Genomic DNA, 288,358 nt, shown 5'->3' with positions numbered 1-288,358 from the left:
AATCAGCCGAAGTATCACTTGTGACCACAGGAGGGAGCTCTGCCACAGAATTCACAACACGGCTTCTCCCGGCGCTGCATCTTTTTCCTGTATTGAGCGGTCACATGGTACCGCTCATTACAGAAATGAATATGTGGCTCCACCTCCCATAGAGGTGGAGCCGCATATTCATGACTGAAAATGAGCGGTAACTGTGACTGCTCAATACAGCAAGAAGATGCAGCGCCGGGAGAAGCCGGGACTGCAGGGACCGCGTCAGAGCAGGTAAGTATACGGGGAGCGCTGCGCGATATTTACCTGCTCCTCACTCCGGTGCGGCTCCGTCTCTAGCGTCCTCTGGCAGTGACGCTCAGGTCGGAGGGCGCGCTGACGTAGTCAGTGCGCGCCCTCTGCTGAGCGTCAGTGCTGGAGATGGAGCCGCACGAGGAGCAGGTAAATATTGAAAGCGCCAGCGTCCTGATCGAAGAGAGGTGAGTATGTGATTTTTTTTTTTATTGCAGCAGCATTCTATATGGCACAGCTTTATATGGAGCATCTATGGGGCCATAATAAACGTTGCAGAGCATTCTATATGGGGCACAGCTTTATGTTGAGCATTTATGGGGCCATAATGAACGGTGCAGAGTATTCTATATGGCACAGCTTTATGTTGAGCATTTATGGGGCCATAATGAACGGTGCAGAGTATTCTATATGGCACAGCTTCATAAGGAGCATCTTTGGGGCCATAATCAATGGTGCAGAGCATTATATATGGGGCACAGCTTTATAAGGAGCATCTATGGGGCCATAATCAACGGTGCAGAGCTTTCTATATGGCACAGTTTTATAAGGAGCATCTATGGGGCCATAATGAACGGTGCAGAGCATTCTATATGGCACAGCTTTATATGGAGCATCTATGGGGCCATAATGAACGGTGCAGAGCATTATATATGGCACAGCTTTATAAGGAGCATCTATGGGGCCATAATGAACGGTGCAGAGCATTCCATATGGCACAGCTTTATATGGAGCATCTATGGGGCCATAATGAACGGTGCAGAGCTTTCTATATGGCACAGCTTTATAAGGAGCATCTATGGGGCCATAATGAACGGTGCAGAGCATAATATATGGGGCACAGCTTTATATGGAGCATCTATGGGGCCATAATGAACGGTGCAGAGCATTATATGTGGGGCAGCTTTATATGGAGCATCTATAGGGCCATAATGAACGGTGCAGAGCATTATATGTGGCATAGCTTTATAAGGAGCATCTATGGGGCCATAATGAACGGTGCAGAGCATTACATGTGGCACAGCTTTATATGGAGCATCTATGGGGCAATAATGAACGGTATGGAGCATCTATTTTTATTTTTGAAATTCACCAGTAGCTGCTGCATTTCCTACCCTAGGCTTATACTCGAGTCAATAAGTTTTCCCATTTTTTTGTGCCAAAATTAGGGGGGTCGGCTTATACTCAGGTCGGCTTATACTCGAGTATATACGGTACAAGTTTATGTAAGTTTCATCTTTATTATTCTTCTGTAATCTGGAATTTAAGGAAATATGAACTAGGATGATTGTGCTCTAGGTTAATAATAAAAAATTGGAATACCCTCAACTTTATAGTAAACAGAGCAACTAAACATAAAATGAACAAAAGAGGCCACATTTTGGGTTTTAACTTTTACTCTTTTGTTTTTTCATCAGTGTATTTCAAGATAACTGTTTTTTTCCGCATAATTGTAAAATGGCTTATTCTTTGCAGAACGAGTTGTAATTTATCTGTAAAAATGACTTGTTAACATTCTATAGGTCAGGATGAAGGAGATACAAAATTTATATAGTTTTCTTTTCTTTAAGTTTTACCACTTTAAAAGAACCTAAAAACAGATTGACACAATTTTGGGTTACATTCGTATTTTTGATAACTTTTTGTTCAGTTTTTTTTCGTGTAAGCAAGCTGATGAAAAACAGCAATTTTGTATTTTACATATTTTACAACATATATCATATGGGATCAATAATATAGTACTTTTAAGGTTTGTAATTCTTTTCTAAGTATTCAACACCAAATATTAGAGTTGGTGTTAATTGATTTTCAGGAATCAGTCCAGCAGCCGTGTCGGTAATCTCTGGCCGATAGATGGGAACCATGGGAGCTTCCACCTTCCGGCATCTGTGGCTCTTATTTTGGTTAGCTGGCCTGATGCAACGCCAACCCGATTATGCAAAAGAAGAGCCATGGATGTCAGGAGGGAGGCGGTGGTTCTCAGGGATGATATCCAGTGACCAGAGATTACTGATATGACTAAATAGATAGAGTCCTACAAATCGATTGACATCAACTTTACCAAATATGTCTATTTTTAAGATTTAGGATTTTTGATTACTTAATGGGAAAAATTGGTGATTGATAATTTTATGTTTATTTATTTATATAATTGTTTTCCTTTTTTTAAGAACTTTTAGCCTACAATCACTTGGCCACCGACACAATACACTACAATACTTCTGTATTGCACATGTTGTAATTTTACTGACTTTCTGTTAAGCTTTTTCCAGGGCTTAATGGTAGATGTCAATATTACAACCACTTAGCATCCCATGATATTGTATAGGGAAGAGGAAGGAGAGGTGATAGAAGGGATCCACCTCCTCAGTCTAACGCTCAGGTGCCGCAGTCACTATTGTCAGTAAACAATTGTTAAATGTTAAATAATATATATTAATAATGTTTCTTTAAACCAGTTATACTTTATAATATTATATATTGTAGTTTTATTAGAGGAAAGATAAACATATTGAAGCCCCTCAACCCTAATCTGTAATAGGGCCACTTTAGGCTCCTAAATATAGACTGATTTGTGCACATGACTCAGATGTTGGCATAAATTCCTATGAAAAAAAGAGCTTCCACATACAGTCATGGCCGAAAGTGTTGGCACCCTTAAAATTGTTCCAGAAAAGTAAGTATTTCTCCCATAAAATTATTGTAATTATACATGTTTTGTTATACGCATGTTTATTTCCTTTGTGTGAAAAAAGGTAAATTGGACATCACTTTACAAAAAAACCTTTACAAAATTGATGCTCATTCAAACTCACCTGTGGCAAGTAACAGATGTGGGCAATATGAAATCACACCTGACACCAGAAAAAACTGGAGAAGTTGACTCAATCTTTGCATTATTATTATTATTTATTTATATAGCACCATTAATTCCATGGTGCTGTACATGAGAAAGGGGTTGCATACAGAGTTATAGATATCGTCTACAGTAAACAAATTTACAATGACAGCCTGGTACAGAGGGGAGAGGACCCTGTCCTTGCGGACTTACATTCTACGGGATAATGGGGAAGAGACAGAAGGTCGGGGGTGCAGCAGCTCTGGTGGTGGTGAGGCGGCAGCTCGGGCGGTGGTGAGGCGGAAGAATGGATATTGCAGGCTGTAGGCTTTCCTGAAGAGATGGGTTTTCAGGTTCTGTCTGAAGGATCCAAGGGTGGTGGATAATCGGACATGTTGAGGCATGGAATTCCAAAAGGATGGGGGATATTCGGGAGACTTGCATTGTGTGTCTATGTGTGCCACATTAAGCATTGAGAACAGAAAGAGGAGAAGAGAACTGTCTGAGGACTTGACAATCAAAGTCATTGAACAGCATCCACAATCTCAAGAATACAAATACATCTCCAGAGATCATGCTGTTCCTTTATCAAAGGTATGCAACATAATCTAGAAGTTTACAACTCATGCAATGTACCTAATCACCTTTGACATGGATGGCACAGAAAATTTATGTAAGGTAGCAATGCAAGATAGTCCGGATGGTGGATAAGCAGGCCCTATAAGGTCCTGCAGGTTCAGGATGCATCATTGTCAGGGCAAACTATCTCCTGACATAGGATGCCACTGCTGACACAGAGACATAAAAAGACATAACTAGACTGCAGTGTGCCAAAATGTACCTGTGTAAGCCAAAATCATTCAGGGAAAACGTTTTATTGACAGATGAGACCAAGATAGAGGTTTTTTGTAAAGCACATGATTCTACTGTTTTCTGAAAATGGAAATGAGGCCTACAAAGAAAAGAACACAGTACCTACAGTCAAATATGCGAGAGGTTCAAAGATATTTTTGGGATTGTTTTGCTGCCTCTGGCACTGGGTGCCTTGACTGTGTGAAAGGCATCATGAAATCTGAAGGTTACCAAAGGATTTTGACTTGCAATGCTGTACTAAGTGTCAGAAATCTTGGTTTGTGTCTTAGGTCATGGGTTGCGCTGGAGAGTTCTCAAGTGACCAGCAATTAGACCATATCTAAATCCCACTGAACACCTGTGGAGAATTTTTAAAATTGCTGTTGTGACAAGACACCCTTCAAATATGAGAGACTTGGAGCAGTTTCCAAAAGAAGAATGGTCCAAGAGGTTTAAGAAGCTTGTTCATGGTTTTTGGAAGCAATTGATTGCAGTTATTTATTCCAAAGGTGTGCAACCAAATATTAAGCTAAAAATGCCCTTATTTTGTCCAGACCATTTTTAGGATTTTGTGTGAAATTATGTCCAATTTGTCTTTTTTTCTTATTTTTTTTTTGTGTTGTTCCAATACACACAAAGGAAATAAACATGGATATAACAAAATATGAGTAATTGCAATAATTTTCTGGGAGAAAAACGCGATTTTATCAAACAATTACAAGAGTTCCAACTCTTTTACCCATGATTGTGTGCACAAACAATTATTATAGTGGCATCTAAAAGTTTGGGCACCCCTGGTCAAAATTACGGTTAGTGTGAACAGTTAAGCAAGTTGAAGATGAATTAAGCAAGTTGAAAATTGTCTCATTTTCCTGTTTTGTAATTTTAAAAATGTAACAAATGAGTATTTTTTTTTGCCTGAAATACAAAGGAAATGTGTCATCTTTAACTTTAATCCTTTTAGAGATCATTTCGTCTTCAACTTGCTTAACTATTCACAATAAGGCCGGCGTCACACACAGCGTAAAACAATACGGTCCGTATATTACGGCCGTAATACACTGAAAAGTCCCGAAAAAAGTGGTCCGTAGCTCCTCCGTAGGCAGGGTGTGTCAGCGTTTTTTGCGCATGGCATCCTCCGTATGTAATCCGTATGGCATCCGTACTGCGTGGTTTTCTCGCAGGCTAGCAAAACCAACATACCGCTATAGAAGTGATCCATGTGTCCCAAAAAGAAAAGAAAATATATATATACTGTCTATATATATATATATATATATATATATATATATATGTCAGTAGACACATATGTTAGAGAGAAAAGCCGGTAATTCAGTGCGGTGTACAGTAAAATCACACTGACAGCTTACAGTAGAATAGGTAGAATAAATGTGTACACATAGAATAGGTATATATATATATATGTCAGTGAGACACATATATGTATATATATTAATATTTATTCCAGCGCTAGACAGCTTGAAAGCCGGTAATTCAATTACCGGCTTTTTCCTTCTCCTTCCTAAAACCCGACATGATTTGAGACATGGTTTACATACAGTAAACAATGTATTCTCTCCATTTTTTTTGCAGATTCCACACTACTAATGTCAGTAGTGTGTATCTGCAAAATTTGGCCGTTCTAGCTCTTAAAATAAAGGGTTAAATGGCGGAAAAAATTGGCGTGGGCTCCCGCGCAATTTTCTCCGCCAGAGTAGTAAAGCCAGTGACTGAGGGCAGATATTAATAGCCTGGAGAGGGTCCACGGTTATTGGCCCCCCCCTGGCTAAAAATATCTGCCCCCAGCCACCCCAGAAAAGGCACATCTGGAAGATGCGCCTATTCTGGCACTTGGCCACTCTCTTCCCATTCCCGTGTAGCGGTGGGATATGGGGTAATGAAGGGTTAATGCCACCTTGCTATTGTAAGGTGACATTAAGCCTAATTAATAATGGAGAGGCGTCAATTATGACACCTATCCATTATTAATCCAATTGTAGTGAAGGGTTAAATAAAACACAAACACATTATTTAAAATTATTTTAATGAAATAAAAACAATGGGTGTTGCAGTATTTTATTCAACGCCCAATCCAGTCACTGAAGACCCTCGTTCTGTGAGTAAAAAAACATAATAAACCAACAATATACTTACCCTCCGCAGATCTGTAAGGTCCAACGATGTAAATCCTTCTGAAGGGGTTAAAACATTTTGCAGCAAGGAGCTGTGCTAATGCAGGCTGCTCCTCGCTGCAAAACCCCAGGGAATAAGGCTAAAAATAGATCAATGATCTATATTTAGCTTTATTTGCGGTGAGGCGCCCTCTGCTGGCTGTTCATAGATCGTGGGAAATTACCTAGAAAGCTCCCTGGCTCTGGGGGAGAAAATTGCGCGGGAGCCCACGCCAATTTTTTCCGCCATTTAACCCTTTATTTTAAGAGCTAGAACGGCCAAATTTTGCAGATACACACTACTGACATTAGTAGTGTGGAATCTGCAAAAAAAATGGAGAGAAGACATGGTTTACTGTATGTAAACCATGTCTCAAATCATGTCGGGTTTTAGGAAGGACAAAGAAAAAGCCGGTATTGGAATTACCGGCTTTCAAGCTGTATAGCGCTGGAATAAATATTAATATATATACATATATGTGTCTCACTGACATATATATATATATATATACCTATTCTATGTGTACACATTTATTCTACCTATTGGACTGTAAGCTGTCAGTGTGATTTTACTGTACACCGCACTGAATTGCCGGCTTTTCTCTCTAACAGCGCTGCGTATTTCTCGCAAGTCACACTGCTTGTCCGTGTGTAATCCGTATTTTTCACGCTTCCATAGACTTTCATTGGCGTATTTCTTGCGCAGTACGGTGACAAACGCAGCATGCTGCGATTTTGTACGGCTGTAGAAAGCCGTATAATACTGATCAGTAAAATACGGCAAATAGGAGCAGGGGCATAGAGAATAATTGTGCCGTATTTTTTGCGAGTTTTACGGACGTAGATTCTGCGCTCTTACGTCCGTAAAACTCGCAAGTGTGACGCCGGCCTAACATTGATTTTGACCAGGGGTGACCAAACTTTTACATGTCACATTCAGCAATAAAGTGCAGTGTGGTGTCTCACATGGGGGCCTTGCAGCTCAGAGATTCTTCGCTCCAATCCCACCAAGGACATCTGCAAGGAGTTTGTATGTTCTCGCCATGTTTGTGTGGGTTTCCTCTGGGTTCTCCGGTTTCCTCCCACTCTCCAAAGAAGTTAGATTGTGATCCTCAATGGGGACAGCGATGATGATGTCTATAAAGGGCTGTGCAATTAATAATACAATGTCAGCGAGTAAAATAAATAATAAATGATTTCCACACATGCAAAGAACATTTGGGGACAGAGGTTTTTTTAAAAAAATCTAGTTTAAGCGTCAATGTCATTTTCAAGTCTGCCAAATATTCCTTAGAAGCAGGACATGAACTGCCACTAGTAATGATAAATGTGACAGTCTGAGCCTGTTGCCAAGGAGCATCTGACTATTTATAAGACATATGAAAAATCTTCACTTAAACTTTATGAAATTTTATGAAAGCAAATGTGAATTTAGATGAAAAAGTCATTAGATTGATTCATGAAACATTGTAAATTGTTTCCATTTACTGGATTGGCAGAAACAGAAAAAAGCAAAGAATATCACATTCTCAAAGACCAGACAGCATAGTCTAACGGGCGGCACAGCAACACGGCGGCTCTGTGGTTGGCACTGTTGCTTTGTAGCGCTGGGGTCCTGAGTTTAAGTCTCATCAAGAACAACATTTTTATGGAGTTTTTATGTTCTCGCCGAGTTTGTGTGAGTTTCCTATCGGTTCTCAAGCTTCATCTCACACTTCAAAGACATACTGATAGCAAATTTAGATTGTCAGCCCCAATAGGGACGGAGATTACGATACCTGTAAAAAGCTTTGGAATTAATTGTGTTATATAACCCCGAAACACAGTGTCAGCAAATTAAGATCTGGTTTGGCACTTATCCTAAAGGCCCCTTCACATTAAGCGACGCTGCAGCGATACCGACAACGATCCGGATCGCTGCAGCGTCGCTGTTTGGTCGCTGGAGAGCTGTCACACAGACAGCTCTCCAGCGACCAACGATGCCGGTAACCAGGGTAAACATCGGGTAACTAAGCGCAGGGCCGCGCTTAGTAACCCGATGTTTACCCTGGATACCATGCTAAAAGTTAAAAAAAACAAACACTAGATACTTACCTACCGCTGTCTGTCCTCCAGCGCTGCGCTCTGCTTCTCTGCTCTCCTCCTGTACTGTCTGTGAGCCGGAAAGCAGAGCGGTGATGTCACCGCTCTGCTTTCCGGCTCACAGACAGTACAGGAGGAGTGCAGAGCACAGCGCTGGAGGACAGACAGCGGTAGGTAAGTATGTACTGTTTGTTTTTTTTAACTTTTAGCATGGTATCCAGGGTAAACATCGGGTTACTAAGCACGGCCCTGCGCTTAGTTACCCGATGTTTACCCTGGTTACCAGTGAAGACATCGCTGGATCGGTGTCACACACGCCGATCCAGCGATGTCTCCAGGGAGTCCAGCGACGAAATAAAGTTCTGGACTTTATTCAGCGACCAACGATCTCCCAGCAGGGGCCTGATCGTTGGTCGCTGTCACACAGAACGATTTCATTAACGATATCGTTGCTACGTCACAAATAGCAACGATATCGTTAACAATATCGTTATGTGTGAAGGTACCTTAAGTCATGCGACAAGGCTTGTTAAAGGGTCGACATTGACTGTTAGGATTGCTACTTCCAATAGGTGGCACTAGAGTTCTAGTCCTCTTCCTCTCTGAAGAGACAATTTGCATATTTCCCAGAGGAGCATTGCGGCTTTAAGTCTCCTCACCTCGACATGCTTAACATGTCACTCTCCGCAAGGAGAAACGATACTTCTTGGATCCCGGTCAGATGCCTCTCAATCAACCAAACCAGATCTCCACTTTGCACTGACGAGGGGCAGTACCTCGAAACACAGTGTCTGCAAATTGAGATTCTGGTTTGGCTATTATCCTAAGTCATGTGACAAGGCTCGTTAAAGGGTCGACATTGACTGTTAGGATTGCTACTTCCAATAGGTGGCACTAGAATTCTAGGCCTGTTCCTCTCTGAAGAGACAATTTGCATATTTCCCAGAGGAGCATTGCGGCTTTAAGTCTCCTCACCTCGACATGCTTATCATGTCACTCTCCGCAAGGAGAAACGTTACTTCTTGGATCCCGGTCAGACGCCTCTCAATCAGCCAAACCAGATCTCCACTTTGCACTGTCGAGGGGCAGTACCCCGAAACACAGTGTCTGCAAATGAAGATCTGATTTGGCTCTTATCCTAAGTCTTGTGACAAGGCTCGTTAAAGGGTCGACATTGACTGTTAAGATTGCTACTTCCAATAGGTGGCACTAGAGTTCTAGTCATCTTCCTCTCTGAAGAGACAATTTGTGCTATATAAAAAAGTTAAATATATGATGATGTAGGGAGGAGAGCCAAGCTTGCAGTCTCTCTTGCGTGTCTGGGCCGGAACTGTTGGAACTGTCATTAGTGTTTCAGGGAGAAGAGATTTCGGACTGGTTCAGTTCAGGACACCTGACTGATGGGGACGGGTCCGACATAAATAGCTATCTGAGCTGGAAGACGGGTGGGGAACGAGCCTGTGAGTAGTGAGACGGTTGACTCCCTCTCGATGGACCCACAGCAGATAGCTGTCCCTGTATCTCCGGCTAGCTATACTGCCGACACATACTACCCCAGCCCAGAGAGACATCCGCACCAGGTAGTGACCAGGATCAAGTGCATACCTTGGACTCGCTAACCACCGCAGAGGCACTGCTTAGTCCCATTCTTGCGGTGCCTGCTGAGGACTGGCCTGTGCCTGTGGCTGTGACCGCTGGACTGTGTGCTTCAGCTGCGGCCTTGTCTACTGAACTTTCCATTTCTTCCACTGTGCCGCCGACCATCATCTCTACCCCACCGTGTGCATGGATCAGGAGATCATGTGCCGAAGAACTTGGTGGATTCGTCGTCTCCAGGAGACAGTGCATCGCACTTCTGCGGGACCGGATCGGAGACACCTTGCGCTGCCTGCGGCGCTACCGAGGGATCTTCCAGCCACCTTCCTCCAGCGCACAGAGACTGATAAGTTAACCTGTTACTTTCTTCTGCATTTGACTTTCTCCCACCCTCAAGTTCACATTCGTTAGCCCCTGCTTGTACCATTGCTGTCTATATATAAAGAACCCATTAACCCTTGCTCTGCCTCCTGTGTTTCACTGCATCCTACTCACCTGCTAGCATACTACAATGGCATGAGTGCATTCTCCAAACCTGTGTGATATCAGGGACACTTCAATTTCATGTGGCATTTACTATCAACCCTTCTGCAGGTCAATATGTTATTCTACGACAGTCTGGTTTCCTTTACAGATGTCATAATAAATTAGGCGATGAAGGACAGACAGCATTACATACATAGGGGATAAGTAGGGTGAGAATTATTTAAAGCAGTTGCTGCTTGTTAGCATCATGTATCTGAGCTCTTTACTCCAAGCTAGTAGAGATGGGAGAATCAATTTGAAGGTCTCTGATCCATCTGCCAGGTCAGTAATCTGTGATATCCCACAGCCACCTGAGGAAGCCCATGTGAAACGAGCATTGGGGCTCTTAGTTTGGAGTCACACAGGAATCTACATGGGTAAGAATCAATCCTGGAATATCTACTATGTTTACATGTCTGTTAGAGGTTCATTTTAGTTTATTAACACACATTGATGCAATATTTAGCATTTAGATACAAACATTTATTTTCCCACTCGGGAACACGATTCCCCCGATATGTATACGATTATGTGTTGACCCCAGACTTGTTTACCCAAGTCCTTCATTATTTATCTTGTTGTTTCCATGTTACTATACTTTTACTGATTTGTGTAAGAAATACTGATGTTATAATAAAAAGATTTTTTGTACAGTATATAAGCAGACTTTTTTTTTTACTCCAATTCTCTCCGTATTAATAGCCGGACAGGATGACTAGAAGTCTCCTTACTTCGTGACATTCCCGGCTCCTCTTTTGAATATGTGTGCATCACGCCTCTACGATGACGTTGCACCAGCCTGGCTAATCAGAAGGAAAGGCAGGAGTGCCGGAGTTTAAGGAGATTTGCAGGCCTCCCATTTAGCGTCACATACAACTGACCTGGCCGATAAATCAGAGACCTGCGAATTGATTTTCCCATCTCTGCTGGCTTGGGAAAAAGAGCTCAGATACCAGACACATAATGTCCTTCAAATCAATTCTGCCATCTCTACAAGTTATGCAACCCAGAACCATGACAGTGGACATGAAGACCAGCGATACCTAACTTTTATCTGCAACAGATGGGTGCCTTAACAAGTGGTTGCCTGTTTTTTGTATTTCCTGTAGGCCACATGTTCTTTGCTATTCCAAATTTATATGCTTGATTCTGCTGGAATGTGAAGATATGGGACTTGACCAGAAGAACAGTCGTGTATTTCTGTGAATGATACAGTGTGTACATAGTCTTCCATTATCAATATATAGCATGTTGGACACACACCACTACTGTTCTCACTGCTGTTAGCAACATATCCCCATATTCCAGCTGATAGGATTCATATGGGATTTATCATCCTATGAAAAGTCATCCTGATAGTTCAGTTGTCTCCCTGTTCAGCATCACAACTGACTTGCCGACTTGGAAGATTTTGCTACATCCGCCGGCATGCAATCCTTATTGTGATTTTCCAGTTTCACGGACAGATTCAAAGACATAAACCACAAGTAGTTAGAAACATCTGATTAAAAGTCTGCAGATTAGCAGCAGGTGAGCTGTAAACCTCATATCTCACTGAGCATTGTTTCTTCAAATAATCATCTACATGTCTGATAGGAAATATCATTACTAACTGAACATTGTGTCTGCAGTGAAAGGATCTTTTATTTTAATACCTAATGCCTCCTTTATTCATGCTGGAATAAGATACACATGTAAGGCTAGTTTCACATTAGCGTTTGCATGAGCTGCGGAGGGCTGCGGACTTCCTCTGTGAATCCCTGCCCTCGGCCGCACCTCCACCGCTAGCTCCGCCTACTTCTGCATGCGGCCTGCGTACCTATCTTTAACATTAGGTACGCAGGTCGTGCGGCTGTATGCGGATGCTTCCGCATGCGTCGTTTTGACGATGCGGAGAAAAAAAATTGCTACAAGCTGCGTTCTACGCTGGTCGCCGCATCGTCAAAACGACGCATGCGGAAGCATCCGCATACAGCCGCACGACCTGCGTACCTAATGGTAAAGATAGGTATGCAGGCCGCATGCCGGCCGCATGCAGAAGTAGGCGGATCTAGCGGCGGAGGTGCGGCCGAGGGCGGGGCTTCACGGAGGAAGTCCGCAGCCCTCCGCAGCTCATGCAAATGCTAATGTGAGACCGGCCTTAGCCATATTTACGTATTTTTTTAACTAAAGTAATGGGCAGCACGGTGGCTCATAGTTAGCACTATAGCTTTGTGGCGCTGAGGACTAGGGTTTGACTAAGCTACAGTTAAATGTTTGATTCGGTTTTGAACTTTACACCAAACTTGACCACAGACCTAAACCTAATAGAAGCCAATGGGGATCTGAACGTTGGTGCTTAAAATTGGCTGTAAAAGGAAGCTAAAGTTATAGTAAAGGCTAGGTGGCTGAAAAAAGGAACCTAAATGAGGGTAAGAGTAGGTCAATAACCCTGCAATCAATGTGGATAGGGAAATGACTTAAAATAACATAGACTAAACAAAAAGAAAAAAAATTATCATCTTGAACCAGTAAACAATCCCCTCCAAGTGAAGCAGGGGATTGAGGAGGAGGTGCAGGTGTAGGTGGAACAGGCAGAGGAGGAGGGAGCCAACACTGTTTTTGAGGGTTTTTTTGTTGTTAATTTGTTTAGGTACTCTTAAAACAGGCAGTGTAATAATCTGCTGGCCACTTTCTCTTTGTATACAGGCCATGTAATAACCTTCATTTTTTGGGGCTTGAACACAATGAAGAGAACATCAAATAGGAGAAGTGGCCATGATGATGGTGTTGAGGATGGTGGTGCTGAATGGAGAATGAAAAACCTTCCTTGGGTGCAAGTAGTCAACAGGACGTACTGTGCAATTTCGTAGACCCAAGTCACGTTTTATGAATGGTGAGGTCTCCTCACCCGCCTTTTCATCTGGTCAAAGTAACACCTGGCCGACCAATTTCAGCACAGCCAGGGGAAATTGACAGCAGGTTGTCCTCAAACACATCTCTTTTGGGGGGAAATCCTACACTGTACACCAGCTGTAGATGGGAATCAAAAAACAGACAGATAAATGGGGAGTGCCCTGAACCTCAAGGCTGGCCTTTCGGTATGTGATAACGGGCAAAATCTCATTACAGCTCTGGGTCTAGCCAGTTTGATACACATCTCGGTGCCTGGTGCATGTGCTGAATTTGGTGGTGCAGAGCTTCCTTGAAAATTACACAGATATGTCAGAGCTAGAGTTGAGCGACCTTGACCTTTTTAGAGTCGAGCCGGGTTTTGCGAAACCCGACTATGTCCAAAGTCGGGTCGAGTGAAATCGGCCGATTATGACGTAAAGTCGGGATCGACCGAAACACGAAACCCAATGCAAGTCAATGGGGCAGCATAGTCGGCAGTGAGTGGGGGCCAGGAAAACACCTAGAGTGGCCATTTTAATGTCAAAACCATCCATTCTTCTTAATGAAGCTTGTCAAGCGTAATTTACCTTATAATAATTGGAAGGCATTTGAAATTGGGGGTCATTTGGCTAAAGTTGTGGGGGGTAGGGCTGGTTCAAGTAATTAGTGGGCCCAGGAAATCTGGACCACGTCACGGCAGTGGAGCAGGGAGAGGTAAGTATTTCAACTTTGCAAGTGCTGTGAACCTGAGCAAGCAGGGGGGGCCCACTCGTTGGCATTGGCACTGGCACAGGGCCCCTCAAAGTACAGCGGTGTGTTTGCACGGCGGGGGCGCCTCCCACCGGCAGCAACACTTTTGCGTACTATGAGAGGCCCTGTGCCAGTGACGTCGCCAACTAGTATTCCTCCCCCCACCTGATGAAGGAACCTGCACTTTCATCTGCACCTTCCTCTTTGTCCCCGTGTAAGGTGGTATGGTATGCGGGAAGAGCAACCTGACTTTCAGCAGGGTCACAATGTTGTTGTGTAGCGTGCACGGGGAATGTTGCGTTATGGGTCAATGTACCAGCAGACTCATCTATCACTGGCTGGGCAATGGGCACGATGAAGTGGAAACACAGATATAGGCCCAAAGAAGAAAGTGGGCTAAATGCAGTTCAAAATTGGTAACACAGGAATAACCAGGGGGCATTGCAGTGGAGGACAACTGGAATGAGAGGCTGACACAGAGAGTAGGGCCAAATCAGTAAGTAGTCGAAATGCAGTTCAAAATTGGCAACCGTAGTAAACAGGCGGCACAGCTTTGTTCAGTGGAGGAGAACAGCAAGGAGTGGCAGACACCGATAGTAGGCCCCAAACCAACTAGTACGCCAAATGCAGTTGTTCCATTTAACCACAATTTAATGAGAGCCTGAAGATAGAAGCTCAGGAAAGGCAACCTGGGGAACACCTTGGAGTGTAACACACCATCTCTCTCCACCCCATACCCATTTTGTATGGCCTAATGCAGTGTACTTTTCTACAACTACTAAACGAGAGTCGGAAGACCGAAGCAATGGCAAGGAAACCTGGGGAACACCTTAGAGTGTAACACACCCTCTCTCTACACCCCATACCCAATTTGAAGGCCTAATGCAGTGTAGTTTCCAAGAACTACTAAACGAGAGCCGGAAGATCGAAGCTCAGGAAAGGCAACCTGGGGAACACCTTGGAGTGTAACACACCCTCTCGCTACACCCCATACCCAATTTGAAGGCCTAATGCAGCGTAGTTTCCAACAACTACTAAACGAGAGCCGGAAGATCGAAGCTCAGGAAAGGCAACCTGGGGAACACCTTGGAGTGTAACAAACCCTCTCTCTACACCCCATACCCAATTTGTAGGCCTAATGCAGCGTAGTTTCCGACAACTACTAAACGAGAGCATGAAGATCGAAGCTCAGGAAAGGCAACCTGGGGAACACCTTGGAGTGTAACACACCCTCTCTCTACACCCCATACCCAATTTGTAGGCCTAATGCAGCGTAGTTTCCGACAACTACTAAACGAGAGCCGGAATATCGAAGCTCAGGAAAGGCAACCTGGGGAACACCTTGGAGTGTAACACACCCTCTCTCTACGCCCCATACCCAATTTGTAGGCCTAATGCAGCGTAGTTTCCGACAACTACTAAACGAGAGCCGGAATATCGAAGCTCAGGAAAGGCAACCTGGGGAACACCTTGGAGTGTAACACACCCTCTCTCTACACCCCATACCCAATTTGAAGGCCTAATGCAGTGTAGTTTCCAAGAACTACTAAACGAGAGCCGGAAGATCGAAGCTCAGGAAAGGCAACCTGGGGAACACCTTGGAGTGTAACACACCCTCTCGCTACACCCCATACCCAATTTGAAGGCCTAATGCAGCGTAGTTTCCAACAACTACTAAACGAGAGCCGGAAGATCGAAGCTCAGGAAAGGCAACCTGGGGAACACCTTGGAGTGGAACACACCATCTCTCTACACCCCATACCCAATTTGAAGGCCTAATGCAGAGTAGTTTCCAAGAACTACTAAACGAGAGCCGGAAGATCGAAGCTCAGGAAAGGCAACCTGGGGAACACCTTGGAGTGTAACACAACGTCTCTCTACACGACGGAAGGGCTGATTCTTAGGAAGGAAGGCTGTTGGAAATAAGCATTGCGCGTCCGAGGGTGATTATATTCTTATTAGGTATATACTCACCCTCGGACGCGCCCTGCTTCTTTATTTGGAATGAATGTTTATTTGCAATGTGGTGTTGACTTTCTCTATTATTTTGGTAATTAATGATTTTATTATTTTCATTATTTTGCATCTTCTCGGCAATAATATAAAGAAGACGCGACAGGACAACACTCGGTGGATGCCATATGTGTGTTTTCAATTTAAAAAAACTTTCAGTTAACTACTTGCAGGAGAAAGTAATTGTAGCTGGTGGCCATTTTTAGTACTGTACCAGATTAGAGTTGTGTGTTTGTTTTTAATGTTAAAATGTCTGCATTTGATATCTCACCAGTATTTTCTTTTTTATAAGCAAAATACTTATTTTTATATTTTCTGATGTTGGTTCCAGGGGTACACGGCCAGCAGTGCCCTGGTCAGTGTAGTAGTAGTTGAAAGAATGGACCGCAGACAGGCATCGAAGGCCTAAAATAATAACACATGGCTGTAGGCAATTTTAAATTGGTTCCAGGGGTACACGGACAGCAGTGGTGTGGTCAGTGGAGGCCTAGTGGAAGGAGTGACCGCAGACAGGCATCGAAGGCCTAAAATAATAACACATGGCTGTAGGCAATTTTAAATTGGTTCCAGGGGTACACGGGCAGCAGTGACCTGGTCAGTGTAGTAGTAGTTGAAAGAATGGACCGCAGACAGGCATCGAAGGCCTAAAATAAAAAAATTGGGCTGGCTGTAGGCAATTTTAAATTGGTTCCAGGGGTACACGGGCAGCAGTGGTGTGGTCAGTGGAGGCCTAGTGGAAGGAGTGACCGCAGACAGGCATCGAAGGCCTAAAATAATAACACATGGCTGTAGGCAATTTTAAATTGGTTCCAGGGGTACACGGGCAGCAGTGACCTGGTCAGTGTAGTAGTAGTTGAAAAAATGGACCGCAGACAGGCATCGAATGCCTAAAATAATAACACATGGCTGTAGGCAATTTTAAATTGGTTACAGGGGTACACGGACAGCAGTGACCTGGTCAGTGTAGTAGTAGTTGAAAGAATGGACCGCAGACAGGCATCGAAGGCCTAAAATAAAAAAATTGGGCTGGCTGTAGGCAATTTTAAATTGGTTCCAGGGGTACACGGACAGCAGTGGTGTGGTCAGTGGAGGCCTAGTGGAAGGAGTGACCGCAGACAGGCATCGAAGGCCTAAAATAATAACACATGGCTGTAGGCAATTTTAAATTGGTTCCAGGGGTACACGGACAGCAGTGGTGTGGTCAGTGGAGGCCTAGTGGAAGGAGTGACCGCAGACAGGCATCGAAGGCCTAAAATAATAACACATGGCTGTAGGCAATTTTAAATTGGTTCCAGGGGTACACGGACAGCAGTGACCTGGTCAGTGTAGTAGTAGTTGAAAGAATGGACCGCAGACAGGCATCGAAGGCCTAAAATAAAAAAATTGGGCTGGCTGTAGGCAATTTTAAATTGGTTCCAGGGGTACACGGGCAGCAGTGGTGTGGTCAGTGGAGGCCTAGTGGAAGGAGTGACCGCAGACAGGCATCGAAGGCCTAAAATAATAACACATGGCTGTAGGCAATTTTAAATTGGTTCCAGGGGTACACGGACAGCAGTGGTGTGGTCAGTGGAGGCCTAGTGGAAGGAGTGACCGCAGACAGGCATCGAAGGCCTAAAATAATAACACATGGCTGTAGGCAATTTTAAATTGGTTCCAGGGGTACACGGACAGCAGTGACCTGGTCAGTGTAGTAGTAGTTGAAAGAATGGACCGCAGACAGGCATCGAAGGCCTAAAATAAAAAAATTGGGCTGGCTGTAGGCAATTTTAAATTGGTTCCAGGGGTACACGGACAGCAGTGGTGTGGTCAGTGGAGGCCTAGTGGAAGGAGTGACCGCAGACAGGCATCGAAGGCCTAAAATAATAACACATGGCTGTAGGCAATTTTAAATTGGTTCCAGGGGTACACGGACAGCAGTGGTGTGGTCAGTGGAGGCCTAGTGGAAGGAGTGACCGCAGACAGGCATCGAAGGCCTAAAATAATAACACATGGCTGTAGGCAATTTTAAATTGGTTCCAGGGGTACACGGACAGCAGTGACCTGGTCAGTGTAGTAGTAGTTGAAAGAATGGACCGCAGACAGGCATCGAAGGCCTAAAATAAAAAAATTGGGCTGGCTGTAGGCAATTTTAAATTGGTTCCAGGGGTACACGGGCAGCAGTGGTGTGGTCAGTGGAGGCCTAGTGGAAGGAGTGACCGCAGACAGGCATCGAAGGCCTAAAATAATAACACATGGCTGTAGGCAATTTTAAATTGGTTCCAGGGGTACACGGACAGCAGTGACCTGGTCAGTGTAGTAGTAGTTGAAAGAATGGACCGCAGACAGGCATCGAAGGCCTAAAATAAAAAAATTGGGCTGGCTGTAGGCAATTTTAAATTGGTTCCAGGGGTACACGGGCAGCAGTGACCTGGTCAGTGTAGTAGTAGTTGAAAGAATGGACCGCAGACAGGCTTAGAAGGCCTAACATAACAAACTTGGGCTGGCTGTAGGCACTTTTAAATTGGTTCCAGGGGTACACGGGCAGCAGTGGTCTGGTCAGTGGAAGTCTAGTGGAAGGAGTGACCGCAGACAGGCTTCCAAGGCCTAACATAACAAACTTGGGCTGGCTGTAGGCACTTTTAAATTGGTTCCAGGGGTACACGGGCAGCAGTGGTCTGGTCAGTGGAAGTCTAGTGGAAGGAGTGACCGCAGACAGGCTTCCAAGGCCTAACATAACAAACTTGGGCTGGCTGTAGGCACTTTTAAATTGGTTCCAGGGGTACACGGGCAGCAGTGGTCTGGTCAGTGGAAGTCTAGTGGAAGGAGTGACCGCAGACAGGCTTCCAAGGCCTAACATAACAAACTTGGGCTGGCTGTAGGCACTTTTAAATTGGTTCCAGGGGTACACGGGCAGCAGTGGTCTGGTCAGTGGAAGTCTAGTGGAAGGAGTGACCGCAGACAGGCTTCCAAGGCCTAACATAACAAACTTGGGCTGGCTGTAGGCACTTTTAAATTGGTTCCAGGGGTACACGGGCAGCAGTGGTCTGGTCAGTGGAAGTCTAGTGGAAGGAGTGACCGCAGACAGGCTTCGAAGGCCTAACATAACAAAATTGGGCTGGCTGTAGGCACTTTAAATTGGTTCCAGGGGTACATGGGCAGCAGTGTATGGTCAGTGGAAGTCTAGTGGAAGGAGTGACGGCAGACAGTCTTCGAAGGCCTAACATAACAAAATTGGGCTGACTGTAGGCACTTTTAAATTGGTTCCAGGGTAACACGGCCAGCAGTGGCCTGGTCAGTGTAGTAGTTGTAGAAAGAAGGGACCGCAGACAGGCTTCGAAGGCCTAACATAACAAAAATGTCAAAACAATGGTATTGTCAGTGCCAGGCATTGAAGGATGTCAGCGGCTAGACTACACATTGGTGAAGCTGTGAGAGATAATTTTGCTAGTGGTAGAGCACTGTTTGAGCTGCGGGGGGGAACTGTCTTGTGGCCGGCGGTACAGGCACAGGGCCCCTCATATTACAACGGTGTGTCTGACGTTGGGTGCGCACCACCACCGCCAGAGACACTTTATTGTACTATGAGGGACCCAGTGGCAGTGCCGTCGACCAAAAGCGGCCACACCCACCTCTTCAGACAAACAGCACTCTCAAGGGTCCAAGCGCAAAGTGGCGATAGCACGGCCCCGTGTGGGGAGTTTGGCCATTTCGTGAGGTGGAAACATGTCATATGCTGGACAATCATGTGAAGAAAATTACGAGATTGGAAAAGTCATTCAGAATAGTCCACAGGCAAGACCTTTTCATAGGAAAGCTAGGTGTCAGCCGGGCAGGGTGGGGCAAAAGATTTTGAAATCCAGTTGTGGTTCATTTTAATGAAGGTTAGATCATCTACATTTTGGGTAGCCAGACGAGTCCTTTTTTCTGTTAGTATTGAACCTGCAGCACTGAATACTCTTTCTGATAGGACACTAGCTGCCGGGCAAGCAAGCTCCTGCAATGCATATTCTGCCAATTCTGGCCAGGTGTCTAATTTGGATGCCCAGTAATCAAATGGGAATGACGGTTGAGGGAGAACGTCGATAAGGGATGAAAAATAGTTTGTAACCATACTGGACAAATGTTGTCTCCTGTCACTTTGAATTGATGCTGCAGTACCTGTCCTGTCTGCGGTCATAGAAAAATCACTCCACAACCTGGTCAGAAAACCCCTCTGTCCAACGCCACTTCTGATTTCTGCCCCTCTAACACCTCTGGTCTGCTGGCCCCTGGAGCTCGTGTGAGAACGATCACGGGCGCTGTGTGCAGGGAATGCCAGAAGCAAACGGTCAACAAGAGTTGATTGTTTTGTTGCTAATATTAGTTCCAAGTTCTCATGTGGCATAATATTTTGCAATTTGCCTTTATAGCGAGGATCAAGGAGGCAGGCCAACCAGTAATCGTCATCGTTCATCATTTTTGTAATGCGTGTGTCCCTTTTGAGGATACGCAAGGCATAATCCGCCATGTGGGCCAAAGTTCCCGTTGTCAAATCTGCGGTTGTGCTTGGTTGAGGGGCAGTTGCAGGCAAATCTACGTCACTTGTGTCCCTCAAAAAACCAGAACCCGGCCTTGCCACGCCACCAATTTCCCGTGCCCCCGGGAAAGCTTCCTCATTAAAAATATACTCATCCCCATCATCCTCCTCATCCTCCACCTCCTCTTCGCCCGGTACCTCGTCATGTACACTGCCCTGACCAGACAATCGCTGACTGTCATCAAGGCTTTCCTCTTCCTCTGGTGCAGACGCCTGATCCTTTATGTGCGTCAAACTTTGCATCAGCAGACGCATTAGGGGGATGCTCATGCTTATTATGGCGTTGTCTGCACTAACCAGCCGTGTGCATTCCTCAAAACACTGAAGGACTTGACACATGTCTTGAATCTTCGACCACTGCACACCTGACAACTCCATGTCTGCCATCCTACTGCCTGCCCGTGTATGTGTATCCTCCCACAAAAACATAACAGCCCGCCTCTGTTCGCACAGTCTCTGAAGCATGTGCAGTGTTGAGTTCCACCTTGTTGCAACGTCTATGATTAGGCGATGCTGGGGAAGGTTCAAAGAACGCTGATAGGTCTGCATACGGCTGGAGTGTACAGGCGAACGGCGGATATGTGCGCAAAGTCCACGCACTTTGAGGAGCAGGTCGGATAACCCCGGATAACTTTTCAGGAAGCACTGCACCACCAGGTTTAAGGTGTGAGCCAGGCAAGGAATGTGTTTCAGTTGGGAAAGGGAGATGGCAGCCATGAAATTCCTTCCGTTATCACTCACTACCTTGCCTGCCTCAAGATCTACAGTGCCCAGCCACGACTGCGTTTCTTGCTGCAAGAACTCGGACAGAACTTCCGCGGTGTGTCTATTGTCGCCCAAACACTTCATAGCCAATACAGCCTGCTGACGTATGCCAGTAGCTGCCCCATAATGGGAGACCTGGTGTGCAACAGTGGCAGGTGCGGATGGAGTGTTTGTGCGACTGCGGTCTGTGGACGAGCTCTTGCTTCTGCAGGAGGACGAGGAGGAGGAGGAGGAGGGGGTGCGAACGGCTACAGACAACTGTTTACTAGACCGTGGGCTAGGCAGAACTGTCCCAAACTTGCTGTCCCCTGTGGACCCTGAATCCACCACATTTACCCAGTGTGCCGTGATGGACACGTAACGTCCCTGGCCATGCCTACTGGTCCATGCATCTGTTGTCAGGTGCACCTTTGTGCTCACAGATTGCCTGAGTGCATGGACGATGCGCTCTTTAACATGCTGGTGGAGGGCTGGGATGGCTTTTCTGGAAAAAAAGTGTCGACTGGGTAGCTCGTAGCGTGGTACAGCGTAGTCCATCAGGTCTTTGAAAGCTTCGCTTTCAACTAACCGGTAGGGCATCATCTCTAACGAGATTAGTCTAGCTATGTGGGCGTTCAAACCCTGTGTACGCGGATGCGAGGCTAAGTATTTCCTTTTTCTAACCATAGTCTCATGTAGGGTGAGCTGGACTGGAGAGCTGGAGATCGTGGAACTAGCGGGGGTGCCGGTGGACATGGCAGACTGAGAGACGGTGGGAGATGGTATTGTTGCCGCCGGTGCCCTAGATGCAGTGTTTCCTACTACGAAACTGGTGATTCCCTGACCCTGACTGCTTTGGCCTGGCAAAGATACCTGCACAGATACAGCAGGTGGTGCGCTAAATGGTGGTCCTACACTGCCGGAAGGGATGTTGCGTTGATGACTAGCTTCATTGGCCGAGGGTGCAACAACCTTAAGGGACGTTTGGTAGTTAGTCCAAGCTTTCAAATGCATGGTGGTTAAATGTCTATGCATGCAACTAGTATTGAGACTTTTCAGATTCTGACCTCTGCTTAAGGAAGTAGAACATTTTTGACAGATGACTTTGCGCTGATCAATTGGATGTTGTTTAAAAAAATGCCAGACTGCACTCTTTCTAGCATCGGATACCTTTTCAGGCATTGCAGACTGAGCTTTAACCGGATGGCCACGCTGTCCTCCACCAGGTTTTGGCTTTGCCACGCGTTTTGGGCAAGATACGGGCCCGGCAGATGGAACCTGTGGCGATGTTGATGCCTGCTGCGGCCCCTCCTCCTCCTCTGCTTCAGAACTGCTGCCGCCTGCACCCTGTTCCCCCAATGGCTGCCAATCGGGGTCAAGAACTGGGTCATCTAATAACTCTTCTTGTACCTCCTGCGCAACTTCGTCTGTGTCACCGTGTCGTTCGGTGGTATAGCGTTCGTGATGGGGCAACATAGTCTCATCAGGGTCTGATTCTTGATCAGCACCCTGCGAGGGCAATGTTGTGGTCTGAGTCAAAGGACCAGCATAGTAGTCTGGCTGTGGCTGTGCGTCAGTGCACTCCATGTCAGATTCAATTTGTAATGGGCATGGACTGTTAACTGCTTCACTTTCTAAGCCAGGGACGGTATGTGTAAAGAGCTCCATGGAGTAACCCGTTGTGTCGCCTGCTGCATTCTTCTCTGTTGTTGTTTTTGCTGAAGAGGACAAGGAAGTGACTTGTCCCTGACCGTGAACATCCACTAACGACGCGCTGCTTTTACTTTTACCAGTTTCACGAGATGAGGCAAAAGAGCTAGAGGCTGAGTCAGCAAGATAAGCCAAAACTTGCTCTTGCTGCTCCGGCTTTAAAAGCGGTTTTCCTAATCCCAGAAAAGGGAGCGTTCGAGGCCTTGTGTAGCCGGACGACGAACCTGGCTCCACAGCTCCAGACTTAGGTGCAATATTTTTTCCCCCACGACCACCTGATGCTCCACCACTACCACTACCCTCATTACCAGCTGACAATGAACGCCCCCGGCCACGACCTCTTCCACTAGACTTCCTCATTGTTTTAAAAACGTAACCAAACTAACGTTATTTGTTGCAGTCACACAACTTACACGGTGAGCTATAACTTCAGTATGATTTAGCTACCCCTTTACAGGTTGGTGAGACCACAGCGAAAATCAGGCCCAATGTTACACACTCTTTTTTTGGTGGCTGCAAATTAGAGAGATGCCCCACACGCAGGACTGTCACTGAAGCACAAATGTTAATATTAATGTCACACTATTATTTTTTTTTTATTTTTATTTTTTTCAGGAACACTTTAGAAACCCCCCAAAAAAAAAAAAATAGATTTTTGCAGGGAGAATTTAGAAAACAAATGTAACAAACTATATGCTTTCTATGGGCCACTGAGTGAGAGATGACGCACACAGGAATCAGGAGTGGCACACAAGCCCAGAGGCCAATATTTTTCTACCAATGATTGATGGAGTTATTTTCTCTGGTAGATTTTGGAACCCAAATCAAGGAAAAAAAATGTAGGCTTTCTATGGACCACAATTGGAGAGAGAGAGAGAGAGAGATGGCACACCCAGGAGTCAAGACTGGCACACAAGCAGAAAGGCCAATATTAATCTCCCACTGTTTTTTTTTTGTTTTTTTTTTTTGTTTTTTTTTTCAGGGAGACTTTAGAAAAAAAAATAATAAAAAAAATATGATTTTATCAGGAAGAATTTAGAAACCAAATAAAATAAAATGATTTTTTCAGGGAGAATTTATAAAACAAATAAAAACAAAAATAGGCGTTCTATGGCCCACTGACTGAGAGATGACGCACACAGGAGTCAGGAGTGGCACACAAACCCAGAGGCCAATATTTTTCTACCAATGATTGATGTAGTTATTTTCTCTGGTAGATTTTAGAACCCAAATCAAGGAAAAAAAATATAGGCTTTCTATGGACCACAATTGGAGAGAGAGAGAGAGAGAGAGAGAGAGAGAGAGAGAGAGATGGCACACCCAGGAGTCAAGACTGGCACAAAAGCAGAAAGGCCAATATTAATCTCCCACTGTTTTTTTTGGTTGTTTTTTTTTTTTTTTTTTTCAGGGAGACTTTAGAAAAAAAAATAATAAAAAAAATATGATTTTATCAGGAAGAATTTAGAAACCAAATAAAATAAAATGATTTTTTCAGGGAGAATTTATAAAACAAATAAAACCAAAAATAGGCGTTCTATGGCCCACTGACTGAGAGATGACGCACCCAGGAGTCAAGACTGGCACACAAGCAGAAAGGCCAATATTAATCTCCCACTGTTTTTTTTGGTTGTTTTTTTTTTTTTTTTTTCAGGGAGACTTTAGAAAAAAAAATAATAAAAAAAATATGATTTTATCAGGAAGAATTTAGAAACCAAATAAAATAAAATGATTTTTTCAGGGAGAATTTATAAAACAAATAAAACCAAAAATAGGCGTTCTATGGCCCACTGACTGAGAGATGACGCACCCAGGAGTCAAGACTGGCACACAAGCAGAAAGGCCAATATTAATCTCCCACTGTTTTTTTTTTTTTTTTTCAGGGAGACTTTAGAAAAAAAAATAATAAAAAAAATATGATTTTATCAGGAAGAATTTAGAAACCAAATAAAATAAAATGATTTTTTCAGGGAGAATTTAGAAAACAAATAAAACCAAAAATAGGCGTTCTATGGCCCACTGACTGAGAGATGACGCACACAGGAGTCAGGAGTGGCACACAAACCCAGAGGCCAATATTTTTCTACCAATGATTGATGTAGTTATTTTCTCTGGTAGATTTTAGAACCCAAATCAAGGAAAAAAAATATAGGCTTTCTATGGACCACAATTGGAGAGAGAGAGAGAGAGAGAGAGAGAGAGAGAGAGATGGCACACCCAGGAGTCAAGACTGGCACACAAGCAGAAAGGCCAATATTAATCTCCCACTGTTTTTTTGGTTGTTTTTTTTTTTTTTTTTTCAGGGAGACTTTAGAAATAAAAATAATAAAAAAAATATGATTTTATCAGGAAGAATTTAGAAACCAAATAAAATAAAATGATTTTTTCAGGGAGAATTTAGAAAACAAATAAAACCAAAAATATGCGTTCTATGGCCCACTGACTGAGAGAGAGAGAGAGATGGAACGCTTAGTACTGGCACACAAGCCCAAAGGGCAATATTAATCTCCCTTTTTTTTTCCAGGGAGAATTTCTGAAACCCAAAAAAAAAATAAAATAGGCTTTCTATGGCCCACTATTTGTGAGAGAGATGGGACGCTCAGGACTGGCACAGATGGCACGCTCAGGACTGGCACAGAAGCCCAGAGGCCAATATTAATCTCCCTTTTTTTCTGGGAGAATTTATAAAACCAAAAAAATATTTAAATAGGCTTTCTATGGCCCACTATTTGTGAGAGAGATGGCACGCTCAGGACTGGCACAGATGGCACGCTCACAACTGGCACACAAGCCCAGAGGCCAATATTAATCTCCCTTTTTTCAGGGAGAATTTCTAAAACCCAAAAAAAAAATAAAATAGGCTTTCTATGGCCCACTATTTGTGAGAGAGATGGGACGCTCAGGACTGGCACAGATGGCACGCTCAGGACTGGCACAGAAGCCCAGAGGCCAATATTAATCTCCCTTTTTTTCTGGGAGAATTTATAAAACCAAAAAAATATTTAAATAGGCTTTCTATGGCCCACTATTTGTGAGAGAGATGGCACGCTCAGGACTGGCACAGATGGCACGCTCACAACTGGCACACAAGCCCAGAGGCCAATATTAATCTCCCTTTTTTCAGGGAAAATTGATAAAACAAAAAAAAAAATTAAATAGGCTTTCTATGGCCCACTATTTGTGAGAGAGATGGCACGCTCAGGGCTGGCTGGCACAGATGGCACGCTCAGGACTGGCACACAAGCCCAGAGGCCAATATTAATCTCCCTTTTTTTCTGGGAGAATTTATAAAACCAAAAAAATATTTAAATAGGCTTTCTATGGCCCACTATTTGTGAGAGAGATGGCACGCTCAGGACTGGCACAGATGGCACGCTCACAACTGGCACACAAGCCCAGAGGCCAATATTAATCTCCCTTTTTTCAGGGAAAATTGATAAAACAAAAAAAAAAATTAAATAGGCTTTCTATGGCCCACTATTTGTGAGAGAGATGGCACGCTCAGGGCTGGCTGGCACAGATGGCACGCTCAGGACTGGCACACAAGCCCAGAGGCCAATATTAATCTCCCTTTTTTTCTGGGAGAATTTATAAAACCAAAAAAATATTTAAATAGGCTTTCTATGGCCCACTATTTGTGAGAGAGATGGCACGCTCAGGACTGGCACAGATGGCACGCTCACAACTGGCACACAAGCCCAGAGGCCAATATTAATCTCCCTTTTTTCAGGGAAAATTTATAAAACAAACAAAAAAATTAAATAGGCTTTCTATGGCCCACTATTTGTGAGAGAGATGGCACGCTCAGGGCTGGCACAGATGGCACGCTCAGGACTGGCACACAAGCCCAGAGGCCAATATTAATCTCCCTTTTTTTCAGGGAGAATTTATAAAACCAAAAAAAAAAATAAATAGGCTTTCTATGGCCCACTATTTGTGAGAGAGATGGCACACTCAGGACTGGCACACAAGCCCAAAGGCCAATATTAATCTCCCACTGTATTTTTATCAGGGAGAATTTATACACCCCACAAAAAAAAATACAGAAAAATGAAAAGGCTTTCTATGGCCCACTATGTGAGAGAGATGGCACACACAGGGATGGCACTCTAGCAGAAATGCCAAATTGCCAATCTTAATCTCCCACCAAAAAAAAAAAAAAAAAAAAAACAGGGAATGTCCTACAATTACTATCTCCCTGCCTGCAGTAATCTCAGCCAGGTATGGCAGGCAGCTACTATCTCCCTGCCTGCAGTAATCTCAGCCAGGTATGGCAGGCAGCAATAAGGAGTGGACTGATGCACAAATGAAATAAAAAGTGTGGACAAACAAAAAAGATAGCTGTGCAGAAAGGAAGGAACAAGAGGATTTGTGCTTTGAAAAAAGCAGTTGGTTTGCACAGCGGCGTACACACAGCAATGCAGCTATCAGGGAGCCTTCTAGGGCAGCCCAATGAGCTACAGCGCTGAGGGGAAAAAAAAAAAAAAAAAAACTTCCACTGTCCCTGCACACCGAGGGTGGTGTTGGACAGTGCAAATCGCTGCAGCACAAGCGGTTTTGTGGTTAATGGACCCTGCCTAACGCTATCCCTGCTTCTGACAAAGCGGCAGCAACCTCTCCCTAAGCTCAGATCAGCAGCAGTAAGATGGCGGTCGGCGGGAACGCCTCTTTATAGCCCCTGTGACGTCGCAGACAGCAAGCCAATCACTGCAATGCCCTTCTCTAAGATGGTGGGGACCAGGACCTATGTCATCACGCTGCCCACACTCTGCGTTTACCTTCATTGGCTGAGAAATGGCGCTTTTCGCGTCATTGAAACGCGACTTTGGCGCGAAAGTCGCGTACCGCATGGCCGACCCCGCACAGGGGTCGGATCGGGTTTCATGAAACCCCGACTTAGCCAAAAGTCGGCGACTTTTGAAAATGTTCGACCCGTTTCGCTCAACCCTAGTCAGAGCTGCTGCCCTCTGTGCATGCTTAAGACATTATCACCCTGCTGCTGCTTGCCTGTCTGTGTTGTAGCTTCACTTCTGCCTTTCTGCTCTCCGCTACCCACAAGGTAGATCTCCACCTTGCACATGCTGGAGAGACTGTATGGGCAGCAGTCGGCGATACTGGAGTTTCAGCTGCAGCATGCGTGACTAGTTTGCTCTGTGGAACAACTCTATTTCTCGACCAATGAGTAGGCATCCATGTGGGACGTGTGTCCTGTGTTGCGCTGCTTTGATTACTACACATACATGGACAATGCTGATGATGACATCATCAGCATTACTATCTCACTTCAATGGCGCCTAAAAAAAGGTTTCAGGCGGTGATAGATAAGGTGGTGGAACAGGAGGAATGGGAGGAGGAATAGGGACCATTCACACCATTATCAGGCCAGGTGTCCACACATGTCTTGTAGGATGGGTTCCTGTATCAACAGTGGCTAGATACACAAATGTCCAGCCAGGGCACTGTTTTGGAAGATAAGGAGTTGGAGCATAAGGAGTATGAATATTAGGAGGAGGATGAGTAACAATCGTGTTGACAGCAATGGTGGCATTCAAACCAGCTAATGGGCATCACTGTATCATGGCTGGGGGCATACAGAGGATACAGACAATACAGAGGACCCAGACGATACATCTCCCATCAAGAACATCTTGTCATTGCCTCTGGGCAGCCTGGCACACATGAGGCAATACGTGCTGCTGTGGCTGCGCAACAACCGCCAAGTTGGCTGAATTGTTACAAGTTCTGATTAATGTATTGGCACCCTACTGTATCCTAAATACAAGCTCAATGTGCCATTCATACTTCTGTCACTAGTGCGTGACTGGAAAATGTGGGAATAAAAGTGTACACTGATAGATACACTACTGATGGTGTCCTAAATTGACAGCAGGGGCTTAGTGGAAGCACAAGACAGAGGAGCCACCAACACAGCTAGAGCACCGGCACCACCTTGGAAGGGAGGGTTTGCAGGGCAGAAATGTGTAAAACCTTACTCAGCACATCACAACATGCAGCAGCACCATCTGATATGGTCCATATTAGCATGAGGCAGCGTTTAGGATAAGCGTGTGTAGCAACTCACTCAGGATTAATAGGTTAGACACTAAAAAACTGCAACTGAGCAGACTAGATATCCTGACACCACAGTTCCAAGTGGTGCCTGCGGGTACAGAGATTGCCCTAAGCAAAGAACTATTAGATGGCAACTTGAACCTAAACTCCCTAAACGGCCATCGAGTTGCTTCACGATCCTCCTAGAGAACCATACAGCAGAGCAGAGTACTACAAGAGGACAAGTGTGCTGAACAAAGGAAAGATGTTAGAGTGAGTAAAGTAAATAACGAAATACCAAACAAAGAATAAAGAAATCACTCTTAACAAATATACAATCTATTTACTAAGGCTATTTGCACATGTTCAGGATTTCTTGCAGAAATTTCCTGAGAAAAAAATGAAATTTTCTGCAAGAAATCTGCATGTGTTTTTGCGCGTTTTTACCGCGTTTTTGTTGCGTTTTTGGTGTGGTTTTTTTGTGGATTGTTCCGGACATTTTCCAATGCATTATATAGGGGAAAATCCGCAAAAAATCCACAAAATTAATGAACATGCTGCGTTTTTTACCGCGATGCGTTTTTTTCGCGAAAAAAAAACGCATCATGTGCAAAAAATTGCGGAATTCATTCTAAATGATGGGATGCATCATGTATGCTGTTTTTTTGCGGTTTTATAGTGTTTTTATCGCGAAAAAATGCAAAAAAAAAACGCAAAAAATCAGCAACGTGTGCACACAGCCAAAAGCTAAACAGAAGAGAAGTGCAAAGTATAGCAAAGAATCAATAAGGTGAAAATTCTTAACTCAAAGCTCACACACTTGTTCCAAACATCCATGCAATGTCAGAACATCTAAATGAAATTATCACCTGCAGAAAATGCCTGCTAGGGGACAGAATATAGAGCTGCACCCAAAAGATGATAGGTGGACAAATAAAAACACCTGTGTTAAGCTAGAGACAGACTGCAGCCAGAACATGCACTATAGACAGCTGTCTGATCGTTCGGCTAGCTACTATGCCTGGCTCTCCCATATACAGGATCGCTAACTCTGCCGAGCATTCCTGTGTTCTCTGTAAGATCTGCTATTATACATCTCTGGCAGCAGTTTATCACTTAGAGAACAAAAGTATCTAAAGTCCGAAATTAGACGTGCTGGATTCTTATCTCCTCTGACAATCATCAGTCTCAGCTACTCATACACATTGGACTGTCAGCGGAACCTGTTGACATGAGCGGATTTGGCCAAATTTATTCTATGTATGGGGGTCTTAACTATTATCTGAAGGATATTGGGCACTGTCACAATATGTGCACATGACTTCTTTTCGACATTGTGGTAGATCAGTTCACTTGGCTTCTTAAACAAGTAGACCCAGAAACCGTTTGTATTTAAAGCGTACAGAGGAAACTGGGAAAGGAGAGTCAGCTCTCCAACAATGTAGCAGCAAGGATCCTGCTGTGAATCTCACATGGAAGAACCCGGGGTCAGGCTGGATATCTGGGAAACAAGAAGAAAACCCACCGAAGCAGCGGGTGCATGTGAATAAAATCCAAGATTTATTAAAAAACCATTAAAAAAATGCAGTTCATAGTGGTTCCAGTGGCATCACAACCTACGCGTTTCAGCTCCTAGGAGCCTTACTCATGGTTGAGTAAGGTTTCCTTACTCATGGTGGATTAAGTCTCCTAGAAACGTATGGCCACTGGAGGAACTACATTTTTTAATGCTTTTTCAATAAACCTTGGATTTTATTCACGCGCACCTGCTGCTTTGCTGGATTTTCCTCTTGTTTCTATTTAAAGTCCACCTGGTTTATTGCAATCTTCATAAACCACGTCACCAGAAAATGTAAATACAGCCTTTGTCCTGTAGAAGGTAAAGCAAAAAGTAAAAAGTCCATACAATAGTGCTTGTCAGCCCACCTGGCTTAGATTCCAGCTTCAATGTCCTTTAGCAAAGCACATTCAATCCAGGAGACCTGCAGTCTCCATATGTCCAGCTTTACTTAACACAAAAGCACATCTCCAGACCCACCCGCACACAAATACTCTAGAAAGCAGGGTATTTACCCTCTGGACTCCATCCACTCTGCAGCTGTTCCTAGCAATAAACATGGCTGATTAACCCCTCTCATCCCTTAGTGTGCTGATGATTTTCCTAGGTTTATTTTACTGAAGCGAACAACCTCTGTGCTACATATCTCCCCTCTAGTACTTTGCCAGTGACTTTGTCACAGAACCCCCACTCTGCCCAAAGGCGGGGGTTCTGTCACCTTCAATTACCAAACAGGCAAGTCTAGACAGGGTACCTCAGTTGTGCAGCTTCCCAGGCCTGTGTTACACATGAAAGTTGAAGTCTAGTAGCTCTGAGTTTCAACTCTTGGAATGCCATCTCTACTTCAAGGGATCATTTGGCCATTGATGTCTTCATACTTTTAACAAGGTTGATCAGGGGTGCAGCTGTCATGGCAAAATTCTGGATACTCTGCTGATAGTATCCCTCCTTTCCTAGAAATGCCCGGACCTGTTTCTTGGAGACTGGTTTTGTCCAATTTTGGATTGCCTTCACCTTATTCACTTGCTGCTTTACTTTGCCTCTTCCGATGATGTAGCTCAAGTATTTTCCCTTCTTGTTCTCCGTAGTACACTTCTTTGGTAATTCTGGAACACGCCGTCCTCATGGGACTCATTACCTTGGATCATCTCAATGACCACTGTGGCCACCGGATAGTCTTTAGCATCCCTGTGAATTGATGTCTCAGCCTCAGCACCTGCATCAACACTACAGGCCCCTGATCTGTTATGCTTTGCACACAGGCCTTCAAAGCACTCTCTCCCTCCAATACAAAGTGTCACAGCTGTGCAATGGTGACAGTGTGCCGAGCTGGGCGGTGTCTATCATTTTATAATCCCTGATAATGTCAGACGGCCAGCCAATCAGAGAAATGCCACAACCAAGATGGCTATGGCATTACAGTGAATCACAAGCAATCCCTGCATGTTTAGTGGCTGTGTAACAGGAGCAAAGATATGGGGCAGAGATTTGAGTTTTACATCAAGCACCTCCCGGTACTCGCCGAGTAACGAGCACCATGATACTCGACTCGAGTGATAACTGAGTATCACAGAGCACGTTCGCTCATCCCTCTCATTTGTTGTTTGCCTCACAAAAAAAAGAAAACCAAACATTCACAGTTGTAGGCATGTTCTTAACATGAACTGATGCAAACTGATGCAAATCCTCAAAAAAACTGTGAAATTCTAGGTTGCGAGGTAGCAAAATATGACAAATTACAAGAAGAATTAATACTTTAGCAAGGCATTGTATCTATACTATTCTCATTTTTTTCACCATAACATCATTGTTTGCTCGGTGTCTCATGAGGCTTAGGACATGATGACAAGCTGCGTTGTTCATGTCACCTGAGGTCTCATGTTCACAAGGAGCCCTAGTGCAAACAGCAATGTCAATGCAAAAGGACTGAGAACAATATATGGTATTGAAAAGGCACAACAATCATTACTGTATTTTATACAGTACATGCTATTGGTTTGCAAATATGATCCAATAATCCAATAATGTAACTAAGTCACCTTTTTGTCAAATGTAATAATACATTCACCACTACGTGTTGTGCATTAAGTAAAAAAAAAAACTCACAAGCATAGGCTTAAATTAAAAATTTGTCCTCACTATGCTGAAAAAGAATTCTCAATATGGGCAAAGTCACATACTGTATGTGTGATGCTCCGTGAATTACTAACCAAGTCTGTGGTGATGTTCCTGTGCTATATATATATATATATATATATATATATATATATATATACAGTTAGGGCCAGAAATATTTGGACAGTGACACAAGTTTTGTTATTTTAGCTGTTTACAAAAACATGTTCAGAAATACAATTATATATATAATATGGGCTGAAAGTGCACACTCCCAGCTGCAATATGATAGTTTCCACATCCAAATCGGAGAAAGGGTTTAGGAATCATAGCTCTGTAATGCATAGCGTCCTCTTTTTCAAGGGACCAAAAGTAATTGGACAATGGACTCTAAGGGCTGCAATTAACTCTGAAGGCGTCTCCCTCGTTAACCTGTAATCAATGAAGTAGTTAAAAGGTCAGGGGTGGATTCCAGGTGTGTGGTTTTGCATTTGGAAGCTGTTGCTCTGAGCAGACAACATGCGGTCAAAGGAACTCTCAATTGAGGTGAAGCAGAACATCCTGAGGCTGAAAAAAAGAAAAAATCCATCAGAGAGATAGCAGACATGCTTGGAGTAGCAAAATCAACAGTTGGGTACATTCTGAGAAAAAAGGAATTGACTGGTGAGCTTGGGAACTCAAAAAGGCCTGGGCGTCCACGGATGACAACAGTGGTGGATGATCGCCGCATACTTAATTTGGTGAAGAAAAACCCGTTCACAACATCAACTGAAGTCCAGAACACTTTCAGTGAAGTAGGTGTATCTGTCTGTAAGTCAACAGTAAAGAGAAGACTCCATGACAGTAAATACAAAGGGTTCACATCTAGATGCAAACCATTCATCAATACCAAAAATAGACAGGCCAGAGTTAAATTTGCAGAAAAACACCTCAATAAGCCAGCTCAGTTCTGGAAAAGTATTCTATGGACAGATGAGACAAAGATCAACCAGTACCAGAATGATGGGAAGAAAAAAGTTTGGAGAAGAAAGGGAACGGCACATGATCCAAGGCACACCACATCCTCTGTAAAACATGGTGGAGGCAACGTGATGGCATGGGCATGCATGGCTTTCAATGGCACTGGGTCACTTGTGTTTATTGATGACATAAGAGCAGACAAGAGTAGCCGGATGAATTCTGAAGTGTACCGGGATATACTTTCAGCCCAGATTCAGCCAAATGCTGCAAAGTTGATTGGACGGCGCTTCATAGTACAGATGGACAATGACCCCAAGCATACAGCCAAAGCTACCCAGGAGTTCATGAGTGCCAAAAAGTGGAACATTCTGCAATGGCCAAGTCAATCTCCAGATCTAAACCCAATTGAGCATGCATTTCACTTGCTCAAATCCAGACTTAAGACGCAAAGACCCACAAACAAGCAAGACCTGAAGGCTGCGGCTGTAAAGGCCCGGCAAAGCATTAAGAAGGAGGAAACCCAGCGTTTGGTGATGTCCATGGGTTCCAGACTTAAGGCAGTGATTGCCTCCAAAGGATTTGAAACAAAATATTGAAAATAAAAATATTTTGTTTGGGTTATGTTTATTTGTCCAATTACTTTTGACCTCCTAAAATGTGGAGTGTTTGTAAAGAAATGTGTACAATTCCTACATTTTCTATCAGATATTTTTGTTCAACCCTTCAAATTAAACGTTACAATCTGCACTTGAATTCTGTTGTAGAGGTTTCATTTCAAATCCAATGTGGTGGCATGCAGAGCCCAACTCGCGAAAATTGTGTCACTGTCCAAATATTTCTGGCCCTAACTGTATATACTTAACAAAAAAGTGTGAAACAACTGAAATTATGTCTTATATTCTAGGTTCTTTAACCTAGACCTAGGTTCTTTAAAGTAGCCACCTTTTGCTTTGATGACTGCTTTGCACACTCTTGGCATTCTCTTGATGAGCTTCAAGAGGTAGTCACCGGGAATGGTGTTCACTTCACAGGTGTGCCCTGTCCGGTTTAATACGTGGGATTTCTTGCCTTATAAATGGGGTTGGGACCATCAGTTGTGTTGTGCAGAAGTCTGGTGGATACACAGCTGATAGTCCTACTGAATAGACTGTCAGAATTTGTATTATGGCAAGAAAAAAGCAGCTAAGTAAAGAAAAATGAGTGGATATTTTTGTTCAACCCTTCAAATTAAACGTTACAATCTGCACTTGAATTCTGTTGTAGAGGTTTCATTTCAAATCCAATGTGGTGGCATGCAGAGCCCAACTCGCGAAAATTGTGTCACTGTCCAAATATTTCTGGCCCTAACTGTATATATATATATATATATATATGTATATATATATATATATATATATATATATACATATATATATATATATATATATATATAGTGTTATAAAAATAAAAAAACACATTTTAAAAATGTAGTTGACAGCAAAAATGTTTACACATCCAATTGAAAAAAATATGCCATACATTTTGCAGAACGAAAAAAAAAATAATTCACACAGGTCATGAATGTTTAATATTCACATTCATATATTAAAAATAGGAAATAAAAAAGGCCATGGCATAAATGTACATCGAAAAGAGAAAAAAGATATTTGCAAGTAAACAGCATGACAAGAGGACACCACACATCCGTCAGATTCGGATTGGCTGTTGTACATTGATATTACTTGAGGCTGGCCAGCACGGCACCTTCAGAAGGCATGAAGTCCACAAAGGCATCTCTCACCTGTATACTATGGTTGGATGGCCTTTCAAAGGTCCAACTGACCGGTTGTTGAGCCAGAGATACTTGTGTGAAACATTTTCAAAACCACAAACAAAGTTGTGAAGAACACAAGAAGCATTGATGACCAGGTCTACTGTACCCTCATCCAACTGTATGACACTGGAGAAGACCGTTCACTTACCAAAATTCCAAAGGTGAATTTCATGAAGCGTTGTACAAAGCTAAGTGTTTAGTTGAACACTCTTTTCCCAGCATTGAGTCATATATGTCAAGATGGGTGCAGCAGGTTAGGCCACAGTCAAAACGCCTTATCTGATACCATGACACAAGAGACTGGTACTAGGAAGAAGATTAGAGGAGGAAGAATCATCAGGTCTATTGGTACTGTGGAACCAAGTGTTGATGTAAGTAGTACCCAGAAATTCCCAGCACTGCCATAGCTACCAACTTTGGCAGCTACAAAATTGTATCGCAGTTAGCTGGGGTACCACAGGGGTCAGTAATGGGCCCTCTTCTTTTTAACATATTTATTAATGATCTTGTAGGGGGCATTCAGAGTGGAATTTCAATATTTGCAGATGACACTAAACTCTGCAGAGTAATCAATACAGAGGAGGACAAATTTATTTTACAGGATGATGTATGTAAACTAGAAGCTTGGGCTGATAAATGGCAAATGAGCTTTAATGGGGATAAACATAAGGTCATGCAGTTGGGTAGAAGTAATAAGATGTATAACTATGTGCTTAATTCTAAAACTCTGGGCAAAACCGTCAATGAAAAAGCCCTGGGAGTATGGGTGGATTACAAACTCACATTTAGTGGCCAGTGTCAGGCAGCTGCTACAAAGGCAAATAAAATAATGGGATGCATTAAAAGAGTCATAGATTCTCATGAGGAGAACATAATTTTACCTCTATACGAGTCACTAGTTCGACCACACTTAGAATACTGTGTAAAGTTCTGGTCTTCGGTGTATAAGAAAGACATAGCTGAACTGGAGTGGGTGCAGAGAAGAGCGACCAAGGTTATTAGAGGACTGGGGGGTCTGCAATACTTGGGGCTATTTAGTTTGGAAAAACGAAGGCTAAGGGGTGATCATATTTTAATGTAGAAATATATGAGGGGACAGTACAAAGACCTTTCTGATAAACTTTTTAATCATAGACCTGAGACAAAGACAAGAGGGCATCCTCTACATCTGTAGGAAAGAAGGTTTAAGCATAATAACAGATGCAGATTCTTTACTGTAAGAGCAGTGAGACTATGGAACTCTCTGCCGTATGATGTTGTAATGAGTGATTCATTACTTATATTTAAGATGGGACTGGATGCCTTTCTTGAAAAGTATAATGTTACAGGGTATATACACTAGATTCCTTGATAGGGCGTTGATCCAGGGAACTAGTCTGATTGCCGTATGTGGAGTCGGGAAGGAATTTTTTTTCCCCAATGTGGAGCTACTCTTTGCCACATGGGGTTTTTTGCCTTCCTCTGGATCAACATGTTAGGGCATGTTAGGCTAGGCTATGGGTTGAACTAGATGGAGTTATAGTCTTCCTTCAACCTTAATAACTATGTAACTATGTTACTATGTATGTTGCAATCAGGACCACTGAAAAATACTTTTTGTAGCTAAAGAAATGTGATTCTGATTGCAGGGGCTGTTTCACGTGCTTACACCATCAACGGCACCAATATAGTTGGGGGTGTTGGTCACAGATTGAAAGCCTGCAATCAAATCTCAATGTTGGACAGGGCATCACAATCGGTTGCAAATACTGCTAGATCACGTGACATGTAATCTTGACAATTGAGGATTTTCCAACTTGAAGTTGCATTTGCAGGAAACTTAAATTCTTCCAGTAGCCAGAAATCTGAAAATGGATAATACCAATATTCAGGAAAGTGTAACCTAAATTGCACAGCCTTTGTTGACCATTCATCAAAATCAAGACTCAAGTATAAATCAAATAGTCAAATAGTCAAGGAGACACAAAAGTATTTTATATGGCCAATTGTCATTACAAAACCACAGCACATACCTCAAAGTTATAAGAAGATGCTCACAAGGATTGAGACTGTCAAAGCAGATCAGCAACATTAATAAATAGCTAATGAAAGGCTTTATTCATCATATGTACAGAATCCAGAAATATATTTAAATAGTTGTGTTAAAAAAATCTATATATAATCGTCTAAGGTCCATTTCCATCTGTTTGTGACGGAAATCCCGCATCGCTGATTGGTCGCGCCTGGCCGGCCGCGACCAGTTAGCGACAAGCTTTACTATTGATGCTGCCAATGCAGCCTCAATAGTAAAAATATGTAATGTTAAAAATAATTTAAAAAAAATAAAAAATCGTGCTATTCTCACCTTCTGGCGGCCCCCGAAGCCTTCCCCATCCTCACGATGCTCTCGGCAGCTCTGTTCCCAGTAATGCTTTGCGAAATGACCCCAGATGACGTAGGATCACGCGAGACCGCTACATCACCACGGGTTATTGCCACAAAGCATCACTAGGAAAGGAGCTAGCGAGAGCATCGCTAACTCCTGGGCTGGATCTGGGGGCCACCGGAAGGTGAGTATATAACTGTTTTTTATTTTAATTATTTTTTTAACAGGGATATGCTGCCCACACTGCTATATAATACGTGGGCTGTGCTATATACTATGTGGGCTGTGCTATATACTATGTGGGCTGTGTTATATACTCTGTGGCTGGGCTATATACTACGTGGCTGTGCTATATACTACGTGGCTGTGCTATATACTACGTGGATTGTGCTATATACTACGTGGACTGTGCTATATACTATGTGGGTGTGCTATATACTACGTGGACTGTACTATATATAAAATCGACTGTACTATATACTACGTGAATTGTGCTATATACTATGTGGACTGTACTATATACTACGTGGTCTGTTATATATGCTATGTGGGCTGTGTTAGATACTACATGGCTGTGCTATATGCTACGTGGCTATGCTATATGCTACGTGGGCTGTGTTATATGCTACGTGGCTGTGCTATATACTACATGGGCTGTTATATGCTACGTGGTTGTGCTATATGCTACGTGGCTGTGCTATATGCTACATGGCTGTGCTATATGCTATGTGGCTGTGCTATATACTACATGGGCTGTTATATGCTATGTGGACTGTGTTATATAATACGTGGCTGTGCTATATGCTACGTGGCTGTGCTATATGCTACGTGGCTGTGTTATATACTACGTGGCTGTGTTATATACTACGTGGCTGTGCTATATACAGTTAGGTCCATATATATTTGGACAGCATTTGGACAGAGACAACATTTTTCTAATTTTGGTTATAGACATTACCACAATGAATTTAAAAAAAACAATTCAGATGCAGTCGAGGTTCAGACTTTCAGCTTTCATTTGAGGGCATCCACATTAAAATTGGATGAAGGGTTTAGGAGTTTCAGCATGAAAAATAAATAAATAACTTAATTTACTTAATAGGTGCAGAAATTGTGTAGAAAATCTTCAACAGCAAAATCTCATGAAAAGCTTATTGTGGGGACATAGAATTAACATCATCCACTATCAAAGTAAAAAAGGAACAAATCACAGAGACCTAAATGCCTAAAATTTTGTTCTTTTTCAAGTAATAGTGATAAATTGGACATTTTTCATAAAAAAACAGCAAAAAAAAGCTATTCAAGCAAAAAACAGACAGTAGAAATGTGCTCAAAATATCATAGAATGGGTTGGGGTTAGGATAGAGCTGAAATAGTGAGGTAGGATAGACCAATTTCCATTAGGCTGATGTCACAGGACCATTTTACTCTCATTCAAGAAAATTGGTCCGATCATGCTAATCACACTCTCATCAGACTCTGATCAGAGTTTGATCAGAGTGGGAAACGTTTTTCTCAGGTGTGGAGAAATTAAAAAAAAAAAAGTTTCTCCATCCTCTCCATTCAGTCAGTCCATGAAAAGTGGACTTCACTCGGATGTCATCCCAGTGCTGTCCAGTTTTTTTCATGGACCCATAGACTTGAATTGCTGACTCTGATCCAACAATGGGAGGCTAATTATGCATTTTTTTTTCCTTTGGAAGACACGGTCATAGGAAAAAATTGGACGTGTGCATGGCCTCATTGAATTGATGCATAACAAATGCTGTTTAAAATAGCAGTGTAGGGTAACACAATAATTACAATTTGCCAAAAAGCAACTAAAACCTAACTAAAGGTTACGGTAAAACATAACTTTTAATTCAACTATTAAACAATAATTATAAAATTTGCTTAGCTAGTGGAAGTCCACTATTAGGATATTATGTAAACTATCTTTCCCACTAGATTTGTCTCCAATATCCTATTTATTATGAATTACAAACCCTGATGAAGCCAGTTTGATTAGCAAAACATGTCGGGGAGGTCTAGGAGCAGCTTTTAGGAGCTAGCTAGTGGAGTAGTGGTGGCGGCTGCACCAACTCTATGGAATTCATAATAGATAGGATATTGGAGACAATTCCAGTGGATGAGACAGTTTGTACAATAATATCCTAATAGTGGAAACCAGCTAGCTGAGAAAATTTTATAATTATTCTTTAATAGTTGAATTTAAAGTTATGTTTTACCTTAACCTTTAGTTAGGGTTTAGCTGCCTTTTGGCAAATTGTAATTTGGGCCTCTTTGAATAACATTGGTCCCAGTGGGATCTGGTGTTATGACATTGGTCCAAGTGTGATCCGGGTGTTTTGACACCCCCTGTTGTGAATTCTGTGGCAGAGCTCCCTCCTGTGGTCACAAGTGGTACTTCAGCTGATTCTCTCTGGGAGCTTCCGTTTGTGGAGGAAAGTGGTACTGCGGCTTCTGAGTTTCCTCCCTCAGGTGATCTGGTGAGGTCGTTAGGTGCTTCTCTACTTAACTCCACCTAATGCTTTGATCCATGCTTCCTGTCAATGTTCCAGTGTTGGACTTGTTTTTCCCTGGATCATTCCTGTGGCCTGCTGCTCTGCATAGCTAAGTTCTTCTTTGCTATTTGTTTGCTATTTTTTCTGTCCAGCTTGTCTAATTGTTTTGCTGGAAGCTCTGGGACGCAAAGGGTGTACCTCCGTGCCGTTAGTTCGGTACGGAGGGTCTTTTTGCCCCCTTTGCGTGGTTTTCTTTAGGGTTTTGTGTAGACCGCAAAGTTATCTTTCCTATCCTCGCTCTGTTAAGAAAGTCGGGCCTCACTTTGCTGAATCTATTTCATCCCTACGTTTGTCTTTTCATCTTAACTCACAGTCATTATATGTGGGGGGCTGCCTTTTCCTTTGGGGTGTTTCTCTGAGGCAAGGTAGGCTTATTTTCTATCTTCAGGCTAGTTAGTTTCTCAGGCTGTGCCGAGTTGCATAGGCAGAGTTAGGCGCAATCCACGGCTGCCTCTAGTGTTGTTTGGAGAGGATTAGGGATTGCGGTCTGCAGAGTTCCCACGTCTCAGAGCTCGTTCTATTATTTTGGGTTATTGTCAGATCACTGTATGTGCTCTGACCGCTATGTCCATTGTGATACTGAATTGCCTATCACAACAGTACAGGAAGCCAAAAGTGCTAATGATTCTCAATAGAGGGAAAAAAGAAGTTCTGAGACCATTTTTTTTTCTTTGCACTGTGTTTTGCCTTTTTTTTCCCCTAGACATTTGGGTGGTTCAGGACACAGGTGTAGCAATGGACATTAAAGGTCTGTCTTCATGTGTGGATCAGCTCACGGCAAGAGTTCAAAATATTCAAGATTTTGTGGTTCAGAATTCTTTGTTAGAACCGAGAATTCCTATTCCAGATTTGTTTTTTGGAGATAGAACTAAATTTCTGAGTTTCAAAAATAATTGTAAACTATTTCTGGCTTTGAAACCTCGCTCCTCTGGTGACCCAGTTCAACAGGTTAGGATCGTCAATTCTTTTTTGCGTGGCGACCCTCAGGACTGGGCATTTTCTCTTGCGTCAGGAGATCCTGCATTAAGTAATATCGATGCGTTTTTCCTGGCGCTTGGATTGCTGTACGATGAGCCTAATTCAGTGGATCAGGCAGAAAAAAATTTGCTGGCTCTTTGTCAGGCTCAGGATGAGATAGAGGTATATTGCCAGAAATTTAGAAAGTGGTCCGTGCTCACTCAATGGAATGAATCTGCGCTGGCAGCTATATTCAGAAAGGGTCTCTCTGAAGCCCTTAAGGATGTCATGGTGGGATTTCCTATGCCTGCTGGTTTGAATGAGTCTATGTCTTTGGCCATTCAGATTGGTCGACGCTTGCGTGAGCGTAAATCTGTGCACCATTTGGCGGTATTACCTGAGATTAAACCTGAGCCTATGCAGTGCGATAGGACTATGACCAGAGTTGAACGGCAGGAACACAGACGTCTGAATGGGCTGTGTTTCTACTGTGGTGATTCCGCTCATGCTATCTCTGATTATCCTAAGCGCACTAAGCGGTTCGCTAGGTCTGCCACCATTGGTGCAGTACAGTCAAAATTTCTTCTGTCCGTTACCTTGATCTGCTCTTTGTCATCGTATTCTGTCATGGCGTTTGTGGATTCAGGCGCTGCCCTGAACTTGATGGACTTGGAGTATGCTAAGCGTTGTGGGTTTTTCTTGGAGCCATTGCAGTGTCCTATTCCATTGAGAGGAATTGATGCTACGCCTTTGGCCAAGAATAAGCCTCAATACTGGACCCAGCTGACCATGTGCATGGCTCCTGCACATCAGGAGGTTATTCGCTTTCTGGTGTTGCATAATCTGCATGATGTGGTCGTGTTGGGGTTGCCATGGCTACAAGCCCATAATCCAGTATTGGATTGGAATTCCATGTTGGTGTCCAGCTGGGGTTGTCAGGGGGTACATGGTGATGTTCAATTTCTGTCAATTTCGTCATCCACCCCTTCTGAGGTTCCAGAGTTCTTGTCTGATTACCGGGATGTATTTGATGAGCCCAAGTCCGATGCCCTACCTCCGCATAGGGATTGTGATTGTGCTATCAATTTGATTCCTGGTAGTAAATTCCCAAAAGGTCGACTGTTTAATTTATCCGTGGCTGAGCACACCGCTATGCGCAGTTATGTGAAGGAATCCCTGGAGAAGGGGCATATTCGCCCGTCATCGTCGCCATTAGGAGCAGGGTTCTTTTTTGTAGCCAAGAAGGATGGTTCGCTGAGACCTTGTATAGATTACCGCCTTCTTAATAAGATCACTGTTAAATTTCAGTACCCCTTGCCATTGCTATCTGATTTGTTTGCTCGGATTAAGGGGGCTAGTTGGTTCACCAAGATAGATCTTTGTGGTGCATATAATCTGGTGCGAATCAGGCGAGGCGATGAAAGGAAAACTGCATTTAATACGCCCGAGGGTCATTTTGAGTATCTAGTGATGCCATTCGGACTTGCCAATGCTCCTTCAGTGTTTCAGTCCTTTATGCATGACATCTTCCGAGAATACCTGGATAAATTCCTGATTGTGTACTTGGATGACATTTTGATCTTCTCGGATGATTGGGAGTCTCATGTGAAGCAGGTCAGAACGGTTTTTCAGGTCCTGCGTGCTAATTCTTTGTTTGTGAAGGGATCAAAGTGTCTCTTTGGTGTGCAGAAGGTTTCATTTTTGGGGTTCATCTTTTCCCCTTCTACTATCGAGATGGATCCTGTTAAGGTCCAAGCCATCCATGATTGGACTCAGCCGACATCTCTGAAAAGTCTGCAAAAGTTCCTGGGCTTTGCTAATTTTTATCGTCGCTTCATCTGCAATTTTTCTAGTATTGCCAAACCATTGACCGATTTGACCAAGAAGGGTGCTGATTTGGTCAATTGGTCTTCTGCTGCTGTAGAAGCTTTTCATGAGTTGAAGCGTCGTTTTTCTTCTGCCCCTGTGTTGTGTCAACCAGATGTTTCTCTTCCGTTCCAGGTCGAGGTTGATGCTTCTGAGATTGGAGCAGGGGCTGTTTTGTCGCAGAGAGGTTCTGATTGCTCAGTGATGAAACCATGCGCTTTTTTTTCCAGGAAGTTTTCGCCTGCTGAGCGAAATTATGATGTGGGCAACCGAGAGTTGCTGGCCATGAAGTGGGCATTCGAGGAGTGGCGTCATTGGCTTGAAGGAGCTAAGCATCGCGTGGTGGTATTGACTGATCATAAGAACTTGACTTATCTCGAGTCTGCTAAGCGTTTGAATCCTAGACAGGCTCGTTGTTCGCTGTTTTTTGCCCGTTTTGACTTTGTGATTTCGTATCTTCCGGGCTCTAAAAATGTGCAGGCAGATGCTCTGTCTAGGAGTTTTGTGCCCGACTCTCCGGGTTTATCTGAGCCGGCGGGTATCCTCAAGGAAGGAGTAGTTGTGTCTGCCATCTCCCCTGATTTGCGGCGGGTGCTGCAAAAATTTCAGGCTAATAAACCTGATCGTTGTCCAGCGGAGAAACTGTTTGTCCCTGATAGGTGGACGAATAAAGTTATCTCTGAGGTTCATTGTTCGGTGTTGGCTGGTCATCCTGGAATCTTTGGTACCAGAGAGTTAGTGGCTAGATCCTTTTGGTGGCCATCTCTGTCGCGGGATGTGCGTACTTTTGTGCAGTCCTGTGGGATTTGTGCTCGGGCTAAGCCCTGCTGTTCTCGTGCCAGTGGGTTGCTTTTGCTATTGCCGGTCCCGAAGAGGCCTTGGACACATATCTCTATGGATTTTATTTCAGATCTTCCCGTTTCTCAAAAGATGTCAGTCATTTGGGTGGTCTGTGATCGCTTTTCTAAGATGGTCCATCTGGTACCCTTGTCTAAATTGCCTTCCTCCTCTGATTTGGTGCCATTGTTCTTCCAGCATGTGGTTCGTTTGCATGGCATTCCAGAGAATATCGTTTCTAACAGAGGTTGCCAGTTTGTTTCGAGGTTTTGGCGAGCCTTTTGTGGTAGGATGGGCATTGACTTGTCTTTTTCCTCGGCTTTCCATCCTCAGACTAATGGCCAGACCGAACGAACCAATCAGACCTTGGAAACCTATCTGAGATGCTTTGTTTCTGCCGATCAGGATGACTGGGTGTCCTTTTTGCCTTTGGCTGAGTTCGCCCTTAATAACCGGGCCAGCTCGGCTACCTTGGTTTCGCCATTTTTCTGCAACTCTGGGTTCCATCCTCGTTTCTCTTCAGGACAGGTTGAGTCTTCGGACTGTCCTGGTGTGGATACTGTGGTGGACAGGTTGCAGCAGATTTGGACTCATGTAGTGGACAATTTGACCTTGTCCCAGGAGAAGGCTCAACGTTTCGCTAATCGCAGACGCCGTGTGGGTCCCCGACTTCGTGTTGGGGATCTGGTTTGGTTATCTTCTCGTCATATTCCTATGAAGATTTCCTCTCCTAAGTTTAAACCTCGTTTCATTGGTCCGTATAGGATTTCTGAGGTTCTTAATCCTGTGTCTTTTCGTCTGACCCTCCCAGATTCTTTTTCCATACATAACGTATTCCATAGGTCATTGTTGCGGAGATACGTGGCACCTATGGTTCCATCTGTTGACCCTCCTGCCCCGGTTTTGGTGGAGGGGGAATTGGAGTATATTGTGGAGAAGATTTTGGATTCTCGTGTTTCAAGACGGAAACTCCAGTATCTGGTTAAATGGAAGGGTTATGCTCAGGAAGATAATTCCTGGGTTTTTGCCTCTGATGTCCATGCTCCCGATCTTGTTCATGCCTTTCATGTGGCTCATCCTGGTCGGTCTGGGGGCTCTGGTGAGGGTTCGGTGACCCCTCCTCAAGGGGGGGTACTGTTGTGAATTCTGTGGCAGAGCTCCCTCCTGTGGTCACAAGTGGTACTTCGGCTGATTCTCTCTGGGAGCTTCCGTTTGTGGAGGAAAGTGGTACTGCGGCTTCTGAGTTTCCTCCCTCAGGTGATCTGGTGAGGTCGTTAGGTGCTTCTCTACTTAACTCCACCTAATGCTTTGATCCATGCTTCCTGTCAATGTTCCAGTGTTGGACTTGTTTTTCCCTGGATCATTCCTGTGGCCTGCTGCTCTGCATAGCTAAGTTCTTCTTTGCTATTTGTTTGCTATTTTTTCTGTCCAGCTTGTCTAATTGTTTTGCTGGAAGCTCTGGGACGCAAAGGGTGTACCTCCGTGCCGTTAGTTTGGTACGGAGGGTCTTTTTGCCCCCTTTGCGTGGTTTTCTTTAGGGTTTTGTGCAGACCGCAAAGTTATCTTTCCTATCCTCGCTCTGTTAAGAAAGTCGGGCCTCACTTTGCTGAATCTATTTCATCCCTACGTTTGTCTTTTCATCTTAACTCACAGTCATTATATGTGGGGGGCTGCCTTTTCCTTTGGGGTATTTCTCTGAGGCAAGGTAGGCTTATTTTCTATCTTCAGGCTAGTTAGTTTCTCAGGCTGTGCCGAGTTGCATAGGCAGAGTTAGGCGCAATCTACGGCTGCCTCTAGTGTTGTTTGGAGAGGATTAGGGATTGCGGTCTGCAGAGTTCCCACGTCTCAGAGCTCGTTCTATTATTTTGGGTTATTGTCAGATCACTGTATGTGCTCTGACTTCTATGTCCATTGTGATACTGAATTGCCTATCACAACACCCCCGGACCGAAACTACTGTCGTCTGTACAAGCCCTGCCCCTACAAATAATTTTTAAAGCTGTGAAAAAAAAAACCCACATGTAAAGAGGTGTTCACAAAATGCTCCCAAAATCACCAGTGGAAAAAAATGCAGACAAAGTGCTTTAGGAAAAGATCAAAATTGTGAACAAAAGATGCTTTAAAAGAAAAATTGTCAGAGACAAGGACCAAATCCTGTAGCAACATTTTTCACCTTCGGAAAAAGATGCAGTGTGAACATAGACAGAGTAAGAGTAAGGGTCCGCAGGTTATCTGAAAACATTCATATTTTGTCTTTGATTTTGTTGAGAATTTCTCTCTATACATTGCATGAAAAAAATCAGCACCACCCCAAATACGTACCGTGTGCATTTACCCTTAGGCCATGTTCACAGAATGCAATCGTGCTCTTTGTTTTTTTTTTTGCCGTGATTTTCTGAATTTGCGATAAAGCCTAATAGTTTTTTGCGGTGATTTTTAAAATCAGGGCAAAAAATTGTTGATTTTAACAAAATTTAAGAAAAATGCAGCAAACAGAGCAGCACGAAGCATCATGTCAACATACCCTTCCATGTTAGCAGTTATATTTTCAAGAAAAAATACATCAAGAATGCATTTAATAGCTGCATGTAAAACATTTTTTTCATGTTTTCAATCAACCGATCAAGTTTTATTTATTATGCAAAATGCATTTTTATATATGTGATTTAAAATATTTTTATACTTTTTTGTTGAAAATGAAAACTGTAATTTGTACTAGTATCCTAACGGCTGTATATTATTCTATACTTATTGGTATAATTAAAAGATGCTTTTACTTCTTTCTTGTACAAATATACATTTCAGACATTTCAGCTTTGCTTTTATTTTGCTCAGTGCTCTAAATACATCGGCGACTCTTTAGGATGCCTGCAGTCTCACGTCATCTCTTATTTTGCTGTTCCTCTTCAAATTGACTCGTGAAGCACATCTTATTTATGAAAGACACTAGCACTTGATTCATATGCATAGAAATTATTTATCCAAAACATTTCACATTTGTGCGGTACAAAAACTCATCAATAAGTCAACAGTGTAATGGAAAAACTGTCATGGCAGAAAGGAGTCTTTAGGAGAAATGAATAAAATAAATATTACAAGACAGATTATTTTTATAATACAAATTAAGTTAGTCTTCTTTTCAGAGCTGCAAGCACATTGGTGGAACAAAAAAAAATTGCACATTTTTGTGGGTGCCATAATTAGTAAATCTGTCAAACTGTAGCTTACCATACCCTTTCCTCTAAAATCTACCCTATTATTACCACTTAATCAAAAATATGCCCAACGACATTTCCCACACTGCTTTTTTTTTTAAAACAGCATGTCCTATTTTAACCTGATTTGCAATTAGAGTACACCCATAACAGTTTACAGAGAGTGCTTAAAATAGTATTATCAGTATTACATCAATAATTAATCAGTTTTTGTAATGTAGTTCCATTCATTGCTATTATTTTTAGTGTGGTAAACATGGACATATTTTTGCCCAATAGTAAAAATAATAGTAATCAGTGAAAATACAGATTACAAAATTGATCAAATACTTATGCGTTAGTCATACATCTCAGAAATGCCCATATTGCGGATTTGTATTACAGACATATAATAATACGATCATCTGGAAGAGGCCTTAAAGGGAACCTGTCACCTGAATTTGGCAGGCTCTGTTTACGGTCCGATGGGCGGTGTTTTCTGTTCTTTCATGCACCCCTTCCTTTCCCGCTGGCCCCAATATTGTCTTGAATTTGATTAGGTTTCCTCCGTAGTACATGCATGCGCAATGCAATCTTGCCTTGCGCACGCGCAGTATGCTTTGCCCAACAGTGGGCAAAGCCAAAAAGCATTAGTGCGCATGCGCTGGCGCAGTATGTCCCGGAACACAGCAAAATACTTCCGGGACATAGTGCGCCGGCTCATGCGCACTAATGCTTTTCGGCTTTGCCCGCAGTTGGGCAAAGCATTCTGCATGTGCGCAAGGCAAGATTGCATTGCGCACGCGTGTACTACCGAGGAAGCCTAATTAAATTCAAGACAATATTGCGGCCAGCAGGAAAGGAAGGGGTGCATGAAAGAACAGAAAACACCACCCATCGGACCGTACACAGAGGCCGCCAAATTCAGGTGACAAAGTCCCTTTAAATTTGGTATTCTGATATTGTAATCTGATTCCTTTTTGCAAATAGAGTATTCACTGTATGGGACTTGTTTTAAAAAGGATGGCACGCGGAATTCAACAGTTCTTCACTGATTAATTTTTTTGCAGCTGCAAAAATGTGCACAGTAGTCTGAATGAACCCTATATACCAGGGGTCCCCAACTCCAGGCCTCGAGGGCCGCCAACAGTGCAGGTTTTCAGGATTTCTTTAGTATTGCATCGGTGGTAATGTGATCATCTGCACAGGTGATGATTCCAACCCCTGTGCAATACTAAGGAAATCCTGAAAACCTGCACTGTTGGCGGCCCTCGAGGCCTGGAGTTGGGGACCACTGCTATATACAGTAGATGTATATTGTTTTGAACAAACTACAAGCAGAGACCCTGAAAACTATGAGAATTCATACAAAACTTTGGACATACAATACCTGTTCATGCAGGGGCTTTTCTTGGTCAAACTGAAAAGTACAGATTTTAGATTCTGACTGAAGGCAGCAAAACCATGATGGAACACACATGAAAACAAGGAGTGAAGAAACACAGGTGAAACAAACTAGAATGAGCGTTCAACCTTAGATTCCTCAAAAATACAGCCCTTTTACTCTGATGACAGATTTATACATCCTTCGTATTCTCTCAAGCAGTTTCATCAGGTAGTCTCTTAGAATGAATTCCAATGAGCTGGTACGTCTTATCAAGAGTTCATTTGTGGAATCACTGGTCTTTAGAAAGTGTTTAGGACCATTAGGTGAGTTTTGCATAGGAAGTGTTGGAATACAGTTTTATACAATGCTGTGCTCTATTCTACAAGTTCTCTAAGCCAGAATATGGGAAGAACAGCTCAACTAAATTAATAGAAATGTCAGTCCATTATTACTTTAACATGTAAATGTCAGTCAATCTGGAAAATTGCTAGAAACTTGATAGGCATAGTCAAGTGTAACCATGAAAACTATAAATCAATATAATGAAACTGCCTCTCAGGGAAGCAAGGCCAATCATTATCTCTGCTGCTGAGGATAAGTTCATCAGAGTCACCAGCCTCAGAAACTATAACTTTGCAGCACTTTGAAAAAAGCCATTTTAAATGATGCACAGACATCAATTAGCAAACATTTTTTCAAAATCGATGTTTCAGAGGACACTACTAGAAGCAAGACTTTATGGTTAAATTTGTGAGAAAAATACACTGTCTTCTATGCCTTTTAAACTACTAATTAACAAGATTTGTTTTATGAGCGCTCAGAAAATCAATACAGCACAGCCTTGTATTCAGGACTTCGGCACATCTAAGCACTTTAAATAGGACATAGGAAAAGTTCCCTATGAACTATGAGCCAATAGGAACTTAAAGGACATGAATAGAAATGTGAAACTTTTGATCCCATCAGTGTAATTTGATCAGCATTACACAGAAGTTACAAGACAAGATAGATACGACAGTCACAAAATGGAATCTGTTCTCTCATAAATTGCCGCAATGAAGCCACTACTGAGGAGAGCAAACAAGAACAAGACTTGTTTGAGCCAAGCAACACTAGGCCTGGGGATTAGATCCGTGGATATCTGTACTATGGTGTGATGAGTCTCGATTCAAGATTTTTGGTACCAAACACCATGACTTTGAGATGCAGGAAATATCATTAGATGGTTTCTATTTGTGTGTTCTCCACTGTGAAGCATGGTGAAGGATGTGTGGGGATACTTTGCTGGTGATATTTTTTTATGATATTTCCAAATTCAAGGCACACTTAACAAGCATGTCTATCACATCATTCTGTAACGGCATGCCATCCCATCAGGTTTTCACTTAGTGGTGGAATCATTTGCGTTGCAACACCACAATGACCCAAAACAAACCTCCTGTCTTTGTTAAGACTATGTGACCAAGAATGAGCTGAATTAGATGATATGGCCTCCACAATCACCCGACTTCAACTCAATTAAGATGGTTTGGAATGAGTTAGGCCACATAGTGAAAGCAAAGCAGCCTATAAGTGCTGAATTCCTCTGGAAATTCCATCAAAACTGTTGAAAAGCCATTGTAGGTGACTATTTGATGAAGCTGCTTGCGAAAATACGAAGGGGGTGAAAAGCTATCATAAGAGTAAAAGGGGGGTATTTTAAGGAATATAATATTTCACACATATAGTTGTGCTGAGAAGTTTACATAACCAGCAGAATTTTTTCTTTCTTGGCCTGTGATTAACAAATGGAAAATCAGGGACTCTGTAAAAACAAAACCACGGTCAGGTAGATCAACAACAATGTCGTTCACAACTGCCAGGAAAATTGTTCGGGATGCAAAGAAAAACCCACAAATAACATCAGCTGAAATACAGGACTCTCTGAAAACTAGTGGTATGGCTGATTCAAGATGCACAATAAGAAGGAACTTGAAGAAAAATGGGCTGCATGGTCCAGTCGCCAGAAGAAAGACATTACTGTGCAAATGCCGCAAAGTATCTTGCCTACAATATGCAAATCAGCACAGACAAGCCTCAAAACTTCTGGAAAAAGTAATTTGTAGTAATGAGATCAAAATTGAACTTTCTGGCCACAACCATAAATGATACATTTGGAAAGAGGTCAACAAGGCCTATAATGAAAGGAACACCATTCCTACTGTAAAGCACAGAGTTGGATTGCTGATGTTTTCGGGATGTGTGAACTACAAAGGCACAGGAAACTTGGTCAAAGTTGAAGGAAAGATGAATGCAGCACGTTATCAACAAATACTGGAGGCAAATTTGCATTCATCAGCCTGGAAGCTGCGCATGGGATGTACTTGGATGTTTCAACATGACAACGATCCAAAACACAAGGCCAGGTCGACCTGTCATTGGCCACAGCAGAACAAAGTTAAGGTTCTGGAGTGGCCATCTCAGTCTCCTGACCTCAATATCAATGAGCCACTCAGGGGAGGTCTCAAGCACACAGTTCATGCTAGACAGCCCAGGAATTTACAGGAACTGGAGGCTTTTTGCCAAGAGTGGGCAGCTTTACCATCTGAGAAAATAAAGAACCTAATCCACAACTACCACAAAAGACTTCAAACTGTCATTGATGTTAGAGGGGGAAATGCACAGTATTAAGAAATGGGGTATGTGAACTTTTGATGAGGGTTATTTGAATGTTTTGTTTGTCATTATGATTTAAAAAGAGAAAACACAGTAGTTTAACAGTAAATGGCTTCACCCAACCACTAACCATGAGTGGAGAAAACGTTTCGGTGTTATCATTCATATTCTCTGAAAAAAAAAATAAGAAAGCAAAAATTCTGCCGGGGTATGTAAACTTTTGAGCGCAACTATATACTGGTTTTGTTTTACCCATATTTCACCCATATTTCTTTACTCCTTGTTTATAATATGTGTCCCTTCGTAAATTTGCTGCTATCAGTCTGAATCTACAATGTGTACAATCCAATAAGGCCAAGGAAAACAATTGCTTGAACAGGTGTACACACGTTTGACCACTGCTGCTTATTGGAAAATTGTACATATACAATTGATAATTTATACATTTGAGAATTTAATCCGGTGTCTTAAAATGAAGTATGAAAAATAGAAAGCTGTTATCAAAAAAGAGGTTAAAAAGTTAAAGAACGAGTCCTGGCAAAACCTAGCAGTTCATTGTGAAATTTGGCAAGTTCAGATTATCATTGTAAGTTCCATATGTGACATTGATTTTTAAAACTGATTATGTTTACAGGGTCGGCTTCTGGGATCCTGGAGGCTATAAATTTATAAAATGATTTGTCACACAGGACAGCTCTTGCTTACAGCCTCAGATTTTCCAATAGACGATGACAGGCAATGAACAATAGCTCTGCTGTTATGATTATGCACATCAAGCCTATAGGCTTCTGTCCAAAATAAGATTTTATTCTCCTTCTCTCATCAATGTGCACCTAAGCACTATCTTAGTGTTGCCAATTTTTATAGTTTGTACTATCTACGGTATATATATATATATATATATATATATATATATATATATATATATATAATCAGACCTAATGGTCTCACACTTGGTTGAATATTCAATAATAAGTAATTTTATTGTTTAAACCATGAATATTTTGCCACAGAGTTCAAAGTGTACAGTTGCTCAATAAAAGGAACTGATGCACTGGCAATCCCAGCCCACAGATGTATTATGCTGTCTTCCATAAATTTACATATTTACATAATAAGTGGCATAAACTAATAATCTTCCATGTAAAGCTTACTGTACCAACAGCTAATCAACAGCAATTTCCAGGTCAGGACCTACTACATCAGCTGATTGCTTGGTTATTTTCAAATTGAAAACATGGTCATCTTAATGGGATTTTATGGAGTATTACATTTGGTATAAACAGGAAACATAAGAAAATATTGATAATGGAGGCCCAGCCTGTGCTAAATGATACTACTGTCTGTGCCACTACACAAAGGGAATCTGTCAGTAGGATCAAAACTCGTCTATATGGGCATGTAGGTCATAGAAAGCTTAATAAAATGATAACTTGATATCTGTGATCCAATTACTTATCTCAGAGAAATTCTCAGTTTTCTTAATATGTCAATTACCTGCTAAGATCTATGGGCTAGACATAGATCTCCCAAGTTTCTGTCTTTAAAGTTTAAATTAAATAAAAGAGGACATTACCTATATGAGAAATGTAGATTAGGAGAGCAGACTGTCAGTCATTACATGTTTCACACTGGTAAAGCCCCATTTCTCAGATTCTCAGAAAGATCTATGCCCAACCCATAGATCTTAACAGCTCATTTATTTATAAGACCAACATGGATTTCTCTGGAATAAGACATCGGATATCAGATATAAAGGTATCATTTTATTCAACTTTATATGACCTACAATTCCATATAGACAGCTTAGGAGAGTTGATCCTACTGACAGATTCCCTTTAAACAGTATACACAGTATGCCTGCATCCCTGGTGATTTATGACAATGAAGTTGTCATGAAGCTGCAGTGCAATACAGCGCAACCTTCACCAGGGGAGTTTAATAGGGACGCGAGACTGCACACACTGAGCAGCTGAACAGATGCCACCTAGTGGCAAGAGAGTAGTCAGAAAAAGCCGAGTCAAAGCACAAGATAACACATCAGTACAAAAAGGATTAAAACAGAAAGGATAGTCAAGATGTAGCAAGAGATCAGTAAACCAGAGCGAGCAAAATACGGTACAATAGGGACAAATCAAAACAGAGTCAATAGCCAAGCCAGGAGATCAGAATCAGAGAATCAATCAGAACAGACAAACGCAGGGAAAGGGCAGACAGAGGGGGATAACAGACACAGGACAAGTCAGGGTTCACAGCAGGACAAACCAAGGGTTTCCAGAGTCAGGTTCACAAGCCGAAGACAGAACTATAACTGACACTGCCAGCAAGATTTATGGGAAAATAACAAACCCGAACCCAGAATGAGGCAAAGTTAACCCTTGATATGATCCATCCAAAAAAGGGCAAACACTAATAAACCCTGGAACGGATCATGACAGAAGTGGTTAATGTTGCAGGTCTTAGTATTACGAAGAAGTGGAAGTGATAACGGCAAATTATTTGGTGCCATAGGGTAGTGAAGTGAATAACTGATAGTTTTCCTGGTGGTATATGGTGGTAATGAGTAGTGATGGGCAAACCTGTGGCTGTTTCTTTCTGTCGAGTTTGGCCGAACATTAAAAAAAGTTCAGATCAGGTACCAGGATGGTAACCGAACTTTAACCCGGACTCCATTCAAACGAATGGGGTGCCTGAACATCCGGTGTTCCTCATGCTGTCATCTGTATGACAGTGCGAGAAACACCGGCTCTGATCGGCGGTAACGTTACATGTTATCCTAGGTCACAGCGCTGTGGTTCCCATGCTGTCACACGGATTACAGTGTGTGATAAAGCATCTGTGACCGTTGGTGAAAAGGTTACCGCCAGTCACAGGCATTGGCTGAGGAGAGTACTACTCTCATCATCCTCTCCATTTAGGTAATAAATAAATGAATATTTAAAAAAAAACGGCCTGGGGTCCACTTTAATTTTTACAACCAGCTGAGGGAAAGCCCACAGCTGGGGGCTGATGTTAATATTGTGAGAAGGGGCCATTAGCCATAAAGGTTCCCAAGCTATTAATATCAGCTCACAGTTGTTTGCTTAGCCTTTACTGGTTATTATAGGCGAGACCCCCCAAAAATGAGGTGGGCTCCCCCATATATTTACTAACCAGCAAAGGCTAAACAAGACAGCTGTCGGCTGATATTAATAGCCTAGAAAGGGGCCTTGAATATTGTCATCCTCCCAGATTAAAAATATCAGTGCTCAGCCACCCCAGAAATGGCACATCGATATGTGTACGGCGCATGTCGGAAAAGCGTTATACAATTTTTTGTACATTCTTGAATTTTTTTGTGACTATATTGAGCCCTATATAAACTATTTTCAATATAATAATTCGACACCTTTTTGGACATATTCTTGCACAAAGCCAATGGATACAACATAGACATTTTGAAATTGGAGGAGCTGAGTCCAAAGTTTAATTTATTTCCAAGGACCAGATTTACAAGATTTTCTAGAAATAATGCTCTGCTAGATATTATATAACATAAACAAACCCTCTAAAGCAATAATGATACAGACCAATACACATTTTTGGAAGCCATGCAAGTGGGATTTCCTTTAACTCAACAAACCGAAAATAAATATTTGTTTCCGAATTGATTTTCAGGAACTCTTCAGACTACAACACTGTAAAAAAATGTGGCATTACGAAATCACTTGCTTTAAAATTATGTTTGGAAATTGTATTGTTTGTATGCCATGCTTTTATCTAGTTTTCCTTCAGGGTCTAAATTTAATTTAAGAAAATGTATTGTCTCAGTCAAATCACTGTTCAAATCCCTCCTGCAGCCAGGAAACATTTCACATTCACGTTAACGGGCAGACATCTCCACATCTCATACCAATGCTTTAATTAAATTTACAAATCTGCCCGTTATACAAACAAAATAATTCAATTGTATCAAAAAAAGGAGGAATGGGATTATTGGATAGAAAGCAACCATGAAATGATGGAATCAGCTTACTTACCTTTGTGCCATTGAAAGAATAAAAGATTATGTAATGATTTTCTACATAGTCATATCTCTTATGTTATTTTAAGAGTTATCAATCTTTGATGGCTCCATAGATTTTTTTGGGCCAAAAACTGAAGCCGATTGTAGATTTCCTGCTAACTGAGGCAAAAATTTAAATTGTGCCGCCCCCCCCCCCCCCCCCACGGTGCGCTATAAACCCTCAGTGAATAAATGCAATTCCATCATTGTTTTTTTAGGTTTCGTTTTTACGATATTCATTGTAACGTAAAATGACATATGGACATAATTCTTCAGGTAAGTGTGATTATGGCAACACTAAACTTTCATTGTTTTTTTTTAAAAAACCTTTTTGGTTTGAGTTTTCATTTTTTAAGACCCACAGTATTATATTTTTAATGGAGCTGCGTAATGCTTGTTGTTTTTTGTTGCATGGAAATTTGACGTTTTTGTTTACAACAATTTGGGGTGCATATGATTTTTTTTATCACTTTTTATTGCAATTTATTAGACAAGTGAGGTGACACAAAAAATGCAATTCTAACATTTAGATTTTTTTTTCCCACTTTACAGTATGAGTTGATTAATTTTTTTGATAATTTTGATAAGCCAGACTGTTACTGATGCGATGAAAATCGAGTATGTTTATTTATTATATATTTATTATATATTTATTTTTAACAGGAGAAGTGGGTGGATTACAATTTTTATTTTTTTTAATATTTTTTAGTCCCCGTAGGGATCTTATACCTGCAATTATCTGATCACTTAGACTATATATTGCAATAATATAGTATAGGTCTGTATACCTATGAAGCTCAGCCTGTCGCATAGGAAGTCAAAAGGGCAGCAACAATTACAAAAATGTAATACTTCCAACATGAATAAAGATGTAGTTAGCTTGTCAGTACTCACACTACTTTATAAACATAGCCATGTTGCATATTAACTAAAAAGTAATAGATTGATTCATATTTACAGTTATTTATTATTATTATGCTTTTTCTTATATCACACTATCATATTCTGAATTGCTTTACATACTTAATCATCACAGTCCCCAATGAGGCTCACAATGTAAATTCCCTATCAGTATGTCTTTAGTGTGCGGGATGAAACTGGAGTGTCTGGAGGAAACCCACGCAAACACAGGGAGAACATGCAAACTCCTTGCCTTGCAGGTGTTGTCCTTGATGGGATTTGAACCCAGGACCCCAGCACTGCAAGGCTGCAGTGTAACCACTGACAACTGAGCCACCATGCTTCCCCGGAACAAAACCACCATCAGTACATGAATACAGCATCAAAGCATGATCAGTACATGAATACATGATCAGAGCCATTGTCATTACATGAATGCACTACCAGAACCATCAGCAGTACATGAATACAGAATCAGGACTACCATTAGTTATTGGATGCAGCACTATAACCATCATCAGTACATGAATACATCACCAAAATCATTATCAGTACATGTATTTATAAAGGATCATTATCGGAACATGAATACATCACCAAATCTATCATCACTACATAAATTCAGCACCAAAGTCATCACCAGTACATGAATACATTACCAGAACCAACATCAGTACATGAACACATGATGCAAATGGTGGCAATAAAATGGTGACAATAACCATTTGTGCAAAGATGTGATGTCTAATAGAGATATATTGTTCTAGAAAAAATACACTACTTTGCAGTGTCATGGGTCTGTAGTGCCTGCTTCATGTACCACTGAGAAGAGAGGGACCACTGACATTGCAATTAATAAATTCTCATTTTTTAAAAAGGAGTTTTCTTATCTTTCAGTTTCAGGAGCTGCCAGATTTCTGGTTGCACTAATAAAGTTAGGGGTAGGGTGCTGCTGAAAATTAACAGTTTGGACCAGTAGTTGGTGGAGAAGCTAGTCTGAACTGTGTGCTATTCAAAGTTGCAAGCAGAGCTGGTTTTGCTCTACAGTATCTGAGAAGTGCAGGGGGACTGAAGCTGGCTGGATCAGGTTCAGAGTTTCAGAGCAGTGCTAGCATGCTGAAAAGGCAAAAAGCTTGTAATAGCTGTGCACCTATCATAGGAAACCAGCCATCTCTGATAGAATGCAGAGGTGACCGACAGCCCTTCATAAATAACATTGAAAATTCCTTTGTTTTTGTGTTTGGGGGATTAATGAGAAATAAATTGCAAACTTGTGAGGTTTTACATGCAAACAAAGGAGAAAAAATTTTTTTTCAGCTCACCCTTAGTAATTTCCCATTGTATTCCATGGGACGAATCACAGGATCACGTCTCTGCCGGATGTAGGAGCAAGGTGCACATAGTTGGAAGGATCCAGCTTCGATAAAAAAAAGTTTTGCTTCTTTATTAGAGTCATTAAATAAAGGCAATAGTTGTGATGTCTGTTAGGGGTCGAGTTCCCGCCTCTGCACATTGGGAATCTCGGGCCATCTCCGCTGCGGTCTCCCATTCTTCTCCAGCTGCAGTAGAGCCTGCTCAGCGGAGACATCAGTCCCAGCGTCTCGCTCAGTCTGACTCTGTACAAAAGAGTTACTGCTGCTTTTCCTGCTTCTGCCATTGAAGTCAGTGCTGGGCAGCGGCGAGTAGACGCTTCTGGGACTAAGACCTGCTTTTCTCATTCTGAGCATGCCCAGAGTAAGATCTCTCAGTGGAAATCGAGGGTCACATGATCAGATACTGCAGCTAAAGCCATTGATCCTTCAGGAAGGCCCTGTAGGTGCTCACGCTCTGTGGCAGCCACTCATTGGTCCTTCTAGGAAGGTCCTGTACGTGCTGCAACTACTTAAGGCTCGCATGGCCGCACAGCCATGCGCTAGTATCGTTCTATGTTATGTGCTTTGCGCCAGTGTGGTGATGTGAGTTTGTGTTCAGGGACCCAGCTGAAATAAGCCCCTAGAATGCTGGCACCTCCGGCGAGGAGTTTTTGTGTGCATGCATGACTACTGACTGCTCTCAGTTGGGTAGTTAGCCTGTCCCACTGTGAAAGTCAAACAGGGCGCAGTGCTTTGAGTTCATGGCTACTCTGTGAAGTAACAGAGTTAGCTCATACCGCCATATAGTTTCGCCGTTTACTAGCAGCAGGTTCTCCTGCACGGTGGACCCCGGGCTGCGTATGCATCTATTATAATAAAACCTCTATATTTACTCGGTGCGTTACGCTAGCCCTAACAATGTCTTTGTAGTATAATGAAGTATGGAAGGTGCAAGGGAATAAACTGGACCAGGTTATTCCCTTGCTCCTTCCATACTTCATTATACTACTAAGACATCACAACTATTGCCTTTATTTTAATGACTAATAAAGAAGCAAAACTTTTTTTTTTTTACCGAAGCTGGATCCTTCCTGCTATGTTACCTTGGTTTTACATGCACTTTGCAGTTGTAATCATTGATGAAGAGGAGACAAGTCCTCTAAGGACATCTGCTCCAGAAGGTGGTCATAGTTTAAAGTGAACTAGTTCATAATCAGTAGTCTTTAGGTGGTCCAATATCAAATCTCTAATCTCCATTTAGGAATGACTGTCAGCTATGCTCCACAGGTCCTGACATCATTGGAGGTAAATTAATACATGACATCCATCTTCCCACTGTTAGTTTGCAACAATTTCACTACTTTGGGCCCTCACACAGCTGTTCCATAGAGAAAAAGATTTCTGGATGAAAAGTAGATTTATGAAAATAATCCACATCTTGGTCATGCATGTAGCTACATGTGCAAAGCAGTGGTAGTCTCAGATAGTTCTTACCTATATGTGATACTGGCTGAGTCTTGTATAAGGAAGACGCTATTTCTTGGTGCGTTTCCTATCAGAAGACATAATGGGGCCTTGCCAATGCCGGAACACTTGTCTCGGCAGGGTGCAGCCGCTCACTTTGCTTATGAGACAATACTTCCTTTCTGTCTTGTGTCAGGCAAACAAATCACGGGATAGATTTTCTGATTGAACAGCAGAATGAACATTTTTGCTGGTGTACATAATTTGCTGGTTTATAAAACATACACAGCTTTCCTAATATGACAGCGACCTTTTATCTAAGCCGAATATTCATGGCTACAGGATGAAAATATGCTATTTATGATGTCAATAACACCTACAAAATAGCCTGCAAAAAACATACTCTAACTCTATGGATAAGCCATAAGTTTTAAATGCCATTGGTCTACATGACACTCAAAAATTTACAGACTGATTTTGACCTACTCATTCAAATGTAACTGGATCACCAAGATGCTACAGGAAATTGTTGACAGTCATTACCATATTGCCACTGCATGTGAATCTAGGAATCTAGGAAAATAACTAGGGAACCAGAAGAACGCCATAGGATGTTATCCAAAGAAACATAGTGATCAAATGGTGGTACTGCTCACCTGATAGGGCTGTGTGAGAAACATCTCTGATATGGCATTAGATAGGGCTCCAGCTGCTGCAGCCCTTCTCATTGGTAGATTGAAACAGGGGCATACATAGAAATCATAGGGCCCCATAGCAGAAGTTCTCATTGCCCCCCCAACAAGAAAAAAATAACATTCGGCAGGGTCACAGAAGAGCATATCTCACAACTATGCAGCCTTTACAAAGCAATTTTCCTCCTACTGAAGTCCTAGATTCCCCTGTCATTGCACCCATAAAGTATGATGCCAACAAAACCCCACAGACACAGGGAATTCCTCCACAGTACCCTCCATGTGCACAGAATGATGACCCTACTGTACCTCACTTGAACTTCCCTGGCAAAGTATGGTGACCCCAACACAGAATAATTCCCCTACTGTGACCTCCACACAGCGCTCCATGCAGTATATTGGGCTTACATACAGTATAATGGCCCCACATCTCACCACACTGCATAATGGCCCCCACTAACTCTCCCAATAGTATAACGGCCCCCACACAGTATGATGGACCCAAATCAAACCTTCACACTGTATAATTGCTTGCATACAGTATAATGGCCTCCACATAGCCCTCCATAAAGTATAAAGACTGCCACATAGACCTCCAAATATTATAATGGCCCACACTTAGCTCTCCAAATATTATAATGCCCCCAAATAGCCCTCTAAATACAATAATGACTGCCCATAGCCCTCAATAGTCCACACGGTATAATGCACTCCCCATAGTCCATACAGTATAATTCACTCCTTCACTCCTCACAGTCCTCCATAGTCCATACAGTATAATGCACTCCCCATAGTCCATACAGTATAATTCACTCCTCACAGTCCTCCATAGTCCATAAAGTATAATGCACTCCCTATAGTCCATACAGTATAAAGTGATCCCCATAGTCCTCCATAGTCCATACAGTATAATGCACTCCCCATAGTCCATACAGTATAAAGCGGTCCCCATAGTCCTCCATAGTCCATACAGTATAAAGCGCTTCGCATAGTCCATACAGTATAAAGCGCTTCTCATAGTCCTCCATAGTGCATACAGTATAATGCACTCCCCATAGTCCTTACAGTATAAAGCGGTCCCCATAGTCCATACAGTATAATGCACTCCCCATAGTCCATACAGTATAAAGCGCTTCTCATAGTCCTCCATAGTGCATACAGTATAATGCACTCCCCATAGTCTTTACAGTATAAAGCGGTCCCCATAGTCCATACAGTATAATGCACTCCCCATAGTCCATACAGTATAAAGCGCTTCTCATTGTCCTCCATAGTTCATACAGTATAATGCACTCCCATAGTCCATACAGTATAAGGCTGCCCCAAAGTCTTGCTTAGTCTATACAATATACTGCATTCCCTATATTCCTCTATACAGTATTATGGCCACCATAATGTACTTACTGATTATAATAAAAACAGGACACAAAATAAATTCACCTTTCCTCCTCATTCCCCTGCTGCTCAAGTCTCTGCAGCAAACATTTTGAAGCGCCTGCAGATCTCAACGAAGTAGGTGTTATATGGTGACGTTATTGCGCCAGCTGTGCTGAGATGTCAGATGACGTGGAAGAATAATGGAAGAGGAATCATCAGCTGACACTCCCTCTTTAATCATTGCTTACACTGTTTTGGCATCCAGGATGCTGATAGAATTTAACTTGCAATGAAAGGTGGGGGGGTCTAATGCCGAGGCTGGCAAGGGGCACCCCGGCACTTGGGGCCCCATAGCAGCCCTGTTCCTGCCACCATTAGTGGTACACCATTGGATCTAATGTTGTAATGTAGGAAAGAGTAAGCAGGAATTCTGCTCTGCTGGGGTGCAACCAATAAATAATAATTATAAATATTTCAACTTCTTCAGGAGAACCACAAAGATTGTAAACACCATCAATAACCATCTTAAACACTCTGACATTTCAAAAAGGAGCACCAAAAAAAACCTGCCCACATGTGCATGTGGGTGATTTATCCATTGTCACTGCAAATAAAGTTCAGTAAACAGAAAATAGAAAAGAAGAAAAAAAGGGAGAAGAAAAAAGAAGAAGAAAAAAATGATAGAAGAAATAGGAAAATTTTCTTTTCTTTTTTCTTTTCCCTGAACTTTAGTTGTAGTGACAATGAATGAATAACCCACACCCCATGTTGGCGTTTTTCTTTTTCACTTCTTTTTGAAGTTTCAAGGTATTTAAGACAGTTATTTGCTGCTGTATACACTATGGTTTTCCTGAAGAAGAAGTTGTAATTTGGGATGAGCAAGCACTAAAATACTCGAATGCTCATTACTCGAACCGAGTAATTCCTAATGCTTGGATGCTTATTTTGACTATAATGGGAGTCAATGAGAAATAAGATAATTTTTCTGGCAGACCCTCCAAAAAGGTCTGGGGGCAGTGAAAATGTTGAAATGAATGGAAAAGTACTAATTGGAAGGAGAGCAGCATGGGGAAGACGCCTATAAGCATCTCTGGCTCCAAGATCTCTGCTGAGAACAGTGGTATCACACTTTAACTTCACTTTAAGGGCTGACAATAAAACATTCAAAATCAAAGAGAAATTTGAGTTTACAGGAACAAAAAATTTAAGAAACATTCTGTTAGGGCTAGCGGAACGCACCAAATAATAAGACAGATAGTGTATGGTGCGTTCGCAGCCCGGGGTCCACCGTGCAAAGATGGAACCTGCTGCTAAGTAATGACGGACTATATGGCGGTACTCATAAGTATACACACGTGGGTTAAACCTCACCCAGCGTGAAGGAAGTGATCCTGTTGCGTCACAGGATCGGGGTACCGCACATAGAAGGCGAGCAAGTAGTCAGCGAACTCAACCCCAACTAGGATTGAAGTCCGATTAGACCCTTGCTGGCACAACACCGCAACTGGGTGTGTAAGGAAGCTGAATAACAATATTAGGGCACAAGAGTGCATGCGGTGCCGCACTGACGAACGCCACTAACCACCCAGGCTTGGGTAAGGAAAGCACAGAGAAAGTGCACGGCGCCGTACTGGCGGTCGCAGCAACTGGACGCTGTAACGTGTGATTAGTGCTGTAGGATACGTCGGGCGCTAGATAGCAACCATACACCTTCCGCGAACAGACATTCAATAGGGAAGGGGTATCCAAGGACGACTTGCACTCACAACAAACACACGTAAGCAAATGTACACTAGCGCATGGCCGTGCGGTCATGCGCAGTTTATATAGTTGCAGCACAGGAAGTGGCCACTGAAACTTTGCCCTTCCAAGACCTGCCAAAAGGACCAATGGAATGTGCTGCAGAGCCTGAGCACATGACCCTCGATCTCCAACGGGAGATCTTGCCCTGGGCATGCTCAGTGTGTGCAGACAATGACTTAGTCCCAGAGAAGTCCGCTCGCTGCTGACCAGCACTGGCTTTAATGGCAGAAGCTGAAGAAGCAGCAGTAACTCTCTGTACAGAGTGAGACTGAGCAAGACGCTGGGACCGACGTCCCTGCTGAGCAGACTCCACTGCGGCTGGATAAGAATGGGAGACCGCAGCGGAGATGGCTTGAGATTCCCCCTGTGCAGTAGCGGGAACTCGAGACCTAACATTACCCCCCCCCTAGGGCCCCTCCCTCCTTGGGCCTCGCTACGCTCGAAGGCAGCAATGAGCTGTGGGGCCCGAATGTTTTAAGCAGGCTCCCATGACCTGTCCTCTGGGCCATAACCCTTCCAATCCACCAGATAGAACTTTTTGCCGCGTACCACCTTGCACCCCAAAATAGCGTTCACCTCGTAATCGTCCGTAGACGAACCCGATGTCCCGGCAGATGACTCGGAAAACCGGGACATGTATACGGGTTTCAAGAGGGACACATGAAAGGTGTCGGTGATACCCAAGCGTGGAGGAAGAGCCAAACGGTAAACCACTGGATTAACCCGTTCGAGAACCTTGAAGGGACCCAAGTAGCGAGGAGCAAACTTAGTGGACTCAACTCGCAGCCTGATGTTACGGGTAGAGAGCCACACCAAGTCGCCAGGAGCAAAGGTCGGAGCGGGGCGCCGATGAACATCGGCAGAGGACCTCATTCTCTCCTTGGAGGCCCGAATGGCATCCTGCGTGCGGTCCCAAATGTCCCGTGCCTCCACAGCCCAGTCTGCCACCCTGGAGTCAGCAGAAGACACAGGCATGGGCACAGGAACACGCGGATGCTGGCCGTAATTTAGGAGGAATGGAGTCTGACCGGTGGAGTCGGCTACGGCATTGTTAAGTGCAAACTCTGCCCACGGTAGCAAGGATGCCCAGTCATCCTGCCTGGCAGAAACAAAATGTCGTAAATATGTGACCAAGGTCTGGTTGGCCCTCTCTACCAACCCATTCGTCTCGGGATGATATGCCGAAGAGAGATTCAACTCAATACTGAGTAGACGACAAAGCTCTCTCCAGAATCGAGACGCAAACTGGGGACCCCGGTCACTAACAATTTTGTCTGGCATACCGTGTAGGCGAAAGATATGCTTGACGAACAAGACAGCCAACGCCCGTGCAGAAGGTAGCCGTGGAAGAGGCACCAAGTGCACCATTTTGGAAAAATGGTCGGTGATCACCCAGATAATGGTGCAGTTACGAGACTTGGGTAAGCCCACCACAAAGTCCATCCCGACCATCTCCCAGGGCCTGTCCGCCACCGGCAGAGGATAAAGCAAACCAGCTGGCCGTTGCCGAGGAGTCTTGTTCTTGGCGCAAGTGACACACGCCCAAACATACTCTGCGACATCACGAGCCATATGCGGCCACCAGTACGTCCTCGCCAGTAACTCAGATGTCCTTTTGCTACCAAAATGTCCACCCACCCTGGACGAGTGTGCCCAAGAGAGAACCTCCGGTCGCAAATTGGATGGAACAAAAGTCTTGCACAGACTCTAGCGAAACCGGGGCCACAGTTCTCAAGCTCTCGGTGGGGACAATAAGCCGAGGCTCCTCCTCCTCCGCAGATGACACAACGGAGCGAGAGAGAGCGTCGGCCCGAATGTTCTTCTCCCCAGAAAGAAAATGGAGGGTGAAATGAAACCGGGAGAAGAATAAGGACCATCTGGCCTGGCGAGAATTCAACCGCTGGGCTGTCTGCAGGTACACCAAATTTTTATGGTCTGTGAAGACTTGGAAGGGAAAACGTGCTCCCTCCAAGAGATGTCTCCACTCCGAGAAAGCCAACTTCATGGCTAGCAACTCCCTGTCCCCGACGGAATAATTCCTCTCTGCTGGTGAGAAGGTCTTGGAGAAAAAGAAGCAAGGATGATTCCGACCTTGAGCATCCTTTTGGAAGAGGACTGCTCCAGCACCAACAGAAGAGGCATCCACCTCCATGATAAATGGCTTATCAACATCGGGGCGATGTAGGATAGGAGCGCTAGCGAAGTGTGACTTTATAGAGTTAAAGGCCTTGGAGACCTCCTCAGACCACAATTTGGGATTCGCCCCCTTCTTGGTGAGAGCAACCAAGGGAGCTACCAAAGTTGAGAAGTGCGGAATGAACTGGCGATAATAATTAATGAACCCCATAAAGCGCTGCACCGCTTTAAGAGAATGGGGTTCCTGCCAGTCCATCACAGCCTGTAGTTTGGCAGGATCCATAGCCAATCCCTGGGCAGAGATGATGTAGCCTAGGAAAGGTAGGGACTCCTGCTCAAACATACACTTCTCCAACTTGGCATAGAGGGAGTTTGCCCGTAGGAGGTCGAAGACTTTGCAAACATCTCTCCGGTGGGAGTCAATATCTGGAGAGTAGATGAGAATATCATCCAGATAGACTACGACCGAGGTGGAAAGCATATCCCGGAAGATATCGTTCACAAAGTCTTGGAAAACGGCTGGGGCATTACAGAGCCCGAAGGGCATCACCAGATATTCATAGTGCCCATCCCTGGTGTTAAAAGCCGTCTTCCATTCGTCCCCCTCACGGATGCGAATCAGGTTGTAAGCACCCCGCAGATCTAGTTTAGTAAATACCCTTGCTCCCCGAAGCCTATCGAAGAGCTCAGATATCAAGGGCAAGGGATACTTATTTTTAACGGTGATGGCATTAAGACCCCTGTAGTCTATGCATGGACGCAATTCCTCATTCTTCTTATGCACGAAGAAGAACCCTGCCCCAACAGGAGACACTGACTTCCTAATGAATCCTCTTGCCAGATTTTCCTGGATGTACTGTGACATTGCCTCCGTCTCCGGGAGAGATAGCGGATAGACTCGACCCCGGGGAGGCTCAGCACCAGGCAAGAGATCAATAGGACAGTCATAGGGGCGATGGGGCGGAAGGATCTCCGCCGCCTTTTTGGAGAACACGTCTGCATAAGACCAATACTGCTTGGGGAGAGAGGAAAGATCTGCGGGTACCTCTGTAGTAGCAACCTGAACGCACTCCGTCTGACACCTACCCCCACAAGATTCACCCCATCCCAGAATTCTGCCAGAGGACCACTCGATATGAGGAGAGTGGTACCGTAGCCAAGGTATTCCCAACAGGACCTCATCAATTCCCTCTGGAATGACGAGCAGAGATATAAACTCCTGATGAGATGGCGACATGGACAGAGTAAAAGGGATGGTCTGGTGTGTTATCTGTGAGGGCAGTGTCGACCCATTCACCACTCGTACCGTTACTGGTTGAGCTAGCATAACCAGGGGTATTGCGTGACGTTGGGCGAAGGCAGAAGACATAAAATTGCCCTCCGCCCCAGAATCCACGCAGAGCTCTACCGAGTGGGAGAATGAGCCTATAGTAATTGTCCCCTTAAAGGACAATTTAGAGGCAAACGTCGCCGTGTCTAGTGTACCTCCACCTACTACCACTAGACGCTGACGTTTCCTCGACCGCTGAGAACATCTGGTGGCTAGATGTCCTGACTGCTGGCAAACATAACAGACCTTGAGTGCATAAGCGGTCCGAGACTTAGATCCCGCTTGTGACACTCCCCTGGCCTCATGTGACTCAGGAACCAGGACCGGAGATTCCAGAGGTTTGGCGAAGGTAGGAGCCAGCCGAAACCTCTGCCTACACTGGGCTCGCTCTAACCTCCGCTCGTTAAAACGGAGGTCAATTCGAGTGGAGACAGTTATTAACTCCTCCAGTGTGGCAGGAATCTCCCTAGTGGCCAGAGCGTCCTTAACGTGGTCAGCCAGGCCCCTCCAAAATATGGGGATAAGAGCTTTATCCGACCAATCCAGCTCAGAAGCTAAAGTGCGGAATTGGACGGCAAAATTACTGACCAAGGACTCACCCTGAGTTAATGCCAGCAGTTGGAGCGCAGTATCATGGGTGACTTGAGGTCCTAAAAAGACCTGTTTCAGAGTGCTCAGAAACAGCGGAGCACTCTGCACCACATGATCACCACGCTCCCACAGCGGCGTAGCCCATTCCAACGCCCTGTCCGACAAGAGAGACACTATAAATCCCACCTTAGCCCACTCTGTGGGAAAACGTGCAGCCAGGAGCTCGAGGTGAATAGAGCACTGACTCACAAATCCCCTACAAAACTTGCTATCACCAGAAAATTTTTCTGGCAGCGGGAGGCGATAAAATGTCGGAACAGGGGTGGCAATGGACAGGGTTGCTGCAGCCACGCTAGCAGCCTGTACAGCAACTGCGGTAACATCCACAGCTGAGGTTGCGCTCTCAAGAGCCGCCAACCTACCCTCCAGCTGCTGGATATACCGCAAGGATTGCTGTTTGTCCGTCATTACTAGCCAGACCCTGGCGCTAGTGTAATGTTAGGGCTAGTGGAACACACCAAATAATAAGACAGATAGTGTATGGTGCGTTCGCAGCCCGGGGTCCACCGTGCAAAGATGGAACCTGCTGCTAAGTAATGACGGACTATATGGCGGTACTCATAAGTATACACACGTGGGTTAAACCTCACCCAGCGTGAAGGAAGTGATCCTGTTGCGTCACAGGATCGCGGTACCGCACATAGAAGGCGAGCAAGTAGTCAGCGAACTCAACCCCAACTAGGATTGAAGTCCGATTAGACCCTTGCTGGCACAACACCGCAACTGGGTGTGTAAGGAAGCTGAATAACAATATTAGGGCACAAGAGTGCATGCGGTGCCGCACTGACGAACGCCACTAACCACCCAGGCTTGGGTAAGGAAAGCACAGAGGAAGTGCACGGCGCCGTACTGGCGGTCACAGCAACTGGACGCTGTAACGTGTGATTAGTGCTGTAGGATACGTCGGGCGCTAGATAGCAACCATACACCTTCCGCGAACAGACATTCAATAGGGAAGGGGTATCCAAGGACGACTTGCACTCAGAACAAACACACGTAAGCAAATGTACACTAGCGCATGGCCATGCGGTCATGCGCAGTTTATATAGTTGCAGCACAGGAAGTGGCCACTGAAACTTTGCCCTTCCAAGACCTGCCAAAAGGACCAATGGAATGTGCTGCAGAGCCTGAGCACATGACCCTCGATCTCCAACGGGAGATCTTGCCCTGGGCATGCTCAGTGTGTGCAGACAATGACTTAGTCCCAGAGAAGTCCGCTCGCTGCTGACCAGCACTGGCTTTAATGGCAGAAGCTGAAGAAGCAGCAGTAACTCTCTGTACAGAGTGAGACTGAGCAAGACGCTGGGACCGCCGTCCCTGCTGAGCAGACTCCACCGCGGCTGGATAAAAATGGGAGACCGCAGCGGAGATGGCTCGAGATTCCCCCTGTGCAGAAGCGGGAACTCGAGACCTAACACATTCTTTCCTGTATATTGTCTTGTATATAAGGCAAAATTTAAAAAGAATTTAAAAAATAATAATTTAAGTAAACCACAGTGAAAAGCCTGCCAAAAATTTTAAGTAGGGTCAAACATACACCCTTGAAGGAACCAACTGGAGTGCCTCATAAAAAATTAAGAAATTGTAGTTGTGGTACTTCCACACTCATAGGCTCTGAACACAGTGCAAACTCAGAAAAAAATTATATTGAGGGTCTTCCATGCACCCTTGAAGGCACCAACTGGAGTGCTTTATAAAAAAATAAGAATGCGTAAATGTGATACTTCTATACTCAAAGGCTCTGCATACAGTGAAAGGCCAGAAAAAAATTATAAGGAGGGTCATCCATACGTCCTTGAGAGCCTCATTCAAATATTGAAGATTAAAAACATTTTAAGTGCTGCTGTCATCTGGTGGTGTGGAAAAGTTGGGTCTAATCTAGGATTTGTTCATTTCTATCAGAGTGAGCCTGTCAGCATTTCCTGCTAGAGGCAGGGCAGCACAACACTTCCAGGTCATGTGAGGTGTCCAGCTTTGAGACCCAATAGCTGAAGGTCGCAAAGGAATTAAGGAGCACACTGGTTTTGTTGGCCAGGCATTCCTTGACCATTTTTAAAAACTTTTCTCTCCTTGTCAAAAATACCCGGTCATCATGGATGAAACGCTGGTAGGGTGTCAATGACATTGGCCAAGGCCTTTGACAAGGTACCCCTGACTCTGCTGGACCTCATGTGTGTCTCCCTCGCCTCTCCTGCTTGATTGGGTAAGGAAGCTGTTCCCCTGCCGCTATCTTCGTTTGATGGGATTTTTTTCAACATATTTTCCACAATGAACAACTCTTTTTTGGCCAAGATGAATAAAATCTGAGAGTCATCTGAAAGACAGCGATACATAAAGTAAGCCACATGTGCCAAGGTCCCTGCAGCTAAAACTTCCCTGTCTCCACCATGATGACTACTCTCCATCACCTCCTCCTACTCCATCTATTCCTTCTCATTCCCCTCCTCAGCCCATCCATGTAGGAGAGACGGGACAAAGCTTATGTGGGTAATAGCATCTGTTGCGCTAGCAACCAAATCATATGGATGTTCAGTTCCTCAGCCTCCACCTACTCATTGTTACCCAATCTGCGCTGAGCAGATGAGATGAAGCTGTGTCATATCTTCCTTCATCTCCACCTGGTCTGCATGCAAAGCTTCATGTTTAGTTATCAGCAGTGACTGTTTAAGTAGGCATAGAAGCAGGATCTTTGCGTTCATTATGGTGTCATCACTGTTCACCATCTTTGTGGAGTGCTCAAACTTTTTGAGAAAATCACAAATTTCAGACATCTATGCCCACTCTTCAGTTGTTATGTAGAGAGGCTGACCAGAATACTGTCGGGCGTCTTAGAGCTGGTATTCTATAACTGGCTTCTGCTGCTCACAAAGTCTTGCTAGCATATGCAGTGTGAAGTTCCAGCGCATGGTGACGTTCCACATCAGTCATTGAACTGGCACTTGGTGGCGGCACCAGTCCTTTTATAACCTCTGATGAGGTTATGCAGTCATCCAATCACAGTAATGCCACTACCAAGATGGCTACTACATTACACAGGCAATCCCCGCATGCTTATTGGTTGTGCAACAGGCGCCAAACGCGCAGGGCAGAGATTCAAGCATTCCATCCGAGCACCAGCCAATACTCGACGAGTGCCAATCAAATCCGTGCACCCAGATACTCAGTGATATCCGAGTATCACTGAGCACATTCGCTGATCACTAGTTCAAATACTTCGAAACGCGTTGAAAATTAACTGCACCATTAACATCTTTGCTTGAGTCCAACTCCTTTACTTGTTGCACACCAGCAGCACACAATACCTGCTATCTCTTTTCCTGCATGTATATGTAAGCAGATTTCTCTAGTGTATATAAGTTTCTTCTATGAGCATTTTTTCGGCACTATGAAGCAATTACCCCTATAACCTCAAAACTGGAAAATCTTCCCAGATTCAAGAATGTATAAACCATAATGCCATAGAGGCATTTGAAGGTAGCCAATCCCTGATTGGTCCAATCTGCTTTGCTGTAAGGTGGTGAATGAATACATAGCACAATCATTAACTAGATTATGTACATTGACCACCATATTATTAGAGACACATGTCCTTTGACAAATGAAACCTGTATGTGCACCTATTATTTTTTTTATTTATGGGATGTTAGATAAAAACAAATGGAAGCATTCTCACCTCATGTCCACTCTGTTAATCCAGCATATGCAGTTCTAGTGGTCAGCATTAGAGATGAGCGGTGTTCGAGTTGAACTGTTCGCCAATCTCAAATTCGAGCTGTTTTGGGTGGTGTTCGAGTCATTCGACGAACCCGAACAATTTGCTTAAAATTCGGCTGTTCGAGTTTCTGTTCGATAACTGATCGTTCAGCAAAAGCCTCGCTTGATTTGCACATTAAAACTTTTTATCATTGTTAATAGACTGTTTCAGTGTATAGTGGGCGGGAGGGGGGGGGGATAGATCTGTGCTGAAATAACTCCGATCTCCTTTTTTTTTTTTTCCCCGCATTTACAGTGGGGCGGTGCAGTCTCTCAGCCTATCAGCAGTGCGCACACACACAGCAATGTGCATGTGATGCACACAAGCAAGGGCATGTGTCATTGGCTGTGTATGTCACATGTCCTTGCCCTATAAGAACCAGCCATTTGCCCCGTCGCCACCATTTCCTCACTGCTGCCGCTTAGTGTTAGACGAGACCGCTGCTGCTGTGGCCACTATACAGACAAAGAGTGTTTTTTTAGAGCGAATTGTCAGAGAGATAGGTTTAGGGAGTCGAGAGGAGTCGGTACTAGTTGTAAGATCAGCCCTTTTCAGGGTAGGTTACAGCAGTTCAAAGCACTGTTTGCCAGGCAGGTCTGTGTCAGTGCTGTGTAAGTGTTTGTCACAACATTTGGTGTAATCTAGCTCAGCCAATCCTTTTGAGCTAGTAGCATTGTCTGATAGTCATCTGAGTAGCCCGCCTGTGAAACTAACTACAATGCCTGTGTATCTCTATTTTCACTGCATCTAATCCAGTTAATAGTTTAGGGCCTAGGAGCAGTGTCTGCATGTCAGCAGAGTAGCCCGCCTGTGAAACAAACTATACCGCCTGTGTATCTCTATTTTAACTGCATCTAATCCAGTTAATAGTTTTGGGCCTAGGAGCAGTGTCTGCACGTCAGCAGAGTAGCCCGCCTGTGAAACAAACTATACCGCCTGTGTATCTCTATTTTCACTGCATCTAATCCAGTTATTAGTTTTGGGCCTAGGAGCAGTGTCTGCACATCAGCAGAGTAGCCCGCCTGTGAAACAAACTATACCGCCTGTGTATCTCTATTTTCACTGCATCTAATCCAGTTATTAGTTTTGGGCCTAGGAGCAGTGTCTGCACATCAGCAGAGTAGCCCGCCTGTGAAACAAACTATACCACCTGTGTATCTCAATTTTCACTGCATCTAATCCAGTTATTAGTTTGGGTCTAGTACCACAGTTTAGCCACTCAGTTCTGCTCGGTTTTCATCCATCGGTTGTTGTGCCAACAACTACAGATACAGAGACCTTATGTCTGTCACAGTGCCCCAGTACCAGATGCCCAGTCGCCACTAATTCTCAAAGAAAGCTGTGCCTGCGCTACACCAGCATGTCGCACACAACATCACCGCTTCCTTGAGAAACTCTGTGTGTGACAGGGTGCATTTCACCACAGACACTTGGACGAGTAGACCTGGACAGGGGCGTTACATGTCGGTGACTGGGCACTGGGTAACTACGGCAACATCAGGAGAAGAGGCTGCTGTCCTAGTCTTGCCATCGCCACGAGTTGCTCGTCGATCCTCTGTATCTAGAAGTTCCTTCAGTGCTTCTGCCTCCTCAACCTCCTCTTGGTCCTCCACCTGCACCCAAAGCCTGTCTGGTAATGCCACCCACGTTGCAACTGCGCAGAAGGAATCCTGCACACCTCCTCACTATGCTGTCACCAGGGCTCAATGGCATCAGGCAGTGTTTACATTGAAATGTCTGGGAAATGTGAGTCACACAGCAGAGGAGTTGTGCGAGCTCTGGAGACCAAGTTCCATCAATGGTTGTCTCCAGTCAAACTGCAGCCAGGGAAGGCTGTGTGCAACAATGCTGCAAACCTGGGTGTGGCCCTTCGCCGGGGCAATGTCATACACGTGCCTTGTATGGCTCACGTTTTGAACCTGGTGGTCCAGCAATTTTTATCCCACTATCCCAGACTAGATGGGCTTCTGCAGAGGGCACGGTCGCTGTGTGCTCACTTCCGTCGTTCGCATCCAGCAGCTCGACGACTTGCATCTCTACAGAAGTCGTTGGGCCTGCCAGTTCACCGGCTGAAATGCGATGTGCCCACACGGTGGAATTCAACACTGCACATGGTGCTACGACTGTGGCAGCACCGATGAGCTCTGCTGCAATACGTTATGATATATAGCCTGGGCCAACGAGATCAAGAGGTGGGGCAAATCAGGCTGCAGGAGTGGTCTCAGATCAGGGACCTATGCCCACTTCTGCACAGTTTTGAAATAGCGACAAAGATGTTTAGTGCTGACGATGCCATTATCAGCATGACCATTCCGGTGATTTACATGCTGGAGCACACCTTACACAATGTTCAGAGTCAGGTGGTGGAACAAGAGGAGGAGGAGGAGGAACAGGAGGACTCGTATGCGGAAGGGATCATATCTCCAAGGTCAAGAAGGTTGGCAGCACCAAGGTGGCTGGCATTGGGGGCAGGGGGAGAGGGGTTACCGAGAGCGCATGGTAGCAGCCAAACTGTTGAGGAAGGTGCAGGAGGCGAGGAAGAAGTGGAGGACAAACTGGCGCTGGGCATGGAAGACTCATCAGATGAGGGAGACCTTGATCAAATTTTTATTGTGCGAGGTTGGGGGGAGAGGGCAGACGAAGGAAGCATGATTCTCACCTCGCCACCACCAAGACAACAAGGACTTGCTCCTCCTGGATGCGCAAGACACATGAGTGCCTTCTTGCTGCAATACCTGCAACATGACCCTCGGATTGTTAGAATCCGAAGTAATGCCGACTACTGGGTTGCCACACTCTTAGATCCCTGGTACAAAAGCAAATTTGGTGAAATAATTCCTGCCATAGAAAGGGATTCACACATGCAGGAGTATCAGCAGAGACTGTTACAGAATCTAACATCTGCTTTTCCACAAAACACCAGTGGTGCACGTAGTCAATCTCTGAGTTCTAACTTGCCAACCGTGGGACTATCGAGTCATCACTCAAACCATAACAGTAACATCGTATCTGGTGGTAACAGTAATTTTTTCCAATCGTTTCAAGATTTTTTTAGGCCACAGGAGACAAGAAGTCTGACGCACAGCCAATGCCTAGAGAGGATGGTACAAGAGTATCTCCAAGTTAACATCGATGCCATGACTGTGGAACTGGACCCTTGCTCATTTTGGGCTTCCAATCTTGAAAAATGGCCTGAGCTCGCCACTCATGCCTTGGAGATCTTGTCGTGCCCCGCAGCCAGCGTTCTCTCCGATCATGAGTTCAGCGCTGCTGGTGGTGTGCTGACAGATAAACGCACACGGCTGTCCAGTGACAATGTAGACAGACTAACGTTCATCAAGATGAACAAAGCCTGGATCCGCAAGGACATTTCTACACCTATGTCATCTTGGGGAGACTAAAAGCTTGATGATTTTTGAAAATCACCTCACCAACCGTTTTAAAAAACTCTGGCGAAATTGATGCCACTTAAGTGGTGTCTGTGGCCGAATTTTTGGAAAAAATGGAGACTCTTTTATTTAGTCCCGTTGCTGAGTTTTACATGATGTTGCCATCGTCAATTCCAGGTGGGTGGGGTCATCTGCAGAGTTGTTTCCTCATACTATGGCCTGGGATTCAGAGGTCTGATCTAAAGCTTCAGTGTCTGCTAGTCAGCAGAGTAGCCCAGCCACCCACCGCCTATTTACCCAAGTAGTATTTTTAACGGCATGTAGCCCAGGAAATCCTTTTGGGCATAGTAGAATTTGGTGCAACTCAGCAGCGTACCTCACCCATGAAGCAAGCTACACCGCCTGTTTACCTAACTACTATTTTGTAACGGCATGTAGCCCAGGAAATCCTTTTGGGCATAGTAGAATTTGGTGCAACTCAGCAGCGTACTTTACCCATGAAGCAAGCTACACCGCCTGTTTACCTAACTACTATTTTGTAACGGCATCTAGCCCAGAAAATCCATTTGGGCCTAGTAGAATTTAGTGATACTCAGCAGCGTACCCCACCCATGAAGCAAGCTACACCGCCTGTTTACCTAACTACTATTTTGTAACCTCATCTAGCCCAGGAAATCCTTTTGGGCCTAGTAGAATTTAGTGATACTCAGCAGCGTACCCCACCCATGAAGCAAGCTACACTGCCTGTTTACCTAACTACTATTTTGTAACGGCATCTAGCCCAGGAAATCCGTTTGGGCCTAGTAGAATTTAGTGATACTCAGCAGCGTACCCCACCCATGAAGCAAGCTACACCGCCTGTTTACCTAACTACTATTTTGTAACAGCATCTGGCCTAGGAAATCCTTTTGTCCCTAGTAGCAATTTCTGCTACTCAGCAGAGTACCCCACCCATGAAGCAAGCTACACCGCCTTCTTTCTTTCTCAATCTAACCCCTCGGCTCTGGGGTGTCCACTCTCCCTCCAGCTCTTTCCTTCTCACAGGTGGACTACCGCGTGTTTTCACACTGTGGTGAATCTTTTGGGCCCAGGCATAAGAAGTCGTCAAGGTAATGGATAATATGTTCCGCCTTACAAACGTCCATGATGACACATTCGAGGAAGCAACTAAATGCCTCAAATAGTGAGCAGGATATGGAGCACCCCATGGGCAAACAGCGATCTATGTAGTATGCTCCTTCACAGAAGCAGCCCAATGGGAGGACACTATTCGGAGGCACGAAGGCCCCCTAAATATCTGTTTTGGCCATTAGGGTGCCCCTTACCAACTTCTTGACCCACCTGATTGTCTCGTCAAAGGAGGTACGGTACATATTACTGTACTTGGTTCCGCGTCGATGTTGTCGTTTACTGACCTGCCCCTTGGATATGACAAATGGTGGATTAGTCTGAATGTATTGGGTTCATTTTTTGGCACAACTCCCAACGGGGGTACCACTACGTCTTCTAAGGAAAAGTGTTGTGAATGGACCCACCGCCACTCTACCTAAAGATATTTATTTATTTATTTTTTTTGTCAAGACGTCTGGGTGTTGGTAGAGTGAATTTAGATTTTTACTCCAGCCTTTCTTGATTTTAGAAGGGCATGACATGCCTATATCTGTGTCTCCTCCTCCTTTTACTCCTCCACCTCTTTTCTTTTCGCATGACTATATGTAGTTGTGACTTTTCCATGTTTGTTGTGTCTTCTGAGCAGTTTGTCAGCTTTTGGACACCTTTTATGGTGTTTTCTATGTGTTTTCATGTGTTTGTGTTTGCCTGCCATTGGGTTCAATGGGGTTCGACGGTGTTTGTCGAACGTTAGACGAACAGTTCGGCGAGCACTTCCCTGTTCGACGAACTGAACCGAACCCGAACACTAGGGAGGTGGCTCAACACTAGTCAGCATCAACTTCAGAAACAGTGATTGCTATATCTAGATGTCACAGGACAGTTAAAGTTGTTTTTTTGCTTCACAGGTCAGATGTTTCTTTGATGTTGCTCTGTTTCATTCTTATGACCAATGCAACCAATCACAGGCTTTTGTGGTCCAGTGTCATGGCGAAGTCATCGCTTTAAGAGTCAGTGCATATTACCTGAGTGACCTACATTAGATGGACAGTAGGCTGCTCGTTGGTGAGTATGCATCTGTTTGTTATTTTATAAAGGCCATGCATAAGAAATACTATTTTTGATGCTTCCTGGGATCAGTCTCAGACTGAATCCACATTAAAAAGGAAAAATCCAAAGATATTGGCTGCTGTGAATGAGGCATGGTCAACAGAGCTAGACAACTCAGGGCCAATTTTTCAAAAACTGCTAACTAAGTGGCATTTCCTTATATAGCAAAAGCTGATAGTATGCAGAGAATGAAGAATTAAAGGGATGTAAAACATCCATCAAAAGGAAATATTACGGACATAAACAACTTATTGGCAACACTTGTAAGAGGAGGATGTCAAGAATCGTTCTGACAAATAAGTGGTGCACAATGAGTCAAGTGAACTACAGCTGAATTCTAACAGCGCAGATTGACAACCATTTCATTGTTTCTAAGGAAACAGAAAGTCAAGGCTCTAATACTCAACAATAGGATCATCGAGCTATAAAAAACCATTGTCCAATCATATGAATTCAGATCTCTGGTAGACCATGCTAGTAGGTGAGTCATAATTTGTCTTAAGCTTCATAAATTGCTGAAATCTTCCTGTAACTGCAGTTCAGGCTGTTGGAGGTGAAGTAATGGTGGGGGGAATGTTTCCTTGGCACACCCTTATTCCTCGGATACCTGGCGATGGATGGTGTTTGTAAAGTAGTGCAGCTGTGAAGGCCAAAGAAAGTTCAGAGAGTTACTAAATAGATGTTTTGTGCAACCCCAGTTCATGGTCCAGATCAGTATTCATGTGTGAGCTAATTTCCTTACTCTCCGGTGTTCCAGACATGGCTTATGATTAGCTTGTCTGACAAACCATCACCTCTGAGCTGCAAGCTTCTCAGATGATGTCACGCTAGACAGGCAAATCAAACGCCATGACAGAAGCTTAGGATATTAGCTCAGCTCCTGTGTTTGGCCAAAGAGATGTGACCTGGACTATCAATCCAATCAGGGTTGAACAAACCGATAGTCTCTAATGTTAAAGCCTCCTTTCAGCCTTTGTTGACTGCAAAGAAGGGTTTATTTTTTATATGTTTGATTGTGCTATAAATACAGCACTCTATGCTTACCTTATAACTGCATCACTACATCATAGACTAATATCAGGAAACATACTGTATCACAAGAGTCTAGAAGGTCTGTTATAGACAAGTAATCATACTGAGAATCTCTCGAAATCTCACTGGCTTCATCTCCAAGTTTAATAATGCTCAAGTCAATTTAAAACTAATTACATGTTGGAAAAAAAAGCCTACTGAACAAAAACACAATATAGCTTAGCCATTAATGTGTAGATTAAAACCATACCATGTTATTAAAAAAACATCATGAGAACATACTTCATGCTTGGAGCATGAATCTATCAGAAATGCATGGCAATGTGAGGGCTTGTTTTTTTGCGGGACGAGTTGTACTTTTGAACGACACCATTAGTTTTACCATATCGTGTACTCAAAAAAAAATATTCCAAGGGCTGGTAAATTGCTATTTTTTTTATCATGTTCACCAAATGGTAAAACTGACCTGCCATTTTGATTCTCCAGGTCATTACGAGTTCATAAACACCAAACATGTCTAAGTTCTTTTTTATTTAAGTGGTGAAAAAAATCAAACGTTTGTTAAAAAAAATTGCACCATTTTCTGAGACCCGTAGTGTCTTCATTTTTCATGATCTCGGCTGAGGGTGAGAGCTTCTTTTTGTGTGCCGAGATTATGTTTTTAATGATACCATTTTGGTGCAGATACGATCTTTTGATAGCCCATTATTACATTTTAATGCAATGTCGCGGTGACCAAAAAACCGCAATTCTGGCATTTTGACTTTTTTTCTTGCTACGCCGTTTAGCGATCAGGTTATTCATTTTTTATTGATAGATCGGGTGATTCTGAATGCAGTGATACCAAATATGTGTAGGTTTGATTTTTTTAAATTATTTTATTTTGAATGGGGTGAAAGGGGGGTGATTTTTAACTTTTGCATTTTTTAATTTTTTTTTAAAGATTTTTTAAAACTTTTTTTTAACTTTTGGCATGCTTCAATAGTCTCCATGGGAGGCTAGAAGCTGCAGTTGTCTGATCATCTCTGCTACATACAGGCGATGACCAGATCTCCTGTGTGTAGCAGAATTGCTGACTTGATATGAGCGCCTACCACCGGGCGGTGCCCATAGCAATCTGGTACTGATAACCACAGAGGTCTCTAGGAGACCTCTGGTTATCACGCCAGCCCACCAGCGACCCGTGATCATATGACAGGGGTCACCGGTGGGTGGATGTCCGGCCTGATGGCCAGAAGCACACGTTAAATGCAGCTGTCAGAGTTTGACAGCGGCATATAACGAGCTAATAGCAGCGGGTGGATTGTGATTCCACCCCCGGCTGTTCCGGGCACATATCAGCTGTTCAAAACAGCTGACATGTACCGGGAAAGATGTGGTCTCACCACCGGAGCCCACAGCAAAGGGAGGGAAGCAACCTGCACAGTACTAGAAAGGCGGAGGTTAAAAAAAAAGAAGTTGAAAAAAGCTACCAGGACTACTTTCATTTCAGTAAATAGGAAAAAGCTAAAATGAAGGAGCAGATGCGCTAACCTGCCTTGGCTTTGATTACCTATGGTGGGCTATTCTCAAAGACCAAAACATGTGATATTCGTATACATAGTTCTCCAAGCAAAATTGAAGGGGCACAGCACCAGTAAATGAATACATCACCAGAACCACCATAAGTACCTGAATACAAGAAACAAACTTAGTATAGCAAACAATTGCAATATCAACTCAGCCCCATGCACATTTGAATCGTATAAACCTAAAACTCCCAATATGTTCTTAATAATGGTAAGGAGATACTAGGTGACTCAAAATCATATAGGAACCACAAGTTTGATGATATGCAAACAAAATCACACAAAAACATTTACATCATGAACCTTATGGGTTACCTCTTCTATATTTGAAGCTGTTCTCTTTCTTTCCATGTCCAGCTTGTCATGACGCCGTGATGACTTTTGACATCTACTGCTCTTTTCTGCAGAATTTAATCTTCTCCATTGTTCTGCAGCACTTCCCAACATGGTGCCCTTAAAAATAAAAATATTATTAAAATGCCCTCTGCACAAAAATATCTGTCCATGCTGTGCCCTAAATAACACTGCCTTAATGATCTATAGCCACCACACTATCTACCATTATCAGCTATAACCGCCAGACTGTCCGCCCTTATGAACTTCAGCCTATATAATGGCTGTCCACTCTTCACTGGAAAAATGGAAGAAAATCCAACGTGTCCATCTTCAGTAAAATTAGATATCTTTATTGATAATCCTTAAAAGTTGCAACAGTATGCATTGGGTTAAAAGAATGTGCAGAATGCACAAATGCGTTTCGGATTGTAATCCTTATTCATTGCCTGCGGTAATTACAAATTCTGGTGTTTTATGTCATATCCTGTGTGGTCATGTAACTTGACATCTCCAAACCTAAATCAACAGAAATACGAGCATAGTTAATAAATATAAATTCATTAAATCACATCTATGGCATAACCAAAGAAAAGGTATGGTATTACATTTATTCATTGTGGAAAATTAAATCATACTTGATGTTCATACCCTGCGGCACTCTAGTACCTAATGCAAATATCCACCATGTTTCACGATTCAAAAGAATCCTAGGAAGATCTCCTCCTCTAGGAGTAATTTTTTAACCTTTTCAATGCCTGCGATTAGACAAGGTGGTGTGTAACCGTCATGTTTGAGGCTGAAGTGTCTAGAAGCTGCTGAACACTTGGTTATTAATATGTTAGCTGCATCTGATAAATGCCCTCTGATACGGGTTTTCAGTGTGTTTGTGGTGCACCCTACATATTGTAGTTGGCATAATTTGTAAGTAATAAGATAAATAACATAAGACGTATTATAATTAATATAACTTTTTATTGGATAAGTTTTAAAGTTGCTGTTGAAGTAAATGTTGAAACACTTGCAATGTGTCTACAACAATTGCAAATATTGTGACCACATTTAAAAAATATTGTGGTGTAAAGTCATGTGCGTTTCACCTCAGTATTAAGGTATAAACTAGGGGACAATAAATTACCTAGGGTAGGTATGGGCCATTCAATAACCTTGTACTCTATTTAATCCAAAATAACAATATGGCTGTCCATAGACTACAAGCTGTTCATGCTTTGGTAACAAATAACGTGTTGCTTCTCCAGCTCAATTTTCCATCAACTCTCCCGGAAGATGTAATTAACAAAAGCTGAGAAATCGGATATATATAAACATGTATAGTTCTAAACTGGAACCAAAATTCAAGGATAGAGCAACTCCCTACATAGTAGAATCCTCCTAAAACAATGGAGAAAATTGCCCTGAAAAATGTAGTGAGATGAGACACAGTAGTACCAGTGACATAAGATTTTTATTATTAAGTGCTCAGTCACATACAAGATAAGGGTGTAAATAACCCATAAAAACAATACAAGATGGCTGTAAAAGGGGAAGAGACTTAGCAACTAGTGATGAGCGAGTGTGCTCGTTACTCGAGTTTTCCGAGCATACTCGGGTGTACTCCGAGTATTTGGGCGTGCTCGGAGATTATGTTTGTGTCCCCGCAGCTGCTTGATTTGTGGCTGCTAGACAGCCTGAATACGTGTGGAAATTCCCTAACAAACAGCCAATCCCTGCATGTGTTCAGGTTGTCTAACAACCACAACTCATGCAGCTGCGGGGACACAAACATAATCTATGAGCACGCCCAAGATACTCGGAGACCACCCGAGCAAGTTCGGAAAACTTGAGTAATGAGCACACTCGCTCATCACTGCTAGCAACACGTATCATAAAAAAAATCTTATGTCAAAAAATAGCAGCACAAAGCATAAATAAGTTAGCACATAAACTTCAAACAGATAGCTTTAGGTAACAACCTGAGGTGTGTGAGTAAGGTGGAAAGGTGGTATGTAACATCACAAACATGTATCTAATTTTTATAGGTATAAAGTGCCGCTCATAGTGCAGTGAAAGACTGGTGTTTACCCATGTGGGACAGAGAAAGTGATGAATGACCCGTGTATGGTGTAGCCCGGGATCTCAGAGCATAATTAGAGACTTTCAAATCACAAATAATAATTTTAATGCGATTCAACCTTCCTGGCCAAATTTGAGCAAACTGTCTAATTTGAGTCTCGGAAGACCTGCTCGTTACTAGTACCACAACATTGGTTTTGTCATCTACTGCAGCCCATGTTGCAAAACCCTCAGGTCGGTCATGTGGACATTTACTTCAAAAAGAGTTGGTTGTGACTGATCGTTAAAAGGATTTTTTTTAAAGCCTAAGCTTCAATCCCTGCTTTCCAAAAGTTGTGCGGGATGAGGTATAATGTCGGGGGAAGCATTGACCCAATACAAATTATTATTCTGCTGGTAAGCATAATCCAAAATATAATTTAACAGGAAAAGATTGTATAAGCTGGAATAATTTGGTGATAAATGGAAACAACAATCTGATTAATCAGGACCCCTAAGATTTAATTTAGCTTTATTTTCAATAGCGGTGAAAAGAAATTAAGACCGAAAAGGTTGTGATGTCCCATTAGAGCGTTCAATGCATCATCTTCAGTCTGCTTTATGAACTCAAAAAGTACCGAACTTGCTATTGCTTGTGGCAAGTGAGTTAATGAATCTTGAAAGCTATATATGTTACTAGGGAATTGTGGTCTAGGCTTTTCTCCAGAGGACTATTAGTGAAGCTTCACAGAAATTAGATATTTTATTAATAAACCGCTGCTTACTGTATATTTTAACACTTGGAGACTTTGCTGGAAGATTTCAGATTCATAAATGCTTAATTCCTACAATATAGTTTTTCATGCAGATAAATATAATTAATTGCTGAAAATTGACCTAGAGGTTAATATGTACTCTGTATGAAAAGCATGTGAAAAATACAAAACCATTTTTCATACGTTATATTGGTACTGTTGTTAGGGCACACGGGATGCGTGTGTTCTCATCTTAGTTGTCTGCTGCCAAATTGGATATGAGGTATTATGGCCGGAGAAATCAGGACACAAATGCAAGCAATTGTCTCTCAAAGACTTCTGGTTCTTTATTCGTCGGCCGCTCTTTTTATGGAAAAATTGGGCAGTCTCAGCACATTACATCATGGGTTTTTCCAACTTAACACTTATCAGAAAACTCTTTTGATCTTACATGTTCTATGTTATTATCTTTATTACTATAGTACCATAATTCTAATGATTATTACTTTTAATCTATTCCTGTAACATTATCGCCCTAATGGCGCCTCTTGGGTCAAGCTAACATCTGTCTCTGCACGTATTCTACTTATCTTTGGTTTATTGGCGATCGATTCACCTTCGTGCAGATACATTTACTCTAGATAAGGGTAGGGGATTTACACAGCCTTTCTTAAAGTCCATCTGGATACTAGGTGTATCCTGGTACATCCTGGTACAGAGTGATCAACAGAAATTAGTCTTGTGACAGTGAATCAGAAATCCTTAAAGCTACACAAGTCTAATGTTAAGCAAAGCGTCCATATTGGTTTGATTTAAGTATATCTTCATATGCCATACATTCTCCCCTTCAAAAGGAGATTTGTAGTTAAAATTCTGCGCTGCCGCTAAGATGAATTTCAGGAGAGTAAAGTTGATTCACAGTGGTTTTATTCAACGCGTTTCAGGGGTCTCATGCCCCCTTCATCAGGAAATACCACCTTCTTTTACAATACATTCTCCCCTTAACAGTCCCCCCTTTGGAGATATGCAAAATCAAAACTCTGATCTCGTCGAGCCTATCGATCTGCTCCTCTGCGCCTAATCTGAAGCCTAATCTAACTAACTAATTTTCACCGTATAAACGAGACGGTCCATCTCTAGTAGATGGACCCCCTCCTAACGGACTTTGCACAGGAGGAGTCAGATCCTAGTCCCTGCCTCATCGGTGTGCTTCAGGCAGACGTATTCCGGGGGATGTGGATCCTCTCATGGTTTTCACAGCAGCTTCTTTCATCTAGGGGATCTTTGAAATCAGCATGTATGGTCATCACTTTGGTTTCCATGGTCCTCATCATCATTTTCTTAAGACATGTAGCTATGCAGGTAGAGAATTAAGGCGTAATACAGTTAAAACAGATAGAATAGTTATTGCAAACTTAATGGGTCAATATGTGCCTTTATGGTATCCCCAGTGTATTTTATGAACCATTGTTGGTTATAGTATAGGTAGTTTATCCACTGTATGTTCTTATTTATGGGAATGGTGGGTTTAAGCCCAACTGCTGTCTTGTTCCTGGCTTTGAATCTATCAGGTACCCCCTGTGTGCCCCCACTGGTATCTATGCTTCTTAGCCAAAATTTACCTTTTGTGCATTGTGTGTTTAGCCAGATGTCAAACTGTGCCATGGGGCCTGGGCATTCTACTATGAGGCAATAGTCAAATTGATATGTTACTCTTGGGGTGGAGATATTATACCAAAATGTCAGTATACCCTCCTCATGAGTGACTACCCCTTGGTGGCTGGCTACCCCTTGGACTAGGTGAAGGATAAGTGTCAGACGGATAAAGAGTGGCAGCCGCCACTGGATTCTGGATCTGGCATCTCCTTGCAGTGGGAAGCGTGGACCCATGGACTGCTGTGGTAGTAGACAGGACTTGGAACGGGCTGTCATCTCTAGGTTTGAGGGTACGTCTGTTGAACCTCTTGGTGATGAGGAATCAGTCATCGGGTAGGATCTGGTGGGCACCTTCTAGGTCCTCAGGATCTGGGATGGATTGAACTTGAGAACAAATTTAGTCACATGCCTTATTTAACAATAAACTTAGTCTGCATACAGACAACTGTAGTTAGAAAAGGTATAATCCTAAACTGGGAATATTAGTAGGGTCCTATAGTGCTGAGTTTGTAGGACCTGCTAGTGTGTGTGTGTGTGTGTGTGTGTGTGTGTGCACATGCGTATGTGAGACCTAAGGGAAAGACTAAAACTCCCTATGCTATAGCTCCACTGTTTCCTGTCTAGCATTAAGTATGTAGGGTCATTTGTTTGAGGCCTTCAATTTCCCTTGTTCATCCTTAGGTGTGTTTCATCGGTGTGGCTCCATCTTGGTCCCTTTTCTTCTTCTTCTTCTTCTTCTTCTTCTTCTTTTCTTTGGATGCTTGCTTCTGGGATGTTAGGACATCTTTTTCCAGGAATAGCAATTTTCCCTCCGTTTCTGGATCCATATTAGAGTATAGATGAGATGTTTCTGTGTCAAGTAGTATCATTGCTGCTTCTTGTGCTGTTGCTTCAGTTAGTCTGCTGCCCACTGCTTCCCTTGAGGTGTCTCCAGTGTGTGTGGGTTGCAACGTGGTTCTCATGCAGGTTGGGACTCCACGGGCCACTGGGTTAAGAGTAGTACCCAGGAGGGCATTGTCTCCTTCCATGAAGCTCTGTCAGGACTCCAGTTGCATAGCTTGCTTCTCCATGACAAAACAGGCAGAACAGTTTGTTATAGTCTGGCAGTCCTAGAGCAAGAGAGGATGTGAGTGCAGATTAGCATGTCAACCCCATCGATGGCTTCCTTGGTTGAACTGAAGAGTGTCCTTGAGGCATCAAGGCTCCAGGGAAGGCAGGAAACTAGTTCAGTGAAGGACTGTAGCTGTGTTGGCTTGGCTGCCAGAGGTATGTGCTGGACAGCTCCTTTCCTGTCTTCAGTGGGATGTGTCATCTTCCAGGGCTCCAGGTATATTCCCAGTTGTTGTAATGGAGGCAGATTACGAAATGGAAGGTGGGCATTGCAGTTTCCATGGCAGCAGGGCTCCTGACTCCAGTTCCATCTTCATAGGCTGGACTTTGAGCCTGCAAATTTCTTCCGGGCCTCGTGTCCGCAGTGAGTCTGGGATCAATGCCATCAGTTCAATGTCCACATGATCTACAGGTGTGTCCTGTAAAGAGAAGAGACCGTACACTTCTGCAGCCTGCTCCTGTGAAAGTGACAGTTCATCCTTATGAAACAGAATGCTGGCTTGGATTTTTGGTAGTAGATCTGATCCTAGTAAAACTGACAGGGTAGGAGGATGAGACAACCAATTGAGACAGCATACTCTGCAGGTTGTAGGCCTTTGTGTAGGGGTCTGATCCTTGGAGTGTACCGTGTGTTACCATCCACCCCCACAAAAGGCACTACTGCATCCGTGAGAAAGTCCGGGTCTGGTAAGTCAATGTTCCTGATTACGCTTCTCTCTGGTATTTTTGTGGACTGTAAGGGTATACGTACTTTCATATATTGCGGATTCAGTATGCCAATACCCTATCAGGGTCTGGAGCTCAGTAGTGGTGGGTATCACAGTTCCTTCTAATTGATTAACTTGCATTTCAAATCTGAGATCCTGAAGCTTTTGATTACATCGATGGAAGAAACTATCCACAGGTTCTCCTTTCCCCTGCATGACATCCTGGAGAGTGGGGGTCTGGGCTGGCAGGCGGTTCTTAGCCCAGACGTAAAGCTTATGGAGGAAATATTCTCCGGATATAGGTGACTCAAGCCATTCTACATGGAGGTTGTCAGGCTCAAGGGCTAGTCGTATCCTTGGCCAAAGGGAACATCCTGCTGCAATTTGAGTGAGCCTTTCTAAATATGACTATGAGGCAGAGTGTGCCTTTTGTATTTGATGCATCCTTTTATAAAATGGCATGGGATGTTGCACTGGGTCTGGCAAGCTGCTCACTAGGGTGTCTGTCTCCTGGTATTTCCAGGGGTCCTTGTGTGGAGTAGGTTGTGTGCGAGAGTGTAAGCTTTGAGGTTTAGAAGATGATGATGTACTCCCACCATATAGTGGTGGATGCTGTGGATTATCAGTCTGAGCTGTTGATTCCTGTCCTCCCTCTTCTGCTTGATCATGTACCTATATGTCATGTTCATCTTCTCCTTCATTATTCTTTTTATAGACTGCATTAATTAATGGAGCTATAGTGGATGCTGGACAGGATGTAGCATAAGGTATTCCGTCTACATATATAGTTGGATAGAAAGTAGGGCTATTTGGGTTGGTCATCTGACAGTCAGAACAAGTCTCACGATATTCTGCATTCTGCGTTTGACAGCTGGTACATGTCCAGTCGTCGGGAATGTATATGGGCGGTATCAATGACTGTAATGCAGATGTTGCAACTGACACATTTTCTGTAGGCGCCTGTTTGGCATAAAATTCAGTATCCTTGTCATATTCCTCTCTCTCCATGCCTGTCTTCTGACTTTCTTTACCATCTTATAAAATTCTTCAGGGTCCTGTAGGATTTCATGATATCTAAGCCTAGGACCCTGCTCTGTACTCATTAACACATGCTTCCATACCTTCTTATCTAATCCTCCTCCCTTTGGGGTCGGAGGGTTCTTCTTAACATGCGTTTTCTTTCCTTGCTCCCCTATGGGTCGAGTCTGTCTTATGTTTGTTCACTGACTACTCCCACACATTCTATCATCTGAATTTTGAGTGCGTCTGAGGGACATGTGTGTCTATCTCTTGAGACAAGTTCCCACGGGGTTTTGAACAGTTGGCTATGTGACTGTGAAAGCTGTATGTACTCCTTATGTCAAAGGAAAGGGGTCTTCAGTGATATTGTGATATCTAGTATTTTGAACACAGTGATATAGGAAGTTGGCTAACAATTACCACCACGGTATTTAACAATTCTTCTATACCCAGAAAAATGCGTAGTCTAAAAATGCCAGATAAATTGCTAGAATATCTGCTTCCATAACACTTTCACTTTAATCAAAATCATTTCAAAAACCATCTCACAGAAAAATGCAGTGACGTTAGTCAAACATTAACTAAAGAGTAACAATGGATTTTGGATCTCACACTACCAGAGATATCTGTACAAGTAAAAGCAATTACCATTCAAGGAATTTTCTTCCAACATGAACACATTTAACAACTAACTTTACAATTCTAAAGTATGCAAAACAAAACCGCTTAACTAATTCTCTAATCTCACAACATATATATATACAGTGGGGCAAAAAAGTATTTAGTCAGTCAGCAATAGTGCAAGTTCCACCACTTAAAAAGATGAGAGGCGTCTGTAATTTACATCATAGGTAGACCTCAACTATGGGAGACAAACTGAGAAAAAAAAATCCAGAAAATCACATTGTCTGTTTTTTTATCATTTTTTTTGCATATTATGGTGGAAAATAAGTATTTGGTCAGAAACAAACAATCAAGATTTCTGGCTCTCACAGACCTGTAACTTCTTCTTTAAGAGTCTCCTCTTTCCTCCACTCATTACCTGTAGTAATGGCACCTGTTTAAACTTGTTATCAGTATAAAAAGACACCTGTGCACACCCTCAAACAGTCTGACTCCAAACTCCACTATGGTGAAGACCAAAGAGCTGTCAAAGGACACCAGAAACAAAACTGTAGCCCTGCACCAGGCTGGGAAGACTGAATCTGCAATAGCCAACCAGCTTGGAGTGAAGAAATCAACAGTGGGAGCAATAATTAGAAAATGGAAGACATACAAGACCACTGATAATCTCCCTCGATCTGGGGCTCCACGCAAAATCCCACCCCGTGGGGTCAGAATGATCACAAGAACGGTGAGCAAAAATCCCAGAACCACACGGGGGGACCTAGTGAATGAACTGCAGAGAGCTGGGACCAATGTAACAAGGCCTACCATAAGTAACACACTACGCCACCATGGACTCAGATCCTGCAGTGCCAGACGTGTCCCACTGCTTAAGCCAGTACATGTCCGGGCCCGTCTGAAGTTTGCTAGAGAGCATTTGGATGATCCAGAGGAGTTTTGGGAGAATGTCCTATGGTCTGATGAAACCAAACTGGAACTGTTTGGTAGAAACACAACTTGTCGTGTTTGGAGGAAAAAGAATACTGAGTTGCATCCATCAAACACCATACCTACTGTAAAGCATGGTGGTGGAAACATCATGCTTTGGGGCTGTTTCTCTGCAAAAGGGCCAGGACGACTGATCCGGGTACATGAAAGAATGAATGGGGCCATGTATCGTGAGATTTTGAGTGCAAACCTCCTTCCATCAGCAAGGGCATTGAAGATGAAACGTGGCTGGGTCTTTCAACATGACAATGATCCAAAGCACACCGCCAGGGCAACGAAGGAGTGGCTTCGTAAGAAGCATTTCAAGGTCCTGGAGTGGCCTAGCCAGTCTCCAGATCTCAACCCTATAGAAAACCTTTGGTAGGAGTTGAAAGTCCGTGTTGCCAAGCGAAAAGCCAAAAACATCACTGCTCTAGAGGAGATCTGCATGGAGGAATGGGCCAACATACCAACAACAGTGTGTGGCAACCTTGTGAAGACTTACAGAAAACGTTTGACCTCTGTCATTGCCAACAAAGGATATATTACAAAGTATTGAGATGAAATTTTGTTTCTGACCAAATACTTATTTTCCACCATAATAAGCAAATAAAATGTTAAAAAAACAGACAATGTGATTTTCTGGATTTTTTTTTCTCAGTTTGTCTCCCATAGTTGAGGTCTACCTATGATGTAAATTACAGACGCCTCTCATCTTTTTAAGTGGTGGAACTTGCACTATTGCTGACTGACTAAATACTTTTTTGCCCCACTGTATATATATATACAGAATGAATTCAAAACTTTAACCATAAGTTAGTACGCCTCCTGCCGGCAAACCATATACCATACAAACAGACAAAAGACAACCTAAACTAACACTGATGTCAGATACTGTGAATCCCTGACAACAAAACACTTCACAATTTATCAATCTATATGCCAGCCTGATCTGTAGAGATAAAAAGTCTATACCTGGGCAGAACACACTTTAGGTAGACAGGGAGAGAGCAATCACTCAGTCACATCAATACGGTAATTGTAATTACCCTTCCACCCTTATAGAATAAAACCTATGAACTTACGCTGCAGCCAAAACATCATCACCATAGCCAGGTGATCTCCGGTGGGCATCCGCAAGAAGTCACCAACCACTTAGAGGTTGTAAAATCACTCAGAGTAATCAAGCCGTCACTCCCTCTTGCCCACTGGGAGAGACACAGTTCAGACTTCTGCGACCATCGGTCAAGCTGAGAGCAGGACCGGAACCAGAGTGACAGTGAAATTGCTCAGTACGTCTCCCTATCTTTTTCAGGCTGGCTGAGGTAGTACCACATATGCAAACCAACAAAACAGCAAAGCAGAGAGGCAAAAGCAAAAACAGATAAGGCAGACAATTAAGGAAATCGTGACCAGGGTGGGTTTTTGGTGCTAGGACTTGTCAGAACGGTCACTATGTCCGAGTCTGACAGCCGACTGACCTTTATCTCGGCACGGAAACACTGGAGGGTTATAGGTAAGATGAATGATTTTCTTACCTAGTAGGAGGTGCACTTCTCCACCCTCGAGTGGTCCGGTCCAAGATTGGAGGTCTTCTTCGCGGCTGGTCAGGTTCGAACTCTCGTCCTAGCCCCACGTTGGGCGCCAAAAGTTAGGGCACACGGGATGCGTGTGTTCTCATCTTAGTTGTCTGCTGCCAAATTGGATATGAGGTATTACGGCCGGAGAAATCAGGACACAAATGCAAGCAATTGTCTCTCAAAGACTTCTGGTTCTTTATTCGTCGGCCGCTTTTTTTATGGAAAAATTGGGCAGTCTCAGCACATTACATCATGGGTTTTTCCAACTTAACACTTATCAGAAAACTCTTTTGATCTTACATGTTCTATGTTATTATCTTTATTACTATAGTACCATAATTCTAATGATTATTACTTTTAATCTATTCCTGTACCATTATCGCCCTAATGGCGCCTCTTGGGTCAAGCTAACATCTGTCTCTGCACGTATTCTACTTATCTTTGGTTTATTGGTGATCGATTCACCTTCGTGCAGATACATTTACTCTAGATAAGGGTAGGGGATTTACACAGCCTTTCTTAAAGTCCATCTGGATACTAGGTGTATCCTGGTACATCCTGGTACAGAGTGATCAACAGAATTTAGTCTTGTGACAGTGAATCAGAAAACCTTAAAGCTACACAAGTCTAATGTTAAGCAAAGCGTCCATATTGGTTTGATTTAAGTATATCTTCATATGCCATACATTCTCCCCTTAACACTGTATATGTTAGGAGTCAAGTTTCCTCTGCTGCACAGGGGGAATCTCGATCCCTGTCTGCTGCGGTCTCCGATTTTGTACCGGCCGCAGTGGGGCCTGCTCAGCGGAGGCGTCGCTCCCAGCGTCTTGCTGGGACTGATTCTGTGCAAAGGGTTACTGTTGCCTTTTCTGGCTCTCCTGTTGTACCCTGCACTGATCTGCGGCGAGCGGGCTTCTCTGGGACTAAGTCCTTATTTGCACACACTGAACATGCCCAGGGCAAGATCTCCCGTTGGAGATCGAGGGTCACATGCTCAGGTACTGCAGCACATCCCATTGGTCCTTTTGGCAGGTCCTGAAAGGGCAAAACTTCAGTAGCAGCTTCCTGTGCTGCAACTATATAAACTGCGCATGACCGCACGGCCATGTGCTAGTATTGTCTTGATAATATGTGTGTGTGTTGTGTATGAAAGTCGCTCTTTAAAATACCCTCCTTATTGGATGACTGTTCGCAGAAGGTGTATGTTTGCTATCTATCGCCCGACTTATCCAACAGCACGTTACACACATAACAGCGTCTAGTTGCTGTGACCGCCTGTACGGCGCCGTGCGCTTCCTCTGCGCTTTCCTTACCCAAGCCTGGGTGGTTAGTGGCGTTCGTCAGTGCGGCACTGCATGCACTCTCGTGCCTTTATATACTATTTTAATGGTTTCCTTACACACCCAGTTGCGGTGTTGTGCCAGCAAGTGGTCTAATCGGACTTCAATCCTGTGTTGGGGTTGTGTTCGCTGACTTCTTGTTCGCGCTCTATGTGCGGTACCGCGGTCCTGTGACTCAACAGGATCGCTTCCTTCACGCAGGGTGTAGTTAACCCGTGCGTGTATACTTTTAGTACCGCCATATAGTCCGTCTTACTAGCAGCAGGGTTTTTACCTGCACGGTGGACCTCGGACTGCGAACGCACCTAGTTTCATATCATCTATACTTGGTGCGTTCCGCCAGTCCTTAGCAGTATATAAGCTTACGTCACTTGCTATTCTGCAAAAAATGTTATACTCCTTTTAATAAACTTGCACCTGAAAACTGTCCTACTAGATTTTGATTTATGTATATGGGTATGAAATATTTCTCATTACTGTTCGACTAGGGTCCCACCACCATTTTCTCTCATCCGAGGGAACGATCATGCAAATCACACTCTGATCAGAGTGTGATCATAGCGTGATCCAATTTTCTCAGATGAGGAGAAGACAGAAAAAACATTTCTACATTTTCTCCATAATGACAGTCGATGAAATTCGGACTGCATTAAGATATCATCCAAATGTCCGATTTTCTGTGGACTCATTGACTTGCATGGCCAAGTGCGATCCAATAATTGGATCCAACTCGGGCATGCTGCAATTTTTTTCTTGGAACGGCTCAGGGGAAAATTGGAAATGTACACTGCCCCATGGAATAACATTGATTCAAGCGTGATTTGATGTTTTGATGGATCACACTAGGACCGGAAATACGTTCATGTACATGATCCCTTAGACTAGATTCACGTGACCCTATAGCTACCCGGAATTTACTATCCGTATTACAGAGCAAAACCACAGGTAAAAAGTGTTTAACATGTACGATGACAAACAGGGTTCTAGAGGTAGTATCTCCAACTATATGAGATATGCTACTATAAGGCACAACTCTGTTTCAACGCCTGGAAGCTCCACTCTTTTTGGATACCTTTTCAGCTGGAGGTTGCGGCCATTAAATCCAATAATAATTAAAAATAAAAAAGAGCAGAAGTAACACAAAATAAGTGAAGGAGTCAGGGGTACTTTTTCAAAGCATTTATTCGTAAATTGATGTGTGTTTCATGCCAAAATGCATAGACCTGTTTTTTCTATCCACATACCAATAAATGCTTTGAAAGGATACCACTGAATTATTCCTACTCTTCAGCTCACTGTATTATGGTTTTATTTTTTAATTTTTGAATATTATTGGATTTAACTGCAGCACCATCCAGCTGACCGGGCATACGAGAAGAGGTGTTGCTCAGTCTTGCATATCCTAAGGTGTCGAAACAGAGCCGTACCTGGTAGAAGACATTTTATATAGGTGAGCATTCCACCGCTACACCATGTCTGTTCACACACTTTATGGTTCTGCACTACGGACCACCCTGTAATTTAATTTTTTCCGCTGATCTATGAGGGCCCACCACCTCTGTGCAAGGAATGATAGTCTGCTAGATGTCACAGCTGCAGGACATTACGGGTAGCCGTGCAGCAACACAAAATGACATTAGCCTTATCTCTGATACTTCAGGAGTTTGGAATTTTGTACTTGGCCAGTTTTTTCTTTATTTTGAATTTGCAGGGAACTGAAATCGCTAAAAAATTGACTCAGACTCGATCCTCTGCTGATCGATACTTTAATCTCTAGTATTAAGTTATCATCAAGGTCGCCATTGTGGTTGATGAAATTTGTCAGAGTGAAAGCCTTTTGCAACCTGCAACCAATTTTCCTCGGTTTAACTGAGTATTGGAATAGTGTTTAAATACTGCCAGATAATACGGCATCAGGTTTCCCTGAAAATGACAGCAGTTTTCTCTGATCTTGTGATAAGAAAAAAAACACACCAGCCTCTTCGTCACTTCTGTTTTGGTAACTCCAAAAGGGATTGTAAGCATTAATGGCAGGGAACGCATGAGTTACGCTCTATGCAAAGACCACCACATTCTTGGAAATAGAGCGACCGGGGATTAGAGTGGTAAGTAGGACTTCATTCTTTTTCTCTTAATGATATATTTATTGGCGAGCTTAAAAAAAATTGAAAACCTATCTGAGGCACTAATTTTGGAGGAACACTTGTAACAAGGCAGATCACTCCTTTAACAGAGGCTGCAAATTATGATTTTGGATTCAGCAATATTCTTTAGCTAAAAATCAGGTTAGTGTATTTTCCGGAACGAAACTCCAATGGTTAACACAATTCATTTATCAGTAATGTTACTCTGACTGTAAATTAAAAGAACAAATTATTATTAGGATGTATTTCTTTAAGTGCTTTTCCCAGAGTAATTAGAAAGTACCTGCTGTCCCATGCATTCTGTCTCTGAAAACAATTTGTACCTCGGTTTGTGATTAGGTTTGCATTATTGCACTATATTACCTCCACGGAAAGTGTCGTTTTATGAATCGTAAGTCATTTTCGCAGCATCTAATAATTGTATATCACCTAAAACAGAAAGCTGAGACGCAGGAGACCTACAGTATTGTTGGGATGATTATTCCGTCACAAAGCTTGCTGTTTGATGAGTACTAATTATGTATTGAGCTGTCGCCCTGTAGAAAATATAGTGTATAACAAAGCAGTATATTTCTAGAAGATGGGAGCTATACCTCTTCTCGTCAATGGTTATTGTATTTTGCCGATCATATAAAATTATGTCACATACATTTTAGGAAATCCATTTTCTGCCCAGAATGACTTAGTGGCTAATTGACTCGCCAGCAGACTTATGTATTATACTCCAAGCACAGGATCATCAGTAAAATGATATGGGCAAAATAAGACCATTGTAGACATTCAGAAGAGTGGAATCATTAGAAAAATAGCATCATTTTGTAACTAAAAAGAAATAATTTTACTCAACATACCCAAATCCTCAAATCCCTATGTATCTTAGTGGAAATCAAATAGGATTCCACTGAAAAGGTTGAACTATTCTTCCAACTATTTTGACATCCAGACTTGGAAGTGTCTTTTGTCACCCCGCTACCACCATTTCCTATGAGCCAATTTTCCAGATGGCCAACCATGGGACGAGTAGGGAGGAGACTTGCACAAATTTTACCTATTGGACGGCAATGGAAGGAGGATCTCTCCTAAACCCCTAAACAGTTACCTAGGTTGCTTCTGTAAAGATAAACAAGCAAATCCCGGAATGTCAACTCAATACTACATTCCACGATATCGTAAAAATACATTTACATACCCAAAGCTCAAAGTTCAGTCTCTTCAGTCCAATGTATCAATAAAGTGCACTGACAGATTTTTCATGTTTTTTTTACATTAAAAAATGGTCTAAAATTACCCTCTATTGATATTTGTGATCAGGCAGACTGTTCTGTGCAAAACACAGACTAAAACATAAGGTATCGCTGTCAGAGGTAACAACCTACTGTGACTGTCATATATTCGATAATTCCCTAAACTTTCTCCCCATTAATATGCTTGCTGGAGGCAAAGGATACCAATAGTGAGGTGTATTTGGTAGTACTAGTACCTACTGTTGCAGGGCTGGCTCCAGGTTTTTGAGGGCCCCGGGTGAAAGAGCCTCAGTGGGCCCACCCCCCTTTAACACATACCACGATTCATGATGCCCAGATACAGCAGAGAAATATAGCTATATAGTACAATGCCAGATTTCACTTCTTACATGAGTGATAGCTAGGGTTGAGCGACCTTTACTTTTATAGGATCGGGTCAGGTTTCACGAAACCCGACTTTTTCAAAAGTCGGGTCGAGTGAAGTCGGCCGATCCTATAAAAAAGTCAGGGTCGGGGTCGGCCGAAACTTGAAACCCAATGCAGTGCATTGGGTTTCCAATGGTTCCCAGGGTCTGAAGGAGCGGAAACTCTCCTTCAGGCCCTGGGATCCATATTTAAGTGTAAAATAAAGAATTAAAATAAAAAATATCGCTATACTTACCCTCTGACGCGCCCTGGTACTAACCGGGAACCTTCCTTCCTTCGAATCAGCGCTTCCAGGACCTTGCGGTGACGTCGCGGCTTGTGATTGGTCGCGCAGCCGCCCATGTGACCGCTCGCGCGACCAATCACAAGCCGCGACATCACGCAAGGTCCTGCAAGCGCTGATTCTTAGGAAGGAAGGCTGCCGGAAAGAAGCAGGGCGCGTCCGAGGGTGAGTATATTCCTATTAGGTATATACTCACCCTCGGACGCGCCCTGCTTCTTTCCGGCAGCCTTCCTTCCTGAGAATCAGCGCTTGCAGGACCTTGCGTGACGTCGCGGTGACGTCGCGGCTTGTGATTGGTTGTGCGAGCGGTCACATGGGCGGCGTTGCGACCAATCACAAGCCGCGACGTCACCGCGACGTCACCGCAAGGTCCTGGAAGCGCTGATTCGAAGGAAGGAAGGTTCCCGGTTAGTACCAGGGCGCGTCAGAGGGTATGTATAGCGATATTTTTTATTTTAATTCTTTATTTTACACTAAATATGGATTCCGATACTGATTTCCGATATTGCAAACATATCGGAAATCGGGATCGGAATTCCGATACCACATTCAGAAGATCGCCGACTTCATGGCCGACCCCACACAGGGGTCGGGTCGGGTTTCATGAAACCCGACTTTGCCAAAAGTCGGCGACTTCTGAAAGTGGCCGACCCGTTTCGCTCAACCCTAGTGATAGCTATTGTAAATTCTGCAGTGTATATATACAGGACAGGAGGAGTGGTACTGTGCAGTGTATATATACAGGACAGAAGGAGTGGTACTGTGTAGTGTATATATACAGGACAGGAAGAGTGGTACTGTGCAGTGTATATATACAGGACAGAAGAGTGGTACTGTGCAATATATATATACAGGAGGAGTGCTACTGTGCAGTGTATATATACAGAACAGGAGGAGTGGTACTGTGCAGTGTATACATACAAGACAGGAGGAGTGATACTGTGCAGTGTATATATGCAGGACAGGAGGAGTGGTACTGTGCAGTGTATATATACAGGACAGGAGGGGTGGTACTGTGCAGTGTATATATACAGGACAGGAGGAGTGGTACTGTGCAGTGTATATATACAGGACAGGAGGAGTGGTACTGTGCAGTGTATATATACAGGGCAGAAGGAGTGGTACTGTGCAGTGTATATATACAGGAGTAGTGGTACTGTGCAGTGTATATATACAGGAGGAGTGGTACTGTGCAGTGTATATATACAGGGCAGAAGGAGTGGTACTGTGCAGTGTATATATACAGGAGTAGTGGTACTGTGCAGTGTATATATACAGAACAGGAGGAGTGGTACTGTGCAGTGTATACATACAAGACAGGAGGAGTGATACTGTGCAGTGTATATATACAGGACAGGAGGAGTGGTACTGTGCAGTGTATATATATACAGGACAGGAGGAGCGGTACTGTGCAATGTATATACAGGGGGACTGGTACTGTGCAGTGTATATATACAGAACAGGAGGCACGGTACTGTGCAGTGTATACATACAAGACAGGAGGAGCGGTACTGTGCAGTGTATATATACAGGACAGGAGGAGTGGTACTGTGCAGTGTATACATACAGGACAGGAGGAGTGGTACTGTGCAGTGTATATATACAGGACAGGAGGAGTGGTACTGTGCAGTGTATATATACAGGACAGAAGGAGTGGTACTGTGCAGTGTATATATACAGGACAGGAGGAGTGGTACTGTGCAGTGTATATATACAGGACAGAAGAGTGGTACTGTGCAATGTATATATACAGGAGGAGTGGTACTGTGCAGTGTATATATACAGAACAGGAGGAGTGGTACTGTGCAGTGTATACATACAAGACAGGAGGAGTGATACTGTGCAGTGTATATATACAGTACAGGAGGAGTGGTACTGTGCAGTGTATATATACAGGACAGGAGGGGTGGTACTGTGCAGTGTATATATACAGGACAGGAGGAGTGGTACTGTGCAGTGTATATATACAGGACAGGAGGAGTGGTACTGTGCAGTGTATATATACAGGAGTAGTGGTACTGTGCAGTGTATATATACAGGAGTAGTGGTACTGTGCAGTGTATATATACAGTACAGGAGGAGTGGTACTGTGCAGTGTATATATACAGGACAGGAGGGGTGGTACTGTGCAGTGTATATATACAGGACAGGAGGAGTGGTACTGTGCAGTGTATATATACAGGACAGGAGGAGTGGTACTGTGCAGTGTATATATACAGGAGTAGTGGTACTGTGCAGTGTATACATACAAGACAGGAGGAGTGGTACTGTACAGTGTATATATACAGGACAGGAGGAGTGGTACTGTGCAGTGTATATATACAGGACAGGAGGAGTGGTACTGTGCAGTGTATATATACAGGACAGAAGAGTGGTACTGTGCAATGTATATATACAGGAGGAGTGGTACTGTGCAGTGTATATATACAGAACAGGAGGAGTGGTACTGTGCAGTGTATACATACAAGACAGGAGGAGTGATACTGTGCAGTGTATATATACAGTACAGGAGGAGTGGTACTGTGCAGTGTATATATACAGGACAGGAGGGGTGGTACTGTGCAGTGTATATATACAGGACAGGAGGAGTGGTACTGTGCAGTGTATATATACAGGACAGGAGGAGTGGTACTGTGCAGTGTATATATACAGGACAGAAGGAGTGGTACTGTGCAGTGTATATATACAGGAGTAGTGGTACTGTGCAGTGTATATATACAGAACAGGAGGAGTGGTACTGTGCAGTGTATACATACAAGACAGGAGGAGTGGTACTGTACAGTGTATATATACAGGACAGGAGGAGTGGTACTGTGCAGTGTATATATACAGGACAGGAGGAGTGGTACTGTGCAGTGTATATACAGGGTGGAGCGCGGTAATTTGCTGATTTGGGAATGAAATAAAAAAATTATGATCATTAGAAAAATTTATTTTATATTTTAATTATACTGAACAGTAATGGAATTTTTAAATTACATGGTTTTAAATAGTGTATCTGGCAAATGTCGACCTTCGCTATCCACACACTGCTGCATACGTTTTCTGAAGTTTTCATGAACTCTAACAAGCATGTCCACTGGTATTCTGCCAATTTCAGCTTCAATATTGTTCCTTAGGTCTTCCAAGGTGTTGGGACGGTTGATATACACCTTAGACTTCAGGTAACCCCAAAGGAGAAAATCGCATGGGGCTAAATCTGGTGAGCGTGCTGGCCAGTTCACATCTCCTCTCAAAGAGATAAGCCGTCCAGGAAACATTTGCCTCAAACAATTCATGGTAACCCTCGCTGTGTGTGCAGTGGCACCATCCTGTTGGAACCATGTATCCTCTAGTTCCATTGCCTCAAGAGCCGGCTGAAAATAATCCTGTATCATAGACAAGTACCGTTCGGAGTTCACAGTTATGGCACGACCATTATCCTGAAAAAAGTAAGGACCAATGATGCCTACTCGTGATATGGCGCACCACACAGTGACGCGGTCCGAATGCAGAGGTCTCTCGTGAACTTCTCTGGGGTTTGTTTCACTCCAGTAACGCATATTTTGTTTGTTTACACACCCACTGAGGTGAAAATGTGCCTCATCAGAAAAAAACACAATTGCGTCACGGGGTATCGTTGCTAACATGTCTTCACAAGAGGTCCGCCGTGTCAAATAGTCCCATGCTGACAAATGTTGGACCACGCACATTTTATACGGGTGAAAATTCAGTTCATCATGAAGAATCCGGTGGAGAGAACGTCTTGAAATGCCAAGAGCAAATGATTGCTTCCGAGCAGAGCGTTTCGGAGATTGCAGTACTGCTGCTCTAACTCTCTCGATGTTTTGTGGTGTTGAAATCCTTCTCTCAGGTCCCCTTCGTACACATGACACATTCCCTGCTGTTCTGAATGCATTCACCCAATTTACAATTGATTGCCGTCCAGGAACACGTCCGCGTGGAGGAACAGCGAATTGTAAACGAAAAGCACGCTGCACTGCAATGATCGAGTGGGCATTTGAAAAATACGCTTCAACACAAAATGACCTCTTCTCACGTGTCCACTGCATGATGGCAACTGAAAGGCAGAGGAATACAAATCTCCCATCAGCCACTGTAAGCCACACCCACTCTCCCCTCTCTTCGACCGACAGTGCCGCCACAGCATGCAGTGCAAAAAAGCAAATTACCGCGCTCCACCCTGTATATACAGGACAGGAGGAGCGGTACTGTGCAATGTATATACAGTGGGAGTGGTACTGTGCAGTGTATATATACAGAACAGGAGGCACGGTACTGTGCAGTGTATACATACAAGACAGGAGGAGTGGTACTGTGCAGTGTATATATACAGGACAGGAGGAGTGGTACTGTGCAGTGTATACATACAGGACAGGAGGAGTGGTACTGTGCAGTGTATACATACAGGACAGGAGGAGTGGTGCTGTGCAGTGTATATATACAGGAGGAGTGGTACTGTGCAGTGTATATATACAGGACAGAAGGAGTGGTACTGTGCAGTGTATACATACAGGACAGGAGGAGTGGTGCTGTGCAGTGTATATATACAGGGGGAGTGGTACTGTGCAGTGTATATATACAGGACAGGAGGAGCGGTACTGTGCAGTGTATCTACAGGGGGAGTGGTACTGTGCAGTGTATACAGTATATACAGAACAGGAGGAGTGGTACTGTGCAGTGTATATATACAGAGCAGGAGGCATGGTACTGTGCAGTTTATATATACAAGACAGGAGGAGTGGTACTGTGCAGTGTATATATACAGGAGGAGTGGTACTGTGCAGTGTATATATGTCAGCAGCCGCCCAGGCCCCTAGCACCTGTATATACGTCAGCAGCCGCCCAGCCCAGGCCCCCAGCACCTGTATATACGTCAGCAGCCACACAGCCCAGGCCCTCAGCACCTGTATATATGTCAGCAGCCACCAAGGCCCCCAGCACCTGTGTATACTTCAACAGCCACCCAGCCCAGGCCCCCTGCACGTGTGCTGTAGAGATACAGTATATACATATTCAGGACAGGTGCTAGGGGCCTGGGCTGGGCGGCTGCTGAAGTATCTATAATATAATGCTGGGAGCGTCACTCTGTCCGAAGCCTTTATAGACTGCGCAAGCGCCGGCGCAGTCTGGACCCCACAGAGTGACGCAGCCCAGGAGATCGCGGTATGCGTAAGCACTGAACGCACACCGTGCGTTCTGTGTCTGATGCAATGTCCTGTAATGTTTAAAATTATGGAGGTAATTATGGGGAGCGATTTACGCAAATCAAATTTCAAATGACAAATTTCATAAAATTTAACTTTAATCAGATTATTAATGAATTGATCCACTCTATGTCATTTGCACCTTATTTTTTTCTTTAGTTTCTACTTTTCCTTAAATATATGCTCACAAAACCCCACAAAAATCACAAAAAGCAGAGAATCGCTTTCCAATAACTTCTAGTTGCTCCGCAAACAGCCTGTCTTACTGAAATTTAGTTGAGAATACAAATTTTCTCTTGATTTTCTGTCTATCAGTCCCCAAGGCGTAAGACTTTTCTAAGGGCAGGTGTAAGCAGGCTGCATATTATTTGGTATCTTTTCCTTTGGATTTCTGTATTGTGACGACTTGTTTTTACTTGATTGAACATAAATAAAATACAATATTTTTCAATATTCAAATTTTCTGATGATATCCCATATACTCAGGGTAATGTATTCTCGTAAATCTAGAAAAGAAGAAATTGTTTCAAACATTTAAAACCATTAAATATTTATTTGGCAATTTAAAGAATTTATAGAAAAATTAGACATTTGGAAAATAAAGCGCAATAACAGTCAGATCAGTTCCCAAAGTAAATCCAAAACATGGCAGTATGTATTATAGTTACCAGCTGTCCATAGGAAAAAGCGAACAGAACCCTATAAAACGGAGCTTTATTTGAAACAAAGTTACTCATCCCAATAAGCCAAATGCCTAGAAATGACTGTATCTGAACTGCCAACTCGTTTGGACTTGGAAAGTATCAAAATCAATAATGATCGTAACCGAACTTTTCGAAATGCATTCAAGGGATTCATTACTGTAGCATTGAAATTAATGGTGTCTGGAATATGAGTCTCTGCTTTAAAGCAGCATATAATGTTATTATGCAAACTGCTTTTTCTTGTGTAACGAATTCAGCGCGGATGTTGCTGGAAAGCTTGTTTGAGTGAACAGACAGGCATGATAGCCGAGTACTCGGCCTCCGGTAAGTTCACTTGTTCCACCATGAGCCATAGAAGCAATTTGGACAAACATACATTTCAGCATTGCGGAGATGCAAATTACGTATTTTCTAAACTACGTTTGCTGTATTGTTGTTTTATGTTTGTTTTATGTTTTAAGAGGACTGTTTCCACATAACAATAGCAAATAAACATTTGTTCAAGTGGGGTAAAGACTGGCCACTTGTAAACAGCTAACATTTGGGTGTAATTAATTGTCCATCTAAAATAAAATTGCATAAATTGTGTACATCTCAACATATTCCTAATCAGACCATTAGAGTTTTTCTCAAATGTGTGTGTATACATGTATTTGCATAACTCTAAAATCTTTGAGAGCACATTTTTATCAATGTTATTAGATATTGGTTGATGTCCTCTATCATTAGGTTAAGTAAGGTGTTAAAAGAGTGACTGATTGATCAAAGTAAAAGAAGTCATCTGACACTATGCCCAGTACTTTCAACCCTTTTCGCTTAGGTATTTTATTATTAACTAATATTAATTGTATTTTATTTTTTTTTTTGTTATTTTACTATTTTGTAGACACTTGTTGTCTTTTTTCAATCAATGTAATTTTTTGTTCTAACTCACATAGCAATATCAAAAATGAAAAATTAGTTTAGAGTCTGTTAGGAGTCGAGTTTCCTCTGCTGCACAGGGGGAATCTCGATCCGTCTCCGCTGCGGTCTCCCATTCTCCTCCAGCCGCAGTGGAGCCTGCTCAGCAGGGACGTCGATCCCAGCGTCTCGCTCAGTCTGACTCTGTGAGAAGAGTTACTGCTGCTTCTCCAGCTTCTGCCTGTAAAGCCTATACTGGTCAGCAGCGAGTGGACTTCTCTGGGACTAAGTCCTTGTCTGCGCACACTGAGCATGCCCAGGGCAAGATCTCCCGTTGGAGATCGAGGGTCATGTGCTCAGACTCTGCAGCGCATTCTATTGGTCCTCTTGGCAGGTCTTGGAAGGGCAAAGTTTCTGTGGCCGCTTCCTGTCCTGCAACTATATAAACTGCGCATGACCGCACGGCCATGCGCTAGTGTACAATTTAATACGTGTGTTTGTTGTGAGTGCAAGTCGTTCTTTAAATACCCCTACCCTATTGTATGATTGTTCGCGTATGGAGTATGGCTGCTATCTAGCGCCCGACTTATCACTCAACGTGTCACACACGTGTCAGCGTCTACTGCTGTGACCGCCAGTGCGGTGCCACGCGCCAGTGTGCGCTTCCTGACCCACGTCTGGGTGCTTAGTGGTGCCTGCCAGCACGGCACAGTTCGCACTTCGGTGCCTTAATTATATAATTCCTTTCACACCCAGTAGCGGTGTAGTGCCAGCAAGGGTCTAATCGGACTACAATCCCTGTTGGGGTTTAGTTCGCTGACCACTTGCTCGCGCTCTATGTGCGGTACCGCGGTCCTGTGACGCAACAGGATCGCTTTCTTCACGCTGGGTGAGGTTTAACCCACGCGTGTATTCTTTTGAATACTGCCATATTGTCTGTCATTTCCTAGCAGCAGGTTTCACCTGCACGGTGGACCCCGGACTGCGAACGCATCTATATCATCTCTCTTGGTGCGTTCCGCCAGTCCTAACATTACACTAGCGCCAGGGTCTGGCTAGTGATGACAGACAAACAGCAATCTCTGCGGCATATCCAGCAGCTGGAGGGTAGGTTGGCGGCTCTCGAGAGCGCGACCTCAGCTGTGGATGTTACTGCAGTAGCTGTACAGGCTGCCAGCGTGGCTGCAGCTACTATGTCCATTGCCACCCCTGTTCCGACATTATCTCGCCTCCCGCTGCCAGAAAAATTTTCTGGTGATAGCAAGTTTTGTAGGGGATTTGTGAGTCAGTGCTCTATTCACCTCGAGCTCATGGCTACACGTTTTCCCACAGAGCGGGCTAAGGTGGGATTTATTCTGTCTCTATTGTCGGACAGGGCGTTGGAATGGGCTACGCCGCTGTGGGAGCATGGCGATCATGTGGTGCAGAGTGCTCCGCTGTTTCTGAGCGCTCTGAAACAGGTCTTTTTAGGACCTCAAGTCACCCATGATACTGCGCTCCAATTGCTGGCATTAACTCAGGGTGAGTCCTTGGTCAGTCATTTTGCCGTCCAATTCCGCACCTTAGCATCTGAGCTGGATTGGTCGGATAAAGCTCTTATCCCCATATTTTGGAGGGGCTTGGCTGACCACGTAAAGGACGCTCTGGCCACTAGGGAGATTCCTGCCAACTGGAGGAGTTAATAACTGTCTCCACTCGAATTGACCTCCGTTTTAACGAGCGGAGGTTAGAGCGAGCCCAGTGTAGGCAGAGGTTTCGGCTGGCTCCTACTTTCGCCAAACCTCTGGAATTTCCGGTCCTGGTTCCTGAGTCACATGAGGCCAGGGAAGTGTCACAAGCAGGATCTAAGTCCCGGACCGCTTGTGCACTCAGGGTCTGTCATGTTTGCCAGCAGTCAGGACATCTAGCCACCAGATGTCCTCAGCGGTCGAGGAAACGTCAGCGTCTAGTGGTAGTAGGTGGAGGTACACTAGACACGGCGATGTTTGCCTCTAAGTTGTCCTTTAAGGGGACAATTACTATTGGCTCATTCTCCCACTCGGTAGAGCTCTGCGTGGATTCTGGGGCGGAGGGCAATTTTATGTCTTCTGCCTTTGCCCAACGTCACGCAATACCCCTGGTTATGCTTGCTCAACCAGTAACGGTGCGAGTGGTGAATGGGTCGACATTGCCCTCACAGATAACACACCAGACCATCCCTTTTACTCTGTCCATGTCGCCATCTCATCAGGAGATAATTTCTCTGCTCGTCATTCCGGAAGGAATTGATGAGGTCCTGTTGGGAATACCTTGGCTACGGTACCACTCTCCTCATATCGAGTGGTCCTCAGGCAGAATTCTGGGTTGGGGTGAATCTTGTGGGGGTAGGTGTCAGAGGGAGTGCGTTCAGGTTGCTACTACTGAGGTACCCGCAGATCTATCCTCTCTCCCCAAGCAGTATTGGTCTTATGCAGATGTGTTCTCCAAAATGGCGGCGGAGGTCCTTCCGCCTCATCGCCCCTATGACTGTCCTATTGATCTCTTGCCTGGTGCTGAGCCTCCCCGGGGTCGAGTTTATCCGCTATCTCTCCCGGAGATGGAGGCAATGTCACAGTACATCTGGGAAAATCTGGCAAGAGGATTCATTAGGAAGTCAGTGTCACCTGCTGGGGCAGGGTTCTTCTTCGTGCAGAAGAAGAATGGGGAATTGCGCCCATGCATAGACTACAGGGGTCTTAACGCCATCACCGTTAAGAATAAGTATCCTTTGCCCTTGATATCTGAGTTATTCGATAGACTTCGGGGAGCAAGGGTATTTACTAAATTAGATTTGCGGGGTGCTTACACCCTGATTCGCATCCGTGAGGGGGACGAATGGAAGACGGCCTTTAACACCAGGGATGGGCACTATGAATATCTGGTGATGCCCTTCGGGCTCTGTAATGCCCCAGCCGTTTTCCAAGACTTTGTGAACGATATCTTCTGGGATATGCTTTCCACCTCGGTCGTAGTGTATCTGGATGATATTCTTATCTACTCTCCAGATATTGACTCCCACCGGAGAGATGTTTGCAAAGTCTTCGACCTCCTACGGGCAAACTCCCTCTATGCCAAATTGGAGAAGTGTATGTTTGAGCAGGAGTCTTTACCTTTCCTGGGCTACATCATCTCGGCCCAGGGATTGGCTATGGATCCTGCCAAACTACAGGCAGTGATGGACTGGCAGGAACCCCATTCTCTGAAAGCGGTGCAGCGCTTTATGGGGTTCATAAATTACTATCGTCAGATCATCCCCCACTTCTCAACCCTGGTAGCTCCCTTGGTATCCCTCACCAAGAAGGGAGCGAATCCTAAATCGTGGTCCGAAGAGGTCTCCAAGGCCTTCACTTCTATTAAGTCCCACTTTGCTAGCGCTCCCATCTTACGTCGTCCCGATGTGGATAAGCCATTCCTAATGGAGGTGGATGCCTCTTCCGTTGGTGCAGGAGCAGTCCTCTATCAAAAGGATGCTCAAGGTCGGAAGCATCCATGCTTCTTCTTCTCAAAAACCTTCTCACCAGTGGAGAGAAATTACTCCATCGGGGATAGGGAGTTGCTGGCAATGAAGTTGGCCTTTTCGGAATGGAGACATCTCTTGGAGGGTGCTCGGTTCCCATTCCAAGTCTTCACGGACCACAAGAATTTGGTCTATTTACAGACAGCCCAGCGGCTGAATTCTCGTCAGGCCAGATGGTCCTTGTTTTTCTCCCGGTTCCACTTCACTCTACATTATCTTGCCGGGGAGAAGAACATCCGTGCTGACGCTCTCTCTCGCTCCCTGGTGTCAACTGTGGAGGAGGAGGACGAGCCTCGGCTCATTGTCCCTTCAGAGAGTCTGAGAACCGTAGCTCCGGTTTCGCTTGAGTCTGTGCCTCCGGGCAAGACTTTTGTCCCCATCAATTTGCGTCCGGAGGTTCTCTCGTGGGCTCATTCGTCCAGAGTGGGTGGACACTTTGGGGCAAAGAGGACATCTGAGTTGTTGGCGAGAATGTATTGGTGGCCACATATGGTTCGTGACGTTGGAGACTACGTTCGGGCATGTGTCTCTTGCGCCAAAAATAAGTCTCTCGTCAACGGCCAGCTGGGTTGTTATACCCTCTGCCGGTGGCAGACAGGCCCTGGGAGATGGTCGGGATGGACTTTGTGGTGGGTTTGCCCAAGTCACGTGGCTGTACTGTCATTTGGGTTATCACCGACCATTTTTCTAAAATGGTGCATTTGGTGCCGCTTCCCCGGCTACCTTCTGCACGGGCCTTGGCAGCATTGTTTGTTAAACACATCTTCCGTCTTCACGGTATGCCAGACAAAATTGTCAGTGACCGGGGTCCCCAGTTTGCGTCTCGGTTCTGGAGAGAGCTTTGTCGCCTTCTCAGTATCGAGTTGAATCTCTCTTCGGCATATCATCCCGAGACGAATGGGTTGGTGGAGAGAGCCAACCAGACCTTGGTCACATATCTGTGACATTTTGTCTCTGCTAAACAAGATGACTGGGCATCTTTGCTACCGTGGGCGGAATTTGCTCTTAACAATGCTGTAGCTGACTCCACTGGACAGACCCCATTCCTCCTTAACTATGGTCAGCATCCGCTGGTACCTGTGCCCATGCCCGTGTCTTCCGCCGATTCCAGGGTGGCAGACTGGGCTGTGGAGGCACGGGACATTTGGGATCGCACTCATGATGCCATTCGGGCTTCCAAGGAGAGAATGAGGTCATCGGCGCCCCACTCCGACCTTTGCTCCTGGCGACTTGGTGTGGCTCTCCGCCCGTAACATCAGGCTGCGAGTTGAGTCCACTAAGTTTGCGCCTCGCTACTTGGGTCCCTTCAAGGTTCTTGAACAAGTTAATCCTGTGGTCTACCGCCTGGCTCTTCCTCCACGCTTGGGTATCACCGACACCTTTCATGTGTCCCTCTTGAAACCCGTATACATGTCCCGGTTTTCCGAGTCATCTGCCGGGACATCGGGTTCGTCTACGGACGATTACGAGGTGAACGCTATTTTGGGGTGTAAGGTGGTACGCGGCAAAAAGTTCTATCTGGTGGATTGGAAGGGTTATGGTCCAGAGAACAGGTCATGGGAGCCTGCTGAAAACATTCGGGCCCCACAGCTCATTGCTGCCTTCGAACGTAGCGAGGCCCAAGGAGGGGGGGGGCCCTAGGAGTCGAGTTACCTCTGCTGCACAGGGTGAATCTCGATCCGTCTCCGCTGTGGTCTCCCATTCTCCTCCAGCCGCAGTGGAGCCTGCTCAGCAGGGACGTCGATCCCAGCGTCTCGCTCAGTCTGACTCTGTGAGAAGAGTTACTGCTGCTTCTCCAGCTTCTGCCTGTAAAGCCTATACTGGTCAGCAGCGAGTGGACTTCTCTAGGACTAAGTCCTTGTCTGCGCACACTGAGCATGCCCAGGGCAAGATCTCCCGTTGGAGATCGAGGGTCATGTGCTCAGACTCTGCAGCGCATTCTATTGGTCCTCTTGGCAGGTCTTGGAAGGGCAAAGTTTCTGTGGCCGCTTCCTGTCCTGCAACTATATAAACTGCGCATGACCGCACGGCCATGCGCTAGTGTACAATTTAATACGTGTGTTTGTTGTGAGTGCAAGTCGTTCTTTAAATACCCCTACCCTATTGTATGATTGTTCGCGTATGGAGTATGGCTGCTATCTAGCGCCCGACTTATCACTCAACGTGTCACACACGTGTCAGCGTCTACTGCTGTGACCGCCAGTGCAGTGCCACACGCCAGTGTGCGCTTCCTGACCCACGTCTGGGTGCTTAGTGGTGCCTGCCAGCACGGCACAGTTCGCACTTCGGTGCCTTAATCATATAATTCCCTTCACACCCAGTAGCGGTGTAGTGCCAGCAAGGGTCTAATCGGACTACAATCCCTGTTGGGGTTTAGTTCGCTGACCACTTGCTCGCGCTCTATGTGCGGTACCGCGGTCCTGTGACGCAACAGGATCGCTTTCTTCACGCTGGGTGAGGTTTAACCCACGCGTGTATTCTTTTGAATACCGCCATATTGTCTGTCATTTCCTAGCAGCAGGTTTCACCTGCACGGTGGACCCCGGACTGCGAACGCATCTATATTATCTCTCTTGGTGCGTTCCGCCAGTCCTAACAGCGTCTCTTCCTAATGGTTTAGTTTATCGTTCCCCCACAGTATATAAAATCCATAGTACCTGCATAGTCTAAAATTATGATCAAACTCGTCCCCATTATTTGCGCACTTAAAGAGGACCAATCACTTGCCAAAAAAAAAAACGAGTTAAATAAATAACTTGTAAAAATCCTTGCACTTCCCCTCATTGTGCAGTTTTTTTCCACTTTGTTCTGAGTCACTCAAGTGCAGAGACATTTACATTTGTTGTCTTTGGAGCTCAGCATGTGAAAACTCTACTTGCAATACAACTGGGCGTTTCTTCAGGGTCTTCCTTGGTGGCATGCGCTTTCATCCCTCCCTCCCAGATTATGTCAATTACAGCGCTCAGCATCTGATTTAACAGTCTATCTGTCTCAGATTTTGCTGAGCTGTGCTTGGCAGTGTCTGAGAGGGAATGGAAGTAAACGTCCCCAGAGAAGGTTCTAATGAAAAACCTAGTTGCACTGCAAAGCAGAGATTTCACATGCTGCACTCCAAAAGCAACAAATGTGCATATCTCTGCAAAGGAATGACGCAGGATAAAACGGAAAAGAGTGTCAGAATAAGGGGAGCACAGGGATTTTCATAAGGTTTATAGCTCAGTTATTTGAGTAAGTGACAGGCCCTTTCTAATCCTGACTATGAAGGTATTTTTATATGGAGATCATGCAAGTACCCCAAAAGAATAATATTTTTTGAGATTGTATCTCTGCTGTAGGAAGGCAAAGCTATATTTTCAAGTATTTTACATTTATTCTGTGCACGTAAAATTGGAAAAAAAAAGATGTAAGATATGAACAGTGTCTGCTAAAGTGAAAAAAGTCATTTATTTTCAAAACAAAACATTCATGTTCGAGGAAAACAATAGTTAGAAAGTGCATTAAACTGGTGTTTGGTTGACTTGATTTGCCTTTCAATTTTCCATGAAAATGCAGATCAAATGAAACAAATGTAATAATTTGTTTTTGTACATTAGCAGCACAACATGGTTATGGCTTGCCGGCAGGGCGTCTTTGCTACTTTTGACCTTTCCCAGGAACAAATGTAAAATTGTCATCTAAATTGAGACTGGCTGCTTCACATAATTATGCGTTTGAGTTATTGGACAGATGGAAAGCTGTTAATAAGATATGGGTTCATATAAAGAGCCAAAATGGCAATGTAAAATATTTCGCAATTCATAATTCAGTACAAATATTGATGGCTCCTAAAAGACCCAACATTCTAAAAGCCTTAGTGAGGATTAAATGATAGACTGCATTTCCGAACAGCTCAGATCTTAATATTCTCAAATGTGATATTTTTAGCACATCGAAAAATGACAGTTGCACAAGCTGTTAAATATCTTAAGTGCAGGCAATAGCAACGTCCACAACAGCACGCCCGTTATAGGGAGAACAGTTGCTATGGAAACTAACTATAGTAAAATAGCAAAAACTTTGAAAATGTTCTTAGATTTTAATGTTCACCTGCCACATAATTAGTTAGATGAAGTAATAAGGTCATCAGCAGGGTGAGGCTACAATAGTAACAAGCCTCTGCCAGGAGTTACATTTTACAAGAAAATTATTTTTCGCTTTTTTCCCCGCGTACGCCAGACACAAAAAGGCAACTATCATAGCAATTTGGAAATATTTTTTAGGGCTTTTTAATCATCTTAGGGCCATTTCACACTGCATTCTTCACGCTGTCCTGTTGGGGCTTATGTCCGGTGTGTGCGTCAATGGGGGCCAATAACTATAATAATGGAGATGGAGTCACCGTGTGCTCTGTCATACATTATTTTCAGAAGTATATGCCTACTGGAGGTGGAAATCCACACCTAGTAGACGGCTCAATGACGAGCCAAGATATCTATTTACGCATGCGATGCGTCCCATGGCCATTTTCCTGCAGTCTACCTGCAGGAGAGCAATATGCAGATCAGGGACTCTGCTCCCGACTGCACCTCTGACATTTTCTTGAACATTGTCGAGACACCCCCGCTTCCTAGCCCATGAACTACAGCATTGCTCCACCCCTGCAGCCGTCGGCTTCCTGCAGTTGCGACCCAGCCTTCTGTGGCCCCATTCCACTGCCCCTCTGCCCCCCAGTATGCTAGATTCGGGCTAAAAGATGCATCCCCATTTTCCTCCCACATTTGCAGGGAAAAAGACCATCTTATAGTCTTTCAAATCCGAAAAAAATTAACATTTGCCAAAAGTCTACTTTACAACTGCATCATTTTGAAACATAATTTTTTGTTAGTTAGCTACAAGGGTTACAAGATTATCAGCAATGTTTCATTTTTCTAATAAAATTTATAAAACCATTTTTGGCACTAATTTCAAAAACTGCTACACTCAAAATGCTCAAAAATACATTCAAAAAGTTTATTAGCTTTTTAAGTGCTTCACAGGAATGAAAGTAGTGTGGAAGGAAAAAATGAAAATATTACATTTTCCCACAAAAATGTTTATTTGGCTCCAAACTTGGCACTTTTACAAAGGTATCAGGAGAAAATGAACTATAAAGTTTGCTGTTCAATTTCTCCTTAGTACACCGATACCCCATATGTGGTGGAAAACTACTGTTTGGATGCATGGCAGAGCTCGAAAAGGAAGGAATGTTTCAATTTTGAAGTGCAAAATTGGCTGGAACAGATGTGTCTAAACAGTGGAAACACCCAACAAGTGACCCCACTTTTGGGAACTACACCCCTCAAGGAATTTATCTAGAGGTTTGGTGAGTAGGGATGAGCAAGCACTAAAATTCTGGGGTGCTTGTTGCTTGAATCGAGCAATTCTTAAAGCTTGCATGCTTGTTTCGAATAGCAAGTATAATGGGAATCAATGGGAAAGCCAAGCTTTTTTTGAGCAGACCCTACAAAGTGGTCTGGGGGGGGCAGTGAAAATGTTCAAATGGATGGGAAAAGTGCTGACTGGAAGAAGAACAAGGAGAACAGCATGCGGAAGACCCCTGGAAGCATCTCTGACTCCCAGATCGCTATTGTAAACAATGATGTCAGACTTTCACTCCACTTTACTGAGTGATAATAAAACATTCCAACAATAAAACTGCAGGAGAGATCAGCACAAATAGGGTCTTATCTGGTGGACAATTAAAACATGTGTTTAGATTGTACTAACCTGATGAGCCTTTTAAAAAAGCGTGTAGATATCATAGAGATGTCAGCTGCAGCAGATCCATGGGTCAACAAGTGACCATGTTAGAAATCATCAAAATTGAAAACTGTGGACATAATCCGCGCTGCTGGATAAGATGTAGGTCCAGACATATTCATATAAAATAGTGGTTTTATTCTCCGCGTTTCTGAGTCAAATGACACCTTCCTCAGGATATTACCACAAATATACCTATATTTGTGGCAAATTCCTGAGGAAGGCGTCGTTTGACTTCAAAATGCATAGAATAAAACCGCCATTTTATATGAATATGTCTGGACTTACATCTTATTCAGTAGCGTGGATTATGTCCACAGTTTTCCATTTTGATGATTTGATGATTAATAAAACATTCCAAACTTAAGAGAAATTGCTTTTGACAGTAAAAGAAAATGTTAAGAAACATTTTTTTCCTGTATAATGACTTGTATATAAGGCAAAATTTTAAAAGCAATATGATGCTGATATTTTTGAAGGCTTACATAGCAACGAAATGTATCAAAGAAGATGTAGTAACCTATTGATGAGCAATATAATACTGATAAATTCAGAACAAGTTTTTAGAAGCTTATATAACAGCGAAATATACTCAAGAAGATGTAATACCCTATGAGTGAGCAATATGATACCGATACATTTTGAAAAAGTGTTGTGATGCTTATGTAAAAGCGAAATGTACCCAAGAAGATGTAATACCCTAAGGACGACCATGACCAATATAATACTGATAAATTTTGAACAAGTTTTTTGAGGGTTATATATGAACAAACTGAACTCCAGACCACGGAATAACCTATAGGCAAGCATGATAATACTGATTTTATTATAGTTTTATAAGGCTTTTATAGCAACGAAATGTGACAAAAAAGATTCACTTCCCTATGGGCGAGCAATATAATACCAATAAAGTTTGAACAAGTTCTTTGAGGCTTTTATAGAGGCAAAATGTACCCAAAAAGATGTAGTGCCCTATGGATGAGCAATATAGTACCGATAAGTTTTTTACAAGTTTTTGGAGGGTTGTATACCATCGAAGAGAATTACAAACCACTCAATAGTCTATAGGTGAGCATTAAAATAGCGACAAATTTCTAAACACATTTTTTCAACTTATATAATGCTGAAATCTACCCAAGAATATTTAAAAGTCTATGGATGAGCAATATAATACCGACAAAGTTTGTGAGCAAGTTTTGGGAAGTTTATACACCAACTATGGATGAGCAATATAATACTGATAAAATTTTGAACATATTTTTTACGCTGATACGCTGATATAGCAACAAAATTTGCCAAAAAAGATGTAATACCGTATAGATGAGCAATATAATACCAATTAATTTTGGACAATATCTTTGAGAGTTATATACCCAGGAAATGTACTCTAGACCATGGAATAATCAATGGATCAACAATATAATAACCATAAAATTTTGAAAACATTTTTGGAGGGTTATATGCCAAAGAAATGTACCCAACAACATGTAATACTGGATGGCTGAGAATGTAACCCAGAAATTTTAAAAACATTTTTTAGTGTTATATATCATAAAATGGTACATCAGAACATGAAATAGTGTATGGGCAAGAAATGTGAGGAAACAAGAAAGATTTTCACGCTTTTGGAAAGTTTTACATACCACCGTAATACAACAATAACCTTGTTAAAAATATTTTGAAAGTGTAGTTGAAGTACGTATACAATCATAAAGTTCAAAACCAGACAGAAATTATGAGGAGGGTCATCCATAGACCCCCTGAAAGGCAACAACTGGGGGGCCTCATTAAAATATTGAATATTACAAGCACTTTATGTGCTGCTGTCATCTGGTTGTGTGGAAAAGTGTGGGATAATTCAGGCTTTGCTCATTTTTATGAAAGTGAGCGGTGTGCATTCTCTGTTGGCAGGAGAAAGCGCCTGTCTGTTATGACCCGCCCGGCGGCACTAAAAACACGCTTAGACAAGATGCTAGTGGTAGGGAGCCACAACACTTCCAAGGCATAATGGGACAGCTCATGCCAGACGTCCAGCTTTGAGACCCAATAGTTAAAAGTGACAGAGGACTAAGTGAGTATGCTGGTTTGGTCTGCCAGGTATTGCTTGACCATCTTTAAAAACGTTTTCCTCCGTGTCAGAAATACCCAGTCATCAGGCCCTAGGCACAGGGCTGGTGTCATAAAAGTTTTCCCTCGCCTTTGACAGTGTACCCCTGCTTCTGCTGTGTGTCTCCCTTGCCTCTCCTCCTTAGTTGGACAAGGAAAGCTTTCCTCCTGCCACTAGCATTGTCTGAGAGGATTTTTTTCACCATATTTTCAACAATGGCCTTCTAGGATAGCACCATTTTACAAGACCTCTCCACCTCAGGAAGAACACATGCAAAGTTCTCCTTGTAGCATGGATCTAGCAGGTTGAACAACCAGTACTCTTTTTCTGCCAAGATGAATGTAATGTGAGGGTCATGGGGAAAGCAGCGTTACATAAAGTCAGTCATATGTGTCAAGCTCCAAACAGACAACACCTCCTTGTCTCCACCATGATGACGATTCTCCATCTCCTTCTCCTCATTCCAATCCTCAGTCAATCCATGTAGGAGAGACAAGATAAAGGTTGTGTAGGTAATAACCTCTTTTGTGCTAGCCACCAGCTCCTGTTCCTTCTCTTCTTACTCCTCAGCATCCACCTCCTCATTGTTAGCCAATCCGAGCTGAGCAGATAAGTTGAGGCTGAGCTTGCTACAATCTCTCTGTGTTATGTCTTCCTCCATCCCCACCTAGTCCGCATACAAAGCTTCTTGTTTAATTATGAGCAGGGACTGTTTAAGTAGGAACAGAAGCAGGATAGTTGAACTGACTATGGCATCATGGCAGTGGAGTCCTCAAAGTCTTGGAGAACCAAACAAATGTCAGACATCTATGCCCACTCTTCAGTTGTTATGTGTGGCGGCTGACCAGGATACCGACGGGCACGTTGCAGCTGCTTCTCAACCACTGGTCTCTTCTGTTCACTGCCAGAGTGGCAGCAGCTGTAGCCGACTAGTGGAAATGGGCACTGACGCAGTGTACTTTGATCAGAACCTCTGGAAAATCTGGGTATGTTTTCAGAAAATGCTGAATTACCAAGTTGAGAACATGTGCCAAACATGGTACGTGTGTGAGCTTGCCAAGCTTCACAGCCGCAACCAGGTTACGCCATTTATCACACAAAACAATGCCTGGTTGTAAGTTGAGCTGCAAAAACCACAGATTTGTCTGGTCTGTTACTCCTTTAAGTAACTCAATGAAGCACATCAGAGAAGGAGGATGAGGAAGAGCAGGAGGGGGTGCAGGAACTGCTGTAGGAGGTGGAGAAAACCCTGATAAAAGTAGGGTCCGCAATCCTCTGAGTCTAGAGCACATGCGCCATGCCAGAGTGTGACTTGGCCCCAGCCTCCATAATGTTCACCATGTGTGCCATCAAGGAAATGTAGCGCTTTTGGCCACAAGCGCTTGTCCACATGTTGGTCGTTAAGTGGACAATACCAGTAAGTGCATTGGTAAGGGTACTGGTGATGTTCCTGGGCATGTGCTGGTACAAGGCAGGGACCTCATACAAGGAGAAAAAGTGACGACTAGGGACCAAGGGATGGCTGCAGCCATGAGTCGGCAGAAATCCTCTGTGTCTGCCAGCCTAAATGGCAACATTTACACAGCAAGCAGCCTGGAAATGGTCCTGTTTAGCATTTGGGCCTGTGGGTGGTTGGTTGGAAACTTTTTTTTCCGTTCCAAGGCCTGGAGTAGTGACTGCTGGATGCTGGGCTGGGACAAGGATTTGGAATTGCCTGATGATGGTAAGTCAGAATGTGCAAAGATAGGTGCAGGGCAGGAGGCATTTGTGCCAGTTTTTTTTGACAAAGGATTGGGAAGCATCTAGCACAGGAGAAGAGACAGTGGTGTCACCCGATGGCACCAATCGTGGACCCAGGTGAGGGCTTATATGGCATGTGCCTGATCATGGTGGTGGTGGTTAGATTCTTAGTGGTCAGGCCCCTGCTGATCTTTGCATGACATAGATTGCAAATGGCCATTTTGTTTGTCTCAGAACTCTTTTTAAAGGGAATCTGTCACCTAATTTTTGGCCTATAAACTGCGGCCACCGCCATCAGGGCCTTATCTACAGCATTCTGTAATGCTGAAGATAAGCCCCCGATGTAACCTGAAACATAAGAAAAGCAATTAGATTATACTCACCAAGGGGCAGAACCGGTGCGGTCCGGTCCGATGGGCGTTGCGGTCCGGCACCTCCCATCTTCATACGATGACGTCCTCTTTGCTTCCTGACACGGCTCCTGTGCAGGCATACTTTGTCTGCACTGTTGAGGGCAGATCAAAGTACTGCAGTGCGCAGGTGCCAAGCCTCTCTGACCTTTCCCGGCGCCTGCGCACTGCAGTACTTTGCTCTGCCTTCAACAGGGTAGATAAAGTTTGCATGCTCAGGAGCCGCAACAGAAGCAAGGAAGAGGACGTCATTATATGAAGATGGGAGACGCCGGACACAGACCTGCGAGGCCCATCAGACCGGACCGCACTGGGGGACTATAATTTAACTTATTTTTTCTTATCTTTCAGGTTACATCGGGGGCTTATTTACAGCATTACAAAATGCTGAAGATAAGCCCCTGATGGTGGTGGCCACAGTTTATAGGCCCGAAATTAGGTGGCAGATTCCCTTTAAATAAGTCTGAGACTGGGGAACACCTAACTGTTTGACTAAGAAATTCAGGAGTGTTAAAGGTCTGCGGAACAGTTGCCCACCTTCTCCCTCTGGTCACCCCACTGCCTCTTCCTCCTGACTTTGTGACTTAACAACAAGACTTAGAGACAACCGTGTCTCATCATCATCTTCCTGCTTATCCGAAATTTTCCATTTCCCATCGTCACATTCTTGTGGCCGTAGCTGCTCTAAAGGTACCGTCACACTAAGCGACGCTGCAGCGATACCGACAACGATCCGGATCGCTGCAGCGTCGCTGTTTGGTCGCTGGAGAGCTGTCACACAGACAGCTCTCCAGCGACCAACGATCCCGAGGTCCCCGGTAACCAGGGTAAACATCGGGTTACTAAGCGCAGGGCCGCGCTTAGTAACCCGATTTTTACCCTGGTTACCATCCTAAAAGTAAAAAAACAAACGCTACATACTTACCTACCGCTGTCTGTCCTCGGCGCTCTGCTTCTCTGGTCTGGCTGTGAGCGCCGGGCAGCCGGAAAGCAGAGCGGTGACATCAACGCTCTGCTTTCCGGCCGCTGTGCTCACAGCCAGACCAGAGAAGCAGAGCGCCAAGGACAGACAGCGGTAGGTAAGTATGTAGCAGTTGTTTTTTTTACTTTAACGATGGTAACCAGGGTAAACATCGGGTTACTAAGCACGGCCCTGCGCTTAGTAACACGATGTTTACCCTGGTTACCAGTGAAGACATCACTGAATCGGTGTCACACACGCCGATTCAGCGATGCCTACGGGGAGTCCAGCGACGAAATAAAGTTCTGGACTTTCTTCCCTGACCAGCGACAGCACAGCAGGGGCCTGATCGCTGCTGCCTGTCACACTGGACGATATCGCTAGCGAGGACGCTGCAACGTCACGGATCGCTAGCGATATCGTCTAGTGTGACGGTACCTTTAGGTTTGTGCATCACTGAATAGCATGTCCTACTGTCCCTTTTGGAGAATGCAGGCTGAAAGTCCACAATCAAGAAATGTTGAGGTAAAGAGCTCCTCGGAGTGTTCTAGTGTGGGATCACTAGTCTCCTGGGACTCAACAGGGTGGGAGAAAGAAGGATCAGGCCAAACAGCGTTCACATTGTCTCCATCTGCCTCATTATATGGAATCTTCCACCAGGGGTTTTGTCTGAATTACATATTTAAGAGATTTACACAGAAAGCCTGTCAAAGGATAAATGTGCGTTGAGCCATACTGCAATCTTTGGGAAGAAAACTAAATAAATCAACAGCGGATAAAGAATTGGTTTTATATATTTTTTATGCTGTTCCTTGTGCATTATAAGTGATTAGGCGACTTTATTCTTCGGGTCGGTGCGATTACAGAGATTCCAGATTTATATCGGGTTTTAATGTTTGGCTGCTTTCAAACACTAAAATATGCTTTTTTTAGGGGTATAATTTTTTAGATACTTTCTCTATATTTCTTTAATACAGTCAACAAAGTACGCATAATACACTTTTATAACAAATTCCATAACGTTCCTTTGTTGTTTCTTCACAACAAAAAAAAACCGCAAAAGTAGCAAAAGTTATTGTCACGCCGTAAGCGGCGTTAAAGGGGCAGGACGGCGTACTGGGACCCGCACCTGTCCCTACCACTTTAATGGGGCCCTGGCTTTCCCTTATCTCGGGGGTACCTATGATGGTTAGGAGGCCTGAGCCGCCAGCGTATCCTGTCTCCTGTGCAGGCCCTATAAGTGGCCCCCTCTCCCCCCCAGGGAGGAGGACTGCACCAGTGTATAAACACAACAATAAACAGGGTATACAGACAAGGTAAGTAAAAGTCTCAAACTCACCAAATACTCACACAACCACAGAGGGTACACATAGAAGGGAAGAGAAGAAGAAAACTAGGAAGGAAAACAGGTTTAACAAGCAACCAAAACCGCAGACACCAATCTCTGTAATAAACCTCCAAGCTCCAAATATCACTCTCCTTCAACCTCCAAGCCAGGCAGCAGAACTGATCACTGACACTAGCTGTAGTCAAGGCTCCGTCTATATAGAGGAGGAGATTACAAAATCACCTTCAGCTGAGAGACCCAGCTCACAGCAACTTAGCAAATAAGGTTAACTCCTGCACTGCTGGCACAAAGCAGCCAGGTCAAAATACAGGAGAAGAGCTTCTGTTCACTGTGTGTGAACGAGGCCCAGAGCGCTGCAGTTCTCTGGAACCTCTGTGTCGTGGTAGCCCCATGACAGTTATAGAGTGAATTACGACACCACCTTGTGCCATTTCGATCACGTTGGTAGAAACAGAAGCTTAACTAATCATAGTGCAGCTTTCATTTCTTATAGTGATTAGGTAAAATAAAAGCTATGCTCTTATTGGTTGATATGAACACCACCATACTGTTAAAAACTATGACAAAAATAAAATCTGTCTTTACTGCTGATAGCAACCAATCATAGAGCAGCTTCATTTCTTATACTGCTGAGGTAAAAGGAAATACAGTATATACTATGATTGGATGTTATGAACACCACCACACTATTTGGAAGATGGGATAAGAAAATCTCTGCCCACAGCAGTCAATCGCAGCCCAGTATCCATTCATTTCTAACCAATCTAAAGACACCAAAATCATCCACCAAAGGTCACGCAAAGGGGTTAAAGTATGGAGCAAGAAAAAGCCTATGAATTTTTTCAATATTTCACTTAAGCGATCTAAAGTACATAAAAATCACCTCTTACTATTCAAATAATTTTACCCGTTCAGACCTGTGTTGTTATTCACGAATAGTATATGATTGAACAACGATTATTCTGCTAGGTTTACAATTATTTTAAGCCTCATTGTTAAAAATTACTAACAGGCTAATTAAGGTCTGAGATTTTGATCAAATTTATCTGATCACCCAAATCACCAAGGGTGCCCAAACATTTGCCTTGTCCTATTTTCTTTTTTTATACTTTTTAAAATGAAAAAAAAATGACAATATATATTTATTTTGCCTAAAATACAAAGGAAATGTGTCATCTATAACTTTAGGCATTTTAGAGATTATTTAATCTTCAACTTGCTTAACTGTTCACAATAACAGTAATTTTGACCAGGGGTGCCCAATCTTTTACATGCCACTGTATATGCAAATTTTAGGTGGAAATGAATAACTGAAAATCAAATGATCTGATACAAAAAAATACAACAAACTGCATCCAAACATTACTATGCCAATTTGCTTAAAAGTACAAATATTAGAGGGAATGTATTAGCAGAAAATGACTCATCTGGTTTTCAAGGGAAAATATTAATAAAAGTTTAGTTTTACTATTGTCATTGTGTGGAACGAACAAGATTTCTTTTGAAAGCTTGTGTCGAAGTTTTGAGGGCACTTGCTACGTAATTTTGATGAGAAGTTCAACAAAGTGTTATGGCGTGATGGTTGTTGCTTTCTCAGGGAATCTACAAATAAAATTTCACCTTTGTTTTTGAAGACAGGCATGATCACCTTGCTTTTTCATTTTGTCTTTATTTTGTTCTTTAACCTCTGAATTATATACATTCATTTGAGTTGATCTCCTAGTTAAGATATGGGCCAGAAATACGTATCAGGATTTAACTGAAATTGGTCCAAAAAAGCCAATGAAGCAACCATTTGACCATATTCCTGGTCAGCATTGAGACATTTTGGAACCCAATTGGTTAAGAGCTAATTTTAAAGGGAATCTGTCAATAGTATCAACCCTACTAAGCCATTTATAAAGGCATGTAGGTGATAGGAAGCGGACTAAAATGATACATTGATATCTGCGGTACGCTGTCTTATACCAGAGAGGTCAAAGTTTTTCTTACATACAAACGAGCTGTTAAGATCTATGGGCAGGACATAGATCTCCCTGAAAATCTGCCTCCAGAGCTTATTATAAATAAAAGTGGGTGTTACCAGTGTGAGACATGTAATGACTGACAAGTATCAAAAAATAGCAAAGCCGCACCCTATAGTTACACAGTCTCTATGGACACCAGGGCGCACGTCCTCACCAGGGGGTCCATCCTAGTACATGGATCCAAATTCAAATGAAGAGAAGGACAGCACCACAACAGGATGTGAAAAAGCAGCTCACATTTTTATTCTGCCTCCTGTGGCAACGTTTCGGTGCTTAATAAAGGTCTTCGCACCGAAACGTTGCCACAGGAGGCAGAATAAAAATGTGAGCTGCTTTTTCACATCCTGTTGTGGTGCTGTCCTTCTCTTCATTTGAATGTAATGACTGACAGTCTGCTCTCATAATCACACACAGTTCTGTAGTGAGATCTTTGATATAATATTATGCAATTTTACATGGAATAATATACAAGACACATATTACTATTAAATGTACATGAATGAATGAATAAATGAATAAATAAATAAATAAATACACATAACCACAGGAAAATCCTAATGCAAAATCCTCCTTACCTAGCCACAAAATGGATCATCATCATGACCCATCATCAATGTGAAATAAATATGCCTAGTATTCACTTGATACGGGAAAGTATGCACAGTTTAGACAGCTGGAATGTTGCGCCAGTGTTGTGCAATGAATCAGGATGACATTACTACACAGTAACCGCTGATAACAAATGACAATTAGCAAGTGACAGATTTATCTGCTACATCTACGATTACTCTGGAGAGAAACAGTTAATTATTCATTCATAGGCAATTTTTTCACTGTACTTGGGAAGTGCTTATGGTTGAATGCAGATCCGTTCAGATTACATTTTATAATCACTATCTTATAAATAATTATCATTTGTCAGGTAACTGTGAATCATTGCGATACTGGTTCATTACATAAGTCTCCCATCATATACCAGACCACAGCACGTGTAAACAGTCCTTGCTATCCACAATCTAGTGTTAAGTCCATCCAAGCTCTTTCTTTATTACTGTAAGTCTATGTCACTTGCGCAATTTTTTATTGACTAGGTGAAAACATAAAGATTAAGAGATACAATTAAGCAAATGATTAAGTAAGTAGCATAACATTTCATTATATTTTTATCTTACTGGACTTATCTCATTTTCAAAATTCTCAGTTCTTGTGTAAAATCTGTATTCAGTGAAGACAGATTTTGACATTACTGAGACAAGAGATGGGAGATGGTGCTGTTAAGATTCTATGCAGAATGGAGAGAGGAGAAGGGAGTAGCTAGAGGAGGAGCTCCCGCCTCCGCCCCTACTGGAATCTTATAAAAAGCACCTGTCATCTCTTATCTCAGTCATGTAACAATCTGGCTTCACTGAATACAGATTTAAATCAGGAATTGTGAATTTTGAGAATGATGATAAGTCCTGGTGGAGAAAGAAGTTGGATGGAGGGTCGTATTTATGAGGAAAGATGAAAGATTTCAATTAAATTTATTTAGTCTTGAGAAGAGAAATCTAGGAAGAATATGATAAAACTGTGCATAAAGGGCCTATATAAAAAGTAGGGTCTAAAGCTGTTTCATGTACCGTAACCCACTCAAAGGATAGGAGACTTTACCGTGCATATGAAGTAATCTCAGGATAGTGCATAAAAATAGGAAACTTTTTTGCCCTGTATCATAAATTTTTATTAAGGCGTCCTTGATTTTTTTTTAAAAGCTGAAGAAACCTATATATATTATTTGGACTATAATAATAATCATTTTACAGTTTACAGTGTATGCAGGCAATGTCTTCTTTTCAGAATTATGGGCTGTAGACGTGGATCACTTCTAATCTTAATGATTTATTATGGTTTTATAATGTGTCCATAAACAATATAGTTTTTCCTTGACTTTTTGAAAAGTTGCCCAGAAAAAGTAAAAAAAAAATCAAGTGTCCGGAGAAGAAGGCCTGCTCTTTTAGGATAGATTGTTTAATTCATTATTGATGTATATATATCCCATTCCTGTAGTATCTGTCTGAGGCCACAGGCTCAAAAAGGCTACCTCAGACAGACTTGACACAAGCCACTTTGACTGGCAGACTCCAGAAAAAACCCCAACACCCTTTAATTACTATACAGGGTTCTGGACTTACAACGGGGTCCAGTGGATTTCTACCTATGAAAGGGCTACTGTCTTCAAGTGTGCAGGAATGGTCACCAAGCCGGGTCAAAGCCAAGATATTGCATAAAGGACAAAATCAGGATCTGTAAGAATAGTCAAAAAATATAACCCAAGGTCAAAACGAGGAGCAATGATATAACAAGGAGCCAAATCAGGCAGGACTGAACCAGAGAAACACAAGATTATGGCAGCTTCCAGCAGTAAGCTGGAAGCTTTAGTAGGTTGTGGTGCTTTCCAATTGGCTGCAGCAGGAAGCTGATAACTCCAGCTAGACAGCACACACACGCTTACCGCCAAACTGGACAACAATACAAGTCCCAGCCACCCAAAACTAATTGGCTGGACAGAGCCTGTGCCATCCAGAGCTTCTGGTTCCAAGGTTTTGTTTATCATCAGTACCTCCCACAGAATGAATATGGTGGCGCCTGGTGACAGAACCAAATATCTCAAGAGCAGATCCTGGTGGACACGTGACAATTCCCTTTATCCTTTCCCATCCCTCTGTTGAACTTGATGGACATGCGACTTTTTTCTACCTTACTATATAACTTTGCTCTACCCTCTCATGACCTCTGCTGCACATAACACTTTATATTAATTTTACTCTGCGTGTTCCTTTAATATGACACGTGAAATAGACGTGTTCCTTTAATATGACGCATGAAATAGATATACAGTAATTACATATATCATTCACCAAAGTTGTTAAAATTGTTTAAACAAGATTTCAGATTTCAGTTCTTCTCGTCTGGAGATTATTAATCTAAAGAAAGTGAGATCTAGATATATGCTATCTTCATGCATATTTAATGGTATAATTTATTGCTATGTAGCTCATCTGATCTAAAATTACACCATCACAAATGGAATATTAATCCTGCATTAATTATCTGACAACGAGCCAAAGTCAGAAAGGTTGCATAGCATTAGTGAATTGCACAAAATGTCCCCGCATTTCCACTCAACCATACAATTAAAAACAAAGGCTATAAGATATTAGTTAGGAAGGATGCAATTTCAGTTACAAAGGCAGAATAAAAAGATAATTCTAAAAGTTTCATCCTTTGGCAAAATTTTAGAAGTAAAAATATGAAATGCCAACAGAGACTGGATTTGTTGCGGAGAATGTGAAACGATCTGTCACTTATTATTAATAAACAGGCGCACAAAGCCTACAGCGCTATTCCTAATCCTAACAGTAGTAAATAGTCTGCGATGTAACCATCTATAATTAAAAACTATAGACTCGCCCAGTTGAAGCATTAAGGTCGGTTTACCATTTTGCCGTTGGGAAATTTAGTATGTTCCTGATGTCTCCTCTACATACTGTAAATGAGGAGCAAGACATGAGAAACAAAAACAAAGTTAATAAGAAGAAACATTGAATTAATCATATTGTGGAGCACAACCTTCTTAAATGTTGATCTCTAGTATGTGACTACTAGGAGCAGTAATGAAGAGTTTAGTTCATACTGATAGGGTTCATTGTAAAGACATCTTATACTACATTTTCTCACGCAGGGGCGAATACTGACTATGCAGAACATGTGTTTGCCCCTATCTCCCATCATGCTTGACCAACTTATAAAAAAAAGTCCATATTAAAGGGGTCGTTTAGTCTTAAGCTACAAGTCTGCAGAAGACCGACCGGAGGATCACCGGTAACCTATGAATACAAGTTTCAGGGAATTTAGATCATTGGCTCCACTCCAACAGTAAAGTAAAACAAACGCTGAAGTGGTGCTTTAACAGTGTGATTGGTTTTATCAATAAAGGAAGTATACTTGTGTTTGAGGCATTCAAAGCAAAGGCAAAGGTGATGTTTTAATTAAGTGCTCATATATAGTTTGTCACAAAAAAACTACCTTCCTTCAGAATTCATTTGTGTGTCAGTCATCTTAAATGGAAAATTCTTACTAAGGCCCCCTTCACACGTCTGTATAAAACCAGAGCTAAAAAAAAAGTGTCATCATTGTTTTGGATCAGTGTGGCATTAATGTGCCATCAGTTTATTCCTAGTATGGCAAAAGAAAAAGAAATTACAAAACTTCTCCTATTCTTTGCAATATTAAATACGAACATCAACATGGATGGCACATCAATGGCGCATGGACGCCATCTATGTGCTATTCATGTTTTACATGGACCCTTAGAGTTGTATTGGCTTTTATCATTCGTGCTATTGGAAAAAGATGGACATGTCTCCATGTGGTTTACATGGGCACATGGTGCATGAAAAAACATGGACATATGCACAGTAGCATAGGTTACAATGGGCACATATGGCATCTGTGAAAAAAATGGATACCACTCGTACCGTAAACACAGACATGTGAAGGAGGCTTAAGAGCCTTAAAACTATGGAAATACCCTCAGCTGCCAAGGAGTATATGCTATTTTACCATTAAAAAAATATGGAAAAACAGAACATGATTGTGGGTGTGCCTGAAGTGTGTCTCCTCAAAGAAAAAGACACCTCCCCCTCTTAAGAAGGTGAAACACCTTGTTAGGGCTAGCGGAACGCACCGAGTAATGAGAGATAGATATGAGGTGTGTTCGCAGCCCGGGGTTCACCGTGCAGAGATACCTGCTGCTAAGTAATGGCGGATGGACACTGAGCTCACACGTGGGTTAACCTCACCCCGTGTGAAATGTAAGCGACCTCTGTTGCTTCACAAAGTCGTGCTGTAAACAGAAAACTATTACCCTAACTAGGGTTGTGCTTGCTCTGGAACTCTTCTGGTCTAACCGCACACATGAAGGAACCAGATGCTAATCCAAGGCTAATTGCCCCCACTGATGCTAGCTGCCTGCCTGAGTGTCCAGCCCCACAGCTAAGCAGACTCTCCACATATAACTGAGTGGTAGAGTATCCACTGGCAACAGCCAAACACAGTTGATACTAGTGCATGGCCATGCAAGCCTTTTATATTTGTAGCTTCTTCAGGACCTTCCCAGTGGACCAATAGGAGCTGCAACAGGACCTGAGCATGTGACCCCCGACCTCCAATGAGAGGTCTTCCCTTGGGCATGCTCAGAAGGAGAAAAGAAGGACTTAGTCCCAGAAGTGTCTGCTCGCCGCTGACCAGTACTGGCTACAATGTTTGAGCCTGGAAGAGCAGCAAGGAACCAAGCGCACAGTATCTGCCTGAGCCAGATGCTGGGACCGACGTCTCCACTAAGCAGGCTCCACTGCGGCTGGAGAAAAATGAAAGACTGCAGTGGAGGTGATTTGAGATTCCCTCTGTGCAGCGGCGGGAACTCGAGACCTAACAAAACCCCCCTCCTTGGACCTCACTATGCTCGAAGGCAGCAATGAGCTGCAGAGCTCAAATGTGCTCAGCAGGCTCCCAGAACCTGTCCTCTGGGCCATAACCCTTCCAATCAACCAAATAAAATGTTTTACCAAGTGCCACCTTACACCCCAAGATAGCGTTCACCTCGTAATCGTCCATAGGCAAATCCGATGTCCCGGCATATGACTCGGAAAACCGGGACATGTGTACAGTCCTCCTGAGCGACCCATCGTATCTGGGATAGGGTCGCTCACTGAGCCCCTGTCCCAGTATATCGATTGGCTTTTACACCCTTTATTAGAAGATATTCCATCTTATTTAAAAGACACTAATGCCTTTTTGAAAAGCATACAGGATTTTGAATGGCAACAAAATTTCTCGTTGGCATCGATTGATGTTGAGAGTCTGTATATGAGAATCCACACCAAAAATGGGATTAGAGGCCATTAAACAAATATTGGGCACTACAGAGAGAAGCAAGAATTTAATTGACTTTGTATGTGAGGGTTTGGACTTTATCTTAACTCACAACGCGTTTATGTTTCTGGATGTGTGGTACGTGCAAGAGGTGGGTACCGTGATGGGAACTCTGGCAGCTTGTGCTCAGCAGGCTCCCAGAACCTGTCCTCTGGCCCATAACCCTTCCAATCCACCAAATAAAATTTTTTTCCAAGTACCACCTTACACCCCAAGATAGCGTTCACCTTGTAATCGCCCGTAGATGAATCCGATGTCCCGGCATATGACTCAGAAAACTGGGACATGTGTACAGGCTTTAAGAGGGACACATGAAAGGTGTCGGTGATACCTAGGCGTTGAGGAAGGGCCAGATGGTAGACCACAGGATTAACCTGTTCCAGGACCTTGAAGGTAGCCAAGTAGTGAGGTGCAAACTTAGAGGACTCAACTCGCAGCCTGATGTTATGGACGGAGAGCCACACTAAATCGCCAGGAGCAAAAGTCGGAGCGGGGGCAGATGTGCATCGGCGGAGGACCTCATTCCGGATGCCCGGATGGCATCCTGAGTACGGTCCCAAATGTCCGGTGCCTCCATAGCCCAGTCTGCCACCCTGGAGTCGGCGGAAGACATAGGCACAGGAACCCGCGTATGCTGACCGTAGTTAAGGAGGAATGGGGTCTGCACAGTGGAGTTGGCTATGGTATTGTTCAGGGCAAACTCCGCCCATGGTAGCAAGGATGCCCAGTCATCCTGCCTGGCTGAAACAAAATGTCACAGATATGTGACCAAGGTCTGGTTGGTCCTCTCTACCATCCCATTCGTCTCGAGATGGTATGCTGAAGAGAGATTCAACTCGATGCTGAGTTGACGACAAAGCTCTCTTCAGAACCAAGATGCAAACTGGGGACCCTGGTCACTGACAATTTTGTCCAGCATATCGTGTAGGCAGAAAATGTGTTTTATAAACAACGCTGCCAAGGCCTGTGCAGAAGGTAGCCGTGGAAGCAGCACCAAGTGCACCATTTTAGAAAAATGGTCGGTGATTCCCCAAATGATGGTGCAGCCACGGGACTTGGGTAAGCCCACCACAAAGTCCATCCCAACCATCTCCCAGGGCCTGTCTGCCACCGGCATGTGATAAAGTAACCCAGCTGGCCATTGCCGAGGAGACTTATTCATGGCGCAGGAGACACACGCCTGAATATGTTCTCCGACATCACGGGCCATATGCGGCCACCAGTACGTCCTCGCCAGAAGCTCAGATGTCCTTTTGGTCCCAAAGTGTCCACTCACCCTGGATGAGTGACCCCAAGAGAGAACCTCCAGTCGCAAATTTGATGGCACAAAAGTCTTGCCCAGGGGCACAGACTCTAGCGAAACCAGAGCCACAGTCCTCAGGCTCTCAGAAGGGACAATAAGCCAAGGTTCCTCCTGCGCTGAAGACACTACGGAGTGGGAGAGAGCATCGGCACAAATGTTCTTCTCCCCGGAGAGAAAATGGAGAGTGAAATGGAACCAGGAGAAGAACAGGGACCATCTGGCCTGGCGAGAATTTAGCCACTGGGCAGTCTGTAATATACCAAATTCTTGTGGTCGGTGTAAACTTGGAAGGGAAAGCAAGCCCCCTCCAGGAGGTGTCTCCACTCAGAGAAAGCGAACTTCATGGCTAGCAACTCCCTGTCCCCGATGGAATAATTCCTCTTTGCCAATGTGAAGGTCTTAGAGAAAAATAAGCAAGGATGCTTCCGACCTTGGGCATCCTTTTGGAATAGGACTGCTCCAGCACCGACAGATGAGGCATCCACCTCCATTATGAAAGGTTTATCTACATCAGGGCGATGTAGAATAGGAGCGCTAACAAAGTGGGACTTAATAGAGAGGAAGGCTTTGGAGACCACCGACCACAATTTGGGATTTTCTCCCTTTTTGGTGAGGGAAACCAAGGTAGCTACCAAAGTTGAGAAGTGAGGAATGAACTGGCGATAGTAATTAATTAACCCCAAAAAGCACTGCACCGTTTTGAGAGAATGGGGTTCCCGCCAGTCCATCACAGCCTGTAGCTTGGCAGGATCCATAGGATCCCTGGGCAGAGATGATATAGCCAAGAAAAGGCAAGGACTCCTGCTCAAACACACACTTCTCCAACTTGGGATAGAGGGAGATTGCACAAAGGAGGTCGAAGACTTTGCAAACATCTCTCCGGTGGGAGTCTATATCTGGAGAGTAGATGAGAATATCATCCAGATAGACTACAACCGAGGTGGAGAGCATGTCCCGGAAGATATAATTCACAAAGTCTTGGAAAATGGCAGGCACATTACAGAGCCCGAAGGGCATCACCAGGTATTCATAGTGCCCCTCCCTGGTGTTAATTGCAGGACCTTCCTAGTGGACCAATAGGAGCTGCAATAGGACCTGAGCATGTGACCCCCGACCTCCAATGAGAGATCTTCCCTTAGGCATGCTCAGAAGGAGAAAAGCAGGACTTAGTCCCAGAAACGTCTGCTCGGCGCTGACCAGTACTGGCTACAATGGATGAGCCTGGAAGAGCAGCAAGGAACCAAGCGCACAGTATCTGCCGGAGCCAGACGCTGTGACCGACGTCTCCACTGAGCAGGCTCCACTGCTGCTGGAGAAGAATGAGAGACCACAACGGAGGTGGTTCGAGATTCCCCCTGTGCAGCAGTGGGAACTCGAGACCTAACACACCTGACTGGAAGGTTATAATGTTAATCTTCCCAACGTATAATAAAACTAATAGAACAGAAGATGCCAGCTTCATAAAAGTCCAAAATTGATTTATACACGTTAAAAATAAATTGCATGATTCCATGGTTTACTCAGAAGCAACGCATTACAAATGGTCTCTGGCGTTCTTTCCCAAAGGTAATTATGGAGAATCACAGTGAGAATATAAACATTGGTATAACAACAGAAACCACTGTATTACTATTAAAGTGATTATTCTAATGCTTTATGTCTGTGCATTATGTAAGTAACAGTTTCATTTGACGCACAATTATTTTTCAACTGTAAATTAATAGTTTTTTACAATGTTGGGGAGTGTCCATGGGTTCAAATCACTCACCCTCTCTGTCAAATTTGGGAGGAGAATTATTGTATTGTGATGAAATAATCCATTTATATCTCACCTGTTCTGGTAGGCAGATATATAGATGACATTCTCTTAATCTGGAGGGGGAATGTATTTGCCATACCTGAATTTGTCCAATACCTGAATATTAATCATTGTAATTTGTAATTTACTCATGTTGATAATTTATCATCCATTTAACTCTTAGAATCACAACTTGAAGATATCTTTAATTTATTAGAGATAAAGTTATCGCTACTTCAACCTTTTCTAAACCGCTACCAGGTAACATAATACTCCATGCTGACAGTAGCTATCCAAGGCCTACTGCTTAGTCAATTCCGGTAGGTGAATTCACACGCATTAGAAGATATTGAAGTGACATTACCAATTAGACTGTGGAATTAGAGCACTCTCGCAAAAAAATTAAGGAAAAGAGGTTATCCTCACTGGATTTTGAATAGAGATACTAATATTTTACAGAAAAAGGAATCGGGAAGATTTAATTACCCACAAACATAATATCAGGTCTAATACCAGGAATAAGCCAGTTTTGCCTCTCCAGTCTATTATTCTTAAATACATTCCAATTTTGTATGAAGATACTATTCTTTCCAGCATATTAGAACAAGGCTGTTTGGTAGTGGCTAAAAGAGTGGTAACCCATGGCAACATCTTATCCTCTAGTTTTTTAAATCCCCCAAAATGCCATAGAACCTGGCTAGACCATTCCGTTTTTTTTAAATGTGGTGGTAACCACTGTAGAACTTGTCAACATTTTGCAGTTAAGTGTACCTTAACAAATCATAATGTTTCACAACAGCATAAAATAAAGGAATACTGTTGTGAATTCTGTTGTCAAGCTCCCTCCTGTGGTCATGAATGGTACTTCGGCTAGTTCTGTCCATGGACTTCCTTTGGTGGCTGTGAGTGGAGCTGCTGCTTCTGAGTTTCCTTCCACAGGTGACGAGGTTAATTCGTTAGCTGGCTGCTCTATTTAACTCCACTTAGATCATTGCTCCATGCCACCTGTCAATGTTCTAGTATTAGTCTAGTTCGCTCCTGGATCGTTCTGGTGACTTGTCTTCTCCAGCAGAAGCTAAGTTCCTGCTTGTTTTTCACTTGTTTGCTATTTTTCTGTCCAGCTTGCTATTTTGATTTTTGTCTTGCTTGCTGGAAGCTCTGGGATGCAGAGTGGCGCCTCCGCACCGTGAGTCGGTGCGGAGGGTCTTTTTGCGCACTCTGCGTGGTTTTTTGTAGGTTTTTGTGCTGACCGCAAAGTTACCTTTCCTATCCTCTGTCTGTTCAGTAAGTTGGGCCTCTCTTTGCTAAAATCTATTTCATCTCTGTGTTTGTGATTTTCATCTTCTCACAGTCAATATATGTGGGGGGCTGCCTTTTCCTTTGGGGAATTTCTCTGAGGCAAGGTAGGCTTTATTTTCCTCCTTTAGGGCTAGCTAGTTCTGAGGCTGTGACGAGTTGCATAGGGAGCGTTAGGAGCAATCCACGGCTATTTCTAGTGTGTGTGATAGGATTAGGGATTGCGGTCAGCAGAGTTCCCACTTCCCAGAGCTTGTCCTGTGTTATTGTAACCATTAGGTCTTTCCGGGTACTCTTAACCACCAGGTCCATTGTTGTCCTAACCACCAGGTCATAACAGTACAGGTGGCCCAAAGTATTAATGCATCTCAATAGAGGGATAAGAGAAGTTCTGAGACCATTTTTTTTTCTTTGCAGTGTGTTTTTTCTCTCTTTTCCCCTTTACCTCTGGGTGGTTCAGGACACAGGTGTAGATATGGACATTCAAGGTCTGTCCTCTTGGATGGATAATCTCACTGCAAGGGTACAGAACATTCAAGATTCTGTGGTTCAGAATCCAATGTCAGAGCCTAGGATTCCAATTCCTGATTTGTTTTTTGGGGATAGATCTAAGTTTCTGAATTTCAAACATAATTGTAAATTGTTTCTTGCTTTGAAACCTCGCTCCTCCGGTGACCCTGTTCAACAAGTGAAAATTATTATTTCTTTGTTACGTGGCGACCCTCAAGACTGGGCATTTTCCCTTGCGCCAGGAGATCCGGCATTGCGTGATGTAGATGCGTTTTTTCTGGCGCTTGGATTGCTTTATGATGAACCTTATTCAGTCAGAGAAAATCTTGCTGGCTCTGTGTCAGGGTCAGGATGAGGTAGAGATATATTGTCAGAAGTTTAGAAAGTGGTCTGTGCTCACTCAGTGGAATGAGTGTGCCCTGGCAGCAATTTTCAGAAAGGGTCTCTCTGAAGCCCTTAAGGATGTCATGGTGGGATTTCCCATGCCTGCTGGTCTGAATGAGTCTATGTCTTTGGCCATTCAGATCGATCGACGCTTGCGTGAGCGTAAAGCTGTGCACCATTTGGCGGCATTATCTGAGCATAGTCCTGAGCCTATGCAATGTGATAGGACTTTGACCAGAGCTGAACGACAAGAATACAGACGTCGGAATGGGCTGTGTTTTTACTGTGGTGATTCCACTCATGCTATCTCCGATTGTCCTAAGCGCACTAAGCGGTTCGCTAGGTCTGCCACCATTGGTACAGTACAGTCGAAATTTCTTTTGTCCGTTACTCTGATTTGCTCTTTGTCATCCTATTCTGTTATGGCATTTGTGGATTCAGGCGCTGCCCTGAATTTGATGGACTTGGAGTTTGCTAGGCGCTGTGGTTTTTTTCTTGGAGCCCTTGCAGTATCCTATTCCATTGAGAGGAATTGATGCTATGCCTTTGGCCAAAAATAAGCCTCAGTACTGGACCCAATTGACCATGTGCATGGCTCCTGCACATCAGGAGGATATTCGCTTTTTGGTGTTGCATAATCTGCATGATGTCGTCGTTTTGGGGTTGCCATGGCTACAGGTCCATAATCCAGTATTGGATTGGAAATCTATGTCTGTGTCCAGCTGGGGTTGTCAGGGGGTACATGGTGATGTTCCATTTTTGTCAATTTCGTCTTCCACTCCTTCTGGAGTTCCGGAGTTTTTGTCGGATTACCGGGATGTATTTGATGAGCCTAAATCCAGTGCCCTACCTCCTCATAGGGATTGTGATTGTGCAATTAATTTGATTCCTGGTAGTAAGTTTCCTAAGGGCCGACTGTTCAATTTATCTGTGCCAGAACACGCCGCTATGCGGAGTTATATAAAGGAATCCTTGGAGAAAGGTCATATTCGCCCGTCGTCATCACCGTTGGGAGCAGAGTTCTTTTTTGTGGCCAAGAAGGATGGTTCTTTGAGACCTTGTATTGATTACCGCCTTCTTAATAAAATTACAGTCAAATTTCAGTATCCTTTGCCGCTGCTGTCTGATTTGTTTGCTCGTATTAAAGGGGCTAGTTGGTTCACCAAGATAGATCTTCGAGGGGCGTATAATCTTGTGTGTATTAAACAGGGCGATGAATGGAAAACAGCATTTAATACGCCCGAGGGCCATTTTGAGTACCTGGTTATGCCATTCGGGCTTTCCAATGCTCCATCAGTGTTTCAGTCCTTTATGCATGACATCTTCCGAGAGTACCTGGATAAATTCCTGATTGTATATTTGGATGATATTTTGGTCTTTTCGGATGATTGGGAGTCTCATGTGAAGCAGGTCAGAATGGTGTTCCAGGTCTTTCGTGCGAATTCCTTGTTTGTGAAGGGGTCAAAGTGTCTCTTTGGAGTTCAGAAGGTTTCATTTTTGGGTTTCATTTTTTCCCCTTCTACTATCGAGATGGACCCTGTTAAAGTCCAGGCCATTGATGATTGGACTCAGCCGACATCTGTGAAGAGCCTGCAAAAGTTCCTGGGCTTTGCTAATTTTTATCGTCACTTCATCGCTAATTTTTCTAGTGTTGCTAAACCGTTGACTGATTTGACCAAGAAGGGTGCTGATGTGGTCAATTGGTCTTCTGCGGCTGTGGAAGCTTTTCAGGAGTTGAAGCATCGTTTTTCTTCTGCCCCTGTGTTGTGCCAGCCAGATGTTTCGCTCCCGTTTCAGGTTGAGGTTGATGCTTCTGAGATTGGAGCAGGGGCTGTTTTGTCGCAAAGAAGTTCTGACGGCTCGGTGATGAATCCATGTGCTTTCTTTTCTAGAAAGTTTTCGCCTGCTCAGCGCAATTATGATGTTGGCAATTGAGAGTTGTTGGCCATGAAGTGGGCATTCGAGGAGTGGCGTCATTGGCTTGAAGGAGCCAAGCATCGCGTGGTGGTCTTGACGGATCACAAGAATTTGACTTATCTCGAGTCTGCCAAACGGTTGAATCCTAGACAGGCTCGATGGTCGCTATTTTTCTCCCGTTTTGATTTTGTGGTTTCGTACCTTCCGGGCTCTAAGAATGTGAAGGCTGATGCCCTGTCAAGGAGTTTTGTGCCTGACTCTCTGGGTGTTCCTGAGCCGGCGGGTATTCTCAAAGAGGGGGTAATTTTGTCTGCCATCTCCCCTGATTTGCGGCGGGTGCTGCAAAAATTTCAGGCTGATAGACCTGACCGTTGCCCAGCGGAGAAACTGTTTGTCCCTGATAAATGGACTAGTAGAGTTATCTCTGAGGTTCATTGTGTTGGTGTTGGCTGGTCATCCTGGAATCTTTGGTACCAGAGATTTGGTGGCTAGATCCTTTTGGTGGCCGTCTTTGTCACGGGATGTGCGTTCTTTTGTGCTATCCTGTGGGACTTGTGCTCGGGCTAAGCCCTGCTGTTCTCGTGCCAGTGGGTTGCTTTTGCCCTTGCCGGTCCCGAAGAGGCCCTGGACGCATATCTCTATGGATTTTTATTTCGGATCTCCCTGTCTCTCAAAAGATGTCGGTCATTTGGGTGGTTTGTGATCGTTTCTCTAAGATGGTCCATTTGGTACCCTTGTCTAAATTGCCTTCCTCCTCTGATTTGGTGCCATTGTTTTTCCAGCATGTGGTTCGTTTGCATGGCATTCTGGAGAACATTGTTTCGGACAGAGGTTCCCAGTTTGTTTCGAGGTTTTGGCGATCCTTTTGTGCTAGGATGGGCATTGATTTGTCTTTTTCCTCGGCTTTCCATCCTCAGACAAATGGCCAAACCGAACGAACTAATCAGACTTTGGAAACATATCTGAGATGCTTTGTTTCTGCTGATCAGGATGATTGGGTGTCCTTTTTGCCTTTGGCTCAGTTCGCCCTTAATAATCGGGCCAGCTTGGCTACTTTGGTTTCGCCGTTTTTCTGCAATTCTGGTTTCCGTCCTCGTTTCTCTTCAGGGCAGGTTGAGTCTTCGGACTGTCCTGGTGTAGATACTGTGGTGGATAGGTTGCAGCAGATTTGGACTCATGTGGTGGACAATTTGACATTGTCCCAGGAGAAGGCTCAACGTTTCGCTAACCGCCTGCTCTGTGTGGGTCCCCGCCTTCGTGTTGGAGATTTGGTTTGGTTGTCGTCTCGTTATGTTCCTATGAAGGTTTCCTCTCCTAAGTTTAAGCCTCGTTTCATTGGTCCCTATAAGATTTCTGAGGTTCTTAATCCTGTGTCATTTCGTTTGGCCCTTCCAGCTTCTTTTGCCATCCATAATGTGTTCCATAGGTCGTTACTGCGGAGATATGTGGCGCCTATGGTTCCATCCGTTGATCCTCCTGCCCCGGTGTTGGTTGAGGGGGAGTTGGAGTATGTGGTAGAGAAGATTTTGGATTCTCGTATTTCGAGACGGACACTCCAGTACCTGGTCAAGTGGAAGAGTTATGGTCAGGAAGATAATTCCTGGGTTTTTGCCTCTGATGTTCTTGCTGCCGATCTGGTTCGTGCCTTTCATTTGGCTCACCCTGGTCGGCCTGGGGGCTCTGGTGAGGGTTCGGTGACCCCTCCTCAAGGGGGGGGGGGGTACTGTTGTGAATTCTGTTGTCAAGCTCCCTCCTGTGGTCATGAATGGTACTTCGGCTAGTTCTGTCCATGGACTTCCTTTGGTGGCTGTGAGTGGAGCTGCTGCTTCTGAGTTTCCTTCCACAGGTGACGAGGTTAATTCGTTAGCTGGCTGCTCTATTTAACTCCACTTAGATCATTGCTCCATGCCACCTGTCAATGTTCTAGTATTAGTCTAGTTCGCTCCTGGATCGTTCTGGTGACTTGTCTTCTCCAGCAGAAGCTAAGTTCCTGCTTGTTTTTCACTTGTTTGCTATTTTTCTGTCCAGCTTGCTATTTTGATTTTTGTCTTGCTTGCTGGAAGCTCTGGGATGCAGAGTGGCGCCTCCGCACCGTGAGTCGGTGCGGAGGGTCTTTTTGCGCACTCTGCGTGGTTTTTTGTAGGTTTTTGTGCTGACCGCAAAGTTACCTTTCCTATCCTCTGTCTGTTCAGTAAGTTGGGCCTCTCTTTGCTAAAATCTATTTCATCTCTGTGTTTGTGATTTTCATCTTCTCACAGTCAATATATGTGGGGGGCTGCCTTTTCCTTTGGGGAATTTCTCTGAGGCAAGGTAGGCTTTATTTTCCTCCTTTAGGGCTAGCTAGTTCTGAGGCTGTGACGAGTTGCATAGGGAGCGTTAGGAGCAATCCACGGCTATTTCTAGTGTGTGTGATAGGATTAGGGATTGCGGTCAGCAGAGTTCCCACTTCCCAGAGCTTGTCCTGTGTTATTGTAACTATCAGGTCTTTCCGGGTACTCTTAACCACCAGGTCCATTGTTGTCCTAACCACCAGGTCATAACAGAATACATTAAATGCAACTCCCAAAATGTGGTTTACATGATAAATTGCGTGGATTGTGGCATGATGTTTATCAGATGTACCACTAGAAAATTAAAAGTTTGTTGCTCAGAACATTGAACCAACATTGTTTCTCTTTCTAGTTCTCACTGCATAATTTTCCATGCATCTAAACATTATATTAGTTACCATGATCGTCGAACAACCTCTTTCAGAGTATGAAGCATTGAAAGCGTGTGGAAATCCCCTAGAGCAGGAGACTCCAAGAGATTCCTTTTGACAAGGAAAATGTGTGGATATTTTTCGAGCTGCCGATTATTGAAGATGTCAGTTCTAGTGATGAGCGAGTGTGCTCATTACTCGAGTTTTCCGAGCATGCTTGGGTGTTCTCCGAGTATCTTGGGCGTGCTCGTAGATTATATTTGAGTCCCCGCAACTGCATGATTTGCGGCTGCTAGACAGACTGAATACCGGTACATGGATTCCCTAACAAACAGGCAATCCCTGCATGTGTTCAGGTTGTCTAACAGCCGCAAATCATGCAGCTGCGGCATCACAAACATAATCTACGAGCATGCTCGGAAAACTTGAGTAATGAGTCCCCCATCAGTGACGCCTGTTTGCCAGTTTCTAGCTACTGCAAATTTCAATAGAGAAGTGACCTTACATGCATGTAATTGAAATATTTTGGAATTATAGAAAGTGTCAATGAAATGGCTCTTGCTCCACTTAAATGTATACTAAGCACAGAGCAGAGGAATTGGTGCATGAGGTCAGAGGCCACCTTTGAGCCAGAAGATAAAAGTCCTAAACATGAGACCCTCCCAATCAGGCCTTTATAGCATAAATGCCTAAGATGGAAATAGCCCTTCCATATGCTGTCAACTGAACCAAGGATCAAAATCCAAACTCTAAAAACATTCCAGTTCCTCTTCCACAAAACAGTGTATTAGTACATCAAAGGTCCAACTCTTAGTGACCTCTCAAACACAGCTGACTTCTTAATCTTATGATATTCCATTAGGAGCATTTCCCTCAAAAAATCAATAGTAAATATCAGTTACATCCATGTCTGTGCTCGCTCCTTGTGCTTCTGTCCAGTGATGCCACTCCATTATTACTGGCGACGCTGGGTGACCATGCAGCAATTCTGCCTAATATTCTGTGACTTGTGTTGTCATCCAAGCAGGGAGCTTGGGGGTTTATTCTTGTATATGGGATCCTAATTAATCCCTTCTGTGAGGCTTGGATGGGACCTCAAACTATATACTGTAAACCCTGACCTCCCTGCCTCCAGTGCTAGTTATAAGTTTACCTTACCCTGGTTTACTCCCACTTTGCTAGTTTCCTTGCTGTTTCTGACCTCGGCCTGTGTTTTTGAATATTCTGCGGATTAATGGTTCTGTTACTCTTTCTGAACCTCTGTTATTGACTCTGTTTCATGAACATCCTCGGTATGGCCTCTCCAACAACCAGCAGCAAACTAATGAGCCCCTGTGTAATTCCAAGTCCTTCTACAGAGGCTAAGTCATGGAAGCCGGGGCACCCCCTGGGATCTGCTAGACAAAGTGGGTAGTGCTACGACTGTCGTAGAAGCCTTATTAGGAGCTTCCCGGCTATCATGTCAAGAGCTCCCAGACAATATCCATCTATCCTTGAGTTGTCTTCTGTCAACATGAAAATATTCTGTTAATTTACTTACTGTAGTTACATCTGTGAAAGTGAAAGCTATTTACACTAATAATTCACTCACTAGTCACTACAGCTCCAAATCAATTGTCCAAACCTCTGAATGACAACTACAAGGGCAAATTTGGTCTTCAGGTTTCTAAGATGACTGGCTCTACTGTAGTTGTAATTGATTACATCCCATGAATAGTATTGTTGGGAAATTTGTAGAGATCTCAATGTTTTCTTTGCCTTAACCCATTATCTACCAAATGTCCTTTTTTTTTGGGACGCCTAATCTTTTGCTTCTAGCAACTAAGATTTTATAATTTTTATAATTAGGTCCAATTTTGTGTGTTGTGTTTGTAAAATGAATGTTTTCAAAATAGGAAATCATGTAATTGTCATTTTTAATTGAATATTGGGACGCCCTTTTCTGAAAAATCCGTAAAATTAAAGTTAAACCCAAAGTATGGCCATTCCAGAGGATAAGTGATAAGTTGCTGAGAGCTGGGGGTTCCACTGCTTGGGATCCCTTCCAGTCATGAGTCCCCTGTTTAAATAGGGTGGTGGTTGGGTATGCACATTGCAGCTCCAAAGGCTTTAGAGACTTCCACAGGCTTTGAATTGGCACACACAATTGAGAATTAACAGAATAAGTAATATGTTTCCAACATCTGTGGTATGAAAATTGCCTCTCCAGAGAGGAAAAGAACTGGAACTCTAGTGCAACTTATTGGATGTAGCAATCCTAAAAGTCAATATCGACCCTTTATCAATCCTTGCCATGACTTAGGAGAAAAGTAAAACCAGAATCTTAATTTTCACTGGTCACGTTGCAAGACTCCGTAAAGGTTGACTTTTAGGATTGCTACTTCCAATTATGTGACACTAGAGTTGAAATCCGTTTCCTGACTGAATGGACAATTTGCATATTTAATTTTCCAGAGGAGCATTGCATTACCTTATAATCCTTCTTACTTTAGCATGTCAGGCATGTCACTCTCCATAAGGAGAAATGCTACCCCCCTTAGACCCCAATATCTGTGAGTTCTGCCAATTGCAAGAATGGTTACCCAAGGCCCATGTTTAGATGAAAGTGTGGTCTAGAAATTCTCAACGCATCTTTCAAAGTCAATAGTACTCATAGAAATAGCTGAGTACAGAATCGACTCCCATAGACTCCAAGCACATATACTCGTTCATTGCTCCGATTAAATGGTGGACTTTGGACTCCTTTTTTGAGACTAGTGGGAATCCCAGTCATTGGAAAGGTATAACATCCTGAAGATAGGTAATAAATTGAGATTAAGGAACAACCCTTTTAACAAAATAACAGAATTCACGTTTAAACTAAGTGTCATAACAGATACAGTATATACCCCTATGCACTGATATAATGATGTACTAAAAAAAGTCCTGTACATTTAACAACTTAAACAATGATTCAATAATCTGGTGTGCCTTCTCTTCAGCCTGTCGATTCTACAGCAACGTGTCTCTACCAATTTACAGTACAATCAATTATTTAGCAAAAACAGTTCTGGCTCTCAGTTGGACTCGGTTACTAATAGGATCTGATTCCCACTGACTTTAAAAGCCAAGTGGCAGACTTTGTCTGAGCTGTTCCTGACCTTTGAGGAACAGAGACCCAGTAGGGACTGCATGAGTTTTTCTAACCTGTCAATGAATAATACACTGCAAAATCAGTAGGGGTGCAGGTTCTGATGTATGTACTTACTTAACAACACCTTTCGACAGAAAATCTTATAAAATATCCACAGGTCTGAAAGGTTGTTCTCTCTGTGCCTCCTTTTCTGAGGCTGTCATAGGCAGTGCTTTCTGGCTGCAGAACTTTGATTACATGTGGATGCATTGTGGCAAATAACTTTAAGATAAAATGTATATAATCGTCTATAGAATTCAATTGTAAGTACAGAAAAGTCATTACTAAGAAATGAACAGAGCAATTATTATCACGTCAGCACTAGGCATAGGAGGTTTTGTAACATTTTACCTACAATAGTATATATTAGTACAGAAGATATACGGTAATAATAGATCAAATCAATAGGAAAAAATAGTCTGTACAGTTTTTTTTTCATTAAAGAATGAATTGCTGGCTCTCAAACATATTATGTGGCATATCATTTTTTTAATTAATAAATGTATTACTATTAAACATTAAGTAAATACATAAAAATGTGTTACACCAATTACTCAAATGAGTGAACATACGGATTACAGATTAAAGGGTTATTGCCAGAATCACATTTTTCCCACAAAGCACAGTAATTGCATACTTGTTAATATACAGACTATGCCCAACAGAAGGTTTCTTTTTGTACCTGTGTGTACATGTTCATCTCTTCTGCCCCTGCTTCCAGCTTCACTTCATCTCTTCTGCCCCTGCTTCCAGCTTCACTTCATCTCTTCTGCCCCTGCTTCCAGCTTCACTTCATCTCTTCTGCCCCTGCTTCCAGCTTCACTTCATCTCTTCTGCCCCTGCTTCCAGCTTCACTTCATCTCTTCTGCCCCTGCTTCCAGCTTCACTTCATCTCTTCTGCCCCTGCTTCCAGCTTCACTTCATCTCTTCTGCCCCTGCTTCCAGCTTCACTTAGTTGAACGGGCAGTCCTCTTCTTATTTGCTAAATCTAAGCTAGCCAGCAACACCTTCTTATCCTCAGTACTGCAGACAGGGCCGCCATCAGGGCATTACAGCCATTACTGCTGTATGGGGCCCGGTCAGCAGCAGTACACAGAGGGGCCCGCAGATTCGGGGCCCCACTGTTGTGCTTCTACTGATCGGGCCCCATCATGCAGTAAAATACTGTGCACTGCGGCGTACATGTCGGCGCTGGGGCCCAGGAGCCGTTTTGGAGCTGTGCACGGCGTCTCACCTAGTCGGCTGCGCAGCTCCTGCTCGGCTGTAGCTAGAATGTATGTGCTCCCTGCAGGTCCTGACTACAGCCCATACATTCTAGCCGTCTCAGTAGTGAATGTGCTAGGATGTAGGGGCTCCTGTCAGGTCCTCTCAGCAGCCCATACATTCTAGCTGCTGCTTCACTGCTGGAAACGCCCCGGGAACGACTGAGGTAAGTATAAAAAACATTTTTGTTTTTTTTAAGTAGGTGAGGTGGGGGGTAGTGAGACTGCAGATGATGGAGTGTGTTTTAGGGAGTACTGCACATGATGAAATAATAGGGGGCTGCAAATGATGAAGTGTATTTGAGGGGGTTCTGCACATGAAATGATTGGGGCTGCAAATGATGAAGTAAGGGGGACTGCAGATGAAGTGAAGGGGGGATAGGGGACTGCAAATGATGATGTGGGGGTGATGGGAACTGCGAATGATGTGGGGGTGATGGGGACTGCAAATGATGATGTGGGGGTGATGGGGACTCAAATGATGTGGGGGTGATGTGGACTGCAAATGATGATGTGGGGGTGATGTGGACTGCAAATGATGTGGGGATGATGGGGACTGCAAATGATGATGTGGGGTTGATGGGGACTGCAAATGATGTGGGAGGACTGCAAATGATGATGTGGGGGTGATGGGGACTGCAAATGATGTGGGGGTGATGTGGACTGCAAATGATGTGGGGGGACTGCAAATGATGATGTGGGGGTGATGGGGACTGCAAATGATGATGTGGGGGTGATGGGGACTGCAAATGATGTGGGTGTGATGGGGACTGCAAATGATGTGGAGGTGATGAGGACTGCAAATGATGTGGGGGGAATGCAAATGATGATGGGGGTGATGGGGACTGCAAATGATGTGGGGGTGATGGGGACTGCAAATGATGTGGGGGTGAAGGGGACTGCAAATGATGTGGGGGGACCGCAAATGATGATGGGGGGTGATGGGGACTGCAAGTGATGTGGGGGTGATGGGGACTGCAAATGATGATGTGGGGGTGATGGGGACTGCAAATGATGATGTGGGGGTGATGGGGACTGCAAATGATGATGTGGGGGTGATGGGGACTGCAAATGATGTGGGGGTGATGGGGACTGCAAATTATGTGGGGGTGATGGGGACTGCAAATTATGTGGGGGGACTGCAAATGATGATGTGGGGGTGATGGGGACTGCAAATGATGTGGGGGGACTTCAAATGATGATGTGGGGGTGATGGGGATGCAAATGATGTGGGGGTGATGGGGACTGCAAATGATGTGGGGATAATGAGGACTGCAAATGATGATGTTGGGGTGATGGGGACTGCAAATGATGATGTGGGGGTGATGGGGACAGGAAATGATGTGGGAGTGATAGGGACTGCAGATGATGAAGTGTGTTTGAGGGGGTTCTGCACATGATGAAATGATGGGGGCTGCAAATGATGAAGTAAGGGGGACTGCAGATGAAGTGACGGGGGGATAGGGGACTAAATAATGATAGGGGACTAAATGATGAAGTGGGGTTGATTGGGGACTGCACATGAAGTGAGTGTGAGGGACGTGGACAGCAATTGAATTGAAGGTGGGGGTGAGAAGAGCAAATAGTGTATTGAAGGTGGGAAGAGCAAATAATGAATTTTGAGGGTGGGGAAGAGCAATTGATAATGAATAGAGGGTGGGAGAGAGAGAAGACATGGCAATGAATTGAGGCAGAAGGGGCATGTAACTATAATGAATTGGGGTAAGGGTTAGAGCGGGAGGTAAATAGTGGGGGTCGTTGAGGATAAAGTGACTGGTAATAAATTGGGAGAAAGAATACAGGTGCTAATTAATTTATATATTACATGGGGAAAGTGGCTATATACAGATAGTGGGGGCACAGTGGCGGATTATAATTTATATTTGGAATGGTGGGTTGCATAATAACCAATTATATATTAATGGTGGGTGAACGTCTGTAGTCAGATGTGTAGCGTAGAAGAAAGGGAAAAAATGGGAAATGTGCTCTGGAAGCGGTGCTCTAGATAACTGTGTTATTTTATGCAGAGACGAGTCCTGGCAGAAAGAAGTGATAGCGGTCTGCACTGGATTAAAAGAAAGGCAAAGATGAAGGACTTTAGCTAGAGACATCACTGGTGAGTATGTTACATGTACACTGACACCATACACTGTATACTGTATACAGAGCTCCTGTGTATAATGTCACTGGTGATCACTATATTATCTGTACACTATACACTATATACAGAGCTCCTGTGTATTATGTCACTAGTGATCGCTGTATTACATGTACACTGTACCCTATATACAGAGCTCCTGTGTATAATGTCACTGGTGATCCCTGTATTACCTGTACACTGACACTATATAAAGAGCTCCTGTGTATAATGGCATTGGTGACCACTGTATTACCTGTACACACACTGCATACTAAGTACAGATCCCCTGTGTATAATGGCACTTATGGTGATAGTATTTTTTTTTAAATTAATGATCAGTATTGTACTATTCAGTCACAATGTGGTGGTAATATGTTGTCCGGCCATGGTGTAGCGGTATTTGTTCCTTCTATGTGCTATTATTCGGTCACTGTGTGGTGGTAAAATGTGGTCTGTTCATGTTGTGTTGGTATTTGTTCCTTCTATGTAGTTGGTCACCATGTGATGGTAATATGTGGTCTGGACATGCTGAGGTGGTATTTGTCCCTTGTATGTGGTATTGTTCAGTCACTGTGGTGGTAATATGTGGTCTGCACATGGTGTGGCGGTATTTGTTCCTTGTAGATAGTATTATAGGTTACTATGTGGTGATAATATGGTGTCTGGTCATGGTGTGGTGGTATTTGTCCCTTGTATGTGGTATTATTGGTCATTTGTAAAATTGAAAAATAAATAAAAATACACCTAAATTGTATTGCATATTTTAACAAATGTTTAATAGGTTAGAGTAGAGTAGGGCCCGGCCAAAAGAGTCTACCTTGTTGTCGTCTCAGATTAAAAAAAACCTTTTGGCCAAAACAAAAGCTGCTGGCTATGTGTTTAATCTGGTGATGGGAACTGTTAATGTGTGATTTGTGAGAAGTGGAGTTTTGCCAAGAGACAGCGGTGGGGCTGTGGACAGTTTGAGGGGTGGAGGTGGGGCTGGGGTGGAGCCTGGGCGGAGTCTTAAGGGGGCCCTGAAAATTTTGCCAGTATAGGGCCCTGAAATTCCTAGTGGCAGCCCTGACTGCAGACTCCTACATCACAATCATATGTTCATATGTGCTCCTGACAAGTCCCACTTCTCTGAGTTATCATCAAGCTAATCTAAGTGTAGAATTGACCTTATGCTTCTGTGCACTGTCTGGAAAAATACCCTGCCTGATTGATTTTATCTTCTGCCATCTACATCTGCTATCTACAGCTAGTGTGGTTTTACATCATTAGCTTGTTCTAGCAGAGCTAGACTCTCTTGCATTTCTCCACATTGACAGTGCAGAGCTATATTTGTTACCTGCGGCTAACAGATCAGTTTTGTGAAACTGCAAGTGCAGCTCCATTGATGCTTGAAGCAGAAGATAATCCTCTGTCATATGCATCGAAAGAGACGCATTGTTGTTTGACATCACTGATTTCTTAGCGCGAAGCATCAAACATATCTCAAATAATCTTAGCCCCTGTACACATACCCATCCTGCAGTAAGTTGCTCCATTCAGTGCCCTACTACAGTATATCTCTCTTTACACAGCTCTATCCTGCAGCATGCCTCCCCTCTCAGTTACACTATATTCAGCTCCACCGTGCAGTACATTACTGATCTTAGTTACCAGCATTCAGGCACAGTGCTGTTTCCTGGTATAAGCTTTGCACTGTAATGAAGGAGACACTGCTCCTTTTCTTTGACATCATCCCTCACAGTCGAAACTCCATTCCAAACACATCCCAGAGCAGAGCTATGCTGGAAAGAAGCCAGGCAACAAAAGACTGCAATGCGCATGAGCGACCACAAGCTAGAACTACTACAAGCTAGAACTACTACAGGATGGTTTCAATGGCAAATGGAGGGTCCATACATAAAGGAGTGCTATAAACAAAAATGAGGCACATTTAAAAATTGGTTATAGTGACACCGAATAAATCAATATGTGTAGAGTGTACCAAATTGTAATTTTGTAAATAACTCTTTAATTCAGAAACCCCGAAAAAACAACCAAAAAAGATTATTATTTATATTTTAATTTGTTGTGATTTTTAAAAAAAAAAGATTGTATTAAGACTTCTGAAAAAAAAAGTACAATCCATATTTTAACCAAATTGAATAATTTGGATCTCATGCTATAAGTATTAATGAATTATATTTCTTTTTTGTTTTGTATACAACACAGTATTATTAAATCTCTAGATGCCACATAAAACCTTCTGAAAGCTATATATTTCTTTTTCTAGATTTTATAACCTGAAAATGTATATGTCAATGTAAGAGGGTGACAGGAACAGCTTCGGTGTGGGAGGAGCATGGACAGTTAACAAGGGAAACACTTCCTGATTAGTGCAGTGGTTGTAAGAGATTAGATGGAGAGATAGCAGTAGTTGGAGGTTTGAGGGCATGAGGAGCCATAAACTGGGAGCAGAAATTCCAGGAATGTGTGGGGCCTGAGGTCCAACTGAGGCACTGAGAAGTGTGCCTCAATAACTTCCTAGGAGAAGAAGTCGGATGGGGAATCACATAAGGCAGTTGGGACATGACTCGTACAAGCTGCAGAGCCAGACAGAGATCCCAGGGTTCAGAGATGCCAGAGAGGGCGAGTGAACAGCAGACTTCAGAATGTGGTGTTCTTTGGACTATGAAAATGGAAAAGTTTGTGCCCAACACTGCGCATTTCAATATGATGAAAATGTGAAAATGGACAGTTAGGTAAACTTTTTTAATCTAAAATGAATTTGATGTCTCCTAACACGCGTGCATGAACTGTCTGTCTATGCCTTGGAGGTCCTGACCTGCCGTGCCACTAGCATTTTGTCAGAGTGGGGTGGGGTTTTAGTGCCACCAAGGATATTATAACCAATAGGCACATCTGCCTGTCAACTGAAAATGCTGACAGGGTGACTCTTATCAAAATTAACAAGGGCTTGTCTATTTCCATGCACCCCTTCCCACCCAAACATTGGTGGATTTTGTATTTTTTGTGTCATCTTTTTCCTCCTCCACCACCATATCAACAAGGTGAGCATGCTACCCTCGCTATAAATTTTTTAAGGGTGTTTATGATACTGGAATTGACAATTTTTAGAGGCCTAATGTGGAGACACGGGGGTCAGTGCGTGCCCTGGATCCACTAGCCGGAACCACAAGGACCAGGGATTGTTCCGCCGAAAGCCTGCTCTCCCTTTAACATGGGCATATTGCTACTCAGAACACAAGGTGAGGGTAAAACAGTGTGGAAATGCTTTATTAAATCACAAAAAGGCAGATAACACATAGAACAGTCCCAGCACAGTACCCAAGATGGAGTACATGATGGAGTACTTGACAGAGTCTCACCCTTCCGCTGACTCACCGAGATAATAGCAGCTGTGACTTCAGATCTTCCAGGGTCGCTACAACACCTGTGGCATGTACACAGAGAGGAGGTAACGACAAGCATAGGAAGATGACAGTCAATTCAGTCCATACAAGGCCAGTTGATCCCAGAATCACAACCTTGCTTCATCTTCCAGGGTTGGCTACTCAACCTGTGGCACGCACATAGAGAGGAACTAACAAGAAGCGTAGGAATATGGCAGTCTATTGAATCCATACAAGGTACAAGGCCAGTTGATCCAAGGACCACAACCTGGCTTCTCCAAACATCTCCATGAAGCCAGGTGACTGGCGGGTTCCAATACTGGCTTTCTCCAAATGTATCCATGGTTCAGCAATGGTCAATGGATGTTATGAAGGCAATCCAGTAACACAGTGTGCCAGTAATCAGAGCACATACAGTGCTCTGACAATAACCCAAAAACAATAGAACGAGCTCTGAGACGTGGAATCTCTGTAGACCGCAATACCTGAACCTATCCTAAACACAACTAAAGGCAGCTGTGGATTGCGCCTGACACTACCTATGCAACTCGGCACAGCCTGAGGAACTGACTAGCCTGAAGATAGAAATACAAGCCTGACTTGCCTCAGAGAAATACCCCAAAGGAAAAGGCAGCCCCCCACATATAATGACTGTTAGCAAGATGAAAAGACAAAACGTAGGGATGAAATAGATTCAGCAAAGTGAGGCCCGATATTCTAGATAGAGCGAGGATAGCAAAGAGAACTTTGCAGTCTACACAAAACCCTAAAGCAAAAAACCACGCAAAGGGGGCAAAAAGACCCACCGTGCCGAACTAACGGCACGGCGGTACACCCTTTGCGTCTCAGAGCTTCCAGCAAAAACGAATAGACAAGCTGGACAGAAAAAACAGCAACAAAAGCAAAGAAGCACTTATCTAAGCAGAGCAGCAGGCCACAGGAAAGATCCAGAAGCTCAGATCCAACACTGGAACATTGACAAGGAGCAAGGAAGACAGAATCAGGTGGAGTTAAATAACAAGGCAGCCAACGAGCTCACCAGAACACCTGAGGGAGGAAGCCCAGAAGCTGCAGTACCACTTGTGACCACAGGAGTGAATTCAGCCACAGAATTCACAACAGTACCCCCCCCTTGAGGAGGGGTCACCGAATCCTCACCAGAGCCCCCAGGCCGACCAGGATGAGCCACATGAAAGGCACGAACAAGATCTGGAGCATGGACATCAGAGGCAAAAACCCAGGAATTATCTTCCTGAGCATAACCCTTCCATTTAACCAGATACTGGAGTTTCCGTCTAGAGACACGAGAATCCAAAATTTTCTCCACAATATACTCCAATTCCCCCTCCACCAAAACAGGGGCAGGAGGCTCAACAGATGGAACCATAGGTGCCACGTATCTCCGCAACAACGACCTATGGAATACATTATGTATGGAAAAGGAGTCCGGGAGGGTCAGACGAAAGGACACAGGATTGAGAATCTCAGAAATCCTATACAGACCAATAAAACGAGGTTTAAATTTAGGAGAGGAAACCTTCATAGGAATATGACGAGAAGATAACCAAACCAGATCCCCAACACGAAGTCGGGGACCCACACGGCGTCTGCGATTAGCGAAAAGTTGAGCCTTCTCCTGGGACAAGGTCAAATTGTCCACTACCTGAGTCCAGATCTGCTGCAACCTGTCCACCACAGAATCCACACCAGGACAGTCCGAAGACTCAACCTGTCCTGAAGAGAAACGAGGATGGAACCCAGAATTGCAGAAAAATGGAGAGACCAAGGTAGCCGAGCTGGCCCGATTATTAAGGGCGAACTCAGCCAACGGCAAAAAGGACACCCAATCATCCTGGTCTGCAGAAACAAAACATCTCAGATATGTTTCCAAGGTCTGATTGGTTCGTTCGGTCTGGCCATTAGTCTGAGGATGGAAAGCAGAGGAAAAAGATAGGTCAATGCCCATCCTACCACAAAAGGCTCGCCAGAACCTTGAAACAAACTGGGAACCTCTGTCAGAAACAATATTCTCAGGAATGCCATGCAAACGAACCACATGCTGGAAGAACAAAGGCACCAAATCAGAGGAGGAAGGCAATTTAACCAAGGGCACCAGATGGACCATTTTAGAAAAGCGATCACAGACCACCCAAATGACTGACATCTTTTGAGAAACGGGAAGGTCAGAAATGAAATCCATCGAAATATGTGTCCAAGGCCTCTTCGGGACCGGCAAGGGCAAAAGCAACCCACTGGCACGTGAACAGCAGGGCTTAGCCCTAGCACAAATCCCACAGGACTGCACAAAAGTACGTACATCCCGTGACAGAGATGGCCACCAGAAGGATCTAGCCACTAACTCTCTGGTACCAAAGATTCCTGGATGACCAGCCAACACCGAACAATGAAGTTCAGAGATAACTTTACTAGTCCACCTATCAGGGACGAACAGTTTCTCGGCCGGACAACGATCAGGTTTATTAGCCTGAAATTTTTGCAACACTCGCCGCAAATCAGGGGAGATGGCAGACACAATGACTCCTTCCTTGAGGATACTCGCCGGCTCAGATAAACCCGGAGAGTCGGGCACAAAACTCCTAGACAGAGCATCCGCCTTCACATTTTTAGAGCCCGGAAGGTACGAAATCACAAAATCGAAGCGAGAAAAAATAACGACCAACGGGCCTGTCTAGGATTCAAGCGCTTGGCAGACTCGAGATAAGTAAGGTTCTTATGATCAGTCAATACCACCACGCGATGCTTAGCTCCTTCAAGCCAATGACGCCACTCCTCGAATGCCCACTTCATGGCCAGCAACTCTCGGTTGCCCACATCATAATTACGCTCAGCAGCAGAAAACTTCCTGGAAAAGAAAGCACATGGTTTCAACACTGAGCAACCAGAACCTCTCTGCGACAAAACAGCCCCTGCTCCAATCTCAGAAGCATCAACCTCGACCTGGAACGGAAGAGAAACATCTGGTTGACACAACACAGGGGCAGAACAAAAACGACGCTTCAACTCCTGAAAAGCTTCCACGGCAGCAGAAGACCAATTAACCAAATCAGCACCCTTCTTGGTCAAATCGGTCAATGGTTTGGCAATGCTAGAAAAATTACAGATGAAGCGACGATAAAAATTAGCAAAGCCCAGGAAATTTTGCAGACTTTTCAGAGATGTCGGCTGAGTCCAATCCTGGATGGCTTGGACCTTAACCGGATCCATCTTGATAGTAGAAGGGGAAAAGATGAACCCCAAAAATGAAACTTTCTGCACACCGAAGAGACACTTTGATCCCTTCACGAACAAAGAATTAGCACGCAGGACCTGGAAAACCATTCTGACCTGCTTCACATGAGACTCCCAATCATCTGAGAAGATCAAAATGTCATCCAAGTAAACAATCAGGAATTTATCCAGATACTCACGGAAGATGTCATGCATAAAAGACTGAAAAACAGATGGAGCATTGGCAAGTCCGAACGGCATCACTAGATACTCAAAATGACCCTCGGGCGTATTAAATGCCGTTTTCCATTCATCTCCTTGCCTGATTCTCACCAGATTATACGCACCACGAAGATCTATCTTAGTGAACCAACTAGCCCCCTTAATCCGAGCAAACAAGTCAGATAACAATGGCAAGGGATACTGAAACTTAACAGTGATCTTATTAAGAAGGCGGTAATCAATACACAGTCTCAGCGAACCATCCTTCTTGGCTACAAAAAAGAACCCTGCTCCCAGTGGTGATGACGATGGGCGAATATGTCCCTTCTCCAGGGATTCCTTCACATAACTGTGCATAGCGGTGTGTTCAGGCACGGATAAATTAAATAAACGACCTTTAGGGAATTTACTACCAGGAATCAAATTGATAGCACAATCACAATCCCTATGCGGAGGTAGGGCATCGGACTTGGGCTCTTCAAATACATCCTGATAATCAGACAAGAACTCTGGGACCTCAGAAGGAGTGGATGACGAAATAGACAAAAATGGAACATCACCATGTACCCCCTGACAACCCCAGCTGGATACCGACATAGAGTTCCAATCCAATACTGGATTATGGGTTTGTAGCCATGGCAAACCCAACACGACCACATCATGCAGATTATGTAGCACCAGAAAGCGAATAACTTCCTGATGTGCAGGAGCCATGCACATGGTCAGCTGGGCCCAGTACTGAGGTTTATTCTTGGCCAAAGGTGTAGCATCAATTCCTCTCAACGGAATAGGACACCGCAAAGGCTCCAAGAAAAACCCACAACGTTTAGTATAATCCAAATCCATCAGATTCAGGGAAGCGCCTGAATCCACAAACGCCATGACAGAATACGATGACAAAGAGCATATCAAGGTAATGGACAGAAGGAATTTGGACTGTACAGTACCAATGACGGCAGACCTATCGAACCGCTTAGTGCGCTTAGGACAATCAGAAATAGCATGAGTGGAATCACCACAGTAGAAACACAGCCCATTCAGACGTCTGTGTTCTTGCCGTTCAACTCTGGTCATAGTCCTATCGCACTGCATAGGCTCAGGTTTAATCTCAGACAATACCGCCAGATGGTGCACAGATTTACGCTCGCGCAAGCGACGACCGATCTGAATGGCCAAAGACATAGACTCATTCAAACCAGCAGTCATAGGAAAACCCACCATGACATCCTTAAGAGCCTCAGAGAGACCCTTTCTGAACAAAGCTGCCAGCGCAGATTCATTCCACAGAGTGAGTACTGACCACTTCCTAAATTTCTGACAATATACTTCTATATCATCCTGACCCTGGCACAAAGCCAGCAAATTTTTCTCAGCCTGATCCACTGAATTAGGCTCATCGTACAGCAATCCGAGCGCCAGGAAAAACGCATCGACACCACTCAATGCAGGGTCTCCTGGCGCAAGAGAAAATGCCCAGTCCTGAGGGTCGCCGCGCAAAAAAGAAATAATAATCAAAACCTGTTGAACTGAATTACCAGAAGAATGAGGTTTCAAGGCCAGAAATAGCTTACAATTATTTTTGAAGCTCAGAAACTTAGTTCTATCACCAAAAAACAAATCAGGAATAGGAATTCTTGGTTCTAGCATAGATTTCTGATCAATTGTATCTTGAATCTTTTGTACATTTATAACGAGATTATCCATTGAAGAGCACAGAGCCTGAATATCCATGTCCACAGCTGTGTCCTGAAGCACCCTAATGTCTAGGGGAAAAAAAAGACTGAACACAGAGCTGAGAAAAAAAATGATGTCAGAACTTCTTTTTTCCCTATATTGAGAATCATTAGTTCGGCTCCTTGTACTGTTATGAAGGCAATCCAGTAACACAGTGTGCCAGTAATCAGAGCACATACAGTGCTCTGACAATAACCCAAAAACAATAGAACGAGCTCTGAGACGTGGAATCTCTGTAGACCGCAATACCTGAACCTATCCTAAACACAACTAAAGGCAGCTGTGGATTGCGCCTGACACTACCTATGCAACTCGGCACAGCCTGAGGAACTGACTAGCCTGAAGATAGAAATACAAGCCTGACTTGCCTCAGAGAAATACCCCAAAGGAAAAGGCAGCCCCCCACATATAATGACTGTTAGCAAGATGAAAAGACAAAACGTAGGGATGAAATAGATTCAGCAAAGTGAGGCCCGATATTCTAGATAGAGCAAGGATAGCAAAGAGAACTTTGCAGTCTACACAAAACCCTAAAGCAAAAAACCACGCAAAGGGGGCAAAAAGACCCACCGTGCCGAACTAACGGCACGGCGGTACACCCTTTGCGTCTCAGAGCTTCCAGCAAAAACGAATAGACAAGCTGGACAGAAAAAACAGCAACAAAAGCAAAGAAGCACTTATCTAAGCAGAGCAACAGGCCAAAGGAAAGATCCAGAAGCTCAGATCCAACACTGGAACATTGACAAGGAGCAAGGAAGACAGAATCAGGTGGAGTTAAATAACAAGGCAGCCAACGAGCTCACCAGAACACCTGAGGGAGGAAGCCCAGAAGCTGCAGTACCACTTGTGACCACAGGAGTGAATTCAGCCACAGAATTCACAACAAATGGAGCAGATCTGTTTTCTTCCAAATGGGGCAGAATGCCCAAAGGTTGTTTCCTGTAGAATAATAGATCTCTGTCCATCGTGATGGAGCCATGATATTGGCTGCTGTCCTGTCTCTGGTCTTTCGCATGTATGGATGTCTTGGCAGAATCTCTGGCTGTCCCTCTCAGTCTCTCTATCTTTGAGTCTCTTTATATGGAGGCATGTAACCTATTTTTAGATTTAACAAGTGTCTTTCAGTCCAGCATCGCAGATAATGGGAAGAATGGTGATGAGATCAAGTAGCATTACTTGATTATTCAATCTATTTGCATAGTTTTTCCCTCTCTGCTTTCGAAGTCAACAAACTGGCTCCATAACACAATGCATAACTAGCATATCAGCAAACATCACTAATCATCAAAGATAATACATAGTAACATAGTAACGTAGTTAGTAAGGCCGAAAAAAGACATTTGTCCATCCAGTTCAGCCTATATTCCATCATAATAAATACCCAGATCTACGTCCTTCTACAGAACCTAATAATTGTATGATACAATATTGTTCTGCTCCAGGAAGACATCCAGGCCTCTCTTGAACCCCTCGACTGAGTTCGCCATCACCACCTCCTCAGGCAAGCAATTCCAGATTCTCACTGCCCTAACAGTAAAGAATCCTCTTCTATGTTGGTGGAAAAACCTTCTCTCCTCCAGACGCAAAGAATGCCCCCTTGTGCCCGTCACCTTCCTTGGTATAAACAGATCCTCAGCGAGATATTTGTATTGTCCCCTTATATACTTATACATGGTTATTAGATCGCCCCTCAGTCGTCTTTTTTCTAGACTAAATAATCCTAATTTCGCTAATCTATCTGGGTATTGTAGTTCTCCCATCCCCTTTATTAATTTTGTTGCCCTCCTTTGTACTCTCTCTAGTTCCATTATATCCTTCCTGAGCACCGGTGCCCAAAACTGGACACAGTACTCCATGTGCGGTCTAACTAGGGATTTGTACAGAGGCAGTATAATGCTCTCATCATGTGTATCCAGACCTCTTTTAATGCACCCCATGATCCTGTTTGCCTTGGCAGCTGCTGCCTGGCACTGGCTGCTCCAGGTAAGTTTATCATTAACTAGGATCCCCAAGTCCTTCTCCCTGTCAGATTTACCCAGTGGTTTCCCGTTCAGTGTGTAATGGTGATATTGATTCCCTCTTCCCATGTGTATAACCTTACATTTATCATTGTTAAACCTCATCTGCCACCTTTCAGCCCAAGTTTCCAACTTATCCAGATCCATCTGTAGCAGAATACTATCTTCTCTTGTATTAACTGCTTTACATAGTTTTGTATCATCTGCAAATATCGATATTTTACTGTGTAAACCTTCTACCAGATCATTAATGAATATGTTGAAGAGAACAGGTCCCAATACTGACCCCTGCGGTACCCCACTGGTCACAGCGACCCAGTTAGAGACTATACCATTTATAACCACCCTCTGCTTTCTATCACTAAGCCAGTTACTAACCCATTTACACACATTTTCCCCCAGACCAAGCATTCTCATTTTGTGTACCGACCTCTTGTGCGGCACGGTATCAAACGCTTTGGAAAAATCGAGATATACCACGTCCAATGACTCACCGTGGTCCAGTCTATAGCTTACCTCTTCATAAAAACTGATTAGATTGGTTTGACAGGAGCGATTTCTCATAAACCCATGCTGATATGGAGTTAAACAGTTATTCTCATTGAGATAATCCAGAATAACATCCCTCAGAAACCCTTCAAATATTTTACCAACAATAGAGGTTAGACTTACTGGCCTATAATTTCCAGGTTCACTTTTAGAGCCCTTTTTGAATATTGGCACCACATTTGCTATGCGCCAGTCCTGCGGAACAGACCCTGTCGCTATAGAGTCACTAAAAATAAGAAATAATGGTTTATCTATTACATTACTTAGTTCTCTTAGTACTCGTGGGTGTATGCCATCCGGACCCGGAGATTTATCTATTTTAATCTTATTTAGCCGGTTTCGCACCTCTTTTTGGGTTAGATTGGTGACCCTTAATATAGGGTTTTCACTGTTTCTTGGGATTTCACCTAGCATTTCATTTTCCACCGTGAATACCGTGGAGAAGAAGGTGTTTAATATGTTAGCTTTTTCCTCGTCATCTACAACCATTCTTTCCTCACTATTTTTTAAGGGGCCTACATTTTCAGTTTTTATTCTTTTACTATTGATATAGTTGAAGAACAGTTTGGGATTAGTTTTACTCTCCTTAGCAATGTGCTTCTCTGTTTCCTTTTTGGCAGCTTTAATTAGTTTTTTAGATAAAGTATTTTTCTCCCTATAGTTTTTTAGAGCTTCAATGGTGCCATCCTGCTTTAGTAGTGCAAATGCTTTCTTTTTACTGTTAATTGCCTGTCTTACTTCTTTGTTTAGCCACATTGGGTTTTTCCTATTTCTAGTCCTTTTATTCCCACAAGGTATAAACCGCTTACACTGCCTATTTAGGATGTTCTTAAACATTTCCCATTTATTATCTGTATTCTCATTTCTGAGGATATTGTCCCAGTCTACCAGATTAAGGGCATCTCTAAGCTGTTCAAACTTTGCCTTCCTAAAGTTCAATGTTTTTGTGACTCCCTGACAAGTCCCCCTAGTGAAAGACAGGTGAAACTGCACAATATTGTGGTCGCTATTTCCTAAAATGCCCAACCACCTGCAGATTTGTTATTCTGTCAGGTCTATTAGATAGTATTAGGTCTAAAAGTGCTGCTCCTCTGGTTGGATTCTGCACCAATTGTGAAAGATAATTTTTCTTGGTTATTAGCAGAAACCTGTTGCCTTTATGGGTTTCACAGGTTTCTGTTTCCCAGTTAATATCCGGGTAGTTAAAGTCCCGCATTACCAGGACCTCATTATGGGTTGCAGCTTCATCTATCTGCTTTAGAAGTAGACTTTCCATGCTTTCTGTTATATTTGGGGGTTTGTAACAGACCCCAATGAGAATTTTGTTACCATTTTTCCCTCCATGAATTTCAACCCATATGGACTCGACATCCTCATTCCCTTCGCTAATATCCTCCCTTAAAGTGGACTTTAGACAAGACTTTACATAGAGACAAACCCCTCCTCCTCTCCGATTTTTACGATCCTTTCTAAACAGACTGTAACCCTGTAAGTTAACTGCCCAGTCATAGCTTTCATCTAACCATGTCTCGGTTATTCCCACTATGTCAAAGTTACCTGTAGATATTTCTGCTTCTAGTTCTTCCATCTTGTTTGTCAGGCTTCTGGCGTTTGCGAGCATGCAGTTTAGAGGATTTTGTTTTGTTCCAATCTCCTCACTGTGGATTGTTTTAGAAATGTTCTTACCTCCCTTCTGAGTATGTTTTCCTGGGTCGTCTTTGTTCGAGTCTAATGTTTTTCTTCCCGTCCCCTCTTCTTCTAGTTTAACGCCCTCCTGATGAGTGTAGCGAGTCTTCTGGCGAATGTGTGTTTCCCAGGTTTGTTGAGGTGTAGTCCGTCTCTGGCGAGGAGTCCATCATACCAGTAATTCACACCGTGGTCCAGGAATCCAAATCCTTGTTGTCTGCACCATCGTCTTAGCCAGTTGTTTGCATCAAGGATCCTGTTCCATCTCCTGGTGCCATGCCCGTCTACTGGAAGGATAGAAGAAAAAACTACCTGTGCATCCAGTTCCTTTACTTTCTTCCCCAACTCTTCAAAGTCCTTGCAGATTGTCGGTAGGTCCTTCCTTGCCGTGTCATTGGTGCCAACATGTATCAGAAGAAATGGGTGGACGTCCTTGGAGCTGAAGAGCTTTGGTATCCTATCGGTCACATCCTTGATCATCGCACCTGGAAGGCAGCATACTTCTCTTGCAGTTATGTCCGGTCTGCAGATGGCTGCTTCGGTGCCTCTCAGTAGTGAGTCTCCCACCACCACAACTCTTCGTTGCTTCTTGGCTGTACTTTTTGCTGTCACTTGTTGCTGTGTGCCCTTTTCTTTTTTGCTTGCTGGTATTGCTTCATTCTTAGGTGTGCCATCTTCATCCTCTACAAAGATTTGATATCGGTTCTTCAGTTGTGTGGTTGGTGATTTCTCCATGGTCTTCTTGCTTCTTTTGGTCACATGCTTCCACTCATCTGCTTTTGGAGGTTCTCTGACACTTTTTGCACCTTCTGTGACCAGTAGAGATGCTTCTGTTCTGTCTAGAAAGTCTTCATTCTCCTTGATGAGTTTCAAAGTTGCTATTCTTTCTTCCAGACCCCGCACCTTTTCTTCTAAAAGGGCCACTAGTCTACACTTCTGACAGGTGAAATTGGATTCTTCTTCTGGTCGATCTGTGAACATGTAGCACATGCTGCAGCTCACCATGTAGGTTGTCACATCTGCCATGTTGCTCCTAGATCCTGCTGACTTGCTGTGTGTTTTCCTTCTTGTGTAATCTACTCAGCCAAGCTCTCTTGCAATAATGTCCTACAGGCAAAAATTCGAAGCAGCTGGTCCCGGCTGTACCCAACGATCTTCTAGCTTAGGGAGACTTTGCTTCTCCCAGAAGGCACCTGGAATATGCAAATTAGCCTCCTGAAGCTTGAATCCCTGGTTTGGTGATGCTTTCGAAGCAGCTGGTCCCGGCTGTACCCAACGATCTTCTAGCTTAGGGAGACTTCGCTTCTCCCAGAAGGCACCTGGAATATGCAAATTAGCCTCCTGAAGCTTGAATCCCTGGTTTCGATAGCACCCTATGTTATATGAAATATCAGGTTACAAGTTAATATTACAGGCTTACACAAGCAAAAGTATAGATAACAGCCTCTACTTCTTGGTTTGCTAAAAATAGTAATCTGGGTAATTAAGATACAATGCTGTGTCTTCACACCTATATCAAATCTTTTTATATATATATATATATATATATATATATATACACATACATACATTGTTAGGAGTTGAGTTTCCTCTGCTGCACAGGGGGAATCTCGATCCGTGTCTGCTGCGGTCTCCCATTCTGCTTCGGCCGCAGTGGGCTCTGTTCAGCGGAGGCGTCGCTCCCAGCGTCTCGCTGGGACTGATTCTGTGCAGAGGGTTACTGCTGCCTTTTCTGGCTCTCTTGTTGTACCCTGCACTGATCTGCGGCGAGCGAGCTTCTCTGGGACTAAGTCCTTATTTTCACACACTGAGCATGCCCAGGGCAAGATCTCCCGTTGGAGATCGAGGGTCACATGCTCAGGTACTGCAGCACATCCCATTGGTCCTCCTGGCAGGTCCTGAAAGGGCAAAACTTCTGTAGCAGCTTCCTGTGCTGCAACTATATAAACTGCGCATGACCGCATGGCCATGCGCTAGTATTGTCTTGATAATGTGTGTGTGTAGATGGATGTATGTCGATGGATGAAAGCTCCTAAGTATCCCTCCCTAGTGTTGTTGACTGCTCGCGGATGATGGTAGCTATCTAGCGCCCAACTAGCCATCTGCACGTAACACACATCACAGCGTCCAGTTGCTGTGTCCGCCAGTACGGCGCCGTGCGCTTCCTCTGCGCTTTCCTTACCCAAGCCTGGGTGGTTAGTGGTGTCCGTCAGTGCGGCACCGCACGCACTCTCGTGCTTTTATATTCTATTTATTAGTTTCCTTACACACCCAGTTGCGGTGTTGTGCCAGCAAGTGTCTAATCGGACTTCAATCCTGAGTAGGGGTTGAGTTCGCTGACTTCTTGCTCGCGCTCTATGTGCAGTACTGCAGTCCTGTGACGCAACAGGATCGCTTCCTTCACGCAGGGTGAAGTTAACCCATGTGTGTATACTTAGTACCGCCATATAGTCCGTCTTACTAGCAGCAGGGTCTTTACCTGCACGGTGGACCTCGGACTGCGAGCGCACCTAGTTTCATATCATCTATACTTGGTGCGTTCCGCCAGTCCTTAACATAATACTAGCACCAAGGTCTGGCTAGTAATGACGGACGACCAGCGTCTACAGCGGTACATCCAGCAGCTGGAGGGAAGGTTGGCGGCTCTAGAGCGTTGAACCTCAGCTGTGGATGTTACTGCTGTCGCTGTTCAGGCTGCAAGTGTGGCTGCAGCTACCTTGTCCACTGCCGCCCCTGTACAGACGCTATCTCGCCTCCCGCTACCAGAGAAATTTTCTGGTGACAGTAAGTCCTGTAGGGGTTTCGTGAGTCAGTGCTCAATACATCTCGAGCTTCTGGCCTCTCGTTTCCCTACAGAGCGGGCTAAGGTGGGCTTTATAATTTCCTTATTGTCGGACAGGGCGTTGCAGTGGGCTACGCCGCTGTGAGAGCTTGGCGATCATGTGGTGCAGAGTGCTCCGTTATTCCTGAGCACTCTGAAACAGGTCTTTCTAGGACCTCGTGTCACCCATGATACGGCGCTCCAACTGTTGGCACTGACTCAGGGCTCGTCCTTGGTCAGCCTTTTTGCCGTCCACTTCCGCACTCTAGCATCTGAGCTGGAGTGGTCGGATAAAGCCCTTATCCCTATATTTTGGAGGGGGCTGGCTGACCACGTTAAGAGTTAATAACAGTATCTACTCGCATTGACCTCCGTTTTCACGAGCGGAGGTTAGAGCGAGCCCAGTGTAGGCAGAGATTTCGGCTGGCTCCCACCTTCGCCAAACCTTTGGAATCTCCAGTCCAGGCTCCTGAGTTCCATGAACCTAAGGTGGTGTCACGAGCGGGATCTAAGTCCCAGACCGCTCATGCACTCCAGGGTTGCCATGTATGCCAACAGCCAGGACATCTTGCCACCAGATGTCATCAGCGGTCGAGGAAACGTCAGCGTCTAGTGGTAGTAGGTGGAGGTGCACTAGACACTGTGACGTTTGCCTCCAAATTGTCCTTTAAGGGGACAATTACCTTTGGCTCATCCTCCCACTCGGTAGACCTCTGCGTTGATTCTTGGGCGGAGGGCAATTTTATGTCTTCTGCCTTCGCCCAACGTCACGCAATACCCCTGGTTATGCTACCTCAACCAGTAACGGTACGAGTGGTGAATGGGTCGACACTCCCCGCACAGATAACACATCAGACCATCCCTTTTACTCTGTCCATGTCGCCATCCCATCAGGAGATTATTTCTCTGCTCATCATTCCTGAGGGTATTGATGAGGTCCTGTTGGGGATACCTTGGCTACGGTACCACCTTTCCTCACATCGAGTGGTCCTCAGGCAGAATTCTGGGATGGGGTGAATCATGTGGGGGTAGGTGTCACCGAGAGTGCGTTCAGGTTGCTACTACTGAGGTACCCGCAGATCTATCCTCTCTCCCCAAGCAATATTGGTCTTACGCAGACGTGTTCTCCAAAAAGGCGGCGGAGACCCTTCCGCCCCATCGCCCCTATGACTGTCCTATCTATCTTTTACCTGGTGCGGAGCCTCCCCGGGGGCGAGTTTATCCATTATCTCTCCCGGAGACGGAGGCCATGTCTCAGTACATTCAAGAGAATCTGGCAAGAGGGTTTATCAGGAAGTCAGTGTCACCTGCTGGGGCAGGGTTCTTCTTCGTGCAGAAGAAGAATGGGGAACTACGTCCATGCATAGACTACAGGGGTCTTAACGCTATCACCGTTAAGAACAAGTATCCTTTGCCCTTGATATCCGAGCTCTTCGATAGGCTTCGGGGAGCTAGAGTGTTTACTAAATTAGATCTGCGGGGTGCTTACAACCTGATTCGCATCCGTGAGGGGGACGAATGGAAAACGGCGTTTAACACCAGAGATGGGCACTATGAGTATCTGGTGATGCCCTTCGGGCTCTGTAATGCCCCAGCCGTTTTTCAAGACTTTGTCAACGACATCTTCCGGGATATGCTTTCCACCTCAGTTGTAGTCTATCTGGATGATATTCTCATCTTCTCTCCAGATATTGACTCCCACCGGAGAGATGTTGGCAGAGTCTTCGACCTCCTACGGGCAAACTCTCTTTACGCTAAGTTGGAGAAGTGTATGTTTGAGCAGGAGTCTTTACCCTTCCTGGGCTATATCATCTCCGCCCAGGGATTGGCTATGGATCCTGCCAAACTACAGGCTGTGATGGACTGGCAAGAGCCCCATTCTCTTAAAGCGGTGCAGCGCTTTATGGGGTTCATTAACTATTACCGCCAGTTCATTCCCCACTTCTCAACTCTGGTAGCTCCCTTGGTAGCCCTCACCAAGAAGGGAGCGAATCCTAAATTGTGGTCGGAAGAGGTCTCCAAGGCCTTCACTTCTATTAAGTCCCACTTTGCTAGCGCTCCCATCTTACATCGTCCCGATGTGGATAAGCCGTTCCTAATGGAGGTGGATGCCTCATCCGTTGGTGCTGGAGCAGTCCTCTATCAGAAGGATGCTCAAGGTCGGAAGCATCCATGCTTCTTCTTCTCTTAGACCTTCTCGCCAGCAGAGAGAAACTACTCCATCGGGGATAGGGAGCTGCTGGCAATGAAGTTGGCCTTTTCAGAGTGGAGACATCTTCTGGAAGGTGCGCGGTTTCCCTTCCAGGTTTACACGGACCCCAAAAATTTGGTCTACTTACAAACAGCCCAGCGGCTAAATTCTCGCCAAGCCAGATGGTCCTTGTTCTTTTCCCGGTTCCACTTTTCTCTTCATTTTCTCGCCGGGGAGAAGAATATTCGTGCTGACGCTCTCTCTCGCTCCCTTATGTCAACTGAAGAGGAGGAAGAGGAGCCTCGGCTTATTGTCCCTTCTGAGAACCGTAGCGCCGGTTTCGCTGGAGTCTGTGCCTCCGGGCAAGACTTTTGTGCCCATTAATTTGCGACCGGAGGTTCTCTCTTGGGCTCATTCGTCCAGGGTGGGTGGACACTTTGGGACAAAGAGGACATCTGAGCTACTGGCGAGGACGTACTGGTGGCCGCGTATGGTCCGGGATGTCAGGGATTATATTCTGGCGTGTGTCTCCTGCGCCAAAAATAAATCTCCGCGTCAAAGGCCAGCTGGGTTGCTCTATATCTTGCCGGTGGCAGATAGGCCCTGGGAGATGGTCGGGATGGACTTTGTCGTGGGTTTGCCCAAGTCTCGCGGCTGTACCATCATTTGGGTCATCACCGATCATTTCTCGAAAATGGTGCATTTGGTGCCGCTACCACGGTTACCTTCTGCACGGGCCTTGGCTGCGTTGTTCATTAAGCACATCTTCCGCCTACATGGTATGCCTGACAAAATTGTCAGTGACCGGGGTCCCCAGTTTGCGTCTCGGTTCTGGAGAGAGCTGTGTCGTCTTCTCAGTATTGAGTTGAATCTCTCTTCCGCTTATCATCCTGAGACGAATGGGTTGGTAGAGAGGGCCAACCAGACCTTGGTCACATACCTGCGACATTTTGTTTCAGCCAGGCAGGATGACTGGGCATCCTTGCTATCATGGGCAGAGTTTGCGCTGAACAACGCCGTAGCCGACTCCACTGGACAAACTCCATTCCTCCTCAACTATGGTCAGCATCCACGGGTACCTGTACCTATGCCCGTGTCTTCCGCAGACTCCAGGGTGGCAGACTGGGCTGTGGAGGCACGGGATATTTGGGACCGCACTCAGGATGCCATTCGGGCCTCTAAGGAGAGAATGAGGTCCTCCGCCGATGCCCATCGGTGCCCCGCCCCGACCTTTGCTCCTGGCGACTTGGTGTGGCTCTCCGCCCATAACATCAGGCTGCGAGTTGAGTCCACTAAATTTGCTCCTCGCTACTTGGGTCCCTTCAAGGTCCTCAAACAGGTTAATCCTGTGGTCTACCGTCTGGCCCTTCCTCCACGCCTTGGTATCACCGACACCTTTCATGTGTCCCTCCTTAAGCCCGTATACATGTCCCGGTTTTCTGAGTCATCTGCCGGGACATCGGGTTCGTCTACGGACGATTTCGAGGTGAACGCTATCTTGGGGTGCAAGGTGGTACGTGGCAAAAAAATTTTTTGGGTGGACTGGAAGGGTTACGGTCCTGAGGATAGGTCCCGGGAGCCTGCTGAGTACATTCGGGCTCCGCAGCTTATTGCTGCCTTCGAGCGTAGCGAGGCCCAAGGAGGGGGGGGGGGCCCTAGGAGAGGGGTAATGTTAGGAGTCGAGTTTCCTCTGCTGCACAGGGGGAATCTCGATCCGTGTATTCTGCTTCGGCCGCAGTGGGCTCTGCTCAGCGGAGGCGTCGCTCCCATCGTCTCGCTGGGACTGATTCTGTGCAGAGGGTTACTGCTGCCTTTTCTGGCTCTCCTGTTGTACCCTGCACTGATCTGCGGCGAGCGAGCTTCTCTGGGACTAAGTCCTTATTTGCACACACTGAGCATGCCCAGGGCAAGATCTCCCGTTGGAGATCGAGGGTCACATGCTCAGGTACTGCAGCACATCCCATTGGTCCTCCTGGCAGGTCCTGAAAGGGCAAAACTTCTGTAGCAGCTTCCTGTGCTGCAGCTATATAAACTGCGCATGACCGCACGGCCATGCGCTAGTATTGTCTTGATAATGTGTGTGTGTCGATGGATGTATGTCGATGGATGAAAGCTCCTAAGTATCCCTCCCTAGTGTTGTTGACTGCTCGCGGATGATGGTAGCTATCTAGCGCCCGACTAGCCATCTGCACGTAACACACATCACAGCGTCCAGTTGCTGTGTCCGCCAGTACGGCGCCGTGCGCTTCCTCTGCGCTTTCCTTACCCAAGCCTGGGTGGTTAGTGGTGTCCGTCAGTGCGGCACCACACGCACTCTCGTGCCTTTATATTCTATTTATTAGTTTCCTTACACACCCAGTTGCGGTGTTGTGCCAGCAAGTGTCTAATCGGACTTCAATCCTGAGTAGGGGTTGAGTTCGCTGACTTCTTGCTCACGCTCTATGTGCGGTACCGCGGTCCTGTGACGCAACAGGATCGCTTCCTTCACGCAGGGTGAAGTTAACCCATGTGTGTATACTTAGTACCGCCATATAGTCCGTCTTACTAGCAGCAGGGTCTTTACCTGCACGGTGGACCTCGGACTGCGAACGCACCTAGTTTCATATCATCTATACTTGGTACGTTCCATCGGTCCTTAACATACATACATATATATATGTATACCCCCACGGGTAAGCCTGTTGGAACCCAACATGGACAATTTTGATAATACGTGTAGTATGAATGACTGAACTCACAGTTTGATCCACAAACTCTGTATAGAACTAAATGTGATCAAACAACTGCATAAAAGAGATAGACCATAGGCTGTGAAGAGTCATAACACCTGTGAGGCAGGAAGAAAATTGTGCGTTCCATGGTGTGGTGCCTTTTGTTCTGTTGATAAGAGTAAAGAGAACACCTAAACGGGAGATTGACATCTTATCTGGCATCTTGGAAGGTAAAAAACACTTGTGGCGTTTGGATTAAAAACTTTTGTCCTTCAAATTGACCTCTTATATCCAACCCAAATGCAGTTGAACCTGTCTTCAGGCCTGTTAATACAATGACCTTTTGCCTATATACAAGGACGCCACCTGCAGGAAGATGAAGATCTCTGCAATCACATTTGACCCTCTTATCCATTGTGGACCTAATAATGTCCCCTTCAGGAAAGTGTCTGCAGCAGCAGCCATGTGAAGTTTCAGGAGATCTCAAAAAACTAGGACCTGATTGTGTGGAAACATTATGTGGAGGTGTTATTAGGGATGAGCACTGTATGGGCAATAGCGGACTGTGTGACTGATTTAAAGGTAGCACACCAAATTAGTTAGGCATGCTTCCCACTTCCCATCCTCTATCACCCTCTCCTATTACCTTTTCCCTTTCATTGTATTCTTGTTCCTTAGATAGATTTCCCTTATGTATGTCATTAGAAATATCCTATTTGTTATAAATCCCCTTTAAAAATCCAGTAGCTCTTGTAAATTAATATTAACTGGCACCCCAAAACGCAGAAGATTCTACACAGCGCTGGAAAAATGCTCAAGTGTCCCATTGACTTCCATTATGCTCGTTACTTTAGTCAAGAACCCGAGGATTACAATGTCTACAGACTTGTCTACTGTCAGTGGAAACACAAATTGAACAAATTATATTTTTCTTTTTTTGGATTATAAACTTTATCATTAGATAAGTGGTGTTACATATATCTGGCAGTCAATTGTTCTCCCCTCCTATATCGATGTGAGTATAATAGTGGGAGAATCAGCCATTGTAATTGTCAGTTGAAAAATTTGACAATTATTTATTGTCTATTGCCAGCTTTAATTAACTGCGTTCACATTGTGGATTACATTTCCATTTGGAAGACTGTTCCCATTATCAATGAATTCCAGGTCAAAGTAAAATGGAAGGCGAACAAGTGGAGAAATACAAGCTGTGCATCCATTTTACAAATCAATCTAAAGCCCTTCTAGTCTTGAATGGGTCAGACGGCAACGCTTTCCTAAACTTATATTTAATTGCTTCAGAATTACAGGCATGAAAAGAGTTGTTTGTGTTTAAGTCACCAAATTATAACCCACAATTGAAAGCGACGGATTCACGAAAGATAATTTTTCGGCTGTCTTATGTGAAAGAAATCATTATTATCTACTGGCTGAAGAATAAACAATCAATCGGATTTAACCCCTTAGCGACCGCCGATACGCCTTTTAACGGCGGCCGCTAAGGGTACTTAAACCACAGCGCCGTTAATTAACAGCGCTGTGGAAAAAGTCCATAGCGCCCCCCAGAGGCCGATTTTCTCCGGGGTCTCGGCTGCCGAGGGTAGCCGAGACCCCAGAGAACATGATTCGGGGGTTTTTTAACCCACCCCGCATTTGCGATCGCCGGTAATTAACCGTTTACCGGCGATCGCAAAAAAAAAAAAAAAAAAGCGATCTCTTTTTAATTTCTCTGTCCTCCGATGTGATCGGGGTCCCAGGTGGCCCTCCAATACTCACCTAGCTCCCCCGATGCTCCTCGTGTCTCCCGGTGGGCGCCGCCATCTTCAAAATGGCGGGCGCATGCGCAGTGCGCCCGCCGGCCGGCACCGGGAGAATCTTTGGGGTCTCGGCTGCCGGGGGTAGCCGAGACCCCAAAGAGCACGATCGGGGTCGGTATTACCGACCCCTGTTTTGCGATCGCCGGTAATTAACTGTTTACCGGCGACCGCAAAAAAAAAAAAAAAAGTAAAGTGTAATTCTCTGTCCTCTGATGTGATCGCACATCAGAGGACAGAGAAATAGGGGGATTTGGGGACCCTAGCATACTCACCTAGGTCCCTGGATCCTCTTGCTGCTCCTCCTGGCCGCCGGCAGCAGAACATGGCGGACGCATGCCCAGTGCGCCCGCCATCTGTCTCCATCTGCCGGCCGGCAGGAGAACAGCAGTTGGGGCTAAAATTAGGGTTAGGGGTAGGGTTAGGGGTAGGGTTAGGGGTAGGGTTAGGGGTAGTGTTAGGGTTAGGGTTAGGGGTAGGGTTAGGTTAGGGGTAGGGTTAGGGGTAGGGTTAGGTTAGGGTTAGGGTTAGGGGTAGGGTTAGGGGTAGGGTTAGGGGTAGGGTTAGGGTTAGGGGTAGGGTTAGGGGTAGGGTTAGGTTAGGGTTAGGGTTAGGTTAGGGGTAGGGTTAGGGGTAGGGTTAGGGTTAGGGGTAGGGTTAGGTTAGGGGTAGGGTTAGGGGTAGGTTAGGGTTAGGTTAGGGGTAGGGGTAGGGTTAGGTTAGGGTTAGGGGTAGGGTTAGGTTAGGGGTAGGGCTAGGGTTAGGGCTAGGGTTGGGGCTAAATTTAGGGTTAGGGTTGGGGCTAAATTTAGGGTTAGGGTTGGGGCTAAATTTAGGGTTAGGGTTGGTGCTAAACTTAGGGTTATGCTTCTTTCACACTTACGTCGGTACGGGGCCGTCGCAATGCGTCGGCCCGACATACCGACGCACGTTGTGAAAATTGTGCACAACGTGGGCAGCAGCTGTAGTTTTTCAACACATCCGCTGCCCAATCTATGTCCTGGGGAGGAGGGGGCGGAGTTACGGCCATGCATGCGCGGTCAGAAATGGCGGATGCGACGTACAAAAAAACGTTTCATTGAACTTTTTTTGTGCCGACGCTCCGCCAAAACACAACTGATCCAGTGCACGACGGACGTGACGTGTGGCCATCCGTCACGATCCGTCGGCAATACAAGTCTATGGGCAAAAAACGCATCCTGCGGGCACATTTGCAGGATCCGTTTCTTGTCCAAAACGACGGATTGCGACGGAATGCCAAACGACGCAAGTGTGAAAGTAGCCCTAGGGTTAGAGCTGGGATTAGGGTTAGGGTTTGGATTAGGGTTCGTATTAGGGTTAGGGTTTGGATTAGGGTTGGCATTAGGGTTACGCTTGGGATTAGGGTTAGGTTTGGGATTAGGGTTAAGGTTAGGGTTGTGATTAGGGGTGTATTGGGATTAGGGTTAGGTTTGAGGTTAGGGTTGAGATTAGGATTAGGGGTGTGTTGGATTTAGGGTTTTGATTAGGGTTATGGTTAGGGTTGACATTAGGGTTGTTTTGGGGTAAGGGTTGTGATTATGGTTAGGGTTAGTGATTAGGATTAGGGATGAGGTTGGGATTAGGGTTAGGGGTGTGTTGGGGTTAGGGTTGGAGCTAGAATTGGGGGGTTTCCACTGTTTAGGTACATCAGGGGGTCTCCAAATACGACAGCCAATTTTGCGCTCAAAAAGTCAAATGGTGCTCCCTCCCTTCTGAGCTCTGCCATGCGCCCAAACAGTGGGTTACCCCCACATATGGGGCATCAGCGTACTCGGGATAAATTGGACAACAACTTCTGGGGTCCAATTTCTCTTGTTACCCTTGTGAAAATAAAAACTTGGGGGCTACAAAATCTTTTTTGTGAAAAAAATAATATTTTTTATTTTCACGACTCTGCATTCTAAACTTCTGTGAAGCACTTGGGCATTCAAAGTTCTCACCACACATCTAGATAAGTTCCTTGGGGGGTCTAGTTTCCAAAATGGGGTCACTTGTGGGGGGTTACTACAGTTTAGGTACATCAGGGGCTCTGCAATCGCAACATAATGCCCACAGACCATTCTATCAAAGTCTGCATTCCAAAAAGGCGCTCCTTCCCTTCCGAGCTCTGCCGTGCGCCCAAACAGTGGTTTACCCCCACATATGGCGCATCAGCGTACTCGGGATAAATTGGACAACAACTATTGCAGTCCAATTTCTCCTGTTACCCTTGTGAAAATAAAAACTTGGGGGCTACAATATCTTTTTTGTGGAAAAAAATAATATTTTTTATTTTCACGACTCTGCATTCTAAACTTCTGTGAAGCACTTGGGCATCCAAAGTTCTCACCACACATCTAGATAAGTTCCTTGGGGGGTCTAGTTTCCAAAATGGGGTCACTTGTGGAGGGTTTCTACTGGTTTCTACTGGTTAGGTACATCAGGGGCTCTGCAAACGCAACATAATACCCGCAGACCATTCTATCAAAGTCTGCATTCCAAAACGGCGCTCCTTCCTTCCGAGCTCTGCCGTGCGCCCAAACAGTGGTTTACCCCCACATATGGGGTACCAGCATACTCAGGACAAATTGGACAACAACTTTTGGGGTCCAATTTCTCTTGTTACCCTTGTGAAAATAAAAATTTGGTGGCTAAAAAATCTTTTTTGTGGAAAAAAAAATATTTTTTATTTTCACGGCTCTGCATTATAAACTTCTGTGAAGCACTTGGGCATTCAAGGTTCTCACCACACATCTAGATAAGTTCCATGGAGGGTCTAGTTTCCAAAATGGGGTCACTTGTGGGGGATTTCTACAGTTTAGGCACATCAGGGGCTCTCCAAACGCGACATGGCGTCCGATCTCAATTCCAGCCAATTCTACATTGAAAAAGTAAAACGGCACTCTTTCTCTTCCAAGCTCTGCGGTGCGCCCAAACAGTGGTTTACCCCCACATATTGGGTATCGACGTACTCAGGAGAAATTGCACAACAACTTTAGTGGTCTAATTTCTCCTGTTACCCTTGTGAAAATAAAAATTTGTGGGCAAAAAGATCATTTTTGTAGAAAAAATGCAATTTTTTTTTTCACGGCTCTACGTTATAAACTTCTGTGAAGCACATGGGGGTTCAAAGTGCTCGCCACACATCTAGATAAGTTCCTTAAGGGGTCTAGTTTCCAAAATGGTGTCACTTGTGGGGGGTTTCCACTGTTTAGGCACATCAGGGGCTCTCCAAACGCGACATGGCGTCCAATCTCAATTCCAGCCAATTCTACATTGAAAAAGTAAAACGGCGCTCCTTCACTTCTAAGTTCTGCGGTGCGCCCTAACAGTGGTTTACCCCCACATATGGGGTATTGGCGTATTCAGGAGAAATTGCATAACAAAATTTATGGTTACATTTCTGTTTTTACACTTGTGAAAATAAGAAAAATGGTTCTGAATTAAGATGTTTGCAAAAAAAAGTTAAATGTTCATTTTTTCCTTCCACATTGTTTCAGTTCCTGTGAAGCACGTAAAGGGTTAATAAACTTCTTGAATGTGGTTTTGAGAACCTTGAGGGGTGTAGTTTTTAGAATGGTGTCACACTTCATTATTTTCTATCATATAGACCCCTCAAAATGACTTCAAATGTGATGTGGTCCCTAAAAAAAAATGGTGTTGTAAAAATGAGAAATTGCTGGTCAACTTTTAACCCTTATAACTCCCTAACAAAAAAAAATTTTGTTTCCAAAATTGTGCTGATGTAAAGTAGACATGTCGGAAATGTTATTTATTAACTATTTTTTATGACATATCTCTCTGATTTAAGGGCATAAAAATACAAAGTTTGAAAATTGCAAAATTTTAAAAATTTTCGCCATATTTCCGTTTTTTTCATAAATAATCGCAAGTAATATCGAAGAAATGTTACCACTAACATGAAGTACAATATGTCACGAAAAAACAATCTCAGAATCAGCGGGATCCGTTGAAGCGTTCCAGAGTTATAACCTCATAAAGTGACAGTGGTCAGAATTGCAAAAATTGGCTCGGTCATTAAGTACCAAATTGGCTCTGTCACTAAGGGGTTAAAGTACAAGAGGATTTAATGTAACAGTAGTGAATAGCTCATCGCTTTATTTCTGCTATATTTATATATTCATTATTGGTTGTGTAGGACTCTTACCTGGTTTTATTTATAGTCTAATTCTTAGCTTGTGAAGCAGATACATTAGTATAAAATCAGAATTGTTGGCAAGTATGTCAGGGTCTTACAGGACTGGATTGGTGCTGAAATTACAATTACCAAATAATACTGATACAACTCAAAATGATAAAGTCACACAATTACCAAATAGCACTAATTATTATTATTATTATTATTATTAATAAAATGCTGTTAACTTCACATAGTAAAAGTGCCCTCTCTGAGCTTTCACACTGTAATAGTACCTTTATAGTGTCAACACATAGTAATAGCGCCCGTCTGTGTTTCCATACAGTAATGGTGCCCTCTATGCGATAAACCACTGTAATAGTTCCCCATTTGTTCCTCCACATAACAATAATTGTGCTCCCTCTATGTCTCTGCAGAGTATTTGTGTGCCCTTTGTTTTCATGCAGTAATAGTGCCCTTTCTGTGCTTTCACACTGTAGTAGTGCCCCCATTATTCCTCCACATAACAATAATTGCACTTTCTCTGTTTCTCTGCATAGTATTAGTGCCCCGTCTCTGTTTTCATACAGTTATGGTGCCCTTTCTATGCTTACACTGCATTAGTGCCCCCATTATTCCCCCACATAATAATAATTGCACTTTCTCTGTGTCTCTGCATAGTATTAGTGCCCCGTCTCTGTTTTCATACAGTAATAGTGCCCTTTCTATGCTTCCACTGCATTAGTGCCCCCATTATTCCCCCACATAATAATTGCACTTTCTCTGTGTCTCTGCATAGTATTAGTGCCCCGTCTCTGTTTTCATACAGTAATAGTGCCCTTTCTATGCTTACACTGCATTATTGCCCCCATTATTCCCCCACATAATAATAATTGCACTTTCTCTGTGTCTCTGCATAGTATTAGTGCCCAGTCTCTGTTTTCATACAGTAATAGTGCCCTTTCTGTGCTTTCACACTGTTACTACAGTGTGAAAGCACAGAAAGGGCACTATTACTGTATGAATGTGTATTACTGTATGTGCCCCCATTATTACTCCACATAACAATAATGGCGCTTTCTCTGCATCTCTGCATAGCATTAGTGCCCCGTCTCTGTTTTCATACAGTAATGGTGCCCTTTATATGCTTACACACTGCAATAGTGCCCCAATTATTCCTCCTCATAACAATAATTGCACTTTCTCTGTGTCTCTGCATAGTATTAGTGCCCCGTCTCTGTTTTCATACAGTAATAGTGCCCTTTCTGTACTTTCACACTGTGATAGTGCCCCCATTGTTCCTCCACATAACAATATTGGCGCTTTCTCTGTGTCTCTGCATAGCATTAGAGCCCGGTCTGTTTTCATACAGTAATGGTGCCCTTTAAATGCTTACACAATGCAATAGTGCCCCCATTATTCCTCCACATAACAATAATGGCGCTTTCTCTGTGTCTCTGCATAGTATTATTGCCCTTGTCTCTGTTTTCATACAGTAATAGTGCCCTTTCTGTACATTCACAATGTAACAGTGCCACCATGTTTTCTCCACATAATAATAGTGTCCCCTCTGTGTCTCTATATTGTAATAGAGTCCCCACTGTACCTTCACAGTATAACAGTGCCATCTGTGCTTCCACAGCTCAATAGTGTCCACATTTTGTCTCCACATAGTGTCCCTTTGTGGATCCACTTCGTAATAGTACCCCCATTGTACCTCCACATAGTAATATTGCCCCACTATGCCTCCACATAGTAATATCGCCTTTCCTATGTTTCCATTGCATAATAGTGCCTCTATTAAATCAAGTAACAGAGTGTGGTGGCTTATTTATAGCTCAATTCTCTATCAGCGACCTGTCAGCAGTCTGCTTTATGAATATATTATCAGAGCACCACACACACCGACCCTGCCTTAAGGTACCTACACAGTGAACAACTTTACAACGAGAACGACAATGATCCGTGACATTGCAGCATCCTGGATAGCGATCTTGTTGTGTTTGATACGCAGCAGCGATCAGGATCCCGCTGTGCCATCACTGGTCGTTGCTGAAAGTCTGGAACTTTATTTGGTCGTCAGGTCGGCGTGATTCGTCATGTTTGACAGCAAAAGCAACGATGCCTGCAATGTTTCTTCATGGAGCGAACAACCAGCGAGAACGATAAGTACGTCACTGGATCGCTCCTGCATTGTTCTGCGTTGCCGGTGTTTGACGTCTCCTAGCGACCTAAACAGCGACGCTGCAGTGATCGGCATCGTTGTCTATATCGCTGCAGCATCGCTAAATGTGATGGTACCTTTAGGACACAAGCATATCATTAACAACAAAACTAAAAATAAAGATTAAAGAACAACCATAAGACGGATTTCATCAACCGAGGTATCAATGTAATCAGTATAACAGTGCAGACCTGACAGTGTCTGTATGTTAAGGTGTTCAATCCTGCTGACAGGTTCCCTTTAAGTGTGACAAACATGTAAAAGAAGAGGAAATCATGAAGGGGCAAACAGTTTTTCATGCCACTGTATGTAGCTTCCTGATACCAGGAGCACTCATGCTGAGTATATAGTCAGAGAAATCTTCATATTTTTCAGCATGGGCCCTGACAAATTGTAGGAGGACTTTTTTCTTGTGCATGGACAACATCTGTGCATTCCATTTTCAGCAGTGTACGCCGTATTGTGTCACGCGAAGCACTCACTCTACTTTTGACTCTACTTCTTTAGCTAACTGGAGTGAACTTACATGTCAATTTTCTTCCACCATTCTCATCAGAAGATGCTCCTGTTTAGGTGTCAACTTCTGTGGTCGACCTGGAGTTTTCCATGGAATGGTTGTAGTTCCATCTTTGTTAAATTTTTGTATCACTTTTGCTACAATATTGTGACTGATAAGTAAAGCTTTGGTGATCTTCTTTTTGCATTCACCTTTCTTGTGTAAAGGAAAGCGTCATCCACATGAAGCAAGCAGGCAGATGGGCATCGTAAGAAGAAGGGAGGCACCGGATCAAGAAGAGCAACACCCATCGGACCGGACCACCCCACAGGTGAGTATAATAAGCTATTTTTCTTCTCTTACAGGTCAGATCGGGGGCTTATACACTGCATTATAGAATGCTGTATATAAGCCCTGAAAGGGGGTGGCCATAACTCGTGACAGGTTCCCTTTAAATTTGGTGCCATTGCTGACAGCATGAAATGGGATGTGGTTTTCTTTGCTAAGTAACAACCTTTTATAGTCAACTGTCTGCTGGACACCTGTTTAATGAGTAATTAGACTTTCTGTGGTTGAATTCTAGTTAGCTAGAATTTTGTAGTCTAATCTTTAGCTTTGCTTCTAAAACTTTTGGTGTGTAGTGTGTACTCATTTTTGCATAATTGCCTTGAATTAATTTGTTAATTAAATTACTTTTTGGGATGTGCAAAATCACAAATCTTGTTTACAATCAATGTCCCACATTGTTTTATAGTACATTATCCTGTAGAAATATACATATACGCACAGAGACCAGACATAAACTAGCAATATCATTGAAAAAAAAATGTGATACCATTTCTGAAATTTGCTATAATGTTTGAGACATAGTCTCACTATGACATTAGGCATTCTTTATTATTGAATTGCTCTAGCTTGCTTTAACAATGCACTCACGTTCATTATCTGAACAAAGAACAGTTTTGTATTTTAGAAAACTCATTATTTTGTTGCAAACAGAACTGTGTTCAGGAGCAAATGTTGTTCTTGTTAATAAGGTCACCAATACATGTTTGAAAATATAAATGAGAGTCTTGCAACGCCTTTGACTGAACGAAACGACAACATAGTAATTAGCATCAGTGCTGAATAACGATGCAAAGTACAAAAACACAATTATGTGAGAAAGTTTTAAAAATACTGCAATAGTTCATTGTTTACTTGGTGGAGTAGAAACTTCACATTCTTACCAGTGATAATGAGGAAACAGAACCTTGTATCCCATGGAAAGTGTTGTAAGTAATACAATGTAGAAGTAATTTCGAGATCGAATGTATTTTTGATTCTTTAGTTTACTATAGTTATCTGAAATACCAGCTACTAGAGCTAAGCAGATAGTTTGAAATTCAGATTTGTCAAATTCGCGGAATTTTGATGAAAAATTTGATTTCTATGAATAAATTCACCATGTATAATAAGTGTATAATATATAATATGTATATAACATTCTGAGGTCATTTAGAAGTCTATTAAACTCCCTTTTTGAGCTCTGTAATGCAAACACTGCCTAATTTTTGTCAAAGTGACCATAGCCTATCTGACTAGGGGAAAACAGATGGTAGCGGATGTTAACTAGCAGCCTATTTAACCATATACTGCAGTATTAGACTTTATAGGGTACTTACCGTAAATTGTAAAAACAGTCCAAAAATTATCCATTTTTTGGGACAGATGCCTGCCTTGTTGGTGTTTATACACAGGCAATGCAAATGGAAGAAGCCATGGCTTTTTCACATGGGGGTTTCAAAAATTACCTATGTTTGGGAAGTATTAAGAGCTTTTTTCTTTGTTAAATGAATAAATTATAACTTTACACAAAGCATTTAAATAATATGTAAAAGGAAGTGTGCTGTTTTCAACATGAAGAAGCAATGGCTTCTTTACTAGGAATGAAGACAATATCCTTTTTTGGGATCCACAATAGATCTGCTATTCTCAAAATCTTTGAACAGTTACAATGGCTTTTTATGAAACCAAGCAAAAATGATCCCTTTTTTAGAAAGCAGTAACAGATAAGTTCATTAAATTGAAGGCACAATGGCTTGGCATCAATCAAAAAATTATTCCCATTTTTTGGTTGTTTAGTATTTGTGTACCCTCAATAATAATCTTTATTTTTATATAGCGCTAGCATATTCCGCAGCGCTTTACAGTTTTTGCAGACATTATTATTACTGTCCCCGATGGGGCTCACAATCTAAATTCCCTATCAGTATGTCTTTGGAATGTGGGAGGAAACCGGAGTACCCGAAGGAAACCCACGCAAACACGGGGAGAACATACAAACTCCTTGCAGATGCTGTCCAAGGTGGGATTAGAACCCAGGACTCCAACGCTGCAAGGCTGCAGTGCTAACCACTGAGCCACCGTGCTGCCTCAAGAGTGTATATAATACAGTACCTTACAGCTACGTGTGCAGTGGCAACAGCAGAACCTGCATGGTACAGACTTATGACATGGCAGAAAGGAGGTGTAAAGGCAGTGCCAAATAAACTTTGTTGAAAGGCTGGAGTGCAGCCAGTCAACAAGCTTTTAGACTGTGGGCACTTCCAGATCCATCTCAGCCACGTCAAGTATTGGATCACGGGTGGTGCCACCATTGGGCTCGGATTATCATTCGGACAGTATAAAATAAATAAATAATATAAAACAAGATGTCAGGTCCCCACTATTTTTATAACTAGCCAATGGAAAGCAGACAGCTGTGAAGTGGTCTTATTATGTGGGAAGGGGCCTGTTGGGAGTCGAGCTCCCACTGCTGCACAGGGGGAATCTCGAACCATGTCTGCTGCAGTCTCCCATTCTTCTCCAGCCGCAGTGGAGGCTGCTCAGCAGAGATGTCGGTCCTAGCGTCTCGCTCAGTCTGATTCTGTGCAAAGGGTTACTGCTGCCTTTCCAGGCTCTGCCCTTGTAGCCTGTACTGATCAGCGGTGAGCAGACGTCTCTGGGACTAAGTCCAGCTTTTTCCCTTTTGAGCATGCCCAAAGGAAGACCTCTCAGTGGAGGTGTGGGGTCACATGCTCAGGTACTGCAGCAGCTCCTTTTGGTCCTCTAGGAAGGTCCTGAAGGTGCCCAGTTACTGTGGCAGTTCTCATTGGTCCTCTAGGAAGGTCTTGAACTTCCTGCAGCTATAAAAGGTTTGCATGGCCGCACGGCCATGTGCTAGTATACTCTTGTTTAGGTTACTTTCACACTAGCGTCGTACGACGCACATCACAATGCGTCGTTTTGGAGAAAAAAACGCATCCTACATAGTTGCCCGCAGGATGCGTTTTTTCTTCATAGACTTTCATTAGCGATGCATTGCGATGGATGCGTCGTGTTTTGGCGGACCGTCGGCACAAAAAGACCTTCCATGTAACGTTTTTTTGTGCGTCGTGTCTGCCATTTCGGACCACGCATGCGCGGCCGGAACTCCGCCCCCTTCTCCCCGGACATTACAATGGGGCAGCGGATGTGTTGTAAAACTGCAGCCGCTGCCCTGTTGTGATTTTATTTCACAGTATGTGTCGGTACGTCGGCCCGACGCTAGTGTGAATGTAGCCTTACGTGTGTGTGTTGTGAGTGAAAGTCGCTCTTTAAACATCCCCTCCCTTGTGTTTGAATGCTCGCGTAAGGAGGATGATTGTAATCTAGCGCCCGAATTGTTACCAACACTAGTGCACAAACAGCGTCTATTAATGTGACCGCCAGTGGGGCGCCTTGCGCTATCTCAGCGCTTTCCTAACCCAAGTCTGGGTGGTTAGTGGCGTCTGCCAGAGCGGCACTGCATGCAATCTCCTGCTACTTTATTATTATTTCTCTTACGTGCAGTACTACGGCTCTGTGCCACAACAGTGTTCGCTTCTTTCACCCAGGGTGAAGCTAACCCGTGTGTGTATCCTCATTGTACCGCCATATAGTTCATCATTGCTTAGCAGCACATTCCATCTCTGCACGGTGGACCCGGTCTGCGAACGCACCTTATTCCTTTTCTCGAATTATTTGGTGAGTTCCGCTATCCCTAACAGGGCCAATATCTAAGGACCTTCCCAACCTATTAATATTAGCCCCCAGCCGTTTGCTTTGCCTTGACTGGTTATTAAAGATGTGGGGGCCCAAAAAAAATGGGTCCACCCTATTTTAACCCCTTCATGACCTGTGACTTATAGGTACGACATAAGTTGCCTCCCTTTGATGCACGTTCCAGCGTTGAGCCAGCATCTTTTCAGGCACATGACAGTTGATTTGATCAGCTGAAATATGCCACTAATAGCCGAGGGTGGAATTGCGATCCATCTGGGGCTTAAGCCCTGCTATATGTAGCACAAGTGATCAGATGATTGCTACATCAAGATTTCTAAGAAAACTATTGAAGTCAGTGAAAAGTGGAAAAAAATGTTTTAAAAAATATTACAAAAATAACAAAAATATAAAAGTTCAAATCACTTCCCTTTTACCCCATTAAAAGTAAAACAATAACAAAAAACAGACATCTTTGGTATTGCTCTGTTCAGAAACGAAACAATCTATCAAACTACAAACTAAATTAATCCAATCGGTAAAAGTCTTAACAAGAAATAAAATCTAAATGCCAGAAATATGTTTTTTTAGTTGCTGTAACAATGCAATACAATATAATAACAGGCGATCAAAACATAGTATCTACCCCAAAATGGTATCAATAAACACACCAGCTTGGCGACAGAAAAAAGCCTTCACCCAGCCCTTGAACCCAAAAAAATGGAGATGCTACGGGTCTCGAAATATGGCAGCAATTTGTTTTTTTTAACACATTTTGTTGCTCCACCTAAATAAAAAAGAGCATATACATGTTTGATATCAACAAACTCACAATGATCTGGAAAAGCAAAATGGCAGATCAGTTTTAGCATTTAGTGAAAAAACAAAAATATGTGGGATTGCACTTTTTTGCAATTTTACTGCACTAGGATTTTCCCATTTTCCAGTACACTATATGGTAAAATTAATGCTGATGTTTAAAAGTACAATTCGTACCACAAAAACAAGCCCTCACACGTCCATATTAACAGAAAAATAAAAAAAGTTATGACTCTGGGAAGAAGGGGAGCAAAAAATGAAAATGCAAAAACGGAAAATCCCAAGGTTATGAAGGTGTTATAAGACCAGCTCACAGCTGTCTCCTTTCCCTTGGCTGGTTATTAAAAACTAGATTGTGGCCCGATTCTAACGCATCGGGTATTCTAGAATATGCATGTGCCCGTAGTATATGGACAATGATGATTCCAGAATTCGCGGCAGACTGTGCCCGTCTCTGATTGGTCGAGGCAACCTTTATGACATCATCGTTGCCATGGCAACCATGATGACATCTACATCGATACTGTGCCCATCGCTGATTGGTCGAGGCGAATTCGCGGCAGACTGTGCCCGTCGCTGATTGGTTGAGGCAACCTTTATGACATCATCGTCGCCATGCTGTGCCCGTCGCTGATTGGTCAAGGCCTGGCGGCCTCGACTTATCAGAGACGCGGGATTTCCAGGACAGACAGACAGAAAAACCCTTAGACAATTATATATATAGATAGGGGTAGTTGGAGGTATTGGTTGTTTGAGGATGCATTTGGAGTGTTGTTCAGAAGACTGCTGCTTGGTGATTTCTCTGTTTGCATATCCTCATCCTCTCTTGTATGTTTTCTCTTTCATTTGCTTCCCGGTGTTCCACTCTGTTATTTGTGAATGCCTATTTTTATGATCAATATTTTCACTTATACCCGAATGTCTTCCCTTGTTAGCCTGGTTTGTGTATTCTTATACACTGCAAGTCCCCACTTCCCTGGGTGGGGGAGGGGACAGGTAAGTGCTGATTTAGGAGCTCAGCAAGGCATGTGGCTTTTGCTTTTTCACCATCAGAAGTTACACAGAAGTTATACAGGGTGCAGGAACAGCTAGGGTCATGTCCCTGCCTAGATTTTGTGTTGGTAATTTGGTGTAGTTGTCCTCGAGGAACATTAAGTAGAAGGTTCCTTCTTGGAAACTGGCACCCAGGTCCTTATAAGATTGTGGTCATCGTCAATCCTGTTGCATTCCGCCTTGCTTTGCCATCCACTTTCCTCTCCTATTTGTTTTTTCCTTCCTTTACTCCCCAGTATTCCACTCTGTTGATGTCTGGTTTGTGTATTCTTATACATTATAATTCCCCACTTACCTGGGTGGGAAGGGGACAGAAAAGGCCTGATATAGTAGCTAAGCAAGGCATGTTCACCAGAAGAAATAATTCAGGGAGCATGAATAGCTATGGCATCCCTAGCTTAAAGGACAGGATTCTAATTCTAGGATATCCTGCAATAACAATCATTTTGAACCCTTACTTTTACATGCCACTGTACTGTCCATATTTTACAAAATTACGTTTATAGTCTTGCTCCATTAGCTTCAAAGCTGTGCACCTTTAACAAACAAAATGTACTTTTAGAAATCTTCCCTTTAGATAAGGAATTGTCTAGGCTGAAAAACTACTACACTACTGGGACTCGTCAATGCATATCCAAGAGTATAAAAAGGCAATATAAAAGCAAATCAGTTTCTTAACTGAATTATTCTAGATGTCCTCTGCTTCTTGATGAACTCGTAAGGTTAAATCCATATGATCATTTGTATTCTAGTCCAGAATATTTGGATCAGGCTTTCTCCTAGAGTACTGGGCTAAATCGGGTGGACAAGATGCAAATTCTATGCCTAAAGCGAATGAGTGTAATAGGAATTACATATATTAATCGGTATAAGATCTTAATGCTGTCACAGTTTGTGAAGGAAGGCATTCTTTATTTTATACATGAGGCTTTACAGATGCTGGATTAAGGTATCAGGAAACAGATTTAACAAACTAAAATTTTGATGCAATTATTTTTATTGTTAAATACTTTAAAGCATATAACATTTTCTAATTTTTGATATTGATATTTGTTATAGAGTGTTAATATTTTGACTAAAAATTAGGATTGCATCTCCTGACATGTGACTTATTGTTGTCTCAACAAACTTAAAAAAAAATCAATACAAGTGAAGATAAGAAATATGGATATAAAGTAGAGATGAGCAAATCAATTTGATGCAAATGAAATTTGTATCACATTTAATAAAATTTGCAGGTCCTGGAAAATGTGTTTAATTTGGCTTTTGATTCAGGTTAAATCGCAAAAGAAATGGCAGGCACAATTTTATACATTGCAGAAGATCGCATCAGCCACAAAAGGCTAACATGACTTCACGTGCGACCACATGGGCTTCTGTATAATGCCTTGCAGCTATTACATCACATGCTGCAGTCAATAAGGAAGGACTATAATAGCCTCTATAAAAGCTGAGACAGGGAATGCAGCAGCCATGTTAGAGCTCATAGCTAAGCAAAAGAGTCACAAAAATAAAGCCCAAAAGCAATGGACAAATACTCCATACAATAATAATACAACTATATGACTGAAGAAGATGAGGGTACTAGTTTGTGAATAATACAAAGATTCAATGAATGGGGGAGAGAGTGAAAAGGACAGTCATCTGAAACGCGATTGCATAATATTTTAGTGTTTTTGGATGTGAAGCTTCAAATTTTAAGTTTTTATATCTTTTTGCTAAATAAATACATGTTTTTTAACAGAAGAATCTGATGTTGGATATTCACTTTTGCTTTTACTGTTTAATGTACTCCATGTTTTTGCTGCTTTTATGTGTGGGTGTTTAGGTGGGATAAACATAAGAGCAGAATTTTCTCTTCTGCTTTTGTGCTGTGTGTGAGAGACATCTTAGCCTTCAAGTCCTCTGTAACTGAGCTCAAGGATAACTGACGATTAGCTATGGAGCTAACAAAGTAGTAAACTGATGAAACATGCAGAATACTGAGCAAGCCACATTACTCGACAGATATAGTGTTATTCGTCATGTACCTGTCACAGTGGATTATGACTGACAAGTATGCTTTGGAAAAATTGCAAGTTTACTCATTTTATTAATAATAATGATTTTGATATGAAAAGGAAAAAACATCCAAAAACGTTTTAAAAATCTAAATAACACAAAAATCTGATTAAAGCAATAGGTCATTTTCTGATGTAGCTTCTTGCTTAGAGTGGTTAAAGAACTCGGTGTCCTCAAAGGTTTTAAGGGGTTGTCCACCAGTTTTATAGTAATAACTTATCCTCAGCTGAGGTCATTGATGCCAGGTTAGTGGGGAGTGGGACACCTGGCAAACTAACCTATCAGCTGTTGTTGGTGCCGGCGACATCCGGATGTTATCACTTGCGGAGCTGTACAGCACAGCTCCGTCAACTGCTTAGTGGTCGGGCGCGAACACTGAACAACTGACCCTATCCAAATGAATATGAGGTAGATCTGCAGTACCCCACTATGGTAACTATACAGTTGATAGAGCTGTGCTGCTCCACTTGGTAATTGACAACATCCGGTCGCTGCCAGCCCTGAAAACATTTAATCGGTTAAGGCGATGGGTGTTGCACCTACGTCGGTCTAATATTGATGACCTGTGCTATGGATGCGCAATCAATATAAAAGTAGTGGACAATCCCTTTCAGCAGCAACTGGGAAAGCAATTGAAGTTTATACCATTTATTGATAAAGCGGTCCATACCAGAGGCATTCCTACGTCAGAGAGATGCATATGATGACTTTAGTTACCCCAGCCAATTTCAGAGAGCCTTCAAGTAATTCTGATTGCTCCAATGAGAGTTTTTATATGGGAGGATCACTTAAAAAGGAAAAGGCTTTAGATCCCTCAAGGTCAAGCGTTGAGCATTTGGAATCTGCATAACACTCCATACATATTTTACCCATATTCAGTGGATTTGGGAGGGAGAAAACCTATGAATTCCTAATGTTAGGGAAATAGGCAAGTACTGTATACTTAAATGTTTAGAAAAATATAATTAAAATCATGAACAGTGTATGCAATTTTGTCTATGATACTATTAAATATGGTCAAACCCAAAGGATTGGAATAGTAGAGACCACACTATGCCTATTCTGGTTCACATAGGTCTACAATGGAGCTGTAAGCAAAAAAAAAACAAAAAACAGGAGAATGTTCTTAATTAAGGCCATTTTTTTGAGTTGCAATATACAGAAAATTAACTCTTTAGTATAACTGTAAGTTAATATTTGACCCATAAGAAAGTCTTGAAACACGATGAGGGATTTTAGCTTTCAGCCATTTGAAAAGTACTGTTTCAGGCGCTATCCCCCTCATCAGTACATAGCTCTTGGTGAACACTGAATCACCTTCCAGAGATACAGATGGCGTATGGAAGCTTACAGACAATGCTTCTTAGGAAAAGTCAGAATTGATAACACCAAGGAGCTACTTCTAAGGCATCTCAATGATCTCTGAGACAGGTGTCTACAGATTGGTGTCCGGATTGACCGAAATTGCTAGTTTCAGAGCCCTTTAATGAGTCAACACTGACTGATAGCTACCCACACTTGCCACTGGAGAGAGTTTTTTCTTCTTCTGGAGAATAAATAATTAACATACAGTATATTGTTTCCAAAGACCATTGCCTGTAAGACGCCTTCCTCCAGCTGGATCTCCGTAGCCAAAAATTGGTATTTCCAGAGAGCAAAGAAATTTGGCTGAAATGGTGGACGTGGTCTTAAACAATCAACAGTTGAGTGTTCCACTGTCTTTAAATTAATAATTTCTCAATTCTTTTCACAAATTTAACATATTTTTTTCTGTTTTGCTCTTCATTCCTCGCCAGATGTTGTTGTGTTCTCTCCTCTCCGAATTTCACAGGCAAGCTTTTCCTTATGGCTCTGCTAACACATTATATTTTGGGGGAGAACAGCAAGATAAATATAAAATGCATTCAGCTTTTGCCAAGTTCTTTATGCTCTCCAGAGCAATTAATTAAACAGGAAATGTGTTTTGTTGTTTTTTTCCCAGTCTTTAAATGCTTAAAAAAAAATCTCCATATAAAATCTGTTGTGAATCCTTTGGGGATGGGTCCTCATAAGATGTAATTGTGTGTACAAAGCATCCAAAATGTCACAGGTGTCTACTTCTTGGATATGTAATCGAACATTAGAAAAGAAGTATGAATTCCTAAAGACTTTTTACGTTGAGGATGTCATTCAAAGAGAGCCTTCAAGTGGAGAACTGAAAGGATTAACCTAAATAAGTGTCTTATGAATATTCTGTGCCTCATTATTTCGTGCTTAATTAAAAATGGTAAAATACACTTTGAGAAATATAATCCGAAACTGGTACGTATCATTAGGGTTTTTTCTTTTGGTGACGCTTCTTAAGGTAAGAGGATTCAGCTGTCACATTTTTTTTAGATTTATGTCATAATTTTGAAATGTATTACCATTAAAGGGAACCTGTCACCCCAAAAATCGCGGGTGAGGTAAGCCCACCGGCATCAGGGGCTTATCTACAGCATTCTGTAATGCTGTAGATAAGCCCCCGATGTTACCTGAAAGAGGAGAAAAAGACGTTATATTATACTCACCCAGGGGCGGTCCCGCTGCTGGTCAGGTCGGATGGGCGTCTCTGGTCCGCTGCGGCGCCTCCCATCTTCTTTCCATGACGTCCTCTTCTGATCTTCAGCCACGGCTCCGGCGCAGGCGTACTTTGCTCTGCCCTGTTGAGGGCAGAGGATAGTACTGCAGTGCGCAGGCGCCGTAAAGGTCAGAGGCCCAGCGCCTGCGCACTGCAGTACTTTGTCTGCCCTCAACAGGGCAGAGCAAAGTACGCCTGCGCCGGAGCCGTGGCTGAAGATCAGAAGAGGACGTCTTGTAATGAAGATGGGAGGCGCCGCAGCGGACCGGAGACGCCCGTTTGACCTGACCATCAGCGGGACCGCCCCTGGGTAAGTATAATATAACGTCTTTTTCTCCTCTTTCAGGTAACATCGGGGGCTTATCTACAGCATTACAGAAGGCTGTAGATAAGCCCCTGATGCCGGTGGGCTTACCTCACCCGCGAATTTCGGGGTGACAGGTTCCCTTTAAGAATAGCAAATATGGTGCAATCTTCAGATCAATACTGGTGTATATAATTCCTGTTTATTGACTGGAATAAATGGATTTGCATTTCAGTGGACCAGTTAATGTGTCCTGACCTTCTGGTGATCCCACTCCCTTATATCATGCAAAATCAGTCATTTCTGCCAAAACAGGATGTATCTACAATACTATTAATATTTTAATATTACCTTTTGCAGCTGGTGCTAGTAGTGCCATCACTACTTACATTTATCCCACAGAACCTGATAGCAAATTTCACCCAAAGAGCATGTTTCCACATTTCACCCACAGAAGCTGATAAGAAATTCCACCCACAAAGCATGTTTTCACATTTCCCTGAGAAAGCTGATTACAAATTTCACACCCAGACAATGGTGCACAGTATACCCACAGCTCCAAAATGTCTGGTCCAGTAGTGTGCATTACAAATGCCATCAATGAAAAGCTGTTAGTATGATAGTGGATCAAGCTGGCGGTCCACTGTGAAGCTTGCTACTGCCGGTCCGAGACCCTTTGCTTTGGGATGCCTCCCCAATGCTGCTGGCTTAGGTTTCCAGAGGCCCAAATTTTTTCCCTTGAAAAAAATTAGTGCTGAAGGCAGGCAAGCATGCCTGAATACTTCAGCTAGGGATGATGGTATTGTACTCCGTTTCTATTTTCTTGCTTGTTGGAACTAGGGCCATGAGTAAGAAGGGACCCGGTGGAACACAAAGTGAAGGAACTGAGGACACTCTCAGCCATCAATCTCGAATCGCCTACAGGTGGGGATTCAGAGTACAGCCATCCAATCTAACACCTTTTTAAAATCTTGCGACCTCACCATTTGTGCAGTGGTATTTGGGCTTTTGAAAGGACGTATAATGTTCTGTCGCCTGCGTGAACCAGCGGAAGATGTTATATTTGAGCATGTAGCATGTACATAACAACCACATCTTCTCCTTGTATCCAGGGCCGGATTTAAGAGGTGGGTGGCCCGGGGCCCATTTAGGAGGGAGGCCCATTTTTCAAGGTGCTGCAATATGTAATGCAAAAACACAAAATGAAACGAACGCAAGTTTATTTACAAAAATCATTTATGCAGAGTAATTCAAGTAAAATCGTTCATTTTTTACAATCTGGGCACTAAAGTCCAATTCACACAGTATATCTGACCTTGTCATTCCTTGAAGTCCCGAAAGGGCGTTAAAGATTAAAATATGTACATATGTATATTGTAGAAATTTGGGCTGTCTATATCAAAGACTGCTGCTGGGCTCTATATGTCAGAGGCTTCTGCTGGGCTGAATATGTATGGGAGGCTTCTGCTGGGCTGTATATATATATATAGCATCTGTTGGGCTGTATATATATATATATATATATATATATATATATATATATATATATGAGAGGCTTCTGCTGGGCTGTAATAATCTTTATTTTTATATAGCGCTAACATATTCCGCAGCGCTTTACAGTTTGCACACGTTGTCATCACTGTCCCCGATTGGGCTCACAATCTAGAATTCCTATCAGTATGTCTTTGGAATGTGGGAGGAAACCGAAGTGCCCGGAGGAAACCCACGCAAACACAGAGAGAACATACAAACTCTTTGCAGATGTTGTCCTGGGTGGGATTAGAACCCAGGACCCCAGCGCTGCAAGGCTGCAGTGCTAACCACTGCGCCACCGTGCTGCCCTATAATATGTATATATATGAGGGGATTCTGCTGGGCTGTATATATATATGAGGGGCTTCTGCTGGGCTGTATATGTATGAGAGGCTTCTGCTGGGCTGTATATGTATGAGAGGCTTCTGCTGGGCTGTATATGTATGAGAGGCTTCTGCTGGGCTGAATATGTATGAGAGACTTCTGCTGGGCTGTATATATATGAGGGGCTTCTGCTGGGCTGTATATATATATGAGGGGCTTCTGCTGGGCTGTATATATATGAGGGGCTTCTGCTGGGCTGTATATATATGAGGGACTTCTGCTGGGCTGTAAATATATGAGAGGCATCTGCTGGGCTGTATATGTATGAGGGGCTTCTGCTGGGCTGTATATATCAGAGGCTGTTGACCTGTATATATCAGAGGCTGTTGCTGTGCTGGCTGTATATGTATAAGAGGCTTCTGCGGGGCTGTATATGTATGAGAGGCTTCTGCTGGGCTGTATATGTATGAGAGGCTTCTGCGGGGCTGTATATGTATGAGAGGCTTCTGTTGGGCTGTATATATACATATATATGAGAGACTTCTGCTGGTCTGTATATATATGAGGGGCTTCTGCTGGGCTGTATATATATGAGGGGCTTCTGCTGGGCTGTATATATATATATATGTGAGGCTTCTGCTGGGCTCTATATGTCAGAGGCTTCTGCTGGGCTGTATATATATATATATATATATATATATATATATATATATATATATATATATATATATATATATGAGAAACTTCTGCTGGGCTATATATATATATATATATATATATATATATATATGGCATCTGTTGGGCTATATATACAGTATATATATGAGAGGCTTCTGCTGGGCTGTATATGTGTCAGAGGCTTCTGCTTGGCTATATATGTATGAGAGGCTTCTGCTGGGCTGTATATGTAGTATATGAGAGGTTTCTGCTGGGCTGTATATATCTGAGGGGCTTCTGCTGGGCTGTATATATATGAGGGGCTTCTGCTGGGCTGTATATATATATGAGAGGCTTCTGCTGGGCTCTATATGTCAGAGGCTTCTGCTGGGCTGTATATGTGTCAGAGGCTTCTGCTTGGCTATATATGTATGAGAGGCTTCTGCTGGGCCGTATATGTAGTATATGAGAGGTTTCTGCTGGGCTGTATATATATGAGGGGCTTCTGCTGGGCTGTATATGTATGAGAGGTTTCGGCTGGGCTGTATATAGAATAGAGGCTGAGGGGCTGTATAAAGTGTATACACAGCACTATACTGTAAACAGGTCCACATTATATACATCTTTATAACAAAAACCGACACTAGGGACGTAACCAGGAATAAAGAAATCCCTTCTATAGGTTATGCCCATTGCACTCCAACGGGGATCAACAGGGGCAAAAACTCCCCTATACTATAAACCTATAAATTACAGAGAGCCTGTTGCCCCATCACAAATGAATATGATACACTCAAAAAATAAATATAAAATCAGTAAGCTTTATTATACAAAAATTAAATATACAAAAAAGTACATATATGAGGATAAGGTGTATGACATAAAAAGAACATACACACTGGAATATGCATATACAAAAGTACAGGCGCGACAATAGCACCATATAAGGTAACTAATACAAAATGTAAATCTAGGGCAGAGTATACACAAGAGTGTATGCACATATACTAGACGGTACTACCAGGCAAAAGGGTAACTAGAAACTTGTGACCCTATAATAGGGAGAAACCCTGTCCATACCGGTACCCGCCCATAGTGAAAAAAAGATGTATGTATGTATGTATGTATGTATGTATGTATGTATGTATGTATGTATGTGTATATATATATATATATATATATATATATATACTAGGTGGAGACCCCAGAAAGCAGGGTTAATATACCATATATCCTTATAGTGGGAATGAGCCCCTAACCATACCGGCACCCATCAATATTGCAACCTGCCCAGATAAAGTTCCACAATGGGGATATGCCCCTAAGCCATGTCTAATGCTTACTCATATGTGCAAGCTCCCAGTGTGAGATGTCCAACCGATAGCCCCGACGCGCATTTCGCGTATTTGGTGCTTCTTCGGGGGGCTGTGGGGTTACTGTGAGATGCCTGGTTTTTATAGTGTTCATGCAGCTGAAGCCGATGAGCCGCAGCGATGTGTGGCGCATGTGGGCGGATATGACAGCCAGCGCTACGTCACTTCCGGCCTTCCCAGCGGTGCCCAGAGAAGAGGGAAATCCCTCATGACGTCAGCATGTCTGGGCGTCGCTGTACGGAAGCCTTCAGAGGCGCAGCGTGGCTGGGAATCCACGGCGCATGCTCACCACTGCGGCGACCATTTTAGAAATGGGCGAAACTTACTGGCACCACAATATTGCAGGTAATAAACAGAAATACACTACTAGTAAATAACATCCGACATAACAATAAGCCAAAACAGGGTGTGGACAACACTGGCACCAATGGCCGATCAGTCAGGGCTTGATAGAATGTTCAAAGTTCTGTATCTTCAACGTCCACATCTCATCATATGGGGAAATGTTATATTAGTGCAGTATGCTCAGTGTCTTCCAGATGTTATATTCCGCAAATACATATATCGGACAACAGCCACTTGTTCCAGACTCGCATAAATATCAATAACAGCGCTATGAACTAAATAAAAATAAAAAAAATAACAAACTGAAAAAACAAGAGAAGAGAACAAAACAATTAAAAACACAATCGCAATAAAAATAAACATAAAAAATGTGAGAACAGAGGAAAAAGCCCCTGCACCTATAGGAAGGGGACAAAGGACAATTGCTCATTCAGACCATTTGGGACCATAGTGCCTAATGAAACAATCCAACGGCACTCCATTTGTGCCAGGACTCGTTTAAGGTCACATTATATACATGCAGTATACACAGACACACTGTAATGCAGGATATAGTGTGGACTTGTATATACAGTATGGTACTGTGTAGGACAGGAGCTGCAAGAAAGATACACAGACAGACACACACACGGACAGACAGAGATCATACTCACCCACCGCGACACTGTGAAGACTGACCCACTTCACCTCTGGATCTTCAGTGACTGGAGATCCAGAGTGAAGTCCTGCTGCGCTCCGCGATGGAGAATCCAACATCGTGGCTCCACCTCCTTCTTGGAAGGTAGCTGAATAAACTCATCTGATCTAATCCAAGGGAGCGATCATATAGCTGAATGGGTAGTGCCTAGAAGCTTCTGTTGGCATCGGAGAAGGCTGCCACATGCAATAAACTAAGCATTAGGTACAGGGAGGGTACTAAGGAAGTCTGACTAGGCTAGCCAGGTCAGTGGATGCTGACGCAGGTCAGGTGCCATGACTCTGCCGCTCTGTGCCAGCCACTGAGATGTAGGACCGTAGCGAGGTCCCTACACTTTCAATAGTTTCTCTTTTGCTAAATGTTCCTTATCATTAGAAATGGTTCACAGCAAAGAGACGTGTATTTTGCATGTTTTGAGATATTTATCCCTATATTGGTGGGAGGCCCCTGCTTGGTGGGTGGCCCAGGGCCCGAGCCCCTTGGACTCACCCCTAAATCCGGGCCTGCTGGTATCAGCTACATCACCACCATCAGCAGCTACAACAGCACCACCATAACCACATCCAAGTCCCTTACTTGATGTCCTCATTTTTTGAAGTGATTTTTCTAAACACTACTTGCAGAGACGGCAGAAGAGTAGATTTATTTATTTTCAACAGTACTAGAAAACACAGCGGTCCTGAAAAATTATTTTTTGGGCCTAGAAATGGCAATTAGATGGCTGATGCCAATTACTTATTTCACAGACTAGTGAAAAAACACACACTAGTCCAGAAAATCTATTTTTTTGGCGTAGAAATTGCAACTAGATGGCTGATGCTAATTATTTATTTCACAGGCCAGTATAAAAACTGCTGTTAACCTGCGATTTCTGAGGCACTACAAAGAAACTGGCTCACGTGAGAACCGCCCAAGGAAAGGAAGACCAAGAGTCACCTCTGCTTCTGAGGATAAGTTTATCCAAGTCACCAGCCTCAGAAATCGCAGGTTAACAGCAGCTCAGATTAGAGACCAGGTCAATGCCACACAGAGTTCTAGCAGCAGACACATCTCTACCACAACTGTTAAGAGGAGACTTTGTGCAGCAGGCCTTCATGGTAAAATAGCTGCTAGGAAACCACTGTTAAGGACAGCCATCAAGCAGAAGAGACTTGTTTGGGCTAAAGAACACAAGGAATGGGCATTAGACCAGTGGAAATCTGTGCTTTGGTCTGATGAGTCCAAATTTGAGATCTTTGGTTGTAACCACCGTGTCTTTGTGTGACACAGAAAAGGTGAACGGATGGACTCTACATGCCTGGTTCCCACCGTGAAGCATGGAGGAGGAGGTGTAATGGTGTGGGGGTGCTTTGCTGGTGACACTGTTGGGATTTATTCAAAATTGAAGGCATACTGAACCAGCATGGCTACCACAGCGTCTTGCAGCGGCATGCTATTCCATCCGGTTTGCGTTTAGTTGGACCATCATTTATTGTTAAACAGGACAATGACCCCAAACACACCTCCGGGCTATTTGACCAAGAAGGAGATTAATGGGGTGCAACACCAGATGACCTGGCCTCCACAGTCACCAGACCTAAACCCAATTGAGATGGTTTAGGGTGAGCTGGACTGCAGAGTGAAGGCAAAAGTGCCAACAAGTGCTAAGCATCTCTAGGACCTCCGTCAACATTGTTGGAAGACCATTCCCAGTGACTAACTCTTGAAGATCAAGAGAATGCCAAGAGTGTGCAAAGCAGTCATCAAAGCAGAAGGTGGCTACTTCAAAGAACCTAGAATATAAGACATAACAAGAAAGTGTGAAACTGAAATTAATTATATAATTCCACATGTGTTAATTCATAGTTTTGATGCCTTCAGTGTGAATGTACAATTTTCATAGTCATGAAAATACAGAAAAATCTTTAAATGATAAGGTGTATCCAAACCTTTGGTCTGTACTAATATATATATATATATATATATATATATATATATATATATACACACACAATATACGGATATTACAACGCTAATACAGTAATACCACTACAGTATACAGTGATATCCCAACAGTATCACACAGTAATAACCAACAATTTCCAGTAATATCACAACAACATCACTACAATAGAAAAAACCCATAATTAACTGCCCTATTACCCAAATCACACATGCAATATCTGCCCTCCCATCTATAGCTTACTAACCCTAAGGCCTAAGAAGTTACAGGGCTTAGTAAGAAAAGGGGATACAGATATACTCAACCACCATGTGGATCCATGATCATTCCAGCATGCAGGCACAGCAAAAGAGGCAGAGCACATGTGTCTTATGCCTTTTATGTCCAGCTAGAAGAGGTGTGTCCAGCCCCAGGTGTGTGGGGATGAGGTCACAAGTTTATTGTCCACTGGCCTAAGTCCTAAATGAAACCTGATATATAAGCTTGAGGAGGGGGCTACTGAGCACATGTGGGGGAATTATATATCACTGAACACATCTCTACGTAAAGATATATATTTTGGAGCACTTCCCTTCTACGCCGGCCTTAGGATACTAGTTTGCAGTCACTCTATGTGACTGCAGACTGGTGAATCCTTACATCATGTGCACTGTGCACCTTGAGGATTCTCCAGTGGCGGCGCACGGAGCAGGCAGTCATGTGACGATATGCATATATATATATATATATATACACAGTGCCTTGCAAAAGTATTCGGCCCCCTGGAACTTTTCAACCTTTCCCCACATATCATGCTTCAAACCTAAAAATACCGAATGTAAATTTTTGGTGAAGAATCAAAAACAAGTGGAACACAATTGTGAAGTTGAACGAAATTTATTAGTTATTTTAAATTTTTGTGGAAAAACAAAAACTGAAAAGTGGGGTGTGCAATATTATTCGGCCCCTTTATCTTAATACTTTTTTTGCTCCACCTTTTGCTGCAATTACAGCTGCAAGTCGCTTTGGGTATGTCTATCAGTTTTGTACATCGAGAGACTGAAATTCTTGTTTAGTCTTCCTTGGAAACAGCTCAAACTCTGTGAGGTTTGATGGAGATCGTTTGTGAACAGCAGTTTTCAGCTCTTTCCACAGATTCTTGACTGGATTGAGGTCTGGACTTTGACTTGGCCATACTAACACCTGGATACATTTATTTGTGAACCATTCCATTGTAGATTTTGCTTTATGTTTGGGATCATTGTCTTTTGGAAGACAAATCTACGTCCCAGTCTCAGGTCTTTCGCAGACTCCAACAGGTTTTCTTCAAGAATGGTCGTGTATTTGGCTCCATCCATCTGCCCATCAATTTTAACCATCTTCCCTGTCCCTGCAGAAGAAAAGCAGGCCCAAACCATGATGCTGCCACCACCATGTTTGACAGTGGGGATGGTGTGTTCAGGGTGATGAGCTGTGTTGCCTTTACGACAAACATATCGTTTGGCATTGTTGCCAAAAAGTTCTATTTTTTTATTTCATCTGACTAGAGCACCTTCTTCCACATGTTTGGTGTGTCTCCCGGGTGGCTTGTTGCAAACTTTAAACACTTTTTATGGATATCTTTGAGAAATGGCTTTCTTCTTGCCACTCTTCCATGAAGGCCAGATTTGTGCAGTGTATGACTGATTGTTGTCCTATGTACAGACTGTCCCACCTCAGCTGTAGATCTCTGCAGTTCATTCAGAGTGATCATGGGCCTCTTGGCTGCATCTCTGATCAGTCTTCTCCTTGTTTGAGATGAAAGTTTAAAGGGACGGCCGGGTCTTGGTAGATTTGCAGTGGTATGATACTCCTTCCATTTCAATATGATCGCTTGCACAGTGCTTCTCCACAGCAGTATAACGGACCTGCCTGTTGTGTTACTTGGTCTTCAGGATGCTCTCTGAGCTTCAAACAGAACCCTGAGACTATCACAGAGCAGGTGCATTTATACGGAGACTTGATTCCACACAGGTGGATTATATTTATCATCATTAGGCATTTAGGACAACATTTGATCATTCAGAGATCCACAATGAACTTCTGGAGTGAGTTTGCTGCACTGAAAGTAAAGGGGCCGAATAATATTGCACGTCCCAATTTTCAGTTTTTGAATTTCCACAAAAATTTAATATAACCAACAAATTTTGTTCAACTTCACAATTGTGTTCCATTTGTTGTTGATTCTTTACGAAAAATTTACATTTTGTACCTTTATGTTTGAAGCATGATATGTGGGAAAAGGTTGAAAAGTTCCAGGGGGCCGATGTCATGATTCCAATGGCAGGGAATCACAAAAGGACAAGCACCAACGAGCTCTAGGGTGATGGAACCTGAGCTGACCGCGACCCTAAACCTGAACACACAAATAACAATAGCCGGGGAACGTGCCTACGTTGATCCTAGACGTCTCGCACCAGCCGAAGATCTAACTTCCCCTATTAGAAGAAACAGACCTCTCTTGCCTCCAGAGAAATACCCCACAGAAATAGCAGCCCCCCACATATAATGACGGTGAAATGAGAGGAAGGCACATACACAGTATGAAAACAGATTCAGCAAAATGAGGCCCGCTAAAACTAGATAGCAGAGGATACAAAAGTAAACTGCGCGGTCAGCAAAAAACCCTTCAAAAAAACATCCTGCAATTACTTGAACTCATGTTCCAACTCATGGAACATGAGGAGCAATTACAGCCCACTAGAGCAACCAGCAGCAAAGAAACAATTATATGCAAGCTGGACAAGACAAAAATAAAGCAAAATGTGGAACAAGAAAATCAAAAACTTAGCTTGTCCTGAAGATTACTGAAGCCAGAAGCTGAGGTAACAAAACACTCTGATAACCTTGATAGCCGGCGGGGAAATGACAAGAAAGCCCGGTTAAATAGGAAACTCCCAAATCCTAATAGAACAGGTGGACACCAGAGACAGCAGAACACAAATCACCCAGTACCATCAGTAACCACCAGAGGGAGCCCAAAAACAGAACTCACAACAGGCCGAATACTTTTGCAAGGCACTGTACATAAATGTGATCACATGCAGACTAGATTTGCATGGCCTTGCTTAATGCAAGCATATTGAGTGAGACTGAACAAGTCTAGTCGGAATGTGACCCGAAGTATGCAAATCGAATGCTTGCAGTCATGTGACCACACTCTCCCGACACCAGCACTTTCAAATCCACACATCCCTTTATGTATACCATAATGCAGAGAAAGATGTTAATGTAGAAAACATTACAATCTTTGAATATTTTAAGTTAAGATTCCAGCTTAAAACTGTACAATGATTAGAAGACATCAACATGGCGGTCTTAGATGGATGGAGAAGACAAATAACCAAGCAAAGCACAAAATAAAAAACAAGCTGTGTGCATAAGATTTCTGAAATCTCAGACATAGCTGGTGCTGTCAAATGCAGCTGAAAATTTGCATGAAAAAGTATTAAAAAAAATGCAGCAAAAATGCCCAGTGTGAACTTAGCCTAAAAGTGAAACATCTAAATATTTCCATTTACTTTAGGGTAAGAATTAAAATAAACCCCCCATTTACCTAAAATAAACCTTACCCATTTACTTTAGGGTAAGAATTAAAATAAACCCCCCACATTTTACTGTATTTTGAAACTGAGAGCAGAGTTGAGTTTGAGAGTTGAGAGCAGATTAGCTACGGCACGCGTCAAAGTTTCATATTCATGTTTCTATGTTTAGATTTCCAATAGACGGTGTGTGGGCTGTCAAATTTTCATCACTAAGATAGCTTTTGACTAACGGTAGAATAGCTTGGCTTTTTGTCTACATTTGCATTAAGGATCTCATTACTTACTGGGTTATTTAACAGTTATTGGCATTTTTATGAAGCAGGTTGTCAATCTTGCCCGTAGACAGCAAGAACTAAATTATGCTTAATGTGCACAGCGATATAGGTTGATATTTCACCCCTTAAAACATGCATTGGATAGGAAATTAAAGCCAGGCAAAGTAAATTTATAAAGAAGATTTAGTTACTACATTGAAAGGGGTATATCATATGTATTTAATCACAGAACTGAAAACCAAATGTTCCATAAAATGCATGTAATATTATTATAGTTGGGAGCATTTATTCGAGTGGAAATTAATTCTACTAAACTTGTATTGAGATCTGCAGAACAAATCTTTTTTGTAATTTACTTAGTGTGAATTCAACATAATGGTAGTCAGGGGTGGTTTTCATCTTGCTGAACAGAAGACAGCCCGCAGAGGGTTAAAAAAAAAAAAAAAAAAAAAAAAAATTATATATATATATATATATATATATATATATATATATATATATATATATATATATATATATATACATATATATATATATATATACACACACACTTCACCTCTCCCGCTGCTCCTTGTCTACTGTCTGGTTCTCCATGCCTCCATCGAGTTGCATCTCCAAGCTGGTGTTCACTCTAGTTTGGTTCCACTAGTGTTGGTTTTTCAAATCCTTTCCTCCCTCACACCAACCAGTTGTCTGCACCCTGCTCTTCCCATGTGACATTGCCAGAATGTCTCACGCCTACTCCTTCTCTTCACTTTCCATTGCCTAACCCTGGTAATGAGACTCCTTAACTGTATAGGGCCAAAAAAAAAAACTTCTGATAGCCGTCCATGGGACACCTGGTGCCTGATTGGTAATCACAGATAGGAAAGCAGAAGGAAAGTCTAGTAGATATAATAATAAGGGTATGTGCACAGGTTGCGGATTTGGCTGCGGATCCGCAAGCGGATTTGACGTTGTGGATCTGCAACTGTTTTCCATGTGTATTACAGTAGCATGTAAAGCTATGGAAACTCCTTCAGGCCCTGGGATCCATATTCATGTGTAAAATAAAGAATAAAAATAAAAAAATATTGATATACTTACCCTCGGACGCGCCCTGGTTGTCACCGCTGCAACCACCATGGTTCCCTTTCTAAGAATGAGCACTGTTATGGACCTGGTGGTTAGGAGCACCCGGAACGACCTGATGGTTAAACTCACACAGGACAAGCTCTAGGAAGTCAGAGCTCTGCTGACCGCAACCCCTAATCCTATCACACAACTAGAAATAGCCGTGGAGCGTACCTAACTCTGCCTAGACGCCTCTTCACAGCCTAAGAGCTAACTAGCCCTAGAGATAGAAAATAAAGCCTACCTTGCCTCAGAGAAATTCCCCAAAGGAAAAGGCAGCCCCCCACATATATTGACTGAGTTAAGATGAAAGTCACAAACACAGAAATGAAACAGGTTTCAGCAAAGGGAGGCCAGACTTACTAAACAGACTGAGGATAGGAAAGGTATCTTTGTGGTCAGCACAAAAAACTACAAAAAGACCACGCAGTGTGCGCAAAAAGACCTCCGCACCGACTCATGGTGCGGAGTGTTGTGAATTCTGTGGCTGAATTCACTCCTGTGGTCACAAGTGGTACTGCAGCTTCTGAGCTTCCTCCCTCAGGTGTTCTGGTGAGCTCGTTGGCTGCTTTGTTATTTAACTCCACCTGATTCTGTCTTCCTTGCTCCTTGTCAATGTTCCAGTGTTGGATCTGAGCTTCTGGATCTTTCCTGTGGCCTGCTGCTCTGCTTAGATAAGTGCTTCTTTGCTTTTGTTGCTGTTTTTTCTGTCCAGCTTGTCATTTCGTTTTGCTGGAAGCTCTGAGACGCAAAGGGTGTACCGCCGTGCCGTTAGTTCGGCACGGTGGGTCTTTTTGCCCCCTTTGCGTGGTTTTTTGCTTTAGGGTTTTTTGTAGACTGCAAAGTTCTCTTTGCTATCCTCGCTCTATCTAGAATATCGGGCCTCACTTTGCTGAATCTATTTCATCCCTACGTTTGTCATCTTGCTAACAGTCATTATATGTGGGGGGCTGCCTTTTCCTTTGGGGTATTTCTCTGAGGCAAGTCAGGCTTGTTTTTCTATCTTCAGGCTAGTCAGCTCCTCAGGCTGTGCCGAGTTGCATAGGTAGTGTCAGGCGCAATCCACAGCTGCCTTTAGTTGTGTTTAGGTTAGGTTCAGGTATTGCGGTCTACAGAGATTCCACATCTCAGAGCTCGTTCTATTGCTTTTGGGTTATTGTCAGATCACTGTATGTGCTCTGATTGCTGGCACACTGTGTCACTGGATTGCCTACATAACAGTACAAGGAGCCAACCTAATGATTCTCAATAGAGGGAAAAAAGAAGTTCTGACATCATTTTTTTTTCTCAGCTCTGTGTTCAGTCTTTTTTTTTCCCCTAGACATTTGGGTGTTTCAGGACACAGGTGTGGACATGGATATTCAGGGTCTGTGCTCTTCAATGGATAATCTCGTTACACATGTACAAAGGATTCAAGATACTATTGATCAGAAATCTATGTTATAACCAAGAATTCCTATTCCTGATTTGTTTTTTGGTGATAGAACTAAGTTTCTTAATTTCAAAAATAATTGTAAGCTATTTCTGGCCTTGAAACCTCATTCTTCTGGTAATCCTATTCAACAGGTTTTGATTATTATTTCTTTTTTGCGCGGCGACCCTCAGGACTGGGCATTTTCTCTTGCGCCAGGAGACCCTGCATTGAGTAATGTCAATGCGTTTTTCCTGGCGCTCGGATTACTTTACGATGAGCCTAATTCAGTGGATCAGGCTGAGAAAAATTTGCTGGCTTTGTGCCAGGGTCAGGATGATATAGAAGTATATTGTCAGAAATTTAGGAAGTGGTCAGTACTCACTCTGTGGAATGAATCTGCGCTGGCAGCTTTGTTCAGAAAGGGTCTCTCTGAGGCTCTTAAGGATGTCATGGTGGGTTTTCCTATGCCTGCTGGTTTGAATGAGTCTATGTCTTTGGCCATTCAGATCGGTCGACGCTTGCGCGAGCGTAAATCTGTGCACCATTTGGCGGTATTGTCTAAGATTAAACCTGAGCCTATGCAGTGCGATAGGACTATGACCAGAGCTGAACGGCAAGAACACAGACGTCTGAATGGTCTGTGTTTCTACTGTGGTGATTCCACTCATGCTATTTCTGATTGTCCTAAGCGCACTAAGCGGTTCGATAGGTCTGCCGTCATTGGTACTGTACAATCCAAATTCCTTCTGTCCATTACCTTGATATGCTCTTTGTCATCGTATTCTGTCATGGCGTTTGTGGATTCAGGCGCTGCCCTGAATCTGATGGATTTGGATTATGCTAAACGTTGTGGGTTTTTCTTGGAGCCTTTGCGGTGTCCTATTCCGTTGAGAGGAATTGATGCTACACCTTTGGCCAAGAATAAACCTCAGTACTGGACCCAGCTAACCATGTGCATGGCTCCTGCACATCAGGAAGTTATTCGCTTTCTGGTGCTACATAATCTGCATGATGTGGTCGTGTTGGGGTTGCCATGGCTGCAAACCCATAATCCAGTATTGGATTGGAACTCTATGTCGGTATCCAGCTGGGTTTGTCAGGGGGTACATGGTGATGTTCCATTTTTGTCTATTTCGTCATCCACTCCTTCTGAGGTCCCAGAGTTCTTGTCTGATTATCAGGATGTATTTGAAGAGCCCAAGTCCGATGCCCTACCTCCGCATAGGGATTGTGATTGTGCTATCAATTTGATTCCTGGTAGTAAATTCCCTAAAGGTCGATTATTTAATTTATCCGTGCCTGAACACGCCGCTATGTGCAGTTATGTGAAGGAATCCCTGGAGAAGGGACATATTCGCCCATCGTCATCACCACTGGGAGCAGGGTTCTTTTTTGTAGCCAAGAAGGATGGTTCGCTGAGACCGTGTATTGATTACCGCCTTCTAATAAGATCACTGAAATTTCAGTATCCCTTGCCATTGTTATCTGACTTGTTTGCTCGGATTAAGGGGGCTAGTTGTTTCACTAAGATAGATCTTCGTGGTGCGTATAATCTGGTGAGAATCAGGCAAGGAGATGAATGGAAAACTGCATTCAATACGCCCGAGGGTCATTTTGAGTATCTAGTGATGCCGTTCGGACTTGCCAATGCTCCATCTGTGTTTCAGTCTTTTATGCATGACATCTTCCGTGAGTATCTGGATAAATTCCTGATTGTTTACTTGGATGACATTTTGATCTTCTCAGATGATTGGGACTCTCATGTGAAGCAGGTCAGAATGGTTTTCCAGGTCCTGCGTGCTAATTCTTTGTTTGTGAAGGGATCAAAGTGTTTCTTCGGTGTGCAGAAAGTTTCATTTTTGGGGTTCATCTTTTCCCCTTCTACTATCGAGATGGATCCAGTTAAGGTCCAAGCTATCCAGGATTGGACTCAGCCGACATCTCTGAAAAGTCTGCAAAAATTCCTGGGCTTTGCCAATTTTTATCGTCGCTTCATCTGTAATTTTTCTAGCATTGCCAAACCATTGACCGATTTGACCAAGAAGGGTGCTGATTTGGTTAATTGGTCTTCTGCTGCTGTGGAAGCTTTTCAGGAGTTGAAGCATCGTTTTTGTTCTGCCCCTGTGTTGTGTCAACCAGATGTTTCTCTTCCGTTCCAGGTCGAGGTTGATGCTTCTGAGATTGGAGCAGGGGCTGTTTTGTCGCAGAGAAGTTCTGGTTGCTCAGTGTTGAAACCATGTGCTTTCTTTTCCAGGAAGTTTTTGGCTGCTGAGCGTAATTATGATGTGGGCAACCGAGAGTTGCTGGCTATGAAGTGGGCATTCGAGGAATGGCGTCATTGGCTAGAAGGAGCTAAGCATCGCGTGGTGGTATTGACCGATCATAAGAACCTTACTTATCTCGAGTCTGCCAAGCGCTTGAATCCTAGACAGGCCCGTTGGTCGTTATTTTTTGCCCGCTTCGATTTTGTGATATCGTATCTTCCGGGCTCTAAAAATGTGAAGGCGGATGCTCTGTCTAGGAGTTTTGTGCCCGACTCTCCGGGTTCATCTGAGCCAGCGAGTATCCTCAAGGAAGGAGTCATTGTGTCTGCCATCTCCCCTGATTTGCGGCGAGTGTTGCAAAAATTTCAGGCGAATAAACCTGATCGTTGTCCGGCGGAGAAACTGTTCGTCCCTGATAGGTGGACTAGTAAAGTTATCTCTGAACTTCATTGTTCGGTGTTGGCTGGTCATCCTGGAATCTTTGGTACCAGAGAGTTAGTGGCTAGATCCTTCTGGTGGCCATCTCTGTCACGGGATGTACGTACTTTTGTGCAGTCCTGTGGGATTTGTGCTAGGGCTAAGCCCTGCTGTTCACGTGCCAGTGGGTTGCTTTTGCCCTTGCCGGTCCCAAAGAGGCCTTGGACACATATTTCGATGGATTTCATTTCTGACCTTCCCGTTTCTCAGAAGATGTCAGTCATTTGGGTGGTCTGTGATCGCTTTTCTAAAATGGTCCATCTGGTGCCCTTGGTTAAATTGCCTTCCTCCTCTGATTTGGTGCCTTTGTTCTTCCAGCATGTGGTTCGTTTGCATGGCATTCCTGAGAATATTGTTTCTGACAGAGGTTCCCAGTTTGTTTCAAGGTTTTGGCGAGCCTTTTGTGGTAGGATGGGCATTGACCTATCTTTTTCCTCGGCTTTCCATCCTCAGACTAATGGCCAGACCGAACGAACCAATCAGACCTTGGAAACATATCTGAGATGTTTTGTTTCTGCAGACCAGGATGATTGGGTGTCCTTTTTGCCGTTGGCTGAGTTCGCCCTTAATAATCGGGCCAGCTCGGCTACCTTGGTCTCTCCATTTTTCTGCAATTCTGGGTTCCATCCTCGTTTCTCTTCAGGACAGGTTGAGTCTTCGGACTGTCCTGGTGTGGATTCTGTGGTGGACAGGTTGCAGCAGATCTGGACTCAGGTAGTGAACAATTTGACCTTGTCCCAGGAGAAGGCTCAACTTTTCGCTAATCGCAGACGCCGTGTGGGTCCCCGACTTCGTGTTGGGGATCTGGTTTGGTTATCTTCTCGTCATATTCCTATGAAGGTTTCCTCTCCTAAATTTAAACCTCGTTTTATTGGTCCGTATAGGATTTCTGAGATTCTCAATCCTGTGTCTTTTCGTCTGACCCTCCCAGACTCCTTTTCCATACATAATGTATTCCATAGGTCGTTGTTGCGGAGATACGTGGCACCTATGGTTCCATCTGTTGAGCCTCCTGCCCCAGTTTTGGTGGAGGGGGAATTGGAGTATATTGTGGAGAAAATTTTGGATTCTCGTGTTTCTAGACGGAAACTCCAGTATCTGGTTAAATGGAAGGGTTATGCTCAGGAAGATAATTCCTGGGTTTTTGCCTCTGATGTCCATGCTCCAGATCTTGTTCGTGCCTTTCATGTGGCTCATCCTGGTCGGCCTGGGGGCTCTGGTGAGGGTTCGGTGACCCCTCCTCAAGGGGGGGGTACTGTTGTGAATTCTGTGGCTGAATTCACTCCTGTGGTCACAAGTGGTACTGCAGCTTCTGAGCTTCCTCCCTCAGGTGTTCTGGTGAGCTCGTTGGCTGCTTTGTTATTTAACTCCACCTGATTCTGTCTTCCTTGCTCCTTGTCAATGTTCCAGTGTTGGATCTGAGCTTCTGGATCTTTCCTGTGGCCTGCTGCTCTGCTTAGATAAGTGCTTTTTGCTTTTGTTGCTACTTTTTCTGTCCAGCTTGTCATTTCGTTTTGCTGGAAGCTCTGAGACGCAAAGGGTGTACCGCCATGCCGTTAGTTCGGCACGGTGGGTCTTTTTGCCCCCTTTGTGTGGTTTTTTGCTTTAGGGTTTTTTGTAGACTGCAAAGTTCTCTTTGCTATCCTCGCTCTACCTAGAATATCGGGCCTCACTTTGCTGAATCTATTTCATCCCTACGTTTGTCTTTTCATCTTGCTAACAGTCATTATATGTGGGGGGCTGCCTTTTCCTTTGGGGTATTTCTCTGAGGCAAGTCAGGCTTGTTTTTCTATCTTCAGGCTAGTCAGCTCCTCAGGCTGTGCCGAGTTGCATAGGTAGTGTCAGGCGCAATCCACAGCTGCCTTTAGGTTAGGTTCAGGTATTGCGGTCTACAGAGATTCCACGTCTCAGAGCTCGTTCTATTGCTTTTGGGTTATTGTCAGATCACTGTATGTGCTCTGATTGCTGGCACACTGTGTCACTGGATTGCCTACATAACAGCGGAGGTGCCACTCTGCATCCCAGAGCTTCCAGCTAGCAAGGCAAAATCATGATAGCAAGCTGGACAAGGAAACAATGAACAAATAAATAACTAGCAGGTACTTAGCTTCTGCTGGAGTAGACAGGTCACCAGAAAGATCCAAGAGCGAACTGAACCAGTACAAGAACATTGACAGCTGGCATGGAGTAACGATCAGAGTGGAGTTAAATAGATCAGCCAGCCTAAGATTAAACTAGGTCACCTGTGGAAGAAACCTCAGAACCAGCAGCTCCACTCACAGCCACCAGAGGGAGTCCATGGACAGAACCCGCCGAAGTACCATTCATGACCACAGGAGGGAGTTCGATAACAGAATTCACAACAGAGCACGTTAAGGACCTTCGATGACGTCGCGGCTTGTGATTGGTCGCTGAGCGGTCATGTGACTGCTCACGCGACCAATCACAAGTCGCGACATCATCGAATCCTTAACGCGCTCATTCTTAGGAACGGAAGCATGGCGGTTGCAGCGGTGACAACCAGGGCGCGTCCGAGGGTAAGTATATCAATATTTTTTATTTTTATTCTTTATTTTACACATGAATCTTAATCCCGATACCGATTCCCGATATCACAAAAATATCGGAACTCGGTATCGGAATTCCGATATCGCAAATATCGGCCGATACCCGATACTTGCGGTATTGGAATGCTCAACACTAGTTACGGATGTAATTATTTTAATTTTTCTATTTTTTTTTACGACTTTAACCATGAAAGTGTTTATGGATCTACTTTATGCTTTTTCATTTATTTAAACATTTTTTGTTCCACTACATAACAATGATAGTATACCGTTTGTTGCCTACATTGTCATGATCTTTTTTTTGTATTCCAGAGCATAGAATTATACACCTTTTTAACCTAATTCCACTCCAGTGTCTCTTTACCAATGTAATCCAGTGATGGATTAATCAAGGAAAAGAAAAAACAGCAGATTACCCTTTTTGATTGGTTCAAGCGAATCAAATCGCAAAAAATATGGCTTCTGGCAAATCAGACATTTTTGTGAAATTGTAAGAGAATATGATTCGCCTTGATTTGGTTTGCTCATTTTTATTTCACAGATATCTATTAGAGTTATTGTGAATCGATTTGCAATCCCAGTCCACCGGCCAGGTCAGTAATCTCTAGTAGTTGGTCAGGAGCCTTGAGAAACATCGGCTTTGTTGCGATGACATGTACAGTATATGACCCGATTGAAAAGAAGAGCCGCAGATGCTGGGAGGTATGAGTCAGTTCTCAAGGTTCGCGTCTGATGGCCAGAGACTACTGACCTGGTCACTGTGATTAGCACCAATTCTAATATTTATATGATGATCTTCAGACAATCTGCAAATCTGTTTATTTAAATCTAATGTTGTCTTACCCCTTAAAAATCACTCCAAAGTGCTGGCCACAAGTATTACCTTTCGGCCTAACTTGCTGTCACCTGTTGTGAATTCTGTGGCTGAGTTCACTTCTGTGGTCACAAGTGGTATTGCAGTCTCTGGGCTTCCTCCCTCAGGTGTTTTGGTGAGCTCGTTGGCTGCCTTGCTATTTAGCTCCACCTGAGTCTGTCTTCCTTGCTCCTTGTCAATGTTCCAGTGTTGGATCTGAGCTACTGCATCTTTCCTTGGGCCTGCTGCTCTGCTAGATAAGTGCTTCTAGTTTGTTTTCTGTTTTTTCTGTCCAGCTTGTTATTTTCTTTTGCTGGAAGCTCTGAGAAGCAAAGGGGTGCACCGCCGTGCTGTTAGTTCGGCACGGTGGGTCTTTTTGCCCCTTTGCGTGGTTTTCGTTTTAGGGTTTTTTGTAGACTGCATAGTTCTCTTTGCTATCCTCGCTCTGTCTAGAATATCGGGCCTCACTTTGCTGAATCTATTTCATTCCTACGTTTGTCTTTTCATCTTGCTAACAGTCATTATATGTGGGGGCTGCCTATTCCTTTGGGGTATTTCTCTGAGGTAAGTCAGGCTTGTATTTCTATCTTCAGGCTAGTCAGCTCCTCAGGCAGTGCCGAGTTGCATAGGTAGTGGATAGGCGCAATCCACTGCTGCTTCCAGTTGTGTGAGGATAGATCAGGTACTGCAGTCTACAGAGATTCCACGTCTCAGAGCTCGTCCTATTGTTTTGGGTTATTGCCAGATCTCTGTATGTGCGCTGATTACTGCACGCTGTGTTGCCTGATTGCCAGCCATAACAGTACAAGGAGCCATTCAATGATTTCCAATAGAGGGAAAAAAGAAATCCTGACATCATTTTTTTTTCTTAGCTCTGTGTTCAGTCTTTTTTTTCCCCTAGACATTAGAGTGCTTCAGGACACAGCTGTGGACATGGATATTCAGGCTCTGTGCTCCTCAATGGATAATCTCGTTGTAAATGTACAAAAGATTCAAGATACTATTGATCAGAAATCGATGCTAGAACCAAGAATTCCGATTCCTGATTTGTTTTTTGGTGACAGAACTAAGTTCCTGAGCTTCAGAAATAATTGTAAGCTATTTTTGGCCTTGAAACCTCATTCTTCTGGTAATCCTATTCAACAGGTTTTGATTATTATTTCTTTTTTGCGCGGCGACCCACAGGACTGGGCGTTTTCTCTTGCACCAGGAGATTCTGCATTGAGTAATGTTGATGCATTTTTCCAGGCGCTGGGATTGCTTTACGATGAGCCTAATTCAGTGGATCAAGCTGAGAAAAATCTGCTGGCTTTATGCCAGGGTCAGGATGATGTAGAAGTATATTGTCAGAAATTTAGAAAATGGTCAGTACTCACTCTGTGGAATGAATCTGCACTAGCGGCTTTGTTCAGAAAGGGTCTCTCTGAAGCTCTTAAGGATGTAATGGTGGGATTTCCTATGCCTGCTGGTTTGAATGAGTCTATGTCCTTGGCCATTCAGATCGGTCGTCGCTTGCGCGAGCGTAAATCTGTGCACCATCTGGCGGTATTGTCTGAGAGTAAACCTGAGCCTATGCAGTGCGACAGGACTATGACTAAAGTAGAACGGCACGAACACAGACGTCTGAACAGACTGTGTTTCTATTGTGGTGATTCTACTCATGCTATTTCTAATTGTCCTAAACGCACTAGGCGGTTCGATAGCTCTGCCGTTATTGGTACTGTACAGTCCAAATTCCTTTTGTCCATTACCTTAATGTGCTCTTTGTCATCATATTCTGTCATGGCGTTTGTGGATTCAGGCGCTGCCCTGAATCTGATGGATTTGGATTATGCTAAACGTTGTGGATTTTTCTTGGAGCCTTTGCGGTGTCCTATTCCGTTGAGAGGAATTGATGCTACACCTCTGGCCAAGAATAAGCCTCAGTACTGGGCCCAGCTGACCATGTGCATGGCTCCTGCACATCAGGAAGTTATTCGCTTTTTGGTACTGCATAATTTGCATGATGTGGTCGTGTTGGGGTTGCCATGGCTACAAACCCATAATCCAGTATTGGATTGGAACTCTATGTCGGTAACCAGCTGGGGTTGTCAGGGAGTACATGGTGATGTTCCATTTTTGTCTATTTCGTCATCCATTCCTTCTGACATCCCAGAGTTCTTGTCGGACTTTCAGGATGTATTTGAAGAGTCCAAGTCTGATGCCCTTCCTCCGCATAGGAATTGTGATTGTGCTATCGATTTGATTCCTGGTAGTAAATTCCCTAAGGGTCGTTTATTTAATTTGTCCGTACCTGAACACACCGCTATGCGCAGTTATGTGAAGGAGTCCCTGGAGAAGGGACATATTCGCCCATCGTCGTCACCATTGGGAGCAGGGTTCTTTTTTGTAGCCAAGAAGGATGGTTCGCTAAGACCGTGTATTGATTACCGCCTTCTTAATAAGATCACTGTTAAGTTTCAGTATCCCTTGCCATTGATTTCTGACTTGTTTGCTCGGATTAAGGGGGCTAGTTGGTTTACTAAGATTGATCTTCGTGGTGCGTATAATCTGGTGAGAATCAGGCAGGGAGATGAATGGAAAACGGCATTTAATACGCCCGAGGGTCATTTTGAGTATCTGGTGATGCCGTTCGGACTTGCCAATGCTCCATCTGTTTTTCAGTCTTTTATGCATGACATTTTCCGTGAGTATCTGGATAAATTCTTGATTGTTTACTTGGATGACATTTTGATCTTCTCAGATGATTGGGAGTCTCATGTGAAGCAAGTCAGAATGGTTTTCCAGGTACTGCGTGCTAATTCCTTGTTCGTGAAGGGATCAAAGTGTCTCTTCGGTGTGCAGAAAGTTTCATTTTTGGGGTTCATCTTTTCCCCTTCTACTATCGAGATGGATCCGGTTAAGGTTCAGGCCATCCAGGATTGGACTCAGCCGACATCTCTAAAAAGTCTGCAGAAATTCCTGGGCTTTGCTAATTTTTATCGTCGCTTCATCTGTAATTTTTCTAGCATTGCCAGACCATTGACCGATTTGACCAAGAAGGGTGCTGATTTGGTTAATTGGTCTTCTGCTGCCGTGGAAGCTTTTCAGGAGTTGAAGCGTCGTTTTTGCTGTGCCCCTGTGTTGTGTCAACCTGATGTTTCTCTTCCGTTCCAGGTCGAGGTTGATGCTTCTGAGATTGGTGCAGGGGCGGTTTTGTCACAGAGAGGTTCTGGTTGCTCAGTGTTCAAACCATGTGCTTTCTTTTCCAGGAAATTTTCTGCTGCTGAGCGTAATTATGATGTGGGCAACCGAGAGTTGCTGGCCATGAAGTGGGCATTCGAGGAGTGGCGTCATTGGCTTGAGGGTGCTAAGCATCGCGTGGTGGTTTTGACTGATCATAAGAACCTTACTTATCTTGAGTCTGCCAAGCGCTTGAATCCTAGACAGGCCCGTTGGTCGTTGTTTTTTGCTCGTTTTGATTTTGTGATTTCATACCTTCCGGGCTCTAAAAATGTGAAGGCGGATGCTCTGTCTAGGAGTTTTGTGCCCGACTCTCCGGGGTTATCTGAGCCGGCGAGTATCCTCAAGGAAGGAGTCATTGTGTCTGCCATCTCCCCTGATTTGCGGAGAGTGTTGCAGAAATTTCAGGCTAATAAACCTGATCGTTGTCCGGCCGAGAAACTGTTCGTCCCTGATAGGTGGACTAGTAAAGTTATCTCTGAACTTCATTGTTCGGTGCTGGCCGGTCATCCAGGAATCTTTGGTACCAGGGAGTTGGTTGCTAGATCCTTCTGGTGGCCATCTCTGTCACGGGATGTGCGTGCTTTTGTGCAGTCCTGTGGAATTTGTGCTAGGGCTAAGCCCTGCTGTTCACGTGCCAGTGGGTTGCTTTTGCCCTTGCCGGTCCCGAAGAGGCCTTGGACACATATTTCGATGGATTTCATTTCTGACCTTCCCGTTTCTCAAAAGATGTCTGTCATTTGGGTGGTCTGTGATCGCTTTTCTAAAATGGTCCATCTGGTGCCCTTGGTTAAATTGCCTTCCTCCTCTGATTTGGTGCCTTTGTTCTTCCAGCATGTGGTTCGTTTACATGGCATTCCTGAGAATATTGTTTCTGACAGAGGTTCCCAGTTTGTCTCGAGGTTCTGGCGAGCCTTTTGTGGTAGGATGGGCATTGACCTATCTTTTTCCTCGGCCTTCCATCCTCAGACTAATGGCCAGACCGAACGAACCAATCAGACCTTGGAAACATATCTGAGATGTTTTGTTTCCGCTGACCAGGATGATTGGGTGTCATTTTTGCCGTTGGCTGAGTTCGCCCTTAATAATCGGGCCAGCTCGGCTACCTTGGTCTCTCCATTTTTCTGCAATTCTGGGTTCCATCCTCGTTTCTCTTCAGGACAGGTTGAGTCTTCGGACTGTCCTGGTGTGGATAATGTGGTGGACAGGTTGCAGCAGATCTGGACTCAGGTAGTGGAGAATTTGACCTTGTCCCAGGAGAAGGCTCAGCTTTTCGCTAATCGCAGACGCCGTGTGGGACCCCGACTTCGTGTTGGGGATCTGGTTTGGTTATCTTCTCGTCATATACCTATGAAGGTTTCCTCTCCTAAATTTAAACCTCGTTTTATTGGTCCGTATAGGATTTCTGAGATTCTCAATCCGGTGTCTTTTCGTCTGACCCTCCCAGACTCCTTTTCCATACATAATGTATTCCATAGGTCGTTGTTGAGGAGATACGTGGCACCTATGGTTCCATCTGTGGAGCCTCCTGCCCCTGTTTTGGTGGAGGGGGAATTGGAGTATATTGTGGAGAAGATTTTGGATTCTCGTGTCTCTAGACGGAAACTCCAGTATCTGGTCAAATGGAAGGGTTATGCTCAGGAAGATAATTCCTGGGTTTTTGCCTCTGATGTCCATGCCCCAGATCTTGTTCGTGCCTTTCATGTGGCTCATCCTGGTCGGCCTGGGGGTTCTGGTGAGGGTTCGGTGACCCCTCCTCAAGGGGGGGGTACTGTTGTGAATTCTGTGGCTGAGTTCACTTCTGTGGTCACAAGTGGTATTGCAGTCTCTGGGCTTCCTCCCTCAGGTGTTTTGGTGAGCTCGTTGGCTGCCTTGCTATTTAGCTCCACCTGAGTCTGTCTTCCTTGCTCCTTGTCAATGTTCCAGTGTTGGATCTGAGCTACTGCATCTTTCCTTGGGCCTGCTGCTCTGCTAGATAAGTGCTTCTAGTTTGTTTTCTGTTTTTTCTGTCCAGCTTGTTATTTTCTTTTGCTGGAAGCTCTGAGAAGCAAAGGGGTGCACCGCCGTGCTGTTAGTTCGGCACGGTGGGTCTTTTTGCCCCTTTGCGTGGTTTTCGTTTTAGGGTTTTTTGTAGACTGCATAGTTCTCTTTGCTATCCTCGCTCTGTCTAGAATATCGGGCCTCACTTTGCTGAATCTATTTCATTCCTACGTTTGTCTTTTCATCTTGCTAACAGTCATTATATGTGGGGGCTGCCTATTCCTTTGGGGTATTTCTCTGAGGTAAGTCAGGCTTGTATTTCTATCTTCAGGCTAGTCAGCTCCTCAGGCAGTGCCGAGTTGCATAGGTAGTGGATAGGCGCAATCCACTGCTGCTTCCAGTTGTGTGAGGATAGATCAGGTACTGCAGTCTACAGAGATTCCACGTCTCAGAGCTCGTCCTATTGTTTTGGGTTATTGCCAGATCTCTGTATGTGCGCTGATTACTGCACGCTGTGTTGCCTGATTGCCAGCCATAACAGTCACCTGCCTGTTGTCTAATGTAGTTTGTCTCCAGCGCCAAAGCCAAGATGTATTACAGGAAGTGGGAGCAGGACTTTGTATCTCTCTGCTCCTGCTCTCCTGTCTGTCAAACTGTATGCAGACATAAAAGAGAGGCAAGCTTTCATTTCAGGACAGGCAAGCCATTGGACAATGGCAGATCCAAAGCTTTCCAACTCTAACTGTGCTAGAAGAATGATGATGATGATGATGATGATGAGGAACCACCCATTGAAAAAAGAGCAAGTGGTAAGTTACAGAGTGTTAGGGTTTGGTGGAACGCACCAAATATATATTTATAAATTAATTGGTGCGTTCGCAATGCGGGGTCCACCGTGCAGGAGTAAAACCCGCAGCTAGTAACTGATGGTACTATTTGGCGTTATAAGTGAACTCTGTTACTTCAGAGTCACTTTAGACAAGAGAACGCTGTGCCCTGTTAACCTCACAGGGGAACACAGCTACCAAATAGAGCGAACAGTGGTCATGCAGTCAGAATAGCACACGCAAAACTCCTCACCGGAGGTGCCGGTATTCTAGGGGCATATTTCAGCCGAACCCTGAAACCACGTACATCTGACCACACTGATGCAGAACACATAAGTTAGCTGATACTAGCGCATGGCCGTACGGCCATGCAAACCTTTTATATCTGCAGCAACTACAGGACCTTCCTGTGTGACCAGTGGGACCTGATACAGTACCTGAGCCACTTCAGGACCTTCCTAGAGGACCAATGGGAGCTGCTGTAGTACCTGAGCATGTGACCCCGACCTCCAATGAGAGGACTTACCCTGGGCATGCTCAGAAGGGAAAAAGCAGGACTTAGTCCCAGAGATGTCTGCTCACCGTTGACCAGTACTGGCTACAATGGCTGAGCCTGGAAAGGCAGCAGTAACCTTCCACACAGTATCAAGCTGAGCCAGACGCTGGGACCAACGCCTCCGCTGAACAGGCTCCACTGTGGCTGGAGAGGTATGGGAGACCGCAGCAGAGATGGTTTGAGATTTCCCTTGTGCAGAGGCGGGAACTCGACCCCTAACACAGAATAGAAGCATGTGACAGATCCTAGATATATTAGACTATGTTCTCCAAAACATTACAACTTTGTGACGGGTTTTCTATGGAGGGATAGATATGATTTAAATATTTTTACACAAAAAATCAAGTTCTGTAAAAGACATCAAGTGAGCTCCTCTCTAGATTATGCTAAGGGAAACTAAAATTGCCTTTTAACATGTTCTAAGAACATAATCCTTCTCTGAAACATCCCCATATAAAGTACAAGAGTGGAGATAATGCTTCCCTGCAGCATCTCATGTTCCCTTCCTAATTTCTGAATAGTGAATGACAATCTGCATTAAAACCTCATGTTTTCTGCCTGAAAGCCAAGTTTTAATCAATTTCTACATTTCTTTACAATCCTTAGCTACTGAGTTGTAAATTATTCTATTTCTCTTCCTACTATATGCTATTATATAAAATGCATTCTTGCAAGCCATGAAAAACAACCTGTTCCTTTCTGCTTCTATATTAACTCAGTCATTATACACAAAGGATCACATCATAGTGTTTGGATTCCTCTTTTGTGATTATACATTGACTATCTGTCTCGCTATTTTCCTTGCACATATTTTCAAAGGTTTTCCAATTTCATGCTTTCAGTGTGATTGAATCTAATTTGCAAAAATATAGTTTCTATTAGATAAAGTCAAATTTTCAGATATCCAATTTATTCACAATACTTTATTTTCTTAACCCCATTTACCTCCTTTTTATAACATACGGTACATATAGAAGTATTTTATCATATCACGTATTATAACATCTTTTTTTTTCCAGAAAAATAATTTGATAATATGATAAACAGCAGAAGTACATATCACATTATGGAAAAATTATTTCAACATCCGTAAATTCATGGATAGTTTGCAAACAATAAGTCCTTTTTTATGCCAGCCACTTAGGACGGAAGGCAATGTCTGGACTGTCTGTCAATGTCCAGACTGTCTGGACTGTCTGTGGTTGGATACCATGTTTTGGCATAGGTGGTTTTCCTTTTTGGATGCTGCCCTTCCCGTGGTTGTTCCTTCCCAGTGAAAGATCAGGCTATTTATTGCTTGCGTTGAGAAACACATGATGGTGTCTCCGCGGCTTTTCTACATGCATTTGCATATTTCCCATAAGGGATGGGGGCAGTGTTCTGGATCACTGCGTTGAGAAACACGTGATGGTGTCTCTGCGGTGTTGGATGTTTTGATCTCCCCGAGGTCATTCATCCTTGCGTTTATAGACCTGTGGTTTTCGTTCACGGTGACCGACGCTGCTTTAAGGGGGGTCCGCTGGGGTGATGTTATGGCAGCTAGATGGTATACCTTCCCACAGGTGAAGTATATCTCCAGGGCTTCCCAGTGTGTAGATGTGATATGGTGAATGGCGCAGAGAATAACGAGGACCCAACGTTGCAGTCTCTTTACCTTTACTGAAGACTTCAGCGTCCACAGTCCAGAGTACCAAATCACAGGGCAGGCAGAGTCCGGCCGGTTTGGAGGCAAGTCCACAGTCCCTTTGTCCAGGTGGAAATCAATAGTCTTCCCTTGCGCTGTGGTGGTGTAGTCCCTTACTGCATAAGCTTCAAATAAGGGTCTCACAGATGTGGTGTTTCTCTCTCTGTCCCCCGTAGTCGGATAGGACAAAACCCGTATGACTGGTGGCTTGAGGCTGTATATAGGGACTCTAGCACACCCCGGCCTCTGAGGGGTGCCACCGTGCCTCCTGGGTGTAGGTGCGGACAGGTAACCTGCAATTAGCTGTCCTGCCGGTCTCTGGAGTAAAGCATAGAGGTCCTTACTCCCTCGGTGTTCTGGCTACCGGGATTCTGCGCCTCAGAAGGAGGCAGCCTGTTCCGGGCTGGTCCCCTTCTGGTATCCTCTCCTTTGCTTTGCTTTCCTTGCACGCTCGCTGCAATACAGTTCTGCCTTTCAATGTCTCTTCCTGGGAGCTGTAGCACTTCAGGCTTCCTTTCCCTCTCTCTCTCACAGGAACTGAACTGAACTCCTTCCCTCCAGATCAGGATGTTCTTATAGGGAAGTTCATCTTAAACAGGCTTAGAGCTCCCCCTTTTGGTCTGGAGTGTGAACATGTTGCATGCATTGTGTTACCTGACAAAGTTCTCCTTCATTGCCTCCAATCGTAGCATTACTCTCCCCAAGGGGAAAGCAATACAACTGCGATGACCAGGACCCTGGGGCACCGCCTTACAACTGTATGGGAGGCAAAATAGGAAACACTACTAATGTATGGGAGACAAAGAGGGAGATTATTACTGTATGGGGTACAAAGGAGGACACTACTACTCTTTAGGGACACAAGGTGGATGCTCATACTTTACGGGGCACAATAGAGGATATCAATTGTGAGTCACTAGATTTAGCTATATATTGTACAGAATGTTGGTCTTTCCATAGCGGGTATTATTCATTAGCAGTATAACGATATTATTCAGTCCCTATTGTTCAAGTTGGCAATATGTGGTTATTGTCTGACATTATTATTTGGCTGTTGCGCTATGGCATATTATCACACAGAGAAAAATATCTTATAGCTATTTTTTCTGTGAGTTTTTTTTTGTATTTATTTATTTATTTTTTAAGAAAGGTGAACATAGACCTTTAGAAACCCTGGCAATGCCACTGAACTATATTCTTATGCTAAATGGAGGGCAAATACCCACCATCCTGACTGCAGTTATGCTACGGATACTACCTTCAATTGGGGATATTTTTTAAGGTTGTCAATGAGCATCAATGTATATACCTTGTGATAAAATGCTACCTACACCATGTTCCAAATTATTATGCAAATTATATTTCTCTCGTATCTTCCTAAATGGTCAGTGCAAATAACAGTCAGTCTAATAAAAGTCATCACCCATTAGATTTCACATCGAATTTTATTGAAGAAACCTCCCAATGATAACAGTATAATCTCCAAAATGAATAAAAACTCAGAACGCACTGTTCCAAATTATTAGGCACAGTAGAATTTCTAAACATTTGACATGGTTTAAAGAGCTGAAAATGCTAATTTGTGGAATTTGCAGCATTAGGAGGTCACATTCACTGAACAAAAAAGCTTTTTAACTTCAAAACATCCTAACAGGCCAAGTTACATGTTAACATAGGAACCCTTCTTTGATATCACCTTCACAATTCTTGCATCCATTGAACTTGTGAGTTTTTGGAGAGTTTCTGCTTGTATTTCTTTGCATAAAGTCAGAATCGCCTCCCAGAGCTGCTGTTTTGATGTGAACTGCCTCCCACCCTCATAGATCTGGTGCTGGATGATACTCCAAAGGTTCTCTGTACGGTTGAGGTCAGGGGAAGATGGTGGCCACACCATGAGACGAGTTTATCTCCTTTTATACCAATAGCAGTCAATGACTCAGAGGTATTCTTTGCAGCATGAGATGGGGCATTGTCACGCATGAAGATGATTTTGCTCCTGAAGGCACGTTTCTGCTTTTTATACCACGGAAGAAAGTGGTCGGTCAAACTCTATATACTTTGCAGAGGTCATTTTCACATCTTCAGGAACATTAAAGGGCTTTAACAGTTGTTTCCCCATGATTCCGGCCCAAAACATGACTCCTCCACCTCCTTGCTGATGTCGCAGCCTTGTTGCGACATGGTGGCCATCCACCAACCATCCACTACTCCATCCATCTGGACCAACCAGGGTTGCTCGACACTCATCATTAAACAAAACTGTTTGAAAATTAGTCTTCATGTATGTCTGGGCCCACTGCAACCGTTTCTGCTTGTGAACACTGTTTAGGGGTGGCCGAATAGTAGGTTTATGCACCACAGCAAGCCTTTGAAAGATCCTACACCTTGAGGTTCGAGCAGGTACGGACTGGGGCTGTAATTCAGCCCTGACATTTGAAATCACACAGGCCCATGCTGTCCCCATCTCCAAGCACAAGATGAGATTATATTACTAATATTACCCTGCATGGAGGAAAGCAAGATTTACTACAAGACCAATATTTCTAATGATACTCCTGTCACAACTCTTAACAGAGAGCACCAAATCTGTTAATAACGTAGCCCGATTCTGTTAATAACGTAGCAGACAAAGAGGCCCACAACCAGACAAGGCCTTCTGGCATTTGCCAGAATTGCCAGATGGCCAGTACGGCCCTGGGTTCGAGGGACTCCAGAGGCACCAGCCACTTCAAATATCTGCTGGTTTGTAATGGCTTTTTAGCAGCTGCTCTCTTAACGCGATGAACATGCCTGGCAGAAACCTTCCTCATTATGCCTTTATCAGCACAAACACGTCTGTGCTCAGATTCAGCCACAAATCTCTTAACAGTTCAATGATCACGCTTAAGTTTTCAGGAAATATCTAATGTTTTCATCCCTTGACCAAGGCATTGCACTATTTGATGCTTTTCAGCAGCAGAGAGATCCTTTTTCTCTCTTCTTTCCTATGTTACTTGAAAACTGTGGCCTGCTTAAAAATGTGGAACATAATTTTTAAGTGGTTTTCCTTTAATTAGAATCACCTGGAAAACTAATTATCACATGTGTTTAAGATTGATTTCAGTGATTCATTAAGCCCTGAGACACAATACCATTCTTGAGTTTATTTGAAAAACAAAACAATTCAATCTTTATGACACTTAAATAAAATTTGCATAATAATTTGGAACATGGTGTTAGTTTACACAAAAATAAGTAAGAAAAATATATTTCTCACTATTAAAAACTACTTTCCAACAGGTGTAGATAAATGGATGGAACAATACCCTAAATTTTCCTGCTTTATGATGGAATTGCAAGAAAACGGTTTACAGACAGCTCCTGTTAATGTTTCTCTGCAGCATCCATATGATATTACACACACCTCTGCAACAGGGACATTATACAAACAAATAAGTGTGCAGCACACACATACCCTACACACAAGACTGCTGCTTGAACTGTAGGTACACTCACAGCTCTGCAGCACAAAAAAAAAGTAGTGCTGCACACTCAGTAGAAACACACACATCTCTGTTGCACGCATTCATACAGGTCTGCTACATACATGCACACACAGCTCTGCTGTAGGCATCCCCCTACTAATTCTAATGAAAAGTAATTTGTTCCAGGCATGAAATCCTCCTATTTTATAAACTATAAAGATGCTTCAAACTAGGTTACCGATCATATGTCTATGACATGATTCAGTCCTCCAGGTTATTTTGATACATGATCTAATGTCCGGTTGCCCACGTTGTAGGGTATGCTGATTCAGGACCTGCAACATGGGGAAGTCTATCAGAGTAGCAAACATTTTAGGGACATTCAAGCCCAGACCGAAATCCAACTTATCAGTACCAGTATCATCTCTGTGGGATGCTCTAAAACACCAATTTTGAGTGGAGTTTCCATAAAAGTGCCCATTTTGGCTCATATTACGTGGGAAATTCTGAACAGTTGGCAATTATGGTTTGTAGAGGTCAATTATAGTTTCTTCTCCTGCCCTGCAGTATTCAGGCAAGTGACACGGAGAGAGATACTGTAACTATTCATCTGTCTATAGCATGTCTTTCATATTCTGTTTCTTTCAGTTTGTGGTCATTCAATCATATATAGTACGGATTTCAGCTCCCTGGTTCAGCTTAGATACGCACATACACAGGGTTTTTATAGCAAAATAGAATAAATATTGTTCTACATAAACTTTACAGCTCCAAAAATGAAAACAGCCTTTCTTCAGCACAAATGAAAAACAAAACAGTCCTTTCTCTGGGTGAGGCCACATTCACACATTCAGTATTTGGTCAGTATTTTACCTCAATATTTGTAAGCCAAAATTAGGAGTTGAACAGTCAGAGAAAAAGTATATTAGAAAAGTACACCACTTCAGCATTTTTCCCCCACTCCTGGTTTTGGCTTACAAATACTGATGTAAAATTCTGTCCAAATATTGAACATGTGAACATGTTTTAAGGCACAGACTGTCCACCATGAATGGTATTTCTCCAGTTGCAACACAACACAACAGACTTCTGCACAACACAACTGATGGTCCAAGCCCCATTTATAAGGCAAGAAATCTCACTTATTAAACCTGACAGGGCACACCTGTGAAGTGAAAACCATTCCCATTCCCGGTGACTATCTTTTGAAGCTCATCAAGAGAATGCTAAGAGTGGGCAAAGCAGTCATCAAAGCAAAAGGTGGCTACTTTGAAGAACCTAGAATATAAGACATATTTTCAGTTGTTTCACACTTTTTTGCTAAGTATATAATTGCACATGTGTTAATTCATAGTTTTGATGCCTTCAGTGTGAATGTACAATTTTCATAGTTATGAAAATATAGAAAAATCTTTAAATGAGAAGGTGTGTCCAAACTTTTGGTCTGTACTGTACATCTGGGCAATAAAAATGAAAATTACATCTACAGAATAGGAGGAATAGAGCTAAGCAATAGCACGTGTGAAAAAGACTTGGATATACTAACAGATCACAGACAGCACATGAGTTAACAGTGTGATGCAGCAGCAAAAAACTCAAACACAGTTCTGGGATGTATTAAGACAAGCATAGAGTCTAGATCACATGAAGAAATTATCCCCCTCTACTCCTCCTTAGTCAGACATCATCTGGAATACTCTGTCCAGTTCTGGGCACCACATTTTAAAAAAGACATAGAAAAACTGGAACAAGTTCAGAGAAGAGCTACCAGAATGATGAGCAGACTGCAAAGTATGTTCTAGGAGGAAAGGTTAAAGGTTCTGGGAATGTTTAGCTTGCAAAAAAGAAGGCTAAGAGGAGACTTAATTAGATGTCTGCAAATATATTAAGGGATGTAGAAGTATAGAGGGATTATCCTTATTATCATTTGCACATGGAAACACGAGTAGCAATGGAATGAAACTGAAAGGGAGAAGAAAAAGACTAAATATTAGAAAAAAAACTTTTTGACAGTGAGGGTGATCAACGAGTGGGTAATGCTGCCATGATAGGTGGAGAATTCTCCTTCAATGGAAGTCTTCAGAAAGAGGATAGACAGACATCTGTCTGAGATGGTTTAGTGAATATTGTATTGAGCATGGGGTTGGACACAATGACCTTGGTGGTCGCTTCCAACTCTAAAATTCTATGATTCTATAATTCTAAGACAGAAAGTCCCCTCTGAACATAAGAGTAAGAAAGAGAGGACCCCACTGATGATAAGAGCTTACACTCTAGAGGGGGGGGGAGACTTTCCTAGTGACTCTGGAGATGGAAAACGTCTCTGTCATATAAACTGTGCTACGTTGGGAACCGCTCATCTTTTATGGCCCAGGTACTGACCACCACTGTACAAGGTTTGAGATCTGTAAGATGTCATAGCTGCAGGGAAGCCCTCATAGCAAAGCAAAATGGCATTTCCCTGCTCTCTGAGGCTTCAGCACTATGGAAAATTATGCCGGGTATGTTTTTTTTTTGCAAATGGCAAATTAAATTTCAAAATGTTTCAAATCACGTGAAACTGGGAATTTCAGAAAATTCGAGGCATATAAAGATAAAAGGTTTCCCTGATGTCCACTATTAGAGCAGGATACCAGGTATGTGTTGCATTGTCAATCCTGCTCTTGATCACAAGGGCACAATTTCAGGTCCAACACAACCAGAGCACCATATTAACCCCTTTATGACCGCCAATACATCTTTTTATTGACCTAAGATATAAGAGATTAGCATCCCCATACAGATGACAACTTGCTGCATTAGCCACGATCATCGTTGGCACCATCCATATCTGTTTAACCCCTTAGGTGCTGCTGTCAAAAGGGACTACATCATATAAATGGTTAACAGAGTGTTGGGGCTTCCTATTTAACCCCATGATTGCGTGGTCCTGATGTTTGCCATGGCAATTCATGGCCAAATAGTGGCCTCAGAGTTTGCAAGTTACAGTGATCTGTTCAGAAGTTAGCGACATTTAGATGGTAAAAATAAATTTCTTCATTCCTGTTATGCCAATTTGCATTAATTCCTGAATATCATTTGAAGGGTTAATAAGCTACATGACAGCAGATTTCAATAAGCTGAGGGGTGCAGTCTTTAAAACGGTATCACGTCAAACCTGGATAAGTCCCTAAAAAATAAATATAGCAAGTTCCCTTGAAAAAAATTAAAAATGACTGCTACATTTATAAACCTCCTAAAATGTTAACAAAATAAAATTTTACAAATGGTGCTGATGTAAAGCAGAGATGAGAGAAATTATATTTATTAATGCTTTTTTATGGTATGACTATCTGGATTAAAGGCATACTCACTCGTGTTGAGCGAGTATGCTCGTTACTCGAGTTTTCCAAGCACGCTCCGGTGTTCTCCGAGTATCTTGGGCGTGCTTGTAGATTATGTTTGAGTCCCCTCAGCTGTATGATTTGCAGAGTATAAACATGTGGGAATTCCCTAACAAACAGGCAATCCCTGCATGTGTTCAGGTTGTCTAGCAGCCGCAAATCATGCAGCTGCGGGGACTCAAGCATAGCCTACAAGCACGCCAAAATACTCGGAAAACACCCGAGCATGTTCGGAAAACTCGAGTAATGAACACACGCGCTCATCACTAATAATCATTCAAAATTGCACATTTTTAACATTTCTGTCAAATTTGTAATGTTTTTTTTTTATTAAGTAAACCCAAAACATATAGACCTAAATTTACCATTATCATAAAGTACAATTAGTTAATATGCTGTAAGACCTCCGCGGACTCCTGCCTGTGTACTGTCAATAGGTAAAATAAAATGCACATTTTTATTAATCTGCACTGGTGATGAACTTCTCTATTTTGAACCATTTGATCAGAGTGCTTCTCCTGTGCGCAAATGATTCAATGCTTATGATTTTGACATATATTTATTTACCTATATAATTCATTTCCCGTTAGGAATATTTGTCTTTACTCTTGATTTTCCAATTAATCAAAGTGTAAAGCTAGAAAGACAAATTGCAACATATTTTACACCAGTTGGTCTCGGTGGGTAATTAGGTGTCACCTGATAATAATAATGCTATAATATATCAAGTGCAGTACGGCTTCCATGTGTGTGATCCTATGCTTCAGCTAATACGACACCTTTTTCACCTTATTTATGTCATATTCACAATATTACAGCTTGGTTGTGGCCGAGCTGTCAGAAGTTGTCTTCTCTTTCTTGCCGCAAACATATGATTCTCTTCATTGCTGATGTATTGACGTCAGTGTGGAATTACAAGGTCATGCTGATTTGCTGTCCCCAGGGTTCTGCATAAGCCACAGTCATCTGTCATAGCCTTTGGCATTCTATTAACAGCTTACTGATCTATTTCCAAATATGCTAGCAAAGCAAACATCTGCACCTTTATCCCAATGACCCTCCAACAATAACAGACTGCTTAGATGCAGCGTAAGGGAATGTATGGCATGGTTAAAATCGGTTGGCATGGTTTAGAACATTCGAAGATCCCATTTTTTGAAAGAGAATTATATGTTTAGTTCCAAAACAAATGGACATTGCAGAGAACGATTTTGTATTGTGCTGACTTGTTGACACATATCAATGCTTCTCATGTGAGATGGAACAATTGATTCCTTGGTTTTGAGACAGCGAAGAATAAAGTCTCAGCTTGGAGAGCTAATACCGAAGATAATTTCAAATATTTTCTCATGAACTTGAGGTTTACATTTTAATATATAGGGGACTTGTGTCTTTGGGTTCTTGTAATCCTGTTTAGAATCCAAGTTGTCTGCGAAAGAGAGTAGGTTTCCAACATATTTATTATAAATATCTATGGTTGGAAATTTTCTTCCCCACAAACAAAGTTCATTTTAATCAATAGATTTTGGAATAAAAATAATTTCCTCAATTGGATGTTTATAAAAAAAAAAAGTTTCTGTGCCGAGATAATCTTATAAATGTGCCCCTGCTGTGTACTGTGTAATGTCTGTGTCTGACCGTACAGGAATATGGTCTGATCATACCACAGCTCCTGGGCAGGGGAGGAAACAAAAGAGAGTACACAGGCAGGACAGCAGGGAATCACAGCTGATAAGTTTTGTGAAGTAACTTATTTTTTTCTGTGAGGTAAAATATTTTTTCTGTGAGGTAAAACATTGTTTTTAAATGAGCAGGGAAATGTTTTACCTCAGCTGTGATCCCCCTCTCTAATGTCTGTATACTCTCTTTTGCTTCCTCCCCTGCCCAGGAGCTGTGGTATGATCAGACCATGTTCCTCTACGGTCAGACACAGACATTACACAGTACACAGCAGGGGCACAGCTAAAAATGAAAAAGTACTTTTTTTTTCACAAAAAAATTCTTTTAGCCTCAATTTTTTCATTTTCACATGGGCAACAGGATAAAATGGATCCTAAAATTTGTTGGGCAATTTCTCCTGATTACACCAATACCTCACATGTGGGGGTAAACCACTGTTTGGGCACATGGTAAAGCTCGGAAGGGAAGGAGCGCCATTTGACTTTTTGAATGAAAAATTATCTCCATCGTTAGCGGACACCATGTCGCGTTTGGAGAGCCCCTGTGTGCCTAAACATTGGAGCTCCCCCACAAGTGACCCCATTTTGGAAACTAGACCCCCCAAGGAACTTATCTAGATGCATATTGAGCACTTTCAACCCCCAGGTGCTTCACAGAAGTTTATAACGCAGAGCTATGAAAATAAAAAATAATTTTCTTTCCTCAAAAATGATTTCTTAGCCTGGAATTTCCTATTTTGCCAAGGGTAATAGGAGAAATTGGACCCCAAATGTTGTTGTCCAGTTTGTCCTGAGTACGGTGATACCCCATATGTGAGGGTAAACCACTGTTTGGGCGCATGGCAGGGCTCGGATGGGATGGCACGCCATTTGGCTTTTTAAATGGAAAATTAGCTCCAATCATTAGCGGACACCATGTCACGTTTGGAGAGCCCCTGTGTGCCTAAAAATTGGAGATCCCCCACAAATGACCCCATTTTGGAAACTAGACCCCCAAAGGAACTAATCTAGATGTGTGGTGAGCACTTTGAACCCCCAAGTGATTCACAGAAGTTTATAATGCAGAGTCGTGAAAATAATAAATACATTTTCTTTCCTCAAAAATAATTATTTAGCCCAGAATTTTTTAATTTTCCCAAGAGTAACAGGAGAAATTTGACCCGAATATTTGTTGTCCAGTTTCTCCTGAGTACGCTGATACCCCATATGTGGGGGTAAACCACTGTTTGGGCACATGCCGGGGCTCGGAAGTGAAGTAGTGACGTTTTGAAATGCAGACTTTGATGGAATGCTCTGCGGGCGTCACGTTGCGTTTGCAGAGCCCCTGATGTGGCTAAACAGTAGAAACCCCCCACAAGTGACCCCATTTTGGAAACTAGACCCCGAAAGGAACTTATCTAGATGTGTGGTGAGCACTTTGAACCCCCAAGTGCTTCACAGACGTTTACAACGCAGAGCCGTGAAAATAAAAAAATCATTTTTCTTTCCTCAAAAATGATGTTTTAGCAAGCAATTTTTATTTTCACAAGGGTAACAGGAGAAATTGGACACCAGTAATTGTTGCGCAGTTTGTCCTGAGTACACTGATACCCCATATGTGGGGGTAAACCACTGTTTGGGCGCACATCGGGGCGCGGAAGTGAGGGAGCACCATTTGACTTTTTTAATACAAGATTGGCTGGAATCAATGGTGGCGCCATGTTGCGTTTGGAGACCCCTGATGTGCCTAAACAGTGGTAACCCCTCAATTCTACCTCCAACACACCCCTAACCCTAATCCCAACTGTAGCCATAACCCTAATCACAACCCTAACCCCAACAACCCTAATTCCAACCCTAACCCTAAGGCTATGTGCCCACGTTGTGGATTCGTGTGAGATTTTTCAGCATCATTTTTGAAAAATCCGCGGGTAAAAGGCACTGTGTTTTACCTGCGGATTTACTGCGGATTTCCAGTGTTTTTTGTGCGGATTTCACCTGTGGATTCCTATTGAGGAACAGGTGTAAAACGCTGCGGAATCCGCACAAAGAATTGACATGCTGCGGAAAATACAACGCAGCGTTTCCGCGCGGTATTTTCCGCACCATGGGCACAGCGGATTTGGTTTTCCATAGGTTTACATGGTACTGTAAACCTGATGGAACACTGCTGCGAATCCGCAGCCAAATCCGCACCGTGTGCACATAGCCTAATTCTAAAGGTATGTGCACACGCTGCGGAAAATGCTGCAGATCCGCAGCAGTTTCCCATGAGTTTACAGTTCAATGTAAACCTATGGGAAACAAAAATCGCTGTACACATGCTGCAGAAAAACTGCACGGAAACGCAGCGGTTTACATTCTGCAGCATGTCACTTGTTTCTGCGGATTCCGCAGCGGTTTTACAACTGCTCCAATAGAAAATCGCAGTTGTAAAACCGCAGTGAAATGCGCAGAAAAACCGCGGTAAATCCGCAGCGGTTTAGCACTGTGGATTTATCAAATCCGCAGCGGAAAAATCCGCAGAGGAACAGAATACGTGTGCACATACCGAAACCCTAACCCTACCCCTAACCCTAACCCTATTCTAACCTTAGTGGGAAAAAAAAATTCTTTATTTTTTTATTGTCCCTACCTATGGGGGTGACAAAGGGGGGGGGGGTCATTTATTATTTTTTATTTTGATCACTGTGATAGATGATATCTCAGTGATCAAAATGCACTTTGGAACGAATCTGCCGGCCGGCAGATTCGGCGGGCGCACTGCGCATGCGCACTGCGCATGCGCCCGCCATTTTGGAAGATGGCAGCGCCCAGGGAGAAGACGGATGGACACCGGCAGGATCGGTAAGTATGATGGGGTGGGGGGGAGCACGGGGGGGGGGGAACGGAGCGCGGGGGGTGGAACGGAGCACGGGGGTGGTGGATCGGAGCACGGGGGGGTGGATGATGCACGGGGGGGTGGATCGGAGTGCAGGGGGGTTGGATCGGAGCACGGGGGGGGTGATTGGAGCATGGGGGGAGCGGACAAGAGCACGGGGGGGAGCGGAGCACAGGACGGAGGGGAGCCGGAGCAGTGTACCAGACAGATCGGTGGCTTGGGGGGGGGCGATCGGTGGGGTGGGGGCACATTAGTGTTTCCAGCCATGGCCGATGATATTGCAGCATCGGCCATGGCTGGATTGTAATATTTCACCAGTTATAATAGGTGAAATATTACAAATCGCTCTGATTGGCAGTTTCACTTTCAACAGCCAATCAGAGCGATCGTAGCCACGGGGGGGTGAAGCCACCCACCCTGGGCTAAACTACCACTCCCCCTGTCCCTGCAGATCGGGTGAAATGGGAGTTAACCCTTTCACCGTATCTGCAGGGACGCGATCTTTCCATGATGCCACATAGGCGTCACAGGTCGGATTGGCACCAACTTTAATGACGCCTACGTGGCGTCAAAGGTCGGGAAGGGGTTAAATATTTTACTGACACCTCAATTCATTCAGCACCACAGTCCTCTTACCCACATCACTTGCAAAACTAAGGTAGCTATTTCACCAGACCAATTTCTTCAAGTTTGATTATAGGAATAGATAAACAATCATCCTTTGTGCTTGGATGACATGTGCCACAAGAGATGGAGCAGGCAATTTAATCTCGTAACCATGTTGCTGGCTCTGCAAGATGTGGAGGTTGGGGCCTCGGGACATTTTCTATACAGAGGCATTTGTCAGTCGTGTAAAGGATGATAATGATGTGTTAGCAAAGAGCTGCACATGTACCTTCGTCACACCAGCAGGGATGCTGTTCACTTACCCATCTGTACTCCCTCAGCATCTGTTTCCTCCCAAATCCTGCCAGGTATCCTTGCTTTGTGCTTTCGGCTTGCTCACATGCTCCTGACCTCTTAAAGGGCCAAAGTGCTGCTAAAAGCATCCCCAGTTAATAGCTGGGAGAAGTCTGTTATTTAAGGCACCTTCCCCTATTTGGCAGGTGCCTTAGCAACTTTAGTTATCAGTCATTATCATGTTACCTATTTGTAAGGTCCCCACCTGTGCTATCTGTATCTGATCCTATTTATCCTGCTTACCTGATCCTGTGCTCACTGTCTGCACCTGATCCTGCCCATCCCGCTGTACCTATACCAGAACCCATCCTACCAATGCCTAATCCTGTTCCTGATCTGTCTGAAGCAGTAACTGTGTGCCTGCACCAGTGATCCCATACCTGTGGCCTTCCTGTGTTCCTGTACCAGTCCTGCATTTGTCTACCAGCCACATACATCCTGCTAACCAGTTACAGGCTGGTCCTACTTCCCTGCCCCTTTGAGAGTTAGCTGCCGTGGCTCCGGGTTCCATCCTTTAGTAGCACCTGGCATCCACCTTGGTTCAAGTCTAATCACACCATCAGGGGCTTTAGTGAAGATCTCTCTCCCTTCCACACAGTGCTATACTCTAACTGCTGCCTGAACTGACAGATCTGTCCAAACACTGACAAACATCTCCTTACTAGTGATGAGCGAGTGTACTCCTTGCTCGGGTTTTCCCGAGCACACTCGGGTGACCTCCGAGTATTTATGACTGCTCGGAGATTTAGTTTTCTTCGTAGCAGCTGAATTAATTTTCAAATTTTGAATGATTATTAGTGATGAGCGAGTGTGCACTGCTCATTACTCGAGTTTTCCGAGCATGCTCGGGTGTTCTCCGAGTAGTTTGGTGTGCTCGTAGATTATGTTTGAGTCCCTGCAGCTGCGTGATTTGCGGCTGCTAGACAACCTGAACACATGCAGAGATTGCCTGTTTGCTAGGGAATCCCCACATGTATTTCAGGTGCATATCATACAGCTGTGGGGACTCAAACATAATGTACAAGCACGCAGAGAACACCGGAGCATGCTTGGAAAACTCGAGTAAAGAGCACACTCGCTAAACACTAATGATTATTAGTGATGAGCGAATATACTCGTTGCTCGGGTTTTCCCGAGCATGCTCAGGTGATCTCTGAGTATTTGCGACTGCTCGGAGATTTAGTTTTTGTTGAGACAGCTGCATGATTTACAGCTACTAGCCAGGCTGAGTACGTGTGGGGGTTGCTTGGTTGCTAGGGAATCCCCACATGTAATCAAGCAGGCTAGTAGCTGTAAATCATTCAGCTGCCGCAATGAAAACTAAATCTCTGAGCAGTCATAAATACTCGGAGGTCACCCGAGCGTGCTCGGGAAAACCCGAGCAACGAGTAGACTCGCTCATCAACACTCCTTACCATCACATGATATTCTATACTGTATGGTTGCTACCACTGCCACTTATGATGCCAAAACATATCTCCTATTTGTCCAGTGTGTTCTATAGTTATACTGTACTGCTGCTGAGAAAAGTACCCTCTTCAGGTTAACAAACTTGAAACTGCTCCCAAAATAGGGATAATTTTTTCACCGCTTGCAGACAAGTCATTGAATCTTCACTTTGTGATCAGCTTACCTGTTCCTGCTCCCTAAATAATAGATAATGTTTGGATGGTTTACAATTGAAATGATTTCCAAAACAAGGGATAACTTTCACATCTACAGTAGTTAAAAATCTATGGCATCTTTGCTTTCAAAACAGCATACCCATTTCTGATCCCTAAATAAAGGGATTTTTTTTGCACAGTTTGAGAATACTCCACTGTTTATTTATTTTGAATATAGCACACCTCTCTAAGATCCCAAAATAAACAAATTTTTGTACAACTTGTTCAGCAGATATAACTTCTTCTCTAAAGAGCAAACATTTTGCTAATTCCAAAACAGAGATAATTTTTGGACGACTTGTAAAAAAGCTTTAGCTTCCTCATGTAGCAAATGTAGCATTATGACACCATTGTCACCATGGCAACTATTAAGACAACATTGTCACAATGGCAATCTGTTATAACATCATGGTCACCATGGCAACCAATCTGATACTTTTGTTGCCATGGAAACCTGTTATGGCATCAGGCAACTTATGACATCACTGTCCCCATGGCAGCATATTATGACATCTTTATTGCCATGGCAACCCATTATGACATCATTGTCACTATGGCAACCTATTATGGCATCAATGTCGCCATTTCATCCTATTATGACATCATCATCACCATGGCAACCTATTATGGTATCATTGTCACTATGGCAACCTATTATGACATAATTGTCATAATACCATAATAGGTTGTCATGATGATGTCATAATGATTGCCATGGCAACGATGATGTCATATTTGTTGCCGTGGCGACAATGACATTGTCACCGTATGAACCTATTATGGCATTATTGTCACCATGGCAACCTATTATGGTATCATCGTTGCCATAGCAACCAGTTATGACATCATCATTGCCATAGCAACCATTATGACATCATCTCCATGGGAACTCATTATGACATCATTGTCACCACGGCAACCCATTATGATATCATTGTCTCCATGGCAATCACTATGACATCATTGTCACTATGGCAACATATTGTGACATTTTTTGCCATGGCAACCTATTATGACATTGTCATCATGGAAAGCGATTATGGCATTGTTATCACCATGGCAACCTATTGTAACATTATCATCGCCGTGGCAACCATTATGTTATCATTGTTGCCATGGAAACCATTATGACATCTTCATCGCCTTGGGAACCTACTATGACATCATTATAGCCATGGCAATCATAATATCATCGTCTTATTGGCAACCTATTATGACATCATTGTCACCTTTCTAAGCATTATGACATCGATGTAGCCATGACATCCAATTATGACATCATTGTTGCCATGGCAACCATTATGACATCATTATCACCATGGCAACCTATTATGGTATGATTGTCACCATGGCAACCCATTATGATATCATTTCACCTTGGCAACATATTATGACATCATTTGTCACCATGGCAACCGTTATGACATCATTGTCACTGTCACAAAGTGACTGTCCTGGAGTGACACGACCCAACGAGGGGAAGGTCACAAAACGTCGAAACACACAAGGGTACACCGGGGACACTTTAACAACGGTGGGCTCTGTCGGTAGGGAACAGGGAATGGACACATCCTGCACTCACCTGAGTCCCTATATAGGTTATTTCACCCCATCTCCAAGCAGCATACCTAGTCCCTCATTTGCCCTGAGATTTTCCCTAAGTTGGGAACTGGCAGGTTAGAGCACTGGTCCCACCGCTGCACAGGGGAAGTTACAGACAAGAAAGGGATAAAGAAACAATAACACCACACTTAGCTTTCTATGCTGCAATGCACCGCACATCAGTGTTCAGCTCCTGACTCCAGCTAGGTTGGTCTCCAAAAGGACCTGTATAACCAACAGTCAGCTGATGCATCAGGTGACCTTTTAAAGGAAGGTGGGAGTGGTCACCACCTGTATAAGAGACTAGGCAGCAATGTAATTACACCAGCAGCCCCCGGGGAAAAAATGCATTAACCAATGATAGCCTGAAAGGAAAAACGTTTTAATCTGAGAGGCCAGATCTGCCACAGGTCTAAACATGGATCGTGACAGTCACCATGGCAACCTATTATGGCATCATTGTTACCATGGCAACCCTTTATGACATCACCGTTTGCATGGCAACCTATTATGATATTATTGTTGTCATGGCAACCCATCATGGCATTGTTGTCGCCATGGCAACCATTGAGACATTATTGTCACTATGGCATCCATTATTACATCATCATCACCATTGCAACCAATCTGATACTATTGTTACCATGGCAACCTGTTATGGCATCAGGCAACCTATTATGACATCATTATTGCCATGGCAACATATTATGGCATCTTTGTCACCATAGCATCCCATTATGACATCATTGTCACTATGGCAACCTATTATGACATTTTTTTCGCCTGGCAACTATTATGACTTCATCGTCACCATGGCAACCTATTATTGTATCATTGTCACCATGGCAACCTATTATGACATCATCGTCACCTTGGGAACCTATTATGACAACATAGTCATCATGGCAACCTATTGTGACATCATTGTCATAATACCATAATAGGTTGTCATGGTGATGATGATGTCATAATGGTTGCCATGGTGACATGTAATGGCATCAGGCAACCTATTATGTCATCATTTTCGCCATGGCAACACATTATAACATCTTTATCGCCATGGCAACCCATTATGACATCATTGTCACTATGGCAAACTATTATGGCATCATTGTACCATGTCAACCTATTATAATATCATTGTCACCATGGCAACTATTATGACACCATTGTAGCCTTGATAAATCCTTATGACATCATTCTTACCATGGCAATCATTATGACATCATTGTCACCTTGGGAACCTATCTATATATATAATTGTCTAAAGGTTTTTCCGTCTGTCTGTCTATCTGTCTGTCTTTCTGTCTGTCTGTCTGTCTGTCTGTCCTGGAAATCCCGCGTCTCTGATTGGTCGAGGCCGCCAGACCTCGAGCAATCAGCAACGGGCACAGCGACGATGATGTCATAAAGGACGTAGAAATCCCACGTTTCTGATTCAGCGACGGGCACAGTATCGACCTAGATGTCATAATGGTTGCCATGGCGACAATGATGTCATAAAGGTTGCCTCGACCAATCAGCGACGGGCACAGTCTGTCGCGAATTCTGGAATCATCATTGTCCATATACTACGGGGACATGCATATTCTAGAATACCCGATGCGTTAGAATCGGGCCACAATCTAGTTATGACATCATTGTCGCCATGGCAACCTATTGTGACATCATTGTCATAATACCATAATAGGTTGCAATGAAGATGATGATTTCATAATGGTTGCCATGGCGACGATAAAAGTCATAATGGTTGCCATGGCGACAATGATATTGTCACCATGTGAACCCATTATGGCATTATTATCACCATGGCAACATATTATAGCATCATTGTTGCCATAGCGACCATTATGACATCATCACCATGGGAACTCATTATGGCATCATTGTCGCCTTGGCAACCCAATATGACACCATTGTCACAATAGCAACCATTATGACATCATTATCACCATGGCAACCTTTTATGACATTATTTTTGCTGTGGCAGCCTATTATAACATCATCGTCGCCATGACAATCATTGTGTTATCATTGTTGCCATGGAAACAATTATGACATTACTGTTGCCATGACAACAAACATGACATCATTGTTGCCATGGCAACCAATAAATTATTGTTGCCATGACAACCATTATTACATCATCACCATGGCAACCAATCTGATACTATTGTACGATGGCAACCTGTTATGACATCTTTGTCGCCATGGCAAACCATTATCCATCATTACCATGGCAACCACTATGATATCATCATCCCCATGGCAACCTATTTTGGCATCATTGTCACCATGGCAACCTATTATGACACCATTGTCACCATGGCAGCTATTATGACAACATTGTCACCATGACAACCGTTGAGACATCATTGTCTCCATGGCAACCATTATCACATCATCGCCATGGCAACTAACGATACTATCATCGCCATGGCAACTTGTTATGGCATCAGGCAACCTATTATGACATTATTGTCACCATGGCAACATATTATATCTTTGTCACCATGGCAACCTATTATGGCATCATTGTCGCCATGGCAAACATTATGACATCATTGTAGCCATGACAACCCATTGTGACATTTTTGTTGCCATGTCACCCCGTTATGGTATCATTGTCACCATGGCAACCTATTATGACATAATTTTCATAATACCATAATAGGTTGCCATGGCGATAATGATGTCATAATAGGTTGCCATGGCGACAATGACATTGTCACCGTGCGCACCTTTTATGGCATTATTGTCACCATGACATCCTATTACGGTATTGTAGCCATGGCAACCAATTATGACATCATCGTTGCCAGAGCAACCATTATGACATCATTGTCACCATGGAAACCTATTATGACATCATTGTCACCATGTCAAGCTATTATGGCATTATTATCACCATGGCAACTCAATATAACATCATTGTCGCCATGGCAACTATTATGTTATCATTGTTGCCATGGAAACCATTATAACATCAACGTTGCCTTTGGCACCTATTATAACATCATTGTAGCCATGGCAACCTATTATGACATCATTGTCGTTATGGCAACCCATTATGACATTATTGTCACCATGGCAACAATTATGACATCATTGTTGCCAACTTCATCATCTTCATGGCAACCTACTAGGACATTTTCGTTGCCATTGCAACCAAATAAGGCATTATTGACACTATGTCAACCCATTATGACATCATTATCGCCATGTCAACAATTATTACATCGTCACCATGGCAACCTATTATGGCATCATTGTCGCCATAGCAGCCTATTATGACACCATTGTCACTATGGCAACAATTATCATCGTTGCCATGGCAACCCATTATGACATCATCATTGCCATGGCAACCATTATGACATCATCATTGCCATGGCAACCATTATGACATTACTGTTGCCATGGCAACAAAATAATGGCATTATTGTCGCCATGGCAACCCATTATGACGTCATCATTGCTTTGGCAACCTTTATGGCATTATTGTCGCCATGGCAAACATTATGACATCATTGTAAACATATCAAGCTACTATGGCATTATTGTCCCCATGGCAACCCATTATTACATCATTGTCGCCATAGGAACAATTATGACATCATCATTGCCATGGCAGCCATTATGACATCATTGTAGCCATGACAACCCATTATGACATCATTGTTGCTATGGCAACGATTATGAGGGGTGAGTGGAGAACGCTAGACAGATCTAACATCCCTCTGTCTGCCCTATAGTCCCTATACAGGTTCCGCATCTATCGTTGAGCAGGATTCCTAATCCCTGCCTGACCCTGATGATAAGCCTGCACCAGGAAGGACAGGATGAGTGCTAGTCAATCCTCACTACCACTAAACACAGAGCTTGAGTAGACTCAGAAATACAGATGTCCTCCAGCAACACCAAGTAGGAAGATAGCCAAGTGCAATAGCTCCAAGCCACAACAGGGAACAGTAAATAGATATATCACCTCAACTTTCAATTAGCAAGCTGTAAGTTATAAACACCCCGGTCCAGGTGTGTCAACTAGAGCTGGGGGAAGGTTGCCACTGGGTGCTAGAGTCAGAGGGCCTAGGAAGTCTGCAAAGCAAACTGCTGAGACCTACTGCAGTCAGATGCAGAGTGATGGTCTGCAGCCTCTGACACACCCGTGACATATATACACACCTTTTCTGAAAGGCCACAGAGGCTGCAGCACCATTAAGCAAGAGGCACAACTAACCAAACAACACCATGAAGACCAAGGAGATCTGTAGATAGTCAGGGTCAAAGTTGTTGAGAAGTACAGGTCAGGGTTGGGTTGGGTAGCACCATCAAATCCATTATCATCAATTGGAAAGAACATAATTCCACAACAAACCTGCCAAGAGAGGGCTGCCCACCTAAATGTTTAGCCCAGGCAAGAATGGCGTTAATCAGAAAGGCAGCACAGAGACCAAAGGAAACCCTGAAGGAGTACAGAGTTCCCAAGCAGAAACTAGAATCTATGTCCATACGACCACAATAATCCATACACTCCATAGAGGTGGTCTTTATGGAAGAATGGGCAGGAAAAAGCCTTTATTTAAACAGAAAATTTGTAGGGTTTTGAGTTTACCAAAGACATGTACAGACTCCCCAAATGTATGGAGGAAGGTGCTGTATTCAGATGAACCCAAAATTGATCATTTTATCCACCAAGGTAAATGCTATTGTAACGGCAGTGACCGCAGTCACGGCCCAGCCGACGTCTCCATGCCGCCAGACCTTGAAGATGTGGGGCGAGCGTCCCAAGTGGGAACGGAATGTGGACCCACTGGACCACATAGGGTAACCTGGACCTACCCAGACTAGGGAAGGGCAGCAAGCAGGGTCTGTGGCAGTTGAGCATGTGGACAAAATGGTGATATGCAGAACTAGATTACACCGCACAACTTCCGGTATGAAGAAACAAAGTTTACTTAAATGAAATCACATTACATAAACAAAACATAACGATGCCAGGCTCCCGATTCTGCACATCAAGGAAGGGTACTCATCTCAGGATAACAGATGAAGGCACGAGGACATCACGGGTTGATACAGTCCAGGGTTATCTGGCATGGGCATACTAGGATGGCATCTCTCTCTCAGGCGCAGCACAGGCTCAGCGGGAGAACATGAGACACCAACCTCGGACAGCCTTCAGACGATGGCAGGGGTCCTCACGGGTTGATGCAGTCCAGGATCATATGGCACTGGCATATTAGGACGGCCTCTCTCAGGCCTCAGGTGTAGCACAGGCTCAGCAGGAGAACATCAGACACTGACCTTGGACAGATGTCAGACGATTGCAGGGGTCATCATGGGTTGATGCAGTCCAGGGTCATCTGGCACATGCTTATTAGAACAGCCTCTCTCTCAGGCCTCAGGTGTAGCACAGGCTCAGCAGGACAACATCAGACACCGACCCAGGATAGACGTCATCACAGGGTGGATCCCGGGGAACCAGTGGAACATCGGGTCACAGGCAGGACATCAAGACATCGGACACAGGCTGGACATCAGGACATCATGACACAGGCGGGACCTCAGGACATCGGACTCAGATTGGACATCAGGCCATCGGCCACAGGCTGGATATCTGGACAGAGGCTGGACCTCAGGACATAAGGACACAGGCTGAACATCAGGACATCGGACACAGGCTGGACATCTAGACACAATGCAATGCTGTGGCAATGCCCAACAGGAAAGAGAGAGTTTATATAGGAGCTGCCCCTCAGCTATAGGCTGAGGAAAGGAGCACAGGTGCACACACTAACCCTAGTAAAAGCAGGGAAGGTGTGGCCTCATGCAGGCTAAGCATAAACAAAAACCATTACAGCAAGTCAGCACAGGAACTGAGGCTTAGGGCACCTGGCAGCGACTGCAAGCCTGAACACATGTAAAAGTCATGCACCAACTGCAGAGGAGCTTGAAACCCACGGATAGCTTTCACAGTGGCAGCCAGGGATCACACATGCAGATGATCATACAGCAGAGCAAAGGCATCATAACACTTGTACAGCTACGCAACGGGGCAGGGAACTGAGCCACATCCATACAGGTAACAGACAATAGTATCCCTGCATATTAGGTGGAGAGGAGCAAAGGGTTCAAGCAGAGTAACGCCGTAAAAACAAGGTACGGACCCATCTGCGTTACAGCTATGTCTGGTGCCAAACCAACAAAGCTCATCATTGCAAGAACGCCATCCCCACAGTGAAACATGGTGGTGTCAGCATCATGCTTTAGGGATGTCTTTCAGTAGCAGGGACAGGAAAAATTGTCCTAGTAATGGGGAAGATAGTGTGAAATCCAGGGATATCCTTAAGCAAAATCTGTTTCAGTCTGTCAGTGATTTGAGACTGGAACGCACCTGCCAACAAGACAATGACCCAAAGCATACTGTTAAAGCAGCACTCAAAATGTTTAAGGGAAAATGTGTAAATATTTAGAAGTGGCCTCGTCAGAGCCAAGACCTTAATCAAATTGAGAATCTGTGGTCAGACTTGAATATTGCTGTTCACCGGAGAAAACTTGAAGGAGCTGGAGCAGTTTTGCTCTGAGGAATTGGCAAAAATCCCAGTGGCAAGATGTGGAAATCTCACAGAGACCTCATAGAGATCCAAAGTGACTTGCAGTTGTATTTGCTCTACAAAGTACTGAATTTAGGGGGGGTGAATAGTTATGCACACCGAGGTTTCAGTTATTTTGTCCTATTTGTTGTTCGCTTCACAAAAAAAAAAAATGTTCACAGTTGTACGCATGTTCTTTGCATGAAATGATGCAAACGCCCCCAAAAAACAATGAATTCTAGGTTGTGAGGTAGCAAAACATGAAAAATGCCAAGGGGGTGAATATTTTCTCAAGCCACCATATCTGTATAATGTACGGGAATGCTTTGCCTCCAAAGAAAAAAATGGTTTTCTAGCCCTTCTCAATTCTGGCAAATTGATGGAGGTTATTTTCTAAACCAGATGATCCTTTTGGCACTTCAGGCTACTTTCAATGCATTGCATTTAGTCATATTCTCTTACACTCAGACTCCTATAGCTTAGAAGAAAACCTTTTTATTTTACTGCCTTTCTCATTGCACTTGTCTTTTAAGAGAAATAATGGACAGTGATGACTCCTCTGTATAGATTTTTGGAGAAAGTTGAGGCTCATTGGGTTATATTTGTCTTACATATAAAAATGACTCTACAACAAAATGATTTTTACTTCCTAAACAGAATGTCACAGAGGCTTGTTTAAGTGAAATCTGCTGTAGCATGAAATGGAAATAACAAAACTGGGTGATTGAAGAATAACATCTAGATTAAAATGTGTATAAAGCACGAAGAAAGGAACATTTTTTGCAGGCTGAATGTTATCTGAACCTTCCATATATTTCAGTATGTATTTATGTTTTAATTCAATTTAAAGTACAAAGGAGCTTATTTTGGAAAACTGATGCAAAATAATAGAGGTATAATTTTCAACAATAATCAATGCTGTTTTTATTCTAGCTGTAATAAAAGTCAATGGCATCCCTCAGGATCTACTACACAACAGATCCTTCTAATCAATCAAGGAATCGGGTAATAAAAGAAGACAAGATGATAGAATGTAATACTGACAAATTTCCCCACTGTAGGTGTGTTGCAGACTGGCCATTCATTTCCTTACATCTCCCCCGCATATGGAATCTAAATGAGCATGGTATTGTGTGTTGTGACAGGAAAGTGAGCAGCTGCCCATCATCTCTAGAGGCAGCAAAACTCTCCCTAAGGCCGGCGTCACACTAGACCGTAATACGGACGAGTGCAGTGCGCTAAAAAATCGCATAGCACTCGCCCCAATGTTAATCTATGGGGCAGCTCCCATCATCCGATATTTTCTCGGCCGTATTCAGGATCCGAGTGAAATCGCAGCATGCTGCGATTGTCAGCGTATCTCGGGCGAGAATCGCCAATGAAAGTCTATGGGTGCGAGAAAACATCGGATTACATACGGACCATGCGTGTGCATTGCGAGAAATACGGAAGACTTCTCCAGGTGACAGGAAATTGAATCATCCATTATCAGGAAGCTTTGGAATGCTAATTTCAGGCCCACGCTGGATTGCAAACCAGGAAGCACGCCTCCACGGAGTGTTCTGTTGTAGCAGCATGGCCAGGCATAATAATGTGGAGATGCTCATTGCTCTGGTCCATGATAGGCCTGAATTATGGGACCAACGCGACGCACATTATGCAGACCGTGCACGTAAAGACGCAGCATGGAGGGCAATATGTCGCCACATGTTCCCCGATTTTGATGAGCGACCTCAAGAGGTTCAGCAAGAAATATGTAAGTACCATTCTTCAAAAAAATGATGTTTATATTTTTTTTTTCCTGAAAAAAAAAAAAAAGCCAGAAAGCATCATATGTGTTTTGTTTATGATGTGAGTAAATCATCCATGCTCTTGGTTGAAGATGCAAAAACATTACCAAGAGACACAAATATGGCTTTAAATTATTTTAGCTATAGTCCGTTAATATAGGGCCAAAGGAATTTTATGTCCCCCTAGCCTCCTGGGCCCATGTGTTTTTGCAAACCCTGTAACTGTTTGTGTGTGATATTTATATCAAATATTTTGTATATTTGCAGTCAATGATGTAAATAGACGCTGGCGGAGTTGCCGGGACCAATACCGCCGTGAACGACAACTTTCTGGTCGGAGTGGTGATGCAGCCCCCAAAAAAAGGAAATACCTTTATTATGACCGTCTAAATTTTCTTGCCCCGGTGATGGAGCTACGACCGTAAGTGCATGCATGTCTACAAATATTTAACACATTTTATGATTTGAATATGTATGTATTTTTTAATATAAATAATGTTTTGTGAAATACAGAACAGAGTCAAATCTGACTGAAAGAGAGACTGGATCTGACTCAGAGTTGCTGATTGACCCTGTTGCTAAAGATGCAGAATTGGCTGGACCATCTGGGCAAGCAACAGGCAGCAACCACCCTCCCCCACCACCACAACCAGCAGCAGCGTCTACCGCTCCACAGGAGGCAAATCCTGAGGTTGATGAAGGAGCCCAGAGCAGCAGTCCAATATTGGCTCTGGATACATCACCACAGCCTACTACCAGACCAAACCGTGGTCGTCGCAGAAGGGTGGCTTTGAACATTGGCACCAGGAGGCAAGTTGATACCGGGGTGTTGGACTATTTGTCCCGAGCTGCCAATGATGATGGGGAGGAAGCTTACTTCCGCAGTCTTGCCCGCTATTTACGGCCCATTCCCCGCTCGCTCAGGCTGCGGACCAGAGGTTGCATCCAAATTTTGCTAGATGCGGCAACACCCCCAAACAACCCGACTAATATCTTTAATTATCTGGAACGGTGGCAAATGTCATCTACCAACCTTCTGGTGGTGCAAGACCTTCCACAGGACCAATCACATACTGTGTCAGCACCACCCCCGCAACCTATAGCTCCCCAACAACAGCCTGCACAAACCACACAACAAGGCCAAAACAGGGGTATTTATGATTTTGCAGCACATCCCCAATCTGACCACTTGAACAGACACATGTTTGGAGGCTGGTCCCAACATGTGTCTGCTCGACATGGCCATATTGGGTGTTCTGAACAAATGGGTCAAGCCAGTAGCCAGGACTTGATGCCCTTCTACCCTCCACATCAAGTGTTAGGTCATACACATGATCGCAGCTTGCAGCAACACCCGCAATTTATATCTGCACTAACACAGGTAGACAGAGTGGTTGGTCAACCACCCAGGCCAAGTTCCGCACATGCTGGACACCCGCCATCACCATCACCACCCCCAACCTACCATAACCTGTAATGTTTTGGATGTTATATTTTGCCTGTCATTTTGGCTTTTTGTTGGCCTAAGTTTTTTGTGACCATGGCATGTAAAGCTGTGTTGTTACTTTTTGTTAAATTACATATGAAAATTGAAATATGTTTTTGGAATACATATATATATGCGCAGAGCAGTAAAAATTTGTTCTGAAAACAGAGTCTTATGTATTGGTCCAGCTACATACATGATTTGTCAACTTTACACACTTACATCTTTTCATCATCAGATACATATTACACCAATTTCTGAAGCAAATTATGTGATTTATTAACTTAGAATCTAAAATAAAATTAAGGCAAAACAGCATTGTCTTGCCAAACCGTAGATCCCTCTGGTGACACAAAAAAATTGGTTAAAACATCACGAACTTTTAGGCCAGAGGGCTGACGACGTGAAGGACGAACACGTGTAGTTGTCAAGACAGTATTTGCATAATCAATGTCATCTGCAGCAGATAATGGGCAATCATGGTCTCTTGTAAAGTTGTGAAGAACAACACATGCTTTAATCACGCCATTTACATTGCCTTCACTCAGTTGGATTGCAGACTGAAGGACCCGCCATTTTGCACTGAGAATGCCGAATGAACACTCGACCAGACGGCAGGCACGGGAAAGACGCAAATTAAAGATTCTGCGCCGGTAGTCCAGGCCTCTCCGTGGATAGGGTCTCATGACGTTCCTTGATAATTGAAAGGCCTCATCTGCTACCATCATGTAAGGCACCGCATCCAAATTAGCACCTGGTATGTGACTTGGGGGTGGGAGATCCAATTCATTGTTGCGCAGCCGCCGACCCATAATGGAAGAACTGAAGAGTCAGACTCTAGAGTCTCCAGTTCTCCCATAGGCCCCAATATCTACAATTATAAACCTGTAGTTGCTGTCGACTAGGGCCAACAGCACTACAGAGAAAAACTGTTTATAATTATAGAATTGGGTCCCTGAACCTGGCGGCTTACGCACACGGATGTGCTTTCCGTCAAGAGTCCCAATACAGTGCGAAAACTGGCATGTGTCCTGAAATCCTTGAGCAATACGTAACCAGTCTGCAATTTTTGGTTCAGGCATCACCTCTTGATGGAGTCTTCTCCAGATTTCCGTGCATGTATCCCGCACAATCCCAGAAATTGTAGATTTGCCCAATAAAAACTCTAAATGCAGGGCCGCATATGATAGGCCAGTGGCAAGGAAGCTAAAAGACAAAAGAATATTGTTTTCAAAGATAAAATTAACACAATACAGGGTGATATGGGGCAATAAAACCCTTTTTAAAAAAAAAAAAAAATGAGATGCTATGGCTTTGATCTTTTCAAAAATTTAAATTAAGAAAAGAAGAACAAATTATGTTGAAGTTACTTAACCATTTAAGTATCTAATTTGAATAAGGGGGATCGACAAAAAAATGTGTAACAGATTGGGTCAATTAGTATTAAGGCATACCGCAAGGTAAGGATAAGGCGCTCCTCAGCTGAAATAGATTTGCGCATCCTGGTGTCCTTCTTCGTGATCCCTGGACGCAAAATCTCCAACAAAATGTCAAAGGTTTGAATCCTCATCCGACAATAGTTGAAGAACTTGTCCGGATTAGTCCTCAGAGCAGCATACAGACGGCTGAAATGGCCTTTAGTGATACGTTGTTTGATAAGTGGATGTACCCACATCCGTCTCCGCCTCCTCGGATCTACAATAACTGGGTATGGCTGGCCAAAACATTGGGAAAGTACCCAGTTGAAAAGAACACGCTCTGTGGTGTTGAAAGTCAGTCGATCAGACATGTTGCTCATCAATCCGAAGTGCATCAACACAAGCAGGGACTCTACTGCATAGATTAGTGGGTGGCACCTGTGTTTAGGGCCATTAAATAATGTTCTTGGTGATGATTTAAATTTTTTCAGGTGGAAAAACCATTATATGTCCATTTTGCAAGCCTGCGAGAAATTCTCGCCATACGGATGCCATACGGATGTCACACGGATGTCAAACGGATCATTTGATGCGACAAAATCGCATCCTCGCACTGCACTCGGATCACTGTTTTGTAAAAATTTGTGCGATTCTCGTCCGTCAAAAACGGACCTTTTTTTATACGTTGTGTGTGTCCCCGGCCTTAAACTAAGGATCTGGCATATTGAATTCCAAAAGACCAATCTTTCTCTACCACAACACCTGCCATCACAGCTAAGCCCTCTGTGCATTACAAGGCTTGAAAAAAAATGTATTCAATATACAAATTTTTCAGACTATAAGACGCATCGGACCATAAGATGCACCTACGTTTTAGAGGAGGAAAAGTAATCAAAAAATGTGGTCATGACTCACTGTTATGAGGGGATATCTGCTACTGACACTGTTATAGGGATAGCATCCTCCAATTTTGTACTAATATCACAATCCTGGTATATTTGATCCTCATCCTGGCATACATGGCCCCCCTTCCCCATCCTGGTATACATGGTCCCCCATCCTGGTATACAAGGTCCCCATCCCCATCCTGGCATACATGGCCCCTATCACCCTGCACACATAAAAAATAAACGACTCTACTTACCTTCCCTTTGCTCCCTCGCACTGCGGCATCCTGTGCTGATGCCAGCAACTGATTTCAGCTTGTAAGCAGCACATGACATCACTGTCTTGCGCGCCACCACAGGCCGAGGTCAGCTGCCAGAAAATTCACTGCTCCCCATGCTCAGGACTATGGGAATTGAGAGCAGTCAATATTCATCTTCTTTAATAGCGGACACAGTGTTAGCCGCAGCCACCGGCTTCCTCCAGCAGCTGGACGATCACATGTGCTTGCTATTAAAGAGAATGATTATTCACTGCACTGCACTCCCATGGGAGTGAGGAGTAGTGAGTATTCATTCTCATTAATAGCGGGCACACGTGATAGACCAGCAGTTGCAGGAAGCTGGCGGCTGCGGCTATAAGTGTGCCTGCTATTAAAGAAGATGAATATTCATTGCTCTCAACTCCTATAGTCCCTCCCACCTCTCAGCGCCAGCTTTAGTGCATAGAGGTGGGAGGGATCATAGGCGTGGGGAGCAGTGAATATTCATTTTCTTTAACATTGGGCATATAAGTTTGCTGCAGCAGCTGGCCCCTGCATCCTGTGACTCACTCCTCCGCCACCACCACCTCCAGCCACAGCAGAACTAAGGTGCATCTGGACTATAAGATGCATTCCCTACTTTCCTCCAAAATTTTGGAGGAAAAAAGTGTGTCTTAGAGTCCGAAAAATATAGTACTGTCTTACTACCAAAAAAAGTTCCAAACGGCTGGCAACTAGTTGTCTCTCTTCTGTCTAACTTGCCTATTGTCAAGTGTAATCCGTGTCTAGCAGCAGAGAGACCAAGATAGACTAGGTCTCATTCAGACATCCATGTTGCATGTATGTGATCTATCCATGTTTTTAACAGATTAAACATGTACCCATATTCCATGGGGCAGTTCATATGTCCATGTTTTTTCACAGAATGTGTAAAACTCAAGGAGACATGTTCATTTTTCTTGTGCAGCACAGATAAAAAGTACTAGCACACAGATGGCATCAGCATGCAGTCCATGTGCTGTCCGTGTTTAACATCGAAAAGGATAGGAGAAGCTTTATCATTTATTTATTTTTTCCATACATGAAAAACATTGTTAAAACACTGATGACACACTGACCAAACACTGATGACACTTGGATCCAAAACATTGATGACACAACACACCATTTTTTTCATACAAGAAAAATCTGATGTCTGAATGAGGCCTTACAAGAAGTGGGGACAGGTCTTTGTTTTTGTGTTACAGCTTCATCAAACTGTATTCAAGAATAAAGTAAACTTCTATAGATTTTAGATTAAACAGAGACTAAAGTGTCATGAATGCAAGTAGACCTAGAATCTGTATCAGCCGGATCTCATATGTGGTATTACTGCATCTCAAAGAAGCATGCACAAAATTTGCGAAAAAAAGAAAAGGCTAATGCACGCAAGTCCACAAAAATTATCTTAAATAAATCAGATACAGTTGTCCTACACAAGAACTGAATTTAGCATGTCTAGAGGAAAACTTGGAGTAACATTGGACTACATCTAGAAGTGCCCCAGGATACTTTGTGCAGTGTGGTTCCATTTTACAAACCAAATTACTAGATAAAAAAATAAACATTTTGGCCCTGACTCGTCAATGTGTTTATGCCATATTCGGGCATAAAACACTCTGAACAGCCACAAAGTTTTTGCATCATGAGAAGTTGTGCAAAAATGGCGTGATTTCAGGCATTTTCACTCTACTTTTGACCTATTATCTTCAAGACCGCCATTGTCCCAGTTTTGATGAACTGGTGTGCTAGAGTCAGAGGTGCCTGATTCATTAGGAGGCCCATTCCTCGTAATGAATCAGACATGTCTCTGAATGACTCACCACAAATCATACATTAGTCAGTAAATGGAGTAAGACCACAAGCGGGATGTGGCATGACAACACCAGTTCATCTAAATCATATACCTTATGCCACAAATCTGACTCCGTTTACTGGCTAAAGTAAGATTTGTGATGAGTCGCACAGAGACTCATGTGATTTTTAATACATGTCTGATTCATTACGAAGAATGGGCCTCTTAATGAATCAGGTACCTCTGACTCCAACACACCACTTCACCAAAACTGGTTCAACACCAGTCTTGATTAATTGAAGCCTTTATGCTCAAGTATTTTAAGCTCAATGTCATCTTTGAGAATGGAGCAGAAGTGAGCATTTATGACCATTGCTCCATTCAATGCCCATAGTAGTGGTGGTCACACGTGCTCTGAACTGAAAGAAGAGAGTTTATGCCCTCTGTTCTTGGAATTGGTGGTGGTCTTAGTAGCTGGATCCTACACTTAGATACATTCATCATTTATCTTGTTGATGTATGATAAATGTTGTCTATGTGATAAATACTTAATGTTCCATAGTCATCTAGGTTCACATCAGTAGAACCACAAAGTATCCAGCTTCATTACAAAACCCAATCTCCTAACTTAGTAAGGCTGCCTAAAATTGATTTTACTTTGGACCTATGAAGCCGTAAACCCTTTGTAGTTCAACACAGTATAAAGTGTTATCTTTCTACTCAGTACTTTCAATAAAATATCATGTTTTAGACCTAGAAAAATAGGGTTTTTTAAAATATTTTTTCGATAAAACTTTGTATTACGTTACTGAAGCTGTCACAGTATCATAGAATTTGCAACACTCTGACCCACCCGTACTGTAAATCTCTTGCTTCTGTGCTAACCTTGTTGCCTGTCAAATCTACTTTTTCAAGCCATCATTTGAATGTTTCTAGTTTGTCCAGAGGGAAATCATTCAGAAGTACTAAAATAAAGCAAAGTGGCAGCTTGTTGTTACCTTGTTGCTTCAAGGAATTTAGGGTTTCATTTGGTTGGGAGTTAGTTCTGTGATAATAATGTAATATGGCACAATATCAATAGCTTGTGTGTGGATGTTCTACAGGGATGTAGCTAAGTTGCTCTGTTAGCAATAAAATATTCCCTTTTTACTTGGTTTTAACACAATTTATGACAGTCTGGCAGTGTATTAATAAATAATATTACAAATCTGTCCATATACAAAAAACAAACACTTATAAAAATGTACCATCAAAGGCAGAGCCTCAAAATATACACTACATGAACAAAAGTATTGGGACACATCTCTGAATGAATTCAGATTTTGCTTTTAAATTCAATCCCATTGCCACAGGTATGTAACATGAGCAACTAGACAAGCAGGCTGCTTTTAAAATATTATTGAAACAATGGGCCACTAAATTTGAGATGGGTACTACGGGTGACATGGAGAAGGACTTGGGGATCCTAGTTACTGATAAACTTACCTGGAGCAGCCAGAACAAGGTAGTGGCTGCCAAGGCAAACAGGATCATGGGGTGCATTAAAAGAGGTTTGGATATACATGATGAGAGCATTATACTGCCTCTGTACAAATCCCTGGTTAGACTGCACATGGAGTACTGTGTACAGTATTGGGCACCGGAGCTCATTAAGCATATAATGGAACTAGAGCGAGTACAAAGGAGGGCAACAAAATGAATAAAGGGGATGGGGGAACTTCAATACCCAGAGAGATTAGCAAAATTAGAATTATTTAGTCTAAAAAAAAGACGACTGAGGGGCAATCTAATAACCATGTATAAGTACATAAGGGGTCAATACAAATATCTCTCTGAGGATCTGTTCATACCAAGGAAGATGACAGTCACAACGGGGCATTCTCTGCGTCTGGAGGAGAGAAGGTTTTTCCACCAACATAAAAGAGGATTCTTTACTGTTAGGGCAGTGAGAATCTGGAATTTCTTGCCTGAGGAGGTGGTGATGGCGAACTCAGTCGAGGGGTTCAAGGGAGGCCTGGATGTCTTCCTGGTGCGTAACAATATTGTATTTTACAGTTATTAGGTTCTTTAGAAGGATGTAGCACTGGGGATTTATTCTGACGGAATATAGGCTGAACTGGATGGACAAATGTCTTTTTTCGGCCTTGCTAACTATGTAACTATGTAACTACTATAATAGATATGTACAGAGATAGAAAGTGGACATTTGAGTGGCAAGGCCAGAAAGGCATTGCTAAAGATCAAAGAGATACAACAAAAGTTTCAACCAAGAGTAGGCATCATGAAAGACGTCAACAGCAAGATACTAACTGAGTCAGAAAAAGATCAAGGAAAGATGGAGAAAGTACACGGAGAAAGAATTACTTAGTCATATGGGAAAAAAATGAGACTGGAAATGATAGAGAGCTAAACATCATGAAAAACAAAGTCATTGCTGCGATAAAGCTTCGGTCAAACAACAAAGAGATGTGACAATATTCAAATACAGCTAATAAAGTCTTCTGAAACAGCAGTTGATGTCATCACCTGCCTGTGTCAACAAATATGGACAACTGTTAAATGACTCAAGAACAGGACAAGATAGACGTTTATTCCTATTCCGAAGACGAGAGATGCTACCTACTGTGGTGACTATCTGACTATTGCGCTCATACCTCATGCCAGCAAAATACTACTGAAGATCCTGCCAGAGGAACAAGCAGGATTCAGAAAAGGCTGAGGAACAAGAGATGTGATTGCTAACATTAGATTGATAATGGAAAAGGCCAAATAATACAACAAAGATATCTATTTTTGCTTCATCGACGACCCTCGACTGTGTAGATTACCAGAAAATTTGGAATCTGTGAAGGATATGGGTGTGTCTGATCAGCCTTACTAGGAACTTTTACATCAATCAAGAAGCAAAAGTCAGTACACAATACAACGACACAACATGGTTTATCAGAAAACGCTGCATCCTGTCAACATTTCTCTTCTACTTACATGTAGAAGCTCATGTCAGGAAGGCTGGACTTGCCGAAAAGAAAAAGTTATCAAAATTATTGGACAATTTATCAACAATCTTAAAGGGAACCTGTCACCCCGTATTTTAAAGATGAGATAAAAATGGCATTAACAAGGGCCAGAGCTGAGCTTTACAGTACTGTCTTCTGTGTGTTTATATTCCGCACCTATGTTGCCGAAATACCTTTTGAAAGTCGGCGTTTGGTGCTGTCACTCAGTCAGGTCTGGTCAGATGGGCGTTGATAAGTTGTGGTTCCTCCCCCACCTCTTGCGTTTCCCTGCGAATGTTATTCCCGCCGTCAGCGTTGTGCTTAGCGCCTGCGCACTAACGTATAATTTGGCGCCTGCGTATTATGGTTTTCCCAACTGTGGGCATATCATAATGGACATTACTGCGCATGCGCGTGTCGGCACTTTTACCTGTGTGCCCCGGAAGTGGTCATATGCGCATACTGTATAGCTGGATGCCGGTAACAGTTTCTCAGCCCCACCTGCGATCGTAAGTTTTACCGGCATCCAGCTATACATTAAATGCGCATATAACCACTTCCGGGGCACACAGGTAAAAGTGCCGACAAGCGCCTGCGCAGTGATGTAACGTACGCTATGCCCACAGTTGGGCACAGCATAATGCGCAGGCGCAAGAGGCTCATTTAATGCGCAACTGCGAAAAAAGTGCGCGATCTGTGTGATTCACAGAGCGCATTTAAGTCATACACGCCGAGGAGCAGGGGGGAGGAACCGCAACTTATCAACGCCCATCTGACCAGACCTGACTGAGTGACAGCACCAAACGCCGACTTTCAAAAGGTATTTCGGCAAGATAGGTGCGGAATATAAACACACAGAAGACAGTACTGTAAAGCTCAGCTCTGGCCCTTGTTAATGCCATTTTTATCTCATCTTTAAAATACGGGGTGACAGGTTCCCTTTAAATACGCAGACGATACAACTTATTACAGTGTCAAGATGGAAATCTTGAACATCGGACTGATACTCAATACAAAGAAAACAAAGACATTGACTACTGCCAGATACAACCAGGACATATTTGAGATGGACAGCAATGAACTGGAAGTTCTAAAGGACTTCAATCTACTTGGATCAATGATCATTCAAGATGCAGTGACGACACCAGAAGTCAATAGAATAGCTATGGGCAAATCAATAATAAAGTCACTGGACAAGGTATTCAAATCAAGGATCATTTCAGTAGCAAAGAAAACATGGCTAGTACATAGTTTGGTCATTTCTGTGGTAACATACGCATGGGAAATGTGGACAGTGAAGAAACAAGACAGAAGAAGAACTGAGTCCTTTGAAATGGGGTGCTGGAGAAGGATGTTATCAATACCATGGGTGGCAAAATCAAACCAACCATGTCACTCGAAGCAAAGATCATCAAACTATGACTTGCCTACTTTGAACCAATACAAGCACAGTCTTATCAAAGTACAAGTGACCTCAACCTATCTGGCTAGGAAAAAAATGGATGGTAGCCAACAGCCTTAGTAATAGTAACCACACTCTGCAGTATCAGAATATTTAGATTACTTAAACTGTAAAAAACAAAAAAACTTTCCAAAATTATCTTTCTTTGAGGGCAGATGCCTGCCTTGCTTACGTTTATACACAAACAGTGCAAAAGAAAGAAGTCATGGTTTGCAAGGGTGAAGGGGGCAAAAATTTACTTTTTTTTTTTTGCTAGATGAGGAGGCAATAGCTTATCACAAGCAATCCAAAAGTATCACTTTATTTATGGCACTGAAAAATGTTAACTGTTTTAAAATTGAAAACGTAATGGCTTCTCAACAATTTTCCATGTAAAAAAATTTCTGTATTTTCTCTGCAATTTCATGTTTTTGGGCCCTCAATAGAGTATACAGTCATGGCCAAAAGTATTAACACCCTGCAATTCTGTCAGATGATACTCAGTTTCTTCCTGAAAATGATTGCAATCACAAATTCTTTGGTATTATTATCTTCATTTAATTTGTCTTAAATGAAAAAACACAAAAGAGAATGAAGCAAAAAGCAAAACATTGATCATTTCACACAAAACTCCAAAAATGGGCCAGACAAAAGTACTGGCACCCTCAGCCTTATACTTGGTTGCACAACCTTTAGCCAAAATAACTGCGACCAACCGCTTCCGGTAACCATCAATGAGTTTCTTACAATGCTCTGCTGGTATTTTAGACCATTCTTCTTTGGCAAACTGCTCCAGGTCCCTGATATTTGAAGGGTGCCTTCTCCAAACTGCCATTTTTAGATCTCTCCACAGGTGTTTTATGGGATTCAGGTCTGAACTCATTGCTGGCCACCTTAGAAGTCTCCAGTGCTTTATCTCAAACCATTTTCTAGTGCTTTTTGAAGTGTGTTTTGGGTCATTGTCCTGCTGGAAGACCCATGACCTCTGAGGGAGACCCAGCTTTCTCACACTGGGCCCTACATTATGCTGCAAAATTTGTTGGTAGTCTTCAGACTTCATAATGCCATGCACACGGTCAAGCAGTCCAGTGCCAGAGGCAGCAAAGCAACCCCAAAACATCAGGGAACCTCCGCCATGTTTGACTGTAGGCACTGTGTTCTTTTCTTTGAATGCCTCTTTTTTTCTCCTGTAAACTCTATGTTGATGCCTTTGCCAAAAAACGCTCTACTTTTGTCTCATCTGACCAGAGAACATTCTTCCAAAACGTTTTAGGCTTTTTCAGATAAGTTTTGGCAAACTCCAGTCTGGCTTTTTTATGTCTCGGGGTAAGAAGTGGGGTCTTCCTGGGTCTCCTACCATACAGTCCCTTTTCATTCAGACACCGACGGATAATAGGGGTTGACACTGTTGTACCCTCGGACTGCAGGGCAGCTTGAACTTGTTTGGATGTTAGTCTAGGTTCTTTATCCAACATCCGCACAATCTTGCGTTGAAATCTCTTGTCAATTCTTCTTTCCATCCACATCTAGGGAGGTTAGCCACAGTGCCATGGGCTTTAAACTGCTTGATGACACTGCGCACGGTAGACACAGGAACATTCAGATCTTTGGAGATGGACTTGTAGCCTTGAGATTGCTCATGCTTCCTCACAATTTGGTTTCTCAAGTCCTCAGACAGTTCTTTGGTCTTCTTTCTTTTCTCCATGCTCAATGTGGTACACACAAGGACACAGGACAGAGGTTGAGTCAGCTGGGTGCAAGTGTGATTTAGTTATTGCCAACACCTGTTAGGTGCCACAGGTAAGTTACAGGTGCTGTTAATTACACAAATTAGGGAAGCATCACATGATTTTTCGAACGGTGCCAATACTTTTGTCCACCCCCATTTTTATGTTTGGTGTGGAATTATATCCAATTTGGCTTTAGGACAATTCTTTTTGTGTTTTTTTTCATTTAAGACAAATTAAATGAAGATAATAATACCAAAGAATTTGTGATTGCAATCATTTTCAGGAAGAAACTGAGTATTATCTGACAGAATTGCAGGGGTGTTAATACTTTTGGCCATGACTGTACATCACTCAATGTTGTCCAGCATCAGGCCCAAAACCTGAAAGATCTAGAGAAGATCTGTATGGAGGAGAGGGGGCAAAATCCCTGCTGCATTGTGTGCAATGAGGAAACGTCTGACATTTGTAATTGCAAACAAAGGTTTCTGCACCCAATATTTTTTTTTTACTATTCTATCAAATGCTTATTTCATGCAACAAAATGCTAATTAATTATGTAAAAATCATGCAATGTGATTTTCTTGATTTTTCTTTAAGAATTTGTCTTTCACAGTTGAAGGGTACCTACGACAAAAATTACAGACCTCTCCATTCTTACTTGCATATGTTTATTGCCTATTAAGTTATACTTAACACAAGATAAGGAAATGTTATTGAAATTTAAGCAATAGTAGAACTGTGCTGCTGAGATCTGTGTCATTTTCCTGAATAAAATCTGTGATTTTTTTTTTTACTCGGCAGATGTTTTATGGACACGCAGAGAATATTTTGAACATAAATTCAGCTTAATGCATTGACAAATGACTCCAAACATGCCTTGCATCCTTATTCCATATCAAGATTTAGGGGCTTAGCGTGACATTTATGGGGATGCCTGCAGTATTGTTCATATTGTGCGGTGTAAATTAAGCCCTTTGGTATCTCCAGAGTCTTTGTCTAGATTTATAAAGCAGTGAGTAGAAAATCTCCAGTCAGATGAAATCTCTACAATCCATTTTATTCCATGGAACTGATTCATCCATCTCTCTAAAAATCTTGCCCTTTATATATTAGTAGCTTAGTATTTTGTGTTTGCCTTGAATGTTTGTAATAAGTTTTTATGCTTCATTGATAATGTTTTCACCATGTATTTTCTGAGTGGTTGTAGTATAAGTGTACTATACATAGTGTGTATAAATATAAAATAATAATAATACTTTTATTCATATAGCACTAACATTCCACAGCACTTAACAAATCAGAAAGGACATGTACAAACAATATCAAGCATTATAGAGTAACATAAAATGTAACAATTAAACAGGTGGAGTAAGGTCCCTGATCGCAAGAGCTTACAATCTATAAGGAAATAGTGATGACACAAATAGTAAAAAGCGCTTGTCATTAGAGATGTGCAAACTTGGAATAGCAGGCGAATGTCGTTTTTTTTTTTACTTAATGGGAACCTGTCGACTGTTTTGGCCAATATAAGATATGGCCACCACCTTTCAGGGCTTACCGACAGCATTCTATAATGCTGTAGATAAGCCCCTGATCCGATTTGAAAGAGAAGAAAAATACCTTTTATTATACTCACCCGAGGGGCAGTCTGGTCCGATGGGTCTGGCGCCTCCCATCTTCTTATGATCACCACCCTCCTTCTTGCTTCATGGCTCCCCAGCATCGCGCTCCTGCACAGGCGTACTTATCTTCTCTGTTGAGGGCAGAGGAAAGTACAGCAGTGCGCAGGTGCTGCGAAAGGTCGGAGAGGCCCACCACCTGGATGGCCCTGCTTGTAATTTTTGGCAGGCTTTGCTGTCTGCAGAGGTTTCATCAGTGTGGGAGAAAATTGGTGAATTGCTTTTTTTTGGCATTCTCTGTGCGATATAAGTGATAAGATGGCTTTATTATTCACGTCAGTACTATTACAATGATATCCGGTTTATATATATTTTTTTGTTTTGCTATCACACATTAAAAAATGCTTTTTGTATAATAGAAAAAAATTTCCATCAACATATATTGAGAGCTATAATTTTTCTATTGACAGGGTTTGTTCTTTGCAAGTTGAGTTGAAGATTTTATTAGTATCATTTTGCGGTACAGAACATTTTTGATTACTTTCTATTTAAATTTTTGGGAGATAGAATTAAAAAAATCTCAGAAATTGTTTTGTTCTTCACTATTCACCATGTAGTAAAACTGATAAGACTGCTTTATTTTTCAGGTCAGTATGATACCACTTTTAGGTATGTAGAGTTTTTATGTTTTACTACTTTTGCACAATAATAGCAATTTTAAAGAAATTACAGGACATGTCATCTACATAAATCAAAGCTGGAGGATGGTGATTAGGAGCTGAGAGGAGGCACAGATGCCGCAGCAATTACGCCCACCAAGCTGGATCATCCGATTTTCAAACCGCGGGAACAATTCAAAAGATATTTTTGAGGTTATTGAGGAAAATAAGGGTGGAAGCAGCTCATTACACCAAAAGAATTAAAAAAATCACAAAATCTTTATTGAAAATCCTTTAAAAATAAAAATAATGAAAAAATGGGCATCTCAAACAACAAAGCAATAAAAGGAGTGGTGTGTGTAACAGAGATCAATCAATACGCGTTTCGGGCTACATGGCTTTTGAACACTGGGGGTATACAGAGAAACAGGAGACAATAGAAAACATTTTGGAAATTCAGTACAGGAGCTGTAAAAGGTGGGGGTATTTGTTCAGACACTAAAAACTGATGACAGGTTGTTTTTAAACATTTAGACTAAGAATATTTGAAAATCTGAATTTATTGAAATCAGACTTGCACGATACATATATACAGCTCTGGCAAAAATTAAGAGACCACCACATCAAAACTCTGTCATGGGCAGTCCAATCTCCAGACCTGAACCCCTTTGAAAGCCTCTGGAATGTAATCAAGAGGATGATGGATAGTCACAAACCATCAAACAAAGAAGAACTGCTTAAATTTTTGCGCCAGAAGCAGTGTGAAAGACTGGTGGAAAGCATGCCAAGACGCATGAAATCTGTGGTTAAAAGTCATGGTTATTCCACAAAATATTGATTTCTGAACTCTTCCTGCATTAAAACATTAGTATTGTTGTTTCTAAATGATTATGAACTTGTTTTCTTTGCATTATTTGAGGTCTGAAAGCACTGTTTTGTTTTAATTTTGATCACTTCTCCTTTTCAGAAAAAAAAATTGCAAAATGTATTGCTTAGAAATTCGGGGACATGTTGTCAGGAGATTATAGAATAATTGAAAAAATTAAGTTTTAACTCAAAAATATACCTATAAAGAGAAAAATCAGACAAACTGAACATTTTGCAGTGGTCTCTTAATTTTTGCCAGAGCTGTATGTATATATACCATATGTGTTTGCCTGAAATTGTTTTGTGCATTTTTAAACTATTAAATTAGCTTACATTGTCTAAATATTGCAAAGTATTATTATATCTGCCCATTGGAGTCAGCAAGACATGACTCCCGAACGTGAGTCAAGGTATCACTGGCATCAGAGGCATCACTGGAGATGATCGAGGAGACCTAGGGCTAGAGCTGGGCAGAGGCCTAGGAAACTAAAGCAGGACATGCACCAGGGACACTCGAGGAGCTAAATGAGTTTGATTTTTTTCTGTTTTAACCTTTTTCTGGCCCATGTGAATCTAGCAAAATGGCAGCTCCCTGGATTCCCAAAAATTTGGGTTTGCTAAAATCTGCAAAATGTGGGGAAATTGTAAATGAATTAGATTTGTTTAGATTCAATTTGCTCATCATTAGTAATAAGGCTCTTCAAATTCATTCTTCATATCTTGAAAAAAAAAGTTTATTATAACAAAATGAGTAAACCGAAAAAATATAAAGTGCGGTATATAGATAAATCAGGGAGACATTCGCTGATACATACTATGGTCTTCTCATTTATCAACTTCAACATAAGAAAATTGGTCTAATTAAAAAAAATGCAAGCCATTTAAACAATGCATGATATTTTCAAGACATAGTAATAATTTCTGCTATCCTTTCTCACATACCTAAATCCTACCAGAAGGCAGATTAGTCTATGATCAGTCTGGTTATGGTTCAATGAAGATGCATGTTCTTGCAAAAAGTAAATGAATGTATTAGAAAATAAAAAACACAATGAAAAGATTAATTTTAATAAGAAGAAATGCATAGTAATTGTTGAATTATTAGATGCCCACCTTACAGGGTAGAAAATAAGAAAAATATATTTGTCTGTAGATTTTGTTTTACTGGTGGAAATTTCAGTGGGTGTTGAGGAAGCATATGTAATACTTGGATCTGGGAGACCTTCTTAGGAACACAGAAGATGCCGATGTTAGGAGGAAAATTTCTTCCCGCCTCCAGATACGGCAATCAGAGTTGTTCCATAGATCAACATCCCACCTCCAATAACCTGGTACTAATCATAATATGTAATATATTTTTCAAGTAAGGCATCTTGTCCTTGCTGAGCAAACCAAAAGTGGAAGGTTCACTTACTGTCCACCGATGTTGTGTGAAAAGGAATTGTAAAGAATTATTTGCCGGAAAGTATTGTGAGCTGTAGCCAGGCTAAGGGTCCATTTTTGGCCTAAAAATTACAAAAGAAAGGTACACTGTAGCTCAGCACAGAATGGGATCACTTTTATTGTCTATACATATGTGTGTATGTATATACTCAAATAAGCGAGAAAACAGCCGCACTCTCTCGGGTTAAAGCTTGCAAAGTGGTGTATTTATTCACTTGTGTTTGACATTCAAATATATGTACACATACAGCAGGATAAGAAAAAAAGTGACGTTTCGACCCAATTCCGGGTCTTTCTCAAACTGAGTAGCTGATACGGTTTGAAAATTTGAAATTAGGTCCCAAAAAGGGCTCCTCTCGGTGTGGCGCTGGGGTATCCTGCTTCCTGGAAGTGTGTGTATGTATATACTGTATGGATATGGTAAGATGGTAGCTGGAAAGGTCCTCCGGGGGAGATATGTGTCACTGAGGTTGTGTGGTATGGCCTATATAAAGCAGGTAGGATGTCATTAGTGTCTGTACGTGGAGGAGGAAGGACCTTGTTTGTATCGTTCAGTCTCTGCCAGAAGGCTATGAGTACAGGACTGATAGCTAAATGGGTGAACACGTGCTGTGTATATGGCCAGCCTTCATCCTTGTAAAAAAAAGTTTCTGACTCTAAAGGTACCGTCACACATAGCGACGCTGCAGCGATAACGACAACGATCCGGATCGCTGCAGCGTCGCTGTTTGGTCGCTGGAGAGCTGTCACACAGACAGCTCTCCAGCGACCAACGATCCCGAGGTCCCCGGTAACCAGGGTAAACATCGGGTAACTAAGCGCAGGGCCGCGCTTAGTAACCCGATGTTTACCCTGGTTACCATCCTAAAAAGTAAAAAAACAAACGCTACATACTTACCTACAGCCGTCTGTCCTCGGCGCTCTGCTTCTCTGGTCTGGCTGTGAGCGCCGGGCAGCCAGAAAGCAGAGCGGTGACGTCACCGCTCTGCATTCCGGCTGACCGACGCTCACAGCCAGAGCAGGAGGAGAGCAGAGCACAGCGCTGGAGGACAGACGGCTGTAGGTAAGTATGTAGTGTTTGTTTTTTTACTTTTAGGATGGTAACCAGGGTAAACATCGGGTTACTAAGCGCGGCCCTGCGCTTAGTTACCCGATGTTTACCCTGGTTACCAGCGAAGACATCGCTGAATCGGTGTCACACACGCCGATTCAGCGATGTCTACGGGGAGTCCAGCGACGAAATAAAGTTCTGGACTTTCTTCCCCGACCAGCGATCTCCCAGCAGGGGCCTGATCGCTGCTGCCTGTCACACTGGACGATATCGCTAGCGAGGACGCTGCAACGTCACGGATCGCTAGCGATATCGTCTAGTGTGACAGTACCTTTAAGTGGCACGGGGTGGTAGCCGCAGGTGAGACACTCATCTGTGGTGACCCGGCACATTACATGAAGGTGGAGGTCCTGATTGGGTGTGAGGACTTGTTCTCTAAGGGCATTTTGACCATGCAGGCTGCATATAACTGCTCTTGCAGGGTTGCCAGGACCAGATGTTCCACAGTTCAATGAGGGAGACCACCATTAAAAAATAAACTCTTTACTAAACGGCAACTTGGTAAGAGTTATAAGTAAGCGATAGTAGGTACAAAGTCTTATGAACGTTTCCTTTGCAACATGAAGCATTTTGCACACAGTATCCTTCCTCAGTAGTATACTCCAAGGCTATTTATATGCAATGTTTCTCCCTACTTTGCAGTAACCCACCTTTAACACTACAGTCCTCATCAACAAGTCTCCCTTACTTGTTCAGCAGTTACACACCCTATTTCTTCCTGGACCTACTGCTCAGGACCATTCGCTAGTCCTAGTTTCCGAGTCCCATTTAGGCAAATTAATAAATAACAAAATCTATAATTGGTGGAGAAACTTTGAAGTTGATGGACCTAGTTCTTTTTTCAACCTATCTAACTATGTAATTTTGTAACTTTTCTTCATTACAGGCCCAAGGTTTTGTGGCAAGGCATCCTCTCATACGAACCTTCTCCAGAAGGCCACTCCGTCTCTCTGTCACTTATCCTCAGAATCTTGCTATACCTCCTGTTCAGTCTCTTCTAATTTAGGGTCACCTTCGGAAGCAGCACTGCTCATTCTGCACTCCAGACCCTATCTGCCTTCCTAGCAGGAAGCAGTCACTCTCCCTAACACTAGCCCCTCCCACTGTGGCCTAGTCCCAAATATTAATGTTCCTTATGCTATGCATTGCATTATTTATCTTACATTACTTCACATTATACATTACACAGGCAAACATGGCAATACAACACAAGTCACATGACACAATATTTACAAAAGATGCAAGACACAATTCTTATTATACATTGACACGATTAAGTTCTTCAGGGGTACAAACACAATAGCAATTGTCCCCCACCTTTATCTGACAATGCAAAATAAGCCATGTTTTTAAAGGGAAAGTTATTGTGCTATTTGATCACTCTAAATCTAACTCATATTTTCTCCTTTAATTAGTTATTTCATGCTACGTTGTGTTCTCTTTATATACATGCCCTCGCAACATATTAAGGTCAGTGTAATTTCCTAAAAGGCTTGTCATTATTTTGTAATGTTTATGGGCTGAATGATCATTAGTTTAAATGTCATCAGATCCTATAATGTAACACTAAGTGAGATATTTATAACACATTCTGAAAATCTTTTAAGCTCCTTGTTCTTTAGGCACTTGTTCTTAGTAATCAATCACTGTCTGGATAATACACCATACAAATGCAACAGAGGTCTACGACATTATGGATTAATCTTACATGCCTAGACAATAAACCTAGAGAGCGGATAATGGGAAACATGCTTTACCCAACTTTCCTTTTTAAAAAGCCCCCCATACACAATAGATAGCTGTCAGCAGAACTAACTTTCAGCCAATCGTTTGACTGACAACCATCTCTCAAAAATCCCCCAATATACAGAAAGCTCAGCTTGGGAAATCCAAAAGGTCATATCCTGTTCTCTCCCAACATCATCAGTCAGTGGAAAGTCGGGAGACCCCCATAAACATACCAATATTGGTAGAAAATCGAAAAAAAAGACGAAATTGAAAACAACTAACACAAAAAACCTTAAAACAATGCAATTTATTCAATATGTATTAAAACCAATGCTCAAAGACATTCCATAAATGATAAGAAATGTGCCAGAGGCAGGGCTCAGAGAGGAAGACAATTCTAAAAGACAATGATAGTCTTTCTTTCGCTAACTGTGCCCTATAGAGGTAACTTTGCCTGTACGTTAAGGCTGGCACCCTAATATAACAATATTGGGCTCCCACTCTATGACGAATATCCCTCACTGGCCCTAGTGAGCCTTAGCATTAGTATAAGACACCAAATACAATTTGATCAAGTGTAGCACAAACAAAAGGCATATGAATTGTCAGCAAAAATTGTTAGATGGGTAAAAATTGATAAATTTTTATATAGAACCAAAATGCTTGCGGGACTACTTAGTTCATAGTCATTTTACTCCACCCAGACCAGCAGTCACATGGCTTGACCGCAGAACTGTGGGCACACATACGTAGACGTGGCTCTCGTAGTTTCTGTTGTTTTGTTACTCCTCCTAAGACCTGGTCTTAGACTGGTCGGAATTATTACACAAAACAATTTGTGAATTGTGAGACAACTTGACTCGTGTATTGTGTACGTGCACTTGCCTTATGAACTATGTGGGTAAAACTAAGAGACAGCTCCAAAATAATATAAGTGAACACTTGGGAGATATTAGAAATGGCAGAAATACCCCCTTAGTCTGCCATGTAATTGAAAAACATTGAAAAACATAACAACGATTTGAACACAGTTACTTATACCGGTGGTAGGGCTCACTTGGGCTAGTGAGGGATATTAGTCATTGAGCGGGGCGCCTTATCAGTCTATTAGGGTGCCAACCTCCACAGACAGGCAGAGCTATCTATATAGGAAACAGTTAGTGAAAGAGAGACTGTCAGCTACCTTTAGAATTGTCTTCCCCTCTTTGAGCCCCTCCACATTTTGTATAATTTATTGAATGTCTTTGAGTGTTGGTTTTCATACATATTAATTAAATAAATTTAATTTAAATTTAGTTTAAATTTAAACTTTGCTGCTTTCTGATTCTTGGGTCCTTACAATTTGCATCATTTTTAGTCTGTTTTGGGAGTTTGTGGAATATTAGTCTAATGAATATAGTGGCCCTAACACAGATTGCATTAACTATGTGACAATGTGACTTTCAGACCAATCATAGGACTAGTAAATCGTGTCCAAATAATAATTTCTAAGCATCTGTTCTACCACTATTTATATTCCAGCTCACTATCTAAGATTGCAGTAAGTGGCTAGAAGATGACTTCACTGACTGTACCCAAATTACTAGATTACTCATAAGTGGGGATGGAGGCATGGGGGTGCAAGAGGGCTAAAAACTGTCCCCTAAATGACATTTTACAAGGGACTTGAACATTTTTGGCATAGGGATATTTCAGCCTGACTGTTCTCAGTTATTGAATTGGTTTAGGGAATTGTAGGGGTCGGTCAGTATTAGGACAAATTACCCTTGAGCTAGCACCCAGCATGTATTATTGCCTCTGCATCTTTTATTCCGGGGACAGGTACAGTGGTCATATTAGTAGGTTGAAGCCTCATGTGGCATCAAGAGCCTGCAACATAGAAAATGGAAGACTAATCAATGGGTGTCCTTCCTCAGATTTTCAAAAAGGAGATGTTGCTCCGGTGTACTGGTCCAGGATTGGAATACATGCCAGCTTATAGGAGAGAAGTAAACCCAACCACCCAAGCCTAAGTGGCAAAGTTGCAAAACTACTAAGAGCAAATAGTTGAGTCTGCTATGGTGGTGAAGTGAATGTTTGAGTCAACTTATAAGTAGAGGAAAGGACAGACTTGCATGTAAGGCTCAAGGGTAATCTAGCGTCTGTACCAAGATACCCTATAGAAGCTCAGCAGCATAGGAGATAATACAGTCCAAGAGAGCGGGAATTTCTAGAATGGAAAAGCGAGGAACTGTGAGGCTACTGTAGTAGAGAGTGACTTTGTCACTAAAGTGATCACAAAGAGGGAAACAATTAAAAGAAAGAACAATACAAGCTGGTGTCCCTATACTGTACTTCAGTGCAAGGTTATGCAATGTTTAAGATTGCATTCTGCTCATACTAATCTATTTGATGGAAATGAATCCCTTTCAAAGGAGCCCATTCACATTGTCTGGCCTATGTTGTTGTTAGGGCAAACTAAAACTCCTGAAGCACCAGCAGGTGGTGTGGCCCTCTAAATAATGTGTAATGCTGTAACCCTTGATGATATAGTAGTTCCTCACTTAGGGTTGTTTGAACAAATGAAGGCATACACAGACTGCCCAACAGCACTTTACTCATAAAGCGGTAACAAGATTGATGGTTACAAAGTCTTTTATAAGACAACAATCATGATGGTTTTCACAAAATCGAGAAGCAACAACTTGACTTTAACATAGATTTATAGTAGACATACTGTATACATCAGTGGTCTAACTCCTGTGGCATTTCTCTGGTACTTTCTATTCTTCCCTAATTTTTTAACCCCTTATCGACTTTGGATGTACTAGTGTAGGGTTCCCTTTGATCATGCGGGCTCAGTAGCCAAACCAGCAGATAGAGGTCTGCATATAGCTTGCATCTGCCCCTAACAGCAGTGTAAGGAGCTGAGCCCTGCTCACTTTTGTTAACCACTTAAATGACACTGTCAAACTCTGACAGCAGCTTTTAAGAAGTGCAGTCCAGGGGTTACTCTTTTTCATCAGCCCCCTTGCAACATATTCATTGAGTGTAAAAGGGTTGCCATGGTTGCTGGTGGCCTACTAAAGGCCCTTGTGCAGGCCATTACGGTATTCCTGTGTAGACCAGCCTTTGAAGACAGGCCTGTGGGTGGGCTTCATAGGAGACTATGATTCTCTTTATATACTGCAATACTGTGGTATTGCAGCGTATAGGGCAAGTGATCAAACCCTTACAGGCTCAAGTTGCCCAGAGGGGACCAAAAATTGAAAATTGTATATAAACAGATAAAAAATGTAAATTTTTAAATCACTTCCCACTAGGGTTGAGCGAAACGGGTTGGCCAGATTCAGAAGTCGCCGACTTTTGGCAAAGTCGGGTTTCATTAAACCCGACCCGACCCCTGTGTGGGGTCGGCCATGAGGTCGGCGATCTTCTGATCTGGAATCGGAATTCCGATACCGAGTTCCGATATGTTTAAGATATCGGGAATCGGTATCGGAATTCATATTTAAGTTTAAAATAAAGAATAAAAAAAAAAAAATATTGATATACTCACCCTCGGACGCGCCCTGGTTCTCACCGGCAGCCTTCCTTCCTAAGAATGAGCGCCTGAAGGGCCTTCGATGACGTCGCGGCTTGTGATTGGTCGCGTGAGCGGTCACATGGGCGTCACGCGACCAATCACAAGCCGTGACGTCATCTAAGGTCCTTCAGGCACTAATTCTTAGGAAGGAAGCGTCCGAGGGCGCGTCCGAGGGTGAGTATATTCCTAATAGGTATATACTCACCCTCGGACGTGCCCTGGTTCTAACCCGCAGCCTTCCTTCCTAAGAATCAGCGCCTGAAGGACCTTAGATGACGTCGCGGCTTGTGATTGGTCGCGTGAAGCCCATGTGACCGCTCACGCGACCAATCACAAGCCGCGACGTCATCGAAGGGCCTTCAGGCGCTCATTCTTAGGAAGGAAGGCTGCCGGTGAGAACCAGGGCGCGTCCGAGGGTAAGTATATCAATATTTTTTATTTTGATTCTTTATTTTACACTTAAATATGGATCCCAGGGCCTGAAGGAGAGTTTCCTCTCCTTCAGACCCTGGGAACCATTAGAAACCCAATGCACTGCATTGGGTTTCGTGTTTCGGCCGACCCCGACCCCGACTTTTTTATAGGATCGGCCGATTTCACTCGACCTGACTTTTGAAAAAGTCGGGTTTCGTGAAACCCGACCCGATCCCATAAAAAGAAAAGTCGCTCAACCCTACTTCCCACCCCTTATTCCATCATTACAAATAAATAAATAAATAAAATAAAATAAACATTTTATGGTATGGTTGAGTCCACTAATGTCCAATATATCAAAATATTCGGAGGTGAAAATTAATTTAAAGCAAAATATGATTAACATGATTCAGCTTGCCCTACAGAATATTAAAATCTATAGTAAGCTTGTTGGACGGAATAAAACAGTGGTTAGGCCCATTACCAGACAGTAAGAAGAGTTAAATCTATCATTCCTAGTCAATGAGTTTTGAGCCAGAGTTTTCAGATGTAGGAGGTAGTTATCCAAGAGACAGGGTTTGAAACATGTGACAGACTCCAAACATTTGTGTTTTCCACAATTTGCAATAAAATATTTTAATGATTAAAATGAATTTCTGTGTTTACTTATTATTCTTGGACTTGTGCCAGAACAACTTCTCCTCATACTTCTCTTCATACCTTGAGCCTAGAGTTCATTGAAAGAATACCAGAAAGCTTAAAAACACTCAAATTGACTAGGGAAGGCATGCATAAAGTGAAGCCTAAATTCAACATAAAATATTTTTTAACTAAAGATTCATCACTGGAATATGCAAAGAGACAATTTTGCTTCTTGAGGAGAAGAAGAAGATAGACGTTCAGGTAGACCGCGATAATTACACACAATACAAATACTTGGTGCATTTATATGTTAAAGACATTTTCCATGAGAAAAAAATATGTTACTATCAATAAATTCCTAAATGTTAGAGATGAGCAAATCTTTTGAACGTTGAGATTTGACAAATATTTCAAACAATGCTGTTAGCTGCTAATTCATTGATTTGCCATAAATCAATGAATTAGAATCAAAACTGCTGCAATGCCTCCAATTGTCCTGAAAAGACATGTGCAACAAAAATATGTTCAACTCATAAGACTGTATTCAACCTTTTTCAAGCTCATTAATGCAAATGCAGCCTTAGAAATGTCAAAGTGACCTCAATATAATTGACTCTGGGTAGATTAATGGCAAACATTCTGCTGTGTTTTACCGCTTCTTCAGTGTTTTATGGCTTTCTCTCCCTATGTCTATTTCTAAGCTGTGAGCTTTGATGTCCTCTCGCTATCCAGGTTCAAGTATTTTCTGGATTCCCTGCTTCTGCATTTATACAGATTTCTAGTCTCAAAACAAAACACATTTTGAGACACTAAAGCCCCTCTTTCAACTGAATAAAGGCTGTATACACATTGAGAAAACCACAAGGTGCAGTATATAAAAGTATAATTGGCGCCACAGCAGCACTTCAAACCATGAGAACACCCATAAGTAGGTTGCAGTAATAAAAAATACATTTTCCAATAAAATTTGATTCTTAGGTAAATGTGAATCATAAATGCCGGAACTTCAAAGCCTGCAACGGACCGGAATAGTATGTATGATACTATATGGATGTGACCAGGGTCGGACTGGGACACAAAATTCAGCCCTGGCACTTGAAGTTACACAGGCCCACTTGTCACATGGTGACTGTATAATATCTTTGAACACTTGTAGGCAGGGCAGGTTTTAGGCAAAGTGGGGCCCTAGGCAAAGTTTATAATGGGGCCCCAAATGCTAACATATTGCACATCCCACAAAAGTATTTCGGTTGTATTTACAAGCGCTGAGTTCAGGCCGCTAAATGAGTTTGATCGACAATACTGAAGTTGTTCAACGCTTCTTTCCTGGCCTCTTTCCATCAGCTGAGGAATAATGATGGGACAGAACGATCACTAATAGATCACTAACAGATCACCATACAGCATCATGTTATCAGCAGCACATCTACAGTTTACGCCGGCGATGTGCTGCTGAGAACAATGATTTTTGTTCCGGCCAAAACAATCTGAATATACAGCATTTTACTTGTTTAGTAAAATACACCCCATAGTCCTCCATATATTATAATGTGCACCAAAGTCCTCCATATAGTATAATACACTTCCTATAGTCCTCCATATATTAAAATACACTGCTCAGTCCTCCACATAGTATAATGCATTCCTCATAATCCTCCAAATAGCATAATACACTCCTCATAGTGCTCCATATAGTATAATGCACCGACATAGTCATCCATGTAGTACAATTCACTTCCCATAGTATAATGCACCCCATAGTTCTTCATATAGTATAACGTATTCCCCATAGTCCTCGATACAGTATTATGCAGCCCACATCTAGTATAATGCAGCCACCACCCTACAGAGTATAATGCAGCCACCCCACAGAGTATAATGCAACCACCCCACAGAGTATAATGTAACCCCCCATAGAATATAATGCAGCCCCCTCATAGTTTAATGCAGCCCCCTCATAGAGTATAATGTAACCCCGAATAGAATATAATACAGCCCACCTCTCCATAGAATATAATGCAGCCCCATCAGAGTATGATGCAATCATCCCTCATAAAATCTAATACAGCCCCCTATAGAATATAATACAGCCCACCCCCCATAATATATAATGTATCCCCCATAGAATATAATGCAGCCCCCCATGGTATATAACACAGCCCCCCCATAGAATATAATATACCCCCACAATAGTATATACTGTAACACAGCCACATAGTATATAACACAGCCTCCCCCATAGAATAGAATATACCCCCACAATAGTATATAACACAGCCACATAGTATATAACACAGCCTCCCCCTTAGAATATAATATACCCCCATAGTATATAGCAAAGCCCGCATAGTATATAGCACAACCCGCATAGTATATAGCACAACCCGCATAATATATACCACAGCCTACATAATATAACACAGCCCACGTAGTAGATAACAGAGCCCAAGTAGTAGATAAAACAGCCCATGTAGTATATAACATAGCACATGTAGTATACAGCACAGCCCACGTAGCAGTATACAGCACAGTCCACAGAGTAGCAAACAGCACAGCCCACAGAGTAGTATACAGCATAGCCCACAGAGTAGTATACAGCACTGCCCACAGAGTAGTATACAGCACACACAGCCCACACAGTAGTATACAGCACTGCCCACACAGTAGTATACAGCACACACAGCCCACACAGTAGTATACAGCACTGCCCACACAGTAGTATACAGCACACACAGCCCACACAGTAGTATACAGCACTGCCCACACAGTAGTATACAGCACACACAGCCCACACAGTAGTATACAGCACTGCCCACACAGTAGTATACAGCACACACAGCCCACACAGTAGTATACAGCACACACAGCCCACGTAGTAGTATACTGCACAGCCCCTCCCTCCGAGAATGGCCCTACAGTCCAGTTAAAAAAAACACACTCCTCACCTCTCCTCGTGCCCGCACTGCTCCCTGCTCCAGTCTCGGCGGCTGCTGCTGCACTGCCTGGCACAGTGAGTGCACGATGACGTCATCACTCACCCGCAGTGTCAGAGGCAGAGCGGGGAATGATGGGAGAGTCATTAGACGCTCTCTCCTCCATCATTGCATTGAACTGTAGCGGCGTCATAGACGCCGGTATAGTTGAATGCGGCAGAGCTGGCAGGGGGGCGAGTCGGCGCTGGCGCCGCTGACAACGGCACAGTGTGCAGCGGCCCACTACTGGCACCAGCCCTTCTGGCATTTGCCAGAACTGCCCGATGTCCAGTCCGGCACTGGATGTGACACTTTTTAACATACTAATCTTCTTCATTGCTGTGCTTTACATGCAACAATTTTTTCAGTGTATTATGGCTTTTCCTCCCTATATCAATGGCTAAGCTGTGAGCTCTGTTGTCCTCCCACTATCCCAATTCACCACAATGTAGATTTTAAATATTCCCTGCTTCTGCTAATATACTGGCTGCGATTGTCCCTCCTGATTGGCTGTGCTATACAATGTGATGTAATAGCTGTTCCCGTGGTCATTGGAGTCTTCTCTGGCTAATACAATCTGCTGCTATTCGTAAAATGGCATTGGCCATTTTAGGTGATTAATGTTATTGATAGCACATCTCCTATCTACACAGGACAATTTACTGCCCATAACAATGATTTGAAGCCAACTTAAAAATTGCCACATCTGACAAACGAGCATTTTCATGTTATAAGGTTATTGCCAGCCTGTTTAGATGGCCCAATAGTCAAATACGAGTCTTCCTACAAATGCTCGTTCCCCAACTATTGGCTGTTCTAAATGGGCCATTACACAGAGTTAAATCTTTCCTTGAATGTTAACTGGACCAGTGCCTGGGGCATGTGCAGTAAGAAGCTCCACTACTGTGACCAGGAGTTAACCTATATCTTGTGCTCTGAAGCTATCTTCAGGTCACAGCAGCTTCTCAGCATAGCGGATGACAGAATGGACAGAAGCAGGAGGGCAGCGCTTTCTACTGCACATGCTCAAAGGCACCTGTTCTACTAACAATCTAGAACTGGATTCTTTCAAAATATCAACATGACACCTAGACAAAATTAGTGTGATTTGCTAATTAAACATATGTATGCGTTTCTTTCTAATTGTTATTATGACTGTAATATCATTTTATGTATTTTCCGTTTCCCAGAGAACTCTTATATTAAGAGTTACAGTTAATTTCAATGGAGAATTATCTTATACTCAATGGTGAAGATGAAGATATTTATTGTGTGTTTTGTAGCCAAACACTTATAAAATAATCTGGTAAAGAGGACCTGTCAGCAGGATATTTGACTCCTAACTAAAGATATGAGTGTGTAAGGAAGAACACTGGCTGATGGTTGTTTCATTGTGACTAAACACGGTAGCAAAGGATATCTGAATGTGTGTGTGTTGATACCTCATATACAACCATCTGCAGACTGGAAAGACAGGACTCAATGACTTCCAGATGAATGAGTGAGGCAGGGATGAGAAAAATTAACTTTGCTTTACTGCATGAACTTGTAAAACATATACAGTGGGGCAAAAAAGTATTTAGTCAGTCAGCAATAGTGCAAGTTCCACCACTTAAAAAGATGAGAGGCGTCTGTAATTTACATCATAGGTAGACCTCAACTATGGGAGACAAACTGAGAAAAAAAAATCCAGAAAATCACATTGTCTGTTTTTTTAACATTTTATTTGCATATTATGGTGGAAAATAAGTATTTGGTCAGAAACAAAATTTCATCTCAATACTTTGTAATATATCCTTTGTTGGCAATGACAGAGGTCAAACGTTTTCTGTAAGTCTTCACAAGGTTGCCACACACTGTTGTTGGTATGTTGGCCCATTCCTCCATGCAGATCTCCTCTAGAGCAGTGATGTTTTTGGCTTTTCGCTTGGCAACACGGACTTTCAACTCCCTCCAAAGGTTTTCTATAGGGTTGAGATCTGGAGACTGGCTAGGCCACTCCAGGACCTTGAAATGCTTCTTACGAAGCCACTCCTTCGTTGCCCTGGCGGTGTGCTTTGAATCATTGTCATGTTGAAAGACCCAGCCACGTTTCATCTTCAATGCCCTTGCTGATGGAAGGAGGTTTGCACTCAAAATCTCACGATACATGGCCCCATTCATTCTTTCATGTACCCGGATCAGTCGTCCTGGCCCCTCTGCAGAGAAACAGCCCCAAAGCATGATGTTTCCACCACCATGGCTTTACAGTAGGCATGGTGTTTGATGGATGCAACTCAGTATTCTTTTTCCTCCAAACACGACAAGTTGTGTTTCTACCAAACAGTTCCAGTTTGGTTTCATCAGACCATAGGACATTCTCCCAAAACTCCTCTGGATCATCCAAATGCTCTCTAGCAAACTTCAGACGGGCCCGGACATGTACTGGCTTAAGCAGTGGGACACGTCTGGCACTGCAGGATCTGAGTCCATGGTGGCGTAGTGTGTTACTTATGGTAGGCCTTGTTACATTGGTCCCAGCTCTCTGCAGTTCATTCACTAGGTCCCCCCGCGTGGTTCTGGGATTTTTGCTCACCGTTCTTGTGATCATTCTGACCCCACGGGGTGGGATTTTGCGTGGAGCCCCAGATCGAGGGAGATTATCAGTGGTCTTGTATGTCTTCCATTTTCTAATTATTGCTCCCACTGTTGATTTCTTCACTCCAAGCGGGTTGGCTATTGCAGATTCAGTCTTCCCAGCCTGGTGCAGGGCTACAATTTTGTTTCTGGTGTCCTTTGACAGCTCTTTGGTCTTCACCATAGTGGAGTTTGGAGTCAGACTGTTTGAGGGTGTGCACAGGTGTCTTTTTATACTGATAACAAGTTTAAACAGGTGCCATTACTACAGGTAATGAGTGGAGGAAAGAGGAGACTCTTAAAGAAGAAGTTACAGGTCTGTGAGAGCCAGAAATCTTGATTGTTTGTTTCTGACCAAATACTTATTTTCCACCATAATATGCAAATAAAATGATAAAAAAACAGACAATGTGATTTTCTGGATTTTTTTTTCTCAGTTTGTCTCCCATAGTTGAGGTCTACCTATGATGTAAATTACAGACGCCTCTCATCTTTTTAAGTGGTGGAACTTGCACTATTGCTGACTGACTAAATACTTTTTTGCCCCACTGTATACAACTGGAAGCAGGAATGACACTTTAAGTTTTCTTCTACAAATACAGGGGTACAATCTTGACGGTCATAAAAGGCGGTACATAACTTGTGGAGGACATTACTGTTGCACAACAAATTTCCCTTAGCATCTCCTTCTTGTCAGTATAAGAGTCAAATGGGTCAATGAATGTCACTGTTACTTCCCACACACAATACTATGTTCTTCGTGTATATATAAGGGCCGCTCCTCCAGCTATTATTCCTTTTAGGAATATGTCCCAGCTTGGCTGGTTTAGTCTTCCTTCACTAGTGCTTCCGGGTCTGGCTAACAATTGTCCTTCTAATAGATATGCTTTCTATAGACACCTAACTTGTCTTCTGTAGTTTGGAACTTCTGCCACTCTTTAGTTAGTTGTTTCAGGACTTGCTACCTAACTCCTCCAGACTCTCTCTTTCTCTTCTACACACAACCCATAACTGTGCTGGTCTGCAGTATGGAGGTTTCTTCTCCTTCGGAACACAAGATATCGTGACATCAGGCCTTCTGATGAGCCTAAGCAGGTGAAACGCGTTGAGGCGCTAATGCTAAAGGGCTAATGGTGTATGACATTCAGTCAAGTGCAGATGAGTATTAATGTTACCATCCACCTCTCGTGTCTCCCCTTTTTCCTCATAGTTTGTAAGCTTGCGAGCAGGGCCCTCACTCCTCCTGGTATCTGTTTTGAACTGTATTTCTGTTATGCTGTAATGTCTATTGTCTGTACAAGTCCCCTCTATAATTTGTAAAGCGCTGCGGAATATGTTGGCGCTATATAAATAAAAATTATTATTATTATTATTATTATTATTAATGGTTTCCATATTTTATCTTACTGGGTATGATTTAGTGTGAACCCGGCTCGCTGAGTTGCGTGCACATAGGAGAATCACCTGATGGTTAATGTGTCTTTATGATGTTAGGGGGGATCCCCGGACTGTAACTGTTCAAGGCACGAATTAAATTATTATGGAAATCTAGTTGGGTATATCAAACCTTTGATGTGGTGGGTTATATACATCTAATACCAACCACTTCTTTTGGATGTGTGTGTTCTACTGTCTGCAGACATTAATTATCTAAACACCATTTATCGCCCTCTGTGTTCATGTTTGTTTTTATGCTTCTGGGGATCAAGTGTCTTCCTTAGTACAGCACCACCTATGTCTAGCGGCAGGGGTTCCTGCAGTCTTTGGTAGAGGTTCTCACTAGTGGCTGCAGGGCACATTAGGGCCCCTAGGGTCAGCCATCGTGGAGCGGGGGCGCTATAATGCTCCCCCCTAGGGTGTCTGCCTCCGCTGTTAGGCAGGGTCATGTCTAGGTACTTGTCTAGGGACTTCTAGAATCACCCATTAGATGTCTCTTTGGGTTGAAGACTTTTTGTTTTTTTTTGCTTTGTTTGTCACTACGGGTGGTATGGTTTGCCATTTTTAATACTAAAAGTTCTTTTTAGCTACAGGTTATTGACATGATTTTTGCTTTTTGAACCCTATATATATCTATTTTGGAGTCTTACTAAGGCTGACCTGCTCCCGAATACAACGATAGAGCATATGTGGTGGCCAAACTTCAAGGCTCAAAATGTTTGAGCACTATTTGAAATTTAGAGTACTTTTTCCTGGAATACTTGGCGGGTGCCATTTACTAAGAGCCAAAGTGCTAGAACAGCCTCAACCTCAAATAGTGACCACATTTTTCAAATTACTTCCCTCATGGAATCCATATATGGCTGTAGTAACTATTAACTATACTGACCTTAAATGTTTTCTAGAAATTAGCACACAGGGAACGTTGCAAAGTGAAAATTGCAAATATGCCATTGTAGTGTGCAATACATAAATTGCTAAGTGGGATCTCTCTGCTACCTCCGCTACGGAAATGTCATACATGTGGACAGGTACGGACTTTGGCTGAAATTCATCCCTGGCATTTGAAACCACACAGGCCCATGTTGTCCTCATCCCCAAGAACCAAATGGCATATATTACTATTACCCTGGATGGAGGAAAGAAAGATTTACTACATGACCAATATTTCAAATGATACCCACGGCATGCTGGGTAAGTGACGGAGTCAGTGACTTTGTGGTTCATCACAACTGTTAACAGTATGGGTGTCCTGAGAACATCGATTCTGTTAACAATGTAGCAGACAAAGCAGCCCACTACCAGACCGGCCCTTCTGGCATTTGCCAGAATTGCCCAATGGCCAGTCCGGCCCTGCATGTGGAAGCCAACTTCCTTATAGGCACAATACAGGGCTCAGAGAGGAGGAGTTTATTTGGATTTTGGAGTGCATATTTTGACAGATTTATTTTGGTGCAGCCAATTTACTTTTCCAGAGCCTCTGTGCGACCAGTAATGAGGAAAGCCCTCCCCCCCCATGTTTCCATTGACAGATCACTGACCTGAATGGGGGCTTGTTTTGTTGAGTTGAAGATTTTATTGGTACCATTTTGTGTTAAATACAGAACAAGAGGCCAGCTAAGTACAACAGTAAAATAGTCATAAAGAAATGAGAGAAAAGAGGAGAAAAAAAGGAGTGAAATTTATGCAATTCAACAGATTCCAGTTCAGAGTTACAATGACTTTGTACTTGTTTTGGACCCTAGAGACAGAATCGTAACAGATACTGGAGCATCAATCCACCTTCCGAATATTTTTGAAAATTTATCTAGACACTCTCTAACTGTGTATGTGCATTTGTATGTACTTTACCAATACATCTCGAATAACCCAAATTAATTATAGGTCCCCATAAGGCTCTGGGGTCAATAAATGACCGAAAAATACAACAATAAGTGGATAAAAATATGTTGATAAAAATGTTATTTTTCCGTCATCCATTTGTACGTAGTAAACACATTATTTTTATTCTCATAACTATGTTCCCATAAGGCTTCTTTCACACTAGCGTCGGAATCTCCCCGTCGCAATGCGTCGGGGAGAGATTCCGACGCTAGCGTTTGCTGCATTGCACAATGGAGGCAGCGGATGCATATTTCCGGCGCATCCGCTGCCCCATTGTAAGGTGCGGGGAGGTGGGGGCGGAGTTCCGGCCGCGCATGCGCTGTTGGAAAAAGCGGTCCGTCGGGAGAAAAAAACATTACATGTAGGATTTTTTTCTCCCGACGGTCCGCCAAAGCACGATGCATTCGTCGCAAGACGGATGCGAAGTGTGCAAATCCGTCGCAAATGCGTCGTCAATAGAAGTGTATGGGGAAAAAACGCATCCTGCAAGCACTTTTGCAGGATGCGTTTTTTCTGCAAAACTACGCATTGTGACGGATTTAAAAAAACGCTAGTGTGAAAGTAGCCTAAAAGGTCTTTTCAGATATTTCCAGTTCCTTTAGGTATAGTATAACAAGATTTTTTTTTAGAAGCAGTGTTTTGCCATGTCTCCAGGTAGCTCGTTCACAAGCCCAAATAGGCACATCATTGGAATCAGATGCATAATTCTTGGAGTACCAACATGAGTCTTCATGAATTCCAAAACTTTTCGCCAGTAATTTTAAAGTATTCAACATTCTCATATCATAATTAACACTGTCCCTAATAGTTAGTTATATTGTTGCTTTCTGGAGATCGCAACCTACCCGTTTTATTTTAACATAAGGGGTTATAGTAAATCCTACACAGGAACTTTAACTGTACTCTTTTCTGTAATTTCATGAATATTGACCCTTACCATGTCCTACCTAATTTGAAGAAAAATACATTCCTTTGCTCGTATATTATTTTTATATTTTTCAAAATACTATGGTAACACTGGCGCTCACCCTGAAGTTCAACCTCCTCAGCTGCTGGAATCACACAGGGTAGTGCCCACCCATGTACACAAAATCCAAATGTAGAAAAATATATGGAAACCGCGCTAAAGGACAGGCAAAGAAATAGTACAGAGCAAATACACTGGAATGCAATGCGATGCAATACCCCCAAGAAAGATAAATGTCCCAGAGGACAGTGAAACTACTCTGACTGATAAACTAATACTGCCAGACTCACGGAACTAAACTGCAGCCGTCCCCCGCACAGAGATATATACAAATAGCACCTGGCAAATGCCCAATAAATGCCGGCTTACCTAGTGCGATGCACTGCTGGGTCGTGGTGGAACAAATGGTGGTGCCAGCTGCAGATAGAGGGGGTAGCACTGTCCGTGCCTGATGGCGAGGTGCAGAGCGGTGACCAGGGGCGCTCCGGCCGGTAGCGCGTCCCGGGAACCGCGAAGAATCAAAAAGAAAAATGGCCGACTGGCTCCTCCTACTAGTGACGTCACTCAGTATGGAGCGCTAAGGCGCTCAAAAAACCAGGGGGAAAGAGGCAGAGATTAAACCAACGCGTTTCAAAGCGGCTGCGCGCTTCTTCGTCAGGGTTACCGCAGCTCTGACTCCCAGGCTCTATATACCTATATATCTGTAGAGCCTGGGAGTCAGAGCAGCCTCTTTCCCCCTGGTTTCCGTGAGTCTGGCAGTATTAGTTTATCAGTCAGAGTAGTTTCACTGTCCTCTGGGACATTTATCTTTCTTGGGGGTATTGCATCGCATTGCATTCCAGTGTATTTGCTCTGTACTATTTCTTTGCCTGTCCTTTAGCGCGGTTTCCATATATTTTTCTACTTTTATATTTTTCAGCTTTTGTTTGTTTTTTTTAATTCCTCCATGTAGTTCCAGAGATTTGGCTGGGCCTTCTTCTTTTGCGCTGATTTTAATGTTATTTACAAGGGGCAGTGGCTCACAGTTATCTTTATAGGTGTGTCTTTAGGTTGCTCTGCATTATTACCGCGTGAGTCACGCCCCCTTAGAAAAGATCATAAAAATTAGCACTTAAAAAAAGGATTTAAAAACAAACAATAAACCAAAAAACTGATTAGTCAGGGAATCAGCAGGAATACAATGAGAGCAAAAACTGGCAACTAATGACCTGGTGACAGGTCAGCTTTAACAACAATCCCATAGTCGCTGGAGACTGTGACGATCAAGGATCTTTTGAAATAAAATCAGGTGAGTGACAAACTATAAAAGGTTATAATATGTGGTTGGGATACAAGTAAGTTTCCATATTTACTAATAATGTGATTTTTCTGTATTTGGTTGCTGTCTGTGATGTCACATTGTGATGTCACTGCTCCGAGTTCTGAAGGTTCTTTGTCTGCGAGTGATTTGGTTGGTTGGTTGGACTGACTGCGTTTCTTGGATTACATTTTGAATAAGGAAAATGTTCTGGCTGGAAAGGTTTATCCTAAAGTCAGCCACTGGCATTTCTTCAGAATATATTTTGATGAAGCTGAAAAGCCTCATTAATAACCAGGAGTATAGAGACAAAGTAAAGCGGCACCGAGAAGAATCTAACAGAAAGAAGAACGAGTTCTTGGAAGTCCTCAGTGATGTGGCCTGCACGGCGGACAGCAACGTGAGAGCAGCTCTTCGTCTGCAAAATTATGAAGTTCATCACCATCCACAATGGGAGGAAGACGTCTTTTCCATGTGCCCTTAACAACTGTGAGAAATCCCACCTGTCGTTATGACAGGATCTCGTTAGGCAGAAATACCGCAGTTGTCATTACCATTATCACCGCCATCATCAGACACCAGCCTAACAAACATTTCCATCTACCAGCAACTATGCCGAGTACCGGCTCCTCTTCATGCCATATATGAAGCGAGGCTGAAAAGCCAGCGAGTCCCCAACATGGATGTGGCTGAAGTGCCAGGTGCAGGTGATACTGTGAGTTACCTACGATAATAAAATACCAGTTACCCTGCTGAAAAGACAACTCCTTTCCTGGCCTTGAACTGGTGAAACTTACCAGGAAGTCCTCTCCATGCAGGATCCTTATCCGGCAATGTGTGTGTGTTCTACATTGATTTAGTTGTTTTTAGAGTAAATAAAATAATGATAAAGTCCAGTCCGGCTTACTGCGTCATTTCAACTGTCGTCACATATTACAGGGGAGACATCATAGAAATATTTTATTCAATTAATTCATTCAGTTTCCTAATTGGGCAATTAATAATAATTTCATGAAAGATTATTTTCTGTAAAATGTATTAATGAAATGACAACTGGGTATCATCATGAATCTTAACTACAGAATGTTGCATTCTTTGAGGTTTTCCATTCAGTGCCAACATCAGGCTGCGTATGAATGGAAGGCATGCAGGTAGTAGTGTGGCTACTGGGGCAGCAGAAGGTGTTCACCCAGGGTGAAAGCAACCCTTAACTGTACCGATGTATACAGAATGCTAGTTGAGTTAATATATGCACCTATGGAAGTGGAGAGAAGTGAATATTATTTTCTCTTAGGCTACGTTCACATTTGCGTTGTTGGGCGCAGCGTCGGCGACGCAACCAACAATGCATGTACACAATGCAGCATTTTGCGATGCATGCGTTGTCATAAGATCGTACAGAGCAGGAATTTCGGCGCAGGGAAAACGCTACAAGTAATGTCCTCTGCGCCCTGTCTGTGCGTCAATATGACGCATGCGTCATAAAACGCAATACAACGCATACCGGCGCATGTCCATGCGCCCCCCCATGTTAAAGATAGGGGCGCATGATGCATGCGTTGGTATGCGTCGACGACGCTGCGCCCATCAACGCAAATGTGAACGTAGCCTTAAGTAGCGGGCACACGTGATCGCCCAGGAGCTGCTGGAAGCTGTTGACTGTGGTGGTCACTGTGCGTGCTGTTACAGAGAAATGAATATTCACGACCAGCGCAGTGAATATTCATTTCTCTTTAGCAAAGGGCACAGGCTTTAGCCGCAGCAGCCAACTCCTGCCTCCTGTGACCCAATGCTCTGCCGCTGCCGCTCCTTCTCTGTCTTTGGCGACCCTCACTCAAGTTTAAACCGAGGGGGGCTTTTAAAGCAAATGTGCTGAAAAACTAGGCTTATACTCAGGTATATAGTAACATAGTAATATAGTAACATAGTAAGGCCGAAAAGAGACATTTGTCCATCCAGTTCAGCCTATATTCCATCATAATAAATCCCCAGATCTACGTCCTTCTACAGAACCTAATAATTGTATGATACAATATTGTTCTGCTCCAGGAAGACATCCAGGTCTCTCTTGAACCCCTCGACTGAGTTCGCCATCACCACCTCCTCAGGCAAGCAATTCCAGATTCTCACTGCCCTAACAGTAAAGAATCCTCTTCTATGTTGGTGGAAAAACCTTCTCTCCCCCAGACGCAAAGAATGCCCCCTTGTGCCCGTCACTTTCCTTGGTATAAACAGATCCTCAGCGAGATATTTGTATTGTCCCCTTATATACTTATACATGGTTATTAGATCGCCCCTCAGTCGTCTTTTTTCTAGACTAAATAATCCTAATTTCACTAATCTATCTGGGTATTGTAGTTCTCCCATCCCCTTTATTAATTTTGTTGCCCTCCTTTGTACTCTCTCTAGTTCCATTATATCCTTCCTGAGCACCGGTGCCCAAAACTGGACACAGTACTCCATGTGCGGTCTAACTAGGGATTTGTACAGAGGCAGTATAATGCTCTCATCATGTGTATCCAGACCTCTTTTAATGCACCCCATGATCCTGTTTGCCTTGGCAGCTGCTGCCTGGCACTGGCTGCTCCAGGTAAGTTTATCATTAACTAGGATCCCCAAGTCCTTCTCCCTGTCAGATTTACCCAGTGGTTTCCCGTTCAGTGTGTAATGCTGATATTGATTCCTTCTTCCCATGTGTATAACCTTACATTTATCATTGTTAAACCTCATCTGCCACCTTTCAGCCCAAGTTTCCAACTTATCCAGATCGATCTGTAGCAGAATACTATCTTCTCTTGTATTAACTGCTTTACATAGTTTTGTATCATCTGCAAATATCGATATTTTACTGTGTAAACCTTCTACCAGATCATTAATGAATATGTTGAAGAGAACAGGTCCCAATACCGACCCCTGCGGTACCCCACTGGTCACAGCGACCCAGTTAGAGACTATACCATTTATAACCACCCTCTGCTTTCTATCACTAAGCCAGTTACTAACCCATTTACACACATTTTCCCCCAGACCAAGCATTCTCATTTTGTGTACCAACCTCTTGTGTGGCACGGTATCAAACGCATTGGAAAAATCGAGATATACCACATCCAATGACTCACCGTGGCCCAGCCTATAGCTTACCTCTTCATAAAAACTGATTAAATTGGTTTGACAGGAGCGATTTCTCATAAACCCATGCTGATATGGAGTTAAACAGTTATTCTCATTGGAATAATCCAGAATAACATCCTTCAGAAACCCTTCAAATATTTTACCAACAATAGAGGTTAGACTTACTGGCCTATAATTTCCAGGTTCACTTTTAGAGCCCTTTTTGAATATTGGCACCACATTTGCTATGCGCCAGTCCTGCGGAACAGACCCCGTCGCTATAGAGTCCCTAAAAATAAGAAATAATGGTTTATCTATTACATTACTTACCTTATATACTCGAGTATAAGCCGAGATTTTCAGCCCAAATTTTTGGGCTGAAAGTGCCCCTCTCGGCTTATACTCGAGTCACGGTAGCGGTGGGGTCGGCGGGTGAGGGGGTGAGGGCGCTGAGGCATACTTACCTAGTCCCAGCTATCCTCGCGCTGTCCCTGCCGTCCCACGGTCTTCTGTGCTGCAGCTTCTTCCCCTCTTCAGCGGTCACGTGGGACCGCTCATTAGAGACATGAATAGGCGGCTCCACCTCCCATAGGGGTGGAGCCGCCTATTCATTTCTCTAATCAGCGGTAACGGTGACCGCTGATAGAGAAAGAAGCTGCGGCACCGAAGACAGCTGTGACAGGCGGGAAGCGCCAGGATCGCTGGGACTAGGTAAGTATGTCATATTCAGCTGTCCGCGTTCCAGCCGCCGGGCGCCGCTCCATCTTCCCAGCGTCTCCGCTCTGACTGTGCAGGTCAGAGGGCGCGATGACGCATATAGTGTGCGCGGCGCCCTCTGCCTGATCAGTCAGTGCAGAGACGCCGGGACGAGACGCCGGGACCGGACGCTGGGAGCTGCAAGCAAGAGAGGTGAGTATGGCTTTTTTTTTTTATTGCAGCAGCAGTTGCCATGGCACAGATTTATGTGGAGCATCTATGGGGATATATGAACGCTGCAGAGCACTATATGGGGCACAGCTATGGGAGATATGAACGCTGCAGAGCACTGTATGGGGCACAGCTATGGGGAGATATGAACACTGCAGAGCACTATATGGCACAGCCAAGGGGGAATATGAACAGTGCAGAGCACTATATGGGGCACAGCTATGGGGAGATATGAACGCTGCAGAGCACTGTATGGGGCACAGCTATGGGGAGATATGAATGCTGCAGAGCACTATATGGCACAGCCAAGGGGGAATATGAACAGTGCAGAGCACTATATGGGGCACAGCTATGGGGAGATATGAACGGCGCAGAGCACTATATGGCACAGCTATGGGGAAATAATGATCTATTTTTATTTTTGAAATTCACCGGTAAATGCTGCATTTCCACCCTAGGCTTATACTCGAGTCAATAGGTTTCCCAGTTTTTTGTGGCAAAATTAGGGGGGTCGGCTTATACTCGGGTCGGCTTATACTCGAGTATATACGGTAGTTCTCTTAGTACTCGTGGATGTATGCCATCCGGACCCGGAGATTTATCTATTTTAATCTTATTTAGCCGGTTTCGCACCTCTTCTTGGGTTAGATTGGTGACCCTTAATATAGGGTTTTCATTGTTTTTTGGGATTTCACCTAGCATTTCATTTTCCACCGTGAATACCGTGGAGAAGAAGGTGTTTAATATATTAGCTTTTTCCTCGTCATCTACAACCATTCTTTCCTCACTATTTTTTAAGGGGCCTACATTTTCAGTTTTTATTCTTTTACTATTGATATAGTTTAAGAACAGTTTGGGATTAGTTTTACTCTCCTTAGCAATGTGCTTCTCTGTTTCCTTTTTGGCAGCTTTAATTAGTTTTTTAGATAAAGTATTTTTCTCCCTATATCTATATGATATATCTATTATTTAGCCTATGAAACCCTGAGTCTGAGCTTTTCATTGGAGCTTGGGCAGTACACTACAGTTCCTCTAATTCATGATGAGCTATGGCTTTCCTTATTCCAGAGATTTCATTCCGGTATCTGACTGAAGTAAAGTTTCTGGCATAGAGCACGAGAGCGCACACCACTCATCAGACGCTCCACATTCATTAAGTGATACGCACCTCTTCATGAATCAGGAGTTTCTGACTCTAGCACTCTTCCTCATCAAGACCAGCATGAACAACACCAATACTGATGAATCAGGCCCACTAATCTTAAGATGATCCATCTCTGTTTGATCCTATTTCGGTTATCTATCATTCAGTGTAGGAAAGAACTCTTTACACCAAGTGTAGTGGCATTGAAGAATAGCTCTCCACAACGGATAATAATAGCAAAAACAATGACAGAATTTAGAAAAATACAATCATGGTAATAGAGGCACCGAAATCAGAAACATCAAAGATCATAAAGAGGAAGAATCAATACAGTGATATTTCAAGTTTTCTTCTTCTCACAAAATCAATCTGAGCCAGGCGCTTCCGTATGAAATGATGAGACGCCGCTCATTGTCAGGTTCTGATATCAGGATAACATGTTTGAATAAATATTGACAGCTGTAGCAATGAATAATTTCTATTGATATGTGTTATAAATTTATAGCATTGTCTATCACATACAATCATTGTAGTAATTGGTCTTTCCAGTCATAATGGAGAGATTGCATTTAAAATAATCACTGCCTCCAATGAAGAGAATTTATACATATCGAGAACAATGTCTGTGGTGTTCAGAGATACAAGAAACTATCATCTTGCACTAAGTGGTTTAGTATAATATACTTCTACATTTTACTCCCCATTAGACACATCTATATTAAAATGCTATGCACTCGGTACAACCAAATGAGTCTCGTGTCTGGCCTTCTGATGGTAAAAGGTCAAAATAACGTTATAGATTTTTCAATCCAAATAGTAATTAGCAGTTACTGCTGAAAGGCCATCACATCTCTGTTACTTATCAACGTGGTAAAACATGAAACAATTGCAAGAGTGTGTCCTTTGCCTTTATCGAAGAATAATCTGCAATTCTAAAGCCTGCCGAAAGTAGAATTCTCCTTCACTCAGCTACAATTGGAAAGCAGATGACAAAGAAAAAATACTTTAGAGATACCAGGTCTGATATGTTCATGGTCATTAGGCCAAAAAGAAGACATCTGATTGAGAAGAGGTAGATTGATTGTTATTTTTTTTCCTGTTCTATTCCAGGAACCGAAACATTGACATTGCCGAAACTCGCATTTGATGGCAATCAACTATGTCTGATGGTTCCTGTTGACTATAGGTGCACCCGTCGGATTATGGTCCTATTATACAACGGTCATATATGGTGGAATCTGTGATTACATCTTTTAACTTTACCTCGATCATAGAGCTGAACATTGAATTCAATGGTGAAAGGATATATTTAGATAACACTACTGCTAATGATAATATCACTATTACTTTTTTTGAAGTATGAACTTGTAATAATGCAAAAACATTGAAGCTGATTTTCTAAAAATACCTGTCAAAGATTGACTAGACAGTCTTAAAATGAGCCAAATTTATCATAGTGAATCACAGTGGGCCATAAATCTGAGCATCTTTAGACTGTCTGGGCTAAGTTTACTCCTATTTTAGTTGGATTACACTGGTCCAGAGGGTTATGACAGTTTTTGGTGCAATTTTGGGATTGTGATTTAGGTCAAGTGACTTTTTCTACCGACTTTCTCATAGTCCAGGACTGCTTGTTACATTTGTCAAAAAATATATATCTAGCACGTCTCTTGGAATATACACTGCTCAAAAAAATAAAGGGAACACTTAGGCCGGCGTCACACACAGCGTATGAAAATACGGTCCGTATATTACGGCCGTAATACGCTGAAAAGTCCCAAAAATAGTGGTCCGTAGGTCCTCCGTAGGCAGGGTGTGTCAGCGTTTTTTGCACATGGCATCCTCCGTATGTAATCCGTATGGCAGCCGTAATGCGTGTTTTTATCGCAGGCTTGCAAAACCGACATACGGCTATACAAGGGATCCATGTGTAAAAAACAAAAAACAAACATATATACTGTCTATATATATATATATATATATATATATATGTCAGTAGACACATATATGTATATATATTAATATTTCATCCAGCGCAATATAGCAGAAAGCCGGTAATTCAATTACCGGCTTTTGCTTTCTCCTTCCTAAAACCCAACATGATATGAGACCTGGACTACATACAGTAAACCATCTCATATCCCCATTTTTTTGCATATTCCACACTACTAATGTTAGTAGTGTGTATATGCAAAATTTGGCCGTTCTAGCTAGTAAATAAAGGGGTTAAATGGCGGAAAAAATTGGCGTGGGCTCCCGCACAATTTTCTCCACCAGAGTGGTAAAGCCAGTGACTGAGGGCAGATATTAATAGCCTGGTGAGGGTCCATGGTTATTGGCCCCCGGCTAAAAACATCTGCCCCCAGCCACCCCAGAAAAGGCACATCTGGAAGATGCTCCTATTCTTGCACTTGGCCACTCTCTTCCCATTCCTGTGTAGCGGTGGGATATGGGGTAATGAAGGGTTAATGCCACCTTGCTATTGTAAGGTGACATTAAGCCAAATTAATAATGGAGAGGCATCAATTATGACACCTATCCAAATATTAATCCAATACTAGTAAAGGGTTAAAAAAAAACACACACACATTATTAAAAATTAATTTAATGAAAAAAACACAAAGGTTGTTGTATTAATTTATTCTACTCTCAATCCACTCACTGAAGACCCTCGATCTGTAAATAAAAAAAAATAATAAACCAAGAATATACATACCTTCCAAGGATCTGTAAGGTCCAACGATGTAAATCCATCTGAAGGGGTTAAAATATTTTGCAGGCAGGAGTTCTGTTAATGCAGCGCTACTCCTACCTGCAAAACCCCGGGGAATGAAGGTAAAGTAGGTCAATGACCTATATTTAGCTTCATTTGCGGTGAGGCGCCCTCTGCTGGCTGTTCCTAGATCGTGGGAACTTTCCTAGAAAGCTCCCTGGCTCGAGATCATATGAGGACAACCAGCAGAGGGCGCCCTCTTATGAGGGAGAATGATCGGGGAGGGAGCAGACGGCTTCCCTCCTACATCATTGCTATCAACTTTATCGGCATTCACAATGCCGATATAGTTGATAGTGCCATGAGGCAGGGTGGTGCTGAGTCTAGAACGGGCACACCCGACTCACGGGCCACATAGCGGCCGCATGGTCTTATGCTATGAATAAGAGCTGTTGAATCGCTCGAAATGCATCAGTTTTTATGTTCCCCTGTAAGTGTGTTTTTTTTCATTTTTTATTGGATCTTCAATAAAACAACTTTTTTATGCTATCCATGGATGGTTGGGCAGAAATTCCTCCTCTATTGCCTAATTATCATTGAAGTCTTACAGCTGAATACCGCACCCGCCGTGTTGGATCATTTCAGTGGATAATTTCATTAGCAGCGTTGGTGAGCTTTCTATTCTTTTTTTTGTACGAGTATTTTTTACTCTGAAATGCTGTGCATGGGTCCCAATGATTTCTATGAATCTTGAATTTTATCTACTGTAACATCTCTTCATTTCATTGGTTCCCTCACACATTAAAATATAAATCTTTTTTTCAATAGATGCTACATGACATTAGGCTACGTTCACATTTGCGTTGTGCGCCGCTGCGTCGGCGACGCAACGCACAACGCAAATAAAAACACACCAAAACGCACACAAAAACGTTGCGTTTTGCGATGCATGCGTCCTTTTTTGCCGAAATTTGGACGCAAGAAAAATGCAACTTGTTGCGTTTTCTGCGCCCGACGCTTGCGGCAAAAAAAACGCATGCGTCGCACAACGCAGCACAACGCATATCCATGCGTCCCCCATGTTAAATATAGGGGCGCATGACGCATGCATCGCCGCTGCGTCGCCCGATGCAAACACGCAAAACGTTAATGTGAACGTAGCCTTAGACACCTGAGTGAGACTGAATGCATAAAATAAATGTCATACATTAACTTGAATGAAATTTTTTTGAATGATATGTTCTTTTTTCTGTTTCTTCAATTGTTTCCTCAATTATAATATGTTTCACATGTTTTCAATTTAAGCAGGTTTCTTGTTTGGAAAATCTCTTTTCGTATACCTTGGTTAGTGAATCCTAAAGGTGGTCCTTGGTTCATGTTCATCATCTCTTGGCCAGAGTGGAAAGAAGTTACAAAGAGCAACTCCCACTTTGGCGGACCTGTCCTGTATTCAACAGACAACCTATAAACAGACACAATGTAATACTTAATTTCACCTGTGGTGGAGCTGCAGGGACAATTAACGCTTACTGTCAAGTTTTCCCACACTGTACACTTGCTCCCTCTTCCTTGCATGGGGATTCTTTGTAATCTGCATCACTGTTGTCCGTGAGGAGCATCTGGTATTCTTCCTTTCAAGTGAAAAAAATAACCATATTTTTCCAGCCTCATATAGAAAGCATAGATCAAGCAAAATTTAAATTTTTCTGTGAATTTAATGATCCTTAATATACTCTTGCATCTCTCTAGACCCAAGAGGTTAATAAACGTAAAATGTAAAAAATAAAAAAAAAATCCTTATACTTACCTTACCACTCGCTTCTTTGGCCCCTCCGCTTCTCGCAATCACCCGATCCTTGAGTGTAATTATCATAATTTTACACCTTACAGTGAATCTCGATAATGTCTTCATATTAGAATTATGTCCTGTGTCCATGTATCACTTATAATCATAATGATTTACTATGGTTTTCCAACGTGTCCATAAAAAATACTGTCTGTCCATGATTTTTTGATAAGCTGTCCAGAAAAATTAAAAAGTGAAGTTGGCAAACCAGGATGGGAGCCTTGGAAATTCCCTTACTTCCTGGCATTACTGGCTCCTATTTTGATTAGCCAAGCTGATGCAATACATCATGCCGCAATGATGATGTCGCACCAGCCCACGTGATCAAAAGAAGACCTGAGAATGCCGGGAGGTAAGGAAGTTTGCAGGCCTCCCGTCAAGTGGTCAAAGACTACCTACCTGGCAGAAGTCATGAGCATCGATTCAGGCATCGACAGAATCTTTCTTAGACATTACCTGTAAAAGGAACATTTCCCAATCATCCACTTCTGAATGATTGGCAGCACTATATAAATCCTCTCTGAACCAGGTGCTCTTTGCTAGATTTAGTACTACACTCTACGGCAATTGTTTTGGAAGATTTTCAATTAAATCTATCTCTTCTGTTCCACATTTAATTTCTCTCTCTTGGCACATTTCTCCCATTTACACGATATTTCATGATATTTACGTTTTAGAGAATTCCTAAGTGAAAAAATGTAATTAAAGTTCCGGCAAAATAATTAGTGGGAATATCTCGAAAGGCACTTAAAAAAATCAATGTTCTATTGAGGAGCAAATAGAGTTAACACTGTCATGAAAGATCAAAGTCATCAAGGAACGTGACTGAAAATTTAAAAGGCAGCCACAATGTAATGAAAAAGGATGCTGAAACAGCTGTGGTTTCCTGCCTCTTGGGTCCCATCTACAAATTGATTTGACATGGAAATTTTCCCAGTAGATGCTTAAAAATGGTGAAATTCCATTAATTACATAGCAAAGAATCTACTTTATATAATTTATAATCCATTAGCAAACTTTTCAGACTTGCTTGCTATTACGGTTTGGTACCTTCTAATTTCGTATGTGCTAAAATTGCAAAGACATATTATTATTTTACCCTGCAGATGAAATCAACTCTGACAGTCATCACATTTCCTTTTGATTTGTCACGCCGCAAAAAATAGGGTAAAACGAGTTTGCACATCAACTAGCTAATTTAGTTTCTTTCACTGTGCACTAATTTTCTTCCTAAAACACATCTACAGATTATGACTTATTTCCTAGTTTGAGAAATTTGCCCTGTTCATTGGAAAATTAACTTTTCATTCAAAGCATTTTCAGCCTTCAGCTCAATCTTGAGCCAAGATGACTTGATGGATGAACGAAACTCAATCTTAATGGATGCAGGAAGCTCAATTTTGAACAGGTCTAGATATGTCCACTGGGGTCTTCTCCGCCATTATCTTGATAGAATCATGCCATTGGGTTGCTGGTCTTCTTCTTCGCCTTGATTCTTCTATTCTTCCGACCATCTCAAGTGATTACTCTCTTCGTAGGATGAGTCCAAAGTAAGCAAGTCGTAGCTCGGTGATCCTTGCTTCGAGAGACATGCGTGGCATGATTTCTTCCGTCACTGATTTGCTTGTTCTTCTTGCCATCCACGGTATTGATAACGTCCTTCTACAGCACCACATTTCGAAGACCTCAATTCTTCTTCTGTCTTGTTTCTTTCTTTCAAATGATTTACCAGTCATTATTATTTATCATCTATCCATTGGTTCGATGCTAAACGTTATATAGTGAGGCTCCAAGCGACTATCACAATATGTTTAAAAATAAGAAGCTCGTCACCCATCCCTCTCCTCCAGCATATTCTTGGGGATGAGGACTGGTATAAATAGTGACCGAGTAAGCACACTACAGCACTTTAAAGCTTACTGAGACATACTGTATAGAAACCACCCAGTGCTGTTAGTGATTGTCATGCCTCTTTAAGTTTTATTTTTTCAATTGAGAAATACTGTATACTCATATTATTTATGTATCCCAGGTGCTCAGCATATCTCGTCATCCCTCTGCCACGAGTATGACTGTACGACAACTAGCTGCAACAGAAACTCACCCCTCTACAATAGAACACAATCATAGTTAGAGCTCACCGTCTATCCTTGCTAACCTAAGGTACTAAAATAGGTTCATGGCAAAAATTTCTGGTGGACTAAGAGAGTGAAAGCTGAATGACCAAATAATTGGTGGCAATAATGACGCTAATGAAGCAATAAGACTCCACCAGCCACGGTGGCAACAGAACTCTATCAGACAAGAAGCAGGAGAGTACAAATACAGAAGTAATATTAATACAAAAATAAATCAATAAAATCTAACTTTTAATCATAATAGTAAAAATAGCTATGCTCAGACAGGCGCAAAGTAGCAAAATAAATTAAATGGGACCATATATTTTGATAGGGTACTCAAAAGAGCCAGTGCGCGTAGATCGCAGCAGTGGAGAGGAAAAATCAAAGAGGCAGGAAAATGAGGCTAGGGATAGATACTGACTAGCTAATATCCTCTGTCGTGCCCTGTGTAGTGATTCCCGCCCTAACAAGAACAGTACCCAAATGTAGAACTTATGTGTGATAGAAGAAATGCCCCCAAATTCCTCCCGACGCGTTTCAGCCTCTATAGCAAGGCATCATCAGGGGACTGTACTTGGAAAGAGGAGAAAATGAGTAAGTGTGATAGGCATTTATCAAGGCCCTTCAGTGGCAAAAACCCCTATAGAGAAGCGATGAGAAATAATTAAAGTGAACCTGCCAGCAGCCTTGGCCGATATAAGATACGGCCACCACCTTTCAGGGCTGATATACAGCATTCTACAGTATAATGCTGTATATAAGCCCCCAACCTGACCTGGAAGAACTGAAAAATACGTTTTATTATACTCACCTGCGGGGTGGTCCAGTCTGATGGGTGTCGTTGGTCTTTGTCCGGCGCCTCCCATCTTCTTATGATCGAAAATATACATCCACTTGTTTGGGTGTATATTAAACTATTAGATTGTATTTAATTATGACAATTGTTGAGATACTAAAAAGATGCTGCTTAGTACATGGTTCAGTGGCAAACAGTCTTAAGTGATGTCTCATGTAATCTTGGATGGGAGCCATATTTGCAGGATAACGTTTCACTCCTTTTGAAAATCAAGTCTACCTTCATTCATTCTGGCATTTCAGTGGCCGGTGACTGGATTTACCTAGATTACACTGACGACTTTAACCTTTTTTTTTGCAGTAAAAGTGTTCTTTTCGTTATCACAATCAAGTCCAATAATTAGAATATAAAAATGCCGCCATAAATAGAACTATGGTTTATAAAGATCATCCGTCCCCTATTTCCTAATATTGAATTACAAAAGCATTTACAGCTATGGTAATGTATAATATTAGACCTTTTTATCTTTTACCAGTTGTTAATAATTGCTATAAGCTTTTCTTTTTATTTTCTTCATATGAATATAGGAGCTATGTATATTCAGATTTAAGGCAAAATGTTGTTAAGTGAATAAATACAGATCTTTTCAATAACATAATGCAATTCTACTTTTTATATTGTGCCTGGTAAATCTGATATACATTGCGGTTGCTTAGCAACTGCTGATTCAGATTATATAATGTAATATGTTTTTAGAATTTGATTCTACTGCACAGTCAGTTTTAGATTAGGGGTCAAGGAAACTTTTGATTTGTTAAGTAGATATGTGTGTTTTAATATCACATAGCATAAGATGTACTGCCATAATAATTATACAGTAACTAGCTGCTTAGTATTTAAATAATGAAAAGTTAAAAATGTTATCTCCATTAGACTAACGTCGACCAAACCTGCCAATTTCAATGGGTTCAGTCAACAGTCTAATGTTTATGGGGGTCTCCTCCTAACCATCCTTTGAAAGATGCTGTTGGGGACACAAGGATCTGGCAAGTCCAATTTCAGGCTGCCAATTCTTTGATACTGTAAGAGACAAGCCGCCAACAGAGATTTCTGCTGTCTTTTAGAGAACACAGCAGAGTGAATGGTTCTGTCTATGCAAAAGTCAGGAGCGATAGCTATTGGCAGATCAATTGGCCGAACTATCATTCGGCCACAGCCATCTAAAGTCTATGGGTGGCTTTTGAAAGAACAAGCCAACTCTCGCGGAATGTGAGCAAAACTCCAAGCAAAGAGCAGAACTCCACATCCTGACTAAATGCTCACCTCTTCTCATTTCTGAAGTTGGCAATCCTCTTCATTCCATGCTACATCACCGGTATCAGGACAGTGTCCACAGAGGTGCATATGAACAAAAAGAACTGAAACAGTGACACATGGAGAGTCGCTTTATGTTTGGCATGGGTCTATATTTGTTTAAGTGGTCTGGTCTAGGTTCTCTATTTTTTTAGAGGATCTTGGTCCTGTATTTGTTTAAAGGATCCTGGTTCAGTATTTGTTAATGCGGTTCAATCTAGGGTCTGTGTGATAAACCCACACCTTACCACCCCAACTAACATCACTATTACATCAGAGGAATCGCGTGGTACACTCTACTCACTTGCACCAACGTGACATTCCGCACCCCCTGGGGACACGTGAAGTCAGCTTGACACAGTTCTACCCAGTAAGGCACAGGGAGTGAGAAAATGTATCCCATGCACTCACTGATGTTCCCTAACAAACAGGTAATCCCCACATGTATTCAAGCTGTCAAGCAGCCGGAAATCATGCAGCTGCGTCGACATAAATTAAATCTCCGAGCACGCCGAAATACTCGGAGACCACCCAAACATGCTTGGAAAATCTCGAATAACGAGTATACTCGCTCATCACTAGTGACGAGTTATTATTATTGTTATTTATTTATAAAGAACCATTGATTCCAGGGTGTTGTACAAGAGAAGGGGTTACATGCAAATTACAAATATAGATTACAGTGAACAAACTACTGTGACAGACTGACGCAGTGGTGGATAGGGTCCTGCCCTTGCAGACTTACATTCTACAGGAGTGGAGTGTACAATTTTGCAGGACGAGTTCAATACTTATTTTACAAGCTTTATACAAAGAATGTCTTGCTCTCTTATGAACCAGCAGCTCCTGCCCCCATATATCAAATTGCCGCTGGTTATGGGGGAGGAAGGGCAATCAGCGCTTCCTATTACTGCATATATAGCGCTTGTTTATTGCTGTGTATGCAGCGATGCAGATGGCATAGGTGGTAGTAAACCATATGTACTCTCACAATGGGGATTCTGGCTATCTGTCATGCCGTGCCCAGCAGCGTTGTTTTAGAATGTCTTTACAGAATAGGACCGGGACCGCCCAGCCATTTAACGTCAATGGTCTTCAAGCAGTTAAATTGAAAATCAGTAAAACATATTATATTCTTTTCAAGTTGTTAGGAGAAAAAAAATGGAAAAGAAACAAAAGAATATTTCATTGACATTTATTTCATGATGCTCACTGTTCTTCTTTCAACTCTTTACTGTCATATAACATCTGTCTAAAAAAGTTTCTTGTTTTGATGTGTAAGGGAGTACTGTAGATGAAATGAAGAGGAGATGCTGCCATAGACTCAATTCCATTATTTCATATCCTTAGGCTTTCCTTTTACCCATCTGAGCATCGAGTGTAAATGGACAAGATATAACAGACAGACGGGGTAAAGACAAATCCAAATATGAAATTAATATTAAAAATATAGGAGATGTAAATTATATTTATTATATTCAGTATATGCAACATGTGGTTAGCGCTGTTGCCTTGCGGCTCTCTCTGTAGTTCTTGGGTTTGAATCCAACCAAAAACAACATGTGCATGCAGTTTGTATGTTCTTCCGTGATTGGGTGGGTTTCTTCCATTTACTCCACTTTCATCACACACTCTAAAATTATGCAAGAATTCAATTGACTCCCAATGAAATTGACCCTAGTGTGTGACTACAATAAGAAAATTAGCTCGTGAGCTGCACTGGAGACATGAACTGATATGAAAGATGACGATCTCAGTACAGGGCTGCAGGAAAGATTGTTATTAAACATGAGCCTACTGATTCAAGGAGGATTGAGTTCATGTCAATTTTCTTGAAATTTGCAGTTTCAAGTGATTTTTAACATTTTGAGATTTGATTTGTGGAACATTAAAAAAAATAAATGTAGCCAGCACCATTTCCCACTCTGCTGAAGCATCAGATAGCATGCAAAGGTCCTTTTGCACTGCTGCACGGGCCTCCCCGTAAGGCATTGCATCTATAACATCAAGCAGATTACCGTACCTTGTACAGAGGTGGTCAGTATATGGGCGATCACAGATGAGTGGATCCCAGTGGAACACAGTTTGTACGGAAGAGTCATTTTCATCTCAAGTTATTGGACAAGTCTCTCTCTTCTGTAGAGTGTAAGTTCTTATGTTCTCTGGGGACCACTCTCTTTCCTGTAGAGTGTAAGCTCTTATGGTCAGTGAGGTCCTTTCTCTCTTCTGCAGAGTTTAAGCTCTTATAGTCACCGGGGTCCTCTCTCTCTTCTGTAGAGTGTAAGTTCTTATGGTCAGCGGGGTCCTCTCTCTCTTCTGTAGAGTTTAAGCTCTTATGGTCAGTGAGGTCCTCTCTCTCCTGTAGAGTGTAAGCTCTTATGGTCAGTGGAGTCCTCTCTCTCCTGTAGAGTGTAAGCTCTTATGGTCAGTGGGGTCCTCTCTCTCCTGTAGAGTGTAAGCTCTTATGGTCAGTGGGGTCCTCTCTCTCCTGTAGAATGTAAGCTCTTATGGTCAGTGGGGTCCTCTCTCTCTCCTGTAGAGTGTAAGCTCTTATGGTCAGTGGGGTCCTCTCTCTCCTGTAGAGTGTAAGCTCTTATGGTCAGTGAGGTCCTTTCTCTCTTCTGTAGAGTTTAAGCTCTTATGGTCAGTGGGGTCCTTTCTCTCTTCTGTAGAGTTTAAGCTCTAATGGTCAGCGGGGTCCTCTCTCTCTTCTGTAGAGTGTAAGCTCTTATGGTCAGTGGGGTCCTCTCTCTCTCTCCTGTAGAGTGTAAGCTCTTATGGTCAGTGGGGTCCTCTCTCTCTCCTGAAGAGTGTAAGTTCTTATGGTCAGTGGGGTCCTCTCTCTCCTGTAGAGTGTAAGCTCTTATGGTCAGTGGGGTCCTCTCTCTCTCCTGTAGAGTGTAAGCTCTTATGGTCAGTGGGGTCCTCTCTCTCTCCTGAAGAGTGTAAGTTCTTATGGTCAGTGGGGTCCTTTCTCTCTTCTGTAGAGTGTAAGCTCTTATGGTCAGTGGGGTCCTCTCTCTCTCCTGTAGAGTGTAAGCTCTTATGGTCAGCGGTCTCCTCTCTCTCTCCTGTAGAGTGTAAGCTCTTATGGTCAGTGGGGTCCTCTCTCTCCTGCAGAGTGTAAGCTCTTATGGTCAGCGGGGTCCTCTCTCTCTTCTGTAGAGTTTAAGCTCTTATGGTCAGTGGGGTCCTTTCTCTCTCCTGTAGAGTGTAAGCTCTTATGGTCAATGGGGTCCTCTCTCTCTCCTGAAGAGTGTAAGTTCTTATGGTCAGCGGAGTCCTCTCTCTCACCTATAAAGTGTAAGCCATTAATGTCAGCAGGGTTCTCTTTTTTTCTGTCTTCTCTACACCACATGTCTTTTATGAACAATTACAATCTTTCCAGTATTGAAATTTATGTAAATTTATTAGCCATAAATACATTTTTTGGAGGAAATGTGTTGAATTCAGCAAACTCGAATTTCAAAAGATTCGCTCATCTCCTCTTGCCACTATATAAGAAATGGAAAATAATAATAAGCCAATGAATGCTGTAAAAATAAAACAAAAAAAGTGGTAGGATTGCATTTTTTAACCAATTTAGCCCACTTGAATTTTTCCCCTGTTCATTAGTACATTACATGGCAAACATTATAGTCAATGGGGTGACCACATTGGAAGAAGCCCAAGAAGCTACCTATATTAAAAGGTATTAAAAGGTTGGCGTGCTATTAGATGACTTCTTATTAGAAATTAAAGGGAACCTGTCACCTCAAATTGGCGGAATATTAAAATGAGTTTTTACCGGTCCGATGGGCGGCGTTTTCTCTTCATTTATCCACCCCATCCGTCCCTGTTTTCTGCAATGTTTTAGTGAATTAAAGTATGTGAGCGCCACAGTTGGCATGTGCGCAATGCAATCCTTGGTGGCACATGCGCAGTAATGCTTCTCGGCTTTGCCCGCAGTTGGGCAAAGCATACTGCGCATGCGCCACCGAGGATTGCCTTGCGCACACGCCAACTGTGGCACTCACATAATCTAAGTACCTAAAACATTGTGGAAAACAGGGGCGGACGGGGTGGATAAATGAAGAGGAAACGCCACCCATCGGACCGGTAAAAACTCATTTTAATATCCCACCAATTTGAGGTGACAGGTTCCCTTTAATGAATCTTTTGAAATTCAAATTAGCTGACTTATCCCCCAAAATTTTATTTGGTTTGAATACATTTTGGCAAATTTTAACACTGTAAAGCTTGTAGTAAAATACAAAAAGCAGAGAGGAGAGAGAAAGAGAGAATCTCACTAACCATAATTCATATGACATAGCTGTAGGGCATTATGGTAAGTCTGCATGGCATTGCAAAATGACATTAACTTGCTCTTTGGTATGGTACTTCAGTAGTGTAGGACATGGTGTGCGAAATGTTTTTTTTTTTGCTAACCGCAAATTAAATCTCAAAATTTTCGAATTCGTGTGAAACCGAGAATTTCAGGAAATCCATCTCGAACTTGATCCTCTGTGAATCAATCCAAACATCTCTTCAATCTAGTAATTTTAACTCTGGAGTTACTGCTGCTGTCTAAAGGATAAAATTAAGTTGTATGCAATCTTTTGAGATGCCATTGTCTCTTGAGTTATTAGTAGTTCTACAAATTATCTCCTTGTAGGCCATTCCTTATTACATTACACATTAGTTTTTTTTTACCATAAGAAAAAAACTGACTATTTTTTATCAATGTACTGGATCCAATTTTATTTATTTTTAGGTCCGTATGTCTGTTTTTATCATCAGTGTGGCATCCACTTTTATTTTATGAAAAAAAACAAGGATGAACATTTTCAAGCTTCTCCTACCCAGAAGACTAGGATCCAATGTATGTCACATTTG

Source organism: Ranitomeya imitator, chromosome 7 (assembly GCF_032444005.1).
Source record: "Ranitomeya imitator isolate aRanImi1 chromosome 7, aRanImi1.pri, whole genome shotgun sequence".
NCBI classification, from domain to species: Eukaryota; Metazoa; Chordata; class Amphibia; order Anura; family Dendrobatidae; genus Ranitomeya; species Ranitomeya imitator.
This window is presented reverse-complemented; position numbering follows the sequence as displayed.